This window comes from Grampus griseus (genome assembly GCF_964374135.1).
Source record: "Grampus griseus genome assembly, chromosome: 1".
Classification (NCBI taxonomy): Eukaryota; Metazoa; Chordata; class Mammalia; order Artiodactyla; family Delphinidae; genus Grampus; species Grampus griseus.
In genome coordinates, this window is record NC_139017.1 from 160,372,585 (window position 1) to 160,660,891 (window position 288,307).

Sequence of the window (288,307 nt, forward strand, 5' to 3'; positions counted from 1 at the left end):
CCCCTCTCTCCCTCACCCTCCTGCTCTGCCCTTTCCCTATCTCAGTCCCAGACTATCTCCTGCCTCCCCCACCCCTGATAATTAAATGGCACTGTGGAATGCATTTAGTTTGCATTTGGCTCAGGGGCCAAAGAGGGTCAGCAGCCCTGTGTTCATTAAACCGCTCTGTGCAGAAAGATGTAATGAACGTGTTTTATTACAATCTTGGCTCATCCTATGAGACAATTATGTATTCATTGGGGGAAAAAAAGAACCACAAGCCTTAGCCCAAGTCTTGAGACTTGGGGGTGGGTGAGGGGAAGAGCTTGGCTCTGAATCCAGGAAGGGCCTGGGCTGCTAAGTACTCTGCTAGAAGCAGGGAGTGGGGGAGGAGAAGGTAACTCCTGGACTCTTTACTGCAACGCTGTCATCACTGTGCTGTCAGAAATCCCTCTTGGCTTTGACTAGAACAAGGTCAGAGTCAGAGTGTGGTTATTAAACTCCTGGGGGTGATTATTGCAAAGGAGTCCTTAAATCCATCTCTTGTACACCCAGCACCTAATAGCACCAAGCACTTTGTGTACATGGAATTATTGGCTTAGCGCACAAGAGGCCACTATTTTATTATATGTGTGTGCTATAGCAATTATAATGACAGAGAAATTCATTGAAAGCATTTCTGAATTCCTAGCAGCTTTTGCCCATTATGTACAGTAAGTACCCTACATATGAACCTTCAGATTGCAAACTTTCAAAGATTCGAACGTGCATTGCATCAACGTCAGGCGTGAGTGAACTTGCAGCTTTCCCTCCATCTCCTATTGCTGACGATCCTTCAGCTCTGCCATCTCCCACCTCCTCTCCCTCCTCCAGTCAGTAACTCTTCTTGCCTGTTCACTCGATGCCAGTCCCTGTATGCCAGCTGTTGTACTGTACAACGATTCCGCAGTATTTTTCAAGGTACTGTACTATAAGATTTAAAATGTTGGGCTTCCCTGGTGGCGCAGTGGTTGAGAGTCCGCCTGCTGATGCAGGGGACGTGGGTTCGAGCCCCAGTCCGGGAGGATCCCACATGCCGCAGAGCAACTAAGCCCATGCACCACAACTACTAAGCCTGTGCTCTGGAGTCCCCAAGCCACAACTACTGAAGCCCGCGCACCTAGAGCCCGTGCTCCGCAACGGGAGAAGCCACCGCAATGAGAAACCCGTGCACCGCACGGAAGAGTAGCCCCCACTGGGTGCAACTAGAGAAAGCCCACGTGCAGCAACAAAGACATGACGTGGCCAAAAATAAATTAATTAATTAAAAAAAAAAAGAACAGAACTCGTTCGTATGTAGGGGACTTACTGTACTTCCTCAGTTATTGGCGTTGAATAGTAGCGGTTGTCGTAGTGATGTAATGATAGCAGCCACCATCTAGTGAGCACTTAGCGATTTAGTAGACAACAACTCGGGGTGGGGGAAGGGTAGTTATAGTTATTATTCGTCTTTTGTGGCTAAGGATACTGAGGCTCAGGACTAAAGGGCCAAGACCAAGACACTGAACAATAGACAGTAGAGGTCAGTGATCCCTCAGAGGGAGACAGAAAGGTGAGACCAGTGATTCCCCAGCTTCCATCTTGAGAGAATTCCCAGGCCAGGATGCTGGGAGGAGGAGTCAGCTGGAGCTGAGTTAAAGGGATGGAGCTGAGAAACCAGGAAGAACGAGACAGAGTCCATAGGACCGAGTACCAAGAGCAGAGAGGAAGAAAAAACTGCAGAGGGTCCTTCCCAGGCATTCAGCTGAGTGTGATGAGTGCCCCCATTGGAGGAAACTTGAAACTGTGGACAGAAGCACCCAAAAGGATGAGATTAACAGTGCCAGCACTCACTATTTCCAGGGCTGGGAATAGTGTCTATTCCCACTAGGCAGACTGGACCACCTCGTGGTTCACAGGGAATTGAGTAAAGTACACAGAAGGGTCTTGTCTCGATAGTGGGAAGTAAATCAGCCTAGGTTAAGCACCACTTCAGTTCCTCTAACCATTCTTAAAAGCAAGACCTGAAAGGATCAAACTATTAACAAGTAACTTAACTACACCCCAGAATATAGCTTAAGAAATTTTTTAGAAATACAAAAGTATCCAGCATCCAACAAGGTAGAATTCTTGATGCCTAGGATTCAAATAAAAATTAACAGGCATTCAAAGAAGCAGGAAAATGCAAGCCGTACTGAGGACATTAAACAATCAGAGCGAACTCAGAATTGACACAGATGATAGAATTCACAGACAGGACTTTAATGGCTATTATAACTGTGTTCCTTATGTTCACAAAGTGAAGTAGAGACACGGAAGATATTAAAAAGATCAAATGGAACAAAGAGAGGTGAAAACTACATTGCATGAGATGAAATATACACTGGATGGAATTGACAGCAGATTAGAAATTGCAGAAGAAAAGCTCAATAAACTTGATACCATAGTGACAGAAACTATTCAAACTAAAACAGAGAGAGAAAAAATAATTTTTTTTTAAATGAACAGAGCAGTAGTGAGTTGTGGGACAAATCCAAGCCCTCTGGTGTACATGTGTAATTAGTCCTCAAAGGAGGGAGGGGCAAAATACTTGAAATAGTACTAGCAAAAATTCACCAAATTTAATAAAAACTGTCATCCTACAGATCAAAAAATGCAAAAAACTTAAGGAAAAGAATTATGAAAAAACTATAGGCTTTTTCATAGAAATTGATAAGGTTGATTCTAAAATTTATAAGGAAACACAAAGGTTCTACAATAGCCAAACCTTGAAAAAGAAGAACAAAGTTAGAGGACTAACATTTCCTGATTTCAAGACTTATTATAAAACTACAGTAATTAAAACAGCATGGTGGGACTTCCCTGGTGGTCCAGTGGTAAAGAATCACCTTCCAATGCAGGGGACGTGGGTTTGACCCCTGGTTGGGGAACTAAGATCCCACATGCAGTGGGGCCCCTAAGCCCACGTGCCACAACTACTGGGTTCGCGCACCTCAGCAAGAGAACCCTTGTGCTGCCAACTACAGAGCCCAAGCACTCTGGATCCCGAGCACCACAACTACAGAGCCCACGTGCCACAACTAGAGAGAAGCCCGCACGCCACAATGAAGAGCTCATGTGCCACAACTAAGACCCAACACAGCCAATAAAAATAAAGAAAATAAAGAAAAAAATAAAATAAATATTAAAAAAAACAGTATGGGGTCGGCATAAAGAGAAATAAATCAATCAGTGGAACAGAATAAAGTCCAGAAATAGACCCACAAACATATAAAGACAATTGATTTTTGGCAAAGGTGCAACGGCAGTCCAGTGGAGAATGGATAGTCTTTTCATCAATATGGTGCTGGAACAACTCAATATCCACATACAAAAAAAAGATAAAAAGAACAGCAATCCGTATATAAAAATTAACTTTCAGTGTATCATAGACCTAAATATAAAACCTAAAACTATAAAACCTCCATGAGAAAACATAGGAGAACACTTTTGTGATCTGCGGTTAGGCAAATATTTCTCACATGTAACATCAAAAGCAGGATTTATGAAAGAACTAATTGATTAAATTGAACTTCATCAAAATTTAAAATTTCTGCTCTTCTACATAGAAAACAAACTCGTGATTACCAAAGGTGAGGGTGGGGGGGAGATAAATTAGGGGTACGGGATTAAAAGACACAAACCACTATACATAAAATACTTAAGCAACAGGATTCACTCTGTAACACGGGGAACTATATTCAATATCTTATAATAACCTATAATGGAAAATAATCTGAATATATATATATATCTGAATTACTTTGCTGTATACCTGAAACTAACACAATATCGTAAATCAACTATACTTCGATAAAAATAAAAAGCTAAAAAAAAAAATACTTCTGCTCTTCAACAGACACTAGTAAGAGAATAAAAAGCCACAGATGGAAGCAAATATTTGTGAATCATATCTGAATAAAGGACTTGCAAGCAGAGTATATAAAAAACTCTTACAACTCAATAATAAAAATACAAATAACCCAATTTACAAATGGGCAAAATATATGAATAGATATTTCTCCAGTGATATACAAATGGCCAGTAAATACATGAAAAGATGCTCAACGCCATTAGTCTTTAAGTAAATGGGAAATGCAAATCACACCACAATGATATATCAGTACATACCTATTAGAATGCCTAAAACAAAACAAAACAAAACTGACAGTAACAAGTGTTGACAAGAGTGTGGAGAAACTAGAGCTCTCATACACCACTGATGCAAGTGTGAAATGGTTTAAGCACTTGGAAAATGTTTGGCAGTGTCTTAAAATGTTAAACATATGATCCAGCCATTCCACTCCTAGGTGAGAAAACTGAGGCTCAGGAGACAGAGGGGCTGCTAAGAGCCCCTGGTCCCTGGTGGCCCAGCTGGTTTCTGGCTGGTCTGATTCCAGGGCCCCTCTCCTTACAACACTGTACCCTGCTGGCTGCAGTAGCAACTTTGAGAATGGAAGGGGTTGTTTTGGGGTCTCACACTGAGGGGCCCAGAGATCCCTTCAGAGGGAGTGGAGCTGCCTCCCACCCACTCCATCCGGGGGTCTGACCCCAGCCCAGGCAGACCCTGGGTCATCTGCCTGATGAAGCCAGTGCCCACTACTCTCTTCTTCCTTATTAGAACCCAGACAGGTTAAAGAGTTCTGCTGACCCCTTGGATCACAGCACAACTTTGGGCCCCAGAGGCCCCTTACTCTGCCAAGGGCTGTTTATAGACAAGATGTGTTAACTCATCAGCAGGGAAGCAGCTGCACTGCTAACAATCCCTGGGCGTGTGAACCATCTGTGCCCGGCGTCCTGGCACACAGCTGGGCCTGCCCTGCCAGTGGGACCTCGTCCTTCTCTTTCCTGAGCCACAGGGACCTGGAACCTGAGAGACTGACAGGGTCTGCTCTCGCCGAGGACAGAGACGGGTGCAGGAAGGCACTTAGAGGAAAGCTAGAGGGGAGACCTGGAGGAGGTGATCTGGCAGGGAAAGGGAGACCTCAGATGGGCTGCAGGGGAGAATTCAACTTTCCTGAGCACCTGTGTGCGAGGCATTTATACACAACCCCTCACCTAAGCCTCATCATCTTTGGAGGCAGATGTTGTCACCAACCCCACTGTGTGATTATACCCATTTTGAAGATGAGGAAATCGAGGCCCCAAGAGATTAAGTGACGCTGCTAAGTTCACACAGCTTGGTCATGGTGGGGCAGGGATTCAAACCCAGGTCACTGGTGACCCCTAAATCCATCTTTTTTTCAACCACACTGTCTCGGTTTGCACTTCACTTCATGGGGGTCCCCATAGCTCCTACACCTCTGTTGCCCCCCCTACCCCAAAGCCACCAGGCAGGAAGTCTCAATAAATCTTAGCCTTCAACCAGGAGGGGCCAAGATGATCCCTCTGGAGGAGCAAGCATTTCCCAGAAGAGTAAATCACCAGGCCTCTTAGTCACTGCAGGTGCAGACACCAATCTCCTTCCTCAGGAAGTCTGTAAATCAAAGCTTCAACCTGGATTTGAGAATCTGCCCAGAGGTAAGTGAGGCAGGAAGCAGGGGGAGGGATGCTGGGAGAAGAACAGCGCCCCAAGTCAGGCTCTGGGGGCCTTCATGGCCACAGCGTGATGCTGAGGGACCACTGCTCCCACGTGAGCCCCCAGGGGTAGACGAGATGCTCCTGGGGCCCCTGCCAGCCCTGACATTCTGTGGGTACCTGATCTGCTATCTGGGTGTCTGGGGGCAGCTGGAGCAAAGGGTCTGGGGCTCAGGGATGGAGGCTGGAGAGGGAGGTTGGGGGTGGGCAGCAGCTCTGAGCTGAGCTCTGGGTGGGGGTATTTGGTGGGAAGAGGGCTCTGATGGTCACAGAGACAGGCCCAGGGTAAGGGTGGCCAGCAGGGCCCTGGGCCACAGCAGCCGGAAGGAGCCCAGAGGTGCAGGACTCAGCACCCTGGGCTGGGAGTCAAGGCCTGGGTCAGTTCTGGTGCTGCTGACTGGCTGTGTGACCTTGGGCAAGTCTCTTGACCTCTCTGGGCCTCAGTTGCCTCATTTGCAAAATGAAGGTGATTGTTCCTGCCCTGGATGCTGGGCTGTTGGAAGAACTCAAGGAGGTCAAGGAGCAAAAAACCAGTCAGGAGGGTCCATCCAGAACACAGGGTGTGAAGCCTGACCACTGACCTGGGTGGGGCCTGGCTCTGCTCCACCTGCCTCTGCTCCCAGCCTCCTGGTGATTGACCAGGTCCTGGTGTCCCCGCCCCTGAGAGCCCAGCTGATTGGACGAGGTGGGGCTTTTAGGCAAATAAGGCTGCTCCCTCACTCCCTCCCTTCCTCTCTCCTCCCCCTTCTTCCTCAAGGTCACCATCACTGGGCCTCACACAGGCTGGCTTGAGTTTCCCCAGGAATGTCTGGAGCCTTGTAAAACATGTGATTTGCTGTCTAAATGCAGGACCACTCTGGCCGTCTCTCCCCAAGATCCATGCTGCTCTCCCAGCCCTACCGCTGACCCTCCCCTTCCTAATCCCTGCCCCCTCCCCCAGCCGTGTGATTTGGGGCAAGCGCTTCACCTCTCTGAGCCTCAGGCTCCTCCCCTGGTAAATGCGGATGCGAATGCCTACCTCATGGATGTGTCCTGATTATTTACACGCTCTCGTCGTCCTTAGACAAACATTTCTTGGGAGCTTCCTGTGTGCCAGGCCCTGGTCTGGACACTGAGGACACGGAGATGGACAGTGGAGAGGCCTCTGCTCTCTCGGTGCTTCCATCGTGGTGGGCTGCTGGGCGGCTGCAGCAAGGAGCTGGCGGGGAAGGTGTTTGCAGGTGGCCAAGAGCCGCGGCAATCAGAGTGCGTGGGTGACACACCCAAAGTCACGGCTGGGTCATCAGCAGAGCCCAGGCCAGGCTGGCCGCAGAGCAGGCACGTGACACACCCCTGTAAGGGGACCCACCACGTGGATTTCCAGACCCACATGTGAAGTTACCCCCTAGTGCAAGGATGTCAGGTCCCAGGGCAAGCCTCAGCTCATGGGGGAGGCTGAGCCCTCCTGGGTCCCCTTGTCTCCTCAGGCCCACCCAAGGGCTCAAGGGCCATACAGGTGAGGGTCACCTGGTCACAGAAGAGTAGCTCTCCGCTTCCCCTTCCTGAGCTCGGTCACCCTGTCCATTAGCTCCAGAATGCCCAGCACACTTACCCTGGGATTGGAGGTTTAGAGCTGGAACCTTGTTACCAGAACATCTGCTTCGCTCATCGACCCCCAGCCGGCTGTGCGGGCAGCACTTTCCTCCCCACAGACGATAACAGAATTTTTAATGATTATAATTATCACTTGAAATATTGCTTTACAGCCACTGATAAATAAAATGAGATCTGGCTCCTCTCTACCTACCTCTCCCTTCGGCTTTAAATCTGATGGCAAGTTTTGTGACATGCCCAGAAACAAGAGTGGGTAAGAGGAAGCCCCTGAGGGGACTTCATGCAGGAAGGAGTTTATAGTAGTGAGTGTGAACGTGGATGTGGAGACACATCTCGGGGTGAGGGCCCCTCGTGCAAGCCTGAGTGTGCACAAGTGTGTGTGTGAGTGTGTGTGCACATGTGCAATGATGGGGGTGGGCAGGGGGCAGGCGGCACCTTGTCAGGGGCAGGGCATGGCAGGGGAGTCAGGTGAAGGCACCTGGGGGTGGGTGATGGGGTGCAGGTGCAAGTCTGTCCCCAGGGCTAACAGCCGGGGCCCTGGAGGCAGGTGAGCCCCTGTGCCCGCGTCCTGGTTGTTTATTTCCCCTCTCCAAGCCTCTTTTCCTCATCTCCAACTGAGCACAGTGATTGTTCCTCCTCCACAGGACCGTTAGTCGTGAGAATTAAGTGGGATGGGCTGTGACGCATGGGAGCGCTCAGGGAGGGTTAGTTATTAGTACTGGGGGCAGGGTGGACGGACAGGGGGATAACAGGTGACAGGGCATGACTGTGGGTGATGAGTCAGGTCTGAGGGTTCAGGCAGCAGGGCCCAGGCTTTATGCCTGCCTTGGCTGGGGGCGCAGAGGCCCTGCCTAGAGAGACCTGTCCATCCTCCCAAGAGGTAGTTTGGGAGCTGTGGCCAAGCCAGCCTCTTCTCCTGCCCCCGGCACCCCCAGTGGGAGCTTAGGACCCCACAGAGGGGACCATCAGGCCCCCATGCTACAGCCCAGCCTGCAGGAGTCCCAGTCCCAAGGGGGATGAGAAGGCCCAGCCATTCCTGAGTACCTACTATGCTCTAAACACCTGTGCCTGCCTCCGCTCCCAGCCTCCCAACAAGCCGCCACTGCAGCTGAGTGACTAGCCCAGGGCCACAAGCCCGAGTGGCATGAGCCTGGGTCTGTCGGGGAACAGGGCCCACTTCTCTCCCACAGTCCCTCCACTGACCACTCACTCGGGGGGTCCTGGGGTGAGCCCGTGAGCCCCCCTCTCTCTAAATGTCAGGGTGGTGGAGAGAACACGAGGAGGGCAGGCACCCCTCCCCATCAGGGTGCAGATTCCACCGCAGGACTTTCCAGTGTGACCTTGGAGGGGTCCCTCCCCTCCTCTTAGCCTCGGTCTCCTCACCTGTCAAACAAGGACAAGGACCCCCTCCCTGGGGGACAGTGGGGTCCACATGAAGATGGTGCAGCACAGTGATTACACACAGAGTGCTGAGCCCAACAGCCTGGGTTCAGATCCCGTCCTCAGCACCAATGAGCTGCGTGATCTGAAGTAACTTGCTTAACTACACAATTTTCTTATCCATAAACGGGGAGGACCATAATTAAATAATAGGTGTCTTGTAGAGGTGTCATGAAGATTAGGGAAGTCAGGAGCCTTGGAGAAGTTACAGCAGGGCCTGGTGCAAGGTAAACGCTCAATAAATGGGAGCATGGTTTAATGTGATGATGGGTAGTTATGAAGATTAAGCATAACAGTAATAGCTGACACTTATATAGCAATTTGAAAAACGGATATGATGTTGGTGAGCATTTTATTCAAGACAAACTCAGTGAATGTCACTGTCCCCATTACTCCCTGCCCACCCTATGCCGACCTCTCCCTGGGTCTTAATGCAACCCTCCCACCAACCTCCTTTCACAGGCCCCACCCACACCCGCAGCGCTCAGAGCTCTGCGCACCTCCTCCCAGGACGCACACTCCCAACCATGGAAACAGCAGTTTCTATCTAATCGTCGATCCAGCCCTACTGCTGATCAGAGCCCACCTCCCTGAGGTTTAATTACCCAGACCTGCAGGGTCCCAGCAGCCTCTGTCTGCACCATCTCTGAGCCCAGCGGCCCGGCAGCTGCAAGGCTGTGCTTCTTCACCTGGGCTGAATTCTCTCCCACTGCAGGAGAGGGAGAGTGGGTAGGAGGTGGAGTGGGGCAGGCACTCCAAGTGGGAATGGGGTAGCAGCTTGGTTCCAAAAGGCAGAATGTTTGTTTGTTTGTTTTTTATTTTATTCATTGATTGATCGATTTCTGGCTCCGTTGGGTCTTCGTTGCTGCGCGTGGACTTTCTGTAGTTGCGGCAAGGGCTACTCATCCTTGCGGTGCGCAGGCCTCTCACTGCTGTGGCCTCTCCTGTTGCAGAGCACGGGCTCCAGGCGTGCAGGCCTCAGCAACTGCAGCACGCCAGCCCAGTAGTTGCGGCTCACGAGCTCCAGAGCGCAGGCTCAGTACCTGTGGCACACAGGCTCAGTTGCTCCACTCAGTAGCTCTGTGCCATGTGGGATCCTCCCAGACCAGGGATCAAACCCGTGTGCCCTGCATTGGCAGGCGGACTCCCAACCACTGCGCCACCAGGGAAGTCCCTGTTTGTTTTACAAAGGACTTTTTTTTTTCTTTTGGCCACACCACGCAGCATGCGGGATCTTAGTTCCCTGACCAGGGATCAAACCCATGCCCTCTGCAGTTGAAGCACGGAGCCCTAACCACTAGACCTCCAGGGAATTCCCAGAATGCTTGTTTTAGAATGAAGCATTTAGATGATGGAATTCTGCCTCTGCCCTCCCCTCTACTTTTCAGATGGGGAAACTGAGATCTAGAGAGATCAAAAAACTTCCCCAAGGTAACACTATATGTCAGTTAAAAGCAGGGATTAGAACTCAGGTCACCTCTCAAGCCAGGTCTCTTCAGACCACTCTGACTGGGGGATTAAAAGACATTTACGGGAGAACAAATGGATCTGTCTGCTGCTGTGTGTGAGAGGACTAGAAAGGGAGGCCCCTAATGCCAGGATGAGGAGGTTGGACCTTGTTATGTAGGCAATTGGGAGCCAGGGATGGTTCTTCAGCAGGATAGTGACATGGTCAAAGCTGGCTCTAGGGAGCTGTCTATGGAAGCAATATGGAGGCATGATTGGAGATGAGGAGACTGGAGGCAGGGAGACTGGTGAAGAGACTAGAGTGGTGATCCAGGAGGCTAGTGAAGAGAGGGACCGTAAAATAGTGATGTAACACTAGTGACCATATTTTGACTACTTATGGATTCCAGGAATTTCACGTGCTTCATTTTCTTCAATCTTCAAAACTATCCCATTAATAGTCCCATTTTTCAGGACACTGAGGCTCAGAGAAGTTAAGTTACTCCCTGAGCATCACATATGAATTAAGTGGCAGACCCTAGGCTTGAACCCAGCACTGCCTGCTCCACACAGGGCTGACATGCCTGGGACTGCTGCAGTAAGGGTGGGGAGGAGGGACATTGCCACAGAGATCTGATCTGAGAGGACAAACTGAAAGGGGAGGGAGGTGGCAGAGTTGGATGAGACTTGGAGAATCAGCCTGGGAGTTTAAGCTTCTGAGGGCATGTTGGGATGGAGCCTGGGTTAGGCAAGGGAGATAGCCCATTGGGCAGATGTGTAATAAGAGGCAGGGAAGGTAAGGGGCATTTATCTCCCTAATCTCATACCCAGCACCTTGTAATACGAAAAAAAAAAAAAAGGTTTTAAATCAATCCCTAATGACTCCCAAAATTACAGGAGCACTTTAAGTTCCAGACTCTGAGCTTTGTATCAGTCAGTTTATGCTAGGCTATGCTGTGGTAACAAACATGCCCCAAATCTCAGTGGCTTAAAACTAAAAGGACTTCTTCCTCATTCTTCCTGTCCTTCCTGTCCTTCTTGGTTGGCTGGGCCTTCTGATCCATGTTATCCAATCTCTAAGACCCAGGCTAATGGGCCTGAATGGAGCTCTTCTGGTCATTCCAGCAGAGAGAAAAAGGAGCAAGGGGAACTGTTCACACATTCTTAAACTCCCACCTGCACATGTTACTTTCACTCACATTCCATTGAGGAAAGCAAGTCAATGGCCTCATCCAAGTTCATGTGGGCAGCAGAGTGCAATCCCACGTGTCTGGGAGGAGAACAGGAAAATCTGGTGCACAGTACAAGTGCCCACGGTGTGTTTGATTTCCCCATTTGTGCATCCAGGGGGCAGCTGGAGCCCAGCATATCCAAAAGAGAACTTCCTCTTCCTCAAACTTACCTACCCTAAGCCTTCCACGTGCCTGCAGACAGCACCTCCATCCACCAGTTCATCAATCTGAGAACCTGAGAGTCTCCCCCTTCCCACCACCCACATCAAATTCATCACCCAGTTCTGTTGATTTGACCTCCACAATGTGTCTGAGTCCCATCTTCTTCTCTCCCAAGGAGTCCCCAGTCTTGTGGAGGCATCAGGGCTTGTTCTAAGGAGACGTTAGTTCTCTGGAGGAGATAGCTCTGCCTTTAGAAGACCACCGTCAGCTGGGGGAGCCTATCCTCCCTGGTCAGGAGCCCTCTGGGAGAAACCGGGAACTGCTGAGGACACCTGGTCCCTGCAAATTCACTGAGACATGAGCTCACACTGTCCCGACAGAGAGCATCGGTGAGGTGGCCCTTCTCATAGGTGGGTTCCCCCCTCCCTGAGGCAGAGGGGCAGCTCGGGGGAGGTGGAAGCTAGCCTCCTCAGATAAGTGGACCCTGGGTCAGAGCTGCCAAGGGCATCCCTCTCCTGAGAGGCCAGACCCCATCAGTATCCTCCTCTGGTCTGGTGGTGCAAGGAGGGAGCCTGGACCCCAGCCTCACTGTGCCCCCAGCAGCCTGCGTCATCACGGATGTGCCCCTGCCCCTCTCTGGGCTGGGCCGGGTGACACTAGTACTGCATCTGCCTCCAGGCTGGACTCTCCCCTCTCTCGCCTCCCCGTCCCCTTACCCCCAACCCTCTCCCCCCATCACTCCTGGTTCTTGATCCTGCAATTATGGAAACAGAAACTTGGCTAATTTCTTGGGCCCATAAATCACCCAATGGGGAGGCCAAGTGGGCGGCCCCCGCTTCACTCCATCACCCACCCTAATGCATCGTCTGACACTTTCAATTCATTTTTCAATTCCTTTACCATCAGAAATGATGATTAAATTTCCAGTGTAAATACCACTTTACCAAACTGAATTAATCTCAGGAGAGGAGGGGCAGACAGGCCCCAGCAGCACCATCAGAGCATCTCAGGCTTTAACCCTTTCGCCCAACCGAGGCCCTACTGGGAGGGCAGGGTCTCCTGGTGGGGCGGTGGGGGGGGGGCCTCACTGGGGTCACATGACCCAGACCCCTTTGCCCTCTTGCAGCCATTCTCCTGTCGGGGGTCTGGGAGGAAAGTCTTGTCCAAGGTCGTCTTGCCCAAGTTCACCTTCCCCATCAGGGCAGAGTCAGGGACACCAGCCCCTCATCCCCCGACCTGGCTCCTTCCTGAGCTGCCTCCAGTCCCTCAGGGGGACTCAGTTGGGGAAGGGGCGTTTCATGGCTGAGAGAGGATGAGATGTGGGGAGTACCGGGGTTTGCCATTTTTCAAGTCACTAAGGGGCCAGGGATCCTGCAGGCATGAGGATGGGAGTTCCCTGTGATCCCAGAACCTGGGGCAACAGGAGTCCTGGAGGGATGGGAGTGCGCACGACTTACAGTCCCCTCACGCACAACCAACACCATCGCCCCCGCGCCCGCCATGGCCTCTCATATCAATCCAACCAACAGCTGCATTTGACGTGTCTCCTGCCCCCAACCTCAGCCCAGACCTCCTGCCTGTGTGACCCACCCCCCGGCCTCCCCCCTGGTCTCCCCACTTCCATGCCTGCCCCCATCCATTCCCCATCCATCTGCAGAGTCATGGGCTCAAAATACTGCCCCATCATTTCCTGGCTGGAAACCCTTCAGTGCTTCCCTCTGCTCTCAGATCAGGTCCCTGCCCTTCACTGCCACGAGGACTGAGGGAACCAGCTCCTTCCCCAACAAATCGTTCCTCCACCTGGAGGGCCCTCTCCCTTCCTAACATCAAATTAGAAGTCATCTCCTCGGAGAACCATCTCTGACCACCATCCTCCATCTAAGTGAGTTTTTACCCCTTACGATTCTATTTCATTTCCTTCAGAGCACATAACACGAATGATAATCTTGTATTTATTTGTGGGCTTATTTGTTTAATAGAACTTCAGTGAAGGGACTTTGGTCTGACTCACTCAGTGCCTCAGCGGAAGCCCCTGGAAGCGGCCCTGGAATACTGCAGGTTCTCAGTGCAGACTTTTAGCCCACAATGACAGATGATCCCCCTGTCTCTGAGCCCCGCCCTGGTTGGGGGGACACACCCAGGTACAAATGGGGAAGCATCAGGCAACGAAGTGCCCTAAGGGAGGGGCAGAGTAGGAGCTTCTGGGGCAAGTTCAGGAGGCTTCTCAAAGGAGGCCTCTCACCCTTCCAACCCTCTTTTTCTGTCCCTCACCGGCCCCCTGCCCTGAGGGGAGGGCCCCCCACTGCGCCCCACTATTAAGCCAGGGCAGCTGAGTGTGGGCAGGGAGGAGGAAAGTTAGCAGTGGCCCTCCTGCAGGATGTGAATTCCCATTCGGTGGCCTGGAAAGCAGAAGGGGCGTCTGCAGGAAGCCTGGGGCTCCGACCACCTTCCCACCCTGACGTGGGGCAGGGCAGGCAGCTGGACCTCAATACACTGTGTCACCCCAGGCAGGTGGCTGTCTTTCTTGAGGCCTTGGTCGCTCTACTCTTAAACCCCAAAGAGCTTCTCAGAGGCACCTTCCCAGCCCACCTCGGCCCCAGCTGTGCCAGGTGGGTCAGTCCCTTCCCCTAAGCCTCTCTTTCCTCATCTGTAAAATGGCTCAGTGATGCTTGTTCTGAAGTTTGAAAAACATGGGGTGTCAGAGATGACACAATAGACATATTAATATAACATTAATATTAATCGTGAAAGGGCTTTTTTAACTGTCAGGTGCTGTACCCACATCAGGGCTATGGTTGGTGAAGAGGCAGGATTGGGGCTGGGAGACCTTGTTCTCATCTCTTTAGGCTGCTGGGCAGCTGGATTAGTCAAGGCCCTCCCTGCTACTAATTCACCAACCATTTAAAAGTAATTTATTAAGCATCTGCTGTGTGCCATGCTTCATGCAAGGGGCTAGGACACCATGGTGAGCAGAGCCAGAACCGGGCCTCAGTTTCCTCCTCTGTGAAATGGGGCCTTACCTGGATGGTCCAAGGGCCTCTCCAGCCAGCCCCGAGCCTTTCATCTAGAATTAGTCCCTGAGGCCAGGCTGAGGGTGCAGCTGGCAGAGCCAGAGCCTGGGCAGAGGGTTGAGAAGAGGCTGCAGTCTGCAAAGTGTCCAGAGGGACAAGGAGGGGGGACATGGCTCCTGAGCCCATTTCACCCCTAGGACAAAGAGAGTTTCCAGAAAAGACGAGACATGCTTCCTACCCCACCCCTCCTGCTCAGCCCAGTGACCTCTGGTCAGTGGCTGCTGTGACCTCACCCTCCTCTGGGAGCCCTGGGCTGGGAAGGAGCTGTGGGACCTGACATGGACTTGGAGCCTGACCCCATGTCTGAGCAGGGAGCTCCCATATCCTTCTGTGCTCAGATGGGAAAACCGAGGACAGAGAAGAAAGCAGCTTTCCCAGGTCACACAGCAAATTAGTGATGATTAGTTCCCACCGATGTGTGTGCTTCAGATGAGGAAACTTAAAATACAATAACAACCATAATAATAAACAGTGCTGAGCGCTTTACAGGTGAGACTGCATTTCACCCTCACACCCTCCCCTTGGGGTGGATGCATGGCTGGCCCCATTTTACAGACAAGGAAACTGAGGTTTCACTCCCATGGCTGCCCCTCTCACCACCCCTGCTCGGTCCCCAGTGGGTTTTCTATGCTGTGGGTGGTTATTTATCCACGTCTGCCCTCCCTGCTCATCTCTGACCTCCAGGACGTCCAGGGCCTTCCGTGTCTGTTTCACTCCCCACAATACCCCAGCAGGTGCCCAGCATGTAAGAGGGGCTCAACAGAGATGTGTGACAGGGCAGTAAAGTGAGAACCTAGGAAAACCAAGTCTCCCAGAGGAATTGTGCCCCCACCCTGACACCCAGCAGCGGGCAGACCCCAACTCCTGGCTCCTGTTGGCACCGCCTGCCACACCCCATGTACCCACGCCTAGCGCTGCCGAGACAGGCTGACTCAGAAGGAGTTAACAGCCTGAGTCTCGGGGTGGGATTCCCGGCCTGCCTGGTGGGCTGAGCCCCATGATTAAGCCCCACACGGGGGAGAGCGGGCTGCTGACGGAGGCGTGGCCATGCACTCTGGGGAGAGTCAAAGCCAGCCCCTTCCCCCTCCCGAACCTGAGCACCGGTTCAAAGCAGCCCCACATCCCTCCCCTCTCCTCCCTTCATCTTCAAAGCAGCCCTGGAGCTGGAGCACACGGTTTACTCCTGAAAAAGAGGCCCTAGGGGCAGGGGGACAGGCCCAGGGTCACACAGCTGTTTGGTGATGGACCTGGGGCCAACGGCTCCTTCTCTGATTCACTGGCATCTTTCCTCCTCCTCCCTGGCTCTGTGGGTGGTTGAACACCAGGCTCTGGCTTTCAAAGTCCCTGAGCGCTTCCCTGTCCTCCGGCCACCCTGCAGGACGTTCTGCCTGCCACCAGTCTGCTTCTTAGACTGAGCAGCTCATCCGCAGGAACTGCCCTCCCTCCCCCAGGCCTGCAAAGTGACTGAGAACATAGAAGATTCCCCCAGAAGCTGTTGCCCTGGCCAAGCCCACAGAGAGGAAACATGAACTCATATCCCAGTTCCTCTGTTTTCCTTAATCACCCACCCATCCACCCAGCCTCCCATCCACCCATCATTCGGTGAGCAGCTACTATGGGCCAGGCACTGCTCTAGACACTAGGGTGAAGCAGTGGACAGAAGAGATGGGCAACATAGTAGGCTCTCAGGACACAAGAGCTGTATCACTGTTACTGTTACACTTTGGTTATTATTGTTTGAATACACCGCCTGTTCTGAGGTCTCAGAAGCCACCAACGAGGGGTGTGGGGTGAACACTGCTTCCCCTGGATGAAGCTGCCCCCCCCCCAGGGGCTGCCAGGAGCCACAGAGCACCCTGAGCACCCATGGGTAGGGGATGCACCCAGGTACGGGGTCAATCCTTCCCATCCCCCATCCTTGCAGACAAGGCAGGTGGCTCCTGCTGACAGACTGTGGTACCAGGAATCTGGGGAAGGTCTAACTAATTATGACACTGACACCTTCGCCAGATGTCCGCCATGAGATGCCAGCTCTGAGAATAAAAGGTTCGGGTGATTCTGTTTGAAAAGCACTTTCTAAGCAATATGTTTTTCATTTGAGTCACGAGGAAATGGGTTTATTTTCAAGGACACCACCCAGGAAGGGCCGGCTGAGCTTTTGCTCCCCCTGCTGGAGGGTCGCAGAGGGTGCCAGGGCAGACAGGGCTGGGCAGCAGATCTGTCTTGCTCAGGATACAGGGCATGTCCACTGGGAGAGCCACATTCTCCGTGGGCCTCACGACAGTTGGGCTCAATAACTATCTCACCTCTGCCTTGCTTTTCTCAGGGTCTGCATAGTCACATAACTGTGGGGTGGGGGCACATCACCATCCCCCCACCTTCTTTTCCTCCTCTCCCATCACTCACAGATCTTGGTCTGTTTGTTCCTCATGTGACCCCAAGCTCCTGGACAGTGTCTGGCACATAGTAGGTACTCAGTCAATGAATGCATCCTTTTTTTATTGAAGTAGAGTTGATTTACAATGTTGTGTTAATTTCTGACGTACAGCAAAGTGATTTAGTTATACATATATATACATATTCTTTTTTATACTCTTTTCCATTATGGCTTGTCACAGGATATTGAATATAGTTCCCTGTGCTATATACAGTAGAACCTGTTGTTTATCCATTCTATATACACTAATTTGCATCTGCTAATCCCCAACTCCCAATCCATCCCTCCCTCCCCCTCCATCCCCCTTGGCAACCAAAAGTCTGTTCTCTACATCTGTGAGTCTGTTTCTGTTTTGTAAATAGGTTCATTTGTGTCATACTTTCGATTCCACTCATGATATCATATGGTATTTGTCTTTCTCTTTCTGCCTTACTTTGCTTAATATGATAATCTCTAGGTCCATCCATGTTGCTGTAAACAGCATTATTTCATTCTTTGTTATGGCTGAGTACTATTCCATTGTATCCACGTCTTCTTTATCCATTCATCTGCCTACCAACATTTAGGTGGTTTCCATGTCTTGGCTATTGTGAATAGTGCTGCCATGAACATTGGGGTGCATGTATCTTTTTGAATTAGAGTTTTGTCCTGATATAGAGTGCATCTTCTTTTTTTTTTAAACATCTTTACTGTTGTATAATTGCTTTACAAGACTTTGTTAGTTTCTGCTGTGTAACAAAGTGAATCAGTTATACATATACATATATCCCCATATCCCCTCCCTCTTTCATCTCCCTCCCACCCTCCTTATCCCACCCCTCTAGGTGGTCACAAAGCACAGAGCTGATCTCCCTATGCTATGTGGCTGCTTCTCACTAGCTATCTATTTTACATTTGGTAATGTGTATATGTCCATGCCACTCTCTCACTTCATCCCAGCTTACCCTTCCCCCTTCCCATGTCCTCAAGTCCATTCTCTACAACTGTATCTTTATTCCTGTCCTACCCCTAGGTTCCTCAGAACCTTTTTTTTTCTTTTTCTTTTTTTAGATTCCATATATATGTGTTAGCATATGGTGTTTTTCTCTTTCTGACTTACTTCACTCTGTATGACAAACTCTAGGTCCATCCACCTCACTATAAATAACTCAATTTCGTTTCTTTTTATGGCTGAGTAATATTCCACTGTATATATGTGCCACATCTTCTTTATCCATTCATCTGTTGATGGACACTTAGGCTGCTTCCATGTCCTATTGTAAATAGAGCTGCAATGAACATTGTGGTACATGACTCTTTTTGAATTATGGTTTTCTCAGGGTATATACCCAGTAGTGGGATTGCTGGGTCACATGGTAGTTCTATTTGTAGTTTTTTAAGGAACCTCCATACTGTTTCCATAGTGGCCGTATCAACTTACATTCCCACCAACAGTGCAAGAGGGTTCCTTTTCTCCACACCCTCTCCAGCATTTATTGTTTGTTGATGGCCATTCTGACCGGTGTGAAGTGACACCTCATTGTAGTTTTGATTTGCATTTCTCTAATGATTAGTGATGTTGAGCATCCTTTCATATGTTTGTTGGCAATCTATATATCTGGTTGGCACTGATCATCTGTGCAGGAATCTCTCCACTTTGCCCTCTGCATCCCTGTTGCTGTGCTCTCCTCGATGGCTCCGAAACATCCCCCCCCCGCCCCCACCATCACCCCCTGTCTCTGCCTGCGCAAAGGGGAGTGTGTGGAAACTTTTCCTCCTTCACAGCTCCCTCCCAGAGGTGCAGGTCCCATCCCTATTCTTTGCCTCTGTTTTTCCTTTTTCTTTCGCCCTACACAGGTACGTGTGGAGTTTCTTGCCTTTTGGGAAGTCTGAGGTCTTCTGCCAGCTTTCAGTAGGTGTTCTGTAGCAGGTGTTCCACATGTGGATGTATTTTTGATGTATTTGTGGGGAGGAAGGTGATCTCCACGTCTCACTCCTCCGCCACCTTGAAGGTCCTCTCTAGAGTACATCTTTAATGACAGCAGCACACATACACTGAGTGCTTACTGGGTGCCTGGCCCCCACAAGCTCTCATTTAATGCCCACCACAGGCCTACGTGTGATAACAGGTGACAATCATGGCTGGCGTCTATTAGTCAGAGTTACAGGCCAGCACAGTTCTAAGCACTTCAAATGGATTAACCCTTAAGCCCCACAAAGCCCCAGGAGACTTTCGCTATTATTAACTTTCACTTCCGGGTGACTTACGAGCCCCAGGAGACTTTCGCTATTATTAACTTTCACTTCTGGGTGACTTACGTCCCTTGACCGAGGCTGCTTGGCTGCTGAGCGGCAGAGCTGAACCTGGAGTGTCCTCTGGAGGCTGACTCTGACCCTGTGCTGTGTTGTTTCCCCATTTTACAGATGGACTCCCAGGCTCCCCCAGGGGTTCTGGTTCTCTGTCGCTGTGAAACAGACCACTCTAAACTCAGCGGCTTAAAATTTTGCTCACAATTTTCAGGGCCAGGAATTCGGCACATGGAGGACAGCTTGTGTGGTTTCAGTGACAGGCCACAGCCGGGTGGTCGGCAGGGCTGTCGATGGCTGCTGGGCTCGACGGGACCATGTATCTGGGCCTCGGTTTGGTTGTCAGCGGCTTCAGTTCTTCCCCTGACACGCCCGCTGGGGCTGTGATGGCCCAGATGCCTTCTTCCCTCACATGTATGTCATCTGGGATGGGCTCAGCTGCCACAGCTGGGGTCAGCAGGCATCACTCTCCCCAAGCCATCCCTCCCCTGGTTTCTTGGGCTTCCTCACAGCCCTAACAATGGCCTCCCCCAGAGAAGCAGGGGGTGCTGCCTGGGCCCAGAAACCAGCCCAGCATCACTTCTGCCATATCCTACTGGTCAAAGCAACCAAAGACCACTCCCATCCAGGCTCAAGGGGACAAATCACACAGAACCACAGCTGGTCTGTGAGTTGCGTGTGACAAACATCACCCAGAGGCAGTCCCCACCTGCCCCCAGTCTTGAACACCTATCCTATCCCACCTGCCTTTCCAATAAAGCCTCTTGTCCCGCTCCATGAGCTCTGCACCCCCTCCGCACCTTCCCGCGTCACCTGCCGGACCCCTGGCCCACTCAGTCTCCTCCAGTTCCAGCCCAAGCCCCGAGAAGACACCTCAGGGTCCCCAAAGTGTGGTCCGTAGTCTCCCGAATGCAGGAGGGGCTTGCGAACATGCAGATTCCCCGGACCCTCCCCAGACCCAGGCACCAGGATCTCTGGGATGGGGTGGGGTCTGGGAGTCTGTATTTAACCACACCCGGGGGTGAGTCTGCGCGCTCCCACCTCTGGGAACGGCTGTCCCAGTTAGCGCACCCCTTTCCCACCACCCCAGGCTCTCCCGGTGGTGCCAGCCCCCCGCTGACCTCTGCACACGTGACCCAGGCCGCCCCCCAGCAGCCCTGCGGCCCGAACCACCACCGCCCTTCTCCGGGGTGTCAGGCGAGGCTCAGGGGGGAATGACTCGTCCAGTCTCTGCCCCCGGCTCCACCCCCGCCCCGCTCCTCCCCCTGGACCCCATCCCTGGGCCGACGACCCTGATAGGGGCAGCTTCCTGGGTGGGGAGGGCCCTGCTGACTCGCTCACACCGGCCCCCCAGGAGGGACTGAGGGGCCCCGGCCTCAGCTTCAGAGTCCTGCGGCCCCAGGAAGAAATCGGGAAGCGCTCGGGCGTTTGTGACTCAGCCGACCCAGCAGTGCTCCACTGCGGCGGCCGCAGCCCCCGCTGGCCAGGCCGGGCCTCGATCCGGCCACGGGAGCCCCGCCGACCCGCGGGAGCCCCGGTCAGTCAGGGCGGAGCCGCGGCTCTCCTTTCTCCCGGTACAGTTCCCGGACCTCACCTCAGGGTCCAGGTTCGCGGTTCAGTGAGAGAGAGACAAAATTACTATCGGCTTCCTAACTTTCCGTCACCAGGCGATTGGGGTCTCATGGAAAGTTCTGGAAGCCAGGCACACGGACCTCATCTGCATCGCCTCACTGAACCCTGGCCACAGCCGCACGGGGTGTGCTTCTGCCCCCTGTCCTGGTTGGGACGTGAGGCCCGGAGCGGTGTGCCTCCCGGCCACAAGGCACGCGGCCACTCAGGGGACAGAGCAGGCGGTGGACCCCGAGCCCCCGCCCGCGGCGCTGCCCTCCGTCCAGCACCTCCGGCTCCGCCCGCGGCCCCCAGCAGCCCCTGCGCGGTGACGGTGCCCCGGGCTCAGCCCGCGCGGGAGAGAGGAATCACAGCCCCGCCCGATGCGGCTGTGTCCGCCGCCGGGGCCGCCGCTGCGGGAGGAGCGGGCAGAGACCGGGGCGGGGGAAGCCGCCCGTCAGCCCCGCGAGCTCCGTCTTCCGAAGACCGTGTTGCGCTGGCTCCTCGTTCTGTAAATTCTGCAGTGGCCTTTGGCCAAAAGCAAGAAAATCCTGACCTAGAAAAGGTAAAAGGCCTTTGAAATTATGAGCCCGGAGCGCTGGCCTGATGTGTGGCCGGGGACAAGGTGGCTGAGGCGGCAGAAGGAAGAGGAAGAAAGGCGCGGCCGCAGTTCCCTCCCCGCGGCTCCTCCAGGTTTGCGCTGACGGCCGCGGGCCCAGAGCCCCGACCTGACCTGCCGGTGGAGAGGAAACGAAGGGGTGGTGTTGGGGGGCGCCCAGTGTAGGGAGGGGCACGCGCAGGGTCACCTCGCCCTGAGGACCACCAGGCCCTCCAGCCGGGACGGCCGTGCAGCCATGAGCTCCGCAGTGAAGGGGCGGCTGCCCACCTGCCGAGGCCAGGATGGTTCTCAATATTTGGGGTTCATAGCGCCCTGGAATTGAGGGCAGCCCACTTAAAGGTGTCCCAACAATCCAACCATGATGACAAGGTCACGTTTTGTCATGTCCACAAGTTTCTCTTGCCCTCTGCTCTGCGTCTTTCTGTGCAGGTTGTGCTCTCCCACACCCTATGCCTTTTCTAGATATTTCTAGCTTAGGCTCAAAGCTTAGATGGGTCCTCCTACATTGCTCCTTCGTGAGTTGAGATTGGTTTACATTTGTCTGACCACAAGAGGGAAGGACGTTCAAGAAGGGAAGGGGGGCATAGGGCCAAGCTTGCAGTCTCTGACCTAACTTACTCAGTAGTTTTTTGGACAAAGTGGGAAAGGTGAGGTGAGTCCTGCCTACATCTGCCCACCACATGGCAGTGGCAGAAAGTGGAAGAGAAAGGCTATATGGGCTCCGGCCTTGTAGCACAGTAACCCTGTCCCCCAGTAACTGTGGCTCTGATGAATCAACTCCTCCGCCTCTGCAGTGGTGGGGGGGTCAGGAAGGCAGAGGTGGGTGAGACTAGAAAGGAGGGAGAAGACTCCCTCCCCCTCTGTCAATCATACACTCCTCAGATGCTGCCCAGGTCCCAGGCACATCCCCTCGACAATCCCCATCCCAGACCCTACCACTACTAGAATGTTCCATCAGGCACCTGTAAGTCTCCATCTGAGGCTTCCTCTCAGCCTGCGTGCCAGGCAGCCAGCCTTCCACCAGCAATGGGTGAGAACCTGGAGGACCCGTGTGGGATAGCTGGCAGGCATGTTCTAGAATGTCTCCTAGCATTCTTCACTGGGACCGAGCCTCAGTTACCCCCAGTGGTAACTGTTCTGAAGTGCGCTTGGGCTGCTGACTTTGAACCCTTCCTAGCTGTGCCTTAGGTAGGTCACCTCCCATTCTGACTTCAGTTTCCTCCTCTGTGAGTATGCCCACCTGGCAGCTCGCTAGGGAGGTTTGTGGTCCTGGATGCCAAGTGCTTAGACCAGCATCCGTGGCAGGAGGTACTCCACTGCCGTTGATGTGTACTCCAACAGGCATCAGTTCTTTGCTGCCCCAGTACTCATCTCCTCTCAACAACAGTCCTTGATCTGGGGAGGGATCAAAGGTACCCCCCTCCTTCTACTCTCAGTCGGCGGTTCTGGGTGGCTCCAGCTAGTCAGGGATTTACATTAACTTGGCCACAGTTATTGGCTCAAGGATGGTCACAAGGCCTGATAAGAGCCAACAAAGTGCAATGAAATGCTGGCTGGGAATGCTGGGAGTGAAACACTTGCTCTTTGCCTCTGAAATTGAACCTGAGGGGACAGAAAGGCTGCTGCAGCATCTTGCCAATACAGGGTCTGAGGATGGAGCCAGTGGGGCAGAACCAGAGCAGGGAGAGAGGAAGAGACTCAGACCTTGTTTGAGCTCTTGAGGAAGCCATTCCTGAAACCCTCCTCTTTGACTTTTCAGTTACCTATGCCAATACTTCCCCTTTGTGCTGAAGCCAGTTTGATATGAATTTTCTTCTCATCATCTGTAACTGAAAGCAATGACCCAGATATTTTTTGTTATTACTATTATTATTTACCCTCAGGCCTCAGTTTCACCATCCGCACAGTGAAAGGGTTGAGTCTGATTGAATCTCACAGTCCAGCCCTGAATTGCTGGGATTCTAAGGAACCTGAGGGCCTGACAAGGCTTGGAGCTTCCAGAGGCAGGGATGGGTTTTCCTTGCTCAGGCCACAAGGAGGATGGCAAGCTGTGGGAGGAATATTGATAAGGACAAGTCAATAATGGCTTTCACTTGCTGGCCTGCTGGGGGATTTGGTTTGGAAAAACGGAGCCAGGGAAGGGAAGAAGAGCTTCTTGCTGAGCCCCGGGACACTCAGTGGTGACAGTGATACCCAGGCTCACAATAATCCTTCTCACCTCTCAGGTGTGTAAAATGTATCCTAATCCGCTTGAACCTCCCCATTGCACCACACAAGAAGCAGAGCCCAGGAGGAAAGGGCAGCCCAGAAAGGTTAAGTGGTTTGCCCGAGGTCACACAGCCATTACAGGACTAAGCCTCCACCAACCGGGAAGTGGCTCCAGACAAGCGGCTTCCCCTCCCCAGGCCTCAGTTTCTACATCTGACAAGTGAGCATGACCATCCCTGCCTGACAAACCTCACAGGGTTTGGGTGAACAAATGAATGGGTGGTTGGGTAGGAACCGCTCTGAGATGCCAGGACAAGGCATTGGAATGTGGAAAAGGAAATGGGGAGCCTGGGAAGGCAGCTTTCTGGCACATTCAACCCACACTGCATTCCTGTCTCCCTCTAGGGCAGGGAAGGCCATGCCGAGGTCAGGGGTTGTACAAATGCCGAAGATTGTCATCAAACTAGCCATCTTGCACCTCTGTGTCTATGCAAACATGACATGGCTGTTGAGGAGGTGATCCTGGGGGTCGGGAGGGCTGGGTGGGAATTAGGCTTGTGTTTCTCTAGGGTTCCCCATCTCTGCCTCACTGCACAGCAGCTCCGATTTCCAATTTCTAAAGCCTGGGGTGGAGGAAGGACCAGGACCCGGGGCTGCCTGCCCTGGGCCAGCCAGAAAGCAGAGCGGAAGGCAGGAGGGCGAGTTAGAAACTGCACGACTGACCGTGGCACCTCATCCCACCTGGTTCCTCTCCCACTTCCTGCCTCCCGCCTCCTCCATGCAGCCTGGGTAACATTCTAAAAAGTAAATCCAATCACATGCCTCCCAGCTTAAAACCTTCCAGTGGCCTCCCACTGAACTTGGAATAAAATCCAGCCTTCTCACCATGGCTTCCATGGCTTCCTGTCTGTCCACAGCCTGGAATGCTCTGCCCCAGCTCTCCATCCCACAAGCTTCCCTCATCTTTGAAGTCTCAGTTGAAATGGAGTCAGCCCCACATGTGCCACCCACTTATTCTCCATCCATGCCCCTATGATCTGTCTCCCTGGCTGACCAGCACCCAGCCAGCACAGGGCCTAGTGGGTGTTTGAAAGAATGGATCAGCTAATTAATGCACTAGAGCAAATCTCTTTGACTTACTGGAGGTCACAACGCTCAAATCCTTAACTCGTCACTCCCAGGCCAGGCTCTTACTACCAACCCATCTTAACTTCACTATGAAAGTTGGGAGTGGGGAAAAGAGGAGAGAAGGGGCCAAAGGACAGATGCCAAATCCATTTCTCTTCCTAAATGAAGGCCCCTCAATCCAGGCTTCTCCAGTGTGAGAGAAGAATTGGGAGCTGTTGAAGAGTTGGGAGCTGTTGAATAGATGGTGGGGGGAGACATGACATGCTCAGGACCTTGACCTTTGCTACTAAGCCCACAGACTCTGGAGCCAGACTGACCAGGTTCAAATCCCTCATCTTCCAGTGACTAACTGTGTGACCTTGGGCAAGTGATCCAACCTCTCTGTTGGGCTGAGCACAAGAGGAACCCAGGGAAGGGTTTCAGCAGGTGGGGACTGGGTGGTACAACTGGGTTTGCAGAGAAATGGGTTGGAAGGAGCCAGTTTGGGTGTGAAGAGTTGTCATCTGTAATTATACTCCAGACCCAAACAGGCTCCTACAAGAGAGGGCTTGTAGTAAATGTCAGCTAAGCTGAAGTCTGTGGGTCCCATCCCTTTTCCCACACTTGGATGACAAATATGGAGGTGTACGCCTCCTTAGTCATGGTGTTCAGGCAGCACTGTGCCCACCGCCCCCAACGTCCCCTCAACACTGACCATCTGCTACTCACCCAGGAGGCCCCCTCTCAGCTCTTCCTCCCTGTGGCCCTCTGATATCATCCTATAGTTTTGGCAAAGATATCCCCTAACACCCCACTTTTGTCAAAACACCAGCTTTGATTTCATTGAGCAAGACACAATCTGAGATCCGACTGATGCCACCAAAATAATTTTAAAATAGTGAATTTTGATTTTATAAAAATGGCAAATGTATAGTGTAAAACATTTAAGCAACACTGATGATTACAAAAAAAAAATAAATTCAGCATTTGGTGGATCTCATTCTAGGCACCTCTCTGTGCACATATGTAGCATAGAAGGAAAGATAGATGAGGAAAAATGAGATTATACACTGTTTAATAAAAAGGTGTTAAATATATTTTACTTAAATTTAACAGAAGAATTTAAAATCGAGGTTAAACTGAAATAAGTATTAACTTCAGATAAATGTTGCCTCACAAGAGATATCCTTTTCCTAAAAATATTTTTACAGTTAAGAAGAAAGCTTGAAAAAAAATAAATTAAGATGTTGTGGTCATGCTTTAAAAGAAAAAGAAAAGCTTTATGTTTTTATTTTAGACTGAATGTACTGACTCCCTAGTAATAAGAAAAGTTAGGAAATTAGTGCATTTATACTGTCCCTTAAAACATTATTACCTTGTCAGGGTTTACAACATTTTGTGCTGTTATGGAAGCACAATTCTCATGGCAATTTAGAGTGAGCTTTGCATTTAAATAGAATCACTTCTCAGCCCCAACCCTTTCTTCCTTCCTTCCTTCTTTCTTATTTTAACTTTTGACTATACCTTTGCATTTCCTTTTATCTTTTTTACTTTCAATGTTTTGTTAATAAAATATTTTTTTCCAGAAAGACTCATGAATGTTGTTTCCTGAGCTCCAGACAGATGAAAATGTCCCTGTCACCTTTTTACTTGAAACACAACTTGGCTGGGTATAATATTCGGGAGTTGTATTTTCTTTCCCTCAGATTTTGTAGACATTGTTCCAATGTCTTCTAGCATTACTGCGGAGACCTTTGTGCCAATCTGATTTCTGCCTACATTGTGATTTGATTTTTCTACCTAGATGAACAGATGAATCTTTTATTTCTGAAGCTCAGTTATTTCATTCAGATTTGTCTTAGAGCTGATATTTCTTCAGCAGTTATTCCTGGAAGATTGTGTGTACTTTGGACCTGAAGATTCATGACTTTATTTTCAGACTTTTATTTTAGTATAACTTTGAGTATCTTTATACCGTTCTCCCATACAAGGTTTATCTGTTAGCTAACCTTTTTCTGTCTTTTATGCCTCTCGTCACTCTAATCTTTTTTTTTTAATCTTATTAATTTTATTTTTTGGCTGCCTTGGGTCTTCATTGCTGAGCGTGGGCTTTCTCTAATTGTGGTGAGCGGGGCTACTCTTCGTTGCGGTGTGCAGGCTTCTCATTGTGGTGGCTTCTCTTTTGTGGAGCATTGGCTGTAGGTTCACGGGCTTCAATAGTTGCAGCACACGGGCTCAGTAGTTGCAGCGCACGGGCTCTAGGACACATGGGCTTCAGTAGTTGTGGCACACGGGCTTAGTTACTCCATGGGATGTCATCACTCTAATCTTTGACCCCCCCAAAAAAGTTCTTCTTTTCTGTTTAATGTTGCATGACTTTCCATAGCTTAACCACAATATTTCTTACTGTGGTTTAGTCATGTTCATTTTATTTGCTGGTGTTTCTAATGTGGCTTAATATCTTTTGTTCTTTTTTTCTATTTCATTCCTAAGAACAGCCAGCTTGATTTTCACTATTTTATAATCACTTCTTTCCATCCTTATATTTCTTATTTGAGTCTTTTATAGAGACATTGTGTCATTTGAAAATGATGAAGGCTGTAAAGAACAACTGTTTTTTCCCTGCTTCTTTGGGCAATTCTTCTTGCAGAGTATTTTCTTCATCTGCTTTTGTTTATGTTCCTTTTCTCCCCTTTCGCAGCACCTCTGCACAGTTCCTGTGCTGGTTTCTTCTTAACTCATTTTCCAAGGGGCCAGCTCTTTGTGGGAGGGTAGTGTGGGCAAGGGTGGGAGAGATGATCTCAGGGAGACCACAGCTTCCATTTGGGTTTGTCGTCTTAAACTATTTTACCACATCAGTTTTTTCCTTTGCTGTGGGAACACAGCTCAGTGTTTGACACCCAGCGGTCAGTGTGGCCCCTGCAAAGCCTCGAGGGAGGCTGTGACTGGGTCCCAGGGCTCTAAGCCCAAGAATTTTGGATAAAGTTTTCAGGTTTGGGATGTATCCTGCAAAGCCTCAACCTTCCTATCCACAAAACATACTAGAGACGTTTGCATAGATTCTCTCTTTCCTCTGGGCAATGGTCTAGATTTCACAGTATTTGGGTAAAAGGACTTCAGTGTTTGTGGTTTGGGGCTGTGGCAATTTGTGATTTCAATAAAAATTCAGGGGAAAAAATTCCCCTATATTCCAGTTTTGGTTGTTGCTGTCTTTAGCTGATTTTGAGAGAGGAAGGTGATTCAAGTGTCCTTTAGCCATCATTTTTACCTGGAAATTAAATGGTTTTTCATCCATTATCTCTTTTAACTCTAACATCAACCTTAAGAGGTGAACTATGCTATATCACCCTAGGCTGGTTAGTGGTGGCAACAGGGCTAATAACTAGAAGACACAGGGCCTGAGCATAACATAAGAGTGCATGCTCATCTTAGGTAAGAGCACCCTGCTCTGCCTCAGGGACAAGTCCTGATATGTCAGCCAAAATTCTCTCATACTTTGGGTTTGGATATACACAAGACTTAATGGCTAATGCATAGCACTCACACTGCTGCTTTTGTGTTCACCATCCATGGCAGACATCACTAATCAACCACAGTAATCTTTTTCCCCCCTCCATCTTTTCAACAGTACATTACAGGCAGACATTACGAACTAACTAACACTGGCAAGTGAAATGAAGCCTATTTGCCACCCAAGTATTAGAGATTCTTCAGCTACATCAGAAAATGACAGAGGAGTCAGAAAAACCTGGGTTGAATTTTAGCTCTGGGATTACTAGCAGGATGACTTCAAACAAGCCTTTACTTCTCTGAACCTCAACCTCAAAATGGGGATCATTGTTATTACAAAAAATTATTGAGGGAACCACATTAGATAGTGCATGTTAGTCATGGTTGCATTAAAAAATAACTCCAAAACATATCTTAAAACAGTAAGCACTTATTTATTTCATGAGTCTGAAACATAGCTGGGGAATTCTTTTGGTCTGGATAAAGTCGGCTGATCTCACCTGGACTTACACATCTGTCTGTGGTCAGCTGGCAGGTCAGCTGGAGCTGGCTAGTCTTAGGTGACATTACTCGAATGAATGACAGTTATCTGGCTGTCATCTGGGGTAATGGGGGTGATTAGGCCCAGGGGGGTCTCTCATCTTCTACTAGGCTAGCCCAGGCTTGTCCCATGGCAGCAGTAGGATTCCAAGAGATTGGGTAGAAGAGCACTGCGTCTCTTGGGGTGAGGCTCTGAACTGTCACACTGTCATTTCCATCCCATTCTATTGGGCAAAGGAAGTCACAAGCCAGTCCAAGTACAAGGTGGGGAGAAATAAACTCCCCCACTTGATGAAAGGAGCTGCAAAGTCCTATCGCAAAGGGCTTGATTACAGGGACGGGTGGAGAATTGTGGCCATTCTTGCAGCGAATCGAGCATAGCCCTTCGCTCACTAACAGCCACAGTTGAAGCTCAATAGTGGGTTTGAGAGAAAAAAATTAAAACTCAGAAATTACCTACTTTTTTTTTTGCAATACGCAGGCCTCTCACTGTTGTGGCCTCTTCCGCTGCGAGCACAGACTCCGGACGTGCAGGCTCAGTGGCCATGGCTCACAGGCCCAGCCGCTCCGCGGCATGTGGGATCTTCCCAGACCAGGGCACGAACCCGTGTCCCCTGTATCGGCAGGCGGACTCTCAACCACTGCGCCACCAGGGAAGCCCAAATTACCTACTTTTTCTTTTGGTTGATGGAGCTCATAAAGACTGGGTATGGGGAGTAGCTCTTACCTCACGAGTTAACTCCCGTATTGGATAAGATTGTGCGATCCACGCTTAGTAGGAACAGTGCTGAAATCCATCAACACCGTCTGCCATCAGTATGCGATGGGAGTTGGTGGTAAGTGTGCCACCGTGTCCTGGGCGGTGAGACTAGAGCTCAGAGGAGGCAGGTCCTGCTTCATTAGGCCCTCCCCACGTAGATCACAGGTGCATGAAGAGTCTTCTTACGACAACGTGACATTTTTTGCTAACCTGCTGACAGTGTGTTAGCCCAAAGCTGATAGGGACCAGGGTTAGTCGGTGCAACGGGAAGGTCACTGGCGTAGCATCAGATAGCCTGTGTTCTGGTCCCCATTCCCCTGGACCAGCTGTGTGATGTCGGAATGAGTCTTTTCCTTCCTGGGGATGGAGGTTGGTTGGAAAGGGATGGAGGAGGAATGTTGTCTGACAGGGAAAATGGGGTGAGCCCAGATGAGCTCTGAGATGTGTAATGAGTCAGTCTATTAAAGACAGCCTGCCACCAATCACCGCATTCCACCCCAGCCCCAACTGCGCCCCCCACCCTGCTTCTCCATCTCCTGAACAAACGCTTGAAGGTCACGGTTGGTCCCCATGGAGTTAATGGGCACTAACCTGCCTCCTGGTTTAATGCAAATCTCAGCCCACCTTATTGTGCGGGAGTTTCAGTTCATTTGTACTTTCTTGGTGACACAACTCATCTCTGTCTCCGGTGGAGTCTGTAATCCCTGCAATTTCCATGGTGCTAGTAATTATGGGGGAAAAAAGTCAGAAGCACAGAAATTCTGCACCCTGTCTATGAGATTACACACTTTGTGGAGTTTATTAAATTTATTTCGCAAGTACTGAGGAGATTAAACTCACTGTGTGGCTCCAGAGAGCAAAACGAGGACCAGCTGGCAGAATCTTCCAGTAGGCGGGTGAGAATGCAGAGGAAGAAGCACTTTCTGATAATCAGAGCCAACTGGTACTGCGTGAGCTGTCCCAGGAGGCCAGGGGCGAGGCCAGCAGGGTCCAGAGCCCGGTGTGGTCACTGTGGGGGGCGGAGAAGAGCAAGAGCTGAGGGCCATTCCTGGGTCCACTTCCCAACCCGCACTTCTCAGGAGTTTGGAAGAGTGAGTCAACTCTCCTAAGCCTGTTTTCATAAGAGGGTGGCCTCCCTGCTTAGTACAGAGCTATGCCCAGCAAGTGGTCACACTATTATTTCATCATTTAGAGTTGGGGAGAGGCTTCGTCTCCCCTCTAGTTTCCCCACTAACAGTGTGGAAACTGAGGCAGAGAGAGGTTCGGTAAATTACCAAAAGTCACACAGCCATTAAGTGGAGGAAGAGGGATTTGAACCAAGGCACTCAGGTTCTAGAACCCATGTTCTTAGGCACTACACTGTTCTTCAGCAACAGAGGGGTGGGTCAGTTTTGACTTCAGAAACAGTCCTCTAGCAGCCAGTCTAGGTGGTCGATTCAGGGACACAAAACTTGAGCCTGGTGATAGGTTTAGAAGCACATGACCACTGTCCAGTGAACAGTGGCACTGGTCACATCTACTGGATGGGGGCCAGCTGTGGAGCGCTTGCATGGACCCAGACATCAATGTGTCAGATTCCCATGTTGGTCTTAGACCAGACTATTGGGGAAGCCTGCATGGGAAGCCCCCAAGACAGTGTCAGATATGTCACAGGGGACAATTACACTCCTCCAGACTGCTGTTGACAAAGACAGATTTAGAGCAAGAGCTAGAAGGGCCTGCGTCACAGGGAAGCGACACCCGGAGACAGAGCTGTGTGAGCAGGAACGGCCGGGATTTTCAGACGTGAGGACCCGTAGAACCCAAGCCAGGCAAGAAGGGAGGGAGGAACAGAGACCTTTGTTGGAGCCACACCTGGGTAAAGGGCTTTCACTAGTTGCCTAGTAAAAAGACATTGGAAACTCAAAAAGAGATTTCGTTCAGTCATTCATTCTTGGAGACTTATTTAGCAGCTTCTACATGCTTGTTATGTACTGGTGTCCACCACAGGGGTGGACGAGACAGACCAGACCCTGCCCACATGGAGTTTGTATTCTCCAGGGCCCCCATCGGTTGGGATACTGAATGCTGGTCGACACCATAGGCACACCCCCAAATCTCAATGGTTTAATAAAAAGGTCTTTCTCATTCACGTCAGCCTGATGTGGGTCTGTTGGCTCTTATAGCTTTGCTGTCTGAAACAGGTGGCCCCTAGGTCACTCTGAATGGGAAGAGAGGGAAGGAGGAGTCACATTAGCTGTTTGCCATCTCAGTCTGGAAGTGACAAGTTACTTCTGCTCATGGCCCATTGGTCAGAACGAGTCACGTGGGGAGGACTAAGCTGCAAAGGAGGCTGGGAAATGCGGGCAGCACCCGCACTTCAGCAGATCCAGAGCTAGAAAGACATGGTCGTAATCGGAAGCATTGCTAGGTACTGGAAAAGGGCCATCTGACAGTGAAGATCAGGATTCACATCCTGGTACCCTGTCCACCATGAGCAACACCCCGCACAACCTCTGGAATGTTGCCAGCATTTCGCCATTCTGGCCGAGTGGTATTGGTAACATCCGCAACTCGACAATGTCTTGGCCACAGGCTCCATCGAGTACCATTCAAAGCTGCATTTAGTTTTACACATACGGTGAATTGTCAACAGTCCTCTTCTCAGGGGCTGACCTGTCTTTCTCAAGGAATCATCCAATCAACGTCCTAAAGCTCTTAAGTCTGGGAGCTCCTGTGGGTCAATGGAGGAACCAGTACCACAGGACCACAGTCGAGTTCTGGAGCCCAGAAAGGGCCACACCAGAAAGACAGCCCCTAGAGAAAGTCACCTCAGCAAGGCTTCCCTTTTCCTCTGGCTGACAGACAACTTGAACACCACTTTTCTCCTGGATATGACAGGAAGAGCAAAGAGAAAAAAAATTGGGGTGAGGACTGAGTCTCTGAGAAGCGCCTCATTAGCGGGAAGGACCCAGGTGGTAGCTCTGGAATGTTCCATGACAGTGACTGAGTGGCCAGACTTGGAGCCTGCATTAAGCGTGACAGCAGGGGAATCAGGAGACACGGCCAATGCATCGCATCTCCTCACCTGAGCGGTGCTAACGTTTCTGAGTGACCAGGGCCCCCTTCTCAGGAGGCTGCAGGAAGCAGGAAATCAAAGAGCACAGAGTCATGGGTCCGGCAGGGACCCCAGAACAGTCGCCAGTCCAGGCTCCTCATCTTATCAGTGGCCCACGATTGTGCTATGCTCTCACATTCATTACCTCAAGAACCTGTGTGTGCGTTGGAGGGTGGAAGGAGGAAGTTCTTGTTACCCCCACATGTCAGAAGAGAAAATTGAGCCACAGAGAGGGTAGTGCCTTGTCTAAGGTCACACAGCTGGTGTGTGGAGGAGTTGGGTGTGGAAACCAGGTCTCTGCTGGCTTCCACACTGCTATTCCTCTCCAGGAACCAGAGAAGTGACAAGGCCTGAATTCATCCAGCAACAGCAAGCCCTCCTTTATCCTAAAGAGATATTGTTCTGACGTGTGATTGAGGGATAACATTCCCAGCCCCTGTAACTTTATCAGTCAGGACAAGGAAGGCTCTGCTGCAATAATAAATAGCCCCCAAATCAACAAAGATCAAAAATCTATCACTCAGGCTTTGTGTCCTTTGAGGCCCAGCTGAGGCTCTGCCCCTTCTGGTCTTCACTCAGGGACTTAGGCCAACAGAGTGGCCACCATTTGCTACATTGCCAGTCACCGTAGCAAATCAACAGAGAACTCTGGGGGGTCTCCCATCAACATCAAATGCTCCAGCTCAGAGTTGGCACACACCACTGTCTCAGTCGGCTCAAGCTGCCATAAAAAAATACTAGAATAGTATTGAGTGGCTTAAACAACAGGAATTTATTTCTCACAGTTCTGGAGACTAGAAGTCCAAGATCAAAGTGCTGGCAGGGTTGGCGTCTGGTGAGGGCTCTTTCTCTGTTGCAGACGGCCACCTTCTGGCCATGTCCTCACATGGCCTTTGCTCCATGCATGAATATGGAGAGAGGGAGAGGAAGCAAGCTCTGGTATCTCTTCTTATAAGGACACTAATCCCATCACAGGGGTCCCACCCTCAGAACCTCATCTAAACCTAATCACCTCCCAAGTGCCCCATCTCCAAACACCATCATATTGAGGGTTCAGGCTTCAGTATATGAATTCTGTGGGGGGGGGGGGGACACAATTCAGTCCAAAGCAAGAACTTTTGCTCACAATTGGCCAGAATGAGTTGCTCAACTACTCCCCCCACAACCACAGGGGGCCGGGAAGTCAACCCTTCCTTGTGGAGAGCAGGAATACTGGGCAAGAGGTGTTGGTGACCCCCACACCCAGCTTTTCAACAAGGGTGACTGGGTGGCTGCTGCTGCCGTTTAGAAAAGTCACAGGACCCTGGGGCAGGAGCACAACTGAGGGAAAGATCATGATAATGACCTTCATTGAGAAATTGCCCCGAGTCAGGCCAATGATGCGTTCTATATATACACGATGTAATGTAATCATCATGACACATGTATAGCAGAGGTGTTGACACCCCCTTTAATAGGTTGATTTGCACACAAATAGTTATTGTCTTTTGTGTGCCAAGCTATGCTCTAGACAGCAGGAAAAAATCGGTGAACAAAACCAGCCTAATCTTTGAGCTTGCATTTTACTGTAGAACATGGACAATGACCAGAAAAACAAATGTGCATATGATCCCATGATGTCAGAGAGGACACGTGATAGAGAAGAATAAAGCAGAGGGGTGGAGGGAGCCATGGAGAGGCTGCGGTGATGGGCTGTGCCGAGAAGGCCATCTGGGGGCGGTGGGGGGACATCTGAGCAGAGACCTGAGTCAGGTGGGCCGTGTGCATCCAGGTGGATAAGCATCTGGGACAGAGGGAAGGGCACATGCCAAGACCCTGGTGTGGGACTGTACTGGGTGTGGTCATGGGACGGCCAGGAGACCAGTGAGGCTGGAGCAGAGTGAGGAAGGAATGGAGGGAGAGGAGGTCACATAGGATGGGGACCAGATCAGGCCAAGGCCTCGGAGGCCTTGGACTTCATCCTGGGTGTGGGCTGACCTGGGGGTGATCCAGATGTTTGGGCACGTGGGCAGTGTAATTTTGGCACCAGGAAATTCTGCCTCTGAATCCTGGCTCTGCCACTCCCCAGCTGGGGGAACTTGAGCAAATACGTCTCAGGTTCCTCATGCTCCGGGATGCCACCGCATCTACTTCAGGTGACGTCTAATTGGGGAAGAGCATATAAATGACTCTGCACAGGGCCAGCTGCTGCGGCCGCCTCTCATGACTCCATTTTGTCATCTTAACGGTTCCCGACAATGTTTCTCCCCCCTTCCGCCTCCAGAATGCCCACCTGGCCTTGTCACCGTTGGGCGACATTCTCCCCCTGAGGGGCTCCTGGGCAGCCTTCCCAGTTACCCTCCCCCTCTCCACTCCCCCCTCCCCCACAATCAGTGGGACCCACAGGCTTTTTTGCATCACCCTGCTCCCAGCACAGCTCCCTTGACCAGAGCTGGGCCTGGCAGGAGTAATGGTAGACCCAGGAGTTATTCTTTCCTTGGCCAGACCTATAACGTGTAAACTGTAAACTGCATAAACTCAAGGGGTCTGTTGCGGGGTTCTGTCATGGGCCTGGTCAAGGAGGATGCTGATGGGGGGAAGGGGGGAACCACGATGTGTAAAAGGAGCAGAAACCCAGGACCGTGAGGGAGAACCCCAGCTCTGCCCACTCCCCGCTCTCCGTTCTGGGGTCTGACCACACTCCTGACCTTGGATCTGGGGGGCCACCCTAGGTCCTGGATCCCCCTCTGGGTGTAAGTTAGCTTGAGTGAGTTTCTGATTCCTGCCACCAGGAGAACTTCATTGCCTATGACTGCACCTTCTTTCAAGGTCCCATTCGTCTGCGCCCCCCTCTGTGGAGCCCATCCTGACCTTCCCCGTGGTGGGCATCTCTCGCCACCTCTGAGCCCAACACCTTGAACCTCCATGTGATCCTCCCGTTCAACAGTGATGTTTGTCCATGTATCGCGTCATTCCCGCTGGACTGTCTCTTCCCAGGGGGTTGCGAATCCTGTTTCCTTATTCAAACCCCCAAACCCCAGGCCCCGACGCAGGCCATACAGACAGCAGGTGCTCAGTGCCAGTTTACTGAGCCAAGAGCTAATCAGAGTAGAGGTGACTTCACTGGGTGCTGCCCCCGTGCCAGGCGTTTGCACTTCCTGCCTCCATCATCCTGTTTAATCCTCATGAGGAGCCAGACGTCCTAGGTTCAAGTCTCAGCCCTGCCGCTAGCTAGCTGTGTGACCTGAGCAAGTTGTTGAACCTCCGTGTGCTTCGGTTTCTCATCTGTAAAATGGGGGTAATCATGGTTCCTCCCTCATGAGGTTGCTGTGAGGATTCAATGAGTTAACACAGGGAAGGTGCTTAGACTTGTACCTGGCACCAACAGGTGCTGCGCAAACATCGGCTATCTTGAGGCTGACACAGATAAGGCGGCCTGAGGTCTAAGGTTACTGAATACACAACAGCACAGACCCTGCTTGGGAGAACGTGGAGACGCTGGGCCCACCGCTCACTGCCACTGGCACCGCGGCGAGGTCCACCTACAAGGCCGGTGGCCTGTGGGGCAGGCTGTTCTGAACAGTGGCCCACGCGTGCTAATGAAGATCTACGGAGGAATTGTGCACAGATAAGCCTAAGGGTGCTGCTAAAGCCGCGAGCAGAGGTTGACCTGAGAGAACAAGGCGGGGGGTCTGGGCAAAGCTGCGGTCAGCAGGGAATGTTCACCAAGAGGCACTGGAGCAGCCAGAGCAGTTGGTAAAAATGCAGAAATGTGCCTTTATTGGCTGGTATCAGTTGCCATCCTGAGCCCCGTGTGCCCCAGCCCCTCTCCAGGTACCCTCACACGTCCTCACCCTCCAGTAACTAAATAGTTATCATGCAGCCCAGCAGGGGGCCTCTGGGGCCCTGCCCAGCTCTGGCAGCCTCCAACCCTATTGGTCAGTGCCTTGGGTCTAGTGGTTGGTAAGTATTTTCAATCTCTCCCCGATCAAGAGACTAGTTTGCCAGCTGGAAACCTACTCCCTCTTTCTCTAGAGTACCGCCTCCTCCATTTTTCTTTGGGGACCCACTGCCACCACTTCCTAGGTCCTTGGTGGTTTGGGTTCCAGGAGATGAGCACATAATGTCAGCCTGGCCAATTAGTAATTAGAAATACTGCACATAACCTCTGGCCATGCAATTAGTTTAGGGATGGGCATATACCTCAGGACTGACCAATGAAATTCTATCCTGAGACTTTTTTGGAATTACTGAGCTAGTGAAGCTCTCCCTTCTGCTGGAACCTCTGGGGGCCTCCAGGAAGAGAGGGGTTGTATGGTAGGGAAGCAAAAAAGGAGAAAAATAAGAGTCAACTTACAGGGAGAGATGGATTCCTGAAGACCTCATCTGATCACCTGGATCCAGCCATACCTGAAATTCCCCTGGACGTTTCATTTAATATGCTTGTAGTTCCTCTTCTGCTTTTCTTTCCCTTATAATCAAAAGGGTCCTGACTGATGCAGTTATTATCCCCATGAAATATTGTCCCTAGGAAGTAACTTATCTACCCTCATGCACCTGGTCACATACAGAGATTCAAATCCAAAGCCAGCTGTCTCTAGTGGTGATGGTCTTTGAAGAAAGCTTTAATAGTTGGGCTGAGGGAAGCAGAGTAACAGGCCCTGCTCAAGATGCAATTTGCCAAGTCTGAAATCACTCAGCAAGGCAATCTAATTTGAGGAGGCCTATTTTGCCGGCAATCTCCACAATTTCCTGGAATCCTCACCACTCACCTCGCAGGGTCAGACTGTCCACAGGCCATGACAGTTCTGTTATCAGGCTTGGCAGGACACAAGCTGTTGCCGTGGCTGCCAGTCCAAATAGGTGGTGAGGTACAGTGGAAGGTAATTTTCCTCTCTCTCACTTCCTGGGGAGCAGCTTCCCTGCTGCCATCAGGACGGCCTGATGCAGGGGGTGGGGAGAAACTCCAGGAAGCCACGGGCTCAAATGAACCTTGACAGGTAATCATTCCCCAGAGCAGTGGGTGAGTAGTGATTAGCGCTCCCAGGGAGAGAGGTGGCCGTGCCTCCGCCAGTTCCCTAGGACTCCAGCCTGGAAGTTGCTGGAACCAGTGCAGGTGAGGGGAGGCTCCAGGTGCTATGGGATCATCTTCCTGTGACAGCCCAGGATGTACCACCAAAAGGCCCTTCTAGACTGGTCTCTGTTCGGGGATTCAGGGTTAAAGTCAAGGTGCAGCCGAGACCACGATCCCCAAACAGTCCCACATCTGTGTCTCCTTCTATATGGTGACGCCCTTGAAGGTGGGGAGGCTCTCATCCCACTGTTGGCTCCTGACGGCCCAGCACAGTGCTAGCTCCTAGGAAAGCTTGGTTACGTATTTGTTGACTGATTGATTGAATAAATGGAAAAATAAATGAACTAAGAGGTCCTCATCCCACAGGTGGGGAAACTGAGACCTACAGAGAACTCACAGCTCATCTGAAGCTACCACCAGCTATAACACGAATGCACAGGGGACCTTATGCCCCGCTTGGCCCAGGACAGCCCAGTACATGCCTACTGCCCTGGTGTAATAATTAATAGTGCTTCCTCTCTCGCTCTCAATAGTTTTCTCATTTGGATAATTTTTCAGGGTCACTGACAGGGTGGGGTCTCTAGAGAAGGAAGGGAACCGGCATCGCCAAAAACTACCTGAGGCTCAGCTTCCTTCTTTTAATCCTCACAACCCCCCCCCCACCCCGTTCTCGATGGCTTTCCCACACCTTGAGCTTTCAGATGTTCACAGATGCTCCATGACGGAGGTGTTCCATGGCCAAGTAAGTTTTGGAAAGGCTGAACTAAACAACTGTAAACTGACTTTCTCACCGTAGTGTTTCTCAGCGCCCCTCCTATGCTAATACAAGCATCAGGAAGAAAGAAACGACACTCCTCCAACTCCAGAAAGGAGTTGGTCTGGGACAAATCTTTATGCTAGTTCCCTTTAGTTTATGTCTTCACCCAGACAGGCAGTTTGTCTGTGCCTCAGAATGTTATTGAGTTAACAGTAAGGGAAAAAAAAAAAAAAGGAAAGGCATTTTATGGGGCTAAAGAGAAGCTCAGAATAAATGATTTTTGCTCTGTCAAGCAAAGCAAGGGTTTTTGATTATGGAAACTTGAGCCCTAAGCTGGGGTGCAGGTGGAGGTGGAAAAAGGAGAACAGACATGGGAGGGACATGGATAAAACTGAGAAGAGAAAGGAAACAACGAGAAGCAGTGATCAGGAGACCCTAAGCCCGGGGGAATCTGTAGACCTCTTTGGGAATGCCCTGGACTTTGCAGAGAGCCTGAGCTGTGGTTCAAGCCAGTTTACAAGACATTAAAGGAAAGGTGGCACCAGTAATCTAGAGGACTGTGGGCAACCCAGATGAGCCATCTGAGGCCAGGGTGTTCTGTGCTTCTGAGTCTCAGTGTTACAATGGTAGGTTGGACTTCTGTTTCCCATCTTTTACTCCCTGCCTCTGCCATGTGGATTTGTAGAGCCCTAGAACAGGCAAGCTCACGATCTTGGCTTGGCCGTATGACTTGCTTTGGTCAATGGACTGTGGGTGCAAGTGACCATGGCATTTCCAAACTGAAGCCTTACAAAGTAAGGGGGCCCTTGGGAGTCAGAAAGTGTGGGAGAAAAGCACAGGGAAGTGGGGAGCTTGAGAAAGCCATCCAATAATGCTGTGTATGAAGTCCTGGACACAGGCTGGGCATGTATGTAACTGATCCAAAACAATACACTAAAGGCGTGAAGAACTGAATTACAATGTAGCGTGCCCTTGGGGGAGGGGAAGCACACACTTGGGGAAAAATCAGATAGTATTGCAGTCTTTGAAAACTCAACTGAAATTGAAACTGCCGGCCAAAGAAGATGGGTGAGGATTTGTGGCCTGCACCCTCGTAATCTAACTGCCTTCTTTTAAAGAAAAATCAAAGTTCTCCACAAAATTTTTTTTAAAAAACCAAAGTTTCAAAATGTCCAGGATATACTCCAAAATTACTCAATATACAAAGAATCAGAAAATCTCAACAACTTCTAGAGGAAAAGACTATCAATAAGAGCCCATTCTGAAATGACAGTCATGTTGAAATTACCAGACAAAGATTTTTAAAGCAGCCGTGATAACAATGTTCCATGAAATCAGGGAAAATACTCTTAAAACAAATGGAAAGGTAGAAATTCTCAGCAAAGAAATAGAAGCTTAAAAAAGAACCAAATGATACTATTCAGCCTTAAGAAGAGAAGAAAACTCTGACATATACTACAATGCAAAGAAACCTTGAGGACATTATGCTAAGTGAAATAAACCAGCCACAAAAGACAAATTCTGGATGATTCCACTAACACAAGGTGCTTGGCATAGTCGCTAGCATAGAGACAGAAAGTAGAATGGTGATTGCTGGGCCTGGGGGTCAGAATGAGGAGTTTCTACGTAATGAATACAGAGTTTTACAAGATGAAAGGAGTTATGAAGATGGACGGTAGTGATGGTTGCACAACGTTATGAATGTATTTAATACCACTGAACTATACATTTAAAATGGTTACGGTGGTAAATTTTATGTCACGTGTACTTTAACCACAATTTTAAAAGTGGGGAAAAAATAACCAAATGGAATTTTAGATCTGAAAAAAGCAATAACTGAAATTTAAAATTTCATTGGATGTGTTCCATAAAGCAATGGATATAACAGAGGAATGAGTCAGTTAGCCTGAGGACAGATTGATAAAAGTTATCCAATATAAACAATAGATGGGGGGATAGAAGAATGAGAAAATAATGAACAGAGCCTCAGGAAACTGTGAGGCAATATCAAAAGGTCTAACATTTGTGTCTTTGAGTTCTTTCCAGAAGGAGAGAAGAAAGAGATCAGTGCAGAAAAAGTATTTGAAGAAATAATGGATATAAACATCTCAAATTTGTAGAAAGACATTATTTTATGAATTCAAGAAGTTCAGCAAACCCAAAATGGATATACTCAAAGAAAATCATGCCTTGTTATATCATAATCAAGTTACTGAAGACAAAGAAAAAATCTTGAAAGCAACCATAGAAAAACAACATTTTACATATAGGAGAAAAATACATACAAATGACTATGGATTTCTAACTAGAATTCATAGAGCCAGAAGACAGTGGAACATTCTTTTCTTTTTTTTGAATTTTATTTTATTTATTTTTTTATACAGCAGGTTCTTATTAGTTATCCATTTTATACATATTTGGAACATTCTTAAAGTAGTAAAAGAAAACTACTGTCAACCCAGTATTCTATAGCTACTAAAAAATATCCTTCAGGAATGAAGGCAAAATAAAGACATTCTCAGATGAAAGAAAATTAAGAGAATTTGTCACCAGCAGACCTTCTCTGAAATAAATGCTAAAGGGAGTTCAGATAGAAAGGAAATGGTACCAGTGAAAAACTCGGAACTTCAGACATGAAGCTAGACTAACAGAATTATCTGGGTAACAATAATAGACTATTTTTCTCCCTTTAGTACTTTAAAATACGTATGATAGTTGAAAACAAAAATTACAACATGGGCTTCCCTGGTGGCGCAGTGGTTGAGAGTCTGCCTGCCGATGCAGGGGACACGGGTTCGTACCCTGGTCCAGGCAGATCCCACATGCCGTGGAGCGTCTGGGCCCGTGAGCCATGGCCTCAGCGCTGAGCCTGCGCATCCAGAGCCTGTGCTCCGCAACGGGAGGGGCCACAACAGTGAGAGGCCCGCGTACCGCAAAAAAAATTATAACATTATCTGGTAGTATATACATGTAAAACTTTTGAAAACTGTAATACAAAGGTTGGAGAGTAAAAGAAATAATGGATTGTAACGTTTCTAAATTTCACTTGAAGTGGTAAAATATTAATTTTAAGTAGCCTGTTCAGTATGTATATTGTATGTTAAGTGTGTATATTGTTATCCCTAGAGAACCACCAAAAAAATCTGTACAAAGAGATGTAATAAAAAGACCAAGATATTAATTTAAACGGAACAATAAAAATATTCAAATAACCCAAAAGAAGTCAGGAAAGGGGAAATCAAGGAAAAAAAGTACAAGGAACAAATAAAATCTCAGTCTTAAATCCAAACATATCAATAATTACATTAAATGCAAATCGTCTAAACACCTCAATTAAAAGAGAGAGATTGCTAGATTGGATTTCTTTTAAAGACCCAACTACACGTTGTCTACAAGAAAACCACTTTTTATGTAAAGATACAGATAAGTCAAAAGTAAAAGGCTGGTAAAAAAAAATGTACTATACAAATATTAATCAAAAGAAACTTGGCATGGCTATTAATATCAGAAAAATGTAGATTTCAGAAACAGGACAGTTATCAGAGATAAAGCAAGATATTACATAATAACAAAAGAGTCGATTTACCATGAAGACATAGCAATCCTAAATATGTATGGAGTTAACAAAAGAGCTTCAAAATACAGCGTAAGGAGAAACTGACAAGTCCACAGTTATATTTGGAGACTTCAACATTCCTCTCTGTAATTGATAGAAAAAGTATACAGAAAATCAGTAAAAGTAGACCTCAACAATATGACCAACTTAGCCTAATTGTCATTTAAAAAATACCACACCCAGGGCTTCCCTGGTGGCGCAGTGGTTGGGGGTCCGCCTACCGATGCGGGGGACGCGGGTTCGTGCCTCGGTCTGGGAGGATCCCACGTGCCGCGGAGCGGCTGGGCCCATGAGCCATGGCCGCTGAGCCTGCGCGTCCGGAGCCTGTGCTCCGTAACGGGAGAGGCCACAACAGTGAGAGGCCCGTGTACCGCAAAAAAAAAAAAAAAAAAAATACCACACCCAACAACAGCAGAAAACATTCTTTTTAAGTGCACATGGAATATTCATGAAGATAGACTATATCTTGGGTCATAAAACAAAGTAACAAATTTAAAAGAATTGAAATCCTATAAAGTATGTTCTCTGGCCAAAACGGGAATAAACTATAAATCAATAACAGAAAGATATCTGGAGATTCCCAAACACTTGGAAGTTTAGCAGCACACTTATAATAACCTATAAGTCAAAAAAAGTCTAAAGGTAAATCAAAAAATATTTTGAGCTTAATGAAAATTTGTGGGATGTAGCTAAAGCTGTGTTGGTAGGAAATTTTATGTTAAATGCTTATATTAAGGGAAAAAAGAAATATCTCAAGGCCAATAATCTAAGCTTCCATGTTAAGAAAGTAGAAAAAGAAGAGCAAGATAAAAATGCAACCAGAAGGAGGGAAGTAATAAAGACAGAAGCAGAAACCAATGAAATTAAAAACAAAAACAGTAGAGAAAGACAAAATCAAAATTTGGTTAATTTTAAAAAATCAATAAAATTGATAAACCTTGGTCAGACTGATCAAGAAAAAAAGGGAGAAGACACAAATTACCAATACCGTAAATGAAAGCAGGGGCTTCACTACTGGCCTCACAGACATTAATATGAGAGTAAGCAAATACTTTGACCAACTCTGCACCTATAAATTTGACAATTTAGATGAAATGGACCTATTCCTTGAAAAATAAAAACTACAAAAGCTCACTCAAGAAGAATCTGATGATCTGAGTAGCCCTCTGTCTATTAAGAAATTAAATTTATAGTTAGAAAACCTTCCAAAAAAGAAAATTCAAAGCACAGATGGTCTCACTGTCAAATTCTATCAACATCTAAGGGACATAATAATACCAACTCTACACAATCTCTTCCAGAACGTAGAAAAGGAGGGAACACTTCCCAACACACTTTATGAGGTCAGTATTACCATGATAACAAAACCAGACAAAGACCATATAGGAAAAGAAAACTAAAGATTAATATTCCTTTGTGAATATAGATGCAAAAATCCTCGATAAAATATTAGCATGTCAAATCCAAGAATATATAATTAGAATAATATATCATAACCAATTTTGTTTATTCCAGGAATGAAGATGATTGAAATTTAAGAATCGATCCATGTTATCCACCATGTCAACACACTACAGAAGAAAAAATATACATACACGTACATATATATACACATATACATATATATATGATCATATTAACAGATGCAGAAGACATTTTGACATTTGACAAAATTCAATATACGCTCATGATTTTTTAAAAATCTCTCAACAAACAAGGAATAAGAATGAATTTCCCTAACCTGGTAAAGGGCATCTACAGAAAATTTACAGCTAACATCATACTTCTTTTTTAATTTTTTTTAATTGAGGTACAGTTGATTTACAATGTCACATTAGTTTCAGGTGTATAGCACAGTGATTCCGATATGTGTATATATATATATATATATATATATATATATTCTTTTTCAGATTCTTTTCCCTTATACGTTATTACAAAATATTGCATATAGTTCCCTGTGCTGTACAATAGGTCCTTGTTGGTTATCTATTTTATATATAGTAGTATGTATATGTTAATCCCAACCTCCTAATTTATCCCTACCCCCTCCTTTCCCCTTTGGTAACCAGAAGTTTGTTTTCTATATCTGTGGGTTAAATGTTTTGATGTCATTAAAATTATTAAAGTAAGAAAACTGGAAAAATATTTATGCATCTCTATTTATCTCTATTTTGGGGGGAAATGTAAATATTTAGGGGGAAAACATGGAAGAATAGACTAGAGCAATGGCTGGCAAAGGATGTCCTGAAGGCTAAATCAGGCCTGCCATGTGTCTTTATATGAGCCACAAGCTGTGAATGGTTTTTATATTTTTAAATAGTAAGGGTAAATCAAAAGAAGGATAATATTTCATAATATATAAAATTATATGAAATTCAAATTTCAGTGTCGATAAATAAAGTTTTATTGGAACCCAGCTATGCCCATTTATTATGTATTGTCCACGTCGACTTTCGCACTATAATGGCAAGGTAGAGCAGTTGACATCATACTTGATAGTGAAACATGGAAGGCATTTCTGCTAAAATAAGGAACAAGACAAGAATGTCAGCTCTCACTATTCTTATTCATCTTTGTACTAAAAGCCCTAGGCAGTTGAATGAGGGGAAAAAGACACACAGATTGAATGATTTCACAATATATGTATACATATATCAAAACTTCAAGTAGCACACTTTAAAATACACACATTTTGTCAGTTATACCTCAATAAAGCTGAAAAAAATAAGTAAAACTGTCCCTATTCACAGGTGACATGACTGTCCATGTAGAAAATCCCAAGGAATCTATTGAAAAAGATTTCCTAGAACTAAGAAGTTCTAGCAAGGCCATAGTATACAAAGTTAACATATGAAAATCTCTATGTACTACAATGAACAGCTAGAAATCAAAAATTTTAAAACAATACCATTTACAATTGCTCCAAAAAACTAGAAATACTTAGGTATAAATGTAACAAAATATGTACAGGATCTATATGCTGAAAACTACAAAAAAAAAAAAAACACTGATGAAAGAAACCAAAGACCTAAATAAATGGAGAGACATATCACATTCATGGATTGGAAGACTCACTACTGTTAATATGTCAATGCTCCCCAAATTATTCTATAGATTTTACATAACCACAATCAGAATTTTAACAAAATATTTTGTCAGATATAGACAAGCTAATTCCAAAATTTATATGAAAATACAAAGGAACTGAGTCCAAACAATTTTGTAAAATAAGAACAAAATTCTTAAGACTCAACTGTCCCAACTTTAAGACTTACTGTAAAGTTATAGTAATTAAGACAGTGTGATATTAGTGAGAGGATAAACATATAGATGAGCGGAATGGAACAGAGACCCCAAAAATGACCCACAAGAATATGGCCAATTGATGTTTGGCAAAGGTGCAGAGACAATTCAATAGATAAGAGATCATCTTTTTTTTTTTTTTCAGAGGGATCATCTTTTCAACAAGTGATGGTGGAATCTGTGTGCAAAAAAACTGAACCTCAAAACGTACTTCACACTTTACACAAAAATTAATTCAAAATGGATCATAGACTTAAATATAAAGTGTAAACCTATAAACTGTAGAAAAAAACATAGGAGAAAATCCTTGTGAACTTGAGTTAGGCAGAGCTCTCAGATGTGACATCAAAAATATGATCCATCGGGCTTCCCTGGTGGTGCAGTTGTTGAGAGTCTGCCTGCTAATGAAGGGGACACGGGTTCGAGCCCTGGACTGGGAAGATCCCACACGCCACGGAGCAACTAGGCCCGTGAGCCACAACTATTGAGCCTGCGCGTCTGGAGCCTGTGCTCTGCAACAAGAGAGGCGGCAATTGTGAGACGCCCGCGCACCGCCATGAAGAGTGGCCCCCACTTGCCACAACTAGAGGAAGCCCTCACACAGAAACGAAGACCCAACACAGCCAAAAATAAATAAATAAATAAATTACATCCTCCCTCCATATTAAAATATATATATATATATGATCCATCAAAGAAAAAATGGATAAATTGGACTTCATCAAAATTAAAAACTTACTCTGTGAAAGACACTGGTAATAGAAAGAAAAGACAAGGGACAGATTAGAGGAAAATATTACAAATCACATATCCAGCAAAGAACTTGTGTTCAGAATCTATAAAGAACTCTCAAAACGCAATATAAAAATGAACAACCCATTGAAAAAATAGACAAGAGATTTGAAGACAAAAGATTTTTCACCAAAGAAGGCATTTGAATGGAAAATAAGCACATGAAAAGAGATTCAACATCACTAGCCGTTCGGGAAACATGAAATAAAACCATAATAAGATACCACCACACATCTACTAGAATGGCTATTAATTTATTTCAAATTGGCAATACTTAGTGCTGACAAGGATGTCAGCACTTCTCAATGCAGTGCTGGTCAGCATGCAAAATGGTACAGTCCTTTTGGGAAACAGTTTTGCAGTTTCTTATGGTGTTGAGCGTGCACTTACCACATGACCCAGCCATACTGTTACTATGTATTTGCACTAGAGAAATAAAAACTTACCTTCACACAAAAGCCTGTATATGGATGTTTAGAGCAGCGTTATTTACCATCGCCCCAAACTGAGAACAACCCAAATGTTCTTCAACAGGTCAATGAATAAAAACCCCGGTAGAGTTAGCCCTCCAGATCCCCGGGCTCCACATCCATGGAGTCAACACAGATCAAAAATATTAGGGGGCTTCCCTGGTGGCACAGTCGTTGAGAGTCCGCCTGCCGATGCAGGGGACACGGGTTCGTGCCCCGGTCCGGGAAGATCCCACATGCCGCGGAGCGGTTAGGCCCGTGAGCCATGGCCACTGAGCCTGCACGTCCAGAGCCTGTGCTCCGCAACGGGAGAGGCCATAACAGTGAGAAGCCCACGTACCACAAAAAAAAAAGAAAAAAAATTATATAGATATATATATAGATATATATATAGATATATATATATATATTAGGAAAAAATTTTTCTAGGATGTTCCAATAAGCAAAACTTGAATTTGCTGCACACCAGCAAGTTTTTACATAGCATTTACGCTGTATTAGGTATTATAAGTAATCTAGAGATGAAAAAGTATATGGGAGGATGTACATAGGTTCTAGGAAAATACTATACCATTTTATGTAAGGGACTTGAGCATCCTCAGATTTTGGTATCCACAGGGATCCTGGACCAATCCTCCTCAGATACCAAGGGAAGCCTTTACATCCATTCAGTGGAACACTACTCGGCAGTAAAGAGGGCCGAACAACTGACACACACAACATGGATAGATGTCAAAATAATTATGCCAAGTGGAAGAAGCCAGATTCAAAAGGCTACATGCTGTGTGTTTCCATTTGTATGACATTCTGGAAAAGGCATAACTATAGGCATGAGGAACAGACCAGGGGTTACCAGGCTTAGAGGTGGGGATATAGTGTGACCACAAGGGAATTTGGAGGTGATGGACTCTTCTGTGTCCTGATAGTGGTGGTTGTGACACTAATCCACGCATGTGTTAAAACTCAGAGACCTGTACACCACCAAAGGGTGGATTTTACTGTTTGTAAATTTTTTTTAATGTTTAAGACAGAATATTTGAAAAAGAGTCGAATGTTCCTGCTCACCCCTCCTTTGCTCTCTTCGTTCGTCACTGAAGAGCCTGCCCAGGGGAGCTGCTGGCTCAAGAAGGACCTGAGGACAGACCGGAGCCCACCTGCGCCCTGAAGAGGAGCCTTCTCACCTACCGTGAGCAAGAAAATACGTTTGCTATTGTAACCCATTGAGATTTCCAGATGACTAATTACGTAGCAAAAAACTGGCTAATACAGTTATACAAACTGATCTGATCCTAGAAAACACCTGCTGGCATCTCTCAGCACTCTGTGTCCCTCCGAACCTGCTGCTCTGGGAAAGGTAGACTATTCTTGTAATCAGAATGTCTCAGAGCAAGAAATAAAGGGGCCACCTTAACATCAGACAACTGCCCTGCACCTACCCGAGGACCATAGAACCTCACTTCCCTCTTGGATCTCCCGTTAGCTCTGAGCATCCACGCTGGGCGGGGACACATGCTTAGGGCTCCGATCACACTCATCGTCCCCTCTGCCCTCCTCCTGGACTGCTGACCCCTGCAAGCCGTCAGCGGGGCCTCCCACCTCTGCCACCAGTGCCGGTGTCTCTGGGAGCCTGAGCCTCTGCTGAGGGCTGAGGTCTCTCCCTGGTCCAACAAGCAGTGACCCCAGAAGGCCCAGGAGGTGCTGGGCGGGTGGCCTGCTCTGGGGAGAATGCCCCATCTCTTCTCTCTGGATGTTACCTGGTCCCTGAGCTGCACTGCTCAGAAGCTGAGGCTCACACAACGTGTCATGAATACAGCCATGCTCTGGCCTTTACCTGTCTCCGCATGGAATTGGAGAACTGTCCCTGTGGCCAGAAAGAGAAAGAGCACGATGCAGGCAGCTGTTTCTCCCCTCCCCACCCCCACCAACCATCGCTTCCCTCTTTACCCACAGGCACCTGCCTCCAGAAATAAATTCTTCTCTTCTCCTTTAATCTAATGTATTTGAATAATGAAGAAAATATATTTATGGAAGGGATGATGCCTAAGTCTACCTGCCAGGAGAACATGGGCCCCAGTTCCGATTCATCCAAAGCATCTCTGCCCATTTAACAGATGAAGAAACTGAGGCCCAGGGAGGCAACACAAGTTGCCCAAGGTTGCACAGCTGCTCAGGGGTAACGATGGGGATAAGCCCACAGCCCTGTGCTTCCAAAGATCTTTTCCATGTAGAAGGTTCAGGGGGTGAGGTTGGGGGTTGGGGGATCAGAGGCGAATGAGTCAGGGGCGGGTGGAAAGTCCTTTGAACTCATGTTTATCTGTAAAATTCATGTGACTCCAGATAGATGTATCTATCTTGGTTTTAATAAAAAGTGTTTCATGTTTGCCCTGGAGGGTAGTATAGGGTTTTATCTCTTTATTAAGGTCCCTCTGTCATGGAGCAGATCCCCAGGGCTGAGCCTGCCCTGGGTTGAGAATTCCAGAAGTACACACCCAGCTGTCTCTGGGGATGGGGGGAGAATGTGCCAGGGGTGGGGGTGAGCCTGATGGACCTGCTATTAGAGGCTCAGGAGAATTAGGCTAAGGGGGAAGGGGGAGTGTCTGGGTGTCATCTGCCAGCACCAGGGCCAGAAACCAGGGACTTCAACCTGGAAAACCGATGAACAGTCCTGGACACTGATGTCTCCATTTTAGAGATGGGGAAATTGAGGCCCAGCAAGGGAAGGCGACCTGCACAAAATCACCCAGAGAAGTGGGAGCTGAATCCGGGCCAGAATCGGGTCTCCTCAAGCCCACTCCGTGGAGTCCAGAGTGTGGGGGCCGCCTTCCCGCGTGCCCCAGGCCCTGCAGTGGTCCCTGGTGGCCTCACTGGTGTTGGTGCTGACCGGAGGTGGGAGGTTATGGGCTCTGTCCTCCAGGAGGTCACAGGTCAGGGGTGGGAGGGAGGGGAGTAGGCCACCTCCCCAGGTCCTGCGCAGGCACCTCCCAGCTGTGTGACCTTGGGCAGTGACAGCCTCTCTGAGCCTGGGTCCCCTCAGCTCTGAAACAGGGAAGTGATGGCTGTGTACCGAGTGACGTGAGATAAGGGGCGCTGACGAGGGCCCGGCAGAGTGACCGCTCTGCACAGATCACCTGTTATTTTCCTTATGATTTTGACAGTTGTCATCACGGTCACTCCTACAGGCAGATTCAGGCTGAGGGAGGGTCTGGACAGCGCTTCAGAGCCAGACCAGGCTTTGTCTGGTTGGGGTCCGGGAGGGTTTTAAGGAGACTGCCTTTGAGCCAGGCAGGGAGCACATTGGGTAGGGAATGACGTCTCAGTGCCGAGGGCAGAAGAGCCCAGCAGGCAGGGAAAGCCCTGCTTTGAGCTTGGAAGCGGTGGGAGGGGACACATCCGGGGAACAGATGAAGATACCAGCATGACCTGATGTGGGTTCAGGGCTTGTCACATGCAAACCACGATCTCCACTGCTCAGAGCAGCCGCATGGGGCAAATGTCACGTCGGGGCTCAGGGCAGGCCACCCCCAAATATTCATTAGTGTGAATTAAAGCTCCTTGAGGAACAGGCAGTGCAAGAAGAACACTCTGAACCTCCTCTCTGTCTCCTGAAGGCAGAAAATAAATCTCCCGTGTGAAGGGTGCCCTCCCAGTACCAGGAGGTAGAGAGGCATCCTTATCGCCAGAGATCGGGAATTTGGGGCTGAGAAGGCTGTGTAAACAAACTGTGCTTAGATAATTCACTAATTAGTACCCAAGCCCAAGTTTCTTTGTCTTGTCCGTTCTTCACAAATATATTGTTTCTGTGTCTAAAAGGTATAAAGCTGCCTGCTTTGGTCATTGCTATGCGTCTCACATTTCTATAAACTCCCGTACGCACAAAATTAAAATTTGATTTTCTCCTGTGAATCTGTCTCATGTCAATCTAACGACTAGACCAGCCAGAAGAACCTAGACGGGTAGAGGAACATTTTTTCCTCCCCAACATTTGGTGTAGTCAGCAGGATAAATTTTCCTGGCTAGATGCTGAGAGATCCTGGGACCTCTGACAAGTATGGGCAGAAGGTTAGAACTCTTATCACGTCAGCCTCCTGGATCTCTCTGCCTACAGGGTCTGTTGCAAGCAGGAGTGGTGAGAGTCCTTTTCTTTTTCTAAGTTTTGATTATCAGGAGAAAATATTTGTGGAACTAGTTCCTTGTGACATAGCGACTTGGTAACAAGGACTCTTGATTTTTCTTGATCCTTTTCTTCCCAGAGATGGTTACTGTTTTTCTTTGTCTTTGTTGTGTCATTTGTCATCAGGAGGAAAAACCACAGAGCAGAACACAGGCATAGACCCTACAAGCTACTCACAGACTGGTAAGCTCCCAATTCTCATCAGACCAGAGTTTGTTTAGACAAACTTTTCTGTGTTTCTAAAACATCCCCGATGTAAAAACTGGAGAGGTTTTTCCTTTCTTCTTGTTTCATTTCCTGAGAACTTGCTCTGTGGCCAATGAGAATATTTTCTCTGGTCTCTGCCATCCAAATAGACTGAGATTTCAAGACAGGAAGTCACAAGCAGCCCTCCATTTGTCCAGCTGTTCCAGCTGGCAGGGGAGTTTGTCATGAGGGGTCCCAGTCCCCCCAGGAGACTTTGTCATCTCAATTTTCATTACTTTGTTAGTGCTGGAAAAATCGCATTCCAGTAGCACTTGCCTGGTGTCACAGATTAGCAAGTTTGTAACTGGAGGTGTCTCATGTGCCCATGAGAGACAAGAGACACCATTTTCACTACACCATCTTCACACCTGTGCAATGAGGACCTTTGATTTCTTAGACTATCTTTGAGAGTGAACTTTCTGGATCTTCTGAGGGCTGCACTCTCTTATGGGACACCCTTTGCATCCTTCCTTAACCTAAAAAGGCTTGTTGGTTTGAGTCACTAACAAGATTCTATTGGTCAATGGCCAGACGATGGATCCTTTAAATTGAAATTTTAAATTGAAAAAAAAAAAAAATTTAGACAATTGTCTTATCTGTATCTATGGAAAGACAAAATTAAAAAGTATAATGACCAAAATATATACATAGTGCCTAGCCTTAAGGACTCCCTAACAAGATGAAAGAAGAGGAATTAAATTAAAACAAAATTAAAGTCCACATCCAACATAAATTCCCCTTCTCAAACTCCAGCCCCATCTCCTTAGCACTTAACTCCCAAAACTCCACCTTCCCCAGAAAATCCCTTCAACACCCAGCTGTTTGTTTTAACTTCCCTTTCCCTACAAGATTTACAAAGAGCACTCCAGCCAACTCTCTAGGCCTAGAGTATACAGGTTACCCATGTAAATGCTAAAATCCAAGAAAAAAATTTAACAGAAGCATCTAGAACAGACCAAAATGTTTGTTTTGTTGGCCTCTGTAATCAGGCTTTGCCAGCTTCAGACTTTCCTATGCAATGTTCTTTGCAGGTATAATCCTAGAACCCCACCCAAAAAATTCATGTCCCCTGGGCCACAGAATTTAGAAATCCTTTTATTTCCATCTTAGTTGGAAATTTTCTCCCCGATATAAAAAGGAAAATTCAAATAGTGTGGTGGAATGGGCAAACCAACTTCTAAGCATTATAATGGAAATGGATACCCAATTCTTTGAAGATAACCTAAATGAATGCAAATGAAAATAGAGTTAAAATCAACAACTTTTAATTTACAACTCGACTCTAGAAAAACAAAAGTATAACTCTGAAAACAACTCAAAATCCACTCAGACCTTTTCCTGTTTGCCTTCAGACATTTGCAGATATGGTGAAAATCAGGAGATTGAAAGTACAATTGTCCTGCACCTAAGAAAAAAAAAGGAAATTTTTAATAATAATTACCTTAGGCTAATAATAATAGGCAAATATACTCCAAAACTCCTAGGGAAAAAAACTTGCATTCTTTCTCTGTCCCTTGAAGTTATACATCTTATCCTGTCTTTGAAATGTGAACACAGCCCACAATTGTCTGAGACTAAAGGGAAGAAAAATAAAAGAGAAAGAAATCTTTTTAAAATACAAACTGCAAAAAATCTCTCTTGCCAAACTCTAGACCACAGCCTCTTTAAGATTACTTCCAGAGACAAATACAATTCTTAAAAGTCTTCTCCACAAATAGTAAAAGCCTTTAGCCATCTGAGCCAGTAAACTTAATTTATTCCAACTTGTTGACTGAAAAAAAATGCGCAACCTAAAAACTGAGAGTTATGTTTTATTCAGCAGACAAAACTGAGGACTTAAGCCTGGGACACAACATCTCAGATAACTCTGAGAGGCTGCTCTGAAGAGGCAAGGGGGGAGAGCCAGGATATATAGGAGTTTTTGCAACAAAGACCAGGTAGTGGGAACATCAAAAGATTACGGTTAATTAAAGAAAACCAGATGTCTCAAGTTAAGGAATTTAGCATTTTTCTATGTATGGGAAGATGCAAAGTCTGGGCTCATTGAAATCATTCCTTTGATCTGCACCTCAGCTGTCTGGGGCTGGTATCTGGTGCTTTCCCATCCTGAGTACCCTCAGAGTGCACCACTGTGGGTGGCTGCAGTGGCTGACTGCTAGATGGGGGGCAAATCCTGCCTCCACCCTGAGATCCTTCAGGGCTCACCATTGGGCAGCCATAATGTGATGGCTTGATGGCTGCAACTCCTTTGTTTACTAATATGGCAGGTGGCATTTTTAGTTTACAAACTGTTATTTATAAACTAGTGAGTTTTATATTATTTTAGAACAGAAGCTATAAGATCTCTGTTCGTATGTATGTATGTACATCATAAATATGGTATTTTTCTACCTTTAGATGGAATTGCCAACATTAATTTGTAAAAGAGCTCTACTTAACTGACTTAAAAATAAGCACTCATATAAATTCAGTATTTGTAAACTGTCAGAAATATAGAAACTAACCCACATGCTTTCAAGTTCACGTGATCTGAGAAAAATCTTTGGTAAATAAAAACTTGTTTAAATGTGTTGGTTTAATTAATACAGGCATGTTTTTAGAGTTATCAACATTAAATACCCTTCTACCTAGATTTACTAAAAGTCAAATAAGCTTATGTTATCTGTTACAAAATTTGTCATCAGGAAAAATAGTTCAGAATAATGGTTGACTTTGTCTAATGTCTCATGACGTTTTCATGAGTAGTCTAAACATAAATTCTAGGAGCAAATAATATATAGAATGATATATATAATTATATACATATATATATCTAATGTAGATGGGATAAGAGTTTATAGTTGAACTTTTTAATGATAATTTTGTGTTATGGTATGTATATATCTTCCAAGATCTTTTTGGTAGCTTAAAACTTTAAAGCTTTGCTAAATTAAATGACAGGATTTCACTGAGTGTCTAGATCACTTCCAAATAAGATAAAATACTGAAACATTAATTTCTAAACAAGTTTAAGTTTACCTACTTTTGACACCTTATTACAGAGACTATAGACGTTTGGGGTCTATTAATAAACATTAATAAACATGTTTTGTGCCACATTGAAAAAATGTGCTATGAGGAACTATATCTTTCTAGAAATGATTAAATGAATTCATGAATTTGCCAATCTAAAAAATGCTGATGTAACAGTTCACAATTGATTACTTCTTAGTCTTCAATAGAAACTAAAATCTCTAAGGGTTAGGAATTCTAGTTAATATATGTAATTAAAGCTACTAAAGTAATAAGGATAAAAGGAAATGACTGTATATGAAAAGTAGGATGTATATTTTCAGTAAAAGAAGGTATGCAAAAAGGAAATACGTTTTTACTGAGGAAAATGAATGTAATTTTGTCCTAAAGTAAAATGATTGTTCCAGAACAGAAAAAAAGAAAAAGGTAAGGGCTTCCCTGGTGGCGCAGTGGTTGAGAGTCCGCTTGCCGATGCAGGGGACACGGGTTCGTGCCCCGGTCTGGGAAGATCCCACATGCCGCGGAGCGGCTGGGCCCGTGAGCCATGGCCGCTGAGCCTGCGCGTCCGGAGCCTGTGCTCCGCAACGGGAGAGGCCACAGCAGTGAGAGGCCCGCATACTGCAAAAAAAAAAAAAAGAACACCTGGATAATCTCCAACATCCCCCACAAGCCTCCTTAAATAAAAGTATTGCCTAGGGTGAATGCAGCTTTAAGGCAAGAGCTCTGCCCACCCCTCAGAGCCCCGCTCCATGTCAGAATCCTGGAGCAGGGGTACCATCTCAGGGGTGCCCTGCTCCAAAACCCAGGTGCTCCCTCCTCTCCAGAAGGTTTTCAGATTCAACCTTCACAGGCAGAGCCCCAGAACCTGGCCATCCAGGGCTCACTCCTGCGTAGGTGAGGCTGAGGAGAGCGGAGGGGACAGCTGGCTGGTCGGTAAGCCTACAGTGTGTCTCCAGCCATGGCCTCTCTGAGTTGTTCCCTCTTTGTGCTTCCAAAGACGCTCTTGGGGGAAAGAAGGCAGCACACCTCAGTCATCTCTCTTGTTTCCATCCTGGAGAGCAGAGCTGGGGTCCTGGCACTTGCAGTGAACTCTATCTCCACCCCCTCTCCACGGCCTGTGATCAGGGAACATGGGAGCACAGACCACCAGACTCCCCGTCTTCAGGGCTAGGGTCAGGCCGAGGGGAGGTGTGGAGCAGAAGGGATGGGTTTCCGCCTTCACTTCACCATGGGACACAGGTTGAAAATGAGACCGAGTGCAGCTCACTCAGGTGCTGGGCCACCGTGATAAAATCAGAGGTGCTGTTTCTGTTCAGATGTGGTTTCTGCCCTGCCTGCACCTGGACGGGTCTTCAGCTCCCCACCCTGTTCTGACTTGGGAGAAAGGAGAGACAAGATCCCATCCTGACTCAATCGAAGCCTCTGCGAAAACTCTTGAGTGAGAGTTGCCTGTGGGTCTCGGCTGTCCCTGGAGATTTTAGAAACTAGGGCAGATAAAATGCATAATAATTTCTATGTATGGAGGGACGGGGGATTTATCTTACCTGCACTCTTGTACCTGCTGTCTCATTAAACCTCATCATAACTAGGGTGGAGAAGGGATTATTATCTCACTATCTCCCCTTTAAGGATGAGGAACGGAGGCTCAGAAGGGACAGAACCGTGTCAGGTCACATCAACAGCAGCAGATCCGGCATTAGACCAGGGTCAGAGTGACTCCAGTGCCTGCCTTGTTACCAAAGGCCATCTGCAGTCACTGTCACCTTCATGCTCTCACATGTTGAGAGAGGTGGGCAGTGTGGGAACCAGGATACCCATTATACAGAAAGGAAAACTGAGATAAGACCACGTGGGTGACCTGTCCAAGGTCCTGCAGTTTGTTTGCTGCTGGGCTTATTCCAGGGCCCAGAACTGCAGCTCTTCAGATGAAGATGCTTGCAATGAAGATGAAATCGGCAGTATTCACTCATCGTCCCTGGCTCTCAGTCTTTAGATTGCTGAAGAACCACCCAGGGGTGGGTGTGTCTGTTAAAATGCACGATCCCAGGCCTGCCCCAAAGACTCTGACTTAGTCGAGATGGGGATGGAGCCAGGAAATCTGTATTTTATACACAGCATACCCCCTCACCCAGGTGCTTCTAGCAGGTCAAGTCCATGCAGACCACCCTTGGAGAAACACTGGTTTAGGGTGTTCCAGACCCCATACTTAGTTCTATATGGACATTTTATAGCCTAGTGTTTAAGATCTAAGATTCTAGGTTCATCCAATTTGGACTCAAGGACCAGCTCTTCCACTCACCAGCTTGAACCCAGGGAAAGTCATCTAACTGCTCTATGTCCAGTGTCCCCACCTGAAAGTGGGGATAGTAATAGTACCTCCCTCATAAGGTCCTTGCAAGGAAGGCTGAGCACTTAGAACAGTGCCTGCACAGAGCGAAGCTTGATGATGGTAATCCTCAAACGGCCATGCAGTGTAGATATCCTAGGCCCACTCTACAGACGAGGAGCTATGGGCACAGAGATGAAGTAAGTTGTATAAGGACACACAGCCAGTGAGTGACAGAGCTGGGACTCAAGGAACACAGTGCTCCTAACTGCTATGTGACCCTGCCCTGATAGCACAAACTCCCTGGCCCTGCCCTTTGCACCCACACCCACAGGGCACTGACACACAAGAGGGAGCCAGGAGAGGCCCCCCAAGTGCTAGGCAGGGATTTGCTACAAAGGGCTAGGGATCTGCACTGTGATTCTCCAACTGGTGCTGTCCAGAGGCTCTAAATTGCATCCCTTTTTGCCACAGATACTTTAAATATTACTGGATCTGTTGTATCATAAGGCCAAAGGGATAGAGCAACATGCACTGTAGCCTAGAATTACTGAAGAGACTTCTCTTCCTAGGTTCCCACTCAAAAGTGGCAGCTTTATAGATGATCTTGCTGTTAGATGGAAGTGAATCCGTGTGATGCTTTGTGGAATGTCAAGACAGCCAAGACTACATTATGAGTCACAGACTTGCCATACCCCTTAGGCAATATTCTGACAGTATACTGTTGGCCCAGCCAGGTCAAAGAAAACTGCTTCTGGTGGACCTTACAAAACTGGTATAGAGAAAAAGCCATCAGCAAAGCCAATAGTTGTATTCTAATTGCCAGGGGCCATGTCGATTTGCTCTAGCAAAAATAATACATCTGGGAAAACAGCTGCAGTTGGAAAAACTACCTGACTACGTTTACAATAATCCACAGTCATTTTCCGAGATCCATCTAACTTCTGAACAAGTTGATCAGATTAGTTAACACGCCTATTTAAAAGCACCCCTGTTTCTTTCAAGTTTTTTAAGTTCTTGTGAGAAGAGTTTTGGGGGTTTGTTTGTTTGTTTGCCTGTTTATTTTTTATACAATTTTGAAAAGTTACTTTCCGTTTAGTTATTACAAAATATTGGCTATATTTCCCGTGTTGCACGATACAGCCTTGAGCCTATCTTGCACCCGATAGTTTGTACCTCCCACTCCCCCACCCCTATATTGCCCCTCCCCCCACTGGTAACCACTAGTTTGTTCTCTTTATCTGTGAGCCTGCTTCCTTCTTTGTTATGTTCACTAGTTTGTTGTATTTTTTGATTCCACATATAAGTGATATCATACAGTATTTGTCTTTCTCTGTCGGACTTATTTCACTTAGCATAATGCCCTCCAAGTTCATCCATGTTGCTGTAGACGGCAAAACTTCATTCTCTTTTGAGGCTGACTAGTATTCCATTGTATATATAGTATATACTGCACCTTCTTCACCCATTCATCTGTTGATGGGTACTCAGGCTGTTTACCTATCTTGGCAATTGTAAATAATGCTTCTATGAATGTTGGGGTTCATGTGTCTTTTTTAATTAGTGTTTTGTTTTTGATGGTGGCATTAATCTGCAATCTGCACCACCACCGCCTCGTACAGGGAACATTATCGCTTTGGGTTTACTACCTTTCTAGGGAGGGAAAGTTCCAGAACTTCTTCTTAACCCTTCCTGGGCCAGAGAACCAAAGTGGGAATTCTACCAGTTGTTATGTATGTCTATTCCAATTATACTTTTGGAAACTAGGGAAATAACAGACTTGGCCCACTGTGAGATGAACTTGAAATAAGACCCCATCTATCACCTGGAGGTTGTAAATCCCCACTTTGACTAGTGGAGCACAGTGACATGTTGGGTCCCCAGGATTTAAAATCAATTCATAGCCAGTATCTGAAATTCCTAAAAGGCCTGAGTCTTTCCTTTTCTCCAGTGGACAGTCACTCTAGTACAGGGATTGGCAAGCCACGTCCTGTGTGTCAAGTCTGGCCCATGGCCTATCTTTGTATGGCCCATGAGCTAAAAATAGTTTTACATCTGTAAAGGGTTGTTTAAAAAAATAGCATCTTTGCCGGTCCATATCCTGAGACCTGTTCCAGTACCGATTCTATATCAATCAGGACCTAGACAGAAAATAGGATCACAGAATTTTATCAGGAAAATTTAATGTAAAGAATGAATGGCTAGTAATGGGATGAACTGCTAAGAAGTGAAGAGAACTCTAACAGAAATAGCTGATCTATGGAGTTGAGGCAGGGTACTCAAGGAGTAAACTAATTTGAAAGAACCACTCCTCCCGCACCCCCCAGTGCTGTGGTTCAGACTTCATTGGAGAGGGTGTGGCTGGAGCCACTGAAGTTTGGTGAAGAGTTTGCTGAGGCCCCACAGGCTGAGGCTGGCAGAAAACAGCCCACAGCAGGACCAAACCAAGTCGCCAGGCATCTGCTCCCTGCGGCACCAGTGAACCTCACTGGGAAACCCACACCCTCTGCAAGATGGAGAAAATGATGGTGCCAGACACCGTTGTTGTGAGGATTCAGCAATTCAAAACATGTGAAAGGCTCAGAAGAATGGTGTTTCTCTCAGTGTGGGTAAGTCCTCCGTAAATGTTTGCTATCACTATTTTTGTCATCACCCTTATTACCACTCTCCCCAGGGGGAGGAAACTCAGCCTGCTGAAGGCCACGGCAGGACACTGGACTCCAAGCCCCAGCCCATCTGGTGTCAAAGACCATGTTCTTTTCACTTGCACCAAGTAAGAAGCTCCTGGTCCAGTCTCAGTATTATATAGATAAACGGGGAATCTGAGGTCCAGAGAGTGGAAGGCACATGCCTGGAGTCACAGAGCGAGAGGGGCCCGATCCGGCCCAGGCCCCCCTCTCAGCCGTCTCTGGGCAGAATCCTGGAGACAACAGCAATCCCAGTCACCTGTGTGAATGTGACCCCTCTCTGATAACTTTCCCCTCCCCCTCCTCGTCTAATATTGATTTAACCTGTGGTTTTATGGTTAATCAGCTCGTAGTAAATCTCTGCTTTAATCTCCCACCGGGCCAGCCAGGCTGTCTTTTTATTAAGAAATAAATAGTGCAGGTACTTTGTGCCACACCGCGGCCAATACAGGGAGCTTGCTGGTGGGAGGAGAGGCCATGGAGCCTGGAGGAGCCTTGAGGCCCTGTAGACAAAAATAGGTGTGAGAATAATTCCAAGACGATGGGTGTGTGGGCATGGTTTATGCAAGACACAAAAGCTGAGATAAAATTGGCTTCTGCTCCAAAGCTCTAGGTAAGATTTTAAATGAAAGGATCAGCTGAGGGATAAGTCCCCACACTGCTGCTTCCATGCTGTGCCTTCTGAGTCCAGCCTGGCCCTCTCTGGGCCCCCGGGAACCCGAGGAGGGGGTTTGGGAACTGTCACTCAGGGGTAATCCACCCACTCGGCGTGGTGAGAGTGAGCCGACAAGGGCCAGCTCAGAAGGGAGCTCCCCCCACAGACCTCTGAGGAGGCCTGGGGTCAGCCCTGCCCCACCCAGCTTCCTGTCTCTCTGACGCTCTGAACAGAAAGAGCACTGGACAGGAAGTCGGAAGCCTGAGGTCTGGCAACCAAAAAAAAGCAGGAGGCTGCAAGTAAGAAAAGAGCTTAGGAATTCCCTGGTGGTGCAGTGGTTAAGAATCTGTCTGCCAAGGCAGGCGAGCCACAACTACTGAAGCCCGTGTGCCACAGCTACTGAAGCCCACGTGCCTAGAGCCCGTGCTCCGCAACAAGAGAAGCCACCGCAATGAGAAGCTGGTGCTCCTCAACGAAGGGTAGCCCCTGCTCGCTGCAACTAGAGAAAGCCCACGCGCAGCAACGAAGACCCAACGCAGCCAATAATTAATTAATTAATTAAAATATATATATATATATATTAACCATCTAAAAACAAAAAGAAAAGAAAAGAGTTTATTTAGAGTCTTAAGAACTGCAAATTGGGAGACAGAGATTGAGTTAAAACTGAAAGAATGTTCTGGGGAAGAGAGAGAGTCAAGGGCTTATTAAGGAAAATGCCACAAGGCTGTACTCTGACACAAGAAAAGAAATATTTGTCCTTAAGTGAGGGCTGTCACGAGTTGTTTTAGGGTAAGGGCCCCCTAATTTTCTTGAGTTTCTGGATGCCTTCGTTAGGAGGATAAGTGGTCAAAAGGTCAGATTCCCTCCAGACTGAGCCGTGCATAGGTCACACTTCCTCAATGGTCTCCTGGCTTCATTTTAGAGAATTCTCTTAGCAATACTAACTCCATTTTTATTTTTCTTTCACAGGTCTCAGCCCAGCCTGTATGACGATTTGCTGCGAAACCTCGGACAAGGGTCTTCCTCTTTGGAGCCTGAGATACTGTGATTTATAAGAAATATATATTTAGCCTTCATGCACTGTTTCTGGCACAGAGCTCCTAAAACTCTTGGAATTTCCTAAGCTTTGAGAGCAATAAAGGTGCCTTTTGTTGTATGAAGGAGGTGACTTCTGGAAAGCACCTAGGTTAACCTCAGAATGAGGACTGGTTGCCAGGGGAACCAACCAGGCGACTGGAGGGTTAGAATTTTCAGTCCCTCCCCTCCCCCAGCCCCCACCAACCTCTAGGGAGGGGAAAGGGGCTAGACTTTCAGTTCAATCACCAATGGCCAATGATGTAATCCACCGTTCCTATGTAATGAAGTCTCTTCCCACGCACCTTGCCCTGTGTATCTCTTCTATCTGGCCATTCCTGAGTTATATCTGTTTACAATAATCGGGTAATCTAGTGAATAAAATGTTTCTCTGGGTCCTGTGAGCTGCTCTAACAAATTAATTAAGTCTGAGGAGGGGGTCTTGGCTCCCATCTATAGGCGGTTGGTCAGAAGCACAGGTGACAACCTGGACTTGCAATTGGCATCTGAAGTGAGGTGGGCAGGGAGTCGTAAGCACGAACCCTTCACCTGTGGGATCTGATGCTATTTCCAGGGAGATAGTGTCGGAACTGAGTTAATTGCTTGGTGGTATGGAAAAAAGCACTCACATCGGATATCTCGTCTTTAAAACGAGGGACATGCTGGACCCCAGTGTTCTTTCCAGTGACCCAGCCGCTGGAAAGCCGCTGGGAGCCGCTGCAGGCTGGTCCACTCGATGGGAGGAAGGTGTGCGGACTGGACGGGGCCCCTCTGCCCGGCTACCTGCCGCCTCTTCTCTGTGCCCCTCCGCCTCCCTCCCTCATCCCTGGGGGCCCCATCTGGCACCATCCTCATCCCTGCTCCCCAGATGCAATGGGAACATTTCAGCAAGGCTCAGTAGGATGCAGAGAACTGAGTCTGTCCCTCCAGATGGTGATGTCCTCTCCTCCTCCAAGCCCTAAACTTAGACGTGTTAGAGATGAAAACCAGAAGCTCTAGCTGCTGCTTCCTGTAGCTGTCATCCCACAACCTGTGCTTCAGAAAGCGGTGCCACAGAAGAATTGGAAGCAGGGTCTGGAAGAGCTCTCTGCACTCCCACGGCAGCTTTACACACAACAGCCCAAACGCAGCCCGACTGGCCACTGGCCGGCGAATGGATGAGCAAAACGTGGTCTATCCCTACGGTGGAATATCATTCAGCCTTAAAAAGGAAGGAAAACCTGACACATGCTACAACACGGATGAACCTTGAGGACATTATGCTGAGAAAGATAAGCCAGTCGCAGAAAGACAAACGCTGTATGATTCCACTTAGATGAGATACTTCAAGTAGTCAAATCATAGAGACAGAAAGTAGAACGGGGTCACCAGCGGCTGCGGGGAGGGAGGAATGGGGAGATGTCATTTAATGGGGATGGAGTTTCAGTTTTACAAGATAGAGTTGTGGGGATGGATGGTGGTAAGGGGTGCACAACATTAAGAATGCATTTAATACCACTGAACTATACACTTTAAATGATTAATATGGTAAATTCTACATTATGTGTATTTTGCAACAATAAAAAAATTCAAAGATAAAAAAACAGTGCCAAATAATAATAACAACAACTGTTGATTAGTGGGCATTTACCACCTAAGTACTGGGCACTCTTTAAGTAATTCACAAGCAGGAATTTATATACTGCTCCCAACAAGCCTGTGAAAAAGAAACCATTACCCCCATTTTACAGATGAGGAAACTGAGGCAGAAAGAAGCTAGGTAACTTGTCCAAGGTCATAGGGCTAGTAATGACCAAGCCAGACCTGGACCAGACACTCTGGCTCTCGACTCCTCATGGTGACACATGTGATAGCCCTTATTAGCCCTGATCTGGGTTTTCTGTGCATTTGCCCGCTGAGACCCCAGAAGGAGGCTCAGGGGAAGCTGGGGGGAATCAGCTGTGGATTCCACAGGAGGACGAGGACTGTCCTCCATCAGCCACTTCCCCACAGTCCCCAGAGCCACCCAGAGCATCCCTATGGAGAGTGAACCACACTCAGCCCGGCCTCTGGAGCCCCCAGTCCTGCAGCATGTGGAGCAGCAAGCACCTGGCCCTGGGGAGTCTGATGACTGCTGGCTCATGCATGGGTGGGGAAGCAGGTTCTGCATCAGGCGGTGCTGTACCAGGAGCAGCTTGAAGACTCCATGAGCCTGAGAAGGAAAGTCACTGAGGGATTCAGAGATTTCCTGCTCTTAGTAAAGGGAGTGAGCAGGGCTTCCTGGATAAGAGAAAGTTCCAGAGCTTGGTCACCTTCCAGGAGGCTGGAGGCAGCTCTGGCTGAGCCCAGGGAAGTCAGATGTCAATGCTTCATCTTCTTGTCTTCAGGAAGGTTATCAGCCCCGGAGCTGGTCACCACTGCCTTCAGGAAGTAACCACAGCAGGGACCGGCTTCCTTCCATGTGCTGGCCAGTACCTCCCTGCTTCCCACCCAGACCTTCCCAACGCGCTTTGCAGATTATCACCATCTTAAAAAATCAAAAAGACAGAGTTTATTTCAGAGCTGTCACGGGGCAGAAGGGAAAGAGGAAGGCCTGGGGTCAGGCAAGTCTAGGTCACTTTCTAGTGGAATGAACCTGTGAACTCAAACAATTCACATCCCACCTCTGAGCCTTCTTTTCTTTGGCTGCAAATGGGAACAAGGACCCGACCTCACTGGCCACGTGAGGATGAAACGCGATCACGGCCGGTGGGGGTTGATACACTCTTCCATCACCTCTTTGCTCTTGACGGAATGTCTTTTCGTGACCTGGGAAGGGAAGAGGTACCAGCCAGTGAAAAGGAAGAAGAAAACATTTAAAATTAAAACATTGAGCATGCCTAATCTTTGAAAACCAAACCTTTCCGCCAGGTTCAGGCGGGGACCCTCCTGCTGGGTCCTGGCTCTCTGCCCCCTTCTCCCCACATTCAGAGGTTCCAGCTTTGCTTCTGTGCCTGGACCGGAGCCAGATACCGGAGTGCTACCAGCCACTGAGCCGCTGCCCAGAGAAGGGCCAGGCGCCCAGGCAGCGGGAAGGAGCCGGGAGAGAGGCCAGAAGCCAGCGGGGAAGAGCGTGTGTGCGTGAGACAGAGACAGAAAGATGAAAGAGAGAGTGAGAGAGAAGACAGCACACAGAGGCAGAGACAGAATGAGAAAGAGACAAAGAAGGAAAATTAACTGTGAATCCCTGTCTTTGCCTGGCACCCTCCCTCCTCCCCGACCCATTTTCTGCCCCATCGTCACTCCACCACCACCCTAACCGCCCCCCAGCTCTGGTAACTCAGCCCCCCTTCTGTAAGTAGGGGTGATCACAGCACCGCCCCTGCGGTCCCGTGAACCATCGCACGATGGGTGTTCAGTAAACGTGGCTCTTACAATGCCCCTCGTTCAGGGAAAGGTTTATCGGGTAGAATCTGGGCTGTGCTTCCAAGGGAAGCATCCAGAGGAAGCAGGACCCTTCGGATGCAGCCATCGCCTCATCCAGAAAGCCAGGGCTGCTTTCAGTTGTTTACTTCCTGTAAACGTGTTGATGTTTCATTCATGAAATATGGTTTTCCTGAGGCCTCTTGAAATACAGAGGCTGGAGTGAAGAATTTAATGAGAACTCGGGGCTGTGCTCCCTAAACAGCACTAAGGACACCACTCCCAGGGAGCTGTGTCTTCTCTCAGAGCATGAGTCCTCATCCTAATTCTGCAGATTAAGTGGGGGGAAGGCTGGGGGACAACCTTCAGCTACAGGATGGAGCAGGGGTCATGGACCCATTGCACAGGGAGGCAGAGTGGAGTCACCTCAGCATACATAAACACACATAGTAGCTGGAATGGGGATGATAGTTCAGACTTTTCAAAGCACCTAGGAGGTGCACAACGAAGATTGACAGAATGAATGAAGGACATCCCATTCGCAGGTTTGACTCGGGTCCCAGAATGCCCCTGCAGATGGGGGAGGGCAACTGCCATTATCTCATCTTTCTTGACAAAGAAGCAAAGGGTCAGAAAGGTCAAGCTACCTGCCCAGGGGCACACAGCAGCAGCTGGTCCTCTTGGCTCCTGGGGAGGACTGAATCCACCTCTCCTTTGACAGACAGGGGAGCTCAGGCTGAAAGAGTGACAGTGGTGAGTGCAAGGGCAGCAGCAAGGGGAGTGCCAGGGCTGGTCAGGACTCATACCCAGAATTTCTCTGACCCAGCTCCCACCCAGAGGCTGTGATGGCCCTCGGCCCCGCCCCTCCCCGACCTCAGCCTTGGGAGCCAAAATGTCTGGCGCTCACCAGGCCACTGGAGCTATGCACCCCATTCAGCTCTCTACAGCCTCCAGGGGGATGTTCCCCTGTGTCCTCCCTACCAGAAGGTCAGGGGAAAGGGGACTTCCCCGTAGATGTTCTGCATCATCCCAGGAAGTGGGCTGTGGTTGCCAAGTCCAGTACAAATACCTCTCAGGGCACTGCCACCCGGCCTCATGACCGGGCCTTGCTTACACACCTCCTGTGATGGGACACTCACTCTCTAAGTCACCCACCACAGGGAGGCAGCCCTGACTGTTAGAAAGCCTTTCCCTAGACTAACCTGAAAGCTGTCCCTGTAGCCTTACTCTTCCATCCCAGGCACAACTGCTGGGCCACCCAGCCTGAATCCCCTTTTCCCATGGCAGCGCTCTAAATATTTGAAGGAATGATCATGGCGGTTCCTTCATTCATGAAATATTTACTGGAAGATAGCCATGGTGGCTTTTATCATCCATCCATTCATTCATTCATCCTACCCTGGGCTGGCTTCCAAGGATGCAGCTGTGACACAGCCACGGTCTCTGCCCCCAGCATAGTGGGCGAGGCAGGTGAATGGACCAGCAGTGACACAAAATGTCTAAGTGCTATGATGGGGGGTGGTGAGGCAAATGGCTGTGGAGCCCAGAGAAGGCGCCTTTGGGAAGGGAGGTGGAGGTGAAGGGAGCAAGTTTCAAGCGGAGGGAGCAGGAAGTTCCGAAGTGGAGAGAGACTCCACAGCACGCTGGGGACTGAAAAAGAGAAGGGAGAAGGCCGGGGGGCAAGGGAGGGGCGGGGTGATCAGCACAGCACCGAAGCCATGCTGCCCACAGCACCCTGCACCCCTGCTCCCTACCTCAGTTACCCCCATGTCCTGGATGGTCCAAGAGGCCAGAGTCCACCTCACCTTGGTGTTCAGGTAAACATGAAACTCAAGGACACAGGAGCCAGGAGCAAAGTAGAGAAAAGGCCACGAGGGTCTCCCTAGTCTGGGCCCAGGGTAGGGACCCAGGCCAGGCAAGAGGACAGAGTGACCCACTTTGCTACCCCGGAGTAAGAGCCCGGCCCTGGCCAGGTTCCCCACGTGCAGCGTGGGGTCTGGACCTCACTACAGTCCGGCAGAGCGGAATCACTAACCCACCTGCCGAGGAGTTCGGTGAGGCACGTTCATTCACATCCCACAATCCCATGGGGAGGGGCTTACTGGCCCTGCATGGGGGCTCCGTGACTCATCCAGGCTCACACAGGTCTCTGGCCCCAGTGCTCAGCCTGTGCCCAGCCCGCTCTGGGGCGGTAAACAGGAGGCCAAGATGGGAGCGACAGGACAGCCCTGTCCAGGTAAAGGTCCCTGTGGTCAGACAGGAGGCAGCCTTGGCTCTGCCCTGGTCTCAGGCTCAGCCCCAGGCCCTGGTCAGGCCTGCCCAAGGCTTGATCTCTGGGGGCTGGGGTCACTGGGGTTAAGGTCTCTGCCCAGGGTCAGACAGACCCAGGTTAGAGTCCTGCCCCAGGGACTCAATGGCTGATCCTCTACTGCCTGTGGTCTCCAGTGTGCTGGGAGTTTTGGGGGGGGGGGCGGGGGGTGGTGCTTGCTGTGGGATGGTTGCTCCCTGGAGGCCTAGAGGGGTAGACGGGCTCTGGAGTCAGATGCACCAGTTCACAACTTGGCTCTGACCCTGAGCGGCCATGTCCTGGGCAAGCCACGTAACCTCTTGCGCCTCAATGTCCTCATCTGTAAAATGGGGAGATAACGGTACCCCTCATAGGCTGGTTGTGGGGGTCAGTTACCCACGGGACGGGCATTCAGCAGAGTCAGAGCCCCATCGATGTCAGATGTGATTCCCTGGCAGCCCTGAGGATGTCATCAACAGAGAAAGCCCTGGGGTGACAAATCTGGGAGTGAGGCTGACATTCACTCCCTTCCACACTATGTGATCCTCTCCATGGCTTTGACCCTTTATATGTAAGAGGAAGATTGTGACGCCCATTTCATAGGACTGTGGTGGGGATGAAATGGCAGTGTGAGAGCCCCTCCCCCACCCCGATGCCTGGCACCAGGGAGGGCCCAGGGAATGAGGTTGCCCCCCCTGCCCATGGAATTGCTGCCAATTCCATGGAGGAATTCCATGGAGGGCCCAGGCATTGCTGCTTGAGGGGCCTGGAGCTAGGCCAGTTTGGAAGGTATCTGGTGGGTCGGCTGGTTGATAATCCTATAAGCTGACACCCAGCTCACTACCTGTACCAGGTAGAGAGCAAAGTGCTTCACACAGCTATTATCCCCCTGAACCCTCCTAATACAACTGCTGATGCCCCCATTTTACAGATGAGCAGGTCAGAGGTGAGCAGTGACTTGCCCAAGGCCCCACAGGTGGCAAATTGGGGAGCCCAATTAGAACCCAGCCAGCCTCCCCGAAGAGCCTGTTCTCTCAGCCACCCACCCTCCTCGCCAGCAGTAGCAGAGATGAACAACCAGAAGGTGACAGTCCTGTCTGTGATGATGGTGCCTGAGGAGACAGAACCCTCTACTTTCCCTGCAGGAGACCCCATGACTCAGCAGGAGGGGGCTCGCCATCTGGCCCCGCACACGGATTCACTGTCTAGGGCAGATCTGCCCGGGACACCGTCTCCCACTGTTTTATTTTATCTATTGAGCTGAGCAGGCCTGCAGAACAGAAGGTGGGCACAGCATTGCCAGCATCCCTACGAGACGGGAATGGAGGAGGGACGGAGGAGGGATGCGCTCCGCAGTCAACGCTGGATGTTGAGGACGCCCACCTGGTATCAACTGAAGAAAACATACAACGTGAGAGCTGTTAGTTTCAGTTTTATTCAGGGATCTTACTGGGGACTACAGCCTGGGAGACGGCCTCTCAGAGAGCTCTGAGGAACCGCCCCAAAGAGGCAGGGGGAGAGGCCAGTATATATGTGATTTTAGCTAAGAAGTAAGTGCAATCCAGCATACATCTCGGTAGAAGGTCACTGCTAGTCACGAGGAACAGATATCTCAGCTAAGGATTTTAGTGCTTTTCTCAGTATGGGAAGATGCAAGAATCTGGGTTCATAAAAAATTCTTCCTGAAATGTATCTATCTAAGGGCCTGTCTTGACTATTTTTCCAAAGCACAGAGCACCTCATCCTGTTCTTTGTCTTGAATTCCATTCAGGGTGTCCTGTAGGTCAGCGACGGCAGTGGCTAATGAGTTGAGCCTTGTAGAAGTGGGGGGCGGGTAATTTTGTTTTACACCAGGCCCCCTCCTTTGGTGACTTCCCCCACCCCTTGGCAGCTCAGTGACCTTGTTCCTTCTCCCACTCATACTCTGCACCCAGGAACAAATCCACTCTCAGTGTGAATGTGGACAGAGGAGAGATGACCATTATTAGGGCTCACAGAGAGTTCTCCCACTTCATGGGAAGGGGCTTGTGGTGACAAAGAGACAAGCTTTGGGGTATATTGGTCTCAAGTCACTCAACCATTTGGGATCAGTGTTCTTGTCTATAAAATAGGACGATATGTATTGATAATTCTTGAAGCTAATTGAGGGATTCATGGGGATTTATTCCACTACTCCTTCCACTTTGTGTATGTTTGAAATTTTCCATAATAAAAAAGTATTTAAAAAATGGGATGATAAATCCCACCTTTGGAAGAGGAAGTAGGATAATACCACATGCAGAGAGTTCAGTGCTGGGCAAGCCTATAGCAAATGCTCAGTGAGTACCAGCTGTTACTGTTATCATTAAAATAAAAACCATCCAGTCCAAGCCCCTGTAACTGTATGGGGAGAGAAACTGAGGCCCAGAGAACACAAGAGATGGGTTCCAGGTTCCAAAGTTGTGAACGGGGGCGGCCAGAAGGAAGACCCAGGTCCTCAAGGCCTGCATCCCTCACCCTGATACGTCTCAGCCCTGCTGGGGATTTCTGGGTGTCCTCAGAGAAGCCAGCAAACCTCCGGCTTCAAAGGGTAATTTTCAAAGAGAGGAAACACTCCCTGTCTCTGATATTAAACACAGAACCAGGTCAGTGCCCTAAAGGGGCCCCTGGATTGGGAAGAGGCTTTTGGGGAGGGAGCTCAGACACCCATTGAGCACCTACTACATGCCAGGCATGGTGCCAGGCACTTAAGTCAGACAAGGCTGTGCTCAGATCCCAGCTCTGCTGCTGATTTGCTATGGCCTTGAGCAATTCCTTTACCACTCTGAGCCTCAGTTTTCTCATCTGTGATATGGGAAAATAAGAGCCACTCTCTGGGAGGGTGAGAGGAATAAATGTAATAATTTACATGGGGCACCTGGCACACAGAGGGAGCTCACACACTCTAGCTCTCTTCCCCTCAGCACTGACTAGACTGGTGACCTGGTTGACCCCTGCCCCCCTGGCTCCACCCCCTCCTCTGCTGGAAACAGCCTCAGAGCTTTGCACTCCTCCCCTGCACAGCAGCCCAGGGTCCAAAACACCACGTTTTCTCTGTCGGCTCCTTACAGACCAACAAAGGCTCATCCTGAGGGCCAGGCTGGGGGCACAGTGGGTGCGGAGGCAGGAAGGGGGAGGGGGGTTGCTCTTTGAGAAACAGTCAGAGGAGGGGCCAGTAAGCATGACGGGGAACAAAGAAAATCTACCCTTCACTGATTCAAGACCGGATGATGGTGGTGAGGATGATGATGGTGATGGTAGTGGTGATGGTGGTTGTGGTGAGGGTGATGGTGATGCGGGTAGTGGTGGTGGTGCTGCTGAGGTGATGATGGTGATGGTGGTGAGGATGATGGCGGTGGTGAGGTGCTGATGGTGATGGTAGTGGTGATGGTGGTGATGGTAGTGGTGATGGTTGTGGTGAGGATGATGGTGAGGATGGTGGTGGTGGTGGTGCTGAGGTGATGATGGTGATTCTTACAGTGCAGATAATAGTGAGGATGTGACTGTATCAGGCAGTTATATGGCACCACTATGTTCCAGGCAGTGTTTTAAGTATTTTACATATATTAATGCATTTACTCTTTCCAACAACTCTAAAAAGTTGATATCAATATTATCCCCATTTTGTAGGTGAGAAAACTGAGGCATAGAGAGGTTAAGTAACTTGCCCAAGGTCATGTAGTTGGTAAGTGACAGTATTGGGATTCAAACCAATCTGGCTCCAGAGCCTACATTTTTAACCACAGTGCTATGATAATAATGACAGTAAAACTATGGCCACAAATAAAAAGAGGAGCCAAGCATTATTAAATGTTGAGGACGTGCCAGGAGCTGTTCCAAGCACTTTATATTATCTCATTTAATTTTCACTATATTCCTTTGAAGAAGGTAATAATTCCCCTCATTTTACTGATGGGAAACTGAGACTCAGAGTAATTGGTCCAATGGCTGTGTGATGAAGCTGGGACTTGAACTTGGCTCTGTCAGACTCCAGAGCCTGTTCTCTTCACAGCTTTAGATGGTACAGGATGCAGCCTGGAGTCTGGAGACTCAGGGTCAGGCTTGGCTCAGTTCCTCACTCACTGTGTGACCTTCGGCAAGCTACTCACCCTCTCTGGTCCCTTCTAGTCCTCAGAGTGCATTCCACCCCATCCAATGTGGCAGCTGCTGCCCTCCTCCGACAGCACCTGCCACCTGTGCCCCGCAGCCTGTCTCGGCACTGCCTCCAGGAAGCCTCCACGGCTCCTTCATAACCACCAGCGGCTCCTCCATCCAGCGTACACCCGTGGGCCTTAGGCCACGCCCGGGCAGCCTTTGAGTCCTGACTCCTCCTCTATTTGTTGTGCCCCTCAAGCACATTTTACTAATGAGGGAATCGAGGATCAGAGAGGCTGAGCGACTTGCCCAAGGTCACACAGGAAGTGGAAGAGGCAGGACTTGAGCTCTGATTCTCTGGCCCTGAGTCCAGTGCGTTTTCCACCGCATCTGGACAAGGTGACTCAGGAGCCCCCTGGGATTTGCAACATGTTCCTTCCCCAAGGATCAGCCGAGAGCTGCCTGCTGCCGAAAACTGATTTCTGCTGCCTCAGAACTTGAGGCCCTCAGGTCCCCGTGTTAATATTAGCAGCAAATATGAGGTGGAAGGAGCGAGCAAGTCAGACAGAGAGAGAGAAATTAAATGGCTCATTGAGAAACAGAGACAGAAATATCGAGCAGCCTTTATGAAACACAGACACCAGGTTCACAAACACATAAACACACACACATAAACACACACACATTCACATGGAAGGAAGGAGAGAAACACACACACAAGGTGAGAGATGGGATGTGTGGAAATGAGATAATAAAGAGACAGAGGAGGGAGAGAAAGAGGAAAAAACAGACTCAGACAAGGAAGGAAAAACAAAGAATAAGAAGTAGCCACAAGAAGATCAAGATAGAAACATACAGAAACGGGTTGAAAGGTACAAAAGCCCACAACATATTTACAAAGACACAGTTACAGACACCCTCACATGAAGAGAGAATGTGAAACTCAGAAAGAAACAGAGGCTGGGCGCGAGAGAGACTTAGAGATGCACAGCCAGGCAGAGATGGACAGTCAGACAGACAGTCATATGGAGAGACAGAGGCGAGTTACAATAGACACAGGCAGAGGGAAAGAGGACCGGGTCAGGGAGATAGAAAAGGCCATAGTGAGTGAGAAAGAAGAGAGAATGAGAAGAGGATAATAGAGAGAGAGAGTGATGGGGAGGTCATGAGAGAAGCTGGAGGGGAGGGAGCTGGAAGGAGGCAGGAGCCAGCAGCGCCCAGAGCATCAGCTGCTCAGAGCTCACGCCTCTCCTCCACTGCCTGCAGCCCTCTTTCTTCCACCACCTCCTGACTCAGCTCACAGGAGCCTGAACTGTCAGCGGAGTGGAGACAGTCACCCTCCCAGATCCAGCCCTCCCAGACACGCTTGGCCTCCATCCAGGTGTTCTGGGCGCATCTGCATTGAGCAAGGCTTTCTCCTCCAGTCCTCACCCTTTTTTCTTTTTTTTTTGACTGCACCACACGGCATGTGAAATCCTAATTCCCTGACCAGGGATCAAACCAGTGCCCCTGCAATGGAAGCTCAGAGTCTTAACCACTGCACCGCCAAGGAAGTCCCTCCTGTCTTCACCTTGAACCAGACTCCCTGATAGAAGGACAGAGACCTGCCCAGCATTTGCACCCCAAGCCCTGGCCTCAGAGCTGCTTGGTTCTACTGCTGGTTTCTGAGTCACAAGGACTAGGGGTGGGTACAACCCGCATCCCCTCAGCAAACCTCTGTGGGCACGCACCATGGGCAAGACACAGCCCCTGCCCCAGGGACCCCCAAGTGGGAGGCAGGCAGCCCCCCTCACTGCTGCATGACGATGGTGTCACCTGACCTCTCAAAGCCTCAACCTCCACCTCTGTGAAATGGGGATAATGGGACTTCCCTCTCAGGTTGATGAAAAAGTCAGAAGTGGACGCTGATGAAGCGCCTGACACAAAATCTGGCACAGAGCAGGTGCTCACTAAGCACTAACTTTCTCTCATTAAGAAAGTCTGAAAAATACAGCAATAAAGGCAGAAAGTGAAACATGGCCAATAAGAGTGAGGGGGTCCTGGGAAGGGAGAGGTACGTCATTCTAACTGGGTCAGGAGAGGCGCTGGTGACATTTGAACCAGACCTTGGAGTATTTAAAAGTGAGAGACAGGGGCTTCCCTGGTGGCGCAGTGGTTGAGAGTCTGCCTGCCGATGCAGGGGACACGGGTTCATGCCCCGGTCCGGGAGGATCCCACATGCCACGGAGCGGCTGGGCCCGTGAGCCATGGCCACTGAGCCTGCACGTCTGGAGCCTGTGCTCCGCAACGGGAGAGGCCACAAGAGTGAGAGGTCCGCGTACTGCAAAAAAATAAAAAAGTGAGAGACAGAGATGGGGGGATGGTGAGCATTCACCTCCTCAGGAGGGTAGATGCTGATAAAATTCACTCTCCTGGCCACTTGGATAAGTTTGGACCTACATAGGTCGGGTAGGAGCAGAGAGCTGGATGGCTCTGCATGAGTAAGAGAGAAGAGCTTGGAGTTCCCAAAGGCCATCAATTAAGCGGGTGGGAAAAGGAGCAGTGAAAGGAGGGGAATGCCACCATTGTCACAAGTCAGGTCACAGAGTATGAAATTGTCAGGGACTTGAGCCAATATTCCTAGAGCTGAAGAAGACAAAGGGACCCCAAGAAGCTAGCTTAGACGTTATGACTATATATAAATGCATATTTTCCTAGAGAAAAGATCCATAGTTTCTATCAGGTTCTCAAAGGGGTCTGTGTTAGTCAGGACAGGCCAGAATTATGCTTAGTAACAAACAGCCCCAAAGCTCCCTGACTAGGAGTTTATCTCTTTGTCTGTCATGAACTACACTGTGGGGCAGGTGACTCTCCAGGGTCCCACATGGGTTGACTCAGCAATCCAGGCTGCTCTGAGCTTATACCTCAACTGTTTCAACATGCTGCCTCCATGATCTCCAACAAAGAAGAACGAGCTGGCCCACCTCCCAGGGGCCTCTTCCTGCTGCAGCCCACATGACACACATCACTTCCCCTCACTATTCCTTAGTCACAACTAGTCACATGGTGCACCTCACTGCAAGGGAAGCTGGGAAGACTTCCATGTGCCCAGGAAGGGGAGGAGAGCTGGGTATTGATGAGCACCAGTTATGTCAGGGACCCACCCCCCAAAAGGAGCATTAGCGCTAGAGGAGTGAGTCCCAAACTCTGATTTATAGACCACCTGACTCAGACAGTATCCTGAAAGCTTTGGGGAAATGCAGATCCCAGGCTATGATCTTAGAGAGTTCTGTGCTAAGGTCCAGGAATCTGTATTTTTAACAAGTTCACAGGCGAATGTACAGAAACAGTTTGGCAACCCCTGGAGTGGAAGGTCCTTTGATCACAGCTAGGGGTCGCCTCAGAGGTCATCCCAGGTTAGCATCTTAAACTGCCCCCAACTGGCTTGCTCTCCACTCTCTGTATCTTCATGCTGCTGGGGTGAAATTACAAAGCCCTCTGTCAAGGTTGATGCCTGCCATCACCCAGAATTCCAGAACCCAGGCCTGTGCTTCTCGTGCCAACGCTAAGATCGGGCCCATTTTGCTGATGTGATACCCCTTCCCCAGTAGATATTGTTCTCTGGTATTTTCCAGGACAAGTGGGCCTTTAAGACACAGGGTGCTCAAAAGTGCTCAAACACCTGCATTATGGTCAGTTCTCTCTTGGCCTCTGTTGTTTGATTCCTCCCAGAGAACAAGATTGGAAAGACAGTGCTAATTTAATTTGTCAGAATGAATAAAGATAAGATAGTAACCGAGGGTGATAAAGTGCTGGGAGCACATAATTCACATCCACAAAAGCTGGGCTCCTCCCATCACGACAGCCTTCCCCACACCGGAGCTGATTAAGCTGGAATGATGACAGTTAATTATCTTCCTCTGCGGCTGAGGAAGGCCGGCTTCCCCCAGCCAGGCCATGGGCGTGAGGGGGTTTATAAACGGGCAAATGAGATCAAGGGGAGGAAGGAAGGAGCAGAGGCTTGTGGACCCCTCTGGGGTCAGCATTATTGTGGGCGAGGAGGGCACTTGGAGAAGGTGTTCATTAGTTAGCGGTTCACCAATCAGCCCCCCGGGCTTGGAGTCCGGTGCTCCTGGAAGCTGTTTCCGGGGCTACCTGAAAGCAGGTTCATCACTGAGCCTAACGACCTGCTGGATCCAGAACATGGGCAGCGACACCCGTTGTGTTCACAGAGGGCATCACTTGTGCTCACGGGACATTCACCTCCCTGTGCACAAGGAGGCTTTTCATCGGTGCACACAGGGATGTTGCCCATCAGCGAAGGAACACGTATTTTCCTGGTACACGTTGAGGTGTGCATTGGTGTCAGGGCATGTGGGGATTCCAGGGGGCTGGTTCAGCACTGCCCACATGGTGTGATGTAGAAGCGCCCATATTCAGACAGCCCTGGGGAGAATTCCCTGCCCAACTGCTAACCAGTTGCGTGACCTTGGCAAAGATTTTTCTCTAAGCCTCAGTGTCTTCATCTGAGGAATGGGGACAGTCGTAGCACTCACTTTATAGAGTTCCAGGGAGGACCAAGAGATGGTGCCTGGAAAAAACCTGGCTCGGCCCCCAGCCCACAGGAAGGACTCCATGATCACGAGTTACCATCAGTATCATTACCGTGAGGATCACATGGCTCCTTTCCGGGTGAACATGGGGCACATGTTTATCTGTGAACATGGGGGGAGGGGGCCTGATGCGCTGATTCATGGACCTCGTGGGCAGAGACATTTATGGCCACAGGGAGAGACCTTTCTTTCACCTCCAAGGTGCCATGCCACCCTTCCTCTGTGGCTCAGACAGTGAGGACTCGGTGCCCAGCCGGAAGGGAGGGAAAGCAGGTGGAAAGCCATCCCTGCAAAGTGCGAGACCTACTTTGCTGGAACTGGAAACGATTTGCGGCAACACAAAAGGGGGCATTAGAGAGAGAGGCAGGAGCTGCAAAGAAAGGGAAGAACTGATTGTGGGAGAGCAATTGAACTGCAACCACAGCCTGGAATGAAGGGTCCGCATGCAGGTGCCCTGCCCCTGATGGGGGGAGGGGAGGAGCAAACCCCACACAATTGCAGAGATTCCGTGGCCAAGCTTTAGTCTCCTTTTGTGTGGAGCCTAAAATGAAGACAGCTGATCTTGGGCCCTGGGATGGGGAGACCCTTGGACCTGGGTCAGATAAGGCTGGAATTATGGGGGCGGTGAGGGAAAGGGCAGAGTCACAGTCAAAGATGAAAGGGATTTGGAGCTAAGAAGGCTGTACCAGGCACGGGTTCAAGGAGTGACCCTGGCTGTGAGGGGGTTCAGGGAGCAGGACCAGGTGGGACTGAGCGGAGCCGGGAGGCTCAGAGGGAAAGGCTCAGATAAGACTGTGAACAGGGGGAGAGCAGGAGGCGGTGCCAGGTGTGTGGGGAGCCCAAGGGCTGAGCGAAACAGCAGCCTGGCTCTTAGACCCGCACCCGAGCCCCAGCTCACGACGACTGGGCTCTGCGACCCCTTGGGAGATTGGGCGGCCTGGACTGAGGAAATGTAACAAACCCCACTCTGGTGGGGTGTCAACCAAGAAGACGCAGAAGGCTACAAATAAGAAAAAGCTTATCTGTGGGTCTTAGGAGCCGCAGTTCGGGAGACACACATTCAGGTAAAACCCGAAGTGTTCCCGGGGAAGAGAAAGAGTCAGGGGCTTACAGAGGCAATGCCACGAGGTTAAGTTGTCTGGAAAGAATTATGATCGACCCTGACACAAGAAAGGAAATGCTTGTCCTCAAGGGATCAGCCGTCATGAGTTATTTTAGGGTAAGTGTCCGATAAGTATCCTGAGTTTCTGGAACCTTGGGCGGATGTTCTGGGTGCCTTTGATAAGACAATAAGTGGTCAAAAGGTCAGATTCCATCCGAACTGGGACGTCCATAAGTCTCACTCCCTCCATGGCCTCCTGGCTCTATTTAGAGAGCTCTCTTAGCAATGCCAGTTCCATTTTGATTTTCCTTTCACAGAGAGTTGGGGATAGAAAAGCTTGTGGACATAACCCAACTCCATAACTAGACAGAAGGGGTTCCCAGGTCTAGGGGTGGGGAGTGATTGTTCAAAGTGTCTGCAGCCGTTTGGATCTTTTCAGCAAATAGTCACGGCCTTCTGCCCTACTGGTGCAGATCTTGGCCCTGTGACCTGTTTGGGCCGAGAGAGTGTCAGTGGATGTGACAGGTGGCAATTCTGAGCCAAGTCCTTAAGGAGCATCCCGTGTTTCTACTCAGCCTCTTGTGCCTGTACCATTTTCCATGAGCAGAGCACGCCGTCAGGAGCCACTGATCCACAGGGGTTCATCCCAGGGCCCAGCAGGAAGGGCACGTGACAATCACAGGACTGGAGATACACGACACAGTAGCCGATATTCTATTCATGAATCACTCGGTTTACTGCACACAATTAGCACGCAACATGGGTGAATCAAAGTAGGGATAAAAGGGGTAACAAACCACTTCCAGGAGAAGTCCTGGATGAAGGTATTTCGGCACGAGCAGCGATCTCCAGTCCAGCAATGGGTCTCGCAACAAGTGGGAGTGGGAAGCCTCCTTCTGCTCCGACAGGGCCTCTGGCAGCATCTCTCAGCAGCGTGGAGTCAGGTCCTCCCGCGAAGGGCCTTCCAGTCACTCAGCTTAGTGGTCTCTTTTTAAGGAGGGATGGTCACCCCAGGAGAGGTCTTGATTCTATCAGCTTCTCCTTCTGTTTGAGTGATGTACGTGATCCCTCAAACGTCTTATCTAAAGCAATACTCCTAGCTCATCACTCGAAGACACTCGCAGTCCCACAGGGAGCATTTAAGGCATCCAATATGGAGTTCACGTTGGCCACTGTGACTCCATTTTGAACTACTTATCGTACCTTAAGTCCTATAAGTTTCACACAAGATGAGTAGGAGTCAAAACAACAGAGGACGAGAGGCTCATGGAGCAAGCCAAAACCCAGCCCAAGGTCTGCAGCCAAGTGCATCCAACTCAGAACCCAGGACAGGCTGCCCAGCCAGGCCACAGACCCATGAGCAAGAAGAGCAAGCGCCCAGTGCTGGAATCTACGCCCTTCAGGGGGTGTTTCACACAGCATTATGATGACAATCTGTGTGATACTGTGATTTATAATGATAAATACCTATTTGGTCTTCATCCCCATTCCTGGCACAGAGCTCCTAAAACCTTTGGAATTTTGTAAGTGATGAGAGTAATAAGGGTGTCTTTATTATGCTAATGAGGCAACTTTTGGACCCCACCTAAAGATGGGGGCTGGTTGCCAGGAGAACCAGCCATGTAATTAGAGGGTTAGAGTCCCATCCAGCCTCCCTGGAGGGGAGAAGGGCTGGAAACTGAATCAATCATCAGTGGTCAATGATTTAATCAATCATGCCTACATAATGAGGCCTCCATAAAAACCCGAAAGGACAGGGTTCAGAGAGTTTCCAGGTTGGTGAACACGGGGAGGTGCAGGAAGGGTGGTGCGCCTGGAGAGGGCATGGAAGCTCTGTGCCCCTTCCTACCTACCTTGTCCTATGCACCTCATCCATCTGGCTGTTCCTGAGTTCTATCCTTTTACAATAAACGAGTAATCTAGTGAGTAAACTGGTTTCTGAGTTCTGTGAACCGCTTTAGGAAATTAATCAAACCCAAGGAGGATGCTGTGGAAACCTCTGATTTATAGCCAGTAGGTCAGAAGCACAGGAGACAGCCTAGACTTTCCACTGAAGTCTGAAGTGTGTGCGGGGTGGCCGGCAAAGGGGACCCAGCCTCGTGGGACTGAGCCTTTACTCTGTAGGATCTGAGACTATCTCTAGGTAGATAGTGTCAGAACCGAGTTGAATTGTAGGACACTGAGCTAGTGCTGGGAAATTGCTTGATGTGGGAAAAACTACACCCACGTAGGAATCGGGAGCAGAAGTACAGGCTGACAGAGCGCCACACAGCAAGTCAGGGACTGAGCTGGCCCAAATCCCACAGAGAATAAAGGACTCTTTCTCTGCCACCTCTGTACCCACTAGGTCATCACGCCTCTGACATGCTAGCTAAGGTCTCACTCTTAAGAGGCTGTGTTTGGACGCTCCCCCGGGTATGCCGTTTCCCGGGAGACCCCTGTGAAAGGCTCAGGCTGCCTGGAAGGAATGTGCCAGTCCCCCTCCCTCTCCCCACAGCAAGGTCCCTCTCAGACCAGGCAGCAACACTGCGGTGACCAGGCGGCTGTGAGGCAGAGCAAGCCCGGGAGGAGGGCTGGGCAGCAGCAGAGGAGGTGGTACCCAGGGCTGGGGGGGGGGGTCACAGGAGGGAGGATGTGCAGGGCGCCGGGTGGGCGCTGCACCCGGGGGACCACGCTCCCGCCAGGATGAGCTCTTGGGTGCAGAGCAGACTGCAGACAGGAACGGCCCTGCTCCACACGCGCTTCTCTGTGACCCTGGGCCACTGGCCTCGCTGCTCTGAGCAGGGCAATGGGGATAATAACAGCCCCCAGGACTGCGGCTCGGAGTAATAGACCCTGAAATATGCAACAGGCCCAGCCCAGAGCCTGGCAGGTGGACGGTCCCTGCCAGAGCGGGCTCCCTCCCCACCCAAACCTGTCCAGGACGCCCCAGCCAGGGACATGGCTCCTGGGACTTGTGTCCTGCTCCCCTGCCTCTTGGCTGTGAGACCCTGGGCAAGCCCCGCCCCTTCCCTGAGTCTCAGTTTCCTCATCTGCAAAATGGAGATAATGATAGCATCTCCCTGCAAGTCGAGCTGAGGACTCAGTGAGACAATCCTCGTAAAGTGCTGGCACAGGGTCTGCACAGAAGGCACCCTCCATCAAAGGCAGCCAGCGTCACCCCGAACTGCGGGCTCCGCAGGGGCCTCTTATGAAGCCCTGGACCCACAGGAGGGTTGTTCCCAAAGTTATCATTCACTCCCGGTGTCCCTTCCAGAATCCCACGTGGGAGGTTTGTGGCTGTCCCTCTCCTGCCCCTGACACCTCCTCTCTCCGTCCCCATCCAGCTTTGACAAAGTGGGTCTGGCTCTATGTGGAGAAGGATTCCCGGTTCACGTGAAAATTTCACGGAAAACAACAATATCTTCTACCCGACCGATGACAAGAGCAAAAACATACCAGCATCCTTGCATTTTGCCTTTATGAACAAACAAGCTTTCCCCACGTGTGAGGGACTTGGTAAAAACTATTCAGGGACACATGGCTCCTCCTTTCAAGCCACAGTATGTTAAAAGCAGTTTCCTCTCCACTACATGTTACCTTTTCTCCTTTTTCTTTTCTTTTATATGCAGGTAACCCTTGTGCATTACTATGGACTTAATTAACTCCTGCCCAAAATTCGTGTGTTGATGCCCTGACCCCCAGTGTGCTGGTATTAGGAGATGGGGCCTTTGGGAGGTGATTAGGGTCAGATGAGGTCATGAAGGCGGGGCGCCCAGGATGGGATTACTGTCCCTTTAAGAAGAGACCTCAGATTGCTTGGTCACACTCTCTCTTTCCCCACATCCTGTGAGGACACAGCAAGAAGGCAGGTTTCTACAAGTGCCGTCACCAGAACCCAACCATGCTGGCACCCCCATCTCAGACCTCCAGCCTCCAGAACTGTGAGAAATAAATTACTGTTGTTTAAGCCCCCTTTTGTTATAGCAGGGGAGCTAAGACGGTCATTCTTTTTTTTTTTTTTTTTTTTGCGGTACACAGGCCTCTCTCTGTTGTGAACTCTCCCGTTGCAGAGCACAGGCTCCGGATGCACAGGCTCAGCGGCCATGGCTCACGGGCCCAGCCGCTCCATGGCATGTGGGATCTTCCCGCACCGGGGCACGAACCCGTGTCCCCTGCATCGGCAGGCGGACTCTCAACCACTGCGCCACCAGGGAAGCCCCAAGACGTTCATTCTTATGAATGATCTGTTAAGGGAGATGAATCTAGGAAATTCATATACTGTTGGAAAGATATAGCTCTTTAAAAAAGCATTCATTTATGGTGTAAAATACAGCTGAGTGAGAGTGTGTAAACCCAGGCAAGGTCGATGGGCCATTACAGTGCAGGTTGAATAGCTTTGCTGTAGAGCTGTCTGTAATTACCTGTTCCTAACTGGTGCTCAGGGCTTCTGTTCCTGTTCATGACCTGCAGGGAAATGGTAGAGATCTGGCGGGGTCTGTCACCACCTTAAGGCCCCAGCTGCACCCTCAAACCTGTACAGCTCCATAGAGCCCAGGTCCTTTCTCTGGTTGACTCCATCCTTGGGGCTCCAGGCCCAAATGGTCCTGTCTCTGGACCTCTGTCCGTGGCCTTGGCATGGAGTCTGTGAGTTTCCCTCTCCCTAATGACTTGGTCCAGCCTCTTGGTTCCTTCCCACTGTAGAACCAGGCAGACAGTCTGGCAGGTGGAGCAGGGCTTGATTTCATACCATCCTCAGACCGGGGGCAAGACAGGCCCCTACCCTGAACCCCAGACATTAAAGGACCCTGCTCTGTCCCTCCTCTAGCCGTGCCTCTTCTCACAGGATGACACACATGTGTAGCCAAAAGGATGTGCCCGTTGGAGACTAGTCCCTGATTTAGACAACAGTTTGGATACCTAGGACCCCAGAAATCCCCATCCAAGTGGCCTGAAGCCCACTTCCTGACCCAGGTGGGCCTCTTCCCTGGGCCTGTGCTGCTGAAGGTGGACACACTGGGCTGGGGGTTGAGCACCCAGGCCTGAAGGGCGCCAAGGGGCAGCTGTTTGTGGGGGTCGTGAAAGGAGTTTGAACACGTGCACTGGGGCATCCACACCCTGGTGCTGTGGGGCGGACCTGGGGAGAGGAAGAGAAGGGGATGGGCCCAAGGACACCAAAGCAGGTTCTCCCTGCACCTCCACATCTGGGCTGGAACCCCAAGAACTTCAAATCAAACCTGGTCTCCCAGGTTGTTACAAAGTTGTCTTTGTCAAGGTAGCAAATAGAATATATACTATTTCCACTTCACTGATTTGATTTATCATTTTAAATATTTAGGAACGAGGGCCTCCATGAGGTGTGGTCTCCGTCCCTCTAATATCAGGGGCAACCTGGAGCACCTACAGCGCACAAACAATATACTAGGCCCTGGGGTCAGCGGGGAAGAAGCCCACCTCCCGCAGGTAATGCCGGCCACCTCGCCCTTAAGTGTAGGAGTCTGATCTGACTGAGGGGCAGACGGAGTCCTCACCGGGTCGCATGCTTCCGCTGTGGGCCCTGCGTGCGGCTCCGCCATCCATGGGGATGGTTTTATCGCGCTGTGTGAGGGGTCACACTCTGCTTCAGGGAGCCTTCAGTGCTGTTCCAGAGAATAGCAGGGCCCTGTAACAGGAGGAGAGACTGAACAAGGTGGCAGAGGCCCCGTAGCTGGGCTTATGGCCCCATCCTCTTCCCGCTCTGTCTAATTATTCCTCACAACCAGCCCGCAAGGGGGTACGATCACCTTCCCATCTGCAGGTGAAGTCACCTGTCCCCAGTGGCGTGCTCAGCGTAAGCACCCCCATCCTCTGACTGTCAGACCAGGGCCCCTTCAGGGATCAGCTGAGTGTCAAGAGCAAGCGCCCAGAGCAGGATCAGGGGCTGGAGTGGGCAGAAGCTGGGAGCAGCTGAGAGAGGCCCCAGCCACTCCTGTTTCACCCCCAGGGCCTTTAGTGCCCAGCCCAGTCGTGGCACAGAGACAGCATGCCCTGAGACACGTGGCTGGTGAAGGGACGACAGCTGTGGGACCCGGGCGGGAAGGCTCCCCCAGACGCCCTCAGCCAGGTCTCTCCTGTTTCCCCAGCCTCCTTCTATATCTGGCTTCCCCACTCTGTTCCCTCTGCCCTCCAGCATTTAGGGCCTCCGCTCAGTCTCCCAGAATACACCAGCTTCCGCCCACCACAGGGCCTTTACAGGTGCCCTTCTCTCTGCCTAGATCACCCTCCTGGTCCCGGTGGCTCTTCCTCCCCTTCCCTGCGCAGGGCAGGTCAAGTCCATATTATCACGTCTCTTTCAGAGCATCAAAGCCCTCTGCTCAGGGCTTCCCTGGTGGCGCAGTGGTTGAGAGTCCGCCTGCCGATGCAGGGGACACGGGTTCGTGCCCCGGTCCGGGAGGATCCCACGTGCCGCGGAGCGGCTGGGCCCGTGAGCCGTGGCCGCTGAGCCTGCGCGTCTGGAGCCTGTGCTCCGCAGCGGGAGAGGCCACAGCAGTGAGAGGCCCACGTACCCACACACACACAAAAAAAAGCCCTCTGCTGTCTGCCAGTTGCCCCACGTGTGATGAATTAAAGATGTGGGCAGTGATCCATCCAGTGCAACTCTCCTCCGCTGGCTGCAAACTCCACGAGAGCAGCCCCTGCGTCCTGGTCACCTGTTTCTCCAGCATCATAGTTCATGCACAAGAAATACAGAATGGATGATTGAGGGAATGAGATCTGAGCTGAGCCTGTGACTGCAGTCTGGAACCTCCCCCAGCCCCACCCATCAACCTCTCCCATCCCCAGACCCAACCTGAGGTCCTCCTCTGGGTTCCCGTCCCAAGCTCATGCCTCTGGAGTCCTTATCATTCTAGGTGGTCTGTGTAGATGGTCTGTGTCTCTGCCTGCCTCCCCATCCAGACCGGAGACTGTGAAGGTGGGATTCCCTCTAGGGCCCCAGTGTCCACCCCAGGACAAGACCAGGGGTGGACAGTAAGCGTGTGTTGAATGAATAAAAGAGGGGCTTTTGAGAGAAGGGAGGCATCTGGCTCTACTCAGAGGCAATGACTCTGGCCCTTTGCTCTGCAGGCTGAGCTGTGGTGCCTATTCTCCCCAACACACACACACACACACACACACACACACACGTCTATGGCACAGATTTGGCTGCAGCCTTCAGAGGTCCTGGGGGAAGATACAGGAAACAAGGTGGCATCTGGGAGCTGAGGAGCTGGGAGCAGGGCTGTCAGGGTAAGAGCATCAGTGAACTGGGTCCTCCTCTCTCCTCTGAGAAGAAGCAGGCAGTGGCATACCTGAGACTGCTGTCTGGTGGTCTGGCTTCTATCGTGGCTGTGGAGTTGGTAGTATCTTAGAGGCACTGGTGGAGTGATGGCTTCTAACTCATCCCCACCTCCTTGAGGTCTGACATCTTAAAATTCATGGAACCACAGCACCTCGGGGAGGCAGGGACCCTCCTAGGCACTTACTGATAACCTGCTGTGGCAGGAACAGGGTTTATTATTGTGTGCATACTTTTTTGCAACCATTTACAGACACACACACACACACACACACACACACACACACACACACACACACACGAGAATTTTATCTTTCCCCACCCAGCTTCCCCCCTTCCCTGTCCTCTAAACGAGAATGTTATCTCTGCAAGATGGTTTCTGATGTGTGTGAGCCGCTTACAAAGCAGAGCCAGGAGAACTGACAACAGGGAGAGAACCAAAGGTGAGACCGAGACCGAGGGGATGGTTCTACATGATGCAAGCGGGGAAGCGGAGGAAAGGAGACAGAACAGCTCTGCAAGCTGCGGGCTGGAGAGATCTGCAAGCTTCAGCTTGTGAGAGGCTCTGCCATTCCTCGAAAGTGAGGCATGGGGCCTTGAGAAATTGTGGGAGCACAAACCACCTCCCCGGAGTCTTCTTCAGGAAATGGGAGTAAAGTAGGAATTCCTTTTTAAATGACTGTTGGTCACCAGACTGTTTCTTTGGGTACAACACCGAATTGAGACTGGGCCCCATGGAACTCCAGTTACGATCAGGTCACGGCGTCATGAAGGATGCAGATGTTTCTCAAGGGCAGAGGTGGGGCTCTGGGTGTCATCCCCGGGGCCCAGGACCTGGCCTGTGCGGGGCAGACACTTCATAAATAAGTGCTGAACCAAAGAAGAGTCTTTACTTGTAGGAGTTCATTTTATCGTCAGAGAGTTTGCAGAACAAAAGTAATGAACAAAGACTATCTTATTTTTTTTAAGGTTTTCACATTTTTTTAAAATTTTTATTGGAGTATAGTTGCTTTACAACGTTGTGTGAGTTTCTACTGTACAGCAAAGTGAATCAGCTATACGTATACATATATCCTCTCTTTTTTGGATTTCCTTCCCATATAGGTCACCACAGAGCACTGAGTAGAGGTCCCTGTTCTATACAGTAGGTTCTCAGCATTTATCTATTTTATACATAGTATCAGTAGTGTATATATGTCAGTCCCAATCTCCCAATTCATCCCACTCTGCCCTTACCCCCTTGGTATCCATACATTTGTTCTCTACGTCTGTGTCTCTATTTCTGCTTTGTAAGTAAGCATCTGTACCAATTTTTTCAGATTCCACACATATGGATTAATATACAATATTTGTTTTTCTCTTCCTGACTTACTTCACTCTGTATGACAGTCTCTAGGTCCATCCACGTCTCTACAAATGACCCAATTTCATTCCTTTTTGTGGCTGAGTAATATTCCATTGTATGTATACACCACATCTTCTTTATCCATTCCTCTGTTGCTGGACATTTAGGTTGTTTCCATGTCCTGGCTATTGTAAATAGTGCTGCAATGAACATTGGGGTTCATGGAGAGATATACCATGTTCTTGGATTGGAAGAATTAATATTGTGAAAATGACTATACTACCCAAAGCAATCTACAGATTCAATGCAATCCCTATCAAATTACCAATGGGGTTTTTCACAGAACTAGAACAAAAAAATTTACAATTTGTATGGAAACACAAAAGACTTAGAATAGCAAAAGAAATCTTGAGGGGGGAAAAAAAAACGGAGCTGGAGGAATCAGCCTCCCTGACTTCAGACTATACTACAAAGCTACAGTAATCAAGACAGTATGGCACTGGCACAAAAACAGAAATATAGATCAATGGAACAGGATAGAAAGCCCAGAGATAAACCCACCCACCTATGGTCACCTAGTCTATGACAAAGGAAACCAGAATATACAATGGAGCAAAGACAGCCTCTTCAATAAGTGGTGCTGGGGAAACTGGACAGCTACATGTAAAAGAATGAAATTAGAATGCTCCCCAACACCATACACAAAAATAAGCTCAAAATGGATTAAAGACCTAAATGTAAGGCCAGACACTATAAAACTCTTAGAGGAAAACATAGGCAGAACACTCTTTGACATAAATTGCAGGAAGATCTTTTTTGACCCACCTCCTAGAGTAATGAGAATAAAAACAAAAATAAACAAATGGGAACTAATGAAACTTAAACTTTCCTTGCACAACAAAGGAAACCATAAACAAGACAAAAAGACAACCCTTAGAATGGGAGAAAATATTTGCAAATGAAGCAACTGACAAAGGATTAATCTCCAGAATATACAAACAGCTCATGCAGCTCAATAACAAAAAAACAAACAACCCAATTAAGAAATGGGCAGAAGACCTAAATAGACATTTCTCCAAAGAAGACATACAGGTGGACAACAAACACATGAAAAAACGCTCAACATCACTAATTATTGGAGAAATACAAATCAAAACTACAATGAGATATCACCTCACACCGGTCAGATTGGCCATCATCAAAAAATCTACAAACAACAAATGCTGGAGAGCGTGTGGAGAAAAGGGAACCCTCTTGCACTGTTGGTGGGAATGTAAATTGATACAGCCACTATGGAGAACAGTATGGAACTAAAAATAGAATTACCTTATGACCCAGCAATCCCACTCCTGGACATTTATCCAGAGAAAACCATAACTCAAAAAGACTATCTTAAGGAGAGTGATCAAGTTAGCATTTATTGGGTGCCTCACCGAGAGTCAGGCAACAGTCTGGTCAGTGGGCGTCACCTCCCCCATCCCACAGAGGAGGAAATAGACTCAGAGAGGGGAAGAGACTCACCCAAGGTCACACATCTGGGCAGTGAGGAGCTGGGTGCAAACCCCACCTGCCTGGCTCCCCCTGCATGCTCTTTCCACTCACCCCCCTGAGCAGAGGAGAGGGAGGCAACGTGCAGCTATGGGGGACCTGGGCAGGAGTCGGGGCGGGGCAGGGGGAGGTCACGTGTGAGCTGGAGTTTGGAGGAGGCTAAGCATTCCGACGGACAGAGGGGATAGGACACTGGTGTGGGCGAGGGAGTGATGTTCCAGGTGAAAGAAGCAGCATTAGGAACAACCAGGAAGTGGGCAAGCCCAGAGCAACTTTGGAGCATAGAGAAAATGGGGGTTTGGTAGGATCAGTAAGGGGAGATAGAACAGGAAGGGCAGGGTGGTCCTTGGCCAGAAAGTGCCTCCGAGGTCACAGCTTTGACCAAATCTTCCAGCCCCCCGGAGTCAACTGCGTGAACTCAGTTTGGATGCGAATGCTTAGGCCTGTTTTCTTCAGCCCTTCTGACGGGTTATTTCCCTGCCCTATCACTAGCCATCTGCCAGCCCTCCCTTGGGGCCCTGACCTCTCCCATAGGCCCAGCTCTGCGCATCCAGGTTCAGCAGGCCCTGCAGACTCCCTCTGCCCGCGCTGAGCCCGTCACCCAGCCTCCTCAGGCTGCGCCCCATGGACGGCTCTGAGCCGAGTCACGGCTGGGGTCAGCGACGAGAGGGGCTATTTGAAGTACCCACCCCTCCTGCCTATTGTCCAGATTAAAGCCACATCTCCCTAAAGCACCAGCAGAACAAGTCACTCCCCTGCTACAGCCCACCAATGGCTTGCCATCCCGACGTCCATGGCCTTTAAAACCACACGTGCTCCCCCGCCTCCCAACATTGCCACTTCAACCCTGTTATTCTCACTGTGGGAGGAAATCAGTTTTCGGGCTGTGCAGCTGTTGGTTTAGCACTCACTCCTAAGCCACCCACCAGCCATCGGGCACGGGCCAAGGCTGAAACACTGCTTCCACCTGACCGCACCCCTAGGCTCCCCATCATCTACCGTCCCCCAGACACATCCCCAGTGTCCCTGTGTTTGTCTGTGGCCTGGGCTCTCTCCTAGGAGTCAGGCCTCGTGCTTTCCCTTAGAGCATCTGCCGGGCATAGCCGTCTCTCTCTCTCTGGGAACCCAGCCCAGGGCCCTCTGGGTCTCTGTCTGCCAACTGGGGAGAGTGTCACCATCAGCTCAGGGGCCATACTCAGCATCTCTGTGAGGGAGAGGGTTTCTGGCTGGCTGGTAGCCACCACCTGCCAGACGCCTGGGTCTCTACCATGAGCGTGGGGAGCCATGGGGGAAGCATTGCTGCTGCCAGAGAAGCCCTTCTGAAATGCAGATCCCCCGTGAAAGGAAGCACATAACACACTCAGCGTTCTCCGGCCTCCCTCCCAATCACCTGGATGCTGAGTCCTGGAGTCAGGACTTGTCACTGGGGTCAGGTGCTCATGTCACCGAAAGCACAGGCTCTGGATTCAGCCGGGCCTGAGCTCGAGTCCTGTCTCTACCTCTTGCGCCCTGGGTGACCTGGAACATGTCCCTTGATCGCTCTGCACCTCAGCCTCCCATCTGTTCTTGGGGCAAAAGATGCGAAGGAAAAGATGGGGTGAAAAATGGCCACCTTGGAGGGTGGAGGAGAGGATTGGATGAGATGAGTCTTTAAGTGCTTGGCCCCGTGCCTGTGTGTAGGAGATCTCGGCACGTAGCTGTCACTGCCATAGAAGCAGCAGGGCAGGGTGGTGACAGGCTCGGTGCCAGGAGTCAGCCTGGCTGGGTGTGAATCTGGGCTCTGCCCCTCCCCGGTGTGTGACTGGGAAAGCTTCTTAACTGTGCTGGGCATCAGTTTCTGCATCTGTAAGATGGGGAGGCTGGTGGTGCCTTCCTCGCAGGGTTGCTGTGAGGATTCAGTGAGTTCCTGTGGGTAAAGCCCTTGCTCACAGTGCCTCCATGTGAGCCCTTCCCACCGTGTTCACAGTGGCTGCTGCTGGGTCTGTCAGCTTCACCCCACCCAAGCTCACCAAAGGCAGGGCCAGTGTCTCCATGCGGGTGACCAGCTCATCCCGTTTTACCTGGGACTGTCCCAATTTCAGCACTGAAAGTTCTGCATCTCAGGAAGCCCTCAGGACCCAGCAAACCAGGACAGTTGGTCACCGTAGTCTCCACCTGTGCATCCTCTGACCCCCAGCTTTGTCCATCGATTTCAGCTCACCTTCACCTCCTCAGAGAGGCTGGGCCTGACCCAAGACATATGTCCCCCACCTGGTCCCTCTGTCACTTGTCACATTAATGTCTCCATTTTTTCCCCAACCTCCCCCCAAGCCTCCGGAGGGGAAGTTCTCTGGAACCAGGGGTCCTGTTCTCCCTCCTCCACAGGACCCCCAGCACCCGGTTAAGATCTGGCACGTAACTGGTACTCAATACGTAAGTAAATGTCATTCATTTATTAAGCACCTGCTGTATGCTAGGCCCTGTCCTAGGCACTGGGGACACTCCTCTGAGCAGGACAGATTCAACGCCCTGGGAAGGGGGCATGGGCAGTGGGCAGAGCAGGGCAGATAGTCCAGTGTGGGTGCATCAGGGGCCCTCCCAGAGGAAGTGGTGTCTCCACTGGGGTCAGGAGGACGAGCAGGGGTACGCGGGCCACAGGAGGGGAAGAGGCTCCTGGCAGAGCCACCGGCGGAGCAAAGGCTGGGGGGACAGAGGAGGTAAAAGGATCCAGCAGTCAGTGTCCCTGAAAATTCCAGAAACAGAGCCGCCCAAAGGCCGTGCACGGCCAGAGCCATTTCACCCAGGAGGGAGCCAGGCCTGGAGAGGTTAACGGGCCTGCCCGGGTCACCCGGGGTCAGTGATAGCATCGCTGGTCTGGGAGCCCACTGCCCCGGACCCTGGCCGGCCTCCTCGGCCCTGGGGCTTTCTCTGCATCCCGGTCCACCCAGCTGCTGTCACGCTGATCTTTTTTCCTCTTCTCCAGCAATTCCTCTTTCACCTTCCACCTTGGTGACTGAGACAATTTCTCAATATCCAGCCAAAGGGATAATACTTATTGGATTTGATTTCAGTGATAAAACACTTGCTGGCCCAGCCATTCGGGTGGGAGAGCTGGGAAGAGCGGGGCCGGCTGCAGACACACGCATCAGTCTTGCTGCTGTCCCAGCATGAGACCCCAGAGGTGCTGACTGGGGGCTTGGGGCCAGCGGCCCTGGGGTTGGACCCTCTACTTCCAAGCTACCTGGGGATGTCTCTTCACCCCTGGGAGCCTCAGCTTGTTTCCATGTAAAGTGGGGCACCACCAGGTACCCCGCAGGACTTGTCGTGAGGACTGGAGATGCTGAGAAGCCTGAGAATGGTGTGTGAATTGCCATCTTCCCAGAGCCCCCGGGGTTCCGAGGCCTGACAGGCAGGGGCACGGTGGCCGCAGCTGTCTTGGTCCCGCCCCCTTCACAGACAGGGCCCTCACCACCTCCCGAGCCAAACAGCACACCTCAGGGTGGTTCTGTGTGGAAAGAAACGGATCAACACACCCGTCCAAGTTCTCCAGGCCCCAGGACAGGCCCTGCCCATCCTCTGGGCCCCTGCCCTGCATGTCGGGCACTGGGCGGAGACCGAGCTTCGAAGTCCTGGCCCTGCATCCCCGTCCCACCCCCCAGAGCTGCTTCCCCCTCAGGTCTCACCCTCCTCATTGTACAGTGAGGTCATTGCCCCTGCATCTCGGGCTTGTTGGGGGACTCAGACATAAAGGATGCCCGCTGCGCTGCCCCATATTCTGCGATTGCCGTCATCCTTGTTAGCTTTTTCCCCACCTTCTCCTCTGCAGGTTCTCTCGGAGCCGGGAGCTCATCCTTAGGGAGCAGGTCCCTGTTCTTATTTTCCTCCCGTCTGGACTCTGAGTCCCCCTCAACAGGGTTTAATCCCCTTTTCCAGCCTGAGGTTCATTCTTGTCTGTTATTCAATCTAGAGCACTACCGTAGAGATCATCTGGTCCCATTCCATCATTGGCAGGTGGGGAAACAGAATCCTAGCAGGTCACTCAGAGACTCCGAGCTGAGATTAGAGCCAGGGAAACCCAGTTGAGCCCAGGGCTGTCCACCTCTCCAGACGACCCCCTTTGGATGCGCCCTCCTCTGAGACCCACCACTGGGGACTCCACACGCAGCCTCTCCCATTTCAGGAGAGGGCAGGTCCGCTCTGCAGCCTCCGGGTTTCTCCATCTGTGAATCCGTCACAATAATCCCTGCCTCTCAGAGGTGCTGGGAGGCGAGCCTTGCTTGGAATTGTCCCAGTCAAGGAACACTGCCTGGCTAGATACGGAAAATTCAGGAATGGGTTGAGGGGTCAGGCGTGGTGTCTTCGAGGGAGCTAATGAATAAATCACAAGTCATTCAGAGGTGTCTGAAGCTCATCCACCTTCACTGGACTGACCTTCCTCTCTCATGCTCTCCATCCCTCCAGCAGAGTGCAGGTGAGGAATAAATAACAGCAGCTTCCCCACCCCACCACCCGACACACACATCAGCTTCCGTGCAGACCTCACTCACCAGGCTGGCAGGGCCAGAAGCGGGAACCCCAGCCAGCCTCCCCTCTGGGACCGACCACAATCCTAATACCAACAGCTACTGTTTACTGCATCATCTTGTTTCTGTCTCACAAGAAGAAGTGAGTTAAGCACTGTAATTAGCCTCAATTTACAGAATTGTAAGAGGGCCAGACCGTGGCACAGAGGAGCAAAGACAGACTCTGAGTCAAACTGGCATGAGTTTGAATTCCAGCTCTAGCCCTTGACCATTGTGAGGCCTTGAGCAAGTTATTTTAGCCTCAGTTTCCCCATCTCTAAGACGGGGAGTAACAATCTCACCGGACTCTTTTGAGGATCCCATGAACAAGTGGGTCAGGGTCTGGCGTGTAGTAATTATTCAGCACATGGTGGCCTTGTTTATTCATATTATCGTTGTTGCATTACTCCTGTGTTCTTTCTTTCCCCTGTGCCATCCTGGCTGCCTGTGCTGGGAGAACTGGGAAGCTGAAACCAACCAGAAAAAGAGCATGAACTTCAAGTGGCTACAGAGAGTTAAGACTTCCCTGCTGGGGGTCAACACACACAAACACACACACACGCACGCGCGCGCGTGCATGCGCACATGCACACCTGCGCTTTTCCTCCAGCAAGAAAAGGTAGGGTGAGGACTCCTTCCTGGTGGCAGCTCCTGGGCACTCTGCAGTTCCGATGGTTGCAGGCTCCTGGTGTGTTGCCCTGTCTGGGCGGGGTCCCTATTTGCTGGCACTAAGCAGAAGATAGATGAAGCCTGGGCAGGCAGGAGGCTTGAGTGAGGCTCTTCCTCTTGAGATCCTGATTCCATTCCTGCTTTAAGAATCTATTCTCGACCTGCAGAGTTGTCTCGGCACCCAGCACAGAGCCTGGCACAAAGGGGACATTCAGAAAATATTTATTAAATAAGTGAACAAATTCTAAGATTCTATAGTCCTAGGTACCTGAGACCCTGCTTCTAACACTCTGTTGTTCTGTGGTTCAAGAATCTTAAACTGCCAGTACTTCTAACCAAGGATCCCAGGCTCAAATGCCAAGAAGAGGCAGGCAGAGAATGTGTGTGAGTGAAACGGGCCAGATATGAGTGCCAACACACACACTGTGTGAGGGGCAGCCTGGGAGGGTCTGGGGAGCCCAGTCCCATCATAGCTAGGACCAGTATGAACCCAGTGTGGCCAGATCTTCCGATTTTTCAGGGCAAGGCAGACAGCTGGATTTTTTTTGCCTTTTCTCTTTCTACCTTTTTGTTGCTGTTGTTGTTGAATAGTCTCATTTTTTTTAACTGCCATGTTTTTAAAGATAATAATAGGAGAAACTGTGTGTGGGGTTTATGGGAAGTCTCTGGACCATCTTTGCAACTTTTCTGCAAATCTGAATCTGTTCTAAAAGAAAAAATTTATTAAAGAGAACAAAAACACCACGAGGGCCAAAAGAAATAGAACTGTGAGCTGAATCAGCCCCCCGGGCAACTGTTTGCAAACTCTGTGCTCGATAGCAGTGAAACTAGGCACTAAGCTTGACGTCAAGGCCCAGGGTCTGAACAGCTTACACACTTCCACCTCCTGGTCAGGCCAGGGAGGCAAAGCCCACACCTAGAGACGGAGGCTGGAGAAGTGGGGGGAGAGGCAGAGAAGAGCAGGTGAGGGGCAGCGTGGGGCTGGAGCGGGGGATTCTGGGTAGATACATTAAGTTGAGAGGCCTGGAGGATGTGGAGAAAAGGGGACCCTTCTGTACTGTTACTGGAAATGTCAACTAGTACAGCCATTATAGAAAACAGTATGGAGCTTCCTCAGAAAGTTGAAAATAGAGCTACCGTATGATCCAGCAATCCTACTTCTGGGCATGGATCCCGGTCCAAATCCGGACTCTGCTCCCTACTCGCTGAGTGGCCTCAGGAGAGTCACTTCCCCTCTTCAGGCCTCAATTTCCTGATCTGTAATGTGGAGATAATGATTGCTTGGCCTCAGCTCATGACCCCAGAAGCTACCTGGTCCACCACGTCAGGGCAGAAGGCACAGTTCCTCAGGCCCAGTGCAGCAGGGCTCCCACAGGCAGGCCTGGCCGGTGCCGCAGCCTGGCACGGCCGAGCCTCTGCGTCCAGCCCTGCTGACAGTTGGCCACTCTCACTGGTGACACGGCCCATCGTTCCTGGCATCTCAGCTCTGAGGCTTCTCTCCTTCTCTGTTCTGGGCCTTGCTTCCCTTTCAGAGTCAGGTTCTGCTCCTTGATTACAGCTTGTTTTAGGCAGAAACTTTTGTTGCAAGGGGCAGAGCACGAAGAGTTAAAGCAACAGGTATAGGACTTGTTGGCCCACAGAACTGGAACATACAGTGTGTGGAACTGGTTTCACAGGGTCGGCTGGAGGCAAAAGCTTTACCTGCTTCCTCCCTTCTCTTCGCTCTGCTTCCCTCTGTGTCGACATCCTTCTCAGACAGGCCTTCTCCCCACTGAGGGGAAAATGACCACCAGCGATTCCAGGCTTAGATGGTCCTTACAGCTTGTGACCCCAGAGGAAGAGGGCCCATCTCCCTCCCAGAGTCCATATCAGAGGATCCTGTTAATAAGAGAGAAGGGAAGGGTCTGGACAAACCCCTCAGAGCTCCTCGCCATGAGCTGATGCACCCTTCACTTCACAGGACCCGGGGAGAATGAGGGTCTGTCTCCCTGATAGGACTGTAGCCCCCACTCCCCAGCCCAAGAAGGTGAACTGTGAGGTCCATGGGGTCAGCAGAGGCAGGGGTGGGCTAGATCAAAGGGCTCAGAAGACAGCAGAAAGTTTAGAAAGGTAGAATCTGCTCCCAGGCTCTCTGATCAAAAACTGGAAGCAGGGCTTCCCTGGTGGCGCAGTGGTTGAGAGTCCGCCTGCCGATGCAGGGGACACGGGTTCGTGCCCTGGTCCGGGAAGATCCCACATGCCGCGGAGCGGCTGGGCCCGTGAGCCGTGGCCGCTGAGCCGGCGCGTCTGGAGCCTGTGCTCCGCAACGGGAGAGGCCACAGCAGTGAGAGGCCCGCATACCGCAAAAAAAAAAAAAAAAAAACTGGAAGCAAGGACATGACTGGAGGGACTGGAGGACTCGACCTCCCATCACAGTCCTCAGGGCCCCTGGAAGAGGTAATGTCCCTGGCCTTCTCCTGGGCTCTGGGCCTGGCCAAGCTGCCTCCTGCATCTGGGGGTGGACGAGTAAACAACAGGAAGGCGGATGCCTTAGAATAACCCAGGATTTGGGGAAGAAAACATCAGCAAGCAAATCACAAGAGGAGCCAATCAGCAGGGACCTCCAGTCAGCTGGACCAATGAATTCACCCAGTCAGATGAATTCATTTGTTCGGCCAATCACGTGTTGAGTTCTGCCATGAGCTACTATTAAGACACAGTGGGGTTGGCATTGGTGCTGCTTCCAGATTCCCAATGACCCTGGGCCTCTAGGAGTCTCCCCACGTCCCCCACCAGGGGGCATGTCCTTCCCAATACGCAAAGGACAAAATGGCCTTGCATTGGATGGGAGCCTTTCAAGGCGTGCAGGGAGCAGGGGACCACGCCTGACATGTCAGTGGTGCATTGAGACACTCGTGTCTCCAGGCCCCTGATGATGTCAAAATGTTATGACTTCCCTGGAAGAAATGATGAGTGGAACTGAGTGGAATTAAATATCGACCTGACTGGAGAGGCTGCTGCTGAGTGTGTAGCCATGGTGACAGCATCCCTGCTGACTCCTCACTCACCAAAGGGGACAGGGGCAGCCGGGAGAGAAGGAGCCTGTTGGACCCTCCTGGGGACACCCCTGAATTTCTGTCTCATTCAGGTTACTGAGGACCCAACTTTGTTCATTCGCTCCCTCACTCATTCCATATATTTCCCTAGCATCTATTTTGTTCTGAACACCACGACGAGTTCCCTGTCCTCAGAGACCCTATCATCTAGCTGAGGAAGGAGACGTAAATAGATAAACAAATGCATATAGTCAGAAACTGGGATGCTTATTGTGAAGTGAGAGGATAAAACAACATGACAGAGAAGAAAATGGCGGCTTAATCTAGGGGGTCCAGGGAGGGCCTCCCTGAGGGAATATTTGAACTGAGACCCGAAGGGTCAGGAGTCAGACAAAAAGGGAAGAGGAAGAGCTTTCCTGGTGGCAGGAACTGCCAAGTGAAGGCACTGAGGCAGGAAGGAGCGTGGGGCTTCCCAGGAACAGGTGCTGCTAGTGTGGTTAGAATGAGGCTGGAAACGGACAAGGACAGGCCGGGGGGACTACATGTTCTAGTAGTGGCTTATCCCAGGGCAGTAGGGGTTGTGGGAGAGCTTTAAGCTGGTGATGCCACCAGGCCGGTGTTCTTACAGCTCTTTTGTCTGCTCTGTGGAGCGTGGACTAGGGGAGGAAAGGGAAGGGAGAAGAGTGTTCCACGAAGAGGGAGCAGCGCGCAGGCAGGTCAGGCCTGAAGCAGCAGGACGTGTTCCAGGAACTGCCGGAGCCAGTGGGAGCATGGAGGGAGGGGAGGCGCTTGAGATGAGGGTGGGGTTGGGTGGGGCCCTGCCACAGAGGGCTTCACAGTTGTCTGTTCAGAGTATGGCTTTTAAATGGGGGGAAGTGACATGATTCAATTTTTTTAAGTTCCCCTTAAGCTCAGCCTTACTACGTCCAACAGCCACTGCTGACCAAGGTTTTAGGAGGCTGAGCTCCTATTGGATGGGAAGGGGGCGTGGCGGGAATCCTCAGAAAGAGGGGGGTATTGGGGCCCTGGCTCTGTCCTTCTCAGCTGTGTGACCTTGGGTGAGCTCCTGAACCTCTCTGAGCCTCATCTCCCTCCTCAGGAAACAAGGTTGAGACCCCTCACTCCACAGGGCTTCCCTGAGGGCCTGACGAGCTCCTGTGTGTGGCTCAGTCCTCAGCGCTGTCACCCGTGGCATCATGAATCCATCTCCTCCCTGAGGAAGGGGCATCACAATATCGCTGGGAGGCAGAAGGGCCAGGGGTGTCTCTTCCATTTTCGAGATGAGAAAAACGAGGTCCAGGGATAGGAAGTGACTTGCCCAAGGGTGGCGAGTGGCAGGCAGCGCCCAGGAGACAGAGGCTGAGGATGGTGGGCGGTTAGAGTTGGCGCCCTCTGGAGCCCCATGGGCGTGGGTTCAAATCCCGTCTCCTAATCACCAGCTCAGTGCCTTGATCAGGTAGCCCAACCCCTCTGGGTCTCAGTCACGTCATCCCCAGCCTGTCAGAGGCTCAGAGTGACTGAGGTCACCCCACGTGTGGAGCCCGGCACAGGGAAGAAGCTGCTTAAACTGACAAAAAGGAAGAGCATCAGGGCGAGACAGAGACACTGCCTGGGAGAATCACTCTCCCCTCCTAGGGAGCAGGTGTCCCAAATCCCCCCACTTCTCTTCACCCACTTGGCTCCTGGCAGGATCCACTGTCATTTCTACACAGACGTAACAGTAACAATAATTATACTGATCCCAATTCGCAGACCCTTCCTCCCAGCGGTGCTTTGCCAGCACCGGTTGCACTCCACCCACCTCCCCAGAAAGAGGGGCACTAAAGGCGGTCTTAGGGCAGGACATCCAACACCAACGTGCTATGTGACCCTGAGCAGGGCGTTTCTCATCCTGGGCCTCAGTTTCCCCATCTGCACAAAGCAGGTAAGGAAATAGATACTTATAGAGGTAAGAAGTGTCAGTCACACTGGGCCACTAACCTCTGAGGCTGTTCAGAGGATGTGTGTGTGTGTTGGCCCCTCTGACCTTATCCCTCTCCCTCTCCCCATGTCACAAAGCGACAGCCTCCATGACCTCCTGCCATTCCTCAAAGAGGCTTTGCCTCTTCCAGCCTCAGGGCCTTTGCACTTGCTGTTTCTTCTGCTTCTGCTTCCCTCAGGTGTCACCAGGTTTGTCCCTTCATTTCATTCAGGTCTCAACTCAGACATCCCTTAGAGTATCACCCACCCCAGCCTATCACTCCTTGACCCCCTGAATTTGTCCCCCACAAACTCCATGTGTTCAAATCCTAACCCCCAGTACCATAGAATGTGACTGTACTTAGAGATAGCACCTCTAAAGAGGTGATTCAGTTAAAATGAAGCCCTTAGGAGGGGCCCTAATCCAATCCAAGAAGAGATTAGGACACACAGAGAGACACCAGGGATGTGTGTCCACAGAGGAAGACACAGCAAGAAGGTGGCTGTCTGCAAGCCAAGGAGAGAGGCCTCAAAGAAACTAGATCTGCCAACACCCTGATTTTAGACTTCTAGCCTCTATAACTGTGAGAAAACAGATTTCTGTTGCTTAAGCCACCCAGTCTGTGGTATTTTGCAAACTAATACAGCCCTCAACCCAATTTTATTTTTCTGTGTAGCACTTATCAGGTCTGACATTATTTTTATATACATATTTCTTTATTGTTTGTCCCCTCCTCACCCCATACAATAGGAACTCCACGAGGTCAGACACTTGGCTGGTTCTGTTTCCAGGAATCGTAGGCACATAGTAGGTCCTCAGTAAATGAAGAAGTTGGAGCCGGACACCCCTGAGTTCAAGCTCTAGCCCCGTCACTCCCTTACACTGTAGCCTTGGACTGGATCCTTGACCTCTCTGGATCCTTGACCTCTCCTCCTTTACAGAGGAGCCCAAGGTGTCTCCTCTGTAAAATGGACCTAATAATCGTGCCAGACTCAGAAGGGGGTGTGACACTATGGAGGATTGATGCAGTTGCCTAGTGCAGCGCCTGGTGCGTAATATATGCTCCAGAAATAAGAGATAAGTTGTTGCTGTTCTCTTAACAGTAGTAAGTCCATTCATTCATTCATTCATTCCATAAACACATACTGACACTTTTTCTGCTGCCAGATGCTGGGGACATGGAAAATCAGGCTTGGCTTCTGACTTAGAGGTGCTCCCAGGTTAGTGGGGGAGACAGACCGGGGGATCGGAAATGAGGGTCCATGAGCAGAGACAGAAATAGGCTCCTCAGGGAAGGTTCACAGAGAAGAGGGTGTTGGGATTGGGTCTTGAGGAGTGAGTAAGAGCTCGCCAGGCCAATAGGGAGGAGAAGGGCATCCAGGCAGAGGAAAGGGCAGATGTAAGAGCAGGGGCAGGTCCTTGCCTGGTGTGTACCTGTGCCTCTGCGTGGCTGGTGCAGGGCCAAGGAGTTTGGAACGTGATCCAAGGACACCATGGAGCCTGGGAAGGATTGATAGCAGGAGGGAACCAGTCAATTTTGTGCTGTGGAGGATCATTGCAGGGCAGAGTAGAGGGCAGGCTGGAGTGGAGGTACTGGAGGGCGGAGAGGGTGTCAGTGCATAGAGCTGGAGCATGGCGGTGGGGGGTGGGGGCAGTCAGCCAGAAGACCAGAGAGGAGCCCAGTGGTGAAGATGGGCCCCAGGTCAGCTCTGGAGAAGCATCCAGACCAAGGGGCTTGATGTGGAAGTGCCTGAGCTGCAGGATGGGTCTCCCAGCTAAGCAGAGCTGGACTGACAGATAGGGCTCCATGGCTTTGGGGTCAGAGAGCTGAGGTGGGTCAATCAGGATGTCACCTTCATAGTTCACAGGGAGTCAGGAAGGAACATTCTGTCAACCAGAACAGGAAACTTGACAGGACTAGAGAAGTTTCTTTCCACAAGAAAGCCAAAGGAAAATTTGTTTCCATGACACATGTTTTCAGGAGCCCATGTGACTGTTTTTGCACTGGAAAGCCATGAATGGAAAATTCCGCCTGCTGAGACAGACACTTCCTCCTCCAGGCACTAAACAATGGAGAAAGCTTCTGTCCTGAGTTTACTGGTGCCTGAAACCCTACCATTTGAACTTCATTCCTAAGGCTCAAGGCTTTGTCCTTTGTTAAAACGCAAACAACTTCACAGAAGTCGTGTCTTCAACACAGACTTATTTTCATTAATTCAACAAATATTTATTGACTTCTTGCTCTTAACCAGGCAGTACCTAGAGACTGGGAACAAAGAGATTAGTTAAGACTTGTCCAGGTCCATACCTTTGTTTTTAAATGATTTAAGAAGACAATGTAGGTGATACAAGCAAACTTTAACAGTTCATGAAACAGGAAGTCTTCGTTCCCAAGGGTCCAGAGAACTGCAAAATTGGGCAGAAGGCAGGAGGCATTTATAAGATAAAGAATAAGGAACAAGGAAGAGAAAACCAGAAAATGAATGTAGAACAAGGACGAGAAAAGGAGAAAATAAATAAGGAACAAGGAAAAAGCATAAAGCCCAAAGCTGGCTTGGCCTCTGAGGATTGGTGTAGTAGGTATACTGCATTTCTGGTCAAGTGGAGCATTTATAGGGACACAAAAGTTATCTGGGTTTCGTTATGCTCATGTGACACCTTGGGCAGGAGCGGCTCCATCTTGGGCCTAGAGATTTATTTCAACACCTTCAAGGAACTGGAAAGCTCTGTGCGTAGGGAGTGGGCAGGGGACAATAGGAAACTTGATCATAATGGTGCAGCAAATGGTGCTGGGAGCACCCAGCAGAGGTGACTCGTTTCGTAGTTGCAAAAGGTGAAGCTTCAGCTGCAATCTAAAGGGTGAAGGGGGGTGGAGTGGGGATGGAGAATCCCAGCTCGGGGCACAGCCAGGGAGATGGACGGAGTCATGAGCCACGATGGCGGGGACTCCCTGCCTCTCAGCAGCCTTGGACATGAGGCAGGACATTGGAGATGGGGCTGGAGCAGCAAAGAAGACTTCTCATTGATTGGATGTTATTACCCATCTCAGGTGGTGGCATCTGTCACAACCTTTGCTGGCCCCCACCCCCCAACTTCCATCTCACCTCTGTCCAACGAGCCCACCACACTCTCCCTGAGGGAGCTGCCTCTTCCCACCCTCCGTCATGTGGTATGAATGACTCGCTCTCAGCTCCCGAGGTGGGGTCTGATTGGCTTAAGCCATCAGCCTACCTCATCCTGCTGGTACATGATTGGTTCAGGGCAGGGCACATGACCCAGCTCAGGCCAATGAGAGGCGAGATGTTTGCTGGAGTTTCTGGGGAAAGGATCGCTCGCTCTCCTCTGGGGGAACTCCCAGAAGGGACCCGCGCTTTTCTTCTGGCTCCAGGGAGTGAGGGGCACGAGGGGCCAAGGGTGAAGGCAACACTGGAGGAGAGAATGTCAGAGAGGTGGAGCCTGGCTGGATCTACCTTTGCTGGTTCACTGAGCCAGCAAATTCCCACATTTGTTTAACCCGTTTATTGTTACCTTCAAGTGAAAAGTTCCTAACTGGGGCAGGGCATTTCTGGAGGACAGAATTGGATAGAGCTGGAAAAGAAGCAGACAGGGGTGCTCCGACCAGGGGTGGGGTGGGGGTGGTCTAATCCCCTTTCTTTTTTATTCCATCTCCATGTACAGTACTTATGAGTCAAGATCTTTCCCCAGAAAATATTCCCTGACCCCATCACTGCCCTAGCTCCTCGTTGGAAAGCCAAGGTGTCAGGAATCCTAGGTTCTATCCTAACCCAGCCAGTTGCCTGACTGTAGGGCTCAGGGTGAATCATACCCCCTCTCTGGTCCTCCATTTGTGATTCACCCACCAGCCCCCAGACTGAGCTCTAGGGCAATGTCCAAGAAGCCCCAGAGCCCAGGGCAGGCCTGGCACAGAGCAGATGTCAGTTGGGTTGTTGACCAATTAATGTGCGAGCTGTACCTTCCTGCTCTAACCTCCTATGTCAGGGACCAGCTGCTGCTCCTCTGTTCACCCAGAATGCCTCCTGGAGACCAGCCCCATGTTAGAGCAGCAGGAAGAGATTTAGCATGCAACCTGCATGGTTCAGCTCACACAGAACCTCTAGTGCTGTTGAAGGCTCACTGAACCACAATTGGAGGAAGAAAAAATTCACCAAAACCTCAACCCCTTAGTTTCCATTTGCAGCTGATCTGGGCAGTCAAGCTCTAAGACTCTCTCCTCAGTCTGCTCACTGCAGGCAATGATGAAGAGCCCATGCCTGGAGACAAGATTCAAAGACTGAAATAAATCAATGGGGGTCAACCTAGGTTTATTCCTTTAAAACAGCAGAGCCACAGCTCTGCTCTGCTGGGTGGCATGGATTGCATCTCAGAGTGCAGGACATGTGTCTGTATTCACAGGCAAGATCAGAGAAGAAAGGAGTGGAGGGACCCACCTTCTTCCATGAGAAAGGATACAACCCCAAGGGCACTGAAGGGTGAGTCAGGGGTTCAATGGGATCCTATGTATGTGTGACATGTGTGTGTGTGTTATGTAGCTCTTGTGTGAGATGTGAGGGTGCGGCATCAGTGAAAGTGGTAGAGGAAAAGGAGGAAGTAGCGGATGATGATGTGAATTCCAAGGTAAGTATCTTGAACTTCATCCTGTGAGCACTGTACCCCACCACACACACACACACACACACACACACACACACACACACACACGCCAGAGGAATTTTTAAGGTGTGCCCGGCAGTACAAAAAGACATTGCTTAGGCATAGGACATACTCCTTCTGTTCCAGTTTTACTCTAATACACGGAAATATCCATTGCTTTGTATTTTATATTAAAACAATCATGGGTATAATATAGAAAGCAAAATGTGCATATTTTTGAAATATTAAATTGGAGAGTTCAAAGAACGTGTGAGCTTGTGGTTAGGGGTCTAGATGAAGCACTGTCTACATTCAGACCTTTTGGTAATCTGGGTGTTCCCATCTCATGACGCCATTAGCAAGAAACCCCCTGTTTCTCCTCCGGGGTCGGGGGGTGGGGGGGGGGAGAGGGGACGCGGCGGGTGGGGCTCTGTCCGCGGTGCTGAAGCAGGATTAAATCATTCCAACGGGTGAGTTCAGACCTTAAAGCTTCTGGTCTATTTCTATCTCTTGGAAGGGGATGAAGGGGGAAGGCTCAGAGAAGACTCTCAAGAAGTTGAGCAACCCTGAAGGCTAGGGAGTGAATATTCCTTACTACTTACCCTTCAGTTCAGGGGACAGAATCCTCAGAGCAAGGTAGAGATGGAGGTTAATGAGGAAAGCTGGAGGAACAAGATTAGAGCAATTGTGTGTGGCATTCACAGACTTCACGGAAAATATTTTCTTGAGTTTGGAGATTTTTTTTCACTTCTTAAGAACGATCCAGTGTTCTTGAAGAAGGAAAGATCCCCAATGACCTTCTCTTTGTGTGCGTGTGTGTGTGCGTGTGTGTGTACACATGGGTATGTATCTGACTGCATGTAATAGATTCTCTGTGTGATGATACATCTCTCATATTACACAATCGGCATCTCACAATTCAGTTACTCAGGAGGGAGAATCTAGGACAAATCTTTAGCTTGCATTTTATATCAGTTCAAAAATGTGTGCATTCGGACTTCCCTGGTGGCGCAGTGGTTGAGAGTCCGCCTGCCGATGCAGGGGACACGGGTTCGTGCCCCGGTCCGGGAAGATCCCACATGCCGCGGAGCGGCTGGGCCCGTGAGCCATGGCCGCTGAGCCTGCGCGTCCGGAGCCTGTGTTCCGCAACAGGAGAGAGTCCACAACAGTGAGAGGCCCGCGGACCGCCAAAAAAAAAAAAAATGTGTGCATTCCATGATCATTTTGAAATATATAGAAATATCGAATTACTATGCTTATAACAGGAACTAATATAGTGATATAGTGTTGTAGGTCAATTATACTTCAAAAACAAACAAACAAACTCATAGCAAAAGAGATCAGGTTTGTGTTACCAGAGGCAGCGGGTGGGGTGAGGGGAAATTGGATGAAGTCAGTCAAAAGGTAGAAACTTCCAGTTATAAGATGAATAAGTACTAGGGATGTAATGTACAACATGATAAATATAATTAACACGGCTGTATGTTATATACAAAAGTTATTAAGAGAGTAAATCCTAAGTTCTTATCACAAGGAAACTTTTTTTTTCTATTTCTTTAATTCTGTATCATATGAGATGATCAATGTTCACTAAACTTATTGTGATAATCATTTCATGATGTATATAAGTCAAGTCATTATGCTGTACACCTTAAACTTATACACTGCTGTATGTCAATTATATCTCAATAAAATTGGAAGAAAAAAATTTAATAAAAAATAAAAATTAATCAATTTTTAAATGTGTGCCTCCTAGGTTTTTTCAACTCCACCCATAGTTTTGTGGTCATAGCAACCACGTAGATCTGCTAAGAAGAGCAAGCTCTGGCATCCCTGAGGGAAGAGTTCCCCTCTTGGTGGGTGCTGAAGGGAAAGCCTAAAAGGATTTCATAATCCCAGGGAGCTGGAAAGCCCACAGCTCAGTTCATCCATCCTTCTGGCAGACAGGGTCCCTGGTTATACTTCATGACCAGCCCATCAAGACTGTAGGGAAGGTCCCCTCACCCCAGCCCCTCAGTCCTCAACTGCTCTGTCCCCCAGTCTTGCTGGGCCTGCGAGGCCTGGGAAACTCCAGCCTGAAGATGATGTGGCGCTGGCCAACTCTGATGGGTGGTCAGAGCCTCGGCTTCAGGCATCTGGGTTGGAATCTGGGCTCCACTCACCCACGGTGGGATTTGGGGAGTGTTGTTTCATTTGATGTCGTTGCTGATCCCGGTGAGTGCCCCATCACCCCCTCTCCCATCTCTCTAACATCATACCTATTGTTTATACATGTGACAGTCATTTGATCATGGCTGGCATTGGCATTTCTTCCTGATGGATGCAATGACTTTAAATTTGCCTTCTTGTTATTTTAATCCGTTTAGCTACCATTAGCACATGTATTGTTGTACTCACTAATAGAATTGCTGTTAGCCAAATAAGAATAATTCCTGCTATAGTCAACACAATAAAAATGTGTTATCTATATTTCTTTGCATGTGTTATCTGGGTTTCTGTGCTTCTTCAGGTTTCTGTCAACTTGGACAAACCCACCTGCTCCTCTACTTGAACAAGCTCTCTTGTCTTCCTGTAGCCACAGTCACTGGGATGGATCCTACATCCCCTCCTGAAGAACACACAGATTGGTAGATTTACAGCTACTTACTCTGTTTATGTGGCCACTCTAGTTACTGTGTATTGAGAACTTACTCTGGGCCAGGCATGGCGCTAAGCACTTTGCCAAGATTATCCCTGAGACAGAGGCACCATTCTTATCCCCATTTTACTGATGTGGAAACAGGTTTACAATGGTTGAATGATTAGCCCAAAGACCCCCATAGGATGAATAGATAAGCTGGCCTTTGATCTTGGGTCTTTCTGATTCTAGAGCCCACACTTCCTGCTTTCATTTTACACCATTGAACAGAGATAGTCATCCCCCTCCAGATGTTCCTTCTCTCTTTGCCCTCCTCTTCCCCTCACCCCCTATTCTTCCTCCCCACCCCTTTATAAATCACCACTTTCTCCCTTTCCCTTCCTTCAGCTCTTGCCCACAGCCCAGCACTCTGCCAAGATCCCTTTGGGCAGGCACCCTGAGATTTGACGTTCCATGTCACTTGCTGGGACAGCAAGAGGGAAATGGCTTCAGAGACAACCTCACCTTATGCGGAGAAAATCCAGATTTAAACCCACCCTGAAACCCCTTTGCTGCTCCAGGGCCTCTTGTCTAGGAGACGATACATTGGTTTCCCTTCACTCCTTCTAGCAGCTCAGATGTGGAACTAGCTCTACCCTCAGCATCACCTTGCTGCAGATGTGTGCGTGATGACACTGTCCCTGAGGTTACTTTCACACAATTGTGTCAAGGAACTTCTTATGGACATCACGTGATTCTCACATCATCCTAGGAAGTAGAGCATTATACCCCTTAAGTGGGGAAACTGAGGCTCGAAGTGATTTTTTTTTTTTTTTTTGGAAGCTGAAGAATTCTAGAGGTCATTAGTCTTCTAGTTCACAGATAAAGAAACTGAAACCCAGAGAGGGGTCTCCAGCAAGAGAGGCAGAACAAGCATCTGATCCCAGGGTCTCTAATTTCCAGGCCAGTGTCTGTAACAAAATGGCAGGCACAACCTGTGAGTCAGTCCAGGGTGTTGGTTGTTTTTTGTTTGGGTTTGGTTTTAGTTTCAGCATGACTCCCATTTTGCCTGGTCTTCTGAGAAGTTGGGGACTGTTGGGGGCAGACCTGTTTGGATTTAGACTTGAGTCCCAGGTTTGCCACTGACTCACTGTGCATGACCTTGGGCAGCCTTTCCTTTGCCTCTACACACCTCGGTTTTCTTATGTGTACAGCGATCTTTCACAGGACCAGGTCGCTGAGTTTGAGTCCCCCATCATTCTGGATGTACTCAGAGTGTCCCATTCCCTCAGGAGTTTCAAAACTGGACATGGTCTCCATGACCTCTTGGCTTGGGAACATCTGCTTCACTTCCCCAGCAATGATTTTATCTCCTCCTGCTGGAAACTCTGCTCCATGTACTTGGGCTGAATAAGTTGATTTCTAGAAATTACCGTTTCATGGGGCTGCTCACATCAGAAGCAGGTAGTTGTTCTGAGGGATTCTGCATGAGCCCCAGAGTCCATCTGGACAAATCCAGCCCTCCAAAGCAACATCTGCTGGCTGGTGGCATTGAATTATGTCACATTATAATAGCATCTCCCTGGGCTCCTGTAACCTTTATTTAACTGAAGTTGGAATCTCCCACCAAGAGACCCACTTCCCTGTCTGGGGACTTTTCCTGGCAGGAGGCATCCTGGGAGCCAACTGCGATGGTGTTATAGAGGGCAGAACAGGTATCGATGGCAGAGGGAGGTGCCTCAGGACCTGGCAGGGGGGTCAGGAATAGGTCCCCCGATAGGAGAGCAGGAGGCAGGGGTTCAGAGGGCCACACCGATGGGATAATTCAGTTCACAGGGTCTGTCACCCAGCGTAGGTGCCCTGGAGATTCATGTCATCATTTACCCATTTACTTTCTCACTCCCTCACTCAGCAAACACTTCTTGGCCGGTGATGGGCCGGGTAATGTGCCAGGTGAAGGGGACACAGGGGTGATGAAGAGCTTGCCTTTACCCTCAAAGGGCTCACAGTCTGGAACAGGAGACAGAGGGTCTGCCTCAAGAAGTGCAAGAAAAGACACCAGGAGCAGATGGAGGGAGCGCGGAACTGCCTCAGGGGCAGGTGGGGCGGGCATGGGCCTTAGGGTGGGGCCCCCAAAGTGGACCCTGAGACAAGGGCTCTGGTGCCGGTAGTTCATCTGGGGGCTGAGCCCAGGGAGCACGAGTGAGGACATGGAGAGACTGAGCAGGGCAGGGAGGAGAGCCAGCGAAGCCTGGGCTCATGAGTGGGTTACAGTGGTGGGCACTGGGGCTCAGTCCTGCTGGGGACGCTCTGAGGAAAGAATAAAATAAATTCAGGCACTTGAGGTGGGAAGATGTCAGCACGCCCAGAACTTTCTGTAGCTGCGGGAGAACTCAGAAAGTCGAGGGGGGATGAGGTGGGGGATCAACAGCACCTGCTATGGCGTCTTAGAGAAGCTGACATTTGAGCTGGGTTTGAAGCGTGACTCGGAGTTTTGCAGCTGGAGCAGGCGTGGGGAGCAGCTCATCCAGGCAGCGTGAAGAGTATATGGATGGGAGGGGAAGAAATAAAAGTGGCTCAGAGGAGTTCAAGAAAATAACTTTTTTTTTTTTTTTGCGGTACGCAGGCCTCTCACTGCTGTGGCCTCTCCCGTTGCGGAGCACAGGCTCCGGATGCACAGGCTCAGCAGCCATGGCTCACGGGCCCAGCCGCTCCGCGGCATGTGGGATCCTCCCGGACCGGGGCACGAACCTGTGTCCCCTGCATCGGCAGGCAGACTCTCAGCCACTGCGCCACCAGGGAAGCCCTAAGAAAATAACTTATTTTAAAATTAATCATGGGGGAGATTTGAGCAGTCTTTTTGCAGGGAAGCCTTAGGTAGTGGAGTTGGGGGAGTTGACAAATGAGAGAGAGAGACAGAGACAGACAGAGACAGGGAGAGAATACTCAGTAGGGACAGACCTTGGCAAAGTTAGAAAGGAATAGATCCAGAGGACAGAAGAGTTGTCTTCCACCAGAAGAGAAATTTTCTCTTCCTGAGCTGGCTGAGAACAGGCTTAGCCGTAGGAGAGAAGGGAGCATTCGGGAAAGTCAGTTACCTGTTGGGAGTGAAGGAGTTGATGAGTGGGATGGGAGAGGGCTTGTGAAGGTGGAGGACTTGAATAGCCCTTGAAGGCAGGTAGGGGAGTGGAGCAAATTACAGGAAGGCCGGAAGGATGGGCGGTGCTGGCGCCCGCTTACGTTGGCACTGGCTCCCTGGCGGTGTACTCACTGAGGACAGTTTTCCTGATGGCTTCCTGGCAGCTCAGAACAGGAGTTGAGAAAGCAGATGGTTGCATTGGAAAATGGCTGGGGTTTGGCACGGCAGGGTGGCAAGAGGAGAATGCCAGCCCCCTGCAGGCACAGGAATCATCAGGGTAGGCCTTACTGGCTTCCCATCTCCTCTATCCTTGCCCCAGGAAGAAGAATGGGTGATAGTGAGGCCCTGGACTGTCATTCAAGTTCTGCTGTCCACTTTCTGTGTGACCCTAGGCAAGTCATTTCCCCTCTCTGGACCTCCATTTCTATATGTTGACTCAGGACTTCTCAACCTCAGCACCATTGGCATTTGGGGCCAGATAATTCCTTACTGTGGAGAGCTGTCCTGTGCATTATAGGATGTTTAGCAGCATCCCAGGCCTCTGTCCACTAGCTGCCAGTAGCACAAACACACACCCTTGTTACAACCAAATGTCTTCTAAGAAGCAAAACTGCCGCAATTGAGAACCACTGTACTAACTGGAATAAGAAAAGGAAGACCTGTCCAGCCAAACCATGTGAAAATGGTTCTTATGAGGAACACGTAAAATACTGGGAACTGAGACTGGGAGAAAATCTTTGACAGTGATTAGAGAAGTATGAGTAGTTATTTATCACAGCTTCTGCTCCATTTCCCACCTGTAAAATACATGGTTCAGAGGCTGAGCTGGGTCTAAAATCCAGGCACCCTGTTTCCAAGGTCCAGGCTTTTTCCATGCTACCAGTTTTGTGAAATTCCACCTTTTCCCAAGGCACCCTTGGAGGATGCCACATCCTTGTCTTTGCACCGTGACAAGAGGGACCTGAAATAGGCAGAGGTGAGGAGAAAGGCAAAGACGGTAAGAACAAAAGAGAGCCCAAGTCTTCCAAGGGTTGACGTGGAGATAGCAAAGGAAACCAGGGTGGAGAGTATTTGAGTCAGGGTCCGTTCAGGAGGCAGAGAAGCACATCAGTAATCCGAACATGGAAAATTTACTGTAAACAAGTGTTAATTAGGAAAAGGGGGTTAAGGACTAAAAGGAGTAAAAAGGATACTGAAGAAGAGATGAATGGCAAATGTAGGGAAATTTTACTACCTCTAGGAATGACTGAGGGCGTGGCTGGAGCTGGTCCCTCCAGGGCCCCCTATTGACAGATATTAGCATTGCACCAGCTGGCCGGGAAGAAATGTTCACGGGGTCCAGCTCCAGTACCACAAAGCAGGGCAAAGAAGGGTAGACTTGGAGCTGAGAGAAAATAAAGTGACAACAGCCACAATCCTTACCTTGGGCTAATCAGCTTCCACGTACACCTTTCATGCACTTTGGAACTTCATTCACAACACAGCAACTCCGTTTCCACCTAACAGGGCACAGTTATCTTTTGTACAAATAAAGAAGTTCTCACACTTGCCTCAAAATAAGGAGATACGCAGTTGAACGTCTTTTTATCCATTGCTGGCTGTATGAATGACTCCTCAAATTCAGTACAGCCACCCTGAATATTCTGTTCCCTAAAGACTAAATTCTAAAGTTAACTTCCAAGAACTTATATAAAGATAATAATGGGAAGAAGGAGAGAGGAGAAGAAAATGGTTAGCATACAGATATAAGTTTATAAACATAACAAGCAAAGCTACTATAGTCCTCATTTCTGTAATTGGTCAAAGTCATAATTTATATTTATTGCTTCCTTCTTCCACTACCTGTTTCACATTTCCCCCACCCTCAACAAGAACCTCAGCTGGTTGGAATTTTTTACCAGGAAGCGTGAACCAAAACTTCATTCCTGAATGGTATGAATCCTCAATTTTTCTGCTTTTTGGGGTTGCTGAAGTTTTTCAGTAATATTTACAATTGGACACGGAAGTATTAAGGGGTGCCCCAGAGAATACCCTGAGTTCCATACACAGTCCTCTGTACTCTCATTGTGTCGCAGCAACCCAATTTCCCCTTATTAATCAGGATCAATCCTTCTATGCAGTTAGAGTAACGCTTTTTTTGGCTTCAGTGTTTGTTCAGTGACATAAGGATCTCAAATGGCTACACAGCAGTCTCACCCTTCTGCTCACTGGAACCACTGTTGCATCCTCTGGTACGCCCCCTCAGGAACAGAGATCTCCAAGCCAGTAGAGCTCAAATTTGCTACGACAAGAAGGAACAATTCTGCAAGTGGGTGATTAAGAATGATAGTGAGAAGTACTAGATGTCATTTATTGCTTCTTGGCTCCAAATCCACCCTTCAAGACCTGCCTGTGGAACTAGAACATTTTTCCTTACAAGGATGATGTTAATCTTTGTCCATAGGTGGCACCGGCAGGGCACAGGACACGCTACCTGAGGCCAGTCACCTCTGCTTCTTGCTCCTGCAGCACCTGGTCGTGTGCAGGACACTCAGCGGAGCACGCCCCTCATGGCATCAGTGCAAGCCCACAGCTGGCTTCTGAAAGGCAAGGTTGACGGGAGCCCCAGCTCACTTCCAAGAATATCCCCAGTCTTCCCTATACCCTAACCCTGACCCTAACCCCAACTCTGTGAGGAACTTCTTAGCAGCCAGTTCCCTAGCTGGCTTCTCAGCATGTCCAACAGCAATTCCCATAGCCAATTTCTGAATGGCATCGGCACCTCAGCAGGCCATTCTCTGCCCACTAAACTTGGCCCACCATTAGACTACCTCTGGCCTGGACAACCCAGTCACATTTTCTGCCATCCAGTGGGCTGTATCCATGCTCTGTCCAATGGCCTGAATTCCACCCATGGGGAGGATCCTCCCTCCCTCCCAAGTTTTATTCCTTGCATACTCTCCTTCCATCTTAGTGGAATTCTTTAGAGTTCTTTTTGTTCCCCTTTAGTTAATTTAATGTAGTTTCTGTCTCCTGCTTGGACCTTGGCTGACACAGAACACTCCCATTTCCACACCTTGATTAATGGACCCATGTATTCTAATGATGAGGGAGGCAGCCTCATACAATTGTGTCTGATTCAAAGCATATACTGCATTCTTTCAGGATTTGTCTGCCAACTAGTGCCATACCTGAGCCTTCAGGATGCCATTCCACCTTTCAGTTAGGCCATCCACTTCCAGGAGATGCGTTATATTGTAAAACTAATGAATTCCATGGGGATGAGCCTACTGCTGCACTCCTTTGTTATGGAATGAATTCCTTGAGAAGAGACATTCTGGGTAGAATACCATGATGGTGGCATTCTGTATATATGCACATGGTGGTGTGGATAAAGGCATTACAGGCAGAGACAGCAAATTTATAGCCAGAAAAAAAATTCTATTCTAGTAAGGAAGTATCTCTGCCCCATACGTGACGGAAGAGATACAATGAAATCAACCTGCCACCAGGTAAGTGGCTGGTCTCTCCAGGGAATGGTGCCGTATCATGGGCACATGTTGGTCTTTTCTGTCGAAAGATTGAGCACCCAGAAGTGGCAGTGTCCTTAGTAAGGGGAAATTCATGTTTTTGAGCCCATGCATATCGTCCATCCCTGCCACTATGGACACTTTATTCACAGTACTATTGGACAAGAACAGGGGCCACTGGATAAACAAGGTAACTGATACCACAAAGCATGACATGTTGTTCATCTGATAATTGAAAGCCCCCAGGGCAGCAGATTCCCATTAGTGAGCATTCACACGGGACACAGATCTTCACAGTCTATGCCCATCCTGAAGAGTCCATCCTCATACCTCTTCCCCCGAATTCCTTGTCGCCAATCTTCCAAACCCATTCTTTCCAAGTCCCTCACCATCCAGCCAAACCATACCATTAACAACTGCTCATGGGGACTTCCACTGGTGGTCCAGTGGTTAAGAATCCGTCTTGCAATGCAGGGGATGCCGGTTCGATCCCTTCTCAGGGAATTAGGACCCCACATGCCGTGGGGCAACTAAGCCCGCGTGCCACAGCTAGAGAGAAGCCCACGCACTGCAACTAAGAGCCTGGGCAACACAACGAAATATCCCGCATGCCGCAACTGAGACCCAACACAACCAAAAAATAAATTAATTAATTTTTTAAAAACTGCTCATAAATCAGTGTAGATTCATACTTCATATCCAATTCCAAAACGGACGACCAAATACACTGCTTAAAGTTCTACCCACTGAAAAGATTTTCCTTCACCGCTGTCCTTCAGGGTCACCCCCTGATGATGTTATAATGCTGCAGTCTTCTACTCTGGGGTGGTACTCACATATCATGTAGCAGCAGCATCTGTAAACCAGGCTTGAGTTTGTATTCCTCAGCTAACTGGCCATAAGGAACTGCCCACAAAGCCATCGGCATGATATGAGGAAGAAGAGGCAATGAAGCGGGAGTCTGAATCATTGAATCATACAACTTACTCATATCTTCCAGACTTGCCCAAGCGTGGTCTCTTTTTTTTTTTTTTTTTTTTTTTTTGCAGTACGCGGGCCTCTCACTGTTGTGGCCTCTCCCGTTGTGGACCACAGGTTCCGGGCGCGCAGACTCAGCAGCCATGGCTCACGGGCCCAGCCACTCCGCGGCATGCGGGGTCCTCCCGGACTGGGGCACGAACCTGTGTCCCCTGCATCGGCAGGCGGACCCTCAACCACTGCACTACCAGGGAAGCCCAAGCGTTGTCTCTTTTATACCACTTCCATCTGACTGTAGATTGCTGCTACACAAAGTTAAATTTATGGCTAGCTGTGTTAGAGGAATCCTAAATGGGGGTCAGGCTGCATGGTCACCTGCTGTAGTCTCTTACCACAGACCAGTAGAAAGCTAGAAGCTGTTTCTCAGAAGAAGAAGTGTTATCTGCATAAGAGGGAAAGATTTACTCTAAAATCCTGGAAGTCGCCACTGTGATCCTCAGGCCTTGCCTGAGACCATATAGCATTCCTATTTGCTATAAAATCTTTGACAATCATCAGATCTAATGGATTATAAGAGCCAAGTGGTAGAAGGACGTGTACTAAAGCCTTAACTTGCTCTTTTCCTTTGGTGCACACTCAAAACTGGCAGTCTCGCAGGGATTTTGCCAATGGGTCAAAGAAACACACACAGCTGTGTTTCTCCAAAATCCAAAAAGCCTACCAAGTGCCGTGCCTCCTCTTTTGAGGTAAGTCGTATAAAGTGCAGCAGCTTGACTTTCACCTCAAAGAGGATACCTCAATGTGTTCCATACTATTGAGCCCGCAGAAACCTTACTGAGACAGCGACCTTTGAAATGTTGTGGTATTTATTTCCCACCTTTTCATTCATATATGCTGTTCTTGCTACCTCCTGTTCACCAAAAGCGATAAGCTTATCATCAGTGTGGTGTACCCGTGTGATGCTTTGTGGAATGTCAAGATGATCACGTTATCTGTGGACCATATAATGGCAGAAAAGCAAGAGAACTGACGTAGCTCTGAAGCAAGACTGTGAAGGTGTATTTTTGGCCTTTCCAGGTAAAGAAAAACTGGCTTGGCGATCCTCACAAGTTGGTCTGGAGAAAAAGGCAGTATCTAGGTCAATGGCTACATACTAAGTACTATACTGGGTTGCTCCCGTAAACATACTATATCTGGGACAGCAGCTGCAGTTGGAGTCACCGCCCGATGAAATAGATGAATAATCTAGTCATTCTCCAAAACTCATCAAATGTCTGCACAGGCCAAACAGGAAAGTTAAATAGGAATGGGATGGGAATCACCACCTCTGTGTATTTCAGCCTTCACCAGTCTTTGAACTTTCCCCAGGAATAGAGAATTGCTTCCAGTTCACTATCACGGTAAAAAGGAACTTCCGGTGAGCCCTTCCGTCCACAAGTGCCCTCACTTCATGAGTCAGAGACCCAAAGTGGGGATTCTTCCAGTTGCCAAGCATGTCTACTTCAATTATACAATTCAGGAAATGGGGAAGTGACCCACTGGACACACCTGAGCTGAGTATCTATCATCCGACTACCTAAGTTTTCACTTTGACCGGTAGCCTCAGTGGCATTTTGCATTCCCAGGAATTATCATAAATTCAGAGCAGTGTCTAGTAATCTCCAAAGATCTGAGTACCTTCCTTTGCCAAGTGTAGTCATCTAGTAAACGGCCAAAGCTCCCTCTGGTGAAGGCTGGGAGGAAGATTTATGGTACATACTCATAGCACTGCTGCAGGAATCTTCTTCAAGGGGCCTGGCCTCCTCTTCAATAAAGGGGTTCTAACCTGTCTCAAAACGAACAGAGGCCACCACTCACCAATCTGTGAGTCAGCGCAGGTTTAGGCTGGTTGGTTGGTTGATTTTTTTTCTGTTATGTAAATCAAACAATACTCTAGTAGGCTGTCCACCTAGTTCCTTCCTCGGGATGCACTGATCCATTAGTCACTACCAAAGATCTCTGTTGGCCAAGGCATTCTGATTACTGGTACATCCCTTCTGTCATTTATGGTAAATGCACTCACCTTGTCTTTGGCTATTAAGTACTGCCACTTAGCCTCTACCACTCCAGGATCCTACCATCCCCATGAAATCAGGGAGCCTGTCTGAACGACAGCATTATAATATCTGGTCTGCAAAGGTGAACATCCACAGAGTATCTTAAGGATGTAGGTTCTCAACTCACTAATATGTTTTTCAAAGCCTTGTTTGTGAAGGTGTCTTCTTGGAATTTTATGGAACATAGTTTAGGGGTGGCTATGCAGGTCACACATGATAAATCCAGTCCAAAATCCTCTATCCTTAAGCCTTTGGATGAGAGGAAAACATAGGCAGAGCACCCTTTGACATAAATTGCAGCAATATCTTTTTCAATCAGTCTCCTGGAGTAATGGAAATAAAAACAAAAATAAACAAATGGGACCTAACTAAACTCAAAAGCTTTTGGACAGCAAAGGAAACCAAAAACAAAACGAAAAGACAACCCACAAAATGGCAGAAAATATTCACAAACGATGCAACCAACAAGGGATTAGTCTCCAAAATTTACAAACAGCTCATGTGGCTCAATATTCAAAAAATAAACAACCCAATCCAAAAATGGGCAGAAAACCTAAATAGACACGTCTTCAAAGAAGACATACAGATGGCCAAGAGGCACATGAAAGGATGCTCAACATCACTAATTATTAGAGAAATGCAAATCAAAATTACAATGAGATATCACCTCACACCAGTCAGAATGGCCATCATCAAAAAATCCACAAACAATACATACTGGAGAGGGTGTGGAGAAAAGGGAACCCTCCTACACTGTTGGTGGGAATGTAAATTGGTACAGCCACTATGGAGAACAGTATGGAGCTTCCTTAAAAGATTAAAAATAGAACTACCCTATGATCTAGCAATCACAGTCCTGGGCATATATCCAGAGAAAAGCATGGTTCAAAAGGATACTTGCACCCCAGTGTTCATTGAGCACTGTTTACAATAGCCAAGACACAGAAGCAACCTAAATGGCCATCGCCTGATGAATGGATAAAGAAGATGTGGTACATGTATACAATGGAATATTACTCAGCCATAAAAAAGAACAAAATAATGCCATTTGCAGTGACATGGATGGACCTAGAGATTGCCGTACTGAGTGAAGTCAGTCAGACAGAGAAAGACCAATATCATATGATATCACTTATATGCAGACTCTTTTTTTTAAAATGATACAAATGAACTTATTTACAAAACAAAAACAGACTCACAGACTTAGAGAATAAACTTATGGTTACCAGGGGGAAGGGCAGGGCGTGGATAGATTGGGAGTTTGAGATTGACATATACACACTGCTATATTTAAAACAGATAACCAACAAGGACCTACTGTAAAAATAAAAAATAAAAATAAAATAGATTATCCTTCAAAAAAAGAAGACTTTGGAATCCTTCTTCCACATTATTCCATGGAAACTCTAGCATCTCCACTCATTGAATGTAAGTCATTTTCAAGTCCAAGTTTCAGTCAACCAACTAAAATGTTAGAGCCACCTTCAGCTGTACAAGCTGACACTTTAAATCCTGACTCTACATCTATGAATTCAGAATGATTTAGTATTCTCTTCCACCCTTAGAATCAAGTCCATGTATATCCCCCAGGATTATGTCAACGCTTGCCATTCTTCTACTGTATAAACTGTCTCCTCCTGGGTCCCAGTATGTACCTGACCCCTTGGAGCATGTTGAGATTTGACCTTCATTACGGATCTAATGGCAACAAAGGATGCTTGTGCTATGTCTTGAGGAGAATGGCCATCCCTTTTCAGGGTATATGCCCCGTATCACAGGGTTTTCAAACAAAGGAAAACTAGTCTCTTTAGATACAAGAGGGAGAGTTCTTTCTTTCTTATTTATTTATTTTTGGCTGCGTTGGGTCTTCGTTGCTGCACGCGGGCTTCCTCTAGTTGCGGAGAGCGGGAGCTACTCTTCGTTGCAGTGCACGGGCTTCTCATTGCGGTGGCTTCTCTTGTTGCGGAGGACGGGCTCTAGGCATGCGGGTTTCAGTAGTTGTGGCTCGCGGGCTCTAGGGCGCAGGCTCAGTGGTTGTGGTGCACGGGCTTAGTTGCTCCGCGGCATGTGTGATCTTCCCAGACCAGGACTCGAACCCATGTCCCCTGCATTGGCAGGCGGATTCTTAACCACTGGGCCACCAGGGAAGCCAGGGAGAGTTCTTTCCATTGGTAAAGTGAGCCTCAGAGTGGCTTTCCATTTCATCTGAGTCCAACCAGATGTCTCTACCAGACGTTTCAGGATCCCTTTCTTTCCTAACTTATTTCCAAACTCTCATGTGAGAAACTTGGCAATGATGTAAAGTTAACTGACGTTTAAATTCTGTGACCCACACCATTAAATTTTATATTTTCTTTTCAGCAATATCAGCCCTGTAGCTACATGAAATAAGTTTCTTTTAAAGATGCCATGGAAGCTCTGTGGTTCTCAAATCATGGTTTGAGCTGAGAATTAAATGACCTGAACTTATGATTTTCTTTCGAGTGAGTGCTCCAGTACATTCAGGAATCCATGTCACTGGAAGCAACCTAAGTTTTCACTGACAGATGAATGGATAAAGAAGATGTGGCACATACATACAATGGAATGTTACTCAGCCATAAAAGGAAACGAAATTGAGTTATTTGTAGTGAGGTGGATGGACCTAGAGTTTGTCATACAGAGTGAAGTAAGTCAGAAAGAGAAAAACAAATACCGTATGCTAACACATATATATGGAATCTAAAAAAACAAAAGAAAAAAATGGTTCTGAAGAACCTAGGGGCAGAATGGGAATAAAGATGCAGACGTGGGGAATGGACTTGAGGACACGGGGAGGAGGAAGTGTAAGCTGGGACTAAGTGAGAGAATGGCATGGACATATATACACTATCAAATGTAAAATAGATAGCTAGTGGGAAGCAGCCACATAGCACAGGGAGATCAGCTCGGTGCTTTGTGTCCACCTAGAGGGATGGGGTAGGGAGGGTGGCAGGGTGACACAAGAGGGAGGGGATATGGGGATATATGTATATGTATAACTGATTCACTTTGTTATGCAGCAGAAACTAGCACACCATTGTAAAGCAATTATACTCCAATAAAGATGTTAAAAAAAAAATCCATGTCACACCACAGTCTTTGCAGTCGTAATTACTGACACGATGGTCAAGTGCACTAATCACTTGGGCTCCCCAGACACTTGCTTCAATTAGCACTGCATCAACATCCATCACAGGTGATAGCATAATTACGATGCCACTATGCTGTTGATTAGTAGCATCCCGTGTCCCACTGGCAAGGAGCACAGCACTGTGCTCAAGCCCAAGGGCACAACGAAACCAATCAAAATCCCACCTTTGAAGGTCTGTTCCAGGGTCCACCCCTGCTCCCCATTCTATATCGATTAGAGTCCAGTCAAGAGACAGAGTTCAGAACCCATAAACTGAGCATGGAAATTTTTAATATAAAGAATTGTTAACTAGCAAAGGTGGTGAATTACTAACAGGGGTTGAAAGAGGATTCTAAGGAACATGGAAGCAGCAAGAAAGAAACACCCAGAAGAAAAAGTTTGCAAAAAAAAAGCAGCTAATAGGGCTTCCCTGGTGGCGCAGTCGTTGAGAGTCCACCTGCCGATGCAAGGGACACGGGTTCGTGCCCCGGTCCGGGAGGATCCCACATGCCGCGGAGCGGCTGGGCCCGTGAGCCATGGCCGCTGAGCCTGCGCGTCCGGAGCCTGTGCTCCGCCACAGGAGGGGCCACGGCAGTGAGAGGCCCGCGTACCGCAAAAAAAAAAAAAAAAAAAAAAAAAAAAAAAAAGCAGCTAATATGTCTAGGCTGAGGGAGAGCGAATAATGATGGAACTAAAAGCCTGAGGAGAAAGTCTTCCCCCAAGACTGAGATTCAGACCTCTTCAGGGAGGGTTTGAGGACCATAAGAACATGCAGCGTCCAGTGGCTAAGAAACATGCCAGGGAATATGGGCTATAGCGCTTGTCTGTAGAAAAGGCCCTTTGGAGAGTGAAGCTTGAGGATACATCCAGAGCTGGTCCACAAGGGCCACTGAGGTCATGGCTCCCGTACTGAGAAAAAAAAAAAAAAAAAAGATGGGTGGAGGATGAGAAGCTGGAATGGCGGTGCACTCCTGCTATCACCAACGGTGTCCCTCTAGTGCCCCCTATTGACAAAGCCTAACATTGCTCCAGCTGGCAAAAGAGAACTGTTTACAGGGTCCAGCTCCAGTATCTCAAAGCAGGGCAAAGAAGGATGTATTTGAATCTCAGAGATAAAAAAAAAATAGATAACTGGTATGTGAGAGAGACAGAAATGGAAGGGAGCAACGAGTCCGTCAGGGGAAGAGGCTAGAGGCGCAAGTGTTTCTCTGCCTTTAGCAGAGGGTGGGGCAGGCAGGGGCTGTAGCCCTAGGGAGTGAACTCTGCCCCCCAGTGCTCTTCAGAAAGAGAATGCAGTCCCATAATAAACACAGCTCAAGAAAGCCACATTGTTCAGCTTTCAAATGAACAGAAAATAAAATTCCTGGACAGGTTCCCTCTCCCCACCCCTGGGAGTAAGTAGGAAGTGAGTTGAGATGCATTTCATTTCTTTTGAAGAGGCTTTCTCAGCTCCCTGGCTCCTGCTGACTCAGGCCAGCCCCACCATCTTCAGATTCAACGGACATTCAAATGTTCATCCAACAGCATTATCAGCAGGCCTACTAGGTGACAAGCACTGAGTCTGGGAGGCTCTTCGACTGTGGGCCTCACCTAAGCCGATCTACAGCTGTCTGTGGCTGAGCCTGGCTTGAGCAAGTGTTGAGAGGGAAGATTGATCCATGGACAAGAGAAACTGCAAGTAGTTAATGTGGTTCAGGTTCAGATTCTCCAGAATTCTGTGAGGATTACAAGAGCAAGGACTTTGGAGTCAAGTGACATGGGTTCTAATTCTGACTTGGTTCTTTAGTGGCTGTGTGACCTTAAGCAATTCGCCTCACCTCTCTGAGCCTGTTTCCTCATATATCAAATGGTTTTGGCTGTATCTACCTCAGGGTTGCTGGGAAGATTAGGGATGATGTCTGTATTAAATGTAATCCAAGGACCCGCTAGGGTAGGTGCCCAGACCCATCAGACCAAAGCCCAAACCACACCCAAGGTTTCACTAGACTCAGAGAGCAGATGCTCAGGCCAGTGGCCTGGCACCACCACCAAACAATGCCAGCCCCATTGTCACTAATACTGAACCATCGGTGCCCTACCTGATTCCACCTCCTCACTGGACAGATCAGAGCCCCAGAGAGGGCAGGTGATTACCCAAGGCAACACAGCATGGTGGTGGCCAAGCCAGCACTGGAACAAGGCCTCAAATGGCATCAAGCCATTTGACCATCTGGAAGACTAAAATAATGTGTTTCAGAGTATGGGTTCTGGAGCAAGGCAGGCCTGAGTTCGTGTCCTCCCTCTGCAACTTTCATTTATTCAGCAAATATTCATTGAGTGTCTGGCACGTGCCAGGCACCCGTGCTCAGTGTTGGGGACACAGGGGGACCAGATTCACATGGCCCCCACCATCTCACAGTCTGGAGGGCGAGACAGTGAACAAATAACCAATGAATAAATAAGCTCATCACCCACTGCGGGAGAGCAAGGAGGGACATACAAGGGGTGAGGCCCTGAGACAGGACAGTGGGGCAGGGGGTCCCCTCAGAGCAGTCAGGGAGGGCCTCTCTAGGGGGCATCTGAGCTGGGACCTGGACACCAAGAAGGACCAGCCACACAGAGACAGCTGCAAGGCGTCCAGGCCGAGAGCTCAGGGCAGTGAGGAGAAGTGATGCCCGAGTGAGAAAAGGAGCAGGAGAGACACGCAGAGAGAAGGGAGAGCCCGTCAGGCAGGGCCTCGGAGGTCACGGCCAGGAACTCAGCTCCGCCCACCGAGCAGTGGGAGGTCACTGAGGGTCTGAGCCAGGAACTCAGCTCCGCCCACCGAGCAGTGGGAGGTCACTGAGGGTCTGAGCCAGGAACTCAGCTCCGCCCACCGAGCAGTGGGCGGTCACTGAGGGTCTCAGTGGCTGGCGCTGGGACCTGGCGCACTTTTTCAAGCGATCGCTCTGGCTGCTGCTATTTGTCAGTCACTCGATGGCTCTGTGACCTTGGACAGGTCGCTTAAGCTCGTGGAGCCCCGATCTCCTCACCTATAAAGTGGGGGTGACAAAGATTCCTGCCTCACCGGCCTCCTTGGAGGATGACAGGGCAATCCACAAGGAGCACTTGGCAACTCGCCCTGTGCCATCTAAGTGCCGAATGGAGCTTCTTTTTTTTTTTTAATAGATCTTTATTGGCGTATAATTGCTTCATAATACTGTGTTAGTTTCTGTTGTACAACAAAGTGAATCAGCCATATGCATACATATACCCCCACATCCCCTCCCTCTTCAGCCTCCCCCCCACCCTCCCTATCCCACCCCTCTGGGTCATCGCAAAGCACCGAGCTGATCTCCCTGTGCTATGCTGCTGCTTCCCACTAGCTAACTACTCTACATTTGGGTAGTGTATAAATGTCGATGCTACTCTCACTTCACCCCAGCTTCCCCCTCCCCCCAACCATGTCCTCAAGTCCATTCTCTATGTCTACGTCTTTATTCTTGCCCTGCCACTACGTTCATCAGTACCATTTTTTTTTGATACCATATATATGTGTTAGCACACGGTATTTGTTTTTCCCTTTCTGACTTACTTCACTCTGTATGACAGACTCTAGGTCCATCCACCTCACTACAAATAACTCAGTTTCGTTTCTCTTTATGGCTGAGTAGTATTCCATTGTATGTATGTGCCACATCTTCTTTATCCATTCATCTGTCGATGGGCACTTAGGTTGTTCATTGCAGCACTATTTACAATAGCCAGGACATGGACCTTTGCTTTTTCACATCACCACGTCCAAGGTTCTCGTCCTTCACCAGCAGGACGTCGCTCGGCCTGAACCTGTTGAAACCATAGGTCCCTCCAATTCCATCAACACCACCCAGCCTCCCACTGCCCTGGGAGCACCACAGCCTCTGGTTCTTTCTTCTCCCATTTCTTGGATGAGGCCCCCGAGGCTCACTGAAGGTCAGGACCCGTCTCAGTGCCCCTGAGAGTAGGAGGCCCGCGGACCAAGAGCCTTGGACGCCATCGTCCCTGCTCATGTCACCACATCACAAGGTAGGTTCTGCCCACATGAAGACACCGTTATTTCTGCACTGGCCTCAGCCCTGGGGGTGTCTATTAAGCCCCTGTCCAGCAGAGGCCGCTGGGAGAGGCCAGCGGGAGCCCAGTGACAGGGAGCAGCCAGGCCCCGCTCTCAATTAGGGCTTTGCAAATGGCCTTAGCGTCTGTCAAAGTCACGGCTCCATCTCCTGGGTGCCCGGGATATATAACATGTCCCAATCAGGGCCAATAGGCAGCCGGGCCCTCCGTATTTGTGGAAATCCTATTTACTGGAGTGGGGCGGGCAGGGGCTTCTACCCCACATCTGCTCTGCCCGTGGCCCTGGGCAGAGTCAGGCTGGACCATTCATCTTCTTGTGCTCCAGGCAGCCTTGTCTGAGAGGCCACTGCCTCTGACACATTTCACAGCATTTGAAAATCAGCACCCAGGCCACAGATCACCCATTTGGTGTTGTATCAAGGGATCGTCTGGCTTTCAACGCCACCCGGACAGGCACAGAGCAGAGCAGTTAAAGGCCCGGGCTTTGGAGTCAGCCCAGCGTGTGTTCAAGTTCAAGTCCGGGCTCTGCCATGCAATGGCTGTGACTTTAGGTGAGGAAATGCCTCCCTCAGCCTCCGTCTCCTCACCTCTAAAATGAAGGGGTAGTGGCCCCTACTTTGAAAAGCTGTTGTGTGGATTAAGTAAGAGACAAAGCCTGCAGGTGCTCAGCGACAGGCAATGGTGATCACATTTACTATCCAGAGACTTCAGTATTATGGTAAGAGATGGCATTTACTAAGGGCCAGTAATGTCACCAGGGACTCTGCTAGCTCCTGTTAAACAATTTTATCTCCAGACTTCACAACCAATCCTGCAAGTAGGTAACGCTATGTCCATTCTCCAGATTAAGAAACTGAACCTGGGGTGGTTCGGGAACTTGAGCAAGGTCACCAGCTGGGGGGATGTGGGAGCTTGGCTTGTTGATTCTGGAGCTGGTTCTTCTCCTAGTACACAACCCACCCTCCCAGCTCCTCTGAAAGGTCAAGTAAGGCCAGACAGACAGGCAGAACCACACCACCCTCCCTCCCTCCCTCACACCAACATTTCCTGAGCATCAGCTCCAAGTCCAGTGCTTTGTTGAGAAGTGGATACACTCAGATGGACACAGAAACACTTCCTGCCCTTAAGGAACTCAGCACCTGATGAAGGGAGAAGCAGGGCCGCTGACCCACTGCACAGAACACATATGTATCAGTTAGCTTTTGCTGCATAACAAACAATCCACAAACTTACTGGCTTAAAAGAAAGAACAATTATCTCTTCCAGTTCTGGGAGGTGGTTGGGCAGTTTCTGCTACATTTAATCATATAAGTACACTCACCTGACAGGTCAGCCAGGCTGGAGGGCCCAAGATGGCCTCATTCACCACATACTGGTTCTTCTCCACATGCCCTCAAATCTCCCAGTAGGCAAGACAGGTTTCATTACGTGGCAGAGTGCCAAGAGGGCAAAATCAAAAGCTGCAATGCCCCTTGAGGTCTAGAAGCCAGAGCTCACTTGATGTCAATTCTGCCACATTCTGTTGGTCAAAGCAAGTTATACTCTATTGCTTGGCCAGTATCTATGACATACATTTGCGGCCCATCAGGTAAGGCTTAGTGGTCAGTTCAGAATGAGTGTGAGGGTGTTAGTTTGTGCCTTAGCTAACTGGGATCATAACTGTCTAAAAATTGTTTAATTCAGATTAAAGGATGTTGAATTACAAGGTCATTAGAATGGGTCATATCCTTTAACCAATGGAGAAACTGAGGCAGAGTCAGCCAGTGTGTGAACAGAATCAGTACATCACAGAGCCAGTCTTCATATGAAGAAACTGAGACCCAGAAACAGGAATTGTCTTCACCACGTCCTACAGCAAGTCTGTGACAGAGCCAGGAGTGACTCAGGGCCCTGCCAGCCAGGGCACTCCTCCTCCCACTGCACCCCCTGAGGAAGCCAGAGACTGGGAATGGGCTGGACTCAGGCAGCTGGACAATCATCCCCACGAGATATGTGTCTGCTCTGTCCTATCTCTGTTGTGTTTTAAATGGAGTTCTTTCTGCACACCTGGCACCACACAGGCACTTAACCACTACCTCATCTCATCATGATAGAACTGTCCCCATTTTACAGATGAGAAACCAAGGCCAGGAAAGGCGCTGATTTGCCCAGGGCCTCACAGATGGTGGGGACCATCTGCCTGACACTGAAGCCTGAGCTTCCCATGCTGGATGCGAAGGAGCTCAACCTAGATCCAGGCCCCCAGGGGTTCAGAGGCAGCTAGCTCTGTGGCCCTCGGAGGTCTCAGGATAAAGCCCCCTGTCTGAGTAAGTGCTCCAGAGGCTTGGGTGGAGACAGCAACAGCCAAGGTCCCTTGGAACCAGCTCTGCAAGTGGAAGGCCCCTGAACGATGCTCTGGTCCATGCCCCTCCCCCTATTTTATGGATGGACAATTCGAGGCCAGACCAGGGCCCTCCCACCCCACTGGGAGGCTGGGGGCAGGTGAGCAGGCCCCAGTCAGGCCGGCCAGACACACATCAGGCTGCTCTGTGGCATTCAGAGAGCACGTTTATTTACAAAGCGCTTTACAAACATCAGCTTATGCCTCCCCACAGCCCCCTGCGAGGTAGGTCAGTAGTCATATCTACAGTTTACAGATGGGGAAATTGAGGCACGGAATGGGGGTGTGGCTTGCCCCATTTTAAAGAGACCTTCCCACCCCCCCCATCAAAAAATAAAATAAACAACAAAAGCATAGATCCTCCATCCCAAAATATACCTTCTTTCTCCAAACTCTAGAGGTGCTGAGCACCCCTGATTTAATAGCGTCCCAGTGGCCAGCCTGACCAGAAGCCACAGGGACCTCAACCCCAGGGGCTGTCATTCAGCCTTGCAGATTGTCACTGACCCAGGACCCAGCCAGTGAGGCCTGAAAGTTATAGGCAGTGGGGGCTGAGGTGACTTCATTCTGCAGACATTGGGTCAAGCAGGGAAGGGACCCCACACGGGACAGGGTAGGGATGGGCAGATCCCGGTTCGGGGAAGCTCAGAGCACATTCAGGGAAGCAGAAATGAAGGGTGGGTAGGGGTCATGAGCAAAATATCCCCGGGGCTGCAGGGAGGCAGCGGGTGGAGGAGGGAGCTGACGTTCCCCCTGGGAGGACAAGTCTGAAGTGCCCACTGGTAAATCAGGGCAGAGTCCAGTCTCCCCAGGACCCTCAGGGGCTGGGCCAGATGGGATGCTAGAGGCCAAGCCCCAGTGCACTCTCTACCCATGTCCAGCCAAGCTGGGTGGAAACCCTGGCCTAGCACTTGCTCTACAGGGCTTCACTCATCTCTGCCTAGGGCTGGGATGCAATCCAGGGGCCTGAGCCTGGGTCTCCCAGAGCCGGCAGTTCTGAGCCCGTCACTCTGCCGGGCAGCGCCAGGCCTCTCAGAAGGCCTGCAGGACCCCGCGGAGGTGGGCTGGGCTGCAGTCTTGCTAAGCTCCTCCTTGGCCCGCAGCGTGCCCACGGAGGTGCTGAAAGACCCTGCCCACAGTGGAAGGGGGCACCGGGATGGCCCAGCGCCCACTCCAGTAATTTCCCTGTGAGGGCTACAGCTGAGCAGAGTTGGGGGTGCAGGTCTTCCATGTCAGTCCGGGATGGTGGGCCTGGCCCTGAGTGCGTAGTGGGTGCCCCAGGCCAGGGGCCCCTGCTATCTTGACTCCAGTCCCTCCAGGTACTCCAGGGCCACATCATAGCAGAAGTGGTACTGATCCTGGGAGAGAGAGAGAAGGAATCACCAGCCTGGTCCCTCCCTAGTACCCTAGTACTGGGGCAAAGGGGCAAGCATGAGCCCTGCCCCATCGATGGGGAGAAGGGGAGAAATGGGGGTAACATTTTGGCACCAGAGGACTAGAACCCAAGGCCCAACTGTGGGGGCCAGATAAGGGAGAGGGGCGCTGAGGGGCCTGGCCAGGTGTGGACCGGGAAGTTGGAAGTGGCTGGACAAGGGGTACATGGCGCCTCACCAGGGTCTCCACCATATTGGGTTTGTAGTTTCTAAGCATTTTGGCAGCAAAGAAAACGTCTACCAGGTTGTGGCAGCGGATCATCTCCAGGACCGTGGCGCAGGCGCAGAAGGTGCCGCTGCGGCCGCCCCCATTTCTAAAGGAGAGACACGAAAGATTTGGGGCTGGGCTTGGTGGGTAGGGCGAACTCAAGGGTGAAGGGCAGGGCAGGGCCAGGGAATCCAGAAGGGAGGGGCGGGGCAGGGAACCCACATGGGAGGAGTCAGGGAGCCCAGAGGCAGCAGCAGGAAGAGAAGGTTAAGGGGATAACAGACTAGCATCCCAAGTGGAAGGTATCTAGGAAGGCAGAGCTTCCGAGAGAAACAGAGCAGATTTGAGAGAAAGGAGGCCAGACACACTCCAAGAGAAAGACACTGAGACAAAGCCAGCGACAGAAGAGGACTGCAAGGCAGCAAGCAAAAAACCAGAGAGCTGGAGAGAAAACAAACACTAGGAACACCAGCCACCCCTAGGAACACAGATACACTCCCAGTCAGACCCATGGCCTCTCACACGGAGACCCTCCCATTCCCCCAGTCCCCAGCCCTCTCCCTCCACTGTTCCCTGTGACCTGGGGTGTGGGGTTCCTCTTGAGAGATGGGGGACGGACTAGGCCCTCTGTCCCCTTCTCAAGGGGTCTCTCCCACTAGAACCAAAAGCCCTCGAGGGTCACGCCCTGCCTGACTCAGCTCCCTGCCCCTGCCCCCCATGTGCCCAGCCTGACACAGGGAAGGGTAAGTGCTGAAAGCATGAAAAAGTGGGAGGCAAAGAAGTGACTGCACCCAGATGTGAGTGAATAAACGAATCTGTGAATGAGGCATGTGAACGAATGAATGAAAAAAGCTACAGACAGACAGACATGAACAAAGACCAGAATTCCATTGATTTGGAAAGTATGTTACCGTATCATGGGCTAAACTAACTATTCTGACAAGACTGTCTCTAATTAAATTGGCAAAGTCAAACATCACACAGAGGGTGCTGGGCGGGTGTTCAGGATTGAGTCCACACCCTGGAAAGTGACTGGGCTCCTCCATGGAAGGCAGGGCCAGCCTCGCCTGGCTGGGCAGAGTCCAGGCCGTGCTGTCTGGGAGCTCAGGGTTTGGGTGCCACAGCCCCGAGGCCTTCTCTCACACTGGCCTCTGCCCCGGTCCCGTGGGGCCCTGACCCCTCCTCCCAGCCGAGGGAGGGCCGGCACTCACAGGCAGTGTACGATGGTGCGCCCGTCCCCACTCTCTGCCTGCCACTTGTCCAGCTCGGCCAACAGGCGCAGGAAGGCCTTCTTGGAGTCCGGCGTGTCCCGGTACGCAGACCAGCGCAGGAACTGGAAGTGTCGCACCAGCAGGTGCCCCTCCTGCAGCTGGGGGTGCGGGCAATCAGCCAGGGGACATGAGTGCCAAGGGTTGCACGGCCCCCTGGGGACCTCAAGAGGGTCATTCAAAGCCACTCAGCCCCCACCCAGGTTCTCATCCTGGAGCTCCCAGATCACTCACCCGAGAGATGTTCTGCACCCGGAAAACGCGGGTCACCAAGTCCTCGTCCGCTGCGCCTGACACGAACTCCACCTCCATGAGGCCATACTGCTGCCGGCCAGGCTCAGGCCAGTACTGCAGGCATGGCTGGGAGCGTGGGCAGAGGGGGCGGAGCGGAGCTGAGCTGAGCTGGCTGGGCAGCTGCTGCCCACGCCCACCCCCAGACTTGCACGCTTGCCCGGGGTCCACCATTCACTCCAGACTCACCTTCAGTTCCCCCCACATCCCACTGCTCACCCATCAGACCGCAGTGCATGCCCGCCCCAGTGCGTTTGTACTGACACACTCAGGTTAGCCGAGGCAAACCCTTTATAGTGGTACACGGACTCTCACTGCCGTGCCACGAGACAGCTACACCCAACACACTCGCCAGCACACACATCTACACGAAGTTGCCTTCTTCCAGGGACAGGCCTCAGATCACCCCCACCCACGCCAGCACCCCTGCCCCGCGGCCCTCTCTCTCGCTGCCTCGGCCCCCCAGCATCATCTCACAGACGTGAGGTGTCCCTGTGCTGCAACACAGCTCAGCACCCCGACTCCTGCAGTCAGGGTCCTAAATGTACCCCCTCCAGGCCACAGACTCAAGACAGTGGAGGGACACAGGAGAAGCAGCCCACACACACGTACATACACGGGTCCTCTGGGCAGCTGGTCCAAGGCCCCAGCTTCTAGCAGCCTTCTAGCAAGGCTCTTCCTTTCTCTGGGCCCCAGTTTCTCCATCTGTGAAATGGTCCCTAGGCTCCTCCCAGACAACACCATGCTCCATGTGCCTCCCTCTCTGATCACGAAGAGAGGACACTACCTTCCTCCTTTGCCTGGGGCCTGGCAACTCCTTGCATTCAGGCCTTCACACATGCTGCTCCCTCTCCATGGATCACTCATCTCCCACCTCTTCACCTAGTTAACTCTACCCTTCCTACACATCTCAGCTCAGATATTACCTCCTCCAGGAAGCCCTCCCTGATCAATCATCCCCCCAGGCTCTTGTGTGTCCCTGTGCCAGGTCCATGATAGCCCTCTCCCTCTGCTGTCATGATCAGTTTTTGTACCTGCTTACCCCTGGACCGTGAGATCTGGGAGGGGCCGTGTGTTCTTCTGTCTCCCCACCAGGCTGACAGGGAGTGGCCCATGAGGAAAGGTGGTTGAATGAATGAGCAAATGGGTGACCAGTGAATGACATCTGTGTGAGACTCCCTATGGGTCCCTCGCCTCCATCTGAGCAAGGGCAGGTCCTTGCCACATGGGATTCCCTGTCCAGGTGCTGGAGCCCATTACCCTGCAGTTCTAGGTCATTTATACCAAGTGCCTGACTTGCAAAGAACCCAGTTAACCATCTTTCCCAGGCAGCCATTAAGAGGCTGTCATGCTCATTTTACAGCAAATCTTCCTGGGCCTCCTGGGATGGGGACCTGGGGAGAGCGGGGGCCCAGAGATCTAGAGAAGATGGTCATGCAGGGTGGAAGGCTGGGCGTCTGTACCTCCCAGGAGTTCCAGCTTTGGGAGCCCTGAAAGGAAATGAGGGTAGCTGCCCCTAGGCTGAATTCACTGACCAGTGTCTGGACCAACCTCAGAAGCGACTGTCACCCTCATCATCTTCATCCCTGCCATGTACCGAGCACCTGCTATGTGCCGGGCATGACACAGTGCTAAGCATACATCTCACATGGTCCTGACAATAACCCCTGAGAGAACAGGTGCTGTGATAGCCCCCATTTCACAGAGAAGGAAGCTGAGGCTCAGAGAGGTAGATCAACTTACCCTAGATCAAACAGTCGGAAGGTAAGGAGGCTGGAATTTTACTCTGCCTCAAAGGCCCCCATCATGAGCAGTTTCGCTGAGTGACTGAAAAAGCAGAGGCTCTGGGAGGAGGCAGCCCAGGGTAGGGGGCACAGCTCTGCCACTGCCCAGCTATGTGACCTTGGAGAAGTCACTTCACCTCTCTGGGTCTTAATTTTCTCACCTGAAGCCCATAAGCAGAGTCCCTGGCATACATCAGATGCTCCGTAAAGAACAGCTATTTTTCTCTAGTCTGAGCCTCGTTTTACAGACAAGGAAACTGAGGCTCTGGGAGGAAGTAGGACACATCTAAGGTCCCTACTCAGCAAGTAGGTGGCAGAGCTGGGTTCCAACCACTGACTTTTGAGATGTGCCCTTGAATACACTGAGGTCCTAGGCTGCAGGTAGCCAGCCTGCCCGGCCAGCAGGGCCCTCACCCAGGCGGAGTTGGACTGGTGCAGCTGGTTGAGCATGACGATGGAGGTGCACCCGTAGTCGTAGACCAGCCGCCAGAAGTCAGGCGTGGTGCTCTGCAGCGGGTGCAGGGTCACGATGAAGGCTGCGCTCCGCGTGTAGCTCTGCAGGGAAACCAGAACTCAGTGCCCCGACATTGCCAAGCCTCTGCAACAGACTGTCCTCCTGCCCTGCCCACCACAGCTCTGCCCCCAAAGGACCAGGCTGCCTCCAAGGGCCCAATTTGGAGGCTGGCCAGCAACTGAGGCCTCAGTTGATGGGGTGAGCCCCCAGACCTCTAATGCCCAAGCCCATGGCCCCCAGGAGCTAAAGGGCAAAAGGTTCCCAATGGGTGGCAATGGGAGCTTGGACATGGTAGGCAGAGGCTGGCCAAGCTTGCTCCCTGCCTCAGTGCCTTTGCACCTGCTATTCCTGTTGCCAGGAACAAATTTCCCAAGTGTATACATGGCTCTCTCCCTCACTTCTTTCTGGTCTTTGCTTAACTTCACCTCTTCAAAGTGGCCCTCCTTACGAACTCATTAAAAATTGCCACACACATACCCCAAGACCCACATTAAATACTTCTTCTGCCTGGTTGTTTTTTGTAGAAATTACCAGCGACTGACATTCCATTGCATATTTGTTTGTTGACTGTCTCAACCCATTCCCCAAATACAAGGTTCAGGAGGGCAGAGATTCCAGGGTGTGGTCTGTGCCCAGAACTTTGTAGGGGTTCAATAAATATTTTTGAATAAATAAATAGCTAGGTCCCTTCCAACTCCACGGATCAAAGGTCTGACACCCCAACCCAGGACCCCAGACCAGTGACCGGTACTGACTCTGTTCCCTGCTCCCAACCTGGCCCCTCCAGGTGGGCTGGCACCAGCCTTCCCCCCTTTCAGTGCCCCAGCCCCAAGTCTCCTCCTGGTGCCCTGCCTTGACCCACCTGTGCCATGTCCCCCTTCCTCTCCTGATGCTCTTCTCTTCCGACCCCCTCCCCAGGGCTCACTGAAGGCTCCCTGACTGCCAGCTCCTGAAGGCCAGGCCCAGCCAGGCTCCAAACCTCAGGCCTGGGCACCCAGTGGAGCTCCCTGCAGAGTTAACCACCCGCAACAGACCCCAGCTGGCCCCAAGATTAGCTCACTCAACCCAAGCATCAGGGCCTCCTGGCTCCTGGGACTCATGGTTCACGAGGCAAAAGGCTTTGCGTGGCTGGGATCAAGTGCGTGAGATATCATGGCCCCAGGGAAGCTTCGCCACCTTACTCGCCCATTCCCATCCAAGGCCAGGGAGCCAGTGTGACCCTCTCCAGCTCAGAGACTCTCAGGACCTCAGAGAGCCTCCTCTCCATCCCCCCATGTGCAGATGGGCACGCTGAGGCCAAAGAGCAAGCTGAGAGGGAGGCCACAGATTCCTACGTCCCCATCCAAAGCTCGCCAGCACCCTCTGCCTCCTCTCCAGGGCCCCGGCCCCCTCTCCCTTCACTCCCTGCAGTGGCTGGGGCCACTCCCCCACTTGCCTTCAGCTCGCTCCAGGAAGCCCCTGGGAAGCAAGTGTGGGAGCTTTCCCTCCTTAGAGAAACCCCACTGTCCCCTGCACCTGCGTGCCAAGGGGCCCTGGCCAGGAACTGGGCCAAGAAAGGCCCATCTCCCTCGTCCCTGCTGTAGGGGAACCTCCCTCCCCTCAGCTCTCATTTCCACGTGGAGGTACGTCCAGTGGTGACACACCTGGCCTCGGCCCACCTTCATGCACTCCTCCCATGGGCAAGTTTGGGATGAGGACGGAGCACGCTGAGCTTGGCCCCTTCCCTGCTTTTTCCAGGCCAGCCCGTCCTGTCCTCAGAAGGTGTGCATTCAACTGCTGCTGCACCCTCCCACAGGAAAGGCCTATCCCTGATGTAGGGGGCATGAGTGGGGCTGTGGCTGGACAGCTGTGGCCGGGAGGACCGGTCTGCCTGCCTGAGGGGTGAAGGAGCAGCCAGTCCACTTAGCCACATCGCTGAAGTCACATTCTCCAGTGTCACTGGCTTTCTTAAAACGGTAACATTTTACCTCCACCTGTCTGGCCCCTACACCTCTCTCTCAACTGGGTCCAGTTGGGGAAGGAGTGAGCGGACACTCCCAGACTCATCCCCCTCAGGTAGCAGCACCTGGGAGTTATTCACTGGACCCTAAAGCCCCTGGTCTGCTTGCAATGCCCAGTAAAGGCGGTGGAGCCCCCTGAGCTGGGAGCAAGGGAAGGGGCTCCTAAACAGCTCCTGAGCCCTCAGACCAATACCAGGCTGGGCCAGGGAACAAGTCACTACTCCAGGCCAGGTCCTGGGCAGGCTCTAGCTCGACCACCCCAAGACAAGCTCCCCTGGCTCCAGATATCAAATCTCAAGTCCCAACCCCAAACCCTCCCAGCCTCCCCAGTCAAAGCCCTCGAATCACTCATCCTACCCCAGGCTCTGCTGGGCCTGACCCTGGAGACAGCCCTGTCTGAACTCCACCACCCAGACTTCTATTCAGGCCAGGGGTAATACCTGAAGGGGGCACTGGCTTAAGTGCCCTGAATGGAAGATCCTTGGGGGAAGGAGGACCACACAATGGGCCTGGTCCCAAGAAAGGCAGAGGGTCCCCCTAATCAGAGCCCTCAGCTCTGTCCCCCTGGCTCCTGGACCTTCCCAGATGCTGCTGGGTGGGAGAGTCCCAGAGCCCACCCCACCCCCGTGGGCACCCCCGTGCCCTCACATCTGTCAGGGCTGCATTGATGTAGTTGTTGGGGTCACCATCGGTGGAGATGAGGAAGGGTAGGCAGCGGTCAGGCGGCAGGACGTCCATGCTGCGGTTCTTGTCCCGGTTCCGGGGCAGCAGGGCGATGCTGCACTCCTCCACATCCAGCGGCGGCGTGACCGAGTTCAGCGTCTACAAGGAGTGGGGAGAGGAAAGGGAGGTGACTCCTGTGTTTGTGGGGCCTCCTCCCAGCCCCATGAAGGAGATGGGGCTGGGTTATTAGGCCCATTTAATGGATGGAGAAACTGAGGTCCAGAGGGAAGGGAGAGAGGGAAGGACACAGGCTCCCTGTGTCCAGGATGCCAGGGCCTGGACAGAGCCCTGGGGACTGGAGTCTGCCTGCTCAGCACCTATGTAACTTTAGACAAGCTACTGTATCTCTCAGCCTCATTTTCCCTCAACTGTAAAATGGGATAATAATATGCCAACCTCACGGGGCTGCTGGGAGGATAAGTGAGATAATATCAAGCCTGGCACAGGCACAGCTTTCAATACACAGATGGCGCCATGAGGGTCATTACCAGGTGCTTGCAAGGAGCTAAGCCCGGAAACCCCGTATCTTCCACAAAGCAGACTCCAGGGACTGACACAGGTGGTCACCTTCCTCCATCATGGCCCTGTCAAGGGACACCTGGCACAATAGCAAGCCAGGGACTCTGGGTCACCTCCCCTACCCTCCCGCCTTCATGCCTCATGCATCCTGATTCGCCGGGTCTCCATTTCTTCTCTTATTCTTGGGGCTCCCTACCAGGGAACCCAGTCTCTCATGGTCCTCAGGGCTCAACATCCTTCTCCAGGAATCACAGAGAACATTTCCTGTGACATCACTCTATGCCCGTCCTAGAGCGCCAGGCCCCCGGCATGTACCACCAAACCCTCACGGGAACCTTGGAGTAGAAAGGACATCTGGGGTCTCTCTGTACCCAGTGACCATGCTCAAACTTCTCTGGCGAACCAGCCTTCTCCCACCTCAGTCATGTGACATGGTGAGACTGGCCCTGCCCCGAGAACCAGGCCTAGGCCGATCTGTGTGCTCCATCTCTCTGGGCCCAGTGATCAGCTCAGAAATGGGCACATGAGAGTCTGGTTGGGACTTTTATTGGGGCTGTTGGGAGCATGAACTGCCCTCTTCCAGAGTCTTCTGACGGCAAAGATAACGTAAGCCTGACACCGTGAGGGGCCAGAGTGTGGGTCTGAGAATGAAGCCAAAAACAGAAGAACGCAGAACCAAAAATGGACACAGACTAAACCTTGGCATCACTTGAACCCCTGGATCCAGCCATAACTAAAGCTGCACCACCCTCAGACTTTTCAGTTACAAGAGCCACTGAGCTGGACTTTTATCACCTGCAACCAGAAGAATCCTAATGACTACAAGGACTGCAAGGACAATATTAACTATCTTTCTTTTCTGGGTAAGAGAACTGTGGTTTAGAGAGGTCAAGTGATTCGTTCAAGGTTATTCACAGCTCTTAACTAGGTAAGGCAGGATTTGAACCCAGGTTTATCTGACTCCAAAGCCTGGGCTCTTAATTTCTTAGATGCACCACCTCCTCCACTGTCTCTAAGTCCTTCCTAGTAACCCAGCTCTGTGCATCCTGCTTGGCCCTCGGTGACTCCTACAGCACTGAGGACCTCCCAATACTACACACACACACACACACACACACACACACACACACACACACACTCTCACACACTCACACACTCATAAACCACACCTATACACATACACTCATGCCCCACCTGGAACTCCTCCCGCAGCTGGGAGGAATTACTCTGAGGGTCAATGCGGATCATCTCCTTGTAGGTGGCCTTGAATTCGCTGACAGGGATGGTGGTCTCCCCACACAGGCAGGCCTCCAGGATTGCATCATGGATAAAGATGTACTGCTCCTGGAGCAGGAGACGAGAATATGAGGAACCAGGAGAGGAGCAGAAGGTAGAGATTTTAAGGTTGAGGGGGGAGGCAAGCTCATGTTTGAGGCCGGGTTGCTCTGAGGTGGAGTCCAACCACCTGTTACTACAGGTTGGACCCACTGTACCTGAAACAACCTTCAGGGATGTTTGCTCACTTATCTCATATTTCATCCCCATAATCACCCTATGAGAAGCTCTGAAGGTGAGGGGACAGCCCAGGGTCACACGTCTAGTGAGGAGACAAACCCAGTAAGCATTATGTCTTGACTGTAGAACCTATGACCTTGGCGCAGTGCTGTCTGACCTCACCCAACTGAACACAGTGGAGCTGAGTTTGGGAAGACCCTAAGAGGCTGGCCGACCAAGTTCAGGGATGGGAAAGAACAAGGGGACATCCTAGGACACCCTTCTGACACACTCCACCGGCTTCAAGCTCCTGAACGAGGGACACTCCTGCTGGAGGGGAAGCGGGGAGAGGGCTGCAACCCCACCTCAGTCTGGATCATGTTGACGCGCCGGGAGCAGAGGGTCTTCACGCAGTTGTAAATGTCCACGACCCCCTCACACTCCGCCATGTCCAGCATCACATCCAGAACGATGTAGCAACCTGTGCGGCCAGTGCCCGCGCTGGGGAGAGAGCGGCCCAGGCCAGGTCAGGACCTTGGGGAGGAAGCCCGGGACCAAGCAGAAGAAGAGAAGAGGGTGCCTGGGGCCCCTGGCCATATCTACACCACACAGGGGATGGGGGATACAGGAGGAGCCAGACACAAGGCTGCTTGGAAGAGTTCCGGTGAAATGTGATAGAGGACAGAGTGGGGGCTGGGCCTTGGGGAAGGAGAGGAAAGAAAGGGTAGGGAGAATGCAGATGTGAAACCAGCCCAACTTAGCAGCTGTGACTGGGGGAGAGGAACAAAGGCGCTGCTCAGAGAACATTAATCCAGGAATGTTCTGGTCTCCTGGATGTCCCCAAATCTCCTGCACATCCTTCAAAGCCCTACGCACTCAAACCCACTCACATACTCTGTGGATCCTCCAGCAGATGTCATGCTTTTGAGCTCCCAGAGCAATCTGGGTGGACTTTTATCAAAACCTTCCTTCCTGCTCCGTGGTCACTGTTTAGGTGGCTGTCTCCCTCACCAACTGGGAGCTCCTTGAGAGCTGGGCTGGGTCGGGCCCAATTCTGGGATCCTCACATTCAGCACCAGGTTGAGCAGAGTTGAGAGGAGGGGGGAGGACAAAGATGACACCAAGATCTCACGCTTGAAAATGGCAGTAGCAAAGTGTCAGCCACAAAGACACACAGCCACCGGGTCTCCCGTACACCGCTGCGGGGGGCTTGAATTAGTGCAACGACTCTGGAAAACTGTCTGTAGTACCTAGTAAGGCTGAACATTCGCACAGAGCAATTCCACTCCTACGTACATACCTCCCTGGAAGGTGTGTGTGTGTCGGCCAAAAGACATGTAATAGAATGTCCTTAGTAGCACTATTCATGATAGCTCAAAGCCGGAAATGCCTATCCATGGCAGAGTGGATAAACACATTGGGGTTTATTGACCCAGTGGAACAGGATACAATATGGACGAACCTTATAAACATACGGTTAAGGGAAAGTCAGATTCCAAAGTGCACCTGATGCATGGTTCCATTTACACAAAGTTCAAGAGCATGCAAAATGAATCTATGGTTTAGAAGTCAGGACAGTGATTGCTCTGAAGGGAGGACGGGGATACAGAGCAGAAGGGGGCTCCAGGGGCACACTTGCTCAAAGGAAGCAAATGGATCTCAGTCCTGCCTGGTGCCTCGCCAGCCCCTCACCCCCTCCATGTCTCCAGCGCCCCCTCGGCATCTGAGAGAAGGGCCTCCCCAGGTCTTGGGGAGCACACAAGGGTGCCAACCCCAGAGCCAAAGCTCAAAGGGCACAGGGCCCCTGGTGGTCATTCTCCCCTGTCCTCTGTCTCTGAGCAGGAAGGACCCAAGTCCAGTCTCGTTTAGGGACCTCCAACAGCCCCATTCCCCGCCCCTCTTCTCCCTGGGCTTCCCGGCACCCCACCTGCAGTGGATGACAATGGGCCCAGCATCAGGGGGCGTGGAGGCCTTCACGCGCCGGATGAAAGCCAGCAGCCCCGTGGCGTGGTAGGGGACGCCGTGCTCCGGCCACGCCGTGAAGTGGAACTGGCGGACCTCGTGGCGAGCAGAGTAGCCTCTCTGGGGAGACAAGAGTAGTAACAGTCAGAGTCCCTGCTGGCGTCTATCAGACACTTGCTGTGTGCCGGGCACTGGGGTGAGCATCTCACCGCAAGAACTCAGTTCACCCCAATGACACTCAAGAGGTGGGTATTAATGATTCATTGTACAGGTGAGAAAACTAAGGCTCTGAAGAGGAGAAACCACTTGCCCGAAGTTAGACGAGACAGATGTTATGCAGGAGTTGGGCTGGGATCTTCCTGATGCCACACCTGCGTTAGTAGTCACCCACCTCTACCACCTGGATTACACAACAGCCCTAGGAGATCATTTTGACTCTCCGGGTCTTAGTTCAAAGGGATAAAACTATCTTTCTTCTGAGGATTTTACAGACGATCAAGTGGGACCATGATTAGGACAATCTGGTCATGCCTGACCCTGTGGCTTTTCATGAGTGATGTAACCACTCTGAGCCTCACTTTCCTTAACTATAAAATGGGTCTAAGGGCAAAGGCCTAATCCCACAGAGTTTTCCAGAGCTGAAACCATATGTGCAACGGGCTTAGCACAGAGCCTAGCACAGAACAGGACCGGCACCTGGGCTGCGACCCGCATCATCCTCATCGCCTCGACTTCCTCTCGGAGTCGCCAGCAAAGACGGCCACCTTTCCACCCGTCCGTGGTGCTCTCAGCAGTTACCGAGTAGCTGCCTTGCTGGGCAGGCAGCGGGGCCCTTCCCACCCTCCACTCCTGGGCTGGGGGAGGTGGGCTCTGCCCCACCTCGCAGGCAGCCTGGGAAGGGCCCCGTGACGACAGGAGACTCACCCGCTCCAGGGCAAAGCTGCGCACAACATACTCCGCTAGGATCTCCGTCTTCACCAGCGTGATCTTGATGTCCCCGTACATGTCCGAGTCCTCTGGCCAGTACCGCGAGCATTTCACCTGGAGTCCCCACGGGGCAGGTTCAGCGGGCTCTTCACTGCCCCCTGGCCCACCACACCCGTCCCCCACGGCCCCACTTACCCTGCCCACCTCCACCAGCTTGGTGATCATGACAATGCTGGAACAGTGCTCCTGCCACACCATGCGCCAGAAGTCGTAGACCATCTCGGGCTTCGGCCCTGGGGGCACAGGATGCTTGTCCCTGAGGCCAGGTCTCCACCCAGGCCCAGCACACGGCTGCCCCGCACCACCACTCCAGGCCAGGAGACTCCTGAGCCCCAAATGGGGGCTTCGTGCTCACCCCACACACACCCCACCAACTGCCAACTCATGCCTGTTGGGCCCTGGCGGTGGGCATTATCAGGGAGGGCCTGCCTGGAGACACCCCTCATCCCGAGCGCAACCCAAGAAGCAGAGCTAGAGGGCCACGGCACAAGTCTCCAGGCGGGATGGACAGATGGATAGCTGGGCGGGAAGACGCGGCCAGAGGGACCCAGGTGGCCCCCAGACCGAGAGGCACAACCCACACCTGTGAGGACCGAGTCTGGCTGGCCCTTTTGCATGCAGACAGACAGCTGGACCAGGAGCTACAAACGGATGGTGCCCATCAGGGAAACAAAAACACAAAGAGGGGGCGGAGACAGATGGCCAGATTCCAGACACCCAGTCAGAGAGTGGGGCTCAGACAGAGAGACAGATGGGAGGCAGGCAGATAAGCAGGGAAGGCAGGAAGGCAGGCACACTGAGGGGCACATGGTGGGGGGGGGGGGGTGCCAGGTACCTTGAGTGGCTATGAAGTGGTTTGACCTGTGGTAACCCTGGAACAGGAGAAGAGGGTGTGGTAAGACCCCAGGGAGCAGCCCCTCACTTGCTCAGGCCCCCTCTGCCCTCCTCTCCCAGAAGCTGCACACCCCCCCCAGGGAACTGCCCCACCCTGCTGACCAGGGTGACCCTGTCCTCCCAGTCCCCAAGTAAGGAAGGAAGTACAGCTCAGACACCAGTGTCTTAGGTTTAAACCCATCTCTGCTATGTGACCCTAGGGAGGACACAACTCCTTTATGGGCCTAGAGGGTCTCCCCATTCATAAATTGGGGATAATTATCCGCAATCTGCTTACAACCCGGCTGCTGTTTGAAGACAAATAAATTGCGGGGTGACCCTGCCCTGTTCCTAAAGCCCCAGAGACCCTAAGCAACCCCAGATCCTAGGCTGGGTCTCGTCAGCTATCCCAGGCCCCCTCAGGGCAACCAGAATGGGCAATACCCCTCCCGACTACCCCAGTCACCCAGAGCTTGGGCGGCCAGATGAAGGCTTCAGGTTAGGAGCAAATGAGCACAGGAGCTGCTCATGGACTTCAGATAAAATGTGTTTTAAAATCTTTGAAATCAGTAATAAAAACAATAACAAATAATTAAAATAATTCTTTATTAAAATAATAATACATTTTTGAGGTCCTATTATGGTCACATACTGTGCTAAGCACTTTACCTACATTAGCTCCCACAAAAGAGAGGCCAAGAGCTACTTCGTCCTCCATCCCCAGAGCCCTCAGGCAGAGAAGTGGAACCAGCCAGACTCCATCCCCACCCTGGGGCCTTAGCCACCCATGAGGTCCTGCCCACAGGAGACACCCAGGGAATCAATGTAGGCAACACGGGATAGGTAAGAAGTACTGCAAGGCCGGTGCAAGAGAAACCACCAAGCTCGGCCACTTGCCTCAAGTTCATACCCTCAATACAGCTCCCAGCAAATCCTCTGGCCCCGTGGGCTTCCCAGGCCCAAGGGGCCCTGGAGTCAGACTGCCAGAGTTCAAATCCCTGCTCTGCATAGCTCTTGCTAAGTATGTGCCCTTGGGCGAATCCCTTTACTTCTCTATGCCTGTATTTTCACATCTATAAAATGGGAATATTGGGCTTCCCTGGTGGCGCAGCGGTTGGGAGTCCGCCTGCCGATGCAGGGGACGCGGGTTCGTGCCCCGGTCTGGGAAGATCCCACATGCCGCGGAGCGGCTAGGCCCATGAGCCATGGCCGCTGAGCCTGCGCGTCCGGAGCCTGTGCTCCGCAACGGGAGAGGCCACAACAGTGAGAGGCCCGCGTACTGCAAAAAATAAATAAATAAAATGGGAATATTTATAGCATTTACTTCCTTGGACTCTTGTGAGGAGTAAATAAAGTTACATATGCCAAGGGCTTGGCTCCACGGCAAGCACTAAGCCAGTACTTAATCAATAACAGCCATTACTATTACTACTGCTTTAAAGGCCAACGAGTACCCCTGAAGATCTAAATGGTGTGAATGTCAAGAATTCCTGGAGATCTAAATGGTGTCAAGAATTCCTGGGCAGACAGTGGTTTACAACAGGGGTTAAGAATCTGAGTCTTGGGTCAAGTTGACCTGGGTCTCTGTTGCAACTCTACCACGGAGCAGCTGTGTGATTCCAGGCACTAAGTGGGCTCTTCTCAGCCTTTACTGTGCACACGAATCTCCTGGAGATCTTGTTAAAAGGCAGATTCAGATTCAGAAGGTCTGGGGCAGGGCCCAGGATTGTGCATTTCCAAGCAGATCCCAGGTGGTGCCAAGGCTGGGCTTCAAAGCACACTCTGAGTAGCCAGGCTCTCTAAGCCTCTGTTCTCCTCCAGAATATGAGGATAATAGCAAGACATGCACGTGTTGTATACCTACACATTCCCATGAAAATGACCAAAACATAGTCAACGTTACCAAATAACGAAAAGCCTCCCAGAGTCATTCAGCCCTCACTACTGGAACCTCTCTGGGTCTAGCCTAATTCCCTCCTGCCATCTCCCCAGCCACTGCCTGTGCTTCAAGTCCTCAGGGGAGCTGCTGGGCATCTGGGGTCAGAGGGGTGCTGCCTCTGTGCTGCCCTCCACCCCCAGCCTTAGTCAAGCTGGGAACAAGCTACTCCACCTAAAACCGGTCTGCCTGAGAATCTCACGTGAGAGAGCCAGGGTCTCTTCTGATTCATCCATCTCTGGCCCTCCAGTGCCCAGCACACTGCCAGCGCCCAATTGCTAGTCAGTATACAGCAAACAACTGAACAAGGTTTTAGACAGATGGCCTTCAATACCTGCATATTAACTTTTGAATTGCATACATGTATTACACAATTATATCACACAGAGGACAGTGAAATGGAAAGTTTTAAATGATCAGATGTTAAAGGAAGATAAGGAGACACCTTGAGCACACCCACTTTAGAGACCAGGATTAGCGAGCAGAGGTCTTCACACTCCGGGCCATCAGCATGTCCTAGGGGCCTGCTCCCACCCCTCCCTGGCGCCTCTGAGTGGCAGACACCCACCCTTCCCTGGCGTCTCTGAGTGGGTGGAGCTGGGAGACTGACGACTTGCACGGTGGGCAAGACCCCAGGGCACCCCGATGGCCCCGAAGGGAGAGATCCAGGGTCTCGTGTGAGGGTGGAGGGCTCAGGATGGGTTTGAGCTGATCCAGAGCCGTGGGGCCATGAGTCAGCCACTCAGCATTTCTAAGCCTCCATTTTCTCGTCTGCCAAATGCAGGTCCCAACCTTGCAGAGTGTGGTAAGGACGGCATGATGTGCCTGGCACAGAGCAGGTGCTCAGCCAATGACACTCTTGTTAATGGAAATTTGAAGATTAATTAAGCCAAGTCTCCTCGGCGCATTTCATAAGTCTGACAATAACTAAATGTAGTGTGTTTTGTGGAGATCGAGATGTAAAGTATTGATACAACGCCCTACATTCATCACCTCCTAAGGGGGGGCGCTAGGGCTGAGGACGTCCACTGCCTTCTGTGGGCCTAATATTCCACTTAAGTTTAGGAACTTTACAAATGAACTGTTTAAACAAACTCAAAACCAGGCAGAGGGTGTCTAGAAGCACATCTGGGACAACTGTCATCTCCAGCAGGTGCGACAGCCGGGACCTTACACTTTATATATTAGGTATCTCCGTGCTGTCTGAAAGTCTAATGATGAATTGTATTTTTGCAATCATAAAAAAAGCAAGAAATATATTTGTAAAAGAAAAAAGGAGATAAAACAGACGAAGTACCCAAAAAAGAAAACAATCCCGTCGGGCATCAACTATTATGAAAATAATATGTATTAAAAGACAAATCAGAGGATTGCTAGATGAATTGGGGTTTTTTTAATTCTTAAAAGGCCCAAACACAGCACAATTTTTGAAAATAAAATACCCATACTGCTCCCCCAAGATAAAACATTCAAATTAGGGCTACATTGAGGGCAAAGTAGCGAGGGTTGAGTTTCAAGCAAACTGATCACAAAGGGATTTGAACACCAGGGAAACTAGTATTAAGGGGACTGCCCAGGGCCATCCTTGCTTCCTGGAAGGCCCTGACCCCCAAGCATCGGAAACGCGGTACCCAGGGCAGCTCCTCCCATCGCACCCCTCCCAGGCCTGCAAAAGGTGCGGCTAGTGAGGATTCATCAGCCATGGGGAGCCCGGGACAAGGGTGACAGAGGTGATAGCCGGTGAAGAACAGAGCCTGGGGAGGCACCTGGAGGCACCCCAACACTGCTGCCCCATCTCAGGGCAGAGGAGATGAAGGGAATGGTTTAAACAGGGATCGTGTCGAATCTTCAGCCCTGGGCGGTCCCTGAAGTGGACGGTTGGTGTTGGGTGCACGGGTGGAGGGGAAGGAGGACAGAGACAGAGAGAGAGACAGCCAGAGACTGTGAGAGAGTCTGAGACATAGCCAGTCGGACAGACAGGAGGAGGAGGAGATGGGGAGAGAGATACTTACTTCACGGTTTATCCGAATCTTAATGATTCCAGTGAGGGAACAGTACAAAGCAAAAGAGACAGATATTAGGCCAGAGGCAGATGGAGGTGGACGGAGCACAGGAGTGGCCAGAATGGGTGATGCCAGCAGGGGCGGCAGAGCAGAGATGCGAGGGCTGGGCAAGAGAGGGGGAGGGGCAGGTCCCTGCCGGGGCCCAAGGTGAAGCCGAGGAGGACCTTGAGGAGACCGAGGCAAGGCCCCTGTCACCAAAACTGCCCAAGTCTGAGAGGCGAGGCCAGGCCCGGCCCCATAGCCCAGCCAGGGGAGAGGATGGGAGGTGGGGGAGAAGGCAAGGAATTCTGGGAAATACGGGTAGCGCATCTGGCCACCAGGAGGGAATGAAGACAAAGGAAAGGAAAGGTCACCTCCAGAGTCCCTGACTCCCCCGCTCCCAGATACCTGCCTCCTCCACCTCCAGCCGGTCATGCTGCTCCTACCTGGGCCACCCTTCCCTTCCCTCTCCAGCCACCCAGGGCCAGCACAAGCCCTCTGCTTCCATGCAGCCGGCCACAGCTAACCCTGGCACTACCACCACCTTGCTGTGTGACGCTGAGGAAGTCATTCCTCTTTTCTGGCCTGTGCTTTTCCATCCAGTCTGAATTTATTTTACTTGCACGCTTATGTGTCCCCCCAGCTCGAATCTATATGTTCACGGGAAGCAGGGACTGTGTCTGCTTGCTCACTGCTGTATCCCTGGTGCCCAGCACAATGCCTGGCACACAGTAGGTGCTCAAAACATAGCTGACAAGTGAATAAATGACTCTCTACCAAACTTGGCTCGCTGCAGGTCAGGGAGTCCGATCAGGGTCCGACTCCTGGGCCTGTCCTGTCTCACCCTCATCCACACTTGGGGAGCAGACTCATCACCTCTCCTTCACACTCAAGCTCAGGCCCCCTGGCTGCCTGCCCTGTCTCTGGCCCCTCCCTCTGGTCCAGCCCGAGCAGTTGCTGCTATGGCTGGCAGGACAGTCTCATGGTTAGCAGCAAAGGCTTTGGAGACCCTGACAGGCTGAGATATGAATCCCTTCTTTACCACTCCCTAGCTGTGTGACCTGGGAAAAGTAGCTTCACCTCTCTGAGCCCCAGTTTCCTCACCTGTTAAGTGAGGCCACACAATGCTAACTACTGCATAGGGTGGTTGCAGGGATTATATGAAGTTAATTATTTGGTATAAAGTGCTTAGCACAGTGCTTGGCACACAGTACATGGTCAATAAACCTGAGTTATTATTCTTACAGTACCGCTCTGATCATGGGTAAACACTTTTAATGACTCCCTGGTGCCCCTAGGGAAAAGGCCAAATTCCTCACCTTGCCATTCGTGGCCTTCAGCGCAGCCCCTGTCTGCCTTCAGCCTCGCTGTGTATCACCAGAATCCCACCCCCAGGCTCTTGGCCCCTCACCAAGAGGGGATCCTTCCTCATATCTAGGCCTAGCTGTCTGCCCTCTTCCCTCCATGCTGCCTCACTGACACTCCCCTCCACCATCCCCATCCCCCGTCTCTCAGGCCAACTCTGGCCTGCAGGAAGCCCTCCTGACAGCTGCCGCCCACCCTCTCCTCCCCTCGGCTGAGCTCCGTGGCACTGACTGCAGGAGGTGGGGGCACTCAGAACCCAGCCACACGAACCCCCGTTTGTTCCCTGACAGGTCCCGCCCTGCCTGGACCGTGAGCCTGGAGCGGGCAGGGCCGGTCAGCAGAGGTGACGGGGCGAGGCACTCACGTCTATGTAGTTGGCATTAATGTAGTCGGCATCAGGGTCTCCCAGCATCGGGTGCAGCTTCACTCGGTGCCGATCATCTGGAAACACAGAGCAGGTGGCCATGGGGTGGGCAGGGGCTGAACGGGGGAGCCCAGAGCTGAGGCAGTGGGGGAAGCTTCCTGGAGGCCGGAGGTGGGGCACAGGCAGGTCAGCCAGGGAACCTAGAGGCTCAGGACCAACGAGCAGGCCCTTGGTACTGCTGGAGGCAGGGCAGGCCAGTGGTTAGTGTCTGCACTGCAGCATCAAGAAGGCCTGAGGTCCTGTGCTGCTCACACAAGTGTATGAGCTGTGTGACCTTGGGCAGGGGTCTTAACCTCCCAAGCCTCGGTTTCCTTATCTGTAAAGTGGGGGTTCTACCACATCCACTTCACAGGGTTACTGAGAGGACGAAGTGAGGTAACAAGTGTGACGCTCAGCACACAGCTTGGCATGAGACAGGCCCTCACTAAACGGCTCACGCTTCTGTTCTGCTGCTTCCTGTTCCATCCCACCCACGGCCCCAGACCCCAGGCCCTCCCCCAGGACTCACAGGCAGGCATGGGCTCCTGCCGGCCACCCTTGACCTTGTCCTTCTTCTTTGTAGCATCCCAGCCTTCAAAAAAGCTCTGCCAGAAGGGAAAGTGGTAGTTAGTGAGGGAGGGAAGCCCCTCTCTCATAAGAGCCCTATCCCCTCAAGAGGATGGGAGTGGGACCACGACAAGGGCCAGGGTCAGGGTTAAACTTGGGGCCTGAAATAAAGTCACTGGAAATTCCTTTGTAAGTGAGGGACTAAGTTCAATACCAAGCTGTGTAGGGGGAAGAGAGAAAAGAGGGGAAAAGAGGGTTAGAGTTCAGAGACATTTTAGAATGAGGGTCAGGTTTAGGGCAAATCCAGGTTTGAGCTGGGAAGAAGGTAAAGGTGAGGGTCAAATGAAGTCCAGATGGAGGTAGGATGGGATTCAAGTCAGAGTCCAAACGGAGCTTAGGATGAGAGTCAGGGTCAAAGTCAGACTGGGATTTAGGTTGGAGGTCAGGGTCAGTGTTGGTGGTCAGGTTCATATCAGGAATAGAATAAGGATCCCGGCAGGGTCCAGATGGAGACTGAGATAAGATTCAAGATCAGTTTTCAAGTCAGGGTTAGGATGAGAGTTAGAAACCAGGTCAGTCTGAGGTTAGGATCAAGGTCAAGGTCAAAACATTAGGTTGAATTTGGGGACTGTCAGAGCATGGGTCCATCCAGGGCTGGGCTGAGGGCTGCCAGGGTCCACAGGGAGGAGCAACCAGGCAAGGCCCTGGCGAGGGGTCCTGGCTGGACTGGGGCCGTGCACCTCATACTCCTGCTTGAAGCCGTAGCCCTCGGCCGTCTTCATCTGGTTGATGTGCTGCAAGAGGTCGGCCACACGCACCGCGGGATGCAGCTGCCCCGTGTGGTACGGGGAGCCCTTCCGGCCACACGGACGCCGCGGTGAGCCCCCCAGGAGGCTGCTGGCCTCAGTGACCCCACCACTGCGCTGGTCTCCTGTAGTCAGAGAAAGGGAAAGGGGTTTCTGATACACACGGGCCCCAGCCTGGGGAACCCCAGATGGACTCAGGGGGCCGAGGGAGGGAAGGGAGCACGGCCAGCGTGGAGGACGCCTGGGCTGTTTGCTGGAGCCAAGCAGCTGGCCGGGCCCACCCTGTGTGACCCTGGGTGGCCCCTTCCCTGCTGCATCTCAGTTTTCCCATCTGTAAACTGAGGGGATTGGTTCATATGAACTCGCAGGGCCCTTCTGGTTCGGCCCTGCCTGCTGTGATCCCGTGGTCCCCTCACCCTCCTGGGCTCCCCTGCAGGGCCCACCCCTCTGTGACTTCACGTGCTGCCTGCAGGGGGAAGTGCTCAGCAGAGCCCATGACATCCCTCCTTCCTTCCCCTCTTCCAGGGAACAATCTGGAACATTGACAACTCCCAGCAATTACCCCCATTCAAAGACAAGCAAGTCCCGAAACTAGCTGCTGCTGCCACCCCTTCTGCAGATTAATGGGAAGCACCTGAATAGAGGCGTTTCTCCTGCATAAGCATTTCCATTGTCAGCCTGTGCGTAGGCTCAGCCCGTGGGGAAGAGGCGGAGAGGTTCACAGTGTTCCACGTGCCCCAGGAAACTATCCTCTCCCTCCAGACCACCCACTTCCTGGCTCTCCTGGTCAGCATCCCCAAGGACATCCCACCCTGGTCCTTAGATCAGGTCCTGGGATTGAGAAAACAGTCCTGCCCAGCCACACCCACCTTCCAACACTCACTCCCACACACTCATTCCCTTCTCCTGGCCTGGGAGAGGTGCAGGGGCTCATTCTCCGCGTGTCTCACCGCTGATCTCTGCCCAGCAGGGCCTAGATGCCAGCCCTGTCCCTGCCCTGTGCCTTCACACATGCTTTTTCTCTGCTTCAAACACTCCCCCCTTTATGCCTGGTGAACTCATACTCATCCTTCAGGTCTCAGCTAAAATGACCCTCCTTGGGGAGCCTTCTCTGGCTGGTGCCTGGCCTCTAATTCCTAGTCATGACTAACAGACAGAATGAATGCAGCACCGGGACGGACACCACCACCACCCTCCTCTGTGCAGCTCCACTTCCCCAAAGTCCAATCTCTGCCTCTTCAAATCAGGGAGACTGCAGGCCCAGCTTGGGTTCCCCTTCCTGTGCTGAGGTTTGAAAACTACCTCCAAGTAGAAAGGTGATGCCAGGCAAGGCTCACCTCGTGTGTTTCTCTTCTCTCGGGAATCACAGTCATGAGGTGCCTGGTACCCGATGTCTGAAAACAACTGTTTCACGGATTTTATCCAGATTTCTAGCTGCTTACAGCTGGAGGGCAAGTCATGTGTCAGTTACACATTCGTGGTCCAGTGCGCGAAACCCTTAGTTTTTCAGATAGGGAAACTGAGACCCAAAGAGGAGAGATTTGCCTAATGTAGTGGTTGTCCAGGTGTGTTCCAGAAAATACTGGTTGTGCCAGATGACTCAACGGTATTCCATTATAAAGAAGAGAAGGAGGATGAGGAGGGGTTCTACGTTTTAAAGGAGTCTGTGAAATTGTTTTAAACAAAAATAAGTAGGTGTTTTTTTCCCTGTTAAACCTCTCAGGGCTTCCAACAAGTTAGTGTGTATTTTAAATCTCCAAGAGATGGAGGAAAACAGCAATGTTTCACCTCCCTCTTTCACCACGGAAAGCTTGTTTCATGAAACATCCTCAGGGGAACACAGTGTAATATGGTGATTAAGAGACACGCTCTGAAGTCAGACAGGCCTCAGATCAAATCCCAACTCTGCATGTGACCTTGGGGACGTTAATTACTCTCCAGAAATTTCCCTTTTCATATGACAAATGAAGATTAAAACTGTTACTCTCCAAGATGATGATGTAAATATTCAATAAGATAATGTGTATGAAACACCCAGCCCAGTGCCTGGCACATGGGCACCTGCAGATGGCGCTGTTGACATGATCAGGAGCTTCCAGGAAAGGCAGGAACCTCTGGAGTCCCAGAAAGCCAGGGCAGCTGTTTGACAAGAGGTGGTCTTTCTGTCTTGGTCCTTCTCCACCCTAGGATCTTGGTCCAGGACCTGACAATCCTAAAGACCATCTACCACAAACACACAAGACAAGCACAAAGGTTTCAAGAAAAGAAGATTTCTGCTGGCTCAAAGAACTCAGAGACGAAGGGGTCCTAAGTGTTCTTCGTGGAAACCATGCCAACGGCTCCATAGAGAGCTCTCTGGCTGCAGAATCCAACAGCTCATCCCAGAGATCTTGAAGGCTTGGAAGCCCTGATACAGCCTCACAAGTAGGCATGGAACCATCTTGCAATGGGTGAAGACAAGCAAAAAATCCCACTTGCTTGGGGTCCAGACAGGAAGCCAGAAGCAAAGCTGGGCGGCTTCCAGCTGAGCCCGAGAGCAACACAAGATGTTCTACAAATAAGAGCACCCGAAGACAAAGGACGATGAACAATGATGCTGCCAAGAAGACCCTCCATTTCCTGGGGCCCAGAGAAGACAGGTCCTTGCTCTTCTCACCCATGAATTACCATGGGATTTCACTCACACTCACACACACACACACACAAACACACACACACACCGCTCCCCCCACCCCACCTCTCCCATACACACACATACCCCGAGAACCAGCTTGCCCACAGCTGGAAGCTCCTGAAAGGGAGGAAGAGAGGCAGGAAGGTAAGAGCCAGTTATCAGCTTCAAGGTCACCACTCAGGGGCTCTCCCAGGCTCTCTCCAGATCCATTATGATTGTCGGACAATTTGGGGGAGTAACCACTGGACAGTTGATGTTTTGCGGCGAGGGCTGAGGCCCAGAGGAAAGAACACTGGGTGTGCAGTCGGAGAAGCCTGAATTTGAATTCTGACTCAAGCCGCTTAACCTCTCTGGACCTCAGTTTCCTCATTTGAAAATGGAGATCCTCAGACTTTCCTCAAAGATGGGCACTTTCCCCGATTCCCATCCACCCTCAGATGAAGACAGGCCACCGGTTATACAATCTAGCAGCATATTATATTTTTCCTTCACTATCTGCAATTAGCAAATAACTTTAAAGAAACACAGTCTGTAACAATAGCTAACAATATCTAACATACCGAGTGCTTTCATATGCCTAGCATGATTCTTAAGTCATTCAATCCTTAGAATATCCCTATGAAGTAGGTGCTATTGTTATCCCCCCTATTAAACAAGGAAACTGAGGCCCAGAAGGATTAAGTTACCTGCTCCTTAAGTGGAAGCATCAGGATTCAAACCCAGGCCCAACTGACTCTGGGATCCTGTTGTCTTTCTCTGTTTTCCTCTCCCTGATAAAGGGGCATTTGTGGTGTCAAATAAGGGGCACTTATTTGACGAACCATTTGGACGGAACCCACTGGTTCCCACACAGGTCAAGAGCTCTGGATGGACAGGGCCCAGAGGGTTTGAGGGTTTTCATAGGCAAGGTCAGAGTCGAAGGGGGCACGTTCCAACATCTTGGGAACATCCCAGCTCAACATTTACTCAGCATGGGAAGCCCCTATTTAAAACTTCCATATTGAGGATACATCAAAATCAACATGGCTTTCTGCTCTAAACCACAAAACTCTGGCCGCCACTGTTTGCAAAGAAAAGAAGGACGTGGCGGCTAGACCAGCATGGGGCATAAAGAGAGAGAGAGAAGCCTTGAGACTGGGCTCCAGTCTCCTGAATACACCTTGAGCTTCCCAGCCGTCACACCTTCCCCGTGTCCTGCATCCTGCCTTCAGCGGCCCCGCCCTCCTCACCATCAGTCAAATCTTATCCATCTCAGCCGAACCCTGACCTCCCCTGCCCAAAGGTGTATCTTCTCAAGACTATGGCAGCACTCACTGTCCCCACTACCCCCTGGCAACTAGCCTAGTGTGGACTTCCCTGGGTCAATCTCATCTCCCCAACTAGTCAGTGAGTTCCTTGGGAGCAGAACCCGTGTTTCCTGGCTCACTGCATCTCTCCGTAAGACTCAGCAGCAAGGCATGTGCCCACACCACCTTCACCTCCCACTCCCCCCAGCACCCACTTGAGTTTTCAGCCCAAGCACACCTCTCCATGTCGTCCTCTGTGCCCGCCTCCATGCATTCACACATGCTGTTCTTCATGCACAGTTGCCTTTTCCTTCCCATCTCTGCCGGTCCAAATCCCACCCGGTCCTCTAGTCCCAGCATGATACAGCAGAAACAGCAATTTGCAATTCAGAAAGACCTGAATTTAAATCCTGACTCTGCCACCTTCTGCTTGATCTGGACAAGTGATTCTCCTCTCTGGGTCTCTGTTTCCTCATTTGTAAGATGAAGGGTTGATAACAGCTACTACTGTGTGTGTAAATTTAATGAGGGAGGTCACAAAGAGAACGTGATGCATAAATGCATGTCAATGAATTTGAAAACATAAATGAAATGGACACATTCCTAGACAACTATAACTTACTAAAAGTGTCTTGAAAAAAAACAGAAAGTTTGAATAGTCCTTTACTCCTTTAAATAGATTGAATTAAAAGTTTAAAATGTTTCCATAAAGAAAACAAAAAAAAAAAGATTATTTCACAGGTGAATTCCACCAAACTTTCAAGGAGTCAATTACTCCAATCTCCCATGATAAGGAAAAAAGAGAAGAGCCCTCAATGCTTTTTTTTTTTTTTTTTCCGGTACGCGGGCCTCCCACCGCTGTGGCCTCTCCCGCTGCGGAGCACAGGCTCCGGACGCGCAGGCCCCAGACGCGCAGGCCCAGCAGCCACGACCCACGGGCCCAGCCACCCCGCGGCATGTGGGATCCTCCCGGACCGGGGCACAAACCCACGTCCCCTGCATCGGCAGGCAGACTCCCAACCACTGCACCACCAGGGAAGCCCTCAGTGCATTTTATAAGACAAACAGAATCTTGATACCAGAAACCAGACAAAGACAGTATAAAAAAAGAAAAATTATAGGCCAATCCCATTCAGGAATACAACTTTAGAATCTTGAACAGTATTATAATTATACTGAATCCAATAATTCATTAAAAAAAATTATGCATGATGACCAAGTTGAATTTACCCCAGGAATTGAAGGTTATTTTAACATTAGAAAATCTAAAAATGTCACTCACCTCACTAACAAACTAAAGGAAAAATATATGGCATCATAGTAAATCCAGAAAAAAAAGCATTTGCTAAGTTTAATGCCCATTTAAAATAAAATCTCTTAGTGAACTAAAAACTGAAAGGAATTTTGTTAATCTGATAAGGCATTTCCTCCAAAAACCTATGGCAAACTTCATTCTCGCTGTTTTAATGTTAGAAGCATTTCTTTTAAAACCAGGAAAACAAGACAATGATTTCTGCTATAACCACTTCCGTTTGAGGTTCCAGCCAGTGCCATGCAGAAAGATAAGGAAAAGAAGGATAAGAAACGAGAAATAAGAAACAGAACTGTCAATATTCACAGATCCTTTGTACTCAGGAAATCTGAATGATTCTACAGACAAATTAGAATTAATCAGAAAGTTTAGACCCTGAATAGCCAAAGCAATTTGAGAAAGAAGAACAAAGCTGGAGGTATCAAGCACCCTGACTTCAAACTATACTACAAAGCTACAGTAATCAAAACAGTATGGTACTGGCACAAAAGCAGACATATAGCTCAATGGAACAGAATAGAGAGTCCAGAAATAAACCTACATACATATGGTTTATTAATCTATGACAAAGAGGCAAGAATATACAATGGGGAAAAGACAGTCTCTTCAACAAGTGGTACTGGGAAAACTGGACAACTACAAGTAAAATAATGAAACTAGACCATTTTCTCATACCATATTTAAAAATAAACTCAAAATGCCTTAAAGACTTAGGCATTTTTCCAAAGAAGACATGCAGATGGCCAACAGGCACATGAAAAGATGTTCAACATCACTAATCATCAGGGAAATGCAAATCAAAACCACAGTGAGATATCATCTCACACCCATCAGGATGGCCATCCTCAAAAAGGCAAGAAATAACAAATGTTGGTGAGGATGTGGAGAAAAGGGAAGCCTCCTGCACTGTTGGTAGGAATGTAAATTGGTGTAGTCACTATAGAAAACAGTGCAGAGGTTCTGCAAAAACTTTAAAATAGAACTACTGTATGACCCAACAATTCCACTTCTGAATATTTACCCAAAGAAAATGAAAACACTAGTTCAAAAGAGATATGCACCTCAATGTTCTTTGCAGCACTATTTATAATAGCCAAGATATGGAAGCAACCTAAGTGTCCAATGACAGATGAATAGGTAAAGAAGATATGGTGTATATATATATACACACACACACACACACACACACACACACACACACACACACACACAACGGAATATTACTCAGCCATAAAAAAGAATGAAATCTTGCCATTTGTGACAACATGGATGGACCTGGAGGGTATTATGCTTAGTGAAATAAATCAGACAGAGAAAGACAAATATTGTATGTTTTCACTTATGTGTAGAATCTAAAAAGCCAAACAAATAGACAAATATAACAAAACAGAAACAGACTCACAGATATGGAGAACAAATTAGTGGCTGCCCAAGGGGAGACGGGTGGGAGGATGGGCAAAACAGATGAAGAGGATTAAGAGGTACAAGCTACCAGTGATAAAATAAAGTAGTCACAGGGATATAATATACAGCACAGGGAATATAGTCAATAATATGTAATAACTTTGTATGGTGTATAATCTATAAAAATATCAAATCACTATATTATATACCTGAAACTAAACCAACTATACTTCAATAAAAAAAGAGTTTATCAAGGTGTATGGTTATAAGATAAACATCTATACATATAAAAATCAACTGCATTTCTCTATATGACCAATACTTAGAAATATGATATTCTAAAAATGTATCAATACCATTTATGCTGGGAAAACTGGACATCCATATGCAAAAGGATGAAGTTGGGCCCTTATCTAACACCATACACAAAACTTAACTCAAAAAAGACTAAAGACCTAAATGTAAGACCCAAAACTATAAAACTCTTAGAAGAAAACATAGGGCAAACGTTTCATGACATCAGATTTGGCAAGGATTTCTGGGCTATGGACACCAAAGCCATAAGCAACAAAAGAGAAAAAAAGACAAAATGGACTACAACAAAACGTAAACATTTGTTCATCAAAAGACACTATCTGCAGAGTAAAAAGGCAACCCACACTATGAGATAAAGTATTTGTAAATTGTTCATCTGATAAGGATTAATATCCAGAATATATACAGAACTCCTAAAACTCAACAACAAAAGGACAAACAACCCAATTCAAAAATTCTCCAGATAAAATACACAAACGGCCAATAAACACATGAAAAGATGCCTAACATCACATCATTCAGCATTAGGGAAATGCAAATCAGAACTATGAGATACCATCTCACATCCATTACGATGGCTGCTATAAAAAAAACTGTCTTGAACAGAAAACTAGTGCTGGCAAGGATGTGGGGAAACCTGGAACCCTTGTACACTATTGGTGGGAATGTAAAATGGTGCATCCACTGTGGAAAACAGTATGGCAGTTCCTCAAAAAATTAAAAATAGAACTACTATATGATCCAGCAATTCCATTTCTGGGTATATACCCGAAAGTATTGAAAGCAGGGCCCCAAAGAGATATTTGTATACATCCATGTTCATAGTAGCATTATTCACAAGAGCTAAAACATGGAAGCAACCCAAGTGTCCATCAACAGACAAACGGATAAGAAAAGTATGTGTATACATACAATGAAATATTATTCAGCCTTAAAAAGAAAGGGAATTCTGGGAATTCCCCGGCAGTCCAGTGGTTAGGACTCTGTGCTTCCACTGCAGGGGGTACGGATTCGATCCCTGCTTGGGGGACTAAAGATCCCACATGCTGTGCGGCATGGCCCCAAAATTTTTTTTAATAAATAAATAAAATATTTTGTAAAAAGCAATTTTAAAAAACACTTAAGAAAACAAAGTCAATTCTGAAAGATGCTACAACATAGATGAACCTTGAGTACATTATGCTAATGGAAATAAGCCAGTCCCTAAAGACAAGTACCGTATGATTCCACTTAATATGAGATAGAGTAATCAAAGTCATAGAGACAGAAAGTAGAATGGCGGTTGCCAGGGGCTGAGAAGGTAGGGAAAGGGGCGTTTAATGGATACAGAGTTTCAGTTTTAGAAAATGAAAACTGATCCAAAGAGTCAAAGCAAATTCATCCAACAAGGTTTTCCAAGGAACTTGCAAAGATGATTCTAAAATCTGTAAGAGAATGAGCGCAAATAGAGCCAAGACACCCTTGATGAAGAACTAAGTTGGGAGGGCTTGATGTGTCAAAAATCAAGACCTAGATAGCTAGTTTGCTATTGGTACAGGAATCACCAAACGGGCCGATGAAAGAGAATAGGGAGCCAAAACACAATCCCTATATGTATGGGAATGTGATATATGATAAGGGTGGCACTGCAAATCAGTGGTGAAAATATGAACCATAATACCTCATTCTGGGACAGTTGGTTTTCCCTATAGAAAAAATAAAATCCTTAATTCATATCACATACAAAAATCAACTACAGATGGATAAAGATTTAAATGTGAAATGCAAAATATTAAAAGTTTTAGAAAAAAGTAAAAAATATCTTACGACCTTACATAAGGAAGAATTCTTTAAGCAAGCACAAAAAATAGAAATCAAAAAGGAAAAGATTGATGAACTTGACTGAATTGAAATAAAAATCTGTTCATCCAAAGATACTATAAATAACCTGCAAAGATGAGCCACAAATTGGGAGAAGATATTTGCAATTCATAAGGGACAAATGAGTCTCATCCCAAATATATAAAGAACTCCTAAAAACCACTAAGATAGCAACAGAAAACCGAACAGAAAATTAGGTAAAAAACATGAACAGGCATTTTATGGAAGAAGAAACCTGAATGGCCAATGATGATTTGCAAATATATTCAACCTCACTAGTAATCAGAGAAATGTAAATTAAGACTATAGAGAATTACCATCTTATACAAACTAGTTTGACAAAAGTGAAGAAGCCTGGCAAATTTTGATCTTGATGTGGAGCAATGGAAACTTACACCCTGCTGCTCGGAGTGAACACAGGCAAAGACACTTTGGAAAACAATTTGACGCTGTTTTATAAAGCAGCACAAGCACATACTTTATAATCCAGCAGTTCTACTTCCAGAATCTGCTGTGCAGGTGCATCTGGAGATCCATTTAAGAATGTTCACAGCAGCCTCGTTTGTAATAACAAGAAAACTAGGAACAAATCAAATGCCTATGGATGCCAGAATGAAGAAATAAATTGTGATATATTCATACAGTGGAAAGCTATACATCAGAGAAAATAAATGAACTACAGCAAAACTTCCACCTGGGTAAATACTGGAAACATGGTGTTGTGTTGAAAAATAGAGAGCAATTTCATTTCTATCAAGCTCGAAAACGAGCAAAATTATATAATGCACTGTTTGGGGACACATGCACATATGGTAAAATTACTCCCAAAAAGGCAAGAAAGTTATAAACATAAATTTCAGGGGAATATTTACACGTAAGAGGGAGGTAGGGGATATGGAAGGGGCAGCCAGATGACGTTCAAATTCACCAGCGGGGTTCACCGGTGTTTGGTGTATTATTATGACTTTATGATTTTCATAAATGTTATTTTTTGTCCAAATCAGCACTAAGTAGAATAAAAAGACATGTGATGAAGCAATTTATGACGAGTTCCTAGCATATACAGCTGACTCACTATACTCTCCCTGCAGGCCAGGTACAGCACTAAACGATGTGCACACATTCTCTTATTTAGTCTTCCAGCAGCCCTACCAGCAGAGATTATCTTTACCCTCATTTTATACATGAGGAAGCAGACATCCAGAGAGATTAAGCCACTTGCCCCAGGTCATGCACCTAAGGGGATCTGAGATGCAAAGTGAGGTCTGACTCCCAAGCACTTCCTCTCACACAGCAGGAAAGAGACTGTTCTGATCCCACAGCAGCGCTCCCTCCTCTGAGTCCCCAGAACTCTTCCCACAATTAACTTATGAACTCGCACTCCTCTTGGATGAATCTGTGTCTAAGTCCTCAACTTTCCTAAAGCTCCTCCAGTACAAAGATAATACCTGTGCCTTCTCTGTGTTCCCAGGGCTGGTGCTGGTACCCAGCAGGATGCTTAGTACTGTTGGTTCGGGGTGTTACAGAATCATCTGATGTGGGGCTGTGGGCTGTTGGCTCAGAAGTCTGGGGGAGGAGTGCCTGGGGGCCACGAGGAAGGGCCGGGCACTCACCCCGGGGGCTGTAGCCATGGCCGTCCATGAAGGAGAGGCCCAGCCGCTCATCCTCCTGCAAAGTGCTCTGGTCCGTGAAGCTCCGGTCCGCGGCACTCATCATGTGGGTCTTCTCCTGGCGGTAGTTGACCGTGGCCTTGGTCATGTTCACTGGCTTCCTGCAGAGGAAGGTTGATGGGAGACATGGGTGCTCAGCTGGGCAGGACAGCAGCCAGAGGTGGATGGGGAAGTCTGGCAGTCAGGGGGCCTTGAGGCCAGAAGCCAGTCTAGAAGCATCTCTGGATGCTGAGGGGGCTCTGCCTCCATCCTTTGCCCACCAGACCCGGTGAGCTGCTGCCTCCCCCAAGAGGGCCTGGGCAGGGTCCCTGTCCTGGGGACCTCTGCTGACAGCAAGGGATGGAACACCAGTGGCCTCAGGCTGGGATCTGCCTCCTAACTCTCACTGGCCCCGAGGGCTCGGGAAAGGGGAGGAAAGTCACTCTGGGTGACTATTCTGGTGGCACGGCAGACAGTCACTGCACCCCAAACAAGGGAGACGCCTGCCCCAGCTCCAGCCCCAGCAAGGCCCGTAGGTAACCTTCCTTCCTCCGTCCTCACCACACAGCTGCCCTGGGAACTCTTCCTCCTGCAGTGGGGTTGGACTACACTCCTTCATGGCAGAGTCTGGCTAGTACTCGGTCAGTCTCATAAGTTTTCACTGGGCACAGAATGACTCCAACCATGACTTCTTCTTACCCCCCAGAACCCCCAGGATGGTTGCACCACAGGCCACACCAGACTTGTAAAGAAATCCACGCAGGGTCCCTATTCCCGTCACTGCCCACCAGTCCATCCAGCCACCAGAAGCAGCAGAGAGAGAAGGCGAGAGGCCCCGGCCCCTCCCGAGAGGGCAGAGCTTCTGGAGAGCCCCTGGGTAGGGGCCACACAGCCCAGGCCTGCAGCCCAGCTTTACAGATGAGGATGGCCGTTTGTGGCCCCAGGGAACTCGGAGGAAAGTGGAAGGGAGGACGGGGTGGGGAGGCAAGGGCCACAGCTCCAAGACCGGGGGGCTGCACAGTGGGCAAAGGGAAAGGACTTGGGACCTGCGCTGAGACTGGAGAAGAGCCAGGGCCCAATCACAGGGAAGGCTCGGGACAAGAGAGCCGTTCACCTCTAGGCCCTACAGCGTGCAGGGTGTGGGGCAGACCTGAGAGAGGACTTCCGGGTCACGTGGGCTCAGGGACACTGGTCATCCATAGAGATGAAGAGGCCAGTGCAGGGATCCTCCAGACAAACAGGCAAACTCCACTCAGCCCCTCCTGGCTCAAGAGCCGCCTGGGGCCCAAGGGGGACAGGATGACCTCTGGGTGCCCCTCCTGCCAGGACCTCGACGTCCTTCTTGTGCTAAGATGGCTCTGTGTCCACGCTGGGGACCAGTGCTGCCGTGCACTGCGGTGGGTGCGGCCTTCCCAGTCTGGACAAGAGATGGCTCAGCAGGCCCATGCCTCCAGCTCCCAGCCCCACCTGCGGGCTCTGGGCATCACCCTTACTGTGGCCCAGGGCAGAGCCAAAGACCCCTTTGGGGGCAGGTGAGAAGAAGCCTCTGTGGCTGTGACCTTGACCATCAACATAAGAGAGAAGGTGGAGGAGGAAGGGAGGTGAGGAGGGAGAAGGGGCAAGAGGACTGACAGAGGAGGAGGAGAGTAAAGGGACAATGACAAGGGGAGAGAGAGAGAGGGAAGGAGACAGAGGGAGGGAGGGACAGGTCAGACACCAGCAACCACAGGGAAGACAGATAGAGGACAGCCCGTCAAGCTGGCTGAACAATGGTGCCCAAGGAGGGCCTGTCACCATGGATACCGGCCTAGAAGGTCTGCAGGGGTGTACCCCAGGGCTCTGGTCCCACCCAGGCCTCCTGGTCCACTTGGAAGAGGAACCTGAAACACCAACCAACCAGCTCCACAGACACAGCCAGGAGGGACACCTCGCACTGAGGCCTCCAGCCCATCTCTCAGGGTGAGATCAAGCAGATGCCACGTAACATGGACACTTGGAAAAGTTCTGCATTTAGGTTCAAAATTAGCTGCAAAGTAGAGAGGGAGGGCGAGCTGCCTCGTCAGCAGCTCCTGGAAAAGCCGAGCTGGAGACTCCACGTGAGTTGACGGGGGTGTGGTTGCTGGAAAAGCCAGTGTGATGGTGGGTGACTTCGATGCAAGAAGAGGGTCCAGGGAGGAGGTGAGAGATCACTGTCCTCTGGGCTGGCCCAGGGCCACCTGAGCCTGCTGTGCGAGGCAGGGACAAGCACAGGTAAGGGGAATGTTCTGGAAGGCTTGCAGGGTCAGCGATCAGAGGCAGGAAACAGAGCAGCATGGACAGACCGTGGAGTCCGACGGGGCCTGGGTTGTAACCCCAGCTCTGCCTGTCCTGTGGCCTCTGAGGAGTCCCTTAACCTCCCTGAGCCTCAGTTTCCTCATCAGTAAAATGGGGTGATCACAGTGCCTCTTCTCAGGGTTGTTGTGCAGATTCTGTGTGAAGAACTGAGCCCAGGGGAGGTGCCCAGGAAATGGTGGGTCTGAGGAGCTGGGGTCACCAGCTGGAGAAGGGCTGGTGGCACCCTGGGAGCGGCATGCACCATGTGGAGAGCTGCCATCTGTCTGCCCCACACACACACGCACAGAGCTGTGGATCCAGAGTGGGACCCGGGTGAGGACCTTCCTAGACGCGGACTGCGGTCTGACGTCAGGAGGTCCCACCCAGCAGGACTGGCTCAAGACACAAGGGGCTGCCTCGGGGGCGAGAGGACACAGAGGCTCAGGGAGGTCGAGTGACTTGCCTGGGGTGGCTCAGCAGAGCCAGGTCTGAACCTGAGACTCTGACCACAAAGCCAGCTCTCCTGACCTCCACGCAGGAGGACAACAGGGAGAGGAGAGACAGAGCAGACGAAGGAAGCTCAGAGACAGGGTGGCCGTGGAGGAGGGGCTAACGCCAGGCCAGGCCGGGGTGGGGGCAGGGGCTCCCCAGGAGGGGTGGGGCTCTGAGGCAGGTACGCTACTTACGGGTAGTAGGAGTAGGCATAGTGGTCTCTCCTGGCAGCGTGCAAAGAGAACAGTACAGGTGGGCCACGGTCCTTCCCCAGGCCGGGCCCAGGGCAGCACCCCCAGGAGGGAGGGGCCTGGTGTTTTCCGTGCCGGGGACGGGGTTGGCCGGGAACCAACAGGTCAGAAGGGCCTTCCTTGACCCAAGGGCTGGCCGGGCTCAGTCTCTGAGGACCAGGACCCAAGGTCCCTTCTAGAACCTTCCCCAAGCCCACTGCTGGAGTGAGAAGGAGGTGGGGAAAGGGCCTGGAGGGAAGCAGAGCTTTCACACACAGTCATACACACATGCGTTCACAAAGAGAAACGCACTGCACGCTCACGTATGCAGACACACTCATCTGGATACACACGCTCATACATAGAAACACAATGACACACTCATGCACTTACAAACACAGATATTTACACACATGCAGACACTCGTACACATGTATTCAAACACACACACTGACACACACAGGTACATACACAAACACACGCTCACACACAGACGCCTGCGTTCACACACACGGACACCCCCACTCACACACTCAAGGTAACTGCCGCACTCTCCCCTGCAGACAGTCCCCACTGCGGTCCCCGTGCCGCCCACCCCTGCAGGCCCCTCTGCCCCTGACAGGACAGCCCTCTGCACGCACCTGTGCCTGGGAGGGAACAAGTGGCCAGGGCAGGGGACACTGCGGCCTCGTCACCCACCCAGACTGCCCCTGGGTGTGGGGTCCATGAAAGGAGCCGGGTCACCCCCTCACGGGCACCCAGAGCACAGGGGGGGTCAAGAGCCCTGACCTGACTGCCAGGTACCAGCAGCAAGGAGTGGGGGCAGGTCTGATTCCCAGCTCCCAGGTGGGGAAGCCGGTCCCAGAGAGTCACGGTCTGCCTGGGGCTCTTGGGGGTCAGCGAGAGTCCAGAGCAGGCCCAGGACCCTGCCCCCAGAGCCAGCTCCCCCTGCGGCCCCGTCCAGGCCCCCTCCAGGGTCCTCCACTCACCCGCCCCACGTCACCCATCATGGGGGAGGGAAGGGAAGGAGAGCGGAGGGGAAGACTGAGGCCCAGCCAGGGCAGGAGATTGGCTCGAGGTCACACAGCATGTCACCCACCCCAGGGACAGAGGAGGGGTCCAGGGCCCTGAGCTGTTCACAGAGGCCCTGAGGGGAGGGAGGAGGGGATGAAGGAGTGGTGTTCTTCTGGTATCAGCTGAAATATCATGACTTTAAAAGAGCCTTCCTTAAGGAGTCCCCCACAGTCACCAACTACATTACGTCCCCCTTTACCTTCTCTCTGCCCCCCACCCCGACACCCTGGTCTTTTCACAATTTGTAATTACGCATTTGTGCTTTTTCTAGTTTAATGCCAGGCCCCCCGCTTATAACCACAAAGCACAGGAGGACAGCATCTTGGTCGCGTTTGCCACCACTGGATCCCCAGGGCCCAGGACAGTGCCCAGCACGTTATATTCCCGAGATATTTTATTGAATTGAGTAATCAGTAAATGAGGAAAACTAAATAAAAGAACTCCACCTTTATGAGCTTCCATTTCCTCCTCTAAACAAGTGAGGTTAATAATAATCTCCCCACGGCAAGCACGCGCTCAGCCCTTCCCTGCCCCCTCCTCCTGCTGGGTTGGCGGGGGGCGGTTCAGGAGGACCCAAGTCCCCTGGGCCAGACCCTGGGGACACACAGCCAACAAGACAGAACTTCCTCCACCCCCATGCAAGCTCTCAGTCCAGCAGGGAAGAGAAATACTGAGCAAAGCGCTGCAAGCCGTGAATGAAGTGCGGGGTTGGGGGGGGCGGGGAGGGCTGCAAAGGGATGTGGGGAGGGTCTCTGGAAGCGGAACCAAGGGATCCAACCGGCGAGGGGCACCCCCGAGTTCCCCAGGGCAGGTGCATCCAGCCTCACTGTCCGCAGGGCAGACCTGGGTACACGGGGGCTAATTGGGAGCTGCCCTCCCTCCGCAACCTCCTAATCTGTCCATTACATCTGTACCCCAGGTTGATCTGAACACCCTCATCCCTGCCAGAGCTGCTCTGTCCCATGGCGCCCCACAATGCAGACTAGGGGAGCCCTCAGGAGCACAGTGGACCCTGAAGGTCGGGCAGGAGTCGGGGGATGCAGCGAGGTCCTACAGAATGGGACCGAATGGCTTTTAGACGACCTAAGGAGGGGCAGGGGGGTGGGGGGTGGGGTGGATCCTAGAGGCTTCCAGTAGCAGCTGCATAAAGTGGAGGGTTTCCTAGTGAGGCTCTGGCAGCATCTCTGACCCATCCTCTCCTGAGCCTGGCGCTCTCTCTGCAGGGGTGGGTAACATCCCCTACATTGCCAATCTTCCCTTGAGGGTAAATTTCTAGAGTCTTAAATACCACCTGCAACCCCCAAGATCTGACCCCTCCCTTACAGCCCTCTCTATCTGCACCACTACCCAGCCCCCAGGGCCTTGCCACTTACAGGAACCTACTGTGTGCCAGTTGCGGTGAGGCCCTTCACGTGCCCAGCCGTGAGGAGGATGGGCTTTGCAGTCAGGCCTGGGTTCAGTCAGGACCTGCCACTTAGCCAAGTGACATGGGCAAGTCGCTGAATGATAGTTTCCTGACCTGTCTAAGGGACTTAGACCTGCTTCGTGGGCCAGGATCCAAGAAGGAAAACTTCTCTGATGTATTCTGAGTCCCAGAGGTGCTCGATAACTCCTGTTCTAATGGCTGATGTGTATAGAACTCCTGGCACAGAGTAATATTCATTAAATGATAGTTTAAAATATTTTGTCTCAGGAATCTGTACAGGGACTACGGGAAGGGAAAAATCAGAGCCCAGCATTCTGGACCAGACATCCCCACGCCACCCCATCGGTGGCATGCCCCAACCCCAGACTCTCTAGGAGAGTTTTTCTCCTATCATTGCCTGGCCTCAGGCAAGGGGGCCCTGGCCAGTTCTCCCTCATCTCCCTGGATCCCGCTTATCTGCTCCTGGCATCCCAGAGACACAGAGCCAACACACCCATGTGTGCCCAGCCTGGCAGCAGCAAGGGCTACAGAAGGCAGAGCCCAGGCGGGGAGAAGGCGGAGCAGGCTCTGCCTCTGGCTCCCTGGGTGACCTTGGGCAGGTCCATGCCCCTTCTGGGCCTCAGCATCTCCATCCCTCAATTAAGGGCTTGAACCACAGTGTCCCGGGGCTGCCTGGTAGGGAATGCGGTAGGGTGGGGAGGGAGAGCAGAGGGGTCTCAGAAGTCCCCACTCGGCTCCAACCCGAGGCTCAGCCTTCAGCTGCTCCATTTACTGAGCTCCCAGGAGAGGTTTATTTGGTGTTTTGAAGATGGGTTCTGCTGCTTTTGAAAGACTGGAAAACCACTAGACTAGACGTCCTTGAGCTACATGGCAGCCCTCAGTTTCTGGGCTCTGAGCCTCTGTAATTCTAAATTCTGAGATTCTCAGAATCTCAAATCCTGGATTGCTAAAACTCCAAAATTGTAAATTCTGGATTCTAAGATATGCTGGGATTCACTCTGCCCACTGCAAAATGCACTGGGAAAATGCATCCCTCACAAACACAAGGACTGGACCTTTGAGGCCCAGGAGATGGCACAGGCAGGAAGGAGGTCTCCTCTGAGTCATGGGCCCAGGAGGACTCCTCAAGGATCAACAGTAACAGAGTCCAGGGCAAGCAGAGCCCAAGAGAAGGTGGGGCCTGGGAAGCGCAGAGGGTCCTTGCTTTGAAGTGGAGTGAGCCCTGCCCCCACCTCAGGATCAACACCACAACCCCGTGCTTAGGGCAGACAAGAGAGCCGAAGACCTTCGGGGGGCTGAGGATTCCAAGTCAGGTTACCTCCACACCATCCCCATCAGAACAGCCCAGCAGGCACAGGAGGGCGGTGCCCACGCCCAGCACGGCTCCTTGGCAGCCGGCAGTGAGTGCCCTTGCCTGGACAGTGGCACCCGGCACCAGCTAGAACTGGGCTCCAGCCAAGCCACTCTAGGGCAGCTCCATTTGCAGAGTCTCGGGCTTCCCCCAACCCGGCTTGGGTCCATCCACAGGCCTGATGCCCAGGCTGGCAGCCCTCCACACACCCGCCAGGCGACTGCCTGACCAGCCCCCAGCCTCCTCTCTGCTCACCAGGCCTCTGACGGAGAGAAGCCTAGGGTGGGCCAGGGCACCGGCCTCACTCACCCCTTTCGGATGATAATAATAATGGCCCCCAGGAGGAGGATGAGGACGGCAAGTCCCCCTGCACAGATGCCCAGGATGAGCCCCATCTCCTCCGACCTCTGGGACACCTCCAGGGGCTGTTTGCTTTCCTTGCAGGCAGCTGGGAAGAACAAAGCAGAACAAAGGATCAGAGGGGAGATCAGGACCACCTTAAGCCCCAAGGAATAAACATCTGCCCCTCATCCTCAGCACATGTCCCACCTTTCAATCAAACCCATCTCCTCATCATCCCTCACACCTTCCGCATTCCCGTGGCAGAGGCTTTACGTGCCCTGTGCCCCTATCAGGGATATTAGCTCCCTTCACCTCTCTGCCTCCTCAAATCCTCCCCGTCCTTCAGTGGACGGGAGATGGAGGTTGTGTGGGGCCTTCAGACCCCACCTTTTTGCCCTCCTGGGAGGCAATGGGGTGAGAGAACTGTGTACCCAGGGCATGGTTAGGGCATCTCAGGATGGGGAACCAACCACATTCCCCATCTGGGAGCGGGGACAATCCCTACACCACAGGGTCCACGCTGTCCCCACTTCTCCCCACCATAGGAAAGGGGGAAGATACAGACCTCAGTGTCCAGTACCCACCACCCCCGTGGCCCGACCATAATGGCTCACCCTCCTCCAGCCCCCTGCCAAGGCCCCTTCTGTGACCATGGCAGGATGAGGGTTTGTCCCTACTGCCCAGTCTGGAAGAAGGAGACCTTGAGGTGGGGCACATAGGGAGCAAGAAAGGGAGATGGTTCCTGACCCCCCAAGCCTGCCGGACCACCCTCCTCTGCTCCCACAGGCCTGGGAACCCAGGGTCCACCTCCCCAGAGCCCAGCAAGTAAGAAACCCGCTACTGAAGGACTGAACCCAGGGGGACTTACCTTTCCTGGCAATGCGGATGCAATTCAGCCGGGTCTCCTGGAGGCACAGATGGGGGTCTCAGCACCGCTGAAGTCAAGACCTGACCCTCCCCAGAGGGAATCTTAGACAGCGTGTCTTGGGCCTGGTCAGGGCTTTTCTGGCGTGGACCGTTACTAAAGACACCCGACCTGGCAAGAGGGTCTGGGGGGAATCAGGCAGGGAGGGGCCAAGAGGGAAGGAGCCTGCAATAGGGTAATGCCTTAGGAAAGGGGGATGAGATGGGTGGAAACAGAAAGAAACAGCATGGGAAGAGGGCTGGTTGGGGGAGGCGCTCAGAAATGAGGGTGGGGCCTAGATCCAAGGGTCTGCTTAGGAGGGGGGCGGCCTGGGAAGGAGCGACCCGAGGAGGGAGGAGCCTGGATAAGGGCGGGGCTTCAGGGAGGAGGCGGGTCCCAGGCCTCCTCAAGGTCTGCTGAAAGTGGGAACCTGAGATGGACCCCCTCTGGAGAGAGAGGAGCCTGAGATAGAAGACCAGGGCCTCAGGGGGCAGCAGGGACCAGGCTGGGAGCTTGGATAGAAAAGAGTCTGGGGAAAAACGGTTCAAGAAGGGGGTACTGCTGGAGAGAAGCGCGCTGGGGTTAGGAGGGAGGGGCTCAGGTGAGTGGGCGGGGCTGGGAGTGGGAGGAGCTATCGGAGGGCAAGGCTCATCAGCGGGGGCGGGATCAGGACGGGGGTAGGGCCTGGTGGGGGTGGGTCTCTGGCCTCTGTAGCAGCCTGCTCCAAGGTGTCGCCAATCCTGCCCCCCAGCCGGCCCCGCCACCACCCCGGCCGGCCCCTCACCCCCTTCAGGTGGCTTGTTGCCTGGAAGTAGATGAGGTAGGCCTTCCTGGGTTCAAGCGGTGGGTTCCAGAAGCCACGATAGGTATGGTTGTCACCCACGGTGAAGGGCATGGCCTCAGGCAGACTGCTGGCCGCCAGTTCGGCCCCGAAGTAGTGCACCAGGCCTCGGGCCAGCGCCGCATCGAAGGTCAGCGGCACTGGGAAGCAGTCCTGGCCGCCTGGCTCCCGCCGGAGTCTCCGCGGCCGCTCCTCCTCCACAATAACCTGGTACACACTGGCCATGGGGGGGGGGAAGCGCAGTGGTCACGGTTGCCAGAGAACAGGGAGAGCCATCTGGTGGCTAAGGGCGTGGGCTTTGGGGTCAGGCCCAGGAGAGGGCTCATCTCAGCTCTGCCTCTTACTAGCTGGGCAAGTCACTTAAGCTCCCTGGGCCTCAGTTTCCTCCTCTGTAAAATGGGAGTGATTACAGGACTGTTACATAAGGTAGAGGTGAGGAAGGAGGCAAGTTTAGCAAGCAGCCAGTGCCTGTCAGCTGTTATTACTGTAACTAAGGCTGAAAGAATGTGAGCCCTGCTTAAGGGAACCAAGCCCTAAAGCCCCACCCTGACTCCTCAATGAGTCCTCCAGGGCCTGGGAACCCCAAGCCTCAGGCTCCAACCAGGTTCCCGACAGGTCCCTCTAGGCCACAATAAATTCGAGTAAGACATGATGCATTCACTCATCCAGAAAGTGTTTACTAAGCTCAGACATGGGGCCCTGTGCCGGGCACTTGGGGGATGTAGGCTTCCTGGAACTGCCCTCCAGTGGGGGAGCTGGTCACTTAGCAGGCAAACAAGGTCACACTAACCCTACATCTCGAGTACCCTCCCAACCCGGAGGCAGCCTCGAGACTGCAACTCTGAGCCTGCCATCTCCCGGTCCTGATGGCTGATCTGTGTTCCCTGGTCTGCATTCCCTCTGATTTGTGTCTCCTGATCCCGACTTGTGTGTTTCTATTTATTTTCATCACTTTACTGAATGGCCTTGCTGTGAACTCCTCCAAATCCTCTGTGGAACAGAGCCAAGAGTAAATAAATGAATGCTGACAAATTTAAATATTTCCAGTCCCGGCCTCGGTCACGTCTTGGCACGGGATACCCCATACTGACAGCCTGCACTCTGGCAAAACAGAAATGCCTTTTCCTTGCTCTCCAGCTATTTCTTTTGAGCTTCCAAGTTGGGAGGGAATCACCCCAGCACCCTGGGATTTGGGCCAGACAGGTTCATTCCATCACTAACCAGCCCAGGCCCTTCTCAACCCTCCATTTCCCAGGCTGATGTGAGGCCTCTCCTGGCCCGAAGTCCCACCATTAGCCATGGACAAAGCACATCTTGATCCGGGATGATCCCCAAGATGCACCTAAGGGAGGCTCAGAGGGGTGAAGGGATGTGCCCGAGGTTGCACAGCCATCAGGCCTCTCCCCCGCACATGGTCCACCCCTCGCCCAGACCCAGCCCTGCCATCATCATCCCTGAGAGACGCCGACCAGGCCTGCTCACAGGATCCCCCAAGGGAAAAGGAAAGGAGAAGGTGATGCTGGTTTCCCAACTCCTCCCAGATTCAGAGGCAACAGGGCCCTGAGGCTCCTGCAAAATGCCAAATGCCCCTGAGATGCCCAGACTTTTTCCTGGGGTCTGGGAATGAGCCCAGGGCAGGCTTTGCAGTGGCAAATACAGGGGAGCCAAAGCAGGAGAAAAGAGTGGAAGGGGGGGAGGAGTGAGGAAATGAGGGGGTGTCAAGGGCACCTGGGAAACCCACTGCCTTCTTGGGGGGCTTAAGAGGACACTCCCATGCCCAAATGCAGGCTGTCACCCTCTCCCAGTGCATGAAACTTTATGGTAGGAGGAGGTGGACCAGAGGGGCAGGGAGGCTCTGTGACTTCAAGGAAAGGTACAGGCTTTGCAGACAAACCTGGCTTCCAAATCCCAGCGCTATCGTTTACCAGCTCTGTGGCCATGGGGCTCATTATTCAGGCTCTCTGAGCCTGTTTCCTGATATGTAAAATAAGGGTACTAATACCCACTCCACAGGCTGCCACGAGGATAACATGACTCATGCAGGTAAAGTCCCTAACACGATGTCTGGCTGACAGGAAGTATGTGCACACATTCCACAAACACGCTCACTCTCTTTCACATACACACTCACACATCACACACACGTCACGTGTCTTCACTACACGCGCACACACACACACACACACACACACATCTTGTCTCCAGCACCTTCTCCCCAACAGAAACAGCCACTATGGCATCAGCTTTCTCTGCAAAGAAGTGAGGAGGCCAAGCTCTTGGCCACTCCAGAGAGATGGCCCCATCTGGCTGGCTGCACTAGCCTTCCAGAAAGCCCATCTCTGTGTCTCCCTGGATGGGATCCTCCAGGGAAAATACTGGGAAAAATAAGGCCCCCAGAGTTCACTTCTCCAAGGTGTCAGAAGGAGGCCCTCTGGAGAGGCCTGAACAGTCCCCTCTCCAGGCTGGATGTTGTCCACAGATCTCATGACAGTCACCACCAGGCACCCTGCGGCCTCAGAGGGGAGTGGCTGCAGGCGTCCTGCCTGCCCGGGATCACATAATGTCCTCCTCCTGACACTCTGAACCCTTAGTGTGAGACTGAGGAAGGACAAGGGTGAGCTGGCCTGGGTGGGGACTCTGGGTCAGAGGAGGGGCCTCTTCCCTATGGCCCTGACCCCCCGCCCCTCCATGCAGGCGTCCCCACCTGATGGGCGCCCCGCGGCCCTGCGCCGGCCTCAGCAGCACGGTGATGGTGTTCTCAGACTCCCCCAGCGGCGACGGCATGTCGGCATAATCAAAGCTGGGAGCTGGGGAAGGGGACAGGACATAAGCACAGAGCCCGGCCACTGGACCAGGAAGGTCAGGCCTCCAGCCTCCTTGACCCCTGTCCTCAGATCTCTTCCCCTTCAGCCTTCGCCTCCTTATTCCCTCTGACCTGAGCTTCCCTGACCCCTGACCTCAGCCCTTGGATTCCACCCATCATAGTCTCTAGACTCCTCTGGTTTAATCCTCCCTGACCCCTGACCTCAACCTCTAAATGGTACATTTATCTCAGCAGGAGCCCTCCATCACCACCCCCAGGAAGCCTCACCCCCTACCCATGGAACCCTGAGACTCTGCCTCCTCCAAAGGGGCCAGGGCGGGTCGGGCGGGTCTCACCTGAGATATTGGTGGTGATCTCGGTGAGCGCCGCCTGGCCGAAGCCTTTGCCCGTGCGCGCCCGCACAGAGAACAGGTAGGTGGTGCCCGGGTGCAGGTTGGAGAAGACGTGGTAGGTCTCATTGCGGAGCTTGGAGATGGTACGCCGTGGGCCCGGCACATTCACCGCCGGGTCTGACGACTCGATGCTCTGGTAGCTGATCTGGGGGCAGGATGGGCAGGTAGGCGGGCACAGGGATGGGGAAGGGCATTACTAGTCCCATAGCCTCCCACCCATCATGGTTCAGGTGAGCTAGGGATAAGGTTGGACAAAGGGGAGAAGCTTGGTGGGGGGACCGTGGATGCCCCTTAGTCCAGGCCTCTGGGCACCTTCGCCTTTCTCTTCTGCCTTCAGGGCCTCTGTCCCCATAACACATGGGGCACAGACCACAGCCACAGTGGAAGGAATCCCGATCATCACCTGTGTTCCTCCGCCCCATACACTTCCCTCTCCAACCTGTGGGCCCACCTTGCACCAGGGGCCCCAGCTGTAATAGGGTCCAAACCCACCTCATACTGAGTGATGAGGCCATTGGGCTCCTGGGGCTCCTCCCACTTGAGGAAGATCATGTCCTCCAGCGGAGTGAAGGTCAGGGACTCAGCCGCAATCCCGCCAGGCACTGCAAGGGAAAGGCGACATGGGGCAGGGAAAAGCAAGCTTTGGAACCAGATCCCTGAGTTCAGATTCCAGCTTTGCTATTTCCTAGCTGGAATGCTTGGACCACTCAGCCTCTCTAAGCCTCAGCTTCCTCGTCTGTGAAATGGGGATGATAATAACACCTCCCTCACCAGAATTAAATGTTGTGATGTACATAAGGCCCCAAGGCAAATAAATATCAGCATCTCGTATGGTTCCGCCTATGCCCGAGCACTCGAAAGGGGCAGCTGGCACTTTGGCCACTGTGCAGGATGCATCTGGCAGAGAAGAATGAATGCTCCTACTTTGTTCCAGTTGAGTGGTTTTCAGAAAATATAGACATTTGCCAGAAAAATGAAAACAGCCGCATTAGAGTGGCAGGATTATGGGTGGAGCTGTTTTCTTGTCTAAAAATTACTAATTACACAAACAATATGTTCAATGTAGAAAATCAAAATAGGCATAAAGAAAATTAATGGCACCTACAGTTCCATCACCCAGAGATAAATACTGTCAACATTTCAGCAGAAGCCCTTTCAGGTATGGTTTTGTTTTTGTTTTGTTTTGTTTTAAGGTATCATCTTAACAGCAGGCTCAAGGAATTTCTTCTAGGAAGAGAACGGCCTTTGTTTGGGAAAACACCTTGATAAAATGTTGTGGGGAAGCTGAACTCCTAAGATAGGGGAAAGCAGAAACCCAGATAACAATCAGGGACAGCTCAAGTGCCTTGTGTTAAAATGAACAGTTAACAAGGCAACACCACTATCCACCCACCAAAACGATAAACGGAAAAAGACAATTCCAAGTGTTGGTGAGTACGCAGAGCAACCGAAATGTTCACACACTGCTAGTGGGAGTATAAATTGATACAACCACTTGGGAAAACTGGATATATCTACTTATTATGAACACATATCCTGTAACCTAGCCATTCTACTCCTAGGCATAAACCCATCAGAAATGTGTATATCTACCAAAAAACAAGAAATCTACAAGAATTTTATTTGCAGCACAATTTAAAATAGTTGAAAACAACCCAAATGCCCAACAATAGTAAATAAGAAAAATAAATGTGGCATATTCACATAATGGACCGTTCAGCATTGAGAAAGAATTCTCTAGCACTGTACACACAACGTGGCTGAATCGCTCAAGCATAAAGCTGAGAGGAAGAAGCCAGTCATAAAAAGAGTACACACTGTATGATCCCACTGATGTAATGTTCAAAACCAAGCAGAAATTCATCTGTGGCATTACAGGTCAGGATAATGCTTACCTTTGGAAGGTTGTGAGGGGGAGGGTGCATAAAGGGGGGCTTCTGGGCTGCTGGTAATGATTTTTCTTGGTCTGGGTGTGGTTATCCTGATGTGTACCATCTTTGAGAATGCTTTGAGCTGACCACTTAAGATAAGCACGCTTCCCGTAAGTATGATACTAATACTTCAGTGAAAAGTAAAAAATATTAAATAATGAGCAGTTATCAGAGGGAGGGGGGAGAAGAGGGATAGAGAAAGAAGAAAGAAAACCAAGTAACCCAAGTGAGGCCTGGCCAGGGTTGGGGGAGGGGGTGTGAAGCAGCCACAACAACGTACCTAGCCGGGGGGAGGGGAAAGGTCAACAGATTTTAAGAATGGAGCAGTCTGATATTCAGTTTGAGGTTACTTAAGAAGCGTATCAGTATATGCTACCCAAAATATGCCACTTGGTATAAGGATGATTTTGAGCTGAATTGAGAAGGCAATGTAGGAGCATACATGAGAAAAAATTCTCTGCCCTTCCCCTATTTGCCTAAAAGTAGGACATAAATTTGTAAAGGTGCCCCCTTCCCCTCTCTACCAGAAAGGACAGAAGTTAATCACTGAGAAAACTAGACCCTTATCAGCCTGGAGGAATCTACCTAAAAAACTTTCAAGACTACCATTAGTTTCCCCATATATTTGACTTCCCCTAATTTGCTGCCCCTAGAAGTTCAAAGCCCTTTTCCTTTGTCTTGTCACTTCTCTAAAAATTCATTGTTCTTTTGTTAGGACACTATATAAGTCCCAGTTCTCACCACCCCTTTGAGTTACTCATCACTGAGTACTCCCCTGTTATGGGTGATGCATGTGTTCATAAACTACTATTTCCTAGAATGGAAAATAATCCGAAAAAATATGTATATGTATATATATATCTTATATCTGAATCACTTTGCTGTACACCTGAAACTAACACAATATTGTAAATCAATTATACCTCAATTTAAAACTTTTTAATAAGATAAATAAATAAAAATAAACTCCTGTTTGTTTTTCTCTTGTTAATCTGTCTTTTCTCCATCTAATTTACAAGGCCCCAACCAATGAACCTAACATGAGTAGAAGAAAAAAGTTGTTCTTCCTTTCCTACATTTGCAGTGATTCAGGGTAAACTCCTCTAGTCCTCACTCCCATCCCCAGCAAATCCTCAGCACATCAGTGCAGGGCATAGAGGATACACGTTGCCTCAAGTGAGTGGGGTTTTCTGGAAATCAAGGAAGGAGTTGAATTTTATATCTGGGATGCTGCTGTGAAGAACAGAAAACTGCATATGTGAGGAAGCAAAAAACAAAACAAAACAAAAAACTATTAACCAAGGAGCTTGGGGTTACCTGGGATTTTACAGCAATCTGGAGAACGCTTTTGCTGGCATTAGAGTGTAGCTGTTAAGAAAAACAACTCTCAAACAGATGGCCAGGTTTGAAACCCAGCTCTGCTACCCATCTACCAGCTATGTGCCCTCATCTGTAAAATGGGAATGGTAATAGAAAATAACCAAATAGGGTTGCCATGAGGATCATATGCACTAATACATGAAAAGCATTCAGAATAGTGCTTGACATATAGTAACTGCTTAATAAATATTAGCTTGACATAAGTAGAACATTGCACCCAACAAGGACAGAACACCTATTTTTTTCAAGTAGATATGGAATATTTATCAAAATTTAACCATATGTCAGGCCATAAAGCAAGGATCAAACTTCAAAAGACCAAAACTAGAGTATATACTCTGACCATAGTGGAAGTAAGCTAAAAATCAATAACAAAAAGATAATTCGAAAAATCCCAATTGCTTAGAAATTAAGCAATGTATTCTAAATAACTCTTGGGTCAAAGAAGAAATCATAACAGAAATTAGAAAATATTTTAAACTGAATGATACTGAAGATAGGATATATCAGAACCTGTGGGATGCAGCTAAAGCAGGGCCTAGAGGGAATTTTGTAGCTTTACATGTATATATTAGAAATAAAGAAATGCTCAAAATCAATGATCTAATAAGCTTCTATCTCAAAAAGCTAAAAGAGGGCTTCCCTGGTGGCACAGTGGTTGAGAGTCCGCCTGCCGATGCAGGGGACACGGGTTTGCGCCCCGGTCTGGGAAGATCCCACATGCTGCGGAGCGGCTAGGCCCGTGAGCCATGGCCGCTGAGCCTGCGCGTCTGGAGCCTGTGCTCCGCAATGGGAGAGGCCACAACAGTGAGAGGCCCGCATAACGCAAAAAAAAAAAAAAAAAAAAAACAAGGTAAAAGAAAAGCCGATCAAATCCAAAGAAAGTATTTTTTTAAAAGAAAGAAATAAAGAATAGAAAATATTCAATAAAGAAAATAAACTAGGGGCTTCTCCGGTGGCGCAGTGGTTAAGAATCCGCCTGCCAATGCAGGGGTCACGGGTTTGAGCCGTGGTCCGGGAATATCCCACATGCCGTGGAAGCAACTGAGCCCGTGTGCCACAACTGCTGAGCCTGCGCTCTAGAGACGGCGAGCCTAGAGCACAACAAGAGAGGCCACCGCAATGAGAGGCCCATGAACCACAACGAAGAGTAGCCCCTGCTCGCTCCAACTAGAGAAAGCCCGCGCACAGCAATGAAGACCCAACGCAGTCAAAAAACACATAAATAAAATAAACAAATTTAAAAAAAAAAAAAGAAAGAAAGAAAAGAAATTAGGCCAAAAGTTGGCTCTTCGGGAAGATTAATAAAATTTATACACCCTTACCATGAGAAACATGAGAATAAGAGAGAAGACACAAATTACCAATATCAGGAATGAAAAAGGGAATAGCACTATAGATCCTACCGATGTTCAATAAATATAATAAGATAGTATTATAGGGCTTCCCTGGTGGCGCAGTGGTTGAGAGTCCGCCTGCCAATGCAGGGGACGCGGGTTCGTGCCCCAGTCCGGGAGGATCCCACATGCCGCAGAGCGGCTGGGCCCGTGAGCCATGGCCGCTGAGCCTGCGTGTCCAGAGCCTGTGCTCCACAACAGGAGAGGCCACAACAGTGAGAGGCCCGCGTACCGCAAAAAAAAAAAAAAAAAAAAAAAATAGTATTATAACCAACTTTGTGGCAAGAAATTTGACAGTTTAGGTGAAATGATCAAACTCCTTAAAAACGCAGTATACCAAAACTGATACAAGAGTAGAAAACCTGAATATTCCAATATCTGTTTTGAAAATTAAAACTACTATCAAAAAACCCTGCCACAAAGAAAACTCCAGGCCCAAATGACTTCATTGCTAAATGTTCTCAAACAATTAAGGAAGAAATATACCATCTTAACCCAAAGTCTTCAGGGGAACAGATATCAGTATCATTACTTTACTGTTATACAGTCGGTTTAATCCTAAGCAAATAATTTCCTATAGCAATTTCAGTCTCAGACATGCAGCGTCTGTGGGAGGCACTGAGGACACTGGGAATAAGGGGGCCTCTTACCATCCTCATCCGTCTGGAACGTGACCTCCTTGCCCTCCTTGCGCCCCTCGGGGTTAGTGAGGATGAGCCGCACGTGGACGTTCCGGTAGGGCAGTAGGTTCTTGATGGTGTAGTGGCTGACACCCCGCTCTATCTTCACACATTCCCGGATGGTCTGGTTGTGGCTGCTGCCCAGGGTGTAGTGATAGCACAGGGACACAGTGTAGGTGTGGCAACGTGTCACGTTGTAGCCCAGTGGTTCCCACTGCAGGGTCAGCTGGCGGGCCTGGATCTCAGCAAAAGCCAGGCCTTTGGGGGCCCTCATGGGCTCTGGGCAACCCAGGAAGCAGAGAGAAAAGGTAGGAGAAATGGGAAAAGAAGAGTAGATGGGAGAGAAAACATCATTCAGCTGACTGATATCAACCTTCCTTTGCCCCCAAGAGTCCAAGAGACCCCCTAGAAGAGCAAACAGTGAGTAAAAGTGTGTTTGGAGTCAGGCGGGGCCGCATCTGAATCCTGGCTCTGCCACTTGCAGCTGGCAACCACTGGCTAAGCTGCTTCACCTCTCTGAGCTTTACTTTTCTCAACTGCAAAATGGAATAATAGGCCCTACCTCATAGGATGGCTGTGAGGTTTAAGGTAATACATGCAAAGCATGCAATAATGGCTAATACACAACAAGCCCTCGAAAATTTTAGCTATAATTTTTTTTAATAGTACAGTTCACCTCCTATTTCAAGATCGTGCTGGAGGACGTCAAGACAGTCTGAATCAACCAACTGCTGTATTTTCCTTAATTTATTAATTCCAAACTTGTTCTAAAACAGCTTATAGTAATATATACGATACAATAGTATAGAGAAGTCAGGATGATGGGGGAAATGAGAGGCAAATAGTTAAATAATGCCAGAGAATGTTAGAAAAATAGAAATGCATGTCATTAGGTTCTATGTGGAGCTAAAGATAAGATTCAAATTAGGTGGTGAGTTTCCTGGCTGCCAAAGCAAAAAGGGAAATACAATCTGTTAGATGATGATAATGGCTGTTAACATTTATTAGAGGCTTTGTATGTGCTAGGCATTGTTCAGAGGCTTTAAAATGCTTTATCTCATTCAGTCCTCTCTGTAATCCAATAGACAGGTGCAATTATTAGCCCTGTTACACACATGTAGAAATGGAGGCACACAGGAGAGATAAGTAACTTGCCCACAGTCGCACAGACAGTAAGTGGTAAAGCTGGGATCCAAACCTGGACAGGCTGGCTTCAGAATCCACACTCTTAACCACCACTACCCTGCCTCCCCATGAGGAATTCACTGTCCAAAAAATAAAAATAAATCACACCAATGCCTCTGGAGAGGCAGCTACCCCAACACAAGAGAGGTGTATATTACTCTGCTTTACAGCCTCTTGATGATTCCATAAAACCAGAAAGTTATCCTCATTTTATAAGTAAAGAAATCAAAGCTTCTGAAGCAAAGCCAGGATGGAGCCCAGGGGGCTCAGACCCATCCTGCATCTGCATTGACCAGCTGTGTGATCCTAAGCAAATCTCTGGGCCTCAGTTTCCTCATCTATAAAATGATGGAAGAAGCCAAGATTACTAATGATCCTCTTCTCTCTTGCCCCCTGACTGTGCAGGTTCTGTGACACCTGCAAAGTTTCCCCAGTTAGAGGACCTCGGGACACACCTTAATGAACAGGAAAGAAAGCACTACTGCTTGCCCTCTTAAGATCATTAAGTATGACCCTGTTATCATCTTTATACGATTAATTTGCTCAGGATGCTCTTTACAAAAATGATGCAAAGAGAAACATCAGGCTGCTTTTTACCTGGGAACGCCTGGGCAGGTGGCACAGCTTTAGACACTGGTCCCAAGGACAGCACAATGCAAGTCTGTTTCCACCCAGGAGCTTTCCTTCCTTCCCTGGACCACAGGCAAGTGGCAGTCTCCAGTCATACATCAGACCACCAAGAAGAGATTTCAGCACATGCTAAGAGCAAGGCCCACCTCTTGACTTCTTACAGAGAGCCTGGCTCTCTTCTCCCCACAAACGAGGCAGACCCGATCCCCACCCGACAAAAACGTTAAAGGGTTGGCTCCCTGCTCACTGCAACCTGAGGGTTGCTGGCTGCAAGCCCACTTAACCACACTTGTGTTTTCTCTCCCGTTCCTGGCGCACAGAGATTTTCCTAATGGTTTTCTATATAGTTTTGTTTTAACCCATCGTTCTTATGTGTTTGGACAGGAGTGGGAGGATTTGGTGAGTGCTCACTCTGCCATCTTGTTCAGAGATCCTTGCTTTATTCCTTGACTTTCTGGCTCTGGTCCTGGCTGCCCGATGTGTCCTGTCCCAAAGTGTGTATGTCTATGTCAGTGTCTATGTCTATGTCTATGTCTACTAAAGCCAAGGACCATGGCTTTATTTGCACTAGTGAGAGTGGATCTCGTTTCCCTGCAGCTCTGCTCACACCATCCCCACCCCCGGGAACACCTGCTCCACATTCTTTGCCATCCTTCCAGGTTTGGCCAAAGTGTACTGCTTCCTTCACCATCTGGCAGCATTTAGAGAAGGACATGAAACGTTAAATATAAACCGGTAACACAGGCTGGGTTGGGACCATGACCAACAAGACTGTAAGTGTCCCATCCAAAAGGGGCAGCTGCCACTCAGTTCCAGGAGATATCGCCATGCAGGACTACAGGCTCAGGGTTGCCAGATCCTCCCATTTCTTAAGAGAAGCCAGAAATTCCGATTTGTGTGTGTGAAATCTCCGGATTTTTAAATACTGGCAACCTACTCAGGTTTCTTAAAACCACTTTGCAGGGCACAAAATGGTAACCTCTAACTTGGAGGATGAAACTTTCACCCTCGTGCTTGGGTATCTCATTCTCCAACAGCTGCGTTAGCCCCCATCCGCCTCGCTAGAAGAAGGGGTCTTTGAAAAGAAAGCTCACATTTCTTTCTCTCCCCACCCTGAACAAATCTGGGCAGATCCAGGGGCTCAAATAGTTTGTTGACTAAAGGCTGATATGTTGATTGAGGGGTGTGAATTCATGAGTCTCTCTGTGTTTCCAAAAACCATCTGGCACCCAGACACGCTCTCTTCAGCTGCCAGCACACACTGGCAAAACAGAACTTGGGGACCTCAAAGCCCCGTCTCTCTAAATTCCATATGGCTGTAGGCTACTCAGAGATCAAAGGTCAAAATGCACATTAAAACAAGAAGGCTAACAGTTAACATCTGTTAAATTAGGCCAAAATGTGTTGATTTTAATGATGTTAAGGAGGATTCAATAACCCTGCAACAGTCTGTTTCTTGAGGAAGGGGCTTTGGAGTGGGGTCGGGTGCTCCAGAGTTCAAATCCTATCATCTCCACCTCTCATTAGTTCTGTGACTTCAGGCAAGTGATTTAACCCCCTTTTGAACATCAAGTTCCTTGACTAAAAAATGGAGATACAGTAACACCTACTTTGAAAAGCAAGTGTGAGAGTTACATGAGATGCTCTAACTTATAGTAGTTGATTAATTAATATGTGCACTCTAAGGGTGAAATACACCCTTATATACAGCAGCACCCTTTATAGTAACAGTATAAATTAGTGCGACCATTTTTAAAGCAATATATGTCAAAGTCCTTTCTTAAACCACCCCTGACTACTTATCTCAAAGAAATAACTCAAGGAGGAAAGAAAGCACGATAAGCACTAAATTTTTCAATATGGTATTATTCACAATAACAGGAATCTAGAGACAAATAGCCCAGCCATATGGAGACACTCAGTGGACTCCTACAGCCAATAAACATAATTATAAACAACATAACACATGTAACACCACCAAGAAAAGGAAGCAGAATACAGACTGCTTTCTACATCCCAATGACAAGGGTGTGAAATGTGTACTGTAGGCATGTGGGCAGAGATTTGAAGAAGGCAGGAAAACTAAAACAGCTGTTGGGCTAGGATGGTGAGACTTAGAGTGATTTCTTTTGAATGCCTTCTACTGACGCTATATTATTGTTTTTACATTAAATAATATTGTGGGAGCAGAGTTTCATGGGGACCAGGGAGATGACAACACAGCTGGCCAATAGCAAAACAACTATGGGCCAAGGCGTCTAAGCAAGGAGGGGTGGTGATGCCAACGAAGAGAAGGCAGGGTGAGCTGTCCGGATCCTGTCTGCTTGGTCCCTGCCCCAGGTCCCGTCCCGGCCAGCCTGTGTAAAGTGTTTAGCAGTGCTGGCACAAAGTGGGCACTCAGCCCACAATGGCATCTGCTGTTGCTGTTCCTGATGGTGTGGTCGTGACAGTGGTGGTAGTTTCAAACACTAGACTGGAAGGCAGGACATTCCAACTTTGGTTCTGACTCTGCTACAGACTCACTGCGTAGATTTGGGCAAGTGACTACATCTCAGTTTTCTCATCTGTGAAATGGGAACGAACAACAGCTGTCACCATGAAACATGGGTTCTTAACCCACTGTATGATCACAGGCAAGTGCCTTCCTCTCTCTGGGTTTCATCTGTACATTAAGGAACGTAGAAGAGAGATTCTCTGTGGATCCCCAGCTCTGATTTCTTTTATTCTAAGTACCTGACCAGAACTGGCTTTGAAGAGTTAAAAACACCATAGCAACAATAGTTGTCATTTACTGAGTGCTTACTGTGTGTTAGGCACTATACTTCACAGGCATTTAATGCATTTGCATGCCATCACCTGCATTTAACCCAAAACACTGGAGGGTCCCACGGTTCATGCTTCACTGCTTTTCTCTTTTCCACCTACACTTATTCCCTAAAATCTAAGGACTAAATCAGGGGTTCTCAACCTCAGCATTATTGACGTTTCGGACTAGATAATTCTTTGTTGAAGAGGCTGTTTATACACTGTAGGATGTTTATCAGCTTCTCTGGCTTCCTCTACCCCTTAGATGCCATTAGCACCCCACCCCCCGTTGTTACAACCAATATGTCTCCAGACCCTGCAGATGTCTCCTGGGAGACAAAATCATCCCCCAATTGAGAACCACCATGATAAGAGATCTCATCCTGTGTCATGGATGTAAATACCATCTATACCATATCTATACTGATGACTTTCAAATTTATATCTGCAGCCCGAACCTCTTCCCTGAACTCCATACTCGTAAATCCATCCACCTGATAGATATCTCCACTTGAACGTCTAATAGGCATCTCAAAGTCAACATTTCCAGCACAGAACTCCTTATCTATGGCACCCCGTCTACTACACCTGCTCCTCCCGCAGTCTGCTCCCTCGCAGTAAATGATAACTCCATCCTTCTTGCTGCTCAAGCAAAACACCTTGGAGCCATCCTTGACTTCTATTTCCTTCTCCCACTGCACATCCAATCCATGAACAAATGCAGTTAGCTCTACCTTCAAAACAAACCCAGAAAATAAACCACTTTTCACCACCACCACCACTACTTCCTCCCAGCTCCCAGCCTCCACCATGTCCCAGCTGAATTGTTGCAGTAGCCTCCTCACTGGTCTCTCCTCTGGTCCCCTTGCCCTCCTGGAATCTATTCTCCACAAAAGGACCAAAGGGATCCTTTTAAACATAGTAAGTGATGTCATTCCTGCTCTCCAAACCCGCAATGGCTCCCCAGCCCACCCAGCGTAAAATGGCTCTGAGTCCCACATCCCCAGCATGACTCTGACCTTCTCTCCTGCCAGCTCCCCCTCAGTCACTAGACCACAGTTCTACTGGTCTCCTTGCTGCTCCTCACACATGCCAAGCACGCTATACAGACTTCCTTGCTATTACGTCTGCCTGGAATGCCCCTTCCCCCAGCAATTCCTCCAGCTTCCTGCGTGGCACTGTCCCTCACCTCCTTCAGGTCTCTGCTCAAATGTCACCTTCTCAGCAAAACGATCCCTGAGCCTTTTTGAAATGACAATTCTCCTGCCCCCACACCCCATCCCCCTTCCCGCTTTAACCTTCACAGCCCTGGTCATCATCTGATCATCCGTATATTTCACTTGTTTACTGTCTCCTCCGCCAGAATGTGAGTTCCATGCAGAGCTCTGGCACGAGGAACTCACTCACTAGTGGCTTTTGTCTGTCTTGGTCGCAGTCTTATATCCCTAGCAACTAAACAGTATGTGACACATAATAGGCACTCAATAAACATGTGTTGAATGAATCTTCACACTAACCCTGTACGGTAAGGATTATCATCATTCCCATGTTATAAAACAAGGGGACTAAAGCTTGGGGAGGTTAAGTAACCTGACTCAGATCCCTCAGCTAGAAAGTAACTTCCACTGGAATACTCTTACCCAACACCCAAGGGTCTCTCTAAATATGGCATTAAACTATTTTAGATGGTTCCCGGATCAGCTTTTTAAAACACTTAAGAATACTGACTGGCAAAAAATAAATAAACCTCGACCTAAGCATGTAGCTTATCCAAAAATTAACTCAAAATGGATCACGGACTTGCATGTAAAACTATAACACTTTTCTTTCTTTTTTTTTTTTAAAAGGAGAAAATTTGGGGGATCTAGGGCTAGGCAAGGAGTTCTTAAATTTGACATCAAAAGCACAATTCATAAAAGAAAATTTTGATAAATTGGCCCTCATCAAAATTAAAAATGGTTGCTCTGTGAAAGCTCAGGTGAAGAGGATAAAAAGACAAGCTAAAAGCCAGGGGAAAACATTTACAGACTACATACCCAAAAAAGGACTAGTATCCAGAATGTGTAAAGAGCTCTCAAAGCTCAACAATATAAAGTGAATAATCCAATTAGAAAATGGGCAAGGACAGGGACTTCCCTGGTGGCACAGTGGTTAAGAATCTGCCTGCCGTATATACAATGGAATGTTACTTAGCCATAAAAAGAAACGAAATTGAGTTATTTGTAGTGAGGTGGAGGGACCTAGAGTCTGTCATACAGAGTGAACTAAGTCAGAAAGAGAAAACAAATACCATATGCTAACACATATATATGGAATCTAAAAATTAAAAAATGGTACTGATGAACCTAGTTGCAGGGCAGGAATAAAGATGTAGACATAGACAATGGACTTGAGGACACGGGGTGGGAGGGGGAAGCTGGGGTGAAGTGAGAGTAGCATCGACATATATACACTACTGAATGTAAAATAGTTAGCTAGTGGGAAGCAGCTGCGTAGCACAGGAAGCTCAGCTTGGTGCTTTACGATGACCTACAGGGGTGGGATAGGGAGGATGGGAGGGAGGCTCAAGAGGGAGGGGTTATAGGGATATATGTATACATATGGCTGATTCACTCTGGTATACAACAGAAACTAACACAGTATTGTGAAGCAGTTATACTCCAATAAAGATCAATTAAAAAAAGAGAAAAAAAGAAATCCGCTTGCCAAGGCAGGGGACATGGGTTGAAGCCCTGATCCGGGAAGATCCCACATGCCACGGAGTAACTAAGCCTGTGCGTCACAACTACTGAGCCTGTGCTCTAGAGCCCACGAGCCACAACTACTGAGCCCGAGTGCCATAACTACTGAAGCCCGCACGCCTGGAGCCCGTGCCCCACAACAAGAGAAGCCACTGCAATGAGAAGCCTGTGCACCGCAACAAAGAGTAGCCCCTGCTCGCCACAACTAGAGAAAAGCCCACGTGCAGCAACGAAGACCCAATGCCAAAAATTAATTAATTATTTATTTATTTTTAAATGGGCAAGGACATGAATAATTCACCAAAGAGGATATACAGATGGCAAACAGCACATGAAAAGATGTTTAACATCACAAGGCATTAAAGAAATGCAAATTAAGACCAGGATAGGGTATTACTACACACCTCTCAGAATGGCTAAAATTTTTTTAAAAAATAATAATAATGACAGCACCAAATGCTGGCAAGGATGTAGAAAATTGGATCACTCATATATTGCTGGTGAGAATGTAAAACAATACAGCCTCTCTGACAGCTCCCAATAAAACTAAATATTCAATTACCATATGATCCATTAATTGTACCCTCAGGCATCTATCCCAGAAAAATATGAAAAATTATGTTCATGAAAAACTTGCAAATGAATGTTCATAGCGGCTCTACTTGTAATAACCAAAAACTGGGACCAGTTCAAGTGTCCTTCAACAGATAAATGGTTAAACAAACTCTGGTATATCCACACCATGAAATACTACTCAGCATTAAACAGGAATGAACTATTGATTTACACAACTGGATGAATCTCCAGGAAATTACAATAAGCAAAAAAGCAAATCTCAGTGCCAAGGCAATTCAATGGGAAAAGAATAGTCTTTTCAATAAATGGTGCTGGAACAAGTGGACATCTGCAAGCAAAAGAATGAGATTGGACTCCTACCTCACACCATATACAAAAATTCACTCAAAATGGATCAAGGACCTAAATGTAAGAGCCAAATCTATAAAACTCTTAGAAAAAAATAAGGGTAAATCTTCGTGACTTTGGATTAGGCAATGTTTTTTTAGATATGACATTGAAAGCGCAAACAAAAGAAAAAACAGATAAATTGTACTTCATCAAAATGAAAAACCTTTGTGCTTCAAAGGACACCATCAAGAAAACTAAAAGACAACCCACAGAATGGAAGAAAACACTTGCAAATATATCTGATAAGGGTTTAGTATCCAGAACATATAAAGAACTTTTACAACTCAATAATAAAAAACTGAACTTAAAAATGAGTAAAGGATCTGAATAGACATTTCTACAGAGAAGACATATAAATGGCCAATAAGCACATGAAAAAAGTTCAGTATCATTAACCATCAGGGAAATGCAACACCACAATGAGACACCACTTCATACCCACTAGGATGGTTATAATCAGAAGACAGATAATAACAAGTGTTAGTGAGAATGTAGAGAAACTGGAACCCCCATACACTGCTGATGAGAATGTAAAGTGGAGTGGTTGCTTTGGAAAACAGTCCAGCAGTTCCCTAAATGGTTAAACACAGTTACCATACTATAAATATATATATACACCCAGGAGAAATGAAAACATATGTCCATACCAAACCCTGTACTTTAATATTCATAAGAATACTGTTCATAATAACCAACAAGTATAAAAAACGCAAATGCCTACCAACCGATGAATGGATAAGTAAATTATAGTATGTCTACAAAACAAAATATTATTCAACAATAAAAAGTACTGGGACTTCCCTGGTGCCGGGATTTCCCTGGAGGCACAGTGGTTAAGAATACGCCTGCCAATGCAGGGGACGGAGGTTCGAGCCCTGGTCCAGGAAGATCCCACATGCCGCGGAGCAACTAAGCCTGTGCGTCACAACTATTGAGCCTGAGCTCTAGAGCCCGCGAGCCACAACTACTGAAGCCCGCGTGCCTAGAGCCCATGCTCCGCAACAAAAGAAGCCACCACAATGAGAAGCCTGTGCACCACAAGAAGAGTAGCCCTCGTTTGCCGCAACTAGAGAAAGCCCGTGTGCAGCAACAAAGACCCAACGCAGTCAAAAATAAAATAAATAATTTATTTTAAAAAAATACTAATGCATGCCACAACATGGATAAACCTTGAAAAATTGTTCTAAGTGAAAGAAGCCAATCACTAAAGACTACATATTGTATGATTCCATTTATATGAAATGTCCACAAAGAGGCAAATCTATAGAGACAAAAAGCAAACTAGTGGCTGCCTTGAGCCAAAGGAATTAGGGGGAAATGAGGGGAAGGGTGGACTGCAAAAGAATACAAGGTTTCCTTTGGGGGAGATGAAAAATATTCTAAAATTGATTGTGGTGATGGTTGCACAACTCTGTGAATATACTAAAAACCACTGAATTGTACACTCTAATGAATGAAATGTATGAGGTGTGAATTATATCTCATAAAGCTGCTACCAAATTAAAAAGCCGATTCCAAAGGTTATACACTGTATGATTTCTTTATCTATATAACATTTCTAAAGTGACAAAATTTTAGAAATGAAGGACAAATTAGTGGTAACCAGGGGTTGGGGGTGGAGGAAGGGACAGAAATGATATAAAAGAGCAACGAAGGATCCTTAAGCTGACTGAACTGTTCACTATCTTGACTGTGGTGGTAATACACAAAGCAACCAACACATGTGATAAACTGTATAGAACTAAATATACACAGATACACACAAATCAGGACAAATGAAACTGGGGAAGTCTGAATAAGATCTGTGGATTTTAACAATGTCAGTATCTTGAGTGTGATTTATACTACAGTTTTGCAAAATGCAGGAAACAGGGTAAAGTGTATAAGGAAATTTCTCTTATATTTTTTCTTACAACCGCATATGAATCTTTTATATCTCAATAAAAATTCAACAACAACAAAAACGCTGCAATCACAGAGTAAGAAAATTGTTCTGTTGTCAATTTCTCTTCTGATTAAACAATAAAGTCTCCCCTGGTGCAGGTGTGCCACTGCTCGTAACAGCTGCATTACCCTTTGAAACAAGCAAAAGCAGACTTCAGGCTCAATTGCCCAGACAAGAGAATCCAGCTAGAATTTAATAACACTTTTATTTTATGGTGTTTAGTTGTTTATCTACATGATATAATGTAGAATTAAGAACACAGATTCTGAAGACAGCCGGTCAAGGGTTCCAATCCCTTACTGCTCTGCTGCTTACTAGCTGTGTGACTTTGAGCCAGTCACTTAACATCTCTGTTAATAATAATCTGTACAGAGGTTACAGATTTTACACCTCATCTGTACAATGGGTAAGACAAGAGTACCTAGATCATGGTGTTGTTCTGAGTTTTAAATCAATAAATGATACACACACAATATATGTATAAATGTCCATCACAAAGTGAAATGTTAGCTATCATTATTTTCTTTACCATAACTAGGATTGAGGGAAGGTCACGATGTTTTAGAAGGTTTTAGGAGCACAGATCGAGGCCATACTACCGCTCGGAATGTACCCTTCGCCCCTCGGTTGCCCTGAGTCCATACCCGGGTATCTGGAGGAGGGAGTGGAGCCAGGAGGCACCCACCTGCGCACTTGGTGCGGCTGACGAGGGGCGGCCCGGGGCGGCCTGTGCCGCCGTCACCGGGGCGCGTGAGCAGGACGCTGATTTCGTACTCCGTGTCGGGGTCGAGGTGCCACAGCTTGTAGGTCTGCAGGCTGACCGCGTGAACCTCCGCCCACGGGCCGCGCGCCATGCGGTACTCAATCTCCTTACGCACGATCGGCCCGTCGCCAATGATGGAGTTGGTGTTGAGCTGGATGATGAGGTAGGTGGGACCAGCGCGCAGCAGCTGCGGGGGCGCAATGGGGGTAGGGGGCTCTGCAAGGAGATGGGAGAGAGACGGAGCCCGCGGATGCCGCTATGAATCCCTGGCCCTCAGCTCCTCACCCCACCACACCCAAAAACCCAAGAGTCCTCCTGTCCCCCCAGGCTCCTCACGCAGCCCCCAAGCCCTAGACTAGACTGCCTCCCCCCACTAAATCCCCAGGGCCTAAGAAACTCCCCACTCCAAAAGCTGACCCCGTCCTCACCCCTCAGCCTACACCCTCTCCCTCACTCCCTTCTGAATCCCCAAGTCCACGCGTCCAAGGACTGATCGCTTGCCCGCTCCGGTCAACCCTAGGGCCCAATAGCCAGATCCCGCCTCGCCGGGCTCACACCTTGACCCAGCCCCCACGCGGGCCCACCTCTCAGTCACATCCCCTCACCTCCAGTCCGACCTGATCGCAGGTGAGATTGTGCCCTCCGCAAGCCCCGCCCCGCGGTCAGACCACGCCCCTGGTCAAACCCTTCCTTCCCTACCCGTCCATGGGCCACGCCCCCTGACAAGACTCCGCCCCCTGGTAGAACCTGCGCCCCCACCCTCCGCTCGCCCCGCCCCTCGGAGGCCCGCCCTCCGCAAGCATCCCCGAGCTCACCTTTGACGATTAGCTCTGCGAAGTTGGAGACGCCCACGCCACGCTGGGCCTGGGACACGCAGCGGTACAGGTCCTGCTCCGCGCGGCGCACGGCGGCCAGCGGGAAGGTGGCCAGGAAGCGCCGGTGGCTGATGTGCCTCACGCCGGCCGCGGGCACCAGTGCCCCGCTCTGTCGCTGAGCGGGGAGAGGGGCCAATGGGTCATGGGCGCCGGGGAAGAAAGGTCCAGATCTCGCTGTGACCCGGGCGAGGGAGTAAATGTCCCGGCCCCATTTAGCCATCCCTACTACACAGGGGCATTTGGGGTTCCTGGAACCAGCTCTGCCACAGGAAGGTGTGGGTCTGATTAAGGGAATGTGGTCGCTCTGCCTTTGATGGAAGGTGTGGTTGGAGGATCCTGGAGCCGCTCTCTGTCCTCGGGGGATGGGGCACCCAAGAGGGCAGAGCAGAGCCTAGGGAGAGCCAGGACGCATGTGTATGGGTGCTGGAGAATAACGGAAGGACTCAGCATTCCTCAGAGGAGCCAGAACTTTTCATAAGAAGTTGGCCAAGGTCCCCCCACACTCCCACCCCACCCGCCTCACCTGCAGAAGGAAGCGCTCGGCCTCTGCTGCTCTGCCAGCAGCCATGCACTGGAACGAGGCGTTCTGGCCCGCATTGACCTCCACGTCGCCCAGGCGGGAGAAGTGTGGGGCCTTTGCTGCCGGAACAGAGCCTTGGCGTGAGCTGGGCTCGTGCCCCCTGCCAGCAGGAGCCGCAACCACCCGTACCCCTCACCCTGCACCCCAGTGGGCTGGGACTCACCGCAGGGGTAGCTGAGAAGCAGGATGTCATCTAGGCCCATGTAGCCCCTGCGGTCTGAGGAGATGAGGGCCTCAAACAGCACCTGGGGGAGGTGGGAGGGTCCCTGTCATGCTGACATCCCTCCAGCCCTGCCTGGGGAGATGCCCACAAGAGCCCCCCTTTCAGCTGTGCTCCAGCCCCATCCTCCTCAACAAGCAGCCCAGCTCACAGTTACCCTCCATACCAAGCCAGCTTGTTGTGGAAAGGGGTGTCAGCACCCAGAGTTAACAAGGTCAAGGCCAGAGGTTCCATCCCAATCCTGGACTGTTATCTTCAAGCCACAAAACTTCCCAGCCAGACAGGGTTTCCAAGTCAGCACTATTCCAACTCACCTCGACCCCAGCCATAAACTACTCCTAATAACAATGACCTCTGACACTGAACCAGACTGAACCATCAATGAAGAACCCAATGCTGACCACAGACTGACTCCTGATGCTGACACAAACTAATTCCAACCTAGGCCACTTGCTTACTCTGATCTCATGCTGACACCCCTCTACCCACACCCCCAAGCACAGACTGACCGCAGACTGAACCCAGCCCACCTGATATTCATTGGGCCAGAAGGTGCTGACAGCCAGCTCAGCCTGGTGCCACTGGCGGCCGTGGGATCCAGTCATATTCCAGACGGCACTGCCCAGGGGACCCCCATTGACACGCACATAGATGCCCAAAGTGCCCGGGCTGTGCCCATCCCGACTGTACAGGAAGTAGCTGAACTGCACACAGTGGGTGTCATTCTCACTCAGACTCTGGAAGATGACATGGGCCCTCTGGCCTGGAGCATGCTGGGAAGCATTGACCATCAAGTAGGAGCCTGGAAAGAGAGGAGGAAGAGGCAGGAGCTGAGAACTCAGGGGAGGACCAGGGTCAGGTGGGCAAAGAGGAGGAGGCAGAAACAAAGGACTCCAGGCACTTGGACCCATCTGGAGTCAGCAGCCTGAGTTCTGGTCCCAGCTCTGACTCACTGGGTAAGTCCCTTCATTTCCCTTCATCTGTTTCCCAAAGTAAAGACTTGGAGCAGCAAAAAAACACACAAATCTGGCTGTGCCAAAACCCCTTTCTGGCTCCTCACCTCGCCCTTTATGACCCCAGTCCAAGCTTGTGCTAATCCACAGCTTTCCCCACATTCCGAGCTGTCCTGGGAGGCAAGGACTAGGACACTCATCTCAGGAGTCAAGAGTCCAGCACATGACAGGCCCTCAAAGTCCACCTCTTCTGAAGCCGTCCCTCTCCATCCCTCTACGGGTGTCTCTCCTGGCCCCTGGATCATTAATAAAGTATGTACCGCTCTCCCCACCAGCCTGGGATGCCTCAGGGCTCCGCTGTGTCCCCAGCACAGGTCTGCAAGCTGAATGAACTTACAGAACAGAGATGGAATGAAAGGGCTCTAACTTCCCTTCCAGCCCCCAGCCCCTCAATCTAAACTCCTGGGATACAACTCTCTTGATTTCAAACCTGGAGAAAGGCATCCCTGCCCCTGCCCCAGAGATCCAAGCTGTATGCTGGGAGTGGGGGAGAGGGGTGGCGGGGGAAAGGGGCTGGACTCCTCAGGACCTGGCTGGGGGATTATGGCTTCCCTTCTGTGGGGAGAAGGCCCCAGCAGCTGCTAACGGGGTGCCTGCAGCCACCCAGGGCCACCTCCTCCCAGGCCTGGCTGCCAGCCCACACAAGCCCATTCAGATCCCAAACCACGAGGCTCCCTGCTCCAGGCGGGCTCTCCAGGGACTCCACTGGAGGGAACGGCATTCATCTCTGGGAGCCAGGAGCCTGTGAAGAAGGCGGCTCCTGCATCAGTCCTGGTGGGGTAGTAAACAAAACTCCAGGTCCCCATTCCCACCCAGGAAGGGGCGCATCCCAGCCCCCGCACAGTCTCTCTCGGCCCACTCCTCCATCCTCTCTCCTCTCCCTGTGAGCAGCTGTGGGCGTGTCTCTCTCCTCCTTTCAAACTGACACTTTGTTCTTGCCTCTTCCTCTTCCCTAGTCTTTTCTCACTCTGCATCCCTCCTCTTCTCTTCCATTTACTCCCTTCATCCCTGTCACCCCTCCTTCTCCTCTCTCCTGCTCTCTGAGTGTGAATCTCCCTCCGTCCTCCTCTCTCCACCTCCAAGTCTCTTCCCCAGAATGTGAGCACCAACACAGCAGAGAGACTGTCCATCTGGCTCACCACTGCATCCCCAGGATCCAGCCCAAGGCCCGCACTACATACAACATTTCTCTCCCCCTTTTGTCACTGGGTGTGTCTCTGCTTGTGTGGAGGAGAGAGAGAAGCAGAGCCCACACAGGGTGGTCAGGACTGTAAGAGGTGAATTCAAATCAGCAAGCTGTACCCGAATGCTAACCTGTACCAGGCCAAGGCTGGGCCCTGGGGATACGGAATCGGTCCGCTCAGCATCCCTGCCATGGTGGGCACCTTGACAGATCACTGTCACACAGGTCAGACTTTGATACCTGCCAGGACAGTGGTCAAACAAGGAGCTGAGAGCCTGTGAAGGCAGAGAGGAATGCCCCAGGGAGGGCACAGTGTGAGCAAATGCACAGAAGAGGGGAGGCAGGGGGGCCTCCGGGAGTCGAGGCGAGGGGCAGGAGCCCAGGCTGCGGAGGCTGCCTGTGCCAGGTCGTGGAGGGCCTCTCTCCTGCTGGCTTCAAGTCCTGCTCCCACACTGAGAACCTTTGCTGCCCCTCCCACGAACTCTTGACAGCAGATGCGATCTTGACCATGCTGTGAGCTGAGCAGCAAAGGCCCTGGCCCACTACTATGACAGGGCAAAGGGGAGGGGCCATAGGCTGTCCCATTCTGGGTTCCCTCAGCAAGCCCTTTTGGTCCTCGCACTATGCTGTGTCCTCCGACTCAGCCCTCATCAGTAACAAAGGTGATAACTTGGTCTCCACCTGTCTTATCCTTTTCTTAATCCCCAGTTGCTTCTGTACCCAGTGAAGAGGGATGCTAGTAGTTGGACCCCCTCAAATATCTCCAACAATAGCATCTAAGCATTCATTGAACCCTTACATGCCACCCCCATGTTACGTACTTTATAGGCATTATCTAATAATCCTATGAAATGGATTATTGTGCTCTCCATTTTATAGTTAAGGAAATGGAAGCTCAGAGAAGTTAGGTGACTTGCCCAAAGTCACACAGATGGTAAAGTGATGAAGCAAAGATCTGAAGCCCAGCCTTCATGACTCTGGAACCAGTGCACTAAAGGCCATCATCAGGGTAGAAGGCCAGGACTAGAATCTACATAATTAGTCTCCTCTCAGTCCAGTGTTCACGCCGCCAAATATTCCCCATCCTGAAACAGGGGCAGGGCAGGGCAGAAGTCGGGAAAGATCCAGGAAGAAAGGGGCAGAGGCAGAAAGGTTTTACACACATGCAGCCCCCAAGGTTACTGCTCTGTCAGCATCTTCAAGCCTGGGAGACCAGGACTCAGAGGCTCACAGGGAGAAAAGAGCCTCCCTGAAGGTGGAGGATTTAGGAAGACCTGGCAGGAGTAAGGTGGATCCTGAACTAAGCTGCCATAGGAGTAATGGGAGGTGGGCTTTATCTTACAGTTTGTAAGGGTCTTTGATTACTTGAACCTGCACCCATTTTACAGGTAAAACTACCTGAGGTACACAATTGGTCAGGGTCCAGAGAGCTCCATATTCACAGTGTCATCTGTGTCATTACAGATGCCAAAGCAGATGGAGGCCCAGAAAGATTAGGCAGTGCACCCAAGGTAACACAGCAGGTGGGTAGCATGCCCCTGGAAGGAGATGAAGGGGGAATGGTGACTGAGAGTAGGCTCACCATGAGGCAGGTCCGCAGGAGCCCGGGTGCCAGGGTGGATCCTCACTTGCTCCCACTGGAAGTCGTCATACTGGGCCTGGCTGTACTCACAGGGCACTGCTGGGTCACTCGCCTCCTCGAAGGTGCAGCCGGCTGTGAGGGAAGGGCCTGCTTAGCCCAGGCTAGAGCCGGGCTGCTGGCCAGAAGGGCTCCTGGGGCTACCCTCTAGGTGCCCCGCACTGTCCCTTCCCACCCAGGCCCACCCTCATCCCCTCCGTCTCCTCAAGCCCTCCCCCCACTGCTCCCTCCCTCTAACCAAACACTCCCTCCCCCACCCTCTCCTTCTTTTCATTGTCTCCTCCCAATGCCAAGACCTCCCCACATTGCCCACCCCCCAGTACTCCCCAGGACCTCCCACTGCTCAACCACCAATCAAAGACCCTCCTCAACAAAAGCCAGTTATCATTACTACCCATTAAAGCCTCTCAACAACTCATGAAATCAAAGCTAGAATTATCCCCACTTTACAGATGAGGAAACTGAGGCCCAAAGAGGCTGTGACCTCCTTAAGGTCACACAGCAGGTTAATGACAGAGGTGGGGTTTGGGCCAAGATCTGCTGACTGCTGGTCAGTGTTCCATCACCTGCCCCTCCATCTTTGCAGAGAGGACAGACAGTGGGCCCCAGGACTGGCAGGGTCATGAATTTCCTAAGTCAGCCCTGATGGTATCTCCTTAAAAATAAGAACAATGTCCACTGATGACATCAGGCTTCCGACAAGCCCTGCACAGTGCTAAGTGCTTTAAGCGTGGATTCCCATTTAGGCCTCGCCTTCTAAGGAGGTACCACTACTGTATTTATTCCTACTTGACAGATAGGCTTAAGCGATGCACATTACCCAAAGTCACCTAACTGAGGTCTCTGCCTGCAGGAATGTGGCAGGCAAAACAGTCATGTGTGGACTGAGGACACATATGCCTAGAGGAAGCAAATTCCCATGATTTGGAACCAATATACATAGTTTAAATATGGCGGGGATTGAAATGGATGTGAGCCCTTTGGTTGGTAATGAGGTTCATATATCTTAGCCGGCTCATCAACGCCCTGAGTTGGACATAATACACCTGAGAACACCACTGGTTCAGAAAGTAACTGCAAACAGGTCCCTGCACTCACTCCTGAACCTTAGTGTTTGGAGCCCCATCAGGGGTAAATGAAGGCATCTGAGACCCGGGAAAATGCATGGACAAGTGGCGAGGAAGCAGGCACAAATCGTGCCAGGCCCTGTCCTGGGTGCCTATCAGCCACTGGTACTTCTCCCCACTTGACAGATGAGGTGACTGAGGCTCTGAGGGGTGAAGGAATTCACCCACAGTATGCGGTGATAGATAAGCAAGTGGGCTTTGGCATCAGACAGACTCGGGATTGAACCTTGACTCTGCAATTTGCCAGCCCTGTGGTGGTGATCCTTTCTCATCTTCAGCTTCCCCACCCACAAGTGGAGTTGTTGAGGTTTCAGTGTGGGGGTCCACTTAGCACAATGCCTAGCACATGCAAGCACTCAGGAGAGAGCAGCTCTGCACCTGTTCCACCTGAGCCACCTGAGTAACAGAAGCAGGATTTGAATCCATGGCGGTCAGAGGCCAAAGTCCACATTTCTCACCAGAAAAGCCTTCACTATGAGAAGGAGCAAGTTTTAGCTGCTTCCCAGCCTCAAGAAGAGGAGGGGCAAGAAACAGAGAGTAACTGGGGAGTGAGCGCCACGTGCCAGGCACAACGGTGGGCATCTGCACGCACTGCTGGTGGCCTCACTTTCAGGAGGCTCTGCTGTTTCATCTGCAGCAGGGACTTCTCCAGGTTTTCGCGGATCATGTGAAGCAGCATCTCGAAATGCACAGCCAGGCACAAGGGGCTTGCCACTGTTGGGAGCGGGGGAGTCTCCCTTTCCTCTTTATGGACCCCATCAGAGTGTAAAACAGTAAAAGGTGGGCAAAAGGCTGGCACCAGGTGGATGGGATGAAATAACAGCAGCTCTCTCCAGAGCTGGGGCAGGACGTTGGCTGAGCTCTTTGCCTCATTGTGTGAAGACCCCTGGTCAGCATGTGCCCTATGACCTGTGGAGGTGGGTTTTAACCCCATCTGTGCTGGGGAGGCCTCGGCTCTCCCCTTAGAAAATGATCCATAGCATAGCACGAAGAGAGAACATAGCTAGTAGGGATGATCAGGGAGGGCTTCCTGGAGGAGGGGACAGCTGACTTCATTCAGCCTGAGCTGAGTCTGTGCCTGAGGGTCTTAGCCAAGGCCTCCCTGAGCCTCCAACTTACCAGAAAGGGAACCCCAGGATCTAGAGTCTCGCTGGGGCTCAGGTCCTTCCTGTTCCTTCTCAAGTAACAAGGCAGCTGCCCCAGATGTCTCACCCATGGCCCTGCGGCGAGCCTGGGAATGCCAGCTCCTTGGCTTCCTCCCCTCCATTCTGAGCCAGGTCAAATGAGCTTCCAGGACTCCCAGCCTGACTGACCTGGTCAGAGGGACCCCCAGACCGTCTGACCTTGGCCAAAGTAACCCTGAGACTGCCTGATGCAGGTCAGTTGACCCCCAGACAGATAGACCTGAGCCAGAGTGGCCCCATCATCATCCAGATGACCACCAGACCATCTGACTTTGACCAGAATGACCACCAGACTGACTGACTGAGCCCAGACCAGCTGACCATGTCCAGAGTGACCCCTGACTTCCGTCAAAACGGAAGTCCTGCACCTGTCCCAAGCCAGGGTGATCTCCCCGGCTGACCATTCCCATCCAGAGTACCCCCTTCTGGAGGTAGAATGATTCCCTCTCCCTGATCCATGCCCATCCCCAGCCCTGTGTTTCTGGGCCAGGCCCATTCCAGCCACAGCCTTCAGGGGGTAACATCTCTGGGGCCAGGTTCTCCAAGGTGAGCCCCACCCTCACCTGCTCCCCAGCTCACCCTGGGATGGGAACAATCAGCCCTCCTGGGTCCTGGGAAAAGCCCCATCACCTCCAGGCTGGATGGCTCAGGAGCTAGGAGTCCCAACGCCAAGTCCCCACTTCTACTAGAGACTCAACTCCTGCTAGGGGCTGCCAGCCCAGGGGAGAAAAAAATAGACCAGACTGTGGTGAGAGCAAGAACAGTCAGAGAATACCTCTCGACTCCATCAACACAGACGTGGGCACAGACATGCACACACACATCAACGCCATCACAAGAGGGCTGCCACTTACCACCATGACCCCCTGTGCCACTGATTCCTCATAATAACTCACAAGCTCAGGACTATTATTATTCCCATTTTACAGATGGACACCGAGGCACAGAGAGATGGGGTGGCTTGCTCAAGGCCACATCTTAAGTCCCAGAAGCTGGGATTTATACCACCTATCTTTTTTTTTTTTTTCATCTTTATTGGCGTATAATTGCTGTACAATGGTGTGTTAGTTTCTGCTTTATAACAAAGTGAATCAGTTATACATATACAAATGTTCCCATATCTCTTCCCTTGCGTCTCCCTCCCTCCCACCCTCCCTATCCCACCCCTCTAGGTGGTCACAAAGCACCGAGCTGATCTACCTGTGCTATGCGGCTGCTTCCCACTAGCTATCTATTTTACGTTTGGTAGTGTATATATGTCCATGCCACTCTCTCACTTTGTCACAGTTTACCCTTCCCCCTCCCCATATCCTCAAGTCTATTCTCTAGTAGGTCTGTGTCTTTATTCCCGTCTTACCCCTAGGTTCTTCATGACATTTTTTTTCTTAGATTCCATATATATGTGTTAGCATACGGTATTTGTCTTTCTCTTTCTGACTTACTTCACTCTGAATGACAGACTCTAGGTCCATTCACCTCACTACAAATAACTCAGTTTCGTTTCTTTTTATGGCTGAGTAATATTCCATTGTATATGTGTGCCACATCTTCTTTATCCATTCATCCGATGATGGATACTTAGGTTGCTTCCATCTCCTGGCTATTGTAAATAGAGCTGCAATGAACATTTTGGTACATGACTCTTTTTGAATTATGGTTTTCTCAGGGTATATGCCCAGTAGTGGGATTGCTGGGTCATATGGTAGTTCTATTTGTAGTTTTTTTAAGGAACCTCCATACTGTTCTCCATAGTGGCTGTACCAATTCACATTCCCACCAGTAGTGCAATAGTGTTCCCTTTTCTCCACACCCTCTCCAGCATTTATTGTTTCTAGATTTTTTGATGATGGCCATTCTGACTGGTGTGAGATGATATCTCATTGTAGTTTTGATCTGCATTTCCCTAATGATTAATGATGTTGAGCATTCTTTCATGTGTTTGTTGGCAGTCTGTGTATCTTCTTTGGAGAAATGTCTATTTAGGTCTTCTGCCCATTTTTGTATTGGGTTGTTTGTTTTTCTGTTATTGAGCTGCATGAGCTGCTTGTAAATTTTGGAGATTAATCCTTTGTCAGTTGCTTCATTTGCAAATATTTTCTCCCATTCTGAGGGTTGTCTTTTCGTCTTGTTTATGGTTTCCTTCGCTGTGCAAAAGCTTTTAAGTTTCATTAGGTCCCATTTGTTTATTTTTGTTTTTATTTCCATTTCTCTAGGAGGTGGGTCAAAAAGGATCTTGCTGTCATTTATGTCATAGAGTGTTCTGCCTATGTTTTCCTCTAACAGTTTGATAGTTTCTGGCCTTACATTTAGGTCTTTAATCCATTTTGAGCTTATTTTTGTGTATGGTGTTAGGGAGTGTTCTAATCGCGTACTTTTACATGTACCTGTCCAGTTTTCCCAGCACCACTTATTGAATAGGCTGTCCTTTCTCCACTGTACATTCCTGCCTCCTTTATCAAAGATAAGGTGACCATATGTGCGTGGCTTTATCTCTGGGCTTTCTATCCTGTTCCATTGATCTATCTTTCTGTTTTTGTGCCAGTACCATACTGTCTTGATTACTGTAGCTTTGTAGTATAGTCTGAAGTCAGGGAGCCTGATTCCTCCAGCTCCGTTTTTCGTTCTCAAGATTGCTTTGGCTATTCGGGGTCTTTTGTGTTACCATACAAATTGTGAAATTTTTTGTTCTAGTTCTGTGAAAAATGCCAGTGGTAGTTTGATAGGGATTGCATTGAATCTGTAGATTGCTTTGGGTAGTAGAGTCATTTTCACAATGTTGATTCTTCCAATCCAAGAACATGGTATATCTCTCCACCTATTTGTATCATCTTTAATTTCTTTCATCAGTGTCTTATAATTTTCTGCATACAGGTCTTTTGTCTCCTTGGGTAGGTTTATTCCTAGATATTTTATTCTTTTTGTTGCAGTGGTAAATGGGAGTGTTTTCTTAATTTCACTTTCAGATTTTTCATCATTAGTGTATAGGCATGCCAGAGATTTCTGTGCATTAATTTTGTATCCTGCTACTTTACCAAATTCATTGATTAGCTCTAGTAGTTTTCTGGTAGCGTCTTTAGGATTCTCTATGTATAGTATCATGTCATCTGCAAACAGTGACAGCTTTACTTCTTCTTTTCCGATTTGGATTCCTTTTATTTCCTTTTCTTCTCTGATTGCTGTGGCTAAAACTTCCAAAACTATGTTGAATAAGAGTGGTGAGAGTGGGCAACCTTGTCTTGTTCCTGATCTTAGTGGAAATTACACCACCTATTTTTATTCAAAGAGACTAGGCACAAACAAAGCAAGGCCCTGGTATTCTGTTGGCCACATGTACAAATTCGGTTCCACTCATTGGACATTCATTCACTGACAGTACAAAGCAGGCCCCAGGTTGGCACTAGTAGAGGCACAAGAATGGTTAAGACTCTGCTCTGCCCTCAAGGACCTCCTAGTCTGAGTGGAGGTAAGGGAATGAGACAAAGCAGAGAAGGGTCAAGGCCACAAGGGGAGTCCGGGGAGGAGTGTGGGTATGGGGGAAGGCTTCCTGGAGGTGGGTGCATCTGAGCAGAGGGATGGAAGGATAGGTACCATTCTGGCCAGTAAAGATGGAGAGAGGGGCATCTGAGGTAAAGGGCCCAGCAGGAGCGAAGGAAGGTAGTGAGTAACACAGTTGGTCCAGGGCCCAGAGAGGAGCCCAGACTGGCCAAACAATGGTAGATAAGATGGGAGGGAAGGAGGCTGAGGCCAGATCACGGACAGCCAAGTGCCAGGGTGAGAAGTCCAGCCTCATTTTAAGGGGGGAAACCATCCTAGGTATTTGAGCAGAGAAGCACCTGGATTCAGATGAGACAAGTGACACATCCTATAAGCCATGAGGAGGGCAGGTGGCTTCTCCAGACAGCACTGTAGGATCAGAAGTGGGACAAGTCATCAAGGGGTCTGGAGTCAGATGTCAGGAACTGGTGAGGAAGGGGCCTCAAGTCCCCATCCTGGATGCAAATGGCACGCACTCCAATCACACCGACAGAGATGCACAACACACACAGACACACACAGAGTGTTCACATACACACATTCTCTCCCCCCAGCCTCGTCTAAGCCTTGGGGACACAGTCAGCTGGGTTGGGGACAGGGAGAAAACCAGACCCCTCCGTGGGTATGCCATCTCTTCCAGGGCCTCCCTGAGAGGGTGGGCTGAATCAACCCAGGACCCCCAGCAACTCCCCCAGACTCGGCTCAAACTGGCCCAGCTACATTCCTCAGCTAATCTTCACAATCTGGCAGGCGGTTGCCTGAGCAACCGTCAGCCACAATTTGGGAAGGCAGGATGATGGTTTATCCACATCCGGCTGGGCTCCGGATGGGGTGATGCAAGGGGCAAAGCAACCTCTGCAGGAGGAGCCAGAATGCGGGAGGGGAGGGTCTCCACCCTTCCATATGCTTGTACTTCCATATGCAGACCTGTGTGTGTGTGTGTGTGTGTGTGTGCGCGCGCGCGCGTGCGTACACATGTACATGGCTGTGAAACTGATAGCCTGGTACTGACTTATGAGTACTCGACTGGGAGGCAGAAGGCCTGGATCTAATTCCTGCTGAGCCTCTAACTTCCTGTGTGACCCTGGGCAGGTGGCTTGTCCTCTCCGAAGCCCTGCTTCCTCACCTATGAAATGAGAATGGGGACCTTGGTGACCTCTAAGGCTGTTCCACCTCTAGAATTCTGATTCTATTCGTGTGAGCATGTATGTGGGCAAGAATAACTTGAAGGCAGAGAGAGATACTATAGGGGAGAGGTGAGGGTGAGTGTGGCTCTCACAGTGTAGGTCCCTCAGGCACTGTGCTGTGAAGTTGTGGGTGTGTGGCTGTACGTTTATCTGCAGAGATATATGGGCACATTCAGCAGTAAGCATGTGCCTAAGGGTGAGGTGAGTGTACACGGCAGGTAGAGGGGAGTCGTGCGTGAGTGTGTGCGTGAGCGTGCACGCGTGTGCACGTGGGCACCACAAGCATGGAAGCACCAGACTTCCTCGCCACCAGACAGGGAATGGTGCTCTGTGCCAAGTGTGGCTGCCAGCCACCATCAGTGTTTTCCGAAGACCCTAGGTAAACAGAGGCTGTTTGCAATGAGATTTTTGTTACCTTTGGTTTGTCAACAGAACATTCAGTTCCCAAGGGACGGCCCCAGGAGAAACAAAACTCCTCCCAACAGATTACAAATTTAGGGGCTGGCATCATACCCAACCCCTGGCATAGCCCCAACCCTTGCCTGGGGAACCCAAATACAACCCCAAGGATAACACTGGTCTATTTCATCATCTGAAGCCACACTCCCTTTCTAGGTAGCCCAACCCAACCCTAGAACCAACACAGGCTCACCCTTGGACATTCCTGCCCAACCCAGCCCCATCCCATGTCCTCCACCACAATAACAGCTCCATCTCAGGCCTGTCTAACCCCTACCTCCTCCCTTCTTGAGATCAGAGACTGTCTCTTAATGCCTTTGAGCCCCATCCCCAAGCCCTGTGTATAGTAGAACGCCAACAGTGGCTGGACTTATCAACCCCATGATCCCAGCTAGTCTGATCCAGGCTCAAGGACCATGACTCCAGCCCAGAGACCTGGCCCAGCCCACTTCACTGCTCTCCTGGCCCAGATCAATACAACCAGACCTTGGCTGGGGCTCCCCCGAGCTGCCCTCCAGAGCCCTGAATAATTGATGCGCAATTAACAAGGGCAGGGCTGGCAGCAATATGCCCACTTTTTAATCACCCAGCATTCAGCAGAGCTGCAACCACGAACACCCAGGGCCAGGCCACAGGGAGAGAAAGCTGAGCTGATATCCCCTACAGGACCCAGTACAGAACCCAGCGATGCCAACGTCCCTCCATCTCTACTGAGAATAGAAGGAAGCCAACTACAGCAGGGGAAACTTCGGCCAGGCTCACTCCCCATCTCCCGGATCAATATGCCCAGCAAATCCCAAAGTTAGCAGCAGGGCTGCCATGTTGTTAGTGTAAGGGGAAGGCCCAGGGCGGGGCCAGACTCCATACACAGGCAAAGGGCTGAACGGCGGGTTGTTCTTTGCAGAGGTACAGCGGGCAAAGGGTACACAGACCCCTGTAGTGCAGACACCGTGTGTCATATAAAAACACAGTGCAGCGTAGAGAGGCAGAGGGCTGTGAACGAACACATACAGTGCAAAGATCTGGACTTTCTAATGGTCCCGTGGCAAGAGAGGGCTACGTGGCTGCGGTGTGGTGTGTTGCGGGTGCAATGCAGCAGCTCCACTGTACAGAGGCGAAACGCAGTTATACAATGCAGGGGAGCAGAGAAGTGTACACAGACCCCCACACAACACCTGGCACAGCATGGCAGGACTGGTCGGTGCCATGATGCAGTGGAGAGGTGCCCCATCCATCGTGGCCACGACCCAGAGCTGCACAGAGGCACAGTGCAGCAGTGAGCACTTAGTGGTACATTGGGCTGGCGCTCAGCACCAAGGGATAGGTGTATGCAGGAACACCGAGGGGGTATGTCCAAGCCTCACTAGGCTTGGCACATGGTTGGTGCTCCATGAATTCTCACTGAAAGGATGTCTAGTGGAGGCATGCAGAACATGCAGAGATATAGGGAAGAGAAAGACGTGGTGCAGTACAGAAGGAATTGCTGGGTGCTCGATACAGTCCCAAGGAGTACAGTAAGTGTAGACTGGAGAGCAGAGGTAGAAAGTGGCACCAAAATGAAATGTAGTAAAGACACCACGTGGAACAGGGAATTCAGTGCAAGAGCTCTGCATCTTGAAATCCAGTAGAACGCACACAACCCAACAGTGAACAGGTATAGTGCAGGGTAGAGGCCCAGGACAGTGACCGTGTGCAGTGCACAGACGCAACGCCGGCTACTTGCAAAGGTAATGCCTGCAAAAACACACGCCAGTCCCGAGCCCAACAGAATGGCCTCAAGCTGCAGTGTAGCTACCGACTCCTTGGGCAGTGAGCAGTGGGGGCCAGAGGAACACTGCAGTGAGGCCACTTGAAGCAAAGATGCTGCTCAACTGGGGCTGCCAACAGAAACCTGGGGAAGGACACCAGCTGACACCTCAGTGGCCGTACAGGGTGAGATAACCTAGAGGGCGGCGTTACAGCGGCAATGGTACAGTATGACGGGCTGGGCCAGGAGATGCGCATCTCCAGTGCAGTGCAGTGAAGCAGCGGGACAGAAGTGCTGTGCCGGGCAAAGGGGCACTGTGTTTGTACAGCGCGACGGTGGACTGCAGACAGGCTGTGCCCGGCCATGCCCGATGCAGTGCAGATGCCCACTACAATGCAGTGCAGTACAGAGAGGCCGTGTGACGCAGATGCAGTGTCGTGGTAGCACGGCATCTGTTGGCACAGTGCAGTGGTGCGTTGCCAGGGACTATGCACAATCCCAGGAGGGTCCACAAGCCCAACACAACATCATCATCCCGTAGAGTCACACAGCACAGAAGAGCCGCAAACACACAAATGGCAGCACAACTGCAGAACAGAGGCACAGCACAACGGGACAATGCGGGTGGAGCATACAGACACGCCGGAGAGTCCACACAGCCAATGTAATGCGGAATCTCACACAGTGCAGCCATGCAGCATAGGGCTGAGATGCAGTGCAGTGCAAGGATGCAATGCAGTGGCCCAGTCCTGAGATGATGGGTCCAGGACTCCCCAGAGAGCACACACCCAGAGCAGGCCGGGGCTTTGATGCAGAGCAGTTCTTAGTGTGAGGTGAAGACGTGGCACACTTCTCCCTATGATGCACTGGAGAGCAGGGGAGCTGGGACCCCCAGAAACCCTTGTGCCTACAGCTCTGCCTGGCTGGGCTGGCTACCCCATGGGTCGGGGGTGAGGCCTCATCTGCCCTTCCCCCCACCTCACCTCCCACTCCCAGCATCTTCCACCCCAGGGACTCTCCAAGGGCACAGGATGAAGCCACTGCCACCCGTGGGGCAGACAGCCAGAACTGAGCACATTGTCCAGGTATTTCTATCTGAGCAGGGCCCCAGCACACAGGCAGGGGAACAATGAATTCAGATTCTGCTGAAAAGCTTTTGGACAATTAAAGCACATCCCCTGGCCCCCAGCCCAGGGACAGGCAGTGTGGGGCAGGACGAGAGACAGACGCAGAGGGAGACCTATTGGATTAGGCCCTGGCACAGGGTGGGCGGGAAGTGGACTGAACGGAGGGGAGGGTGTGAGAGGTGAGCCAGACCCAATGACCTGGACGGTCACTCCAGCGCTCCCAGCCACCATCACCCCTCCCAGGCCTCGGGTTCATCAGAGCCAAGAGAAAACTTTTCTGAGCACACAGGGTGCTGCACACACACACACACCCTCAATAATAGTTTAGCAGATACAGTGCTTACTACAGGCCAGAACCTGTTCTAAACGATACACGTATGTATATAAAATATATCCTCATAGCAACCCCGTGCAGTGGGTTCGTTCCATGATTATCCCCATCTCACAGATGCGAACACTAAAGGCCCAGAGAGGTCAAGTCACTTGCCCAAGGGTTACATGGCTAGCAGTGGTAGAGTGAGGATTCGAACCCAGATGGTGTGGCTCCCAAGTCCATGCTCTTCACCACCACACTCTAGGTACGAACACACAGGCACACACGCACAACCACACGGGTGTACACATACACACATGCAAACACACACATAGACACATCCTGAGCAATGTATTTCCCAGTCTCTCAGCTGAGACCCACCTGTCCTGTCCAGATAGGTTTCTGATACCTCCCAGTTGTCACCTCTTATCCCCTGTCAGCTGTCCCATATCCCCCTTCTATCCATCCCTCACCTGTCCCCCAACCCTCAGTTGTTCCCCCAACACCACCTGTCCCCTCATTCCCAGCTGTTCCCACCCCCCAGATATATCTCTATTGCAAGTAATCTCCCATCCCCCCCATTGTCCCCCACCCCCAAGTTGTCACTCCACCCCAGCTGTGATCCTGCTCATCAAATATCTCCAACACCCCTTCCCAACTTCCTTATCCCAATCCTTCATCCTCTCCACCTATACTCAGCTCCCAAACCTCAGGGACCCCTCTAAGCCCCCCTTTTCTTCATCCCTTCAGATTCACCACCAGGTCCTGGGGTCTGCACCCTGGGACTCCGCTCAAGACCTCCTGAGTCATCCAGTAACAGCTGCCTTCTGGGTTGTCAACCCCAGGGGTCCTCCCCAGCCATTCTTCAGGCAAGGGCAGCCCCACCCAGGGCCAGCCAAGGGGGGACACCGGCCCCCAACCATGACTGCCCTCTGGAGCCCCAGCTCCACTCCCACTCCGAGCCTTCCCTGTGTACCCAGGGGTCCACATCGATGCAAACACTGAGTAGGCACATGCCATGTACAAGGCCCTGGGGACGGAAGATGACAATGACCCAGCCCAGCCCTTCCTCCCAGCCTAGTGGGGAAGGAGACGGAAAACACTGCCGCCCACTGACACATGTGCATGGTGGGAGAAACCTGGCCAGCCGTGTCGGCTGGCGTCTGGGAAGGCTTTCCTGGGGAAGTGACATCAGAGCTGGACTTCTGAAGGCTGAGCGAGTAGCCAGGCCTCCAGCAAGCAAGACGGGTGGGAGTGGTGTTCTCGGCAGAAGGCACAGCATGTGCAAAGGCAGAGAGGCGTGAAAGGGCCTGGCAGGTTCTGGGACCAACATTGGTCTGGTGAGCCTGGATCATAAGGTGGACGTGGGGAGTGGGGTCGGGGAGGAGAGGCATAAACATGAAGCTGTCATGGAAAGCAGAGGCGGGGTCATACGGGGCCTCATCTGCCACGTTAGGCTTTGGTCCCAGCGTGCTGGAGAGTCTGCAGCTTAGCACAAGGGAGTGGCAGGATCCTATGCCTGCCTGTGAGGTCATTCAGATCCCGGGGTGGGAGAAGCACTAATGGCAGAATGGAGACCAAGGAGGGGGCTGCTGCAATCGTCCAGGCAAGAAATGATGCGGCTGGAGAGAAGGGGACATGGATTCAGCAAAACCTTCTTCAGTGGCCACTGAGCGACAGGCCATCCACTCCTTGAGGTGTCCGGGCCTCACTAAAGATGCTGTAGGCCTTGCACCTCTAGACCAGCAATGTCTATAGAATTTTTTGCTGTGATGGAAATGCTCTCTACCTTCACAGACTGACCAATTCCACAGCTACTAGCAACAGGCGACTCTCGAGGACTTGAAATCTGGCTGGTGAGACTGAGGGACCGAATGTTTATTTTAATGAACTGTAGCTAAGTGGCCACATGTAAGTGGCCACCATACTGAAGAGAGCAGGTAGAGAACATTTCCATCATTTTAGAAATTTCTATTGGATAACACAGCTCTAGAATGACGAACCATAGAGAAGCAGAACCACTGGGGTCTCCTCCAGTGGCAGCACCCTCTGGCAGCTGTAGGGAGGTGAGAAGGCAAGCCCCAGGGAAGGCAGTGTCACAGGCTGAACTGGCACAGCCCCAGTCCCTGGTCCATAGCTGCGCACGGTCACCGGGACACTCCCCACCCAAACATGCATATCCCTTTCCAGGAGACGCAGACACCTAAATATACAAATAGACACACAGACCACAGGGCACCCCACAGCCAAACTCACAAACACCTGGGTACTCCAATGCATGCGCACCCCACTGCTGGATACATAGATACCCCACACCCGGACACTTGGGTACCCACACCCAGACACCCAGGCAGCCTGGGCAGCCCCACAGCTGGACACAACACGGCTATACTCCCACATACCCATTAACCTGAGGACTCCCAGACACCTGGATACACCCACCTCCAGATCCAGAGACACTGGGATATCCTTATGTTGACACACCCAGTTCCTCCCACGTCCTGGCACTGGGACACCCACACCCAGAACCTGAGATACCACCCACCCAAATAGCTCCACCCCCAAACTCCTGGAATCTGACACTTGGATACCCAGACACCCCAGCATCAGGCTCCCCAGGTTCAGACCAGCTTGTCGCCTCCTTACTCCAAGTTCAGATCCTGCCACACAGGGTAACCAGATGGCTAGACTCCCTGAGAAGCCACACATGTGTCTTGTGCCCCAGGCTGCAATCATACCATCAGAACCACACACACACACACACACACACTCTGACTGCCCAGATGTCAGAATCACACCTGCACACACCTCAGCCTCCTCCCTGAACCCCACCTGCAGGGGTCAACACAGGGGGCAGCTCTCCTCCCTTCCCAGGCTCACAGGCAGCCAGGACAGAGGCTGAGACAGAGGACAGAGTCTGCCCTCCTGCTGCAGGGCCCTCCCCTCCTCCCCAGACGCTCAGACTGACAGTTGGGACTCGATGCCTCTCACCAACTGCCGAACCTCCAGCACAAAGAGCTGAGACCAGGGGCCGGACAGGCCCTGCCAGCTGCTGGGGGGCAAGGGCAGTGGGGGTGGGGCTCGGAGGATGGTGGCTAGGGGGAGGGGCTGGCAGGCAGAGAGTTGACCTCTCCAACTCACAGCTCCCAGACAACACTCTCTGCATGGCCTTTTCACACACACCATCCCCCAGCAGAATTTTCCAGATTCCTGGAGGGAAACCTATTATCTGTAATCTCTACTTTCAGTGGAGTCAGTGCGCCCCCATCTGGCATCTCCGGCTCAGAACCTGACCCACGGGACATCACTCATTCTTTCATGCTGGGTGTATTTACTCAGCAGGAGTGGGCCAGGCCTTGTACCTGGCACTAAAGATTCAGAAGGAAACTAAATACCCAGTCCCTGTCCCCACAGAGCTCATGTAAGGGAGAAAGGACAAATAAACTGTAATTACAATAATTACGGTCTTATGGAAAACCCTTATCAACCCCCACCCTCCCTTTTTAGGCTAGAAGGGGGAGTAACCAAGGAAGGCTTCCGAGAGGAGGTGATGTCTAACCTAAAATCCTAAGGAGGAGCAGGAGATCACCCAGTGAAGAGGTGGAGTTAGAGAGTTCTGGGGAGAAAATATAGCTTGTGCAAAGGCCCAGAGAGGAGGTGGCAGGAGTGGACATTTAGTGGGTATTAGTAAGTGGGTTAGACTGGCCACAGCATAGGATGCAAGGCAAGTAGTGCAAAGCTGATGGGACTGGACAGGCAGGCAAGGGTTAGAGCAGGCAAGAGGACATAGCGGGAGGGACTTAACCCAGGAGGTAATGGGGAGCCTTCAAAGGGTTTCAAACCAAGGTTTCAAACATGTGTTTTAGGAAGATCCCTTACACTATGGAGGGAGGGGTGGAGGAAGAGGCTGGAGCCTTCCTGCCTGTGAAAGATGGATGAGGATGGAGAGAAGGGGACAGATGAGAGAGATCCTGAGATGGCATAAAGGTAGGATGCATCAGGATGTAGGGAGAGCAGCTTGGAGGAGGGAGGGGGTTAAAAGACGAAGGAGGGCACAAGGTACCCCAGCAACTCTAACTAACCCAGCCCTGCATGAAAAGCCACCACCCACCCCATTCTAGCTTAGCTGATGAAGGCATGGAAGGATGGCAGCATGCCTGGAGCAAGCAGGGTGTCCCCCTGGATCTTCCCTGACACCAGAGCTAGGACGGAGGCCGTCCAGGAGCTCAGCACCCACCCCCCACTCTGGCCACTCACACATCTTCCTGCTGTGTCCCTCCCCCACCCCCAGGGAGAAGGGCCAGCTGCCCAGACAAGCCTTTATTGCCCAACCTGAAACCACTGGGCAGCCTCTCCCTCATTCCTGCTGTCCACAACTCCAGCAACCAAAAGGACAAAATGAGCTAGAACGCAGCAGAATAAATTACTGCCAGATTTGCATGGCTCAGAGACATCACCACCCACCCTTTGGGGGGAGGGAGACTCAGGAGGCCTTCAGGGAGCTGGGCTGACTCTAATCAACGTGGGGACAAGGGGAGATCACATCCCTTCTACTAAGGGCTTCTGAATTAAGCTCAACAGTAATAGCTACAGGTGCCAGGAACTGTAGAAGTGAAGTGACTTGCCCAAGGTCACAGGGACAGCATGTGGCAGAGACAGACTTGCACCCAGGTCCCTCTGGCTTCAAATCACAGTCTCTGGCTCTGTAGCAGTCCTCAAAACCATCTTTTGTTCCCTGGCACTCACAAACAGAGCTTTAGTTTACAATCTACCAAGTACCATACACCTTCATTATGAAGCCCATGGGGCAGATGAGGAAACGGCGGCCCCAAGAATGGAAATAACCCACTCAAGATCTCACTCCCAAACCTCAGTCCTTGACAGTCTCCCCTACTGGCAGGAGCTAGGGCACCTGAGGGTTCTTGGAATCAAGATGATGGTGGCAGGGATGGGGGAGCATGTACCCTTGGTTTGATCTCAGGGTGGGGGAGGGGGACAAAGTTGCTGCAGGACAGGGGGAGGGATTGGGGGAGGATAAGGAGGGAGGCCGCCTTAGGCGTCCTCTCGGGCACCGAGCGGTCAAAGCTAAAGCTGTGCGCGATGGCCTGGGACCGCTGGGCCCGGCAGAGCTCAGAGCCAGTGGCCGGGGCGGCTGCAGGTGCCCAGGGAGCTCCGCCCGAGGGGCCGGAGGGAGCAGCGGGGCAGCGAACGCGATCGGGAGAGGCCAGTTCTCGGAGACCGGCGGCCTGATGGAGTCTCTGGGGCCGACGTGCTTCTGCCCGTGTCTTGGCTCGGGTACCCGTCTGGGGCGTCTCCCCGTTACTCAGCGCCCCAGGTACCAGGCTGAAGCCGCCCAACTGGAGGGGCTAGGGGTGCTGAGGCCACCACCGGTAAGGGACCGGCCACCCCCGCCCCAGGGGAGGCATCGGGCGCAACTCAGCAGAAGAGGGCCGCAGTCTGGGATCCCAGGCCTCAGGGTAGGATGGGGGGTTGGGAAGGGGGTGGACAGACACACCAACACACACACAGACTACACACGGTCCACAGCACACACGGGTACACAGACACAGCTTTAGATACACACATTCAGAAACGCTATCACACGTACAATTACACACACACACACACACACACACAACACAGCCCAAAAGACTCCAGACTCCAAAACACACCCAGAGACAGCGCGGTCATACAGCACACAGAAGCCCGGAGACACACGCTCACACACGTACACTCACTCACGGCCGTCCCGGCCGGCGGGGAGGCCGCACAAAGTTGCGGAGTCGACTGAGGGGGTGTCCCGGGAGACCCCTGCGTTCGCGGCGCCCCCAGCGCGCTACGGGAGGGGGCGCCGTCCGGCCGCCCAGAGCCAGGCCCGGCCTGCCCGGACTCACCCCCGCCCAGCTGCCCTGGAGCAGCCACGGCCCGGCCCCCGCAGGAGCGCCCGGGCGCCCGGCCTTACCCTCCCGCCGGCCTCGGCGCGCCCCGCGGCCCCCCGCGTCCGCCACCCCCCCGCGCCGGGCCCTCCCCAGTCCCGGGCCGGGCGCCCCGCAGCCCCGGCGCCGCCTCGGATCTGCCGCCAGCCAGCGCCGCGCCGAACTTGCGAAACAACAAACAGCCCGAAATGTCGGAGTCGGCGGCCGCCGGGCCCCCATCCCTCCCTGGCGAGCCTCAGGCCCGGCCCGACCCGGGAGGGGAGGGGAGGAGAAGGGAGGGGGCGCCGCCACGACAACTTGTTCCGGGCCCGCGCGCCCCACACGCACACCCGAGGGACACACACACACACACACACCCTGTCACCGCCCCCTCGGGCGGCCCCGGGCCCCGTGCACACACTCAGCCACGGCCCAGGCGCGCACCACACTCGCAACATTCCCGGACACGCAGCCAGCACGCACGAACACACTCACATCCGTTCCAGACACGCTCCTACACACGCATTCCCGGCACATTTGGCATTCACTCGGACCCGCGCAGCCCCCCGGCGGCGCACACCACCAACCCCAGACACTCCCACACGTACACACTGCGCACACGGCGCACGGACACACACGTTCCGGACCCGTTCCCACGCCTTCACACACGTACACGGATCTCACAAGCACACACACCGCACACGCGTTCCCTGCTCCACACGCGGGCAGAATCCACAGAGCACTCTTCGCCACACGCAGAACACAAACACACGAGCCATTCTCGGACACACAGCAAGCAACACTCCGGGCTAGGGCACACAAAATGCCCACAAATGCAGCACATTAACAGACACAACTCCTGCCACACAACCAAACTCAAATGTACAAACAACAGGCACACAGTCCTACTTGGCCCCACACACACTACACAGTGGCAGAGACACAAGACACTCAGCGCACACCCCATGCCTCCTCGATGCACACAACATTCACCTCAACATACTCGTGGACACACAACACACACAGCACCTCTTCTTGCACATAACTCAGGACACACACCATTCACAGGCACACAACACCATGAGCACACGATCGCACATCCCACACTCAGACACACAGGGAGCAGGCTCGCAACGTCCGGTCACCCAACACTCCCACTTTCTTTCGAGCTACGCCACGGGCGCCGGGGTCTCCGCGGGGCAAGCTGGGTCCGACCGACTCGCGCTTACCTGCCGGAGTCTCGGTCTCGGGCGCGCAAAGCTGGAAGGTGAGCGCCAGGACGAGAGCCTGGGCGCGGGCCATGGTGCGCCGCAGCCTGCCCCGGGGGCCCGGCGCGGGGGGCGCAGCCGCCGGAGCCCGAGCCGGGCCCGAGGAGAGCCAGAGCCGGAGCGAAGCGGCGCGGCGCGGAGCGGGACTGGCGCCGAGTCCAGAGCGGGAGCCCAAGCAAGCGGGGCGCTGACGTCAGGCTCGGCCGCGCGTTCCTCGGTCTCGAGGCGTCCCCTGCTGGCAGCCGCGCGCGCCGCTGCCCGGTTCGGTGGCCCGCGGCCCTGATGCGCCCCTCCCCCACTCCCGGACCCCCTGGAGATCCCCGGCTGGGCCCGGACGCCCACCAGCCTCTGCACCCACCGGGCACCGACATTCTTAGGTGAGCAGGTCCACGCCTCTGCTCACTGCCCGCGCCTAGCTCCCACACAGCTCTCCAGGACAGAGACCAGGGACACCCGGCCTCTCAGTCCCATCCAACGCTTGAATCCCCTCTACCTAGATCCCGTCAAATGCGCATCCATACATACCTCCAAGGACAGGGAGCTCATCACCTACCAAAAGCGGTGGTGGGGTCTTTGGGAAAGCTAGCTTTTAACGTCGTTCATAGTATTGCTTTACCATCCTTTTAAAGTTCATGAGCTCCGTAGTGATGTCCCCCTTTCATTTCTGATATTAGTAATTTGTGTCCTCTCTCTTTTCTTCGTCTGGCTAGAGGCTTATCGATGTATTGATCTTTTCAAAGAATCAGCTTCTGGTTTGGCTGATTTTTCTCTATTGATTTTCCATTTCACTGATTTCAGCTCTAATTTTTGTTGTTTTCCTGCTTCCTTGGCATTCAATTTGCTCCTTTTCTAGTTTCCTAAGGCAGAAGCTAGTTTAGACGATCAATTGCAGATCTTTCTTCTTTCCTCATATTATGCATTCAGTGCTATAAATTTCCCTCTGTGCACTGCTTTCCCCACATCCCACAAATTTTGATAAGTCGTGTTTTCATTTTCATTGTTTTCATTTAGTTTGAAATTTTAAAATTCCTCTTGAGATTTCTCCTTTGACCCATGTGTTATTTAGAAGTGTGTTAATCTCCAAGTATTTGGGGATTTTTCAACTCTCTTTCTGTTATTGAATTCTAGTTAATTCCACTATGGTCTAAGAGCAATCACTGTATGATTCTTTTCTTTTAAATTTGTTAAGGTGTGTTTTATGTCCCAGTAGGTGGTCTATCTTGGTGAAAACTCCATGTGATCTTGGGAACAATGTGTATTCTGCTGTTGTTGGATGAAGTAGTCTTTAGATGACCTCTATATTTAGTTGATTGATGGTGTTGTGGAGTTCAACTATGTCCTTTCTGATTTTCTGCCTGCTGGATATGTTCATTTCTTTTTATTTAGTTATTTAATTATTTACTTATTTATTTCTGGCTGCGTTGGGCTTCATTGCTGTTCATGGGCTTCTCTAGTTGTGGCGAGTGGGGGCTACTCTTCGTTGCGGTGCACGGGCTTCGCCTTGCGGTGGCTTCTCTTGTTGCGGAGCATGGGCTCTAGGCATGCAGGCTTCAGTAGCTGTGGCATGTGGGCTTCAGTAGTTGTGGCATGAGAGCTTCAGTAGTTGTGGCTCATGGGCTGTAGAGCGCAGGCTCAGTAGTTGTGGCGCATGGGCTTAGTTGCTCCACAGCACGTGGGATCCTCCCAGACCAGGGCTCAAACCCATGTCCCCTGCATCAGCAGGTGGATTCTCAACCACTGCGCCACCAGGGAAGTCCTATGTTCATTTCTGACAGAGAGATGTTGAAGTCTCCAACTGTAATAGTGGATTCAGCTATTTCTCCTTGCAATGCTGGCTTTTAAAAAGTTCTTCCTCTTTATGCCGTGAAATCTGCCCCCCTCACTGACTCTCATTGATTCTAGTCTATCCCCTGGATACACAGCTTAAGTCCATTTGGGCATCTGCCCAGTATAAGCTCTTGTACAATGACCACAAACTAGTTGTCCATTAGTACATAAGACAAGGCACCTTCTATGTGCTTCACCCACATAGACTCATTTAATCCCCACCACTATTATTCTTATTACACAGTTGAGAAAATTAAGGTCCAGAGAAAGAAAGTGACTTTTCCAAGGTTATGCATAGTATGCAGCAGCACCAAGATTTGAATCAAGGCCATCTGGCTTGAATTGAATAGAAGCTGAGACCTGTCTTCCATATGGAACAAATCAACGAACGCTGGATACTGATTCATCTGTTCAACACTTACTCTAAGCCGAAGTGGAGACATAAAACAGACAAAAATCCCTGCCCTCACGGAGCTTATATTCCAATGGAAAGACAAGAACAATAAACAACCAAAAAAAGCAAATTCTCTGGTATGTGAGACAGTAATATACTAGAGAAATGGGGGAGAGAAACAGTAAGGGGGAAGGGGATTCTTGTAGTTTTAAACAGAGCACCTACTATATGACATATTCATTATGTGTCTGCACCTCTACAACATGAGCCCCCTAAGGGCAAGGACTCTCTCTTATATCCCACTGCTTGGTATCTGGCATGTAGTCAGCACTCAATAAATATTGAATGGATGATTAGATAAATGAATGAATGTAGACATGGTTCTTGCCTTCATGAAGCCTACATTTTAGGGGGAGAGACCAATAGCAAACATGCAGAGAAGAGACAGAAAGGATCATCCAGAAAAGGAAACTCAAGGAGAAACATCTGATGAAAAAAAGAAACAACCAAGGATGCTGCTGTTTCCAGAGGACTCTTGCAGGAGCCTCATGGCAGGAGTTTACCATTGGTCCTATTTGGGGGGATGTGGAAACTGAGGCTCAGAAAGCATAAGGCACTTCCCCAAGGTCACACAGCTAGTAAATGGTGGGCTCAGAGCTCAGACCTAGATCAGACTGATTCCACAGCCCTCTGCTCTTCGTGCAGGGGAAGACTATGGGCAGAGACTGTGATGGAGGGAGAAAAGGAACACAAGTAACAGATGGACAGATGAAAAGAGAACATTCTGCTCCACTTGAAAAAGACCACAAGCTTCTATAATCCTTGAGAGTAGAAGGAAGGGAAACAGAAAGTCTTGGCCTGGAGCCACTGGCCCAAATCTAGGGAAGAGGAGATGGCACCATAGACAGGGCCAGGCCATGAGGAAATTCAATCACTTTCAACTCATGGAATATTCATGATGCCTACCCTGTGCCAGGCCCCATATTGGGTGCTGGTGTCATGGAGATGTGCTAAACATGGCCCCACTCTTGCCTGGAGGGGGAAATGGCACATAAATAAATAAGAGACTATGTCCTAAAGGTCATAACACCAGTCCAAAGAAAACACAAAGGCAGCAGGGGTTAACTCAGGCTGAGGGAGTGGAAAACAACATCAAAGAAGGGATATCTGAACCTGGAGTTTCCTAGACAGGCAAGGCAGGGAAGAGCATTTCAGGCAGAAGGAGCAGACTGAATAAAGGCACAAGACATGGAAGTACTGGGAAAGGTGGGTGTCAGGTATGGTTGCATCATAGTCTCTACATGGCCCAATAGCAGGAGATAAAGACAGTATGGAAGTTGGGGTACAAAGGGTCTTAAATGCAAGGCCAGGACAATTGGGCCTGAACCTTTCACTCAGTGGTTCCCAAACTGTGCCCCTGCAGAAACCCTGGTGTTCCTCAAGCCCAGCTGAGGCATCCTACTGTTGAATTAAAACCACAGCCATATTTTTCTAATTTGCAAGAAGGTAGATTAATTACAACGAGTAGAAAGTTTTTGTTGTCATTTTAAGGTGTTTTTCCTCCATATATTTTTCTGAAGAATTTAGAATGTGTTAGTAGTGTGAGAGAATGTTAGAATTAGCATAGAATCATAGTTTTATTTACAAGTTTAATATATCAACAGTTCACAGTGTTCTACAAAGAACTGTAGTTTATGGTTCTCCCTGAGTATTGAGGAATCATGGAAGGACTTTAAGCAAGGGAAAGACAAAATCTGGTCTTTCTGTTAGGAAAAAAAATGTCATTCTGGAAGCCTGAGAAAGAAGGAAGTGGAGAGGGAAAAATAAGGGAGAGAATCTCAGGAAGAAGGTTGTTGACACAGTTCGACCTGAGAGCTGATGTCCTGGGCCTATCAGGATGGACAGGGGACTAAGTCCAGCCCCCAAAGAGGAAGACCTGCTGGGTAATTCTCCACGCTTCCTGGCTAAGATGCCCAGGAAATTCAGAGGAAACGATTTAGTATAGAAGATAATGTCAACAGCTCAATGTCACCTAGGGAGTCTTGCAACAGAAGTAGAACTGTGGGTCACTGTGAAAACAGAAGATAAGCAAGACTGGGTATTTGTGTGTGTGTGTGTGTGTGTGTGTGTGTGTGTGTGTGTGTATTGTGGGACCAAGTCTTTCTCCCACCATGGAACACCAACTTTCTCTAATAATAAAAATAAGTACAAACACTTTTTAAGCATGTACTATGAGCCAGTCTAGATGTTTTACATATGATGTTTCTCATTCAATCTTTACAATAACCCCCAGGAACATTTATCAAATGCTTTCATGTGCCAAACATTGAGCTAAATGCTTCAAGTGAATGATATCTCACAACAGCCTTGAATCAGATACTATTATTTCCTTCCTTTTACAGGTAAGGAAGTGGAAACACAGAGAGGCCAGGTGACTTGTCCAAGATCAAATGGACTTGTCCAAGTCCAGTGGCAGAGCCAGGACTCAAAGCCAAGTTGGCTAGAATGCAGCACGTGCACTCTTCATCATGACATTTTCTTTTCTTCCTCAGAGGAAAGGCTCTAAGTTGGCAAGTTTGGGGTCAATAAAATCCAGTGAAAGGAATTCTTCCTTGTCCTTTGAAGTCCTGATTCAGTGTTTCTCAAGTTTGTTCCCCAGGCCACCTCCATCAGAATATTCTCGAGAGCTTCTAAGAAATGTAGATTCCTGGACCCTTCCCCAAGATTCTAACTCAGTAGATCTGAGATGAGACCTCAGGTGAGTTTCATGCCTATTGAAGATTTTGAGTCACGGGACCGGCTCCAACAGCACTCCCTCCAAGGGTGCCCACCCCCACCCCAATCCCAAAACACCTCTCTCCTTCAGACTCCAGCAGTGCCCTCTGTCATGTCCTAATATTCAACTGGGGTGTTGGTTACGCTCATGTCTTCCTTCCACTAATAATATGATCTAGCATCTTTCTCGGGCTACACCCTTTTACCCATTGTCCCATTCAATCCTACTGCACCCTGAGCATTCTGAGAGGGGGCTCTCCTTCTTATGATTCCTCCCTTGTAATCTGAGCACACTTGGCATTCTACAATGTGCTATCCGGTCCACGACAACATTATTCTGTTGTTCTATCCAATCCTTACAACAATCTTGAAAGAAGTATATTAGCCCCAATGAGAAAACTGACTCAGTTTCAGTCACTTGCCCGAGATGGCCAAGGTAAGAAGTGGAGGGTCTAGGATGTGAACCTGAATCTTCTAACTCCAAACCCAGTACTCTTGCCTCTATATCAGCTTACATACATCTCCTCTACTTGGTGTAGGGAAGTAAGCTTTGCCACCCTATGCTAGCAGAAGACAGCGGGGATTAAATGAGATAATGCCTTAAAGGGCCTGGCAGAGTGAACGCTCAAATGGTGGGGAGGAGGAGAAACTGAGGCCAGAGAAGGTGAAATGTCTTCCCCCCCAAGTCAAACACCAATCGCAGACCACAGACACAGCCTTAGGCCAGTATCAGACGCTCCTTGTTAGGAGTTCAACTCTGGCAGGCTCAGAATCTCCGAGACTCCCTTAAGTCCCTCCACCGACCAGGCCTCGCTCCCCTGTCAGTCTCACCAAGCGCCACCGCGCGGACCGCGGAGGAAGGGGACGGCCTTCTAAAAGGAGCAAAGGGCGTGGTCACGCGACGGGGCGGGGCGCAGGCGCGAGGTCGCTGGAAGATGACGTATCTCACAGCGTCCGGCTCTGAGTTAACCGGAGGGAGCATGTGGGTCTGCGGGGCGCGAACCCCGGCTCAGCTGCGGCGGCGGCTGTTCCCCGCGTTCCGCCGCCGGCGATCTGCTGCCGCCGCCTTCTCCGCATCTGCCGAGCCCTCCCGGGTCCGGGCGCTGGTCTATGGGCACCACGGGGACCCAGCCAAGGTTGTCGAGTAAGACACCGCGCCGAAATGGGGCAAGGGAGCTCGGGTTCCTGGAGGGTTTTAAGATGGGCTGTGGAAAATGGGGACTGGAAAGGGAGGGACAAGTCCCGAGGAGGAAGGCAGCGAATAGGACCGAAACTGTAGCCCAGGGCGTGTGTGGTAGCTCAGAAAGTCGTTGCTTGGAAGTTGAAAACCCGAGAAGCACAGTTATAATTGTAGTAATGGCTGACGTTCATTGATCCTGTACTGTGTGTCGGGCAATCCCTGTGTAAATGGATGCTCTCATTTAATCGTCACAACAACCTTTTGGAGGAGGTACTTGATTTAGCCCCGTTTTGCAGATGAGAAAATGGAAGCATGGGAAGTAAAATCACTTGTCCAAGGTCACACAAGCCAGTGAGTGGCAGAGTCGGAATTTTTGAACCCAGGTCTGTCTGACTGGCCTACGTGAGTTCCTACGCTCTATTATATTATGGAAGGAATTTTCAGAATACTTTTTGGTCCATTTGGATCTTCACATCTCAGAAAGTAGGTCAGAGATCATTGTTTCCATTTTACAGAAGGCAGGGGACTTGTCCAAAGTGATATAGCTAATAAAGATTGGAACAGAGACAGGGATCCATGGCTTCTGAGTCCTGTCTCGTGTGATTTCCTCTCCACTGCGCATGTGCCTTTAGTTAAAAAGAGATCCTGTTTTGGAGCCATACAGACCTAAGGTCAAATACAGGCTCAGCCTCTTAGTAGCTGTTTGATCTTGGACAAGTCACTCAGCCCTTGTTACTTTTATGATTATGTCCTAAAATTCTGTTGGATCTTAACCCATGATTTTCACATGTGGCTCATAAAAACAGTATGTGAATTTTCAACGATTATAAATCTGCACATAAGCGATTATAGTCATTCAAAAGAGCTAGTAGGGTCACTAGTGGCGCTAGGGCAAAAGCATGGGTCTGGAGTCAGAAGACCTGGGGTCAAATCCTTGCCTCCCTGCCCTAGCTGTGTGTGTTTGGCAACTTACTGAGATTCTCTAAGCCTCGGTTTCATCACATTTAAAAATGGAGACAATGTAGTCATAGCTCATAGTGCTAATCAGCTGCAATAAAAGGAATGCTCTTCACCAGAAAGCACCTGCATACTCTCTTGCAGTCCCTTATTTCCAACTCTTCGATTCCCAGCAAATGGTTTGATTGTTTTCCAAAGGTCAGGCCAACAAGGAGTTATTTTCATGATTAAAATACAGGCTAGAGGGCTTCCCTGGTGGCGCAGTGGTTAAGAATCCGCCTGCCAATGCAGGGGACACGGGTCTGAGCCCTGGTCCGGGAAGATCCCATATGCCAAGGAGCAACTAAGCCCATGCGCCACAACTACTGAGCCTGCGCTCTAGAGCCTGTGCACCACAACTACTGAGCCCACGTGCCACAACTACTGAAGTCCGTGCTTTACAACAAGAGAAGCCACCACAATGAGGAGCCCGCACACAGCAAAGAAGACGCAACACAGCCATAAATAAATAAATTTATTTAAAAAAAAAATACAGGCTAGAGTGCTGGCTTCAGCAGCACATATACTAAAATTGGAACGATACAGAGATTAGCATGGTCCCTGCGCAAGGATGACATGCAAATTTGTGAAGTGTTCCATATTTTTACTTAAAAAAAAAAAAATACAAGCTAGGTGTTTTGACAGCCAAAGGGGTTAAGCCTCAGATAATTTCACAGTCATGCACTCAGCCTAGCCACATCCACCATTAGAGCAATTGAAAAGAATGTTGAGAAGACACGTCAGTCAATAAACCCCAATTTGTATGTTGATCATAGGTAATCACCATGTTGGGAAGACAACTCCCTGAGGATTGCTGTAATGAGTTGGTAAAGTTCTGATGAACACTCTTTTTCCGAGAGTGCACCCCAAACAGGAACGATGTAGTGCCTCTCTCACAGGCTTGTCATTTATGCGTCTGGTGCAGGACCTGCCACAAAATAGGAGCTGCAAAAACGTTTGTTGAATCTGAATCTAATTTCTGTAATAAGTGCACCTTTTATTGAGTTCTGTGGTGATGAGGAAGGCGTCTCCAATGTGCAGGGACCTGTGAAAAGGCCTGGGAAGGTTAGGCAGCTGAGTGCAGCTGCCTCCTGATTGATTCCCTCCCCTTGGAGAGTCAGGGAAGCTAGAACAGACCGGTCTGGTTGCAGATGCCACTTAGGGAAGAAAGACAGCTTGTCTTCTTGTGTGGGACCCTGATAATTTCCGGGAAGTTCAAGACATGATACTTCCACGAAGCATTGTATTCAAGCTTCGCCTCACATCTCAGTCACCTGTGGCACTTATGGAAACTATGTATTCCCAGGTGCCACTCCCGAGGTACGTAGCAGGTCTAGAACAGCCCTAAACATCTGAGTTTTTAAAGCTCTCCAAGTGACTCTGATGCCTAGGCCAGGGTTGAAAACCATTGCCCTGTGGATACGGATTGTCAGGCACGCAGTAATTCTCTCCGCCCCTGAAGGGCAGCTTTCCCTCCTGACCCAGATTCAGGTGACCTGACTTGATCGTGTGTGGACTGAGGCCAGAGGCTGGGATTCTCTTCTTTGTAGTCATGTCTTAGGTGGTTTAGGGTAACCACGCTGTCACAGAAAGAATCAGGTGTCCTTTAAACATCCTGGTGACTGGATGTGTCAGGTTACACCAGGTGGGGTCATGGTGTCTGAGCAGAGTCCGAGCAGAGTATTCCCCGACCTGCTGTGGTTTGCGATACTTGCACTGTGGGCGGAGCTCTGGGAACAGCAGGGAGGGAAGGAGAAAGAGTCTGCTCAGATCTGAGAGGTTGCAGAACTCCTCAGAATGCGGCCTCCAGGGACCTCCTGTTCTTGTGTCAACATTCTGAATGTCCCTCTCTTCATTCCTCTTGGCCCCAAACATTCCAGCTGTTCTCTACTAAGGCCTTTTCCTTTGGTCTCTTAGAGTTTCTTTCTTTTATGCCCAAAATGAATCCCCTAAATAAGCACTTGGGCCTTTTTCATGTAAAGAATTGAACTGCTGACCTAAATGAAGCAAGACTGCAGGAGAAAATTACAAAGATGGGAGAATTACAAACATTCCAGAACTTTCAGAGGTCCCCATGACCATCAGCCCTCATGCAGAGTTCTGGATTCTCTATGACATAATTCCAAGAAACTCCAATGTCCTCTTTCCTTTTGTTCCTGGAAGTCCCATTTTAGAACTTGATGTTCTCTGGATCTTATAGTAAAAACAGCTCTCATTTATTGTGTACATACCATGAGGCAGGCATTGGGCTAAGTTCTCCACATATATTATGGATTTTAAGAATCACAGTAGGGGCTTCCCTGGTAGCGCAGTGGTTAAGAATCTGCCTGCCAATGCAGAGGACACGGGTTCAAGCCCTGATCCGGGAAGATCCCACATGCCACAGAGCAACTAAGCCCGTGTGCCACAACTACTGAGCCCGTGAGCCACAACTACTGAAACCCATGCACCTAGAGCCTGTGCTCTGCAACAAGAGAAGCCCGCACACCACAACGAAGAGTGGCCCCCACTCACCGCAACTAGAGAAAGCCCGCTCGCAGCAACGAAGACCCAACGCAGCCAAAAATAAATAAATAGAATAAATAAATTTATTTTTTAAAATTAAATTTTAAAAATAAATAAAAATCACAGTAACCCAGTTTGCTCATTGCTATCACCATTTTACAGATAAGAGAACTGAGGCTCAAGACACTTGAAAGTCACTCGCCCAAGATCATACAACTAGGATGTCCCTTCTTTACTAAAGGTCCATGATATAGACATAGGCCTGAAGAAACAATGACAGTCATTGCAAATGTTTTTTGAGCATGAGATGGAGTATAATACTGGGAAGAAGATAGGTCAGAAGAGAAGGCGAAATTCTAGGTCATTCAGGTGACCCCAAGTCTCTGCTCTTCATAGGACGCACAGCCCCCTCCCCACCCCCAGGGAAGATGGTAGGAATGCTATCCTCTGTCTCGTCCCCTTTTCAGGATCCTGAGATTTTCATAAAACAGCATCCTAGTCATCATGGCTTTCTCACCTGCCTGCTGCTAGCACAGAATGAAATGAAGCTGTGAAACCTTTGGACAAATACCCTTTCTGTCTTAGCCAGATGGAATTTGGGGGAGCATGTGGTGGGGACCCAGGTTGTATAGGTGGTGAGTTCTCACTGTAGGGCACTGTTTACTCTCAGGGGATTTCTTCTTTTTTACAGTTGATGTCAGTGTTTAAAACCAAAACTCTGTGCAAATGACTTGGTTTTTAAACCAGAATTACAGTACTTTGAAAAAAAATTTAGCATTCTGGTTTGGCACCCTAAGAACTGGTATTTGTTTGCTTGTTTGTCTCCTGGAGCTATTTTCTGTGGTCATGAATGGAGGAGAGGACAGAACTCATTGTGCACCTACCACGTGAACCAGCATTTATTCTTCGAGGGCCTACTGAGCGCTAGGTGCTGAAGGCGCAGAGATTGATAATCTGTGGCCTTTTCCCTCAAGGAGCTCACATTCTAGTCCAGGAGATGATCCAGGGGTAAGTGCTATGATATCTATGTTCAGAGTCTGTGGACACCCAGAAGATGAGCACCCGACCCTACCCCCTCGGGGTGGTCAGAATGCTTTCTCTGAAGACATGAGATCTAAGTTGAGTCCCCCAGAAGATCAGGTGAGCCGTATATAAGGAGGGAAAGTGGAAGAACCTGCATGGGCAGAAGCCCAGAGGGAAGAGAAAATGTGGTGTGTCTGACTAAGGAATATTCGTTGGGCGCCCTCACATGTGATCTTTGAGGGAGGAATCTGTGGAAACAGGCTCAGAAGGGGCGAGCCTGAAGTCGCAGGATTCAGACTCAAGCTGGATTTCACATCCTGTGACACCGTGACATTACCTTCCCTCTTGACTTCACATGACGCGGCCGGGTTTGGGGCCCAGCCCTTCTACCCTCTTTTCCTCATTCTTTCCTCTGAGGGTGAAACTTGGCAGCACACCTCTGAGGGATTGCACCGTAGACCAGGGCTTTCCAACGTGCAGAGTGTCTGGGAGGAAGTTCTTATCATCCGGCCCTCTCCTAGCAGCTCCTGCAAGCACGCTGGTGTGATTCCAGGTCTTTCCCACCCTGGATGGCGTGGGAAGGGTCTTCATTTTAGAGAAGGAAAAGCAAAGATAACATGAGGCTAATCTGTGGCTCAAGGGGTGTCATTGGGGACCACCTGCAAGCGCACTGGCCTGGCTTGTAGTCCCACCCACGCCACTCATTGTTAGATTGAGGACATCACTCCAGTCTCCATTCTTTTCAGTTTTTGTTGTTGTTGTTGTTGTTTTGTTTTGTTTGGGGGGGTGTTATTGAAGTATAGTTGATTTACAATGTTGTGTTAGTTTCTGGTATACAGCAAAGTGATTCGGTTATATATACATATTCTTTTTCATATTCTTTTTCATTATAGATTATTACAGGATACTGAATATAGTTCCCTGTGCTATTCCATTCTTTTCATTTGTTTTTTGATAAAAGAAAGGGGTTGACCAAGGTCAGTAGCAGGAAACATGGGAATGCGTGCCATCCCCCCGCCCTGTCTTCTGTGCCAGTGACAATCTTCACAGCTCCCTTTTCTATGTACCTCAGAACCTACACACCTCTTTGCCTCATTCTCCCCAAACAACACTCTTTCCTGCCAAGACAATGAGGCCTCAGTACCCTTCTCAACATTATCCTGCAGCCGTGGAAATGGTTCTGAGGCTTGAGTCCTCTGATCCAACAATCGTCCAGCTCCGGCAAGTCTGTGAAGCTGAAGCAGGTGTTGGACTGCCTGCTCGCCAGTGTTTGCTCCAGGGAGCAACGATGTGACTTGAAATAAGGGGTCCTGGGCACAAGATTTCACCAAGGGCCCCCTTTGCCATTGGTTAGTTACACAATCAGAGGCCCAGCAGGCAGGGGCTGCATGGTCATCGTCCTACCCATCAAAGAGAAAAGCAGCTGCAGGCGGGGCCTCTGCCCCCTGCTGTGGCCCAGTCGTGCTCTCTGAGGCAGCAAGGAGAGTTAGGCCTCAGCAGACTAAGCAGCAGACTCTCTGCAGCTCCCTTCACGCAAGTTTCCTGATGTCAGCAGATGTAGAATGTTATGGGGCTCGCAACCTTCCTGGTCATCTTAGCTGAGGGACGTAGGAGATTGAGAGGGTAGGGAGAGGGTTTCTTTGCCAACCCTGGGTAGAAACTTGCAGAAGTTGCCATCTGTCTCTGATTCCCTTGCATTCAAAGCGATTGTGCTACAGAACAAAAAGTCCTGAATGGTGGGAAGGCAAGATGACTTGGAGGCAGAGAACCCGGAAGAGGCGCAGGGAGGAAATCGGGAGTGTCCGCACACCACGAAGAAACACAGAACTCGTGAGCTTTGCCCAGGAGAGGCAGAGCGCCCAGGACTCCATGAGAAGCCCCCCAGCTGTGGCCACCAGCATCCCCTGCTTCCTCCACAGTTGCCCGGTTGTGCCCTGCTTATTAACGATTAATCAAATGCCCAGCACTTCACTAAATCACAGAAGGCGGCTTGTTTGTGACCACGGGGACTGCAGACAGACCCGGGAGAGCCACGTAAGACATCAGCTACCTTCCCCCAGTGCTCTGTGATGGAACGCACATTCTTGGCTCTCTGTAATGAGCAGAGGAGAAAGTCTCCGTGGCCCATGACAACTCTTCCTGCGCAAAATGACGAGGGACCACTTTGAGGTGATTGAGTGGAAGATGCAAGATAAGTACAAATGGTTGCTAATTAAATGCGGAAGGCAGGAAAGATATCTTAGCAGAGCTGGCTGATGCCCGCCTTACACGGCCAGCATAACTGAGCCAGGCCCCAGAGTACTGGCCTCTTTTTCCCCCTCTCTCAAAAGGCTCTTTCTTCTGCCTGCTTTTGTCTCCCTTGTAGTTCATATGGCATCACAGGTGTACAGCCTTTGCCTCAAAGGAGCCATTGTGACCTTATCCAGTGTGGGATCTGTCGAATGAAGGCAGAGGCATCCCTCCGAGTCGCGTGGCGCCACTACTCACAGGGGAGGGACTGAACAGTCTTGGGAAAGTGTCTTGAGATCCAGCCAGGCTGTGTTTGGGTGCCTCCTTTGCACTCCATAACACAGCCACCAGTTCCTTCGGTGAGTTTAAAGCAAAAAAAACCAAGAAATTGCTATCATTACACCCGAGGTCCAACTCTGGAATTCAGACTCGGCCCGGTTTTCCTTCCTGTCTCGGCAGAATGGTATCCTTGACGACGCTGTTAGAACTGTCTGCAGGAACAGCAGTGTCTAGTATTGATGGCATTCCGTGGGGCAGGCTGGGGCTGGTCTTCCTGGTGAGACGCAGCTGGACCAACACACCTCCCCCTGCGCAAGCAGCCTGTGTCAGGCCTGTCCCCGCCCTCACCCACCTCTGTCTGCAGCTTCAACTTTCCGTCTCCTGCCCCACTCCCCTTCCCTCCCACTTCTGTGAATTTCAACTGGTGCAGAGCAGCTAGGCTCCCAGAAGACAAAGAAGAGAACTGGGAGCAGGCTGCAGCCCAGTGCAGCACTTTTCAAACTGCTGTCTGGGGTACTCAGTGTGCTGTGAGGGTAGTGTTCTCAGCTGAGTTAACTCTGGAAACTCTGGGTTACACAAAGCCACGTGGGTTTCTTTACTGGAGGACTTCTCAGAGCCTTTATGACTCTAATGTGCAGTTTGAATCTTATAAAGGGAGTTTAGTAGGCAGCGTTTCCCAAAAGTATTGGACCCCAGGGAATACCTATTAATATCTCCCAGGACAGAGATTCCACACACACAGTGTAGGGGATGCCGGCTTAGTATTCGACAGTCTGAGCTTTGGAGTCAAGCTTAAGATCAAGTCTTGCCACTTACTAACAGCTTAACCTTGGGCAAGTTACTTAACTTCTCTGAGCTTCAGTTCCCATCTGAAAATTGGGGTGACAACACCCTCCAGACAACTTGAGGACTCAACAGCATCTTGTATATGAACGCTAAGCACAGTGTCTGGAGCTTTAATTGTCCAGCCAGATCACCCAGAATAAGTTTATCTACTATCCTAGACTCCACCTACACGCAGCTGACTCACCTCTGTGTGTCCAGTGCAGAGCACCCTCTGCTGCATTCCGTACTGCAGGCCACCTGCTTCAGGCTCCAGATGTAACACCTTCCTCCCCACTCCAAGCCACTCTTCTTTCCTCCTATCTCAACATCCAGTTGCCCAAGCCTGGGAGCCATCAAAGACTCCCCAGCCACCCCCATGGAGTCAGTCGCCAAGTGATATCAATGCCACTTTTTATTTAAGAGATTCCAGGTTATCAGATCCTTCTCTCCATTCCCACAACTCCAACCTAGACTGCACCTGTGCCTGGCCTACCATCAGGTCAGATTCTTTACCATTCCCTCTGGCAGGAAATCCTTCGTTTCTCTCAGTCCACCCCATAAGCTCCTGTTTATCCTTCAAGCTTCAGCTAAGATATCACACCTTCCGAAGTCCCTTTGGTAACCCTTTGCTATCCCTCCGGCTGGTCACACACTCAGTTGGCTTTAGCACTACAAGCGCCCTCCCAGTGTTTCCACATGTGAGTCCCCACGCCATCAATCTCCTGGGCAGGAGATACTATTTTTTTCATCTTTAAAGCCCTTGGCACAGTCCCTGGCACTTAGTAGGACTGTTGATAAATATTTGTTTAATTAAATTTACTTGAATTTTCCGAAAAGTTGCCGTCTTCCTTTGAGTGATTCATTGATTTTTTTCAGAGGTATAGCCAGCTGTTTCAGAGGTTTCCTTGGATATTCCCACCTCTGACAACAGCTAACATTTCTTCAGCATCTACTGTGTATCAGGTACTCTAGCAAGTGCTTTATGTCCATTAACTCACCTAATCCATGAGCTGACTTCTAGTGTTCTCCCATTCCACAGATGAGTACTGTGAGGTTCAGCTAGCTGGTCGATGACTGAGGTAGGATTCACACCGAGGACTACCTGTTTCACTCCAAATCCATGTTCTACCCTTCATCTATGAACTGAGAGCTACCTGTATTCTTATCCTGACCACGGTCATCTAGATTTTTAAGAATTACAAACGTACTGCAAATTTGATCTGCACTCTCCTGTGAGGAAAAGAGGCATGGGTTTTTGCTTAGATTGAACTCCCTTAAGGATAATCTCCATTTTTATTTGTACCCATCATTCAGCGGTATTTTCCTAAACAGCCCAGGACCAGGGAGAGCAAGTACCAGCCTCAGTAGCTAAGTCCTTGGGGTGTGAGCCCCTCCCCTGACGCCCTGACTGTCGCTTTTGCACCACATTTTCTCACTAAAGAGGAAAATGGGACAATTTCTTTAAGAAGCATTCTCCAGCACTGTTGTGGTCCCAGATGCTGTGCTGAACACTGAGTTAAGACTAAAAGTTCTCTGCCCTCCGTGAGCTTACAGCCTAGTAGGGAGACAACACACATTCTGACTTTAAAACTGAGTGATAAGTAAAAAGTACCCTGAACTGAGTCTGAAAGACCTGGATTCAAATCCGAAGTCGTATCTGCACGCCAAAATCCAGAAAGCTCTGAAAACTAGCAGTTTCGTTTTTTCATAACTCATTTGGAGGCAAAACCTAATCTGGAGTGAGGTTTTTATATGGTCACTGTTCAACCCACTTAGTGTGAATATTCCTACTTTTTGCTTCAGGAACAATGTGTCTGATGGGAGTGCTGCCTGTCCCCTAGGGAGGGGTGCAGCTAACACACGGGCCTGAACTCTGGAGGACATCCGGCCCCAGGAGTTGGAAAAGGAATGTGAATTTGTGATCAGTTGAAAAAAATTATGAAAAGACTTCATAAACTAGATGGTCTTAAATGGCATAGTCACCCCCATCTGTGTAATGGGAGCACTGAGGGTGGAGCAAGTGATTTTTTTCAGGGCCAAGAAGAGGGTCAAAAGATGCTTTAGGGGACAAAAAAACAAACAACCCAATCCAAAAATGGGCAGAAGACCTAAATAGACATTTCTCCAAAGAAGATATACAGACTGCCAACAAACACATGAAAGAATGCTCAAGATCATTAATCATTAGAGAAATGCAAATCAAAACTACAATGAGATATCATCTCACACCAGTCAGAATGGCCATCATCAAAAAATCTAGAAACAATAAATGCTGGAGAGGGTGTGGAGAAAAGGGAACACTCTTGCACTGCTGGTGGGAGTGTGAATTGGTTCAGCCACTATGGAGAACAGTATGGAGGTTCCTTAAAAAACTACAAATAGAACTACCATATGACCCAGCAATCCCACTACTGGGCATATACCCTGAGAAAACCAAAATTCAAAAAGAGTCATGTACCAAAATGTTCATTGCAGCTCTATTTACAATAGCCCGGAGATGGAAACAACCTAAGTGTCCATCATCGGATGAATGGATAAAGAAGATGTGGCACATATATACAATGGAATATTACTCAGCCATAAAAAGAAACGAAATTGAGCTATTTGTAATGAGGTGGATAGACCTAGAGTCTGTCATGCAGAGTGAAGTAAGTCAGAAAGAAAAAGACAAATACCGTATGCTAACACATATATATGGAATTTAAGAAGAAAAAAAATGTCATGAAGAACCTAGGGGTAAGACAGGAATAAAGACACAGACCTACTGGAGAACGGACTTGAGGATATGGGGAGGGGGAAGGGTGAGCTGTGACAGGGCGAGAGTGAGTCATGGACATGTACACACTAACAAACGTAAGGTAGATAGCTAGTGGGAAGCAGCCGCATGGCACAGGGATATCGGCTCGGTGCTTTGTGACCGCCTGGAGGGGTGGGATAGGGAGGGTGGGAGGGAGGGAGACGCAAGAGGGAAGAGATATGGGAACATATGTATATGTATAACTGATCCACTTTGTTATAAAGCAGAAACTAACACACCATTGTAAAGCAATTATACCCCAATAAAGATGTTAAAAAAAAAATAATATATCATGACAAAAAAAAAGATGCTTTAGGGGAAGTAAAATTTCAGCCAGGTCCTAAAGGGTGAGTTCAATTTCTCACTTTGCAGAGAAGCTGTGGAAAAGGAATTCTGGGCTGAGGGAAGAGCGTGTAGAAAATGTGCAGGAAAAAAATGTCTTTAAGTAGCTTGAGCACGTGGACTCTGTCAGCTTACAGAAAAACTCTGATTATCTGTCAAACTGCAAGAGAGAAGCAGTACAGATGATATAAAGGGGCAGCTAGTCCACAATCCATTTGCTCTGGGCAGGATTTTTCTCTGGAGGGCAGACTTACATATGTGTTCACAGAGAAACAGTGCCGTCTGGGCCGACGCCTCCCTCCTTATCCTGGTGGAGAGGCTGTGGAGCCCTCCCCCTGGCCCCCAGCTCCCCAAGCAGGCCCAGCAATGGTCAAGGCTGCCCACTACTCCAGGCTTCTCTTGCAGCCCTCTGCGTGGTGTGGGTTCAGCCCTTCACCAGCCGGCTTCTCTAGCGTCAGACTGCCAGGTTCAAACCATATCAGCCACTTAACGACTTTTGGTGGCCTGAAACAAGTTATTTATTGCGCCTTTGTTCCTCCGCTGTAAAATCAGAATAATACGAAAGCTCACACGGAAAGCACTCAGCTGCGTGCCTGACTGGTACATACTCAAACAGTAGTTATTATTATTACGAGGACTCTCCCTCCTCCAGCTACGTATAAATACATACATTCCGGGCTTCCCTGGTGGCGCAGTGGTTGAGAGTTCACCTGCCGGTGCAGGGGACACGGGTTCGTGCCTCCGCCCAGGAGGATCCCACATGCCACAGAGCGGCTGGTCCCGTGAGCCATGGCCGCTGAGCCTGCGCGTCCGGAGCCTGTGCTCCGCAACGGAAGAGGCCACAACAGTGAGAGGCCCGCGTACCGCAAAAAACAAAAACAAAAACATACATTCCTTAATACTTAACCTAAAAGGGAAAAAAAAGCCCTTTCTGTATTCTCTCTGCCCTGGTCATCAACTCCTTCCTAGTTAACCATTTTCTGTAGAGAGTGTTTTTATTTTGATTTTTTGCAGCTGTTTCTCAATCATGGTAAAGCATGGCCTCCCTTACTTTGGTCATAATCCAGTACAGGGATTCCCACGTTGGGTCCCCAGGGGTCCTCGTAGGCAGTCAGAGGGATTCCCATGCTCATTTCAGGTACTGGTTTAGAGCAAGGTAAGTAAGAGAGCCAACTCTTAAAGTGGATAAGCCCCACCCTGACCAATTCTCTTACACTGCGTAAGTTTCATCATCTCCAGGAGCCTTCATTTCCTGCTTGATAGAATGGGAATAGTCATACTTTCATCACAGGGGTGTTACACTTAGATTATGTGTTTAAAGCACTTAGCACAGGTGTGTTATACCTGGTGTATAATAAACACCTCACAAATGCCTGCCACAATTATTACTACTTAGTACGAGCGATTTCTTAGAAATCACACTTTTACCCCAAGTGGAGCCTCAGGTATAATTAAAAGATCAGATTTCAGCAGGAAGTGGGTGGAATTACATCAGCTTAGTGCAGTGACACTGTTGCCTAATGCTAAGAACCTCTGGTTGGCTTTTATATCTGCCTTTGGTGAGTAAAAATAAGGAGAATTATTAACAAGTACATTTGGGCAGAGAAAAGCACTGCAAACATGAAGTCTCAGAGGTATGGAGAGAGACAGAAAAGGAATCTCTGATAATTAAAAGTCATGAGGATCCATTGGCCTAATACACTGATCAGTCCTTTCTGGTTGGAAGGTCTCCTTTTATTAAAAAAAAAAAAAAGCAGCACATGGGCATTGCCACTGGGCAGGTTTTACCCATTAACCAACATTCCAGTGGATAAAGACGTTAGTCCCCTGATGTCTGCAGCACACCCACTGTGAGTACTCTGAGTTACCACACAGGCTTGAAATGGGAAGAGCTCTTGGAAGTGATCAAATGCAAGTGGGGGGGAGGGTGGCATCACCCCCATTTTACAAATGGAGAAACGAAGGCCTAGAGCAGGGAAGAAACCTGCCTGCAGTGACGCAGCCATCCTTTGATGGAGTTTCACACCTGAGGCCCGCAGCTCTCCATCCAGCATCCTTTCTGACAGACCAGATCCTCATCCAGAAGGGACATCCTTCCAGGGGGTGAACCACAGTCACCCAGGGAGTTCTTTCCCAACTCCATGGGCCGTCTCTATTTCCCTCACCACTTGGGGTGCCCCTTATCTAGAGATTCTGATTCAGTAGGTCAGCCCTGGGGCCTGAGAAGCCATAATATTAGTATACCAGGTGATTCTTAGCATCGCTAACCACTACTAAACAATGCCCAAAGGAGTTTTAGCTATTTTCTGCGCTAGAGTGGGTGGTGGAGTGGAAAGGTCACTAGGGACTTTCCATTTGCAGTTAATGAGCATTACTCTGTGTCCTGTACTAATTCCTTATAGCTCCTCTCTTTCTTAACAACCCTAATTCCTGGGCACACAATGGCAGCTCAAAAATGTTGCTGCCTGACCTACTTTGGGGAGATGATTTGAGCAAAAGACTCCCTGGCTAGCCTGGCTGACATGAACATCTCTCTCTGGCTTTGTGCTTAGACTGAAGAACCTGGAGCTGGCTGCTGTGGGCGGATCAGACGTCCATGTGAAGATGCTGGCAGCCCCTGTCAATCCATCTGACATTAATATGATCCAAGGTAACCTTGGTTTCTGTGGCTTATGTTAATTGGCTTTTTTGCTTAGCCGCCACCTCGGTTTCATTCCTCCACAGGTGTGGGTGTGAAATTCCTGTGATTAGCAGCAGCTGTTCTCCAGATGAGCCGTCTACAGGCCGTGTGAGCCCTCTCTGGCCTCCCCTCCCTGGAATGTGAGGCTTTTTGAGTTAGGAAGATTGCAGCGGGGAGCAAACCAACCCTTGTGAAGTGTGCGATATGCCGGGCTCATTTCCTACATTATCTAATCTTCATAATAACCATGAAGCTGAGGAGTATTATCCCCCTTTACAGATGAAGAAGCTCGGGCTCAGAGAGGTTGGTTAGTTACACAGCCGGTCAGAGGCAGAGGCCAGAACAGGCTGAGGTCTGTCTGACTCCGAAGTCCATGCTCTTTCACTGCCCAGGCTTCACTGGATGATGCTGTGCTCTTCTCCCTTAGGAAATTATGGCCTCCTTCCCAAGCTGCCTGCTGTTGGAGGGAATGAAGGTGTTGGACAGGTCGTAGCAGTGGGCAGCAGTGTGACCAGGGTGAAGCCAGGAGACTGGGTGATTCCAGCGAATGCTGGTTTGGGTGAGTTTCTCCAGGTGTCTGCAGCTTTTTGTTGTTTCAGATCCTGTTTCACCCACGAGATACACGTCCGTTCGTTGTCTCTGTAAGTAAGCAGCACAGGGTTTGTTATTAAGTCCATATACCCACCTCCAGTGGGGATGGAAGCTGGACCAGGAGAGCGGCAGTTCTGTTTCTTTTGCTCAGGAGGTGACACACCTGCTCTCATCACTGTGGGCGCATGTTGATTGGAGCTATGAGTCTCTGAATCCCTACATCCCTAGGGAATGTAGGGTGCAATGGGGAATCAAATAAGACAGCCCCTTCCCTCCAGGAGGTTAAAACCTAATTGAAGAAATCTCCAAACCAGCAACCTCCGTAAAGGGAGTGCTGCAAGTTCACAGGAAGCCGAGGACACTTCTGGCGACTCTGTGTGAGAGAGACACGGTCTTAAGGAAGGATCAGGGCTTCGTGGAGGAGGCTTCATTGGAAGGGACCTTTGATGGATGAATTTTGGTAGGTAGAGATGCGCTCCAAATCGTGGCATTTAGAGGAAACGAAATGAGCAAAGACACAAGGGTGAGTTTGGGAAATGGAGGAGAACCCAGTGTAGCCACAGCAGAGGATGAGCATGTGAGAGAGGACTGCAAAAGTGAAGGGGAGGTTACAGAGCAGGTGGGGCCGCCTGGGGAAGGCCCTGCGAAAGCCATGCTGAGAGTTAGGGTTTTCTGTGACATGTGGTAAAGAGTCTTTGGTGAGATTTGTGTTTTCGTACTTGGTCGTTTTTGAGGCACAAACATTATACAGATAGATCCTGACAGGAGCCACAAGAGGGAAGCAGGGCTGACATCCACCCCATTGGACATACGAAGAACTGAAACCTAAGAAGAAGCCCTTGTCCAAATGCAAACAGCTAACTAAAAGGAGAGCCCCTTGGACTCTTGTCTCCTCCGTTTTTCCCACTACACTCCAATGGGAGGACCCTTTGGGTTATAACTTGCAGAGAGTCAACTCAAACTTGTTTTATCAGAAAAGAAGTTAATTGGTTTGTGGAACTGGGAAGTGCAAGAGATGGAAGGCTTCAGGCACAGCTGGATCCAGAAACACCAATGCTATGAGACCTCTTTCTCTTATTCTCATCAGCTCTCCAATGGGATCTCCCCACACAGTGATATAGGAATAGCAACAAATATTGACCACTCCCTTTGTACCAGGCACTGTTGTAAGCACTTTACCTATATTTACTCAGTCATTCCCACAACATGATGTAGATACTGTTATCATTCCCATTATGCAGATGAGACTACAGTAAATGTAAAGGATTAAGCAATTTGTCCAAGGTCACCCAGCCAATAAGTGGTGGAGGTAAGATTCAGACCCACTCTGATATATACCTTTCATAGATGGCCACCAGCAGCCTGAGGTTTACATCATCCTGAGAGCAAACGAAGAAGCATGTCCTCTACAATGTGTCCAATACAACCATATCCATCCCCCAGAAGGGCTCTGACCAGCCCTGTCTGGATCCTTGCCCATCCATGAACCTATCACTAGCGGGTGGGCTTAGGCCACTCCAATTGCCCTGGTTGAGTCTCTTGCCAACCTCTGTGGTACAGAGAGTGAGGCCTTGTGGTCGACAGCCCCAGAGGTTAGGAAGGAGCAGTTCTAGAAAGAAAAATATACCAGGCGAGAGAAGACAGCACCAGGAGTCTACTAGAAGTTCTTTCCTTCTCTGAGATCAGGGAAGTGCCAAGAACGGCCCCACCCTCTCCGAAAGTCCCCTGGCAGTGAACGAGCACAGCCAGGTGAGCAAATTGAGATGTGTAAGGATTCACTGGATACTGACTGGTGCTTCGGGCCAGCCCCCGTGCAGAGTGACGGGCACACAACGTGGGTCAGACACAGTCTCTGCCCTCAAAGTGCTCTTGGCTGGGAGTGGGAAAAGAGCACTTAATACAGTGCAGTGTAATGAGTGGTGTAATCACAGGATGAACACAAAGGCAAGAGTTCCCTATCTTGGGAAGCATTAGGAAAGGCTTCTCAGAGAAGTGATGCTTGAACTGGGTCTGGAAGACAGTAGAAGTACAGCCAGGGGAGGAAGGGCTTCCCAGGCAGGGAATGCGGCATGGGCAAAGGTGTGGTGATGGAGAAGGCAGGGCATCATCACACTGCAGGTAGCTCAGTATGGCTGGGTCATGGGTGGATAGGGAGAAGAGGCCGGAGGGGTCGGCTGGGACCTGGTCGTGCAGGGCTCGCATCCACAGTCACTGGGGGCCTGATGAAGAGTGAACATGAGGAATGATTTGATCAGATCTGTGCAGTGCAGAGAATACTCTGGAAGGGCAGAGGGTGGAGGCAGGAAGCCAGCGAGGAGGTGGCTGAGCAATCCACGCTTCAGACGGTGAGGGCCTGAGCCAGTGGTGCTGTAGGACTGGAGCGACGGGGTGGGCCTAGAAGCTTGGTGAGGTTGGAGAGAATAAAGGACATGTGCCAGGTGTGTGCGTAATCGCACGTGTGGGGGGGGTGATAGCCAGAGCAGGGATTTCTCCCCGGAGGAAAGGTGATTCTTTTAAAGCAGTCGGAGAGGATGGGGGTGAGGATTTTATCATTGTCAGGATGCTAATTAACTCAGTTTATTCAGTAAACATGTTGTGAGCATCTGAGGGTGCCAGGCTCTAACATACAGCAGTGAACAGGCATGGTCTTTCTTCTAGTGAAGACTGCCGTTTAGCAGAGTAGCAGTCATTAAAGAGATCAGTCCTCAGCTGGCCAGATCTTGGGCATTTTTCATACACTGAGCTACTCAGCTGTTGCCGCGCCTGTAGCCAGCTTTTTCCCACATGCAACCAATCCCAAGGGAGACAGAGCCAGCTAATGTGTGAACTGGCTTTCTCATTGGAAACACTCAAGGCATGAGGCAGCATGGGGCATAGCAAGCACTGGCCTGGGAATGAGATACAGGCCCTCCTTCCACCACCAGCACCCCACCACCCCATGACCTTGTTTAAATCACAACTACTTTGAGCCTCAGTTTCCTCATCTCTAAAATGGAGCTAATAGGCGTTGCCTTGTCTGTGTCAACTGAGGGAATACATACAATGATCTTTGCAAACACTAAATTTGCGGCAAACTTTTTTCTTAAAGGGCGAATTAGTAAATATGTTAGGCTTTGCAGGCCATTCCACTTCTACCCAACCTTGCCAATGTAAATAGCCATGAATAATACATTAAAAAGTGGGCTGTGCTCCAATGAAGCTTTATTTACTAAAGCAGGTGGTGAGCCAAGTTTGGCCCGTGGGCCATAGGTTAGGGACCCCTGCGTTAGATGACAGAGATGCTTAAGGGTCAGGTGCACGTGAGTGTGGAATGGGAGTCCTCAGAACTCGGGCCTGGGAATTCAGATCAGAAAAGGAGACCAAGGCATGTTCCACACCTACTGTGTACCCGGCACAATGACAGGCTGTGCAATGTCATCACTTAATCTTCACACTACAGTGGGAGTGTTATTCTCTGTATTTCATAGATTAGAAAAACTACAACTCAAAAAGGGTGAAGTGATCATTCAAAGTCAACACACCTAGTGAGTGGCAGAGCCAGGGCTTTTAAGCAGGTCTCTCCAACTCCAAAGTCTAAGCATTTCTACTTTAAAGCCCTGGAGGCTGACGTGGGTGCTGCCCCCATCCCATCCCACCCAGGTCCTCTTAAGAAGAGGATTAGGGACTGCCAAGCCCCAGAAATCCGTGTCAAGGGTTGGATTTCCATTGTCCTGCCACTAAGGGGAAGTAGAAAACACCTTTGATTTCACGCACAGAAAGCCATTCACTAAGCGTCTGGCACAGAGCAGAGTACAGTAAACGTTGACTAAGATGAATGAGGGTGATAGTTATGAAGCTGACGCTGAAGATCTGGAAACCAGGCTGCACCAAGCCCAGAGACAGACAAGGCGCCTCCGGGACTCCAAAGCAGTCCTTCAGTTTTTCAACCTCTTATTTTCTCAGCCAGAAATCTACTCTGGGATTGACACAGCCTTTAATGAAGAGTGTTCCTGCCTCCTATCGCCAGCTCCTGGCCCCTAAAGCCCACCTTGGCTCTCCCCTCCTGCAGCACAGCTAGCGGTCTAGGCTGGCCCCTGCTCCCCACACTGGACCACGTAGAGCCAGGGCACTGTCAGAACCCCAGCCGCTGGGTCATGAGTCACAGTCGAGCGCTTTGGAAGGGTGGGCCGAGGGCCCCTGAGACGTCGCAGCCACCAGACACCAAGCTAGCAGGGCTCCGAGTCTCTCCCTGAGGTGCTTCGCAAGTGCGCGGCAAGCCAGGGCTTGAACCCGCATCTGCCTGACTCTCTGCTTTGTACAGGACCCCGCCTGCACGGGTGAGGACCTGTCACCCAGTGCTCATCAAATCCTGTTGGTGCTATCTTCAAAACATAACTCGAGTCCATCTGCTTTTCCTCATCCCCACTGCCAAAGTCGAGGCAACCATCACCTCACATCTGGGCCCCTCCAGAAGCCCCCTGGTCGGCCTCCCTGTTCCTACTCTGCCCACCCCTCCGCTCCCCCGCCACCGTCTTTTTCACGCAGCAACAAAGTGATCTTAAAGCATAAATCCAATCACCTCAGGCTTCTCTAAAATTAGAAGCTTCCTGGAAGCTTCCTGGGACTTCCCTGCCAGTCCAGTGGTTAAGACTCTGCGTTTCCACCGCAGGGAGCACAGGTTCGATCCCTGGTCGGGGAATTAAGATCCCGCATGCCGTGCAGTGTGGCCAAAAAATAAATAAATAAATAAATAAGAAAATTAAAGCTTCCTATCACTAAAATAAAATCCGTTCTTTATGCCATGACCCTGAGCCCTTATGTTTTTCAGACTGCAGGCTGTGACCCATTAGCGAAATCAATCCAGTGGGTTGCAAACAGAATTTTTCTTTTGTTAAAGTTGGTCAGAATAGAACAGAAAATAACAGTACATCACATAGAGTAGGGTAAGTATTTTTCCGTGAAACTTTGGCTTCTGTTATGAATCTGTGTATGTGTACGTGTATTTACGTATGTACGTGTACAGAGTTAGACTGTAACACACGGTTACTGTGAGTCAAGATCATGAAAGCCTGTATGACGTCCGTCCAGCCTGTGCCACGTCGGCCATGTCTCCAGCCACTCTTCCCACCATTCTCTCCCCTCCGGTGTGCATTCTTCCTGCTCCATTCCTATGTCTGTCCTGCCTCAGAGTCTCTGCACGTGCTTCTTCCTCCACTGGAATGTTCTTTGTGGCTTCTGAGAGGCTGCATCTCTATCCTTCAACTCTTAGCCTGTCGCCTTCTCAGAGAAGCTGTCCCTGACTCCCATCTAAAGTAATTCTCTCCTCTCTCTCCCTCCCTCCCTCCCTCCCTCCCTCCCTCTCTCCCTCCCTCTCTCCCTCTCTCCCTCCCTCCCTCCCTCCCTCCCTCCTGCTCTCCCTCTCTCCCTCTCTCCCTCTCTCCCTCTCTCCCTCTCTCCCCCTCTCTCCCTCTCTCCCTCTCTCTCCCTCCCTCCCTCCCTCCCTCTCTCCCTCTCTCCCTCTCTTCCTCTCTCCCTCTCTCCCCCTCTCTCCCCCTCTCCCCCTCTCTCCCCATCTCTCCCTCTCTCTCCCTCCCTCCCTCCCTCCCTCCCTCCCTCCCTCCCTCTCTCCCTCTCTCTCTCTCTCTCTCTCTCTCTCTCTCCCTCTGTATAACTTAGAATTCTTGTACTTGCTTGTTCGTGTCTCACCTATTCTGCTCCACTGGAGTGAGCACACTGCGAACGTAAGGACTGTGTCGTTGTTGGAGGGGCCTGGCTCACAGCCGGTGCCCGATGAGTATCTGCAGACGGAAGGGGGCAGCCCAGGGAGCTGGGCGACAGGGCAAGTCACAGCCTCAGTTCCTGCCCTGTTGAGTGAGGACTTTTTTTTTTTTTTTTTTTTTTTTGCGGTACGTGGGCCTCTCACTGTTGTGGCCCCTCCCGGAGCACAGGCTCCGGACTCTCAGGCTCAGCGGCCATGGCTCACGGGCCCAGCCGCTCCGCGGCATGTGGGATCTTCCCGGACCGGGGCGCGAACCCGTGTCCCCTGCATCGGCAGGCAGACTCTCAACCACTGCGGCACCAGGGAAGCCCGAGTGAGGACTTTAAATTGGACATTTTATTATTCTTTTGTCTAGAACTGGAATGTGGTCTGGGGGTTAATGAGCATTTTTTTCCAGTTTACAGGATTGTTTCACTTCCCATATCTCATTTGATCTGTGCAACAGTTCTTGGGGGAGGCCAGTCAAGGCTCTTCTTGCCAGTGTCATCTACATATTAGAATAACCAAATCTCAGTGGCTTAGTGCTGTGCTCAGACTAGCAGAGCAGCAAAGCCAGGTCCCACACCCCGGCCTTTGCCTTTGGCTTTCATGCTTTTTTCCATAATACCACCCGAGTCACCCTGCCTTAGGTGAGAATGAGGGCCGAGTGGGAAATGGGGCTTTCTCAACTTCTCTTGCCCTGGTAATGATGTTGCTGTCTCACCCTCCGAGTCCAGTAGTTTGAGATCCTCAGCCACCTGCTGTGTGACACTAGCTAACACCGCTGGTAACTGGCGTGGGAATGACACAGTGTCCCTAACGTAATTATCACGAGGACTCAGACGTTCAAAAAGGCTTCGGGATTTTCCTTTTTCTCCAAGTATTACTGAAGTCCGCTGTCCTCGATGCCCGTCCACTGAGGAGGGGGAGTGGGGTTGGGCATGGAGGGGGTCCTTCCTTACTCCCCTGGCCTCCCCCCACTTAGGAACCTGGCGAACCGAGGCTGTGTTCAGCGAGGAAGCGCTCATCTCGGTTCCGAGTGACATCCCTCTTCAGAGCGCCGCCACCCTGGGCGTCAATCCCTGTACGGCCTACCGGATGCTGATGGACTTCGAGCAGCTGCGGCCAGGTAGGAACCGCAGTGGGTGGGCAGGCCGGGTACTCCTGACTGGGGTGTGACCCGTGTCCCGACCCCGAGGCCTGGGAACTTACCTGCGAGGAAAATGGCCCCAACCTGGGTGGTGGTGTTGCTTTACATGGAAAGGTGTTAGCTTGGATCCTGGAAAACATGCTGAAACCTCATGAGGAGTACACCCTAGAAAACCGCTGAAGGGTCACATTCCCTAGAGCTTGGGATGGAATTCTGTCATTCAGCAAAATCGTATGAAGCTGTGCTGAGCTCTGGGGCTACAAAGCCAGACAACATAGACACAGTCCCTGTGTTTTCAATAAAATGCTGAACTTAGTGTTAGTCTTTCCACTCAGCACTGCCAGAGCACTTTCCAGTCCACATACGTGCCTTTCCATGCATTGCCCCGTCAAACGCACTGGACGTCAGAGCGGTGCAATGAGGTCCACAGCACGGGTCTGAACCCCAGCTTCGCCTCACTAACTGGGAACTGACCTCTCAAATCATCAGACTTTTCATCCGTAAAATGGGGAGTAAGGGGTTTTGAGGACTCACTGAAACATGCCGTGTGACACTTAGCACAGGGCCTGGCATACAGCACAGTAAAGGTGCACTGCTGTTATCATTCTCCCTTTTTATAAATGAGGAAACTGAGGTCCAGAGAGGTAAGTTATTTGTATGAGATCACTCAGCAAGGAAATGACAAAGCCAGGTGTTTTATTCCAGGTTCCCCTGACAGAGCCTAAGAAAAGAACTGGGGGCCGACCGTTCGCTGGGGAGGTGACCCCAGGAAGCAAGAGTGAGGGACTGGGGACAGGGACAGGGAAGGAGGAAGAGCCAGCGAAAGCTGATTCCTGCCGTGGGCAACCGGGGCCCAGTCCTGCTGGGGACCCTCCTCAGACCCTCACAGAACCCTCCTCAGAACTAACCTCCAAGTGACAGGAGGCTGGGCCACTTACCCACCAGCTCCCGTCCCCCGTGGTTGGAGGGTTACCCCACACACCACGCATATCCGGGAGCTGGCAGGGGCCCTAGAGATCACCCAGTCCAGCTCTGTCATGCCGACGAGGAAACTGAGATGGAGAGATACCGGAGTGTGATCACCTTCGGTGGCAGCTCTGCGTAAGTCTGGCTGAAAACCAGTCCCAGCTTCCTGCAGAGACAAATGCCGGTTCTCCCAGCTGTGGCAGAGCAGCCCTAGGTCTCTTGAAGTGCAGAAAGCCAGCAGGTGTGATCAGGGACCTTTGCTGAAGTCCCAGTGCAGCAGATGTTTTGGTCGCCTGCATCCTCTCCCCTCAGACCCCCTCTGATGTGGGCTGCAGCTGTGGTCATCACATCAGGCTATTGTGACACCACCCACCTTTTGTGGCCTATTGTGCCCATGGTGTATCTCTCCACCTTCCTGCCCCAGGGCTGGTGTGAAACGTGTGATTTTGACCCAGAGTAAGAATTACACTTTAAATTGTCATCCAGTATATAGACGTATATGAATATATATGTACTGAAAACCAAAGTTTCATGGAGTAATATTTACCCTCACTATGTGTGATGCACTCCACTATTTTCTTATTCTATTTTCCTTGATTTTAACTTTAAAAAAAAAAAAGTTTGCAACCCACTAGGTTGGTTTCATAACCCACTGAAGGGTGACAATCTGTAGGTTGACCCTAAGGAGGATGGGCCTTCTTCCAGAAACTCCTCTGTCTCTAGCACAAGATCCCTGCTGCCTCTCAAAACCCAGATAGCATTTCAGGGGAACAGAGCCCCTTCCCGGACACAACAGCACTGGGCTCTAATGAGGAGCACCCCAGTGGGTGCTTCTAGGACTCCTGTTTCATGGGGGAGAAACTGAAGTTCAAAGAGGTCAGGACTCATCCCGCCCCGTTCACTTTCCGTTACAGTCAGTGGAGAAGCTGGGACTCACACCCCAGTATGTCTCGTTCCAGAGCCCATGCTTTTCCCAGCATGGCCCGTGGCCTCCCCCGTTGGCTAAGTCCAAAGTTAGGCCTCGGCTTTGACCACAGACTATCCGGAGGTCCCTGTTTCAGGGGCTGCCAGTTTCTCCAGTGCAGCTCTAATCCCATTTTGAGGCAGTGCATCTACCCCTCAAGAAGCCGCAGCCTGTTGATAGAAATGGACTGAGATAACAACCAAGTAAGTATAAGTCAGGACTGACCGTGACCATTAACAGAGACGGCCGCAGAGTGCTGTGGGAGTGCATGGGGGAAGAATCTGGGAAGGCTTCATGTAGGGAGCCACACTCGGTCAGTCCTTCAAAGGATATATAGGATTTGAAAATGAAGGGAGATGGAAAGAGGAAAACATTGCAAGCCAAAGAAATAACCTAAGCAGAGACTTGTGGACATAAAAATTGGGAGGATGATGAAGGATGCAAAATCATTTACACAGCAGGGTCTAAGTTGCATCCAGTGTGAACTCTTGAGTTGCTGAACCCTGGCAGGCTTCATGGGTGTTGTAGAGGTTTGGGGGGCACGGGAGAAGAGTGAGCAACAGTCCAAGGACTGAGAAGGCTCAGCAGCAGGTCCTGGGTACTTTCAGAGTCTGAGGACTCCCCCTCCGGCCCTATAATAGGATTCTAGGCTGGAAGCCCTTGACCTATTACAGGTCTCAACTTGAGTCTCTTCCTGGCTCCACAGGGGATTCTGTCATCCAGAATGCATCCAACAGTGGAGTGGGGCAAGCAGTCATCCAGATCGCCGCAGCCCTGGGCCTGAGGACCATCAACGTGGTCCGAGACAGGTGCGTGGGAAGGCCTGATCCCAGCACACCACTTGGGCCTTTCCACCTGGCACCCGCGGGTGCCCACGTTTCCACCAGGTGGCGCCCTTGCGTAAGCGGTCTTCCTTTCCTGCGGGCAGGAGCTGGCTTATAGCTGAGTCAGCCACCAGCACTGAAGTCCAGTGGCTTTTGGCTATAGGATGAATGACTCTGAAATGTACAGGGAGGGCAGGAAGGAGAAGGCCCTTAGTGAACAGCTAAGAGTTTCTGAGACTCTTGACTTGTGATAAACCTCATGTTTTTAAAACCACAGTTCACATTTGGGAATGTTTTAAGCTGTGTTATTCTTTCTGTGAACCAACTAACCCAGAGCCCTTGTTTCCCTTGCATTTGTGTGATACTTTGAAGTGCACTAAATACAGATGTAAAGGAGATGGGGCAGGTTTGTCATCAGAAGGAGGAAGCCACTTGCTCAGGAAGACACAGCAAACCAATGACAAACTCAGTTTCCCAATTTGTTCTCTCTCCATCATATCCTCCAACTTCCTTAAGCCTCACCATCCACGCACGTGGTTGTGTCTCTTCAGGGAAGCCCAGCCTTGGCAGGAGAACTGATACTCGCTTCAGTTCCCCATCCCCTCCGTTGTGCTGACAAAAAAATTGTTCTGTTTGCCTTGGTAAAGAGGCTCAGAGCCACTCCTGGACCGGAGTGTGTTTGCACAACACTCTGAAAAGCCCCTTGAAAAGAGGGGGAAAGGAAGCAGAGTTTGTCGTTTCAGTAGAAGAAATCAGGAAGTGAAATGACTCCTCCCTGAGCCCAGATGGTTTCTAGCGTCCTTGAGCTGACAGGAGCAGTAGAAACCACCCAGTGCTCTCTCACGCCAGTGAGGAAGCTGAGGCCAAGAGATGCTGGCGTGTGATGAGACTGGTGGCCAGGCCCAGCTTAGCTTCCCACAAAGAGAAACTCGGGTTCTCACAGCTGTGGCAGAGGGGTCCTGGGAGCCTTCCGTGGAGAAAGTGAGCAGATATGACGAGGACCTTGGATTGTGTTTGGTTTCCAGACCTGACATCCAGAAGCTGACCGACAGACTGAAGAATCTGGGGGCCCATCATGTTGTCACAGAAGAGGAACTAAGAAAGCATGAGATGAAAAACTTCTTTAAGGTACCAGTGATGAGGGACATTGCACCTCCATTCCAGGCCCAACTCCCTGCAGAAAGAAATTCACTTGAATTAGAAAAGCTGGCACTGGCCCCATGTCTCCAAAATCCTCCCTTTGTCTCTTTTCGTGGAAGGATAAAGCCCATTCCCTCAGCCAGGGGAAAGCATGCATTAAGTGCCCGGGGCTGTGAGGGGGCAGGAGAGACAGACAAGGTTTAGGAAACCCTGTGTGATTGGTAGTTTTGAATGTTAGTGGTGAACTACGTCAGCCCACACAGCCGAAGTAAATCTCGGAGCTGGGAGAGAGCTGAGGAAACTGAGGTACAGGAGGGAAGAGAAGGAAAAGGAGTCACATTTCCAAAGCATCTGTCTTATATTTTATCTGATAATCCCCACAAAAGCTCTACAAAGTAGGTGCTATCTATTTTATAGGTGAGAAAACGAAGACTTGGAAAAAAAGAAAGGACTTTACTGAGACCACACAATCATAAGTGGTGGAGTCGGGCTGGTTCCAGGCCTCTCTGAAATCAAAGCCCCTTAACCCTGCCCAGCACACCTAGTAAGTGACCGAACCACATCTCAGCCTCTTATCACTGAACCCTGGAGGGACCGGACACACATTTACTTGAGAACACACGCCTCTTGAGAACATTTCTGAAGCAGTAGGTCAGCACATCTAATATAAACTGAGTTGTAAGTGCTGAGAAGAGGGGGAAATGAAGTCCGTCAAAACAGAACATAGGTGCCCTTTGTCCGTTCTTTCCCAGAGGAGGTGAGTTTTGAACAAAATCCTAAAACAGATAACAGGATTAAGCTGGTAAAGAAAAGGCCCTTCCCAGACGGAGTTGGAAGGCATGACTGTCCCACTTTCTTCACTCCTTCCTGACACAGCCCTTGGGCCAGGGAAGTGCTGTTTGTTTAGCAAGCTTCAAACCCCACCACAGAGGGGTAGCTCGCTCACTGCAGGTCCCTTCTTTTCCAGGACGTGCCCCAGCCTCAGCTTGCTCTCAACTGTGTCGGTGGGAAAAGCTCCACGGAGCTGCTGCGGCACTTGGCGTAAGTCCCTCGGCCCCGTGGGTCCAGTGCGCGAAGGCTCCCTCCCGGGATTTAGCCAGGAGGACCACCGAGTGACCAAGTCCCAGTGGCCAGTGCAGGCCAAGGCCAGGTCAGCACGACCCTGAGTAGGAAGATGGGACCCACGTCACGTCCTAGTTACTCGGGCCCTCCCTCTCTCAGCCTCCTCCTTTACAGATGACCATCCAGCTCTGTTCTCCTAGGGACCCCAGAAGTAGACTCCTGGGCACTCTGTGATAGGGGAACGGGTAAGGATTCATAACCTAGGGGCATCTGAAAAAGTCGCTTAGTCCTAGCTTATTAGCTTTTAAGTTTTTTATTAGCTTTTAAAAATAGATTCTGATTTTAAAGGTAACATCATGCTGTTACAAAACATCTTGAAAGCATGTAAAAGTACAGAGGAAGAGTTAAGCACAGAGCTCACCTATCATCCCACCACAGGGGGATGACGTTGACAGTGTTGACAGCGCATGTCCTTTCCTTCTTTCTTTCCATTAATATAATCTTGTCGAATTGAAGGGCACCTGAAAGGACACTTCCCAACTAGAGCACCAACATTTGTTAACACATATTTGCTAGCACTCAGTAGCCACAGGGTACCTAGATGGCTGAGACACTGAGGGAACCCTCTAGAACTCAGGCTGGATGGGAATTTGGGTCATGTGACCAGAGAGCTGTAGTCACAATCACAGAGTGTTTACCACACACCAGGCTGTGCAGAGTGCGTGATGTACCCCCTCCGCAATCGCCTAGGTGAGGGGTGCTGCTCCCATCCCCGCCCAGACGAGGCCCAGAGAGGGTAGGCAGCTTGCCCGAGTCGCCGTGGCTCCGAGCTTACCTCTTCAGCCCTCCTCTGGGCAGCCTCCGAGGCCCGCTGCCATCCCCCCGTGGCTCACGCTTACTAGCTGTGGACCTATGAAAAGTTAGGCAATATGTGAAAAACGAGCCAGGTCTCAGTTCCTTCATCAGTGAAATGGGGGGATATAAACCCTTTCTGCCTCAGAAGGTGAGTCCAAGGGGCTCTGAGGTCTGTACACAGCGCTCTACAAATGAGAGGTGGGCCCCAGTTTTCTCGTCTGTGAAATGGGGTTACCGTGAGGATTCACTGGCCAGCACATGTGAAGGGCTCAGACCTGTGCCTGGCACATAGTAAACACCCAGTATACGGTAGCCATTCTGATTAGATCAAGTGTAATGCGGGTCCACAGAGGGAGGGCTCGCCCCCCCACCATGCAGGAGCTGCTTTCCAGAGGAGGTGGCAGTTGAAGGGAACTTAAGACCCGACTGGCCCCCGGCCTCAGGCACAGAGAGTTACCTGCCTCTCTCAGCAGCTTCTTCCACCCTGGGGTTCACAGAACCTCCCTCGTGTTGTCCCAAAATGTATCTCGGGTCTTCCTTGATCAACCAACTCCTAAAAGAGCCAGGGGAGTGGCGAGGGGAGCACAGGTTAAGTCAGGCATGTGAAGTTCTAGCTTACGTTTTGAAAATTATATGAGCCCCTCTCCTGTTTGACCGCTGGGGCGGGTGTGGGTGTCAGACAGCAGGTCCTGACAATTGCCATTGTCTTCTGCACTGTCCGCACCATTCCTTAGCTGTGTCGTGTCACTGGAGCGTGTACAGGAGAGGCAGTGTGGCCCGCTGTGGACATGTTGCCCAGCGTCATACACCGACAGTGGAGCAGAGCCCGGCCCGATCTGCTTCCGGCTCCACTCACGAATCGGGTTGTGAGCTTTGCTCAGGGGAGTATTCTTCTCTGCAGCTCTTCCTCAAAGCCTGACTGGGAGCTTAACTCTGGGCTCCCAACCCTGGCTAGACATCGAGGTCATCTGCAAGGGGTGTTTGCTTGCTTGTTTGTTTTCTGTCGTTTTTAATGTAGAGCTTTGCTTCCCAATTCATTAGGTCTGGGTCGGGCCTAGGGACCTGTATTTTTGAACCCTTCCCAGGGATTCTGAGAACGAGGTTTAGGAACCAGGGTTGGAATAGATGCATTGTAACTGGTTCAAGAAGGGCTCTGTCTCTCCCTGCGACCACTCTCTTCTGTCTGGACCCTTCAGGCCTGGAGGAACCATGGTGACCTATGGGGGGATGGCCAAGCAGCCTGTCATCGCCTCTGTGGTAAGCTGGTGGGGTGGGGCGGGGGAGTGCCTGGAGACAGGGGCCTGGACACCACCGTTGTCTAAACTCAGGCAGTGCCCCCCGCCCCTGGGGGAAGCCATACCTTAGGCAGTGCCTGAAGTTCTTGCCCTCAGCCCCAGCGTGTCCTTCCTGTGTCCACAGAGCCTGCTCATTTTTAAGGATCTCAAACTTCGGGGCTTTTGGTTATCCCAGTGGAAGAAGGACCACAGTCCAGGTAAGTGGATGATGGCCCCATTACCAAGGGTCACCTGAGGGCAGTGCCTGCTGCAGAAGTGACCAGCCACTCTGAGCCCTGGAGAGGTGATTGGACCCCCAGGCCCACAACGGGATAAAGGAAAACAGTCTCTAAATACAGCTACAGTCAGCAAATAGTTATTGGACTAAAGTGGGCTAGTCCTTGGGGCACCATATTGAACAAGGCACCCCCTGCCGCCCTCCTGAGGAGCTGACAGTGGGGAAGACTGCCATGGAAGACAGCCAAGGAAAGAGAGCCGACTCTGGAACCGGCCTGCCCAGGCCCAAATCCTGCCTCCACCATTACTGGCTGTGGGTTCTGCTGAGCGAGCTGTGGGACATTGGGCAAGTTACTTAACCTCTGCCTCAGTTTAAATGTCATAATTGTTTAAACTACTGTCAGCTCTGTTTGACACAGGAGGAAACAGAGGCTCAGAGTAGTGAAGTAGCTTGCCCCAGGTCATCCCCACCTAAGGGGTGTGCAGCCAGGATGTGAACAGCCAGTCTCTCTGACTCCAGAACCTGAGCCAGCACACTATTCTTCCTCTCCTGGAGGACTGGCTCCCCAGACTGGGACCACCACCGGCCCCAGGCTGAGCTGAGGAATGGCGTGCAGTTATCCCAGTGATGGGGAGGGAAGTGGTCGTCTGAGGGGCTGTTCCAAGCAGAGAAAATAGCATGTGTTAAAGCCCAGTAGAGAGTGGGAAGCCGGACAGATGGGTTGTGGCCAGATTATGAAAGGCCTTATAATCCTCTTCAAGGAGCTCAGGCTCGATCTTAAAGGGAAATGGGAAGCACTGAGTGTTTGAAGCAGGGGATACGATTCAATTTGGATGTTGAATGAATTGATGTCTGTGAAAAAGTACTTCTCAGCCAAGGCCTTCCCTTCTCATCTGCCTCTACCTTATGGGGTCCTTAGTGGGAGGCAAGCCCGGGAGGGGACGTTGGTGGCTTCTGCTGGTGCGGTTCTGAGGGAGCCTGGGCTCTCAGGGAAGGCTCTTTTCCCTGAGCAGAGCTCCTCTGTTCCACATCTGTTGGTGTGCCAGGCACCACCCACCCCCTCCCCATGCCTCTTCTGGCTTCTGCCCCTCTGAGTGATTCCGCCCTCCCACCATTCAGGACTCCCCGCTACACCCAGTCAGGTCCTGTGGGTCTGAGCCATCACAGCACCACTCTGCCTGCCCGTCAGCTCCTGGGGCTGCTCCCCGTGCTTCTGTCCCCACCCTGGCCCTCACTGTCCTGGGCACAGGCGGGCCCCAGGCCGCCTCCACAGCGGCCGCCGTGTCCCTGGCTGAGCCCCGGGCTCTCGAGGCTTCCCTGGAGCCCAGCACCAGCTCCTACCAGCAGGGGAAGCCCGCGTGTCCCCTCACCGAGCCCTGCGGTTGCTCCCCCGTCTGACACCCTCCAACCTCCCACAGACCAGTTCAAGGAGCTGATCCTCACACTGTGTGATCTCATCCACCGAGGCCAGCTCACGGCCCCTGCCTGCTCCGAGGTCCCACTGCAGGACTACCAGCGTGCCTTAGAAGCGTCCATGCAGCCTTTCGTGTCTTCCAAGCAGATCCTCACCATGTGATGTGATAATCCCAGAGGAGCCGGAGCCAAGTGGGAGGGGAGACGGACCAGCAGGACTGGTTTCGGGCCCCCCACTTGGGGCCCCTCCGCCTTACGCAGGCTGCTCCTCTCCCCACTGTCACTTCTGAGGCGGAGAATTGGGAGGCCAGCCAAGGCTTTCCCTGGGGCCAGCCTCCGGGTATCTAATAAAGTCCGAACTTCTTAAAAAAACAAAGAAAAAACAATAGAAGTCACCCCTAATAAGAAGGACCATCCCTTGCCAGCTCCCAGCACTAGAAGCCCCTCTTGCCCACCCTCCACCTGTCCTCCAGCCATCACTTCCTGACCGCCCTGAAAGCAAAGCCTTGACGGGGCTGGCAGGTACAAAAGCCAGTAAAACAGATCTCTGCCCTCAAGCCCTCCAAGCCCACAGAGGAGAATCTTCTAAAAAGGAAGGTTTGACTCATTCTCAGGTGGCCTTCGGCTCAAGCTGGGACGGGGAGGATCAGCTCCACAGAGGAGTGAATGCCAGGCTGAGAAACCAAGGAAACGGGGTCTCAGGTGCCTGGACCATCCTCACGGAACTTCCATTCTAACTGGGGAGACAGATGTTACACCAGTGGTTCTCAGCCTGAGCTCATTTTGCTCCCAGGGGACACTGCGGTTATCATAATCGAGGGGGTGCTACTAGCGCCTAGTGAGTAGAGGTCAGTGACGCTGCTACAGCATCTCACTGTGCACAGCACAGCCTCCCTCAGCAAGGGCTTATCCAGCCCAAATGTCCACAGTGCCGCTGTTGAGAAACCCCACATCAAACCACTGGTCCCACGACAGTTACCGTAGTGATGAGTGTGCAAAAGAAGACATGCGTGAAGTGCTGTGAGCGCCTAACCAAGGTCCTGTCCTAGGCCTCCCTGAGGTGAAGCTTGAAAGTGGGCTCTGAAAAATGAGTAGGTTTATTCAGACAAAGAGAAGAGTTTGACACTATGTGAGTTTTTGGTGTTTGCTTCATGATCCACTCACTCAAAGCAAAGAACCAGAGGCTTTGGGGTGTCTCCCTCATCACCTGGCCCTCTGTCCCTGAGCTCTAGAGCCTCACTGCGGGGGGACATACCGAGAGCCTAGCACGTGCCTGAGGCCAGGGCTGCCCGTGAGTGACGTGGGGCTGGCCCGCAAGTAGCTAAGCCTAGTTAGTGCACAGCATACTCACGAGGCCGCTGATACGGAGGTATTCGGAGGGCCGTGGGGACACAGCAGCTCTGCCTGAGGGTTTAAGGAAGGCCTCCCAGAGGAAGTATGGTCACAGCCAATCTTAAGGCCCAGCAGGAGAAGGTGTACCAAGCAAAGCCAACAGCACTCGTGAGAGTCTGGCAGACCTGGAGAGCCTAGCAGTCGGGGAACTGCCCACAGCCAGGTAGAGCTGCTGCCTAGGACGTGGGGGGAGCATGAAAGACTGAGATGGGAGCAGTGGGCAGCAGTCAGAGCAGGAAGGCTCAGGACTTGCCTCCAAGACATGGGGGAGGCACTGAGGGATTTTAGGCAGTGGAGTGATGTGGAAAACTGGCTCTGAAGGCTAGTTACATGCCAGCACATACCTGGGCCCCGGCGTCATCCTCTTGTCTTCGGCAGCATCTTGTGTGTCCTCTGGAGAAAAGGACTCAGCTTCATCCTGGGGCTGGGAAAGGTCTACAGGTGCCCTCTGGGTAAGAATTGCCACCTTGTACACCTGGGCTCAGAATCAGCCGCAGCTCACCCAAGTCCCTCCCGTTCTGTATCCTCAAGGTTAGTGGGATGGATGATTTGTGCAGTTGGTCAATGGGGGAAAGTGCACAAAGTCTGAGAGGGAGTGGGAGGCTGCCCAAAGCCTACAGGAGTGCAAGTTAGGATTAGGTTCTGCAGGGGGACTCCACAAGGTTGGGCTTAGGGGATGTGATGAGCCTGCAGCCATGGAGAAGGATCGGGCCCCTGGTAGAGACTCAGAGTGGGCAGACAGGTGGGAGGAAGGTTCATGGCACCACATCACGGTTAGAGACCTCGGGGGTGTGCAGAGTGTCCCGGGAATAGTACCTCTGGGGGTCTGGAGCTGATTTTTTTTTTTTCTTTTGTCTGCTCCGTTTGGCATGAGGGATCTTAGTTCCCTGACCAGGGATCGAAATCATGGCGCCTGCATTGGGAGCACGGAGTCTTAACCGCTGGACCGCCAGGGAAGTCCCTGGAGCTGGAGCTGACGTTGGGCTTTAAAGGATGATAATATTTTCTCAGGCAGGGGAGGGAGACAAGCATTACAGACTAAGGGACCAGGCTAAGTTATAGAGGCAGAACATTTATGTCAGAAGCTTCTCGTTTTCCCCAAATACCATTCTATTGCTAAGAATTAAAACTGATGGGGCTTCCCTGGTGGCACAGTGGTTGAGAGTCCATCTGCCGATGCAGGGGACACGGGTTCGTGCCCCGGTCCGGGAAGATCCCACATGCCGCGGAGCGGCTGGGCCCGTGAGCCATGGCCGCTGAGCCTGCGCGTCCGGAGCCTGTGCTCTGCAACGGGAGAGGCCACAACAGTTGAGAGGCCCGCGTACGGCAAAAAAAAAAAAGAAAACCGATGACTCTTAGGCGGGCACATGGTGGGCTGGAATAAAGTGTTTCCCTGCCTCCCTTGCAGCTGACAAGATCTGGCCCATGTGATGTAAGCAGAGGTGCTAGGTGTCCATTTCTTAGGAACCTCTTTAAAATATAGTTGGCATCCATCCTGTACCATTTCCTTCCCCTTTCACCTTCCTCCTGGCTGGGATACAAACATGGAATTTGCACAGCCATCTTTGACCATGTTGAGAATGGGACAGCAACAAGATCAAAGGAGCCTGGGTCCCTGAGACCCAGAAACGGTGACTGCCCACCTGAGGACTTGAGAAATAAGCTTCTGTGTTATTTAAGCCCCTAGTGTTTGGCCTTTCTCTGAACCTAATCATAAACGATACATATTCTATGATTTAATTTATATTGAAATCCTATCAATCCATCTGAAGCTGAAAATTTCACAAAATCACAGTCTGAATTGTGGCAGTGTGTGATTCCCAGCTAAGGAATTTGGACTTCACCCTACTGGCGGTAGGGAACAAAAGATTTCTGAGCCAGAAGATCAGAACTGTGGTTCAGAAAAATCCCTCTGGCAGCAATCTGGGGGGACAATTTGGAGAAGGGAGGCGCTAAAGAAAGAGAGAATCAGAAATTCCCAGATAAGTAAAGTCTCTCTAAATTTTGAAGACCACATAGGGATTATCAACATTTAATGAGGCCAGCAGAGGAAAGGAGCCTGAGGCAAAACAATGTCAAAAGGGAATCTGACTTAAGATGGATCATCGCTTCCCTACTTAACAAGTACAGGAGATTGTTTTCAATTTTCAGGCTGAATAATCTCTCTGTGGAGTTGGGACAGCTCTTCGGGCCCACTAAGTAAACAATATACTTTTTAAGTGGCTGAAGGAGGAACCCTGGCTCCAGGAGACCAAAGGAGGACAAACAGGCATGACCTCCTAAACCAAAGCTTGGGTGTACCTGAAGCCCTGAGGCTTCATGACTGGCTCTCCCTGGTGTCTTCTGGAATCATCCACCCTTCAACTGCCTACAGCCACTGTCATAATATTGATGACTGTCTGGTGTCTTGGGACACCAATTAACCCTGCTTTCCTCAGGGAAAAAACCGATGCCCAGAAGAAAGAGGTTCTTACATTAACCTGTGTGTGCCAGGCACCTCTGCCCTGGTACCTGGAAGCTGTCAGCAGCTCCCGCCAGCCCCATGCTTATTGGCAGGTACCATGCCCTGGGTAGGACGCTGGGCCCAGCTTGGGCAGCTGGAGGAAATGGTTGAAGAAGAGAAACTCAGTCCTGGCACAGCATCTGCCTGCATCTGAAGGCAGGAAGATCCTGGGATGACAGAGGGCCCACCCGCAGGTGAGTTAGCATCCTATGAGAGGGAAGAAAGCTTGCCCTATGTCCCTGACCCTTTACAGTGTACGGGCACTTCCACACCTACCTGCATTTGATTTTTACAACTTCCCTGTGTCATTGAGGTTTTAATATCACCACTTTTCAGAAGAGGAAGATGCTGAGAGAGGAAGTGAGCTGCTCAAGGTCACATACCAGGAAGCAAGCTGGCACCAGAAGCCAGGTCCCCTGACCCTGTCTGGTCAGCATGCCAGTCAACCCCAGTTCCTCTGGCCCCACAGCTGGCCTTTGAGCTCCCTCTTTTCTCAGGACTCCTTGATTTTGTTCAGTAATAATTGACATGTCACTCAGAATTTCCCTGAGTCTGTGTCTCACGGGGAAGCATGAAAAAAAGAAGCAGGAGGCCACTGAAGTAATCCAGGTGAGAACTCATTCACTTATTAATTTGGTAAATAGTTTGAACACCCCATATGTGAAAAGCCTGTCAGAAGTTCCAGGGATACAGCAGAAGCCAAAAATCGTGGCCCATGATACCAGGAAGCTTACATTCTAGTGGAGGAGAAAGACAGTGAACAAGTGAATAAATGAAGTAATTACAGAGTGTAGCAAGTGCTGTGAAAGAAAAAATAAAGTGATATCATAGTGATGGGGGTACTTGAGAGAAGGTGGGCAAGGAAGGTCTGAGTCCTGAATAAGAAGTCAGCCATGTTCCAGGCAGGGGGAGCAGCATGTTAAAGCCCTGTTGTGTGAACAATATGACAAGGCCTGAACTGGCTTAGTTAAGTGGGAGTGAAGTGAATGGATTCGTGAATCTTTAAGAGGAAGAATCAACAAGACAGAGTGAATGAGGTGTGTGAAGGTGGAACTTTGGCACCTTCCTGGAGGGAGGTGCCACTCCCTGAGTTAGCAAGCTCCGGAAGAGGAGCATGTTTTGGAGACGGGTATTTCGATGGGTAGGGTTCTTTCCCATCTGTACAATGGGTTGAGCAGGTTATTTAACAGCCAAGTTTAGCACTGGTTCTTCATAATACAGGGACTATGATCCTCACACTTTACAAAATACCAAACGGATCAGGACTGCAGCATAAAAATCAGTTCTTAAAGCAACAGAATAAACCATGGGAGGTTTTGTTTGTTTGGCTACGCCCGGTTTTATTTGCAGCACGAGGGATCATTTTTTAGTTGCAGCATGCGGGATCTTCCTTGTATCGTGGATTTATTTATCTATCTATCTGCACCACATCTTAGCTGCGGCATGCGGAATCTTTAGTTGTGGCATGCAAACTCTTAGTTGCGGCATGCATGTGAGATCTAGTTCCCTGACCAGGGATCGAACCTGGGCCCCCTGCATTGGGAGCGCAGAGTCTTAGCCACTGGACCACCGGGAAGTGTCCAGGGGAGGGTTTTTAAAAACAAAAAATTTTTTTAACCTCAGAGTGAGGAAGGCCTTTCAAACTACAACACATAATCCAGAATCAAAGAAAAATAAAGGATAAATTTGATCCCATAAACATACAATGTTTTTGCATGACACACTGGGAAAAAATATTTGCAACTCATTTGACAAAGAGCTAATTTTCCTAATACATAGATAGCTCCTATGAATAAGAAAAATGGGCAAAAAATATAAACAAAGGAAAATATGTGTCTTAAACATACGAGGCTCACTCCACTCAACATAACTGCAAGTTAAATTATCCCAAGATACCATTTTTCAGCTATCAGATTGACAACGATCATAAAGTTTCATAACGTGTTGATGAGGAGATGGAAAAACAGGTGCCTGTGGAAAATTGAGCAATATCTATCAGAACTATGTTTGCCCACACCCTTTGACCCAGCTATTCTACTTCTAGGAATAGATCCTACATATATATCTTCTAGCAATAGATCCTATATATATACAAAGTTACTCAGTGAAGCTGTTAAAACAAAAGGTTTCAATCTATCTCAACGTCCTTTCCTAGGGCAATGATTAAAGAAATTACTGTGTATAAAATGGCATATTATGAGCCATAAAATAGTCCTGAGGAAGCTCCTTTTGTACTCTAATGGAATGATTTTCAAATTATACTTAGTGCAGAACTGTATGTATAGTACACCACCACCATTTGCTTTACATGTGTAAAACCTCTGAAAGGACATTTAAGAAACATTATATTGTGCCTCTAGGCCACCAGAGGACAGAGATGGGAAGACGTTTCACTGTATATCATTTAAACCAGTTAATAAATTATCCGTTCAACATATAATTTTCAAAGTAAAAACAGCAAAGAAACAAAACTCCTTTGTGGTTCCAGGTAAACTGGGTTAGTGAGAAGGGAACCAATATTTATTGAGCTCCTACCATGTTCCAGATACTGTTTCAAACCCTTCCACATATACTTTTAGTTACCCTGTAGTCCACTGAGATGGGATAAATTATTCTAATTTTACAAGTTAGAAAAGAGATTTAAAAGAAAATAGGTTAAGTTGGTCCAGTTAATTTAGCCAGTGCCAAGCCTAATCTAGCTCCAAAGTTCCAGCCTTCTCCACTTTCCACACCGCTTCCACTGAAGCAAGTCATCCTATTTTTAAAGTAATATTGGCGTTACTTTATTGGGCACTTAAGATGTGCTGAGGACAGTACGCCTATAATTCTCAAAACAACGCTGGAAGGCTGGAATTACTATCCCCCTTTTACAGAGAAGATAAACGAGGCTCAAAAGGGAGGCGCATAACGACACCAAGGTCAGATACTTAGACGGTTAGAAGCCAGGTTCAATTCCAAATCTACTCTAAAGCCGAAACCACTCCCGGATCAAAGGACAAAAGCAGAAATATTCGAAGAGCTATGGGAGAGCTGCGGACACTTCCGGGGGGAAGGAGGAAAGCCAACGGGCTACGGAAGGCGGCGCAGGCGCTGCGCGCCAAGCTCGCGAGAGAACGTGCCCGGAGACTGAAGGCCCCCGCACCGCCCGCGCCGCCTGTCGATCACCTGGCCCCGCCCCGCGCCGGCGCGCCCCCCGGCAAGCCCCGGCCGGGCGGGAAGCGAACGCGCGCTCCCTTCCGTTACCCTCCTCTTGCGGGAAGGGCGGGGGAGGCTGGAGGCGCGTGCTCGCGAGCTGCGTGCTCGCGTACGTCGCCGGGTTCGGCTGCGTCCGTCCCGCCGCCCGCCCGTTGCCGCCGCCGCCGTCGCCGCGCTTTCGCTTCGCCGGCCGCCGCCTAGGGGGGCTGGGGCCAGGCCAAGCCGCCGCCGCCGAAGCTGTTGCCGGGATGCCACGGGTGTACATCGGCCGCCTGAGCTACCAGGCCCGGGAGCGCGATGTGGAGCGCTTCTTTAAGGGCTACGGGAAGATCCTGGAGGTGGATCTGAAGAACGGGTGAGGAGGACGGAAGAGGGGCCTGCCGGGTGGGGACGGGGCCCCGGCAGTGGCGGGGAGGCCGCGGGGACGGGAGTAGGACGCCTACCCCGCGCGGAGCTGCCGGCCTGCTCCGGCTCCGCCATAGTCGCGGCGCCTCGGGGGCGCGGGTAGGCCCCAGTTCCCACTGCGCCTGCGCGGGTGGGGGTGTTGGAGGGATAATGGGAGCGATGGTGAGGCTCTGAGTGGGACGGGAAGAAGGAAAACCTGAGTGGGATTGAGGCGCTGGGAGGGAGGGCACAGCTCCAGGGCTCCGGGGAGGCCTGGGTTTTTCCTTCCCAGGCGCTGGAGCCGGAGCCTGGTTCATCTTCAGTAGAGACCGACCTTTCCCGCTCTGAGGGCTGCTGGAAACAAACAGATTTCCTTCTCCCTTTTCACCTCTTCCCCAGTCTAATGGATCAGATGGTCACAACGCATCTCTCCCGGGGACTGGAGCTCTGAAGGGACGCCCTTTTTAGACTTGCCATGTGCTACACTTTCTTGGGCGGGAGACTCTAGTTTGAGTAGTCTAGGGACGGTTTCGAAAGTATCGGCTTGCGGTGCTGAAAGCCTTCACCGTTCCCTCTACAAGGGTAAATTAAAGTCTTAGCCTGCTATCTTCAAGACTGCGTACAGAGTTTCCATGCTGGGGTTTCCGTTCTCCAACTTGCCAAAAAATTGTTTTGTCGTTGTAGAATTTGTTAGAGAACAGTGGCCCCCGTGACTAGTCAACTAGTTGATGTAGACGGAGACCTACAGTTTAGGAAATTGCTAACTTACTACCCACCCGGGTATGGTCTGTTACTTGTATTCCTAATCTACTTTGGTAGAGCAGGGCCCGCAGGGGCTACAAGTTTCAGGGGAAGCATGAGGAGTCAGCCCTGGAGAAGATATTCTACGGGGAAAACTGTGAGAACCGGGAAATGTTAGGTAGGACTTCAAAGACATGGATATAAAAAATAAAAGGAGTGGGGGAAGCATTTTAGGGTACTAAACCTTGGCTGTTAGAAGAACTCTTGGCTTTCTTTTTTTTTTTTAAGATCTACTTTGCAACAGGTCTGATACAGCTAGAGTTTACTCCCCAATGTAATACTAGCAACTAACACTTGAGAAGTTATAAAAGATACCTAAGTTGAGCATTTGAGAAAAATTGGAAGCTACAATGTACTCAAACTCTTGGCTGAGTTTAAAATTTTAACAAGTCATTTCAAATTGATTGTTAGGAAGATCACCTTCTTACTAAGGAAAATGTCCTCCATCAAGTGTTTATTATGAATGCTGATTTCTTTTAGAGTAGAAGGTTTAGGAAGTTACTCATTTTGTTCAATAGAGCTTTCAGTTCTTAAACATACTAGATAAAGTGGGCAGGGGGTTGTTCTTGTGATACATATTATATATCTGAACAGTCAAGTTCAAACTCCCAGTTTTCTTCAGAGCCCAATTAAGTTGACAGTAAATTTTGTGGGGAAAGCATGGGTTTTGAAAGCAAACAGGCCTGGGTCAAATCGTAGCTTCACCACTTACTACCTATGGGCAAGTTACTTCTCTGATTCTGAGTTTCCTCATCCACTAGGAAAAGGAAGATTAGAGATAATAGTTGTAAAGCATTTGGCTCATAGCTGTAAATGGTAGCTATAATCAAAGGGATTTGACCTTGATCATAAGGAGACATCTTAGCTTAAGTGTTTAGTAACACGAAGCGTATTTGGTGAGGTCTGTTCTCTAAGGTTACTCAAGTGATAGTGAGCAGAAAATGATGTTGATGTTAATAGGAAAGCTAATTAATGGAACAAATATGTTGATAACCGACAAGATGCCTCTACTGTGCTAAATGAAGGGAGGAGGCAGAAAACCAGTTCTGCCCTTGAGTGAATTAAGTGCTTGTGGTTATAACATACACTTTGAGTTAAGCAGTGCTTGCTCTCAATTTAAACTCACGAAGTGAAACTTGGAATGGTTTGTCTGAAATAGGCTTTGAAGTGTGGATTGACTGGGGCTTGAAGTGTCTGGGAATAGTGTATGTCATAACTGGTGATGGTAGAATAAGGAAGAATTTTGAGATATAATAAACAGTCTAGCTTGGATTGAGTCTCATGAATGATCTAGAAGTTTAACAACATAAATCAGAAACAACTGTAAGATTTTACACTAGACATTCAAAATCGTGGATAGTAGTTCAAATGCTCTGGAGGGAATAATTGAGCAGCCTGAGAAATGGTGATCTAAGAGGAAGAATCGATCAATCCTTCCAGGACCCTAAATACGTGGGTCTCTTGGGGAACTATTCATTTTTACAGTTGTGCTGCTAAACCATGGTATGCATGAAATCTGTGATTGAAAGTCAAGGGAATGAAGAATGGGGAGTCATTTTAGGGATTTGAAGGCAGGTGTGACAGTCACCAAACAGGTGCACCTCCTGGTAGCATTCAGGAATCATTGCAGAGGAAAATGACTTCTGAACAAAGGACCAATGGTATATAGATGTATTTCAAGCAATTGACTGGATTAGATGGCATTAGCACAGAGGAGTTTGAAAGGAGGGCATAATTTAGCAACATGTGTAAGCTTATAGTCCTGGAAACATAGGAAGGATAGTAGAGCCCCTTGAGGAGCCTTTTTAACATATCTGGATTGTGATTATTAGTAACTGAAACTCAAAAGATTTTGGATGGTTAGGGCTTTGAAGAATTGCTGAAGAGTTCAAATTTGTAGAAGTGAGATTTATCAGTAGACAGTAGCTATATTGAGCTGAAGCGTTGTAGGTAAGTTCTGAATTAATTAAGTAGGCATAAAGCAGTGGTATAATAGAAAGTTGACCAAATGAGGCAGCAGATGAGCTCTCCAAAGGAGATTTAGTATCCAGGAGAACATTTTATGGACCCTCTTGGGATTAGGAGAAGGGAGATGTATGCAGTAGTGTATTGCCTGCTTTTATTGTACCAGGTAACTCTAATCTAGATTGCTTTAGTTTTAGAGAACTGGAAGGATGGTTTAGTTTGGGACCACGAACATGACATAAATCTCCCACCACAACATAGGCCACTCCAGATCACCTCTGGTCTCCTCCATTTGTATGTGCCACACTAACGCCAGCAAGAGCCACGGTGGGCCAGGGGTCAAGGAAGCAACGTTATTAGCAGCTGTTTACAGCCTTCCAACTCTGTGGTAACTTTTGCTGTCTTTGATTATTTGTGAATTCTGTGAGCTTTCTTTTTTATTAGTAAATCACTTTTTTCATGTAAAATGTAGATTTTTTTTTTAAGTACAGTAATTTTGCCACAAAATATTGTGGTTTTGGTCTCAGATCTTTATATTTTAATTTTGCCATATTTTAGTCAATGAATGAAACATATCACATCCTAAGATTATTTTTGCCTAGTAGCTGGACTGGTAAACCCCCAAACCATTGAGGGTTTGGGGGGGTTTTGGTTTTTTGTTTTAGTTGGTTAAATGTGTGAATTAAAGCTCTCCAGGGAAACTTGGCTATAAATTTCAGAACCTTTGTTTCATATTACAGACAGTGAAATTGTGAACAGCCAGAATTTTCAGGGATGTCCTGGTCTGTGTAGTTGGATTTTCATGATATCTAAGTATTACCAAGAAGTTTTTTGTTTTCACCCTCTGTTTTAAATTCCTTCAAGTAGAAGCTACCCCTTAGTTAATATTTTAAATATGTTATGGCTTTCAGTGAGTCAAGTCGTTGTTCTTTTTGTCTCTGAGCACTGTAGGGCACTGTTAGGCCTGAGATACTGGGATGAATCTCTGCCAACCCCAGAACCTACAAAGAGATTTTCTCTTTTGACTGAATCCTTGATGAGAGCTTGTTTTTCTTGTCTTTTAAAGAGGCAATAAGGAAAATATAATTGATGTTCCAGGTTATTGGTTTCTGGTTAATTGAACTGGTAGTTTAGTATCAAAAACCCATTCTTGGGAACTCCCTGACAGTCCAGTGATTAGGACTCTGTGCTTTCACTGCTGAGGACCCGGGTTCAATCCCGGGTCAGGGAACTAAGATCCTGCAAGCTGCATGGTGTGGCCAAAAAAAAAAAGGAAAAAAGCCCATACTTAATCTGTGTAACATTTCAAAATAGTATGTATTTATTTCTGATTATAAACATTTTACATATTTATTGTACATTTTTTTAAATATAGAGGACAAAAAGTGAAAGATGACAGTATCGGCACTTTGAGACTTTGTCTTTTTCCGCACACAGGTGTATGCACTTCTTAAGCCTCCCCGCCTCCCTTTTTCACATTGGATTCGTACTGTACGTTCTGTTTTGTAACCAGCTTCTACCTAACAGCCTGATCCTTTTGTCGTTAAGTGTTCTCCCACAACCTAATTCTTAAGGGCTACATAGTATTCCCACATATAAATACTATTTAATGTACATAAGCAAAACCATGTTGCAAGACATTGCGGTTGTCTTTGGTTTTCCACTATTTTACACGTATATAACGCTGTGGCAAATATCCTTTATGTAAATCTTAGGGCAGATTCCCGAAAATGGACTTTGGAGTCAGAGTGTATATATCTGTCCCTCAGTATAATCACAGGATTGGTTCCAGGACCCACTGCAGATACCCAAGTCTACGGATGCCCAACTCCCATAGTCGTCCCTCCACACCCACGGGTTCAGCCAACCCAGGATATGGAGAGCTGAGTGTACACATTTTTACCTTTTGCTACCTTTTGGTTTCCATGGTATTTGTTTATATTTTCACCTGCCGTATTTCAGAGTTCCTATTTTTCTGAATTCTCAACTACTCTTGATCATAATTTTTTAATATTATGACTTTTTAATTAGAATGTCTAAAAATATATATTAGGAAGTTGTCTTGCAGCCTTTAAGCCTTATCTGTTTAGCCTACCAAGCATAACAGGTTCAAGAACTTTTTTTAGAAAATAAGTTTTTGACTGATTAGAAAATAAATACAGGTGCATTGTAGATAATTTAGACAATACCAACAGCAGAAAGTAGAAAAGAGGTATCATTAAGAATCCTTTTAACATAGACAAGGTCTTATGTGCAATTTGATGTCCCACTTTTTCTGCTTAATTTTTCTCATATATTTTTTCTGTTACATTAAAATCTTTCTCATAAACATCATTTAGGGCTGCATAAAATCCATTGTATGGCTATATCATGATTTACCCAACCATTCCTCCTAGGCTGTCTCTCAATTCTTGCTGTTCTGTATAACCTTGTGATGGATATCACGTGCAAAAAACTTTGCATTTTAGTCATTCCTTAGGACGGATTCTATGAAGTAAAATTCATGTGTCACAGTAGGAGTGAACACTTTGAAAGCTCTTGATGCGTATAGCCAAATGTCCTGCCAAGCTGTGCCAGTTACACTTATACCAGCAGTGCGTGAGCACGCCCGTCATGGCAGCCTCGCCACCACTGCGCCGGCCGTACTGTTTAGAGTCTTCGCTAATTTAACAGGTGAAATGGTTTCAGGTGTTTTAACCAAGAGCTTTTTCTTAAACAAATAAGAAATCATGAGAAACAGGGCTGTGGATTAAGTAGCATTCTGTCATTGTTTTATTCATAGTATCGAATGTAACTTACAAATGTGACCAAGTTGTTTTTGTACTGAAGTCTCTTGCTGAGGTCAACATACCTCGCCCCCAAAATATATTAGGTATGTTACTTTTTTTCTTAAGCCACGGGTAATTTTTAAATTTCTGTCATTTTGAAAAGTCATTGCCAAGAAACCATACCGTGCTGCGGTTTGACCAAATGTTACCACCTTAAACTGCCCTGGCTTGAGACTTCCACTCCTTGTTCCTGGTTTCCCAGTCAGTTTGTGATAAGAATAAACATCGTCTGTAATTACTTGGCCATGTCATTTAAAATCCCTATTCCTCAGTTTAATAGCTTGCTCCTCCCTTCCTTATTGATGTATCATGAATAAAAAGGCCATGTGAAGTATTTTTCCCTTCTTAAAAGGTAGGCACAGGATGTAGACTAGATAAAATGTGGTTTGGGTTTACGGTATTTTTGGATACATCGAAGTAACCTAAACAGCAAATTGGTTTTTTGTTGTTGTTTTTTTTGCGGTACACAGGCCTCTCACTGCTGTGGCCTCTCCCGTTGCGGAGCACAGGCTCCGGACGCGCAGGTTCAGCAGCCATGGCTCACGGACCCAGCCGCTCCGTGGCATGTGGGATCTTCCCGGACCGGGGCGCGAACCCGTGTCCCCTGCATTGGCAGGTGGACTCTCAACCACTGCGCCACCAGAGAAGCCCGCAAATTGTATTTTGAGATCCTCGGAAGAAAGGTGCTCCAAGCATCTGAGAGAATACTATTGGGGGTGGTATTTATAAGTTTGTAAGCTAACACTGAAATTTTAAAATAAGTGTTGTCTCTAGTTTGTACTGACGGGGAAACTGAGGCACGGGGGATTAAATGACAGGGCCAAGGTTACAAAATGAGTTATTGACAACTCCGGAAACTGAAGATCTTTCTTATTCACATACCAGATAGAGCATGGGTAGTGTCAGCCAAAGTTGCTCTCGTGCTGTTTCCTTCCAGACGATTCATTCCTGTCCTTTGGGGCTTGCCTCCAAGGGTGAGAAGGTAGTTCAGGTTCCACAGCCTGAAGTCCTTAGTCTCTCTGCAGAGGCTTCCAACAAGCTGCCAAGTTACTGCCAAAAGTGAGGCAGGTGCTATTTTTTTTATGACGTTGGCCCCAGACAGAGACTGCTACTGATTCTCCTCAGGCTACTCTTTGCAGAGCTGAAGGGTGGTATCAGCTTTGTGATAGCTGACCAGGGTAGGATCTATGCAAGTAAATGCAGTGAACAGTCTCTGTCCTGTTGTCATAGCTAGGGCTGTCTGGTCTTGGAGTATCCTGAAGGTGAGGGATCGATTGTGCCCTGGATTTGCACACCTGTATTTTGAGGAAATGCCCTACATGACCTTCCCTGTGTGTTGAGATGAAAGTCTAGAGGTCCTGGAACTGCACATGATGCCTGAAGAGCCACTTAAACGGCCCTCCGCCAGGGCCCCAACCATGTCTTGTTCCTGGGTGCCAGATGGGGGCCTCCATGAACACAGACCTCCAAGGCCTAGAGAGGGGGAAACTGGAGGAGGGAGGTTTGAATTCAGCCGTCAGGAGTGGAAGAGGTGAGCAGGAGGCTTGGGTGAGGGGTCAGGAACCACAGACCAGATGAACTGACTTTGAGAAAAGTTATTTCATGTGGATGAAATGAAACTATTGATCCATTAATGTTTAAGGAATTTGAAACATCCATTAAAATATAAAGTGAATTAAATGACTGATTTTCAAGGGAAGGGCATCCCCAAGAAATAGCATGGGGAGTGGCATCTTTAACCAAAAAGAAAAAGAAACAGGGACTGTGGGGTGGTTATGAGGGACATGGAAACAGCCAAGATGGTCCCAAGAGGCATAATTTCTAAGAGGCTTTAACACCTGTTACCCTGCCTATAGTGTGGTTTTAGAGGTAAGTACAAACTGGTTTTGTTTGTAGCTTTGGTGTGGAATCAGGTAGTGTTGTCTGCTGAGTGTACACCTTTACTTCATTAACTACAAGTAACAGTGATTCTATCTTACGTTCTAGGAGTTTTATTCTAAATTAGCAATATGACTTTCATCTCTTGAGTTTTTAAATTGTTTTTAATTTGTGAGTGAGTCTTCCTGAGCTTTAGTGTGTCATCAGGGAATAGTTGATCTCTTTTCTTGTGAGACCTGTTAATTTCATTTACCCTTAGTGTGGATAAGTGTCAGAAAATTGAAATGTACACGGGTATGATTATGTTTGCTCCCCTTTAAGGAAAGCAGCCCTGTTGACTTTAAAAGGTCACAGTGAAACACTTCATTATGACAGAGGGGTTATGGTTGTGATAGTTTGATCCACAAACTATTTGCAAGTATGTTGCTTCCTGCAGGTAGTCCCATTTTATAGGGTAGAAATATGGTAGCAGCCTAGTAAAAGTGAATTTGCTTAGTTCATTTTTGAAAGGCTTTTGGATAGTTGAAACAAAATGGCAAATATGCCCATAGACCAGTTACAGAGTAAGACTAGATTTGAAATTGGGTACAGATTCCTCTCTTCCTCCTGCTTTCTGAAGGAATTTTGTATTATCACTTAGTTTTTAGAATAATGATTGTTTCTGTTCTCTTTTCCTCACTCCAGTATGTGAATATTCCTTCAGAGATGGGCTGGTATTTTCTTAATGATTTGTTATCTTTCTCTATTTTCCTAGACTGGTGTTAAAATTTTGATAACTGACATACAGGTTTGGTTCCACTATTAGCTTACAGGATGTTCACAACTTATTAATTAGTACACATCAGATGCAGAAATGGTATTTCTTGCCATTTAATATTTCTCATAAGATGCTAATATTCATGTGGGCATTTGTCTTCCACAGCATATAATTTGATGTAACTGATTTTCTGTGCTAAAGCTTGTGTTTCTTAAACTGTTTGCTCTATGGACCACTTCTTTCCACTGGTGTGGAGATAGTAGAACATGGTGATGGAGTGTTGATTTTAGGTTAGGACCGAGGGTTGAAGAATCCCAGGTGTTGGGTAGCCTTTACTTAACTGCTGTAAGCGTTCATTTCTTCATCTATGAGATTATGAGTAAATCTCAGAGTTGTGAACATTATTATAAAGGATTTTGAAAAGGAAAAGAGTCCTGGTGGGCTAGAGTAGTCATGTTAATAGTGGTTTGGAGTTAAATCAGATCATAGATGGCTGTCATCTGCAAAGTACTTTTCTGGTTGCTGCCATAATCTTTGTATAATTGGAAGTCTGTAAACTTTATAGCATTCTTTGATTTCTCATCCATTTTTTTCCCACACCATTCATGCTTATATTTTTTGGTCCCGGTCACCATTCCTTACAAAACTAATTAAATGCATTCTTAAATACATAATACTGTCAATATCCATTCACATCTACCACCTCTAGGCCAAACCTTCCATCATCTCTATGCTGGTCTAATTTTTGCTGAGCCTTAAAACCAAAGACAGATTCCAGGGGTTAATATGGGGCCTCCAGAATGGGGATTGCACAGAATAATCTTATTTTTCCTCTATTCTTCTAGTCTGTTATGTTCTGAACCCACACATGTTTTCGGAAGGACCAGATGGCTGACACTGGCTAATGGGAACCAAAAGACGAGTGAAAGTAACCTGGTTGTCACATACTCCAAGCTTAGGGGTTCTTCACCTGCCCCAAGATCAATTTCTTTTTTCCTCTGGAGAATTGACCCAGCTGTATCAAAAAACGTTAATACAGCCTGGCTTATCTAAGGTTAGATTATCAAGTCAAGCAGCAGCATTTGTTGAATTTCAAAGGATTGTGCTCAGGACTGTGGGAGAAAAGAAACAGCTGCCTTTACAAAGGCACTGTGACCTTGTGGTTAAGAGCTTGGGTTTTGGAGTCAGATGGACCTGGGTTCTAATCCAGCTATACCGCTTAGGAGCGCCTTGACTACAAGCCAGTTGCTTAGCCTCTCCCAGTCTCATTTTTCTCATTGTAAAATGGGAGTAATAGTAGTAGTAGTAGTGCATTCTTCGCATATGATATGAGGAATGAATGAAATATTATAGATGAATTATTTACTGTGTGCCAGGCACTGTTCTAAATATTAGCCTTTGTTAATATTAAAGAGCTCATAATCAAATGAGAGGATAAGCACAAACGAAAAAGAACAAGGCTTGAAAGGTCACCAAAACATTATCATGTAAAACATAAAATTGAATAGAAGTGCTAATGCTAAAGACAGTGCTAAAATGCTTAGAGTCCGGCAAGTTTCTGAGACTTCATGAAAGAGAATTCTCAAGTCTATGGAAGATGGTTGCTGTGATTCACCTTGCGTAATCAAGGCATTCCAGGTTTAGAGAATGGCATCAACAAAGATCTTTAGGAGTCAGTATAGACCTCTGAGCAAAAGAATGATAAAGCAGCTGACTTTCCCCACTACATTTAAAGAGACAAGTTGACTAAGTAAAAATAGCCATATTCTTGAACGAAGGAAGGTGATCACACAGGAAGAGACCGCCCTGGGGGCCCAGCAGAAAGAGCACACTGTAAAACTAGGCAGTGCACTAAGTGGGCAACCAGAGAAGAACAGCCAAAGGCAATGACAGTGTTTGTAGGAGTGAATCAGGTGGTCAGGGGACCGAGAAGAGAGGAATCATGAGGTAGGTTTTCTTCTTTGAAGGTGGGGAAAGATCAAGTGCAGACTGAGCTGTGGCCAACGTTTGCAGACCAGGAGTCCACACTAGCTCTAAGCAGAGAGCCCTTGGTGTGCGGGAACTGCCAGTTTGCCGACGCGAAAAGAGCCCCAGACTGGGTACTGGTGAGCCCTGAAGCCGCACCCCAGCTCTGCCACTCAGTGAGCACGGGTAAGTCATCCACCTTCCACGGGTGGCCGTGATGGCCCTCCCTCCTGAGGCTAAAGAGAGGGAGGCCGGAATGCCCAGAGCAGCCTCCTTCCTGTCTCAGGATAAAAAGGATCTCAGGAACCCACTTCGTGTGGTAGGAGCTCCTAGTGGTGGGTTATAAACAACCCTCGGTTACTGGGATAGTCAAATTGCAACCATAATCCGTGACTCAGAGCAGTGAATGTGACATTGGTTAATTCTACTTTGAGGGCCTGACCACTGCTTCCCTGGAATTTTGCAGACCTTTGGAATTGGGGGCACTTACATGGTTGTCACTCACAAGCTTTCTCTGAGTTGGCCTCACCTGAGCACTAGAGAGTTGGTTGCAGAAGTGTCTTTCTGCAGTTTACCAAGCACTTTATGCAGAGAGCGAGAACTTCCGTTTTTTATTACTATCCTGTTAGTGTGCCCTAACTTTTTTCACCTCATAACACAAGCTGGCTGAAGCCTAGGATCAACACTGAGTGCTTTGAAAGAGAGCTGTTTGATTCCTGTTCACTGAATGCCGTTTCTTTCAGGGTAGATTTAAGGGCTCTGCCCTTAAAGTACATTGCTGTTGACCCTAGTTTCAGGGTTCAAGCCACCCCATGGGTTAACTTCAACAGATGAAAATTTTTCCTTGGCTACAGCAACATCCCTAATCCTGACCAGCCATGGAGAGGTTCGGTTCTTGCAAGGAAAATGAGTGAATGTGGGAATGGCTCACCACATTGGGAAAACAAAACTCACATCCTGCTGATGGTTGGCTGAGGACTGTCATGTCCACATACAAAGAAAAGCATGTGGCACAGTTTTAGGACAAAGGTGAGCAGAGATCCACCGTGGAAAGGGGCAAATTTTTCTTATAGAGAGAACATCCAAGGCGTGCCCCGGCGGTAAGCAGTACTGGCGGGTGACAGCAGGCACACGCATGGAGGCTTGCTTTCCCTCGCTCCTCGTCCCCACGCCCCGTCAGTCAGCTGGTGGTGCGCACCCCCTTAGTCATGCCCTGTTCAGTGAAGATGTTTGGAAGACGGAGATGGCCCTAAGCCATTTCTGGAGGGGTGAGGTAGACTCCCCAGCCTCTTTAGTAGGACATACAGCGTGGTATTTGGGACCATTGGTGTAGGTTATTAGATCAGGGGAAGACTGTTCAGCAACAACACAACCTCAGGTGGTAATTTTTCTTGGGTGAAAAAGTGTGATTAACATTTTGAAAATTGAAGTCTTGGAGTACTTTAGTTTTAAAAACATGTCATTCCGGTTCTAGAATTTCAGAGTTCTGACTGATAGTCTGAGCAGTAGTACATCAGCTGTTGAATGAGGAAGACCAGCACATTGGCAGTGGTTTAAGAATGGACTAAAGTTTAGAACAGCCCACGTAATTCAACGTGGCTTTTGTTTGTGGTATCCAGAATACCTATCTATAGTTGGTAAGAATCATGGTGCCCACTTTTCTTAGAAAATGGCAGTAATTCCTCGGCCATCATTTTTTGACTAAATTTTTGTTGGGATTAAATGTGGTCTAGAGGAAAAGAGTGGGAAAAGGCAATAGCAGAGAAACATTGAAGAAAGGAGTTTTTCTTTTAATTGAAAAAATTTACATTTAATAGTTAGGCCATGCTTTTTGTTCTTTCACATAGGTGTAGAGAGAAAGGTCGAAAGATACAACATCTGGGAGTCAAGCCAGAGGAGGCATATTGGTGGGGTTTTGGTTTGGTTTGGTTTTTATCAGTCCCTACCTTAGAGGGATTTATTAATTTGTCGTAGATTCATTCTCCTGAATTCCTTCATCTTCTTCATTCTCATACTAGAATTACTGAAAGATGGTTGTTTTTAATAGAGAAGAGGAGGGGTGTCTGCAGCTAGAATTGAGAGATTTATCTGCTGGGTTATGTTTGTAAGGCTTATCTACAGGTCACACCAGAGATATGTCTACGTAAATAGACACATGCCGACACATAGTGTGTGCACACATGAATGCGTGTATTTTATATCCCTCCTTTGACAAATGATTCAAAAGGAGAGTACTTTTTGGGAGAGGAGATTAAAGCACAAAGGGATGTTAAGATCGATTTAGAAAGATTCTCCCATGTTACCAGGAAGAGCTTTGCTTTCTTAAAGGCACTAGAATTTAATTCAGAGACAGTTAAACTATTTAAATAAAACTAAAATTTCATCCCATTGTTAAGCCAGAGGAAGACTAATTTTCATTTTAACTGTCATACTTTTGATGTTAGGAGAAACCTCAGAGATACATAGTATAGCTCCCTCATTTCACGGATAAACTAGGATCCAGAGAAATAAAATGATTTAAATGTGCTTTTCAGAGTTGGTTTATTGCAGAACCAGGACTAGAACCCAGGCCAGTTCCTGCTGCTCCAGTCTTAGGTAGAGTTCTGGAGTCATGCCACAGGCTTTGAATGTCAGCTTTGCTGTTTTATTATGCACATTGTTTAATGCGATGTGCCTCAGTTTCCTCATCTGTAAAACAGATAACAGTACCTGGCTCTTGGGTATTGTGATTATTAAATAAGATAACATTGTTTAGTACATAGAGATTACTTAATAAATATTAAGTACCATTTTATTGTTGCTATCTAGTCTTCCTGCCTTAATTGGGGAACCCATTCACTCCACTTACTTACCAATTACTCCAGTTACTTACCGAGTGAAGTGATTCTTGCAGTAAAACTGATCTAAATAAACAGTGATGTGGTAGAAACAACCACACACTGATCTGGTCTTTACTTTGCTCTCAGAACAAGAATCCTATCAGGTATGGTTTATGGTGCAGGAGTATATTTGGTTTAGTCTTCCAGGCCCACCCAGCATGTCAGTGACAGAGAGAAGTGACAGTCAGGTTCCTGATTTAATCCTTGGACTGGACTTTGACACTAAAATGTTCCAAATAGATTTTGTGGCTTTTCACAGAGTAGTAGCCAAGATTTTTCTGTGAAATAAATTTGATCTTAAGTCAGCTGTTTTAATAAGTTACTAGGATATCCCCAAAATGTGGCTAAGTAACTTGCTTGTTGAAGAAAACGGGGTGTTCTGTGACTTCTTTATTTAATCCTCGGGAGTCAGCGTTGTCCTTATGACATCACATCAGATGAGTTAGGGGCATTGAATGGTGCCAAGCCAGTGTGAACTCTTAGAGGGGCATGGAGGCCATTTTATCATGCCCGTGTTGGATGTTTTCTCTCATCCCTCTATACTTGGCATCTGGGCAGGTGGACAAAGCAGACCTGTAACCAATCTTGACAACTAAATTAAGGAAGGTACTCTTGGGGACAGGAGGTATTTTATGATCTATTTAGGAATAAACCAAAGCAGAAAGTAGTTAGATTTGATTTTTTTATTAGCTCTTTTTTATTTATTTTGTCTCTAAAAATGATAGTATAGGCTTCCTGATGACTCACTCTATTTAGGAAAGAAAAAAGTAGCTGCAATATATTTTAATCTATTGAAGATTTTTAATGATCATAAAGCACTTTTTAACATAGGAAGGTATTGATTTGGAGAGGCTTTACTTTGCCAAATATGACAATCATGGTCAGAATCATTCTTATTACGCTGCTCGGCAATTCCAGCTTATGGAAGTGTGAAACCATGTTTTAAAGATTTCATAACCCATAAGTTGAGCCAGGTGTCTTCTGAATTGTGTTATTGCAGAACATTTCCCATTAAACACTGGGTGTTTCTGTGTTACTTTTCTTTAATGGAGTTGAGATTCAGTGCCTCTTAAAGTTTGAATGCCACTCATAGACATTTCAGCATAAAGAACCCTCCAAAGTTTTTAGCTGTACATTGTCACCTTGAGAGACTCTTGTTTGACAGAAACTCTTTAATCTTTAGTAAAGGAGGAATTCCTCAATTCTGAGTTCTCTCACTTAACATGTTGCTGAGTACAGCATTACATGCTAAAGAAACTGGAATAATTTTGGTCAGGCTGGATAAACTTCTGGCAAGTCTTGTAACCTGTTTTTAGTTCCAGTAGGTGTAAACCCGGAGGGAAATGGTAGTCAGTATCTGCCTATATACATAGCTCTGTTAGAGTTTAAAGATGTTGCTTGTAACTTGTATGATTAAGATGGTTTTAGTTTTTAGGTATAGGCAGTGCTCACAAAGCTAGACTTTTCACAGCCACATCAGAGCAAACTAAAAGTTTCTTGATAACAGTTGGTAGGGCATTTGTTTAACCTTGCTTATAAATATCTTGCAAATTTTGCCTTTTAGTTTTATAAGTTGTACTCTTCAGCAGGCATCAATAGGATTGGGGTAGGGGGTTGTTTTCTTTTGGATATATGTTAAACCACCAAACCTGTTTGCTGGGAAATTCCTAGCACTACTGTGTAAAAGAAGTTTGCACAGTTGTTTATAGATTTTAGAGAATTCCAGCCTACTTAAAACCTCATGGAAATGAATTTGGAATATCATGAGGAAAAGAATAGCTCCAGATTTTTTTCACTGGTAGTTTCTAGAATAGTTAATGCACTTGTGACTTATTTGTTTAGGTAGAGAAATGGGAACTTTAAAAAAAATTTTTTCTTTCACTGAGGAGAGTCAAGGTACTGTGATTTTTTTTTTTTTTTTAAACCTGGTTTGTTATTCCAAACATGATTTAACAGTTAAGACACAGTGCCTAAATGTAGGTCTAATTGTTCTCTAAGATACCACTTTGGGGCTAAAGCTAAAAAAAAAAAAAATGAGTTTTTATGTAACTTGAAAGAGCAAATATTCAATCTTGTAGAATTATGTATTTTAATACCTTATACCAAGTATCCCTGTGGAGGTCTTTGCAGTTGCCACCAGCTACCTGGGGAACAGAAGAAGTGGTCTCTGTATATTTAGCCAGCCTCCTATTAGAAAGACAGGAGTCAGCCTTCAAAAGTCTCCCTGCCCTCTTGCAGTGCCTGTGGGCACAAAGCTGAGTGGTTTCTGCTTAAGGGAAGAGAAAGCTGGTCCGTAGTTTGCAAAACCCACCTAACCTTTGCTAAGCATGAACCTCATTGCTTTCTCTTTAATGTTAGTGAAGCTGGGTGTCAGAAGGGTGCCAACCAGGATTTTGTTTGCTTTCTTCTAGATATGGGTTTGTGGAGTTTGATGATCTGCGAGATGCAGATGATGCTGTTTATGAACTGAATGGCAAAGACCTTTGTGGTGAGCGAGTAATTGTTGAGCATGCCCGCGGCCCGCGACGAGATGGCAGTTACGGTTCTGGACGCAGTAAGCATTTAAAGGGCATTTGTATCAGTGACATGCCTCCGTTATTAAATGTTAATTTTTAAAGTAATTAATTAATTAATGTTACATTGAAATGTATTGATATTTAAGCCATTTGTTTTATAAATTTATGTATCTTTTTAAATGTAAAATTGCAAATAAACATCTTTAATAATGTTTAATTGTAATTAAATTAATGACATAAATTTCTTGTTTTAATACTTTATAATTATGTTTAATGATGTGTGTTTGTGTTGTTGTTTTTTTTCTCTGTAATGCAATTGTTTAACATAGATTTAACAAAGACCTCAATGTTTTAATTAAAAGAATCCTTTGAGGCTAAGATGACTGCCTGTTCCATTTGCTGACCTTGGGTTACCTTTCCATGCGTGGCTCTTTGAACCATTGTGGCCCTTGGCTGACCAAAAACAGGAAGCCATGTGACGACCGCAACCTTTCCCCATTAGACCTGGGTGGTGAGGATCCCAAGGGTTAGACACAGATGAGATTAAACTGAAATAGGTGCCTGAAAATCTTTTTTTCGTATAAAATGTTCACAAAAACTTTAATCACTGTGAGTAACACCAGTAACTGATTTAGTAATTTGGTTAGTTATTTCTAAATTGTTAAATTGTTGATAGTTTTTAATTTATGCATGTTAATTTTAAATATAAATATTAATGAATATACATACTTACAACTTTGTAAATTAAATTAAATTTTCATGTTAGCTGATTGCTCCTTTTTAAATCTAGATTAGAATTAAGGGTGGGGGTAGAGTTAAAATATATACTCTTTGGGGTGGGGGTAGATGGTATATTTAAGGGGAATATGTGCTGTATCATTTTTTCTTTTTCCTCCACTGAAGTAATCTCATCTATTTGAACCTTCCAAAGGTGGATATGGTTATAGAAGAAGTGGCCGAGATAAATATGGCCCTCCTACCCGCACAGAATACAGACTTATTGTGGAGAATTTGTCAAGTCGGTGCAGCTGGCAAGACCTAAAGGTTTGGGCCCTGTTAACCTTCTGGGTTACAGTTGGGCAGGAGTTAAAGTTGAGTTAATGAAAGAGGTTATTTTATGCAGGCCCAGGCACACAGAGAAAACTTTCCCAAAGCATTTGGAGATTTTCCAATTAAAGTTTCCATAGGAACACAAAAGACACTGGAATCTCACTGCTACTGTATGTTATGGGGCCAGCATGCTAAGGAAAACCTATGTTATGTGAAATTTTCCTCTGTAGAGAATGTTACAGAGAGGTAACAATGTAGTTTCTCCCTAATAAAAGAAAAAACTGCAGCCAGCAGTTTGCTGCAGTATTAGTGCAAGTTTGTGTCAGCTTCCATTGTAGAGCCGCATTGGTGAAAATGACTATCTGACCCATGTTCTTTTCTAAGATTTGTTTTTCACTGAATATTTGTCCTGAAAGAGTTTTAATGTCAAAAAGTACAGTCCAGTGGTGTACTGGCCATGCAGTGTACTGATCACAGCTCGTTTTTTGAAAATGGTGTTGGTTTTTAATCTCAAAAGAGAAAAAACCTTATTGAGCGTGCCTTAACCTGGATGGTCTTAGGAGGGCAAATGTAAAGGTTGCTCAGAGTTTCCTATCTCACTTCTCATTTTTAGTCCATCATTAAACAAGTCATCTCTAGCAAAATGAGTGAGTATGTTTAGGTTCAGCAAAAAGTAGTAACTTATCAAAGCACTTTTACATCTTTTTTTTCTTTTTTTTTACATCTTTATTGGAGTACAGTTGCTTTACAATGGTGTGTTAGTTTCTGCTTTATAACAAAGTAAATCTTTTTTCTTTTTTTCATGTGCTGTCAACAGTCTTTAGCGAACAAAGATAAGATCCAGAAAACGTTAATTCGCACAGTTGGTCTTAGCAGAAGAGCTGAGACTAAAACATATGCTGGTATTTTTTCTAGTACACTGTGTTGGTTGTCAGTATTACAGCAGGCCCTTACTGAGTGTCTGCCAACAGGACTGTCCTCTCTGAAGGAATGACTCCAGTATTCTGAGAGTTAGGATTGAACATTATGGGTAGAAACTAGAAAGGCTTTCAAACTTGGGGTTAAAATGGAGCCCAGCCAACGCCCTCAGTTGGTTTTATACTTCTGTGTGTTTGGCAGTTTCCCTCTCAGCAAAGGAGAGGAGTCGAGCCAATTTCCCAGGAAGTCAAGGGAGCCTTCAGAGCAGGACTTTGGAGCTCACCTGCCTGGATGGAATCCCAGCTCTGCCACTTATCAGTTATTTTACTCCAGCAACTTACTTTCCTCTTGCACTTCATATTCCTCAACTATAAAATGGGAGAAATATTCATTTCTACTCAGTTATTGTGAGAAATGAATGCATTTTTATATAAAAAGCCTAGAATGGTTCCAGGCACAAATGCTAGCTATTAATCACGGAAATGCAAAAATAAAACTAATGTAAGGTGGTATATTGTTAGTTTTTAAAAATGTATAAATTCATAATACCCAGTGGTGGCGTTGAGTTGAAATTTATAGAGTAGTGGCATTGAGAATTGGTCGTTTTACCCACGGTGCGGGTGGTGCTAAGAATTTAGGTCCTGAAGTCTGGCTGCTTATGTTCAGACCCCAGCTCCTTCACTTACTACCTGAACGACCTTGAGCAGTTTGCTTAAATCTCTTGTATTTCACTTCCCTGTAAAATAGGGATAATGATTGTATCTACCTCATGTGGCTGTAAATAGGACTAAGTTAATTAAATCCTACCTATCATCCAGTGAACACTCAATATGTTAGCAGCTATTATTATTAATTTGGAAGTATGGCAATATCTCAACTTGCCCAGGACAGTCCCAGGTGTGGCATAACTTAATAGCATCTTCCTTTACTCTTAGATGTATCCCAGTTTGGATGATAAATTATATGGGCTCCCTGCCTTTTTCCCAGAGCGCCCATTCCTGCAAATAATTCAGCTGAAGTAAAGAAATTTTTGCATGAAGACAGTCATTGCTAGATTATGAATAATGGCCAAGGACTATATATAAAACCCAGAAGTCCCAGCAATTGGGAAACCCTCAGAAAAAGTATTGGACACACTAATTATGAAGAATGTAATGTATGTTAAGACATGTAAACATTTTATGATGCAGTGAGTAGAGGAATAGTATCAAATGGCATATAGTCAGTGTTTGTAACTTTGCAAAGAGGGAGAGGAAAGCAATAACAAAAATGAACTGCTATTGAATATTCATGTATTCATTCCACAACTGTTTATTATTGAGTATGTATTATATATAAACAACATGGGGAAATTGGCCACAAGACCCCAGATTTCATTTTCTTTTTAAACACTAATCACATCTTCTCTTATTTATATATCACTTCAGTATTTATCTGTCATGTTAGTTGTATTCTCTCATTGGGTTATATTAAGTCCTCAAAGAGAATGAGGAAAGAGGCTTACAGTAGTGAAGGGACATGGGTGGTCATTCCACTTCAAAGCCAGAGCTGGAAAATATTGTTCTGTTGTCTTTTTGTCTTTCGTAATCCATTTTTGAATTTGTTTACCTTTTACCTTAGATATTTATCCACAGCTATACATGTTTTCAATAAGGATTTATGATGAAATGCAAAAGACCAGAGTTAAATGTAGTAACTTGAGCTTCTAAAGCTCCTGTAAACAAAGAACTTGCCACTATAAAATTTGGGAAATGATAGTTAACTAAAAAATGTTATATTCAAACAAAACTATTTAAAGAAACAGTTAAATTATTTATTTATTATCTCTACTACCCACCTAATGCCTAACACTTCAGAGAACCTCAGTAAATGGTCGGTGTGTAGTTGGAAATACTTAAGAGTCAACTTCATTCTGAGGAAAGCTAGCATTTCTTCTAAAGGAAAGGGAAAACTTTCATTATGATGATGTTAGATATTTTCACAAAATGTGTCTTAACCTATTGGGGGATTTTGTTTTTCTTCAGGATTATATGCGTCAGGCGGGAGAAGTGACCTATGCAGATGCTCACAAGGGACGCAAAAATGAAGGGGTGATTGAATTTGTGTCTTACTCTGATATGAAAAGAGCTTTGGAAAAGTTAGATGGAACTGAAGTCAATGGCAGAAAAATCAGATTAGTTGAAGACAAGCCTGGTTCTAGACGACGCCGGTCCTACTCCAGGAGCCGGAGTCACTCAAGGTACTACTGATGTGTTGGCGCTTGCTGTAAATTCATTAATGAGCACATAGATAATCCACTTTCATTCTTCTGTTGAAGTCTCAGTACCGTGGTTCCGTCTGGTCCAGTTACTCAGAACTTTGAACTGAACATTTATTTGTAAAACTCTTGAACTCTTTTGTCATGAGTACAAATAGAAGTAAAGTCCTTTCTCTGACGCAGGTATCAGTGACCTTCTCTCACGTTTCTTCTTGGGTCCCCTAAATCATACCATTACTGGGGGTGAACATGACAACTCACCCCTTGTTACTCTCCCAGATACTCCAGCTACTCAGGAGTGGAGACTTTGTCTTATTTGGTGGCTGTTCTGCAGATGGGCGAGGCATTTGTGAACAAGACACACATGCTCTGTGCCCTCATGAAACTCAATCTAGTGGAGAAGATGGGCATTGAGCAAATAATTACCATTGTGATAAGTATGTCCAAGGGAAAGTACGCGGCCCAACTCGTCCAGAGAGCTGGCAGAGGCTTCCCTAAGGACATGTCGTAGAAGCTGAGACCTAAAGGATGAGTTGGACATGGTGGGCAGAGAGGGGGGAAAGTGCCTTTTTAGCAGAGAGAGCAGCGTATTTTGAAGGCCCTGTCATGGGGAAGGAGGAAGCAGAGGAGCGTGGCTTGAGATGAGGCAGAGAAGAGCGAGATCCTGCTGAGCCACAGGCCAGGTTAAGGGTTTAAGAGTAGCGGGAAGTCATTAGTCTAAGCTTTTCAGGTTTTGTTGTTTAACTCTTTATTATGGAAAACAATACATAAAGCATTAGAGAAAATATGAACCTTGAGTCCCCTTACACTTATCACCCATCCAGCTTCAGTATCTTTTATTTTGCCAGTCTTATTTCATCACCCCCTCCTGCTTCATTGTTTGAAGGCAAATCTAGACATCCTGTCATTCTGCCTATAAAGTGGATATCTCTAACCGTTTATTTTATAAATTTATTTATTTATTTATTTATTTTATAAATTGATTGATTGATTTTTGGCTGCATTGGGTCTTCGTTGCTGTGCCTGGGCTTTCTTTAGTTGTATCATACAGGGGTTACTCTTCATTGCGGTGCACGGGCTTCTCATTTCGGTGGCTTCTCCTGTTGTGGAGCACGGGCTCTAGGCGCTTGGCCTTCAGTAGTTGAAGCACGCGGGCTCAGTAGTTGTGGCTCGTGGGCTCTAGAGCACGGGCTCAGCAGTTGTGGTACACAGGCTTAGTTGCTCCGCGGCATGTGGGATCTTCCCAGACCAGGGCTCGAACCCGTGTTCCCTGCATTGGCAGGTGGATTCTTAACCACTGCGCCACCAGGGAAGCCCTAACCTTTTAAATAAAATTATGAGGCCATACCACAGCAACACATCTGTATTCAACTTTCCCCAATTGCCTCAAATATGTATGTATTTTTGTAGTTTGTTCATATTAGAATCCCAACTAGGTGTACACATTGCAATCAGATGACATGTGTCTTAATTCTCCTTTTAATCATGGCTGCATCCTCCTTCACCCTCTTTTTATTTTCCATCCATTTAGTTGTGGAAGAAACGGTTTTCTGTTTTGAAGATCTTTCCATAGTTGAGATTTTGCAGATTGTGCTCTTCTCGTGATGTTTAACACATCCCTTTCTCCTGTCCCTCGTATTTTCCTATAAAGTCATAGTTAGGTCTTGCGGGCATTTAGAGCAAGGCCAGTATTTTAGCAGGTGCTTTGTACTTCCTGTTGCAGCACTTGTGTGGTGTCTGGATGCCCCACTTTGAATGGTGATAACATGCATCCCTGTGAGCCGTCCATTATCCAGTTCTGCACCAGTTTCCACCTAATAGTGGAATTATTAACATCTGCTGATAATCGTTACCTCGAGCCATTCAGCTGTGGTTGTAACATTCTGACTGTCTAGTTTTCTGTTCTTTGTGCATTTAAAGGCTGTAGTTCTATGAAGGATGATTTCCCTCTTCCACCCTTTTGCTACCACCCTAAAATAAATTTTTATAAGAAATGGAAAATAAAAATTGATACCTTTATTTACCAATTTCCAGTATATTGAATGTGCCCAGCAACACCCAAAGGTGGTGGTGAGGTTGCTTGTTTAGTATTATTTTGAATGATTTCTTGGATCTTTGCATATTTAATGTTTGGTCCATTGCAGTCAGTTTGTTTTTGCTCAAATTGTTCTGTCTTTGGTCATTGGGAGCCCTTCAGGTTGGCTTCTCTGTCTTTTGGTTTTGTTTGATTTTTCTGTGACTGTGCTTTACTAAATATTTCCCCAAATTTTTTATTGCAGCATTTTCAAACATAAAATGTTGAAAGAATAGTTCATAAACACTCATATGCTCTCCTTATAGCTTCAACAGTTACTAAAATTCTGCCTTTCTCTCTGTATATTTATAGACACGCCCTATACATAAATAAATGTAGCATTTGAAGGGAGATTGTGGAGAGTGACACTTCACCCCCAAATACTTCAGCATGTATCTCCAAGAATGCAGATAAGCACAATTCTGTCTTCCAACCTAAGAACATTAACAGTGATCCCGTGAAGTCATCTAGCGTCCAGGCCGTATTCAGATTTCCCCAGTTGTTCATGGCTGTCCTTAGAGCTGTGTTTTCTCCTGGCCAGGATCCATCCAGTCATGTATTGCAAGGGGTTATTGGGTCTCTTCAGTCTGAAGCAGTCCCCCGCCTCATCCCCCCACCCCACCCCATGACAATTACTTTTCTTAGCTTTTTAAATACTGTCCCACATTCTGAATTTATGTTTCCTCTTTGTATTGTTGTACTTTATCCCCTGAGCTTCTATAAACTGGAAGTTAGGTCTAGAGAGGTGTGGCTGAGACACAGATGAAACATTCTGAGCAAGAGTTCTTTCATAGATGATAGTGCCCAGGAATCTGTGAAAGTCTCTTTCCGTCATGATGAGAGGCTCCGTCTTTGCCTTTCCTGCCCTGCACCTGGAATTGGTCGTTTTCCCCAAGGGTTGCTTTTGGAAGGAAACGACAGAGTCCACAGTCTCGGCTTATTAGAGACTCTTTAATCTTGGAGGGTACAGTGGACCCTTGAACAAGCGGGGTTGGGGCGCCAGCCCTGCACATCCGCAGTGCCCACACCTGTGGATTCAGCCAGCCACAGATCGTGAGGTACTGTAGTGCGTATCTGTTGAAAAAACCCTGTGTGTAAGTGGCCCCAGGCAGTTCAGACCCATGTTGTTCAAGAGTCAGCTGTATTTTTAAAACAGCTCTCTGGTCTCAGTTGAATAAATAAGTGAAGGGCAAAAGTGTATGCAGGAAGACTGGCTAGGGGGCTGCTGCGGAACCAGGGAGAGTGGTGGTGGCTTGCTGGGGGGCAGCCGAGGTGGATGAACTGGAGAAGGTTGAGAGGAGATTCAGTAGTGCAGAAGAGGGTGAGGCAGAGAGGGGAGTCGAGGGTGGCTGTGGCTCCTCGTGTGAGGAACTGGTGAATAACAGTGGCAGCGGTGGGAATAAGGAAGGAACCCAGCAAACAGAACAGGTCTGGGGCGCAGTGGGTTCAGGAATGGAGGCACTATGAGTTTCAGGCAGGCCATCCAGGCGGAGTGTTTGCAGGTGACTGGATCTCTGGGCCCAGAGCACAGGAGAGAGTTCTCTTTCAGCTTTGTGCCTGGACACAGCCAGGGCCATGCATATTTTTTGATAGAAAGGATGTCTGAATTGACTCTTTTCAGCCAGCGTTTTGTCAGCAGGTATTAAAAACAAAAAAAACTTTCTCCCCTAGATCTCGCTCTCGAAGCAGACATTCTCGTAAGAGCAGAAGCCGAAGCGGCAGCAGCAAAAGCAGTCATTCTAAGAGTAGATCCCGATCCAGGTAGGTCTTCCTGGTATTCACGCAGGGCCCACGTGTACCGTTTCCCACTTTGGTGTTAATGGTGTTCCCAGTCTTCCCTCACCCCAGGATGCCCAGCTCTGGACTGGAGTCTCGGGGGTTCAGAAAGCAGTCCTTGGCCAGCACAAGCCGGGCTTTGTATTGTGGGGCACAGCTCCACACATAGCTTTAGTCTGTTCTTCTCATGAGCAGCCTGAAAGTACGAAGTCACATGCGGCTTCGCCGTCCCCGTGTCTCCCCAGATCAGGCTCCCGTTCCCGGAGCAAGAGCCGCAGCCGCAGCCAGAGCCGCAGCCGCAGCAAGAAGGACAAGAGCCGGAGCCCCAGCAAGGACCAGAGCCGGAGCCGCAGCCGCAGCGCCGACAAGCGCCGCAGCAAGAGCAAGGACCAGGCCGAGGAGAAGGTCCAGAACAGCGACAGCACCGGCAAGTCCAAGAGCCGCAGCCCCAGCAGGCAGAAGAGCAAGAGCAAAAGCAGAAGCCGCAGTCAGGAGAGGGGCGCGCAGGAGAAGCGGGGCAGCGTGAGCAGGAGCCGGAGCCAGGAGAAGAGCCTGCGCAAGAGCCGCAGCCGCAGCCGCAGCAAAGGAGGCAGCCGCAGCCGCAGCCGCAGCAAAAGCAAGGACAAGAGGAAGGGGAGGAAGAGAAGCAGGGAGGAGAGCCGCAGCCGCAGCCGCAGCCACAGCCGCAGCAAGAGCGAGAGGAGCAGGAAGCGAGGCGGCAAGCGAGACAGCAAGTCGGGCAGCAGCAAGAAGAAGAAGAAGGAGGACGCCGACCGCTCCCAGTCCAGATCGCGATCCCGCTCGGGCTCGAAGGAGCGGGAACACGCCAAGTCTGAGTCTGGCCAGAGGGAAGGCCGAGGGGAGAGTGAGGATGCTGGCGCCAATCAGGAGACCCGGTCCAGGTCGAGGTCCAATTCCAAATCAAAACCAAACCTCCCGTCAGAATCACGCTCCAGATCAAAGTCCGCGTCAAAAACCCGATCCCGGTCCAAGTCTAGATCCAGGTCTGCGTCCAGATCGCGCTCCCGGTCTAGATCCAGGTCGCACTCGAGGTCCTAACTGGCTGCGACCACAGCTGGAACTACCCGAGAAGTCTTTTGTACATGTTCGGTAGCCGTAGCGCAAGTGATTGAAGTAGAACATATGCCACTGCTGTACAGTTTTAACTCCCTAATGGTGTGTCTACAATTGTTAAGTCTAAGCGCTTCCTCTCCGTAAAGCCTCCTGGCGTCAGGCCTTCCTGCTTGACTGAAAGCAGTCTTCTCTTTGAAAACCCCCTTTACTCATGGCCCACAGTAGAATATCCAAAATGCCTTGGCTTTGAGGCCTGGCCTTTCCTACAGGGAGCTCAGTACCTGGATGTCTTTAAGGCTGGAATGATGACATAGGTAGGTATGGTGAGTTCAACCATTTTGCCCTTGAATTGATGCCCTTTGATGTATGCCATTTAGTGAAAGTGCTAAGTCTTAAGTTTCCTACCACTTTGGTTTCATATTTTTGGACTTAACAAAGTTGTGAATAGCACAGTCGAGGAAAATTGATACCTGCAGTAACCCATAGGAAGTGAACTGTAGAGTTCCATATTCTGGTATTGTGATTATATTGTTTTATATTAAAAAAGAAAAGAAAAGAATTTTTTTTAATTTTATTTTTCCCCGTCTTGCAAAGTATAGTGACCCCTGTTTCCATTAAATTTGAATAAAGACTATTTTTGCTTGACAAAATTTCATGGTGCTTGAATTGATGTTGCATTTCCTGATCTATCTTGCTATCTTTTTCTTAGCATAAAAAGTTCATGGTATAATGGCTGTTTTGTTCCTTGAGCTCACCCATGGGTAGGTAGCCAACACTTTTCCTGGAGGGTTTTTCTCACCCAACAGAAAAAAGTCGAGTTTCTTAGGGGTTTATAAATCCTTCCTATCAAGACTCCTATGGCCAAGCTGATAAGTGAATCAATTTGGCAACTCAGAGCCTCACCAGATGAGCTCTTCATGAACAGAGTTCTTTCTTCTGTGCTGATTGTTGAATGTCTTGCCATGATGAATCTGAAGTGTAGGATACCTCATCGCCTTAGAATTTGGATTAATCAAAACCAGGAAGAAAAACCATTCAGGATTACCCTTGTCCCACTCACTCTCCGCGTTACTCGTCTGACCTGTCTCTATAGGAGGTTCCAGAGATAGAGTGGTTCTGATCTGGTCTCCACCGTTGAGGGACTGTAGAGAGGCATTGATCAGAGCAGGAGGGAAGCTGGAGGGCCTGTGTGGCAGGCTGTGACAAGCTTGGGAGGAGAGAGAGCCCCTTTCCAGACTGCTGCCTGTGGACGTACTGGGGGCTGTTCCTAGATTTAAAATGCTGTCCTGTTGCCTTCTATGGACCATACCCTGTACAACATGCTGGGAAGACACAGTCAGTGTTTCTTGCCCTCCTGGAGTTTGTGATCTGGTTGCAAATGATAAACACCACTGGGGTAAAGCGGGCATTCAGAGAAGGGAGTTGGAACTTCATCTGGGTTTAGAGACATCTCGGAGGAGACAACACTTAGGCTGACCCTTTGGAGATGTTGGGGTGGGAGGCCTTCCTGTTGAAAGAAACATCTGCGGAGCAAAGCCACGGAGCTGGGAAAGCACCGGGCATGGGCGCTCAAGGAACGTGGACTTTGATAATGGGGAATGAGAAGCAAGTTTGGCCAAGTGGATCACGTTAGAGAACTTTAAATACGAGGAGGAGGAATTTGGCCCTTGAGTTACGGAGAAGATACTTGAATAGAGGATCGGGTTGTAGAGCTGTGGAAGGTGGACTGACGGGAAGTGATGTGAGAGATCGGATGCAGGGAGACCAGCAGTAAGTGCAGGTGCTCTGGGGCCTGAACAGAGGCAGTAACAGGAGGGAACAAGAAAGATCAGCAGGTGACCTGGGGAAAGGAACTGTCAGAGGTGATCAAGATGGTGACACCTTTCTGAGGAATGGGGAAGATGAGGGAGAGGGGGTTCAGTTGGGGAAACTTGGCATTTAAGGAACAGACAGAAGCCAGACCAAGAAACCTCACTTCACCTCCCTGGAGCTTTCCCTGCGTTCTTGTGTCATGGTGACAAGGTGATAACTCCAACCAGTAGAATTCCCATGGCCTCAGATCTTAGGTTGGTCTCCAGTAGGTGACAAGAATTCAACGTTCCCTAATTTTATCCCTGTAAGGATGGGAACGTTTCTTGGTTTTGTTGTTTTTTCCAAGTTTAAAATTTTTTCAGCCTTTTTTTTTTAAGCCTTTTTTTTTTTTTTAATCTTGGCTGTGCCACATGACTTGCAGGGATCTCAGTTCCCCAACCAGGGACTGAATCTGGGCCACGTCAGTGAACGTGCCAAATCCTAACCACTAGGCCACCGGGGACTCCCTTAAGCCTAGTTTTTAAAAATTCACCTTAATTTCACACTTTATTTTCCCAAATTCTCTTCCAAGCATTGTTCCTATTCATTCATATTTTAGACAATTGTGTTTACATAATTTAATAAACTTTGTCAATATCACAAGCATTGGAACGTTCTCATTAAATGTTGAAGGCACATTAATTCTAACTGATGAACTTATTATTAGCACACGTCATCCCTAAGTATAATGGTATAGAAGTTCCATGTGTACATAGAATGCATTTGCAGTCATTTTTCTCCCAGCAATTTTAAAATTCATTTATATTTACTTAAATTCTGAGTGAAAAGAGATAAAAACAAGAGAGATGAAAACTCATCTGTTGAGTTCCAAACATGTACCAGGGATTAGAACTTTCAGAATCATTTTGCATCTTGTTCTCAGCACCATCCTGGGATCAGTATTGTTAGGCTCAGTCACAGACGAAGAGACTCTGGCGTGATGTCCACCCACCCCCAACAGCGTTAGGTTAACAGTAGTGCCTTCTGTGGGCCAAGCAATGTTCTAAGGCACTGAGAATAGAATATGAACAAGACAGGGAAGGCCCCCCCTTCTCAAGAAACATACATGGCTTTTAAGACTGGGATCGTAGGGCTTGGCCCATGATGGTCTCAGTACTGAGTGTCTTCTGTGGGCCAGTGTTCACTGGCTGGCAAGTCACTGCAAACAGACCCTCCTGCCACCCCTTAGGAAAAGTTTTCTAAATGCAGCGTGTTCTTGACTGCATTGTTGCCCCATGACAACAAATTGAGCCGAGGGTAGCAGTAACGTTTGAGACTAAAGTTGGGTAATGCCTGTCTCTCCCCCCCACCCACCCGTGGTCCAGTGGAAGAAAGATCTTGGGAAGCTGTAAGAGGAAGACCCTAAGTTTGATTAATTCACCTACCAGCATCTATGAGCTAGGTGTTTTAAAGTGAACTATGTAATAATGCACATAAAAGCTGAAGACAAAAGTTCAGGGAGGAGAAGCGGTTCGCCCAAAGTAGCACATTAGTGCGAAAATGCATCTCTAGATTTTTCTTTCTTTTTGTAAATTTTTATCATTTGTGATACAGTTACAAGAAGACATTTGCTTGAAGTCGCAACAGCCAGGATTTGAGCTCAGGTTCAAGTCGAGCAGGGTTTCTACAAGAATCTGCTTTCCTTAAAAATTTCTAAGTTGCTGCAGGACAATGCCACTAGCCCACTGCTGTGATTAAATTTTAATTGCTTTGTCATTTCATCAGTACTCAAAGGCCTGCCAGGGAGTGCCCACTTGGCCAAGCCCAGGTCATCATCCCAGATTCTAGATGCCAAAGAGCGATGAGAAGGAGGATGGCTCATTTTAGCTTCTACAGTGGGAAGCAGTGCATTAATGCCCACAAAAATGCACTCAATAAGGAATTTCCCCCAAAACAGGAAGCAGCCAAAGAAATACAAATGCCCACTATAATTCAACAGGATGCTCAAAATTCACAAGTACCCTTCTTTCCATACTTAACCTTCCTCACCTCCCTCCCAAAAAGAGTGAAAGACAAAGTAGGAACAGAGAACAACAGAAAACAGTAACAAATGTAGATAAACTACATCAGTAATCACTTCAAATGTCAATGTTCTAAATAAAAGACTGGCTGTTGGTGGATTTAAAAACAAGACCCAACTATATGTTGTCTTTATATTTAAAATGGGTTTCTTGGGAATTCCCTGGCAGTCCAGTGGTTAGGACTTGGCACTTTCACTGCAAGGGCCCGGGTTCAATCCCTGATTGGGGAACTAAGATCCCACAAGCTGCGCAGTGTGGCCAAAAAAAAAAAGGCGGTGGGGGTGGGGGGGAGGGTTCTTGCAGACATAGTGAAAGTAAAGGTATAGAGGAAGATATCATGGTAACACTAATCAAAAGAAAGCTGGAGTAGCTACATTTCAGACAAAGCAGACCTAAGAGCAAGGAAAATTATCAAGGATAAAGAAAGGCACTACATAACGATAAAGAGGTCAGTTCTCCAAGAAGATATGACTAACGTGTATGCACCTAACAACAAAGTATCGAATATATGAGGCAAAAACAGAACTGTGAGGAGAAAGAGACAAATCCCCTTTACAGTTGAAGACTTCAATATCTCTATCAGCAACCGACAGGTCCAGCAGGCAGAAAAATCAGGAAGGACATCGTTGAACTGAACAGTGCCATCAAGACTGGATCTCATTGACCGTGCTAACATCATGCTAAGTATGCTCTCAGACGACAATGGAGTTAATCTAGAAAAATCAGCAGAAAGCTGGAAAATCCCAAAGTACTTGGAGATTAAACAACACACTTCTAAATGACACACGGATCAAAGAAGTCTCAAGAGAAATATTTTTGAGCTAAATGAGACTATAACTTATCAAAATTTGTGGGATGCAGCAAAAGCAGTCCTTAGAGGGAAATTTATAGCATTAAAATGCATCTATTAGAAAAGAAGAGCTGAAAATCAATCATCTAAACTTCTGCTTCAGGGAACTAGAAAAAGCAAAATTAAGTCTAAAGTAAGCAGAGGAAAGAAAAATTAGAGCAGAAATCAATGAAATTAAAAGCAGGAAATCAACAGGAAACAAAAAGGTAAAGCAGGAAACAAAATCAACAAAACCAGGCTTCCCTGGTGGCGCAATGGTTGGGGGTCTGCCTGCTGATGCAGGGGACACGGGTTCATGCCCTGGTCTGGGAGGATCCCGCTTGCCGCAGAGCGGCTGGGCCCGTGAGCCATGGCCACTGGGGCTGCACGTCCGGAGCCTGTGCTCTGCAGTGGGAGAGGCCACAACAGTGAGAGGCCCATGTGCCGCAACAACAACAACAAAAATCAACAAAACCAAAAGCTGAGTCTTTGAGAAAGCTGATAAAACTTCTACCCAGGCTAACCAATAAAAAAAGAAGACACAATTACGAATATCAGAAACACGGATTTGATCAGCTTGAGATGGGGGACTAGGAGGACATGGAGCTCACCTCTCCCCGCGAACACATCAAATAAATATCTACATGTGGAACAATTCTCACTGAAAACTGACCAGAGAACTTCTATACAAGCGAAGTTGCAAGAAAGATTTCCACGTAACCAGGTAGGACAGACAGAAGGCATAGGTTCAGGACCTCCAGCCCTCGGAGGGATCTGAAAGGAAGAGAAGTCCACAAGGGTGGACCCTCATCCTGGGGAGAAAGCAGGCTGAGTCACAGACTGGATAGCCCAGTCTGGAGTCCTACAGGGAGGAGACAAGCCCCCTTGGCTACTGGGAGGACTGCAAGGACAGAAGGGCTAGAGAAGCCTAGACTCTACTCATGAAGAGTGCATGGGTGCTGGCTTGCCAACAGAACAGACAGACTCTGCACTGGCAGCTGCCACCTTGCCACATTCCCCAATCCAAGCAGGGCAAACATCCCAGCCCTGCTCACTCCACACCACAGTTTGGTGCACGATCTGAGCCAGCTGGACCCTGGGAAAGGATGCAGAGACAGCTTGGGGGCCTGGGGTGTGGTCTGGGTGGGGTGACATAGGCCACAGTCAGTGCTTATTCCTGTGACAGCACCACAGGAGACACTGCAACCAGCATGCCACATTCAGTCTCCCAACCTAGTGAACCCTGCTCACTCCACACCACAGCTTGGTGCTGGATCTAGGGCAGACAGGTCCTGGGAAAGGACCGCCACAGAGGCAACCGAGCTCTCTGGCAGCAGCACGAACACCTTGATTCCTACAACCACAATGCCCTGACTGCCAGCCTAGCTAACACTCCAGCCCTGCCCACTCCACGCCACAGCCTTGCACTAGATCTGGAACAACAACGACAGGGGAAGAAAAGGGCAGCAACAGCCATGGAGCAGAGAGGAAGTCCTGCCTCTCACCCTGCACAGGCTTTAGATCCTCCAACACCAAACACACCCCCTATCAGCCAGCAAACCTGAGGAAAGACGTGGCTGGCATCCATATCAAAACCAGCCCTCTGGGCTTCCCTGGTGGCGCAGTGGTTGAGAGTCCGCCTGCCAATGCAGCGGACATGGGTTTGTGCCCCGGTCTGGGAAGATCCCACATGCCACGGAGTGGCTGGGCCCGTGAGCCATGGCTGCTGAGCCTGCACGTCCGGAGCCTGTGCTCCGCAACGGGAGAGGCCACAACAGTGAGAGGCCCCCGTACCGCAAAAAAAAAAAAAAAAACCAGCCCTTGCACCAAAGATATTGGACACACACAGTCCACACAGGGACATTCCCACACAAAAACACCCCTTCAAGACCACACTAGATATCTTGTTTCTCCTAAATTCACAGAGACAGAGAAAGTTAAGTAAAAGAAAAGGCAGAAGAACTATTCCCAATTAAAAGAACAAAAGAAATACCCTGAAAGAACAAACAGTGGAATAAAGCTCACCAGTCTACTAGACCCTGAGTTCAAAAAGGTGGTAATAAAAGTGTTAACTGAATGAAGAAAGATTATTGATATCAATGCAGAGCACTGTATCAAGGAACTGGAACTACAAAGATGAACCAATCAAAACATAATCCAATTTCTGAGATAAAAAGCAATCTAGAAGTAATGAATAGCCAACTAAATGACAAAGAAAAATAAATATGTGACCTGGAAAACAGAATAATAGAAATCACCCAATCAAAACAGCAGACAGAAAGAAAAATGGCGAAAACTAAATGAAAGCAACATACAAGATCTATGGAATAATAGAAAACGTGCCAACCTATGCATAATAGGGGTTCTAGAAGAAGAGAGAGAAAAGAGGGTCATAAAGGTATTTGAAGAAATTATGGCTGAAAACTTCCCAAACCCAAAGAAGGAAACAGATATCCAGGTACAGGAAGCAGGGAGGGTCCCAAACAAGATGAACCCAAACAGTCCCGCACCAAGACATATAATTAAAATGGCAAAAGTTAAAGAGAGAATTCTAAAGGCAGCAAGAGAAAAAGAGTCATTTACAAAGGAACCCTCATAAGGCTATCATCTGATTTCTCTGCAGAAATTTTGAAGGCAAGAAGGGAGGGGCATGATATATTTAAGTCCTAAAAGGGAAAAACCTGCAATCTAGGATACTCAGCAAGATTATCATTTAGAATAGAAGGAGAGAAAGAATTTCTCAGACAAGCAAAATCTAAAAGAACTCAGCAATACTAAACCTACCCTAAAAGAAATATTGAAGGGTCTTCTCTAGATGGAAAAGAAGCAAGAATCTGTAGGAAAAATCCCAATAGGGAAGGCAAATATATAGTAAGGATTGAAGGTCACTTAATAAGCCAGTATGTAGATTAAAAAAAAATTATAAAACTTCAATAAACAGTAAAAATATAAGCATGAAGATGTAAAAATAGGACATCAAAGATCACAAAATGTGGAGAAGGGGAATTAAAAATGTATATCTTTTAGAATATGTTTGATCTTGAATGACTATCAGTTTAAAGCAAGTAGACATAGTTATGCATCAACATACATGAACCCCATGGTAATCACAAATCAAAAACAAATAATAGATTCACAAAAACCAAAAAGAAAGGAAGTCAAGCATACTACAAAAGAAAATCATCAACCCACAAAAGGAAAAAAAAAAGGAAGAAATGAACAAAGAAGAACTACAAAAACAACTGAAAAACAAGGAAATAAAATGGCAATAAGTACATACATATCAATAATACTTCAAAGGTCAATGGACTAAATGCTCCTATCAAAAGACATAGAGTGGCTGATTGGATTTAAAAGAAAGAAAAAACAAACAACTCAAGAACCTGCAATATGTTGCCTGTGAGACACTCACTTCAGGGCAAAAGACACACAGGACTGAAAGTGAGGAGATGGAAAAAGACATTTTATGCAAATGGAAATGACAAGAAAGTGGAGGTAGCAACACTCATATCAGACAAAATATACTTTTTTTTTGGTGGGGGAGGTACACAGGTCTTTCACTGTTATGGCCTCTCCCATTGTGGAGCACAGGCTCCAGACGCGCAGGCTCAGCGGCCATGGTTCACGGGCCCAGCCACTCTGCGGCATGTGGGATCTTCCCGGACTGGGGCATGAACCCGTGTCCCCTGCATTGGCAGGCAGACTCTCTCTCAACCACTGCACCACCAGGGAAGCCCCAAAATATACTATTTAAAAAGGCCATAATGAAAGACAAAGAAGGGCACTATATTATGATAAACGGATCAATACAAGAAGAGTATATTACACTCATTAACATATACACTCCAGATAGCAGCACCTAAATATATAAAGCAAATACTAAGAGACATATAGGGAGAAATTGACAATAATACAATAAATAGTAGGAGATTTTAATACCCCACTGACATCAATGGACAAGTCATCCAGACAAAAAATCAATAAGGCAACAGATATCTTAAATGACACAACAGACCAGTTGGACTTAACTGACATCTACAGGACACTACATCCAAAAAAGCAGAATACACATTCTTTTCAAGCATGCATGGAACATTCTCTAGAATAGACCACATACTAGGTCACAAAGCAATCCTCAACAAACTTAAGAAGATAGAAATTATATCAAGCATCTTTTCCAACCACAATGGTATGTAATTAGAAATCAACTACAGACAGAAAAAACTGGGAAAAGAACAATGTGCTACTTTTAAAAACCAGTGGGTCAATGATAAAATCAAAGAAGAAATCATAAAATGCCTTAAAACAAATGAAAATGAAAACACAACTTTACAAAATCTATGGGATGCAACAAAAGCAGTTCCAAGAGGGAAGCTCATACCAATACAGGCCTTCCTCAAGAAACAAGAAAAATCTCAAATAAACAACTTAACCTACCACCTAAAAGAATCAGAAAAAGAAGAACAAGCAAAGCCCAAAGTCAGCAGAAGAAAGGGAATAATAGAAATCAGAGAGAGGACTTCCCTGGTGTCACAGTGGTTAAGAATCCACCTGCCAATGCAGGGGACACAGGTTCAATCCCTGGTCCAGGAAGATCCCACATGCCATGGACCAACTAAGCCCATGCACCACAACTACTGAGCCTGCACTCTAGAGCTCACAAGCCAAACTACTGAGCTCTCATGCCACAACTACTGAAGCCTGTGCACCTAGAGCCTGTGCTCCGCAACAAGAGAAGGAGCCGCAATGAGAAGCCCGCTCACCACAACGAACACTAGCCCCCACTCGCTGCAACTAGAGAAAGCCCGCATGCAGCAATGAAGACCCAACACAGCCAAAAATAGATAAATAAATATTTTTAAAAATTAAAAATCAGAGAGAAAATAAATAAAAGAGAGATTAAAGAATAGAAAATATCAATAAAACCAAGAGCTGGTTTTTTGAAAAACTAAACAAATCTCTAGCCAGATTCACCAATAAGAAAAGAGAAAGGAGAAATAACAACTGATACCACAGAAGTACAAAAAAATCATAAGTGAATACTAGGAACAGTTATATGCCAACAAATTTGACAACCTAGAAGAAATGGACAAATTTCTAGAAACATACAGTCTGCCGAGACTGAGTCAAGAAGAAACAGACAATTTGAACTGACCGATCACTAGAAGTGAAATAGAATCTCAATAAAAATACTCCCTGCAAACAAAAGTCCAGGACTGGACAGCTTCACTGGGGAGTTCTACCAAACATATAATGAAGAAAGTATACCTATCCTTCTCAACTTATGACCAAAAACTGAAGAGAAAGGAACACCCAAATTTATTCTGCAAGGCCACTATTACCCTGATACCAATACCCAGACAAAGACACTACCAAAAAGAGAAAATTATAAGCCAATATCTTTGGTGAATATAGGTACAAAAATCCTCAATAAACTATTAGCAAACCAAATCCAACATTACAGAAAATGGATCATGCACCATGATCACACTGAATTCATTCCAGGGTCACAAGGATGATTCAACATATGCAAATCAGTGTGATACACCATATTAACAAAAAGAAAGGCAAAAACCACAGGTTCATCTAAATAGACACAGAAAAAGCACTTCACAAAATTCAACATCCATTCATGATATAAAAGTCTCATCAAAGTGGGTATAGATGGAATATATCTCAACATAATAAAGGACATTTGCGACAAACCTACATTGAGCCAACATAGTACTCAACAGTGAAAAGCTGAAACCGTTCCAGCTAAATTAAGGAACAGGAAAAGGATGCCCACTCTCACCACTTCTATTTAACATAGTATTGGAAGTCTTGTCTGATAGCCATAGCAATCAGACAAGAAAAAATAAAAGTTATCCAAAATGTAAAGGAAGAGGTAAAACTGTCACTTTTTGCAGATGACATGATACTCTAGAGAACCCTAAAATCTCCACATAAAAACTATTAAAACTAATAAATGATTTCAGCAAGGTAGCAGGATACAAGATTGATATACAGAAATATGTTGCATTTCTATACAATAATAATGAAATATCAGAAAGAAAGATTAGATTTTAATTTTTTTTAATCCCATTTAAAATTGCATCAAAAAATACCTAGGAATAAATTTAACTAAGGAGGGGGAAAGCTATATACTAAAAACTGTAAAACATTGATAAAGGAAACTGAAGATGATTCAAAGAAATGGAAAGCTATCCCATGCTCTTGGATTAGAAGAAATAGTATTGTTAAAGTGGCCACCTACTACCCAAAGCAATCTACAGATTTAAGGCAATCTCTATCAAAATACCCATGACATTTTTCACAGCACTAGAAAAAATAATCCTAAAATTTAAATGGAACCATGAAAGACCCAGAATTGCCAAAGCAATCCTGAGAAAAAAGAATAAATCTGGAGATATAACCCTTCCAGACTTTATACTACAAAACTACAATAATCAAAACAGCATGGTATTGACACAGAAACAGACATATAAATCAATGGACCAGAATAGAAAGCCCAGAAATAAACCCACCCACCTATGGGCAATTAACCTACAACAAAGGAGGCAAGAATGTACAATGGAGAAAAGACAGTCTTTTAAACAAGTGGTGCTGGGAAAGCTGGACAGCTACATTTAAAACAATGGAATTAGAACATTCCTTCACACCATATACACAAACTCAAAATGGTTTAAAGACCTAAGTGTAAGACATAATACCATAAAACTCCTAGAAGAGAACAAAGGCAAAATATTCACTGACATAAATTGTAGCAATATTTTCTTAGATCAGTCTCCCAAGGCAAAAGAAATAAAAGCAAAAATAAACAAATGGCAAATGGGACCTAATCAAACTTACGAGCATTTTCACAGCAAAGGAAACCACTGACAAAATTAAAAGACAACCTATGGACTGGGAGAAAATATTTGCAAACAATGAGACTAACAAGGGGTTAAAATCCAAAATATACAAACAGCTCATACAACTCAACATCAAAAAAAGAAAAAACACAATCGAAAAATGGACAGAAGACCTAAAAAGACATTTTTCCAAAGAAGACATACAGATGACTAACAAGCACAGGAAAAGATGCTCAATTTGCTTGGTCAATTTGAGATGCAAATCAAAACCACAGGAGGTATCACCTCACACCTGTCAGAACGGTTATCATCAAAAAATCTACAAATAATAAATGGTGGAGAGGATTCTCACTGTTGGTGGGAATGTAAATTGGTGCAGCCATTATGTAAAACATTATGAAGTTTCCTTAAAAAATAAAAATAGAACTTCCACATGATCCAGCAATTCCACTCCTGGGTACCTATCTGGAAAACTCTAATTCTAAAAGATACATGCACCCCAATGTTCATAGCAGCACTATTTACAATAGCCAAGACATTGAAGACAAGACATTGAACCCAAGTGCACATCAACAGATGATTGGCTTAAGAAGATGTGAAAAAATATATATATGTATATATAAAATGTGAAAAAATATATATGTATATATAAGATGTGAAAAAATATATATGTGTATGTGTATATATATATATATATATATAATGGAATATTACTCAGCCATAAAAAAGAATGAATGAAATATTGCCATCTGCAGCAATGAGAATAGAACTAGAGAATATTATGCTTAGTGAAATAAGTCAGAGAGAGACAAATACTGTATGATATCACTTATATGTGGAATCTAAAAACTAATACAAATGAATCTACGTACAAAATAGAAACAGACTCAGAGACATAGAAAACAAACTTAATGGCTACCAAAGGGAAGAAGGAGGTAGGAGAGGGACAAATTAGCAGTATGGGATTAACTGACATAACCTACTATACATAAAATAAACAACAAAGATGTACTATATAGCACAGAAAATTATATCCAATATCTTATAATAACCTATAATGGGATATAATTTGAAAAAAAAAGAATCACTATGCTGTACATCTGAAACTAACACAGTATTGTAAATCAACTATACTTCAATTTTTTCTTAACTATACTTCAATTTAAAAAAAAAGAGAAGGAAATGAAAGGGGCCATTACTGCTGATCCCATGAGCATTAGAAGGATAATAAAGGAATATTATAAATAAATCTGTCCCCACAAATGTGATAATCTACATGAAATGGAATAATTTCTTGAAAAACACAATCTACCAAAACTAACAGAAATAGATAATCAAACAGGCCTATATGCATTAAAGAAACTGAATCTGGGAATTCCCTTGTGGTCCAGTGGTTAGGACTCGGCACTCTCACTGCTGGTGCCCGGGTTGGATCCCTGGTCGGGGAACTAAGATCCCGCAAGC

The 288,307-nt window shown here is 49.1% G+C and overlaps 3 protein-coding genes across 8 annotated transcripts; 2 read left to right on the forward strand and 1 right to left on the reverse strand.

The window, feature by feature from the left end:
• Nucleotides 1-123,510: 123,510 nt before the first annotated feature.
• PTPRU (protein tyrosine phosphatase receptor type U) lies at nucleotides 123,511-207,044 on the reverse strand (the record flags this gene model as incomplete). 4 transcript variants are annotated; one of them, XM_082668025.1, is made up of 31 exons in its annotated part: nucleotides 123,511-124,710; nucleotides 124,964-125,099; nucleotides 126,205-126,356; nucleotides 126,496-126,621; nucleotides 128,751-128,891; nucleotides 131,499-131,672; nucleotides 133,287-133,436; nucleotides 133,952-134,087; nucleotides 135,514-135,668; nucleotides 136,473-136,589; nucleotides 136,671-136,768; nucleotides 137,371-137,407; nucleotides 141,357-141,374; nucleotides 143,116-143,192; nucleotides 143,684-143,759; nucleotides 144,462-144,652; nucleotides 154,992-155,149; nucleotides 162,223-162,361; nucleotides 163,124-163,160; nucleotides 163,944-164,217; nucleotides 166,705-166,807; nucleotides 167,160-167,361; nucleotides 167,709-167,818; nucleotides 172,575-172,883; nucleotides 183,562-183,855; nucleotides 184,455-184,629; nucleotides 185,038-185,153; nucleotides 185,258-185,339; nucleotides 185,845-186,116; nucleotides 189,093-189,224; nucleotides 206,972-207,044. In XM_082668025.1, the coding sequence occupies 31 exons, from the start codon at nucleotides 207,042-207,044 to the stop codon at nucleotides 124,648-124,650; spliced, it is 4,323 nt and encodes a 1,440-aa protein (XP_082524151.1). In that variant the 3' UTR covers nucleotides 123,511-124,647. The 4 variants fall into 4 exon arrangements, with proteins under 4 accessions (XP_082524151.1, XP_082524149.1, XP_082524150.1 ...); XM_082668023.1 differs by lacking the exon at nucleotides 141,357-141,374 and adding an exon at nucleotides 158,027-158,056 and having other exon boundaries at nucleotides 126,205-126,362; XM_082668024.1 differs by lacking the exon at nucleotides 141,357-141,374 and having other exon boundaries at nucleotides 126,205-126,362; nucleotides 136,680-136,768.
• A 5,916-nt stretch (nucleotides 207,045-212,960) lies between these two features.
• Nucleotides 212,961-243,423, forward strand: MECR (mitochondrial trans-2-enoyl-CoA reductase). Of its 3 annotated transcripts, XM_082672187.1 has the most exons (11): nucleotides 212,961-213,150; nucleotides 226,735-226,832; nucleotides 227,142-227,165; nucleotides 227,290-227,421; nucleotides 234,176-234,319; nucleotides 236,977-237,079; nucleotides 238,120-238,222; nucleotides 239,202-239,275; nucleotides 241,348-241,408; nucleotides 241,571-241,643; nucleotides 243,082-243,423. In XM_082672187.1, exons 1-11 carry the CDS (start codon nucleotides 212,987-212,989, stop codon nucleotides 243,237-243,239), a joined length of 1,134 nt encoding a protein of 377 aa, XP_082528313.1. In that variant the 5' UTR covers nucleotides 212,961-212,986; the 3' UTR covers nucleotides 243,240-243,423. The 3 variants fall into 3 exon arrangements, with proteins under 3 accessions (XP_082528313.1, XP_082528314.1, XP_082528315.1); XM_082672188.1 differs by lacking the exon at nucleotides 227,142-227,165; XM_082672189.1 differs by lacking the exons at nucleotides 227,142-227,165; nucleotides 227,290-227,421.
• Nucleotides 243,424-250,306: 6,883 nt separating this feature from the next.
• SRSF4 (serine and arginine rich splicing factor 4) lies at nucleotides 250,307-275,932 on the forward strand. Its single transcript, XM_082653780.1, has 6 exons — nucleotides 250,307-250,521; nucleotides 266,035-266,177; nucleotides 267,071-267,183; nucleotides 270,132-270,346; nucleotides 274,110-274,199; nucleotides 274,460-275,932. The coding sequence occupies exons 1-6, from the start codon at nucleotides 250,415-250,417 to the stop codon at nucleotides 275,271-275,273; spliced, it is 1,482 nt and encodes a 493-aa protein (XP_082509906.1). The 5' UTR covers nucleotides 250,307-250,414; the 3' UTR covers nucleotides 275,274-275,932.
• Nucleotides 275,933-288,307: the final 12,375 nt, after the last annotated feature.

Excerpts from the sequence above, each read along its gene's own strand:
- MECR (XM_082672187.1), top strand. The coding sequence starts at position 212,987 with ATGTGGGTCTGCGGGGCGCGAACCCCGGCTCAGCTGCGGCGGCGGCTG. Across the intron at positions 213,151-226,734 it reads GACCCAGCCAAGGTTGTCGA|ACTGAAGAACCTGGAGCTGG; the intron begins GTAAGACACCGC and ends CTTTGTGCTTAG. Across the intron at positions 227,166-227,289 it reads AGAAGCTCGGGCTCAGAGAG|GAAATTATGGCCTCCTTCCC; the intron begins GTTGGTTAGTTA and ends CTTCTCCCTTAG.
- SRSF4 (XM_082653780.1), top strand. The coding sequence starts at position 250,415 with ATGCCACGGGTGTACATCGGCCGCCTGAGCTACCAGGCCCGGGAGCGC. Across the intron at positions 267,184-270,131 it reads GCAGCTGGCAAGACCTAAAG|GATTATATGCGTCAGGCGGG; the intron begins GTTTGGGCCCTG and ends GTTTTTCTTCAG. Across the intron at positions 270,347-274,109 it reads AGGAGCCGGAGTCACTCAAG|ATCTCGCTCTCGAAGCAGAC; the intron begins GTACTACTGATG and ends TTTCTCCCCTAG.